The sequence below is a fragment of the Carettochelys insculpta genome, chromosome 6, assembly GCF_033958435.1.
Source record: "Carettochelys insculpta isolate YL-2023 chromosome 6, ASM3395843v1, whole genome shotgun sequence".
Classification (NCBI taxonomy): Eukaryota; Metazoa; Chordata; order Testudines; family Carettochelyidae; genus Carettochelys; species Carettochelys insculpta.
In genome coordinates, this window is record NC_134142.1 from 98988847 (window position 1) to 99277204 (window position 288358).

General features: G+C 42.5%; 2 protein-coding genes and 1 long non-coding RNA gene across 3 annotated transcripts; 2 read left to right on the plus strand and 1 right to left on the minus strand.

Moving 5' to 3' along the window:
• Window positions 1–7974: 7974 nt before the first annotated feature.
• Window positions 7975–159032, minus strand: GAS2 (growth arrest specific 2). Its single transcript, XM_074999012.1, has 8 exons — window positions 158902–159032; window positions 144525–144686; window positions 128303–128427; window positions 100941–101082; window positions 85796–85859; window positions 73540–73684; window positions 69151–69258; window positions 7975–8486 (listed from the first exon to the last, which is right to left on the minus strand). The coding sequence occupies exons 2-8, from the start codon at window positions 144664–144666 to the stop codon at window positions 8268–8270; spliced, it is 945 nt and encodes a 314-aa protein (XP_074855113.1). The 5' UTR covers window positions 144667–144686; window positions 158902–159032; the 3' UTR covers window positions 7975–8267.
• On the plus strand, window positions 9577–15785 carry LOC142015478 (uncharacterized). Its single transcript, XR_012646160.1, has 3 exons — window positions 9577–9724; window positions 14675–14794; window positions 15644–15785. It is a non-coding gene; the product is annotated as an uncharacterized LOC142015478 (long non-coding RNA).
• Window positions 159033–197847: 38815 nt separating the features above from the next.
• Window positions 197848–200356, plus strand: FANCF (FA complementation group F). Its single transcript, XM_074999013.1, has one exon. It carries the CDS (start codon window positions 197848–197850, stop codon window positions 198886–198888), a length of 1041 nt encoding a protein of 346 aa, XP_074855114.1. The 3' UTR covers window positions 198889–200356.
• Window positions 200357–288358: the final 88002 nt, after the last annotated feature.

Here is a 288358-nt window from a genome sequence, read left to right on the forward strand (position 1 = left end):
GAAAGATTGCCTGTATGCAAAAGCTTTTCTGCTGTGTTTGATACAATTTTTGCTGTCTTCTTCTCACTGACTACGTCTACACTGAGGGTTTTCTTGACAAAACCCATGGAGCGTCCAAAATAAAAATGCGTTCTGTCCACCCCTACAACACAGAACACCTTTCTTGACAGAATCTGTTGACAAAAGAAGCCATATGGATGCTTCAGGGAGCCCTCAGTCCACAGACAGCCCTCCCAGTCAGGAGGTAGTGTTGTCAGCTGTAGTTCCGGTCAGCTGTTCTGTCAAGAGAGCCAGGCAGTTCGGCCATTCTCTGTTGACAGTGGATTGCTTTTTGATCTGCTTTTATGTGTGGACATGATCTGTCAACAGAAGTTTTGTCAGAAGATCTCTTCCAACAGTGACTTCACTTGACAGATTGCTGTGGTGTAGACATAGCCACTGTGTAAAGTGCAATTAACCACTTTACACAAATGCTACAGCTTTCTGTTTGCCTACATGCAGTACATCTTCATCTGTTGTGCTTTTTCTTCCCTGTGATGAACTGCTTGTTGCTGTACTGGTATCTCATTTCTCTTACCAACATTTTCCTCCTCCACATTCAGCTGTGCATATCTTTTGCCAGTTTCTGCAGAGGATATTTAATGGATAGTTTTAATATTCTGTAACTCTCCAGTGTGTACAACTGCCACACACTCTACATCCTGCACTGTGCTTATCCCCATAATTGCTGCATTTTAGGTCTGTTCTTTCAATAAAATGTGAGCAGTGTCCACATTTACCACACCTCCTATATCCTTTGCAGACCACATACCCAAATCTTTGATATTCATAGGCTGTCTACACTGCAAAAATAACTTGGAAGTTGAGTGTCTGCACACATCCTACTTCGAAGTCAAACTTCGAAGTAGGGCACTACGCCATTCATAGGAATGGAGTAAGGACTTTGATGTTGGGAAAGTGTGTTTGTGTAAGGGAAAGTGTGTGTAGATACTCTGTATGCTACTTTAAAGTTAACGTCAAAGTAAGTTTGTAGTGTAGACACAGCCATAATATCTCAGAGAGCCAGGCTATAGGGTTTAACCCAGAAGAGGTGATATCCTATCTTAACAGTATGAGGGAGCATTGCACATTTACATGTTACTCAAATGGCTGTGAATGACTTGTGTTCTGTCTCTCTCTCCTGTTAATTAGTTAAAAACAGCATCAGGTCCTCACTTACACCCCTTTTAATTTCATCCTCAGTCATGCCTTGTGACACTCCATTCATTATCCCACTTCTGTCATTAATTTAGATAACTGTCAAATTAGTTTTAATTTCCTTAACATTGTAGTTTGAAGAGGTCAACCTATTCCTTAGGTATGCAATCTACTAATAAATCTTCACTTATTCTTTTTAGGTCTTCATATATCTCCAATTTTTGCCTAATTCATTTTACTGCTTTCAAGGAACTAACATGTCTATCTTTACATCTTCAGCTAGTGACTGGATTATAAAATGTTATATGCTCCCTATTTTTGAAAAAGATACTTCTGTCTTTTCTCCTTTCTAATAGCTTGATTCATCTGCCTCATTTGCCCACAGAACTTCATGCCTTTTCCTTCCAGCTGGAGTTTCCAGCTTTGTTCAGCAGCCAGCCCAACCTCCTCTGAGTTCCAAGCCCCAGCACTCAATCTCTCCCAGCCAACCCAGTCAGTCAAACACTGTGCCAGGCCTGACCCGACCCAGCTAAGCCTCTTCCTGTGTTTGCTTTGTAGACCTAATCTAGCTCCTCTTCAGAGAGGTTCCATTTGCCATTAGGCTTTAGCAATGTCTGGTTCCCTTCCAGGTGCAGTAAATCAGGATAATTGGCCCCTTCTGGCCCACATTAAGTAGAACAGGGCCTGTGTGGTGTGGATATGCCATCACAACTACTTTCACATCTTTATAACACAGTGTTCTTGTTTGTCCCGGAACAGGAACTTCCAGCACTATGTTTGGTGTATTTATTATACTAATTAACTTAGCCAAACTCATCCACTAGAAAATCTCTTTCTTTTACCATTCAACAAGTCATCATCTTTGTCTACACAGTGCCAAATGTCAAAATATTGTGCTATTTAGAGGCATCCCGTAATCCTCCTGCAACAAGGTGTACAGAGATGCCAAAATAGTGCACCTGGCTGCTGCTCTATAACTTTAATCAATGCTGTTCTGTTTACTTGGCCCACTTCCCCTTTGACCCTCAGCACCTTCTTCAACCCTGTCTCAATACTTCAGCTGCTCAGTCCCCGTAGCCAGCCCATCTAAGGTGCTTTCAGTTCGTTCAGCACTCGGGATGCAGTCCTTACTCTCTGATCTTTCAGAAACAACTGAGTCTGCCCCATCCTGTGGCTCTTTTTATGTGAACCCTCTTGGCCCTGAGTGGGTGTTTTCCTCTCCTCCTGCCTGCTTTACATGCAGGCTCCCCAGGGTTCTGTTAAGGCCTTCTGTGCCACTGGATGCTCCACTGCACTAGGCATGCATCAGGGATCATAAGGACAGTGGGCACATCTGGTGAGATGGGCAATGAGGGAAGGAGGCATCTGTGACTCTGCGAATGGCTGGAGCCTGTTGAGAGGTGGTGGTTCTTCAAGAAGCTGGGCCTTCTGGTGCTCAAGAGCTTTGGAGATTTTGGTCTGTCAGGTGAGCAAGAAGCTTTTCAGTGCCCTGAGCAGGTAGCAGTGCCTCAGGTACTGACAGAGCTGTTTTATGATGGGAAGCTGGCACTAACAGGGAAACACCCTTGCCACCCAGATAGAGGCCAGGGTGAGGGCGAGGATCAACCTAGTCCATCAACTGCCCCCTCCCACAGGCACCTGCCTGATGACACTCCACCCCTGGCCAGTTCTGAAGCCCTGCAGTTTCCTTTACATCCAGCAAGGTGGAGGTAGTATTTGGAAAGAGGATGTGGCATTTGCTTTGGTTGGACCCGGGGAGCGTGCCTTCTCCAGGCCTTGGGCAGAGGGGAGGGACAATACCAGGGTGAGTTCAGAACCCTAATGTTGGTTGGGGTGCAGGTGCAGGGAATGATAGGGAGAGGTGAAGATTGGTAGGAGATTCCTCTTGCCCAGTAGAATGTCTGGAAAATCCAGCTGGGGCACCATGACGAGCACACCCATGTGTATCAGGTGGGAGAGGACACCTCCCCTTATGACTGCGAGACATGTTGACATCAGTCTCAAGGCTAAAGCACAAAAAAATTGCATCTTCTCACACTTTCCAATCAGTCTGCAACTGTCATTTTGCAAGTGTCTTTATAGCATAAAGAACTGAGTGGTTTATATGGTGTGGGTCCCTCTCAATGTCTGTTGTAGTTGCTGATCTGTGACCAATCGTAAAACGTGTGCCTATTAATCTTGCTTTAACGTACTCTGGGAGTTTGAATTTTTTTCCCTTTTTTTCCCAGCTGTTGGAGTTTGGTTTCCTCTAGTTTTTCAGGACTAAAACTTTCGCAGACAATTTCAGTTTGATTTGTAGTGTGCTGTGAGACACCTCAACTGGCCCAGTTCACACATGCAGCTGAACTGTATAAGAAGCAAGAGTGTATAAAATGGCTTTTTGCCACCTTTGTGGCTCTCAGGTACAGAGGCTTATTGAACCCCTGCATAAGTCACTCCAATGCTGCTATAGCCTCTGCTGAGCTGTCTGTAGTTAGAAAATGTCTAGTTGTAGCCAGGATATTACGGACACAAGGTGGGTGAGGTAATATCTTTTATTGGATCAACTTCTGTTGCCTCATAAACTTGTCTTTCTCACCAGCTGACATTGGTCCACTAACAGGTATTACCTCACCTACCTTGTCCCTCTATAGTTAGAAGAGGCTGTTCTGGCAGCCAAAATCTTTGGAGCCCAGAGATGCAAAATGCATCTTATACAACATTTCCATAGCTGAGATTTGGGGATCTGTCCTGTCATAAATATGTTGTGGCTTTTATTAAGAATGTAATACATTTAAAGAATCCAATCTAGAAAAATCCTCTTATGATCATTATAGCCTGCCCCCAAATAAGTAGCAATTAACCAAATAGAAGAAGGATTTTTAATGAACAATGAGCAGATGGTCTAGTGACTGATATCCTGCAGTGTAGTGTATGTCTACGCTACAATAAAATCCCCACAGCTGGCCCATGTTAGTCGACTCAGGCACACAGGACTTAGGCTATGGGAACAGTAATATTGAATTGTAGCTGTTCGGACTCAAGTTAGAACTCAGGCTGTGGAATTCCATGAGGCAAGCAAACCCAACATCCAGAGTCTGTAGCAGAACTTGCATGTCTATGCAGCAATTTTGTAGTCCTGTAGTCCAAGCTCTGTGAGCCCAAGTCATCTGACATTGGCCAACCACGGGTGTTTTATTATAATATAACCATATCATTACATTATTTATCATCACTTATTTTGAAGTGAGACTTGAATACAAGCACTTCATTTTGAAGGGTTCCGTCCTGCACTCAGCTCATTTGAAATCAAACTTCTTGATGTGATTACCAAGAAAATGTTTGCCTTCTGGTACCCAGTATTTAATATGCATGTGGCATCAAGGGAGTGATACTGAGAGTAGCTGAACACCCACCAAGTGAGGGCTGTTTGACTCCTTTCTGGGCTTGTCTACACTACCACCTTCCTTCGAAGTAACGATGGTAATTAGGGTATTGGGAGTTTACTAATGAAGTGCTGCTATGCATAGGCAGCAGTTCATTAAGCAAATTCTGCCCCCCACAGCAACTTTGCAATCTTAAACTTCAAAGTAGTGGCATGCGTGTAGCCACGAAGTGAGGAGTAAGGGGACTTCAAAGTTGGCCTGGCACTTTGAAGTACAGGAGGGTGTGCCGTGGCTAGATGCGTGCCGGTACTTCAAAGTTTAAAACTTCGAAGTTGCTGTGGGAGGAATTTGCTTAATGAAATGCTGCCCATGCACGGCAGCACTTCATTAGTAAACTCCCAACACCCTAATTACCATCTTTCCTTCGAAGAAAGGTGGTAGTGTAGACGCAACCTCTGAGTAGGGCCTCACTGAGGATAACTACCTTATTTGCCATCTGTTAATGATTTATTGCTAATGCAAATGTTTACTTGCAACAGACAATTTATTGAAAATAAATCACTTGCAATTTACTCTAAAAGTTATCATTTCTAAATATAAGTAACAAAGCAGGCGTTCTTTATCTACATTTAGTAGATATACATGGATAGAGGGGAGAATTCTGTGTCCATTCTGGGAAAGATCTTAGTGCTTTTAATGAGGCTAAGATTTCACCCAGAGTGCACTTAGGGGTGTGCTCCTGCCCATTTGAAGTCAATAGACATTTTGCCATTGATATTTTATAAGACTCGTAATGAGGGATTCCAATCTGCAAATGTAAAGTGACAACCAACTGAAAACATTGATTGTAACTTTTATAAGCTAGGTTTAAAAATATTCACTACTTCCCATCTCCCAAAAATGAGAAAGTTCCTTTAATGGGATTTTCATCAGAATTCATCTCTTTTTGATCACCTTCTGTAAGTTGCCACATGCATCAATTTCAATTCCTGTTCTTTACTATTCATATTTTAGTTGCACACAGCAGTAGTACAGCTTGCTTTCTTTGTGTGTGTGCGCGTGTGGGCAGGGGAAGGAGGGGAAGTCAGCGAGGGTGGAAATCATATGTTCCAAACAACAAATACGAGTTACAAAAAATGTGAGTATTTTAAAAAAGTTTCTATTTATTTCATTGCTAATGAAACAATTGATTTTTTCTCAGATTTATAGCCACTCAAATAATCCTATAAAATGATTTTTCTAGGAAGTTACAAGCCACAGAAGTCATCAAATATAAACAAGGAAAAGTAGCAAAAAGATAACCCTCCCCCAACAATCCCTCTATATATATTTTTTTTTTGAGGCATATGAATGATTTACAAAAATCTGAATTGCTCTAAAGAATGGGCAGTGGAACTTTTACATGTGACCCAATTAATTGACTAAAAGTAAATCTAGATTGTGCCTTTCAGGCAAACCCAAGTAAGGGACAGAATGAAGGCGAAGCACCACAAAACAGCATGAAGTGACATTCCGACTCAAGGCTTGTCTACACTGAAAATGCTACTGCATCACAGCTGTATTGCTGCCCCTGTGTAATTATAGTGCTTCAGTGTAGACTCTCGCCTTAGCATAGTTAATACAGCATGGAAGACTTCCTCTGATGACCTAGCAGTGTCTACATGAGAAATTGTCAATTTAGCAGCAGCGCTCAGTGGGGTGGACTTCTAATACTCCCAACCAACAGTTAAACTGGAGTTCCCATGTGCACACAGTCTGCGGTGCCATTGCTACATTGTGCATTCTACTTTGCAATTCCTGATGCAATCAAACATTTCTATTGATAGGAGAAAGACAGCAAGCCTCACACTTCCCTTTAGCTTCTTTACATCCTTCCATTACTGGGCCATGGAGGGGGCAGTGGATTCAGGCCTGGATCCACAAGGGAACTTAACTAGTTCCATGCTGAGCACTGCATAGACAAATGTGTAGGCACATAGAACAATTGCTGAGATCCCCAACTCCTGATCTGTGTGCCTAGGTGCTCTATACAAGATGTACAGCATATAGGAAGGCATGTAAGAATGAGATTCACAAAAAACAGGCTACATGGAGAGGACCCACCTAAACTAAGGAGTGCTGAGAAGAGCAGTGTGTAGTAAGCCTCACCCCTCTACTGGTAGGCACGTAAGAGAAGTCCTGTCTCTGCTTGTGCTACAGAGCTGGGCAACCTTCTCCTGGAATTAGATACCTAAGCAATTTCTTTCAACTTTAGCTGGGGATTAGCTCCTTTGCCCAGTATATGGCAGAGTTTCATTCAAAGCCCTTCCCCTCTGTGTGATGGAAACAAGGAATTTGAACAGAGAGCTCCCTCCTGTTGTGGGAGTGGGTGTGCCCTAACCACTGGGCTAACCAATAGCCTGATGTGCAACTTCCTCAGTTTCTCCTATTCAAGCTTTCCCAACCTGTATAAAGAGAGTGTTTGTGCCGGAGAGCTGAACTGACAATGAACATGCAAATGGAAGCATTCCCTTGGGAGACGGGGGCACTCCCAGGGTCCACTACCTGTGTGCCAATGACTAATTATTTTTCCAAAGTGGAACAGCTTCAAGAGGAGCGTTTGAGGGCGTTGCACACTGGAACATCCTTTAGTGGTTAGGGCATGCACCTGAGTTGTCAGAGCCCCTACTTTAAAATCCTTTCTCCCAAAAAGGCATAAAAGGGAGCAACTGAATGCAGGTCTCCCTCCTCCCAGGTGAGTGCTCTGACTAGTGGGCTACTTTTAAGGGAGGAAGTGGCACTGCCACAATTTCATCAGCCTGTGGGACTGTGCACATATGCTGATCTGGTAGGCATGCTGTGAATGAGCTAGGCAGGGTCATGCCTATCTAACCAGGGTTTGAAGACCCTGCTGGGGCAGGAGATAGGCATCTAGATGCCTGACATGAAGCTGTGTGAATGCCGATTGGCAGGAACTTAGGTGTTTAGGGAATTTTTATAACAAAAAATTGAACTTAGGCCTCCAAAGGATTAGGTGGCAGCCAAGTGGCTTTTGAGGATTGCACTGGTGCCTGAATCTGGGTGTCGGTGCCTAAATCCCTTTGTGTATGGGGATCCTAAAGCTGACTCTCTCAAAGTAGCTTAAGGATATACAAATGTTTAAAACTAGCCTCTTTAGGCACACAATAATCATCTATTTTTAAATATTGCCTATGGGCATCTTGCAACCTATAAAAATAGTCCATTTTGGCTTTAGTTTGTTGGGAGAAAGCATTAGCAAAAAGCTTTCATCAGTCTGCATGTTCAACCTGCATATATTTTTTTCCCAACTAACCTAAAAAACAGTCACAGACTCAGTGTTACAGGTTTTTTGTACAAATATATTGTACTGCAATTTCCCCCCCCCCGCCCCACACCTTAACATCAACCACATCCTTTAAATCATTCTAAGTATATATTCACATATTTAAGAGTAATGGTTTGGCTAAAAATATATATGGCTATTTCTTATCTGGTTGTAGTAATTAACCTATCAGGGACAATTAGCTATAAAAGGTACAGTACTAGAAATAAATAGTTCTACAGTTCAGAGATCTTCAAAGCAGATTGCCATTTTCATTCTGGAAATTTTCTGAAGTCCTTTCAAAGCATGAACTAAATTTGCTAACTCAAAACAGATAATTTGGACCTACACATATATAGTCCCAATCAAATGAAAAGTTAGTTTCACTTAATCTCCTTTTTGGTTTTGTAATGGGCAGAAACAACCAAGTAATTGTCTGGATTCATGTCCTTGATGGTCGGAGACTTGCTCTGGATTGGAGAAGTTTTCCCATCCACCCGTGAGATCAGCATTATTCGGCATGGATCATGTTTCAACAGGTACCCTGCAAAAGTCTCCCATCCTCCTCCTACACGAACCATCACATGTTTGTTGTGCAGCATCTAAAATTGCATAAAAGATAAAAACTTGAAGGGTTACCATTCAGTTAAAAATCACAAATCTGTTTGAACATGTTGTGCTTATAATAATTACAGGTAACTGTGTCAGCAGCCTGTTTTACAACAAGAACTGGAAGAAACAGTTGCACCTGGTTTGCATTACAAGATAATGCAAGAAAGTGAGAGGCAAACAAGGGAGACAGAAGAGAAACTGCATGTAAGGGCATGCAGAACCAATCAGATTTTTGCATTTTTAAACAATGTTCACTACATGTTCAAGGCTAACTGCAGAGGGTGATGTTGCTCTTTAGATGTTTAATAATAAGCTTCTTAGTAAAACTGGATGTATTTTAGCTGTTATTTGTTGCAATCATATTTAGTAATCGTGTATATTTTGATGTTGCAAAAACTAGCTTCTGATTTATTACTAAGAAGGGGCCCTAACACTAGAAACAGTCAACATCCAAACCAATCAACTCTGCCCAAAATTGTTAAATTAGATATGGAGTTAATTTCTTTAATAAAATGAAGCTTTTCTTAGTGGCAGTGATAACCTTTAGCATTTCTGACATACTAATATGTACAGTAAAGTCGTGTTATCTGGATTTCAGATAACTGCATGCTCAATCAATTGGCACCTGTTCCACTGGTGGCTGGTGCCAGTTAATTGAGCATGGGCTCACGGGGCCAGTGGCTGCAGAGATGGCTGCCATGCCGGGGCCAGCGGAGCTGGGAGCCAGCTGACTGGCTGGTGTTGGCAGTGGGTCCAGTTGCCCTGGGGCAGCTGCTCAGCTGGTGGCAGCTGAACCGGGGGTTGGCTGTCATGCTATGGCCAATGGCAGCGGGGTTGAGAGCCACTGCCATGCTGGGGCTGGTGTCAGCAGGGCTGGAAGCCAGCTGTCCAGCTTGTAGCAGTGGGAGTGGTGCCGATGGACCAGAGCCTAAAATTCAGGACATCTAAAATAATGACGGTAGCCTCAAACAGTTATGGAGATGTTTACATTCAGAAATAAATTTTATGTGAAAATACAAATGAAGGACAGGACAGGATGTATTATAATAATTACTGATTTGCATTTCTGTTGGTTCCAAATTAACCACATGATTTAGTATGTGTATAATCTATGTTCAGGAGACACTTGGGCATTAAAAATTAAGGATGCTGCTTGTCAGGACTCCCATTAACAGAGGTGTGCTGAGAAATTTGAATACTGCCTATCCTCACCATGCCTGCTCTAATGGTGAGTTACCTGCCCCTTATTTTCTGGAGCTAAATATATATATTTAATAAGTTGTACTCTTATAGCTCAATTAATAGTTATTATTAATTATTATTATTATTATTATTATTATTATTATTATCATCCCTGTGTGTGTGTGCGCACATATATGGCCTGTGATATAATATTGCAATCAAGTATCTTGTTGTGGAACATTGCAATCTTATTTATTAAAAGTCTTTCCTTTTTCCTGATATGAGAGGTGTACAGAACCTGTATCCTGGATTCCCGTGCTCCTTCAGTTACTTCGTCCATGGACTGGAAGACCTGAACCTCAGCACCTTCCATATGGCTGGAGCCACGAGGGCTGGCTCAGTGAATGTCCCTGCACCCCCAAAGCAATCAGAGAAGCACCATGTTCTACCACCATCCAGAGTCCCAGCTCCATAGGCTGTGAACTACGGCCACTGGGAACGGCAAGGGTGGTGCCTGTGGGACCTGCAGCACACACGATGCAGAGCCGCCTACGGCCAGACATGGCAGTTGCTACAGGGAGCAGTGCAGAGCCAGGAAAGCCAGAGAGACTTCTTTACCGCATGGCTACGTCTACACTTACCAAAAACTTTGAATGGCCATGCTAATGGCCAGATCAAAGAATACTAGTGAGGTGCTGAAATGCATATTCAGTGCCTCATTGGCACGCTGCCAGTTGTGGCACTTCACCGTGTTTTGCTCCTATGTGGCTCAGCTACATGGGGGTCCTTTTCGAAAGGACCCCACCAACATTGAAATCCCCTTATTCCTATCAGCTGATATGCATAGGTAATCTATATTTGCGTGATCATATGTATTCCTATCAGCTGTTAGGAATAAGGGGATTTCAAAGTTGGCAGGGTCCTTTTGAAAAGGACCCCTGAATAGCCAAGCCATGCGGGAGCGAAACGGAACAATTTCAAAGTGCCACGGCCAGTGGCATGCTAATAAGGCACTGAATATGCATTTCAGTGCCTCATTAGTATTCTTCAATCTGGCCATTAGCATGGCCATTTCGAAGTTTTTGGTAAGTGTAGACACAGCCCCTGTGTTGCAGATCAGGAGCCATCTGACAGAATCCACCCCCAGGGAGAGCATGTATCCTAAACCCCCTCTTGAGCCCAAAGCCATTGTCACAGGTCAGAACCCCCTCCCACACCTTCACTCTCTTGCTGAGCTTGCACCCGCAACCACACTCCATCCCAGAGCTCCCTCCCACACCCAAACTCTCTCCCAGAGCCTACAGCCCAGATCGTCTTTTCCACTATGGCCAGCCCTGAGTCCAAGTTAGAGATATAAAGTTAGTAAAAAATATATTAAATGCATCCTTTTTCCAATGCAGGATTATTCCCTCTGTATAAAACATAGTGCTTTTTGTAACCTAGCTTTACATTTTTTCATGTGATGCAGCTTCTGCCATTTTCCCTTTAGAGATTATTCCATAGACTAATAAAACTCACTGTTGGTAAATTATTTCCTGTTTTTCAGCTTAATAGTACTCTCCAGCCTCTTCTTGTCTTTCACCCAGACCGCTTTCCTTGTTTTTGGGTTTTATTATGACTTGTTATGATATAATGCTACATATTCACTATCCATTCTGTCTATACATGTAAATGATGTTTTGTTTTCTCCTAAATGCATGCAATGTTTTGTGCTATATTGTGTCATGGAAAAATGCAATTAGAGAGAGAGTACGTGCTGTCGTCTCATTTAGACCAGCACGACTCTTTTGGCTTAATTTACTCCACGTTCACACTGGCATTAATAAGTCCAGAAGATGGCAATTTGATAAAACAATCAATAAATGAAATGGCACACTGCATTCTTCTCACTTGAAAAAAAACAAAATACAATGTTTTCTCTGTTATAACTGAGCATCTGATTAATTTGTTGTCTGAAACACTATTGACCTGATTCATTGACTCTGTTAGATGAGAGCTTCAGAAACAGTAAGAATTTGGATCCAGCAAGTGTCAAGCTTATTAGTCAGACTTCAGTGTTGACATGCAGGACTTTTCATATTGCTACAAAGTGAATTAAAACTAAAATGAGAAACATTTTATGATTCAGTCATTTCCAGGAGATGTTTAAGAATGATATAAATCTTTGTTATTTGCTGTTTCCTATGAAGGATGGATTTCACAACAGTTACTTTCCCCAGAATCTAAATTTGAAGCTGGTGGTATAGTGGAACTACGAAAAAAATGCCTTTAACATGCAATAGCATCACAAAAGAATATATAATGATGTACCACTGAAGTATACATTAAAGTAATCTCAAGAGGCAACATGAAATAAATATAAAGAGAAACATTTGCAATATGAATCATGTGGACTGAACTGCCATAACACAAAACTTTGGAACTACAGTGAACATATATACTAAAAATGGATGTGTGTTTCACATAAACTAATGTATAGAGATCTTTAGGGCTTATTGAAGAGATATTGGGCTACACTCTTAACTCGTATAAATGTAACTTGATAGAGTTCTGCTGGTTTACAAGAGTGGAGGATCTGGCCTGTATGTTATTCTCTACACTATATGTAAGCCATATTATATATATGCATGGGGAAGGGGAGGGGGGAGAAATTACACACTGTAAATCTAATCCAAATCCCCTTAAAGCCAAATGGAAGGAATCCCACACTTTTTAATTGGAGTTGTATCAGGCCCTAGAAACAAAAATCAGCAAAATTCAATCTGAGGTAAGTTGGAAACCTCTGGCTCAAATTTCTTGGTAACTTAAATAGTGGTGTAAGATAAAGGTTAAGTGTACATTGGTCATAAAGTGTCCAGGAACTAGTTTACAAAGCGTGGTTACTTGCCTCTATCTGGTATTCAGTAGTTGTGCAAAGTGAGTGAAATTTATACATCAAAAAGATGGAAGATTGTACAGCAGGAAAAGCAACTGCTAGAGGGTGTGTATGGTTCTACAAGGAAGATCACATCACATCTTCTACTTATGTCAGCTGAATTTGGGTCACTTGGGCTATGTCTATACTACAAAAATAACTTCGAAGTTGCTTACTTCAAAGCACAACTTCAAAGTGAGCATCTACACACACCCTACTTCGAAGTTAAACCTCAAAATAGGGCAGTACTCCATTCCTGGGAATGGAGTAAGGACTTTGAAGTTGGGCTGCCTACTTTGAAGTTAACTTCAAAGTAAGCGAAAGTGTGTGTAGACTGTCTGCTGACTTCTTTGATGCAGTGCCTAACTTCAAAGTTAACTTTGGAGTTAGTTCCTAGTATAGATGTACCCTTGGTCAAATCTGTTCTTGCCAAAAGAGGACACAATCATAGTTTAACACTAGGCAACCCATCTGAAATGCACTTAGCATTGCAAGTTCCATGGATGTCTAGAATCATCATTTATATAGGTGAGGAGCCAAATGCTGTTAGCATTTTTAAATTTATTTATTTATTTATTAATTTATGGTAGAGAGGTAGAGGGGTAAGAGCACATCAAAAAAGAACTGCTTTCTGTGGAATGTTTTACTAAGGCTATGTCTACACTAGCCCCAAACTTCAAAATGGCCATGTAAATACAAATACATATTCAGCGCCTCATTAGCATGTGGGCGGCCGTGGCACTTCGAAATTGACGCGGCTCGCCGCCGCGCGGCTCGTCCCGTCGGGGAGCCTTTTCGAAAGGACCCCACCTACTTCGAAGTCCCCTTATTCCTATGAGCAGATGGGAATAAGGGGACTTCAAAGTAGGCGGGGTCCTTTCGAAAAGGAGCCCCGTCTGGACGAGACGCGCGGCGGCAATCCGCGGCAATTTTGAAGTGCCGTGGCCGCCTGCATGCTAATGAGGCGCTGAGTATGTATTTCAGCGCTTCATTAGTAAACTTTGAAATGGCCATTTCGAAGTTTGGGGCTAGTGTAGACATGGCCTAAATGTTTAAAATATTTTGATATAGAGGTTGAAACTCTCTAATCTGGAGCTCTCTCATCTGGCAACATCCATAATCCGGCATGATTTTAGTTAGTCAGATGACCATTTATCATGGATCTGTCCAAGTTTCCTGTGGTCCCATAAAGTTTGTTTATAGCCACCAGTCCTGGCTCTCAAGCCGTGTCTACACGTGCACGCTACTTCGAAGTAGCGGCACTAACTTCGAAATAGCGCCCGTCACGGCTACACGTGTTGAACGTCGACGTTGCCAGCCCTGGAGGACGTGTAGACGTTATTCATCGAAATAGACTATTTTGATGTCGCTACATCGAAATAAGCTATTTCGATGTAGCGTGCACGTGTAGACGTAGCTTCAGTGTCCTGTTCTGTTATTTAGCTGTAATTTACGCCTAAATGTCTTCTAAGAGCCCAGTAAACAGTGGAAGTGTTGGTAATGTGCTAGAAAATACAGCCCTCACATCATCAATAAATTCTCTCATCCAGCACTGGTCAGGTCCCGAGGGTGCTGGATGAGAGTGTTTCAACCTGTACTAAGAAGTGAAAATTCCTAGCGCACTGCTTAATAACTGCAGCATTTTACTCAAGAGCAAAAAGAAGTCCTGTGGCACTGTATAGACTAACAGATATTTTAGAGCATAAGCTTTCATGGGCAAAGACCCGCTTCCTCCGATGCATGAGTTGGGGTTCCAGTGGAAGGACTAAATTTACAGGTTCATGAAAAGGAGGGAGTCCCAGTCAAGAGGAGAGTCACAGATGACAAGGTCAATTCAGTCATTATCAGCAGCTAATGCAGAGGTGTGAACATCAAGAGAGGAGAACTGGGACTCCTTCCTTAGTCTATAAGGTGTCACAGGACTTCTTGATTTTTCTGAAGATACAGACTAACTCAGCTACCCCTCTTATACTTTACTCAAGAGGTGGCTGCATTTCAATGGTTGGTTCAATTATCCTTGTGCATTGTTGGTATAACGTTGAGACTACTCACATGTATAGTTCTTTGTCTGTGTGTTTGTAGGATTGGAACCCTTGGGCCTGATCCTGAAATATAATGCATTCACAATACACCCTCAACACATTCCAGTGAAGTCAGGGGACCTCTGCAAAATCAAGACGGTTTGTCCATATAAAATACAAGGTAAGAGTAGAGTATAATTTTTTAAAAACACAAAAACATTCTTTGGGATGGAAAATACTGAAAGTTAATTAGGGATGGACAAACTATTGAAAAGAAACAATCTTTTTACTCTTTGCAAATTGTATATCAACTGATCATTATTTCCATGATTTTTTTCTTGTTCAAGTTACTTTAACAAACATTGTATAAGACTATATGCTGTATTTTATGCAAATATGTTTTAGTTTATGGATAACACACAAATAGCTCATTATTCACAGGAATTACTTTGATAATGTACCACGTTAAAGATTAATAAAATAATTTATTGTGTGATGAGCTTTAGTGGAACAGATCTGCTTCTTCAAAATGCCAAGATCTGAAGAAGTGGGTATGTTGCATGAAAGCTCATTATCTGATAAATTATTTTGTTATTCTCTAAAGTGCTGCAGGTCTGCTTTTTTGTTCTATGATGCAAACTCATATGGCTACCTTTCTGTGCAAATGTAATATTTGTTTTTCCAAAGTCAAGCTGCATTGACCGGACACAAGTCATTTAGTATGTTTCTGTTGCCTTGCTTGTTAAGCATAAAGTCTTAAACTGAAATTTACAGTGGAAATGCTGTCAATTCTGAATTCAAAATCTGATTTTTCTGTAAATATTTTGTCTGTAATTTAATTTTCTGGAATATTCATGAAAAGCAAACCCAAGGAAATAAAAATGCTATGAGTGAGAATTCATTTAAAAATATGATTGAAATTTGACTGATTTCTTCAGTACTTGCTCAACCTTAATGTTAAAATATTATGCATTGTTTGATGTAATAAATTTCCATACAAAACACCTTAAATTTTTGACCTTTTCTTAAGTTTCTGAGGCTAGGATTCATCTAGGAGAAGTAGAAGACAACATCTGAAATCAAAAGACACCAACACACACCTGGACCAACTCCAAGAGTTCACGCTGTTTTAAGTATTTGGGGTATGATGTGTCTGTAAAACATCCTGTGTATTTTCAGCAGTCCATGAAAAATTTAAGTATCACTTGGATTTATTATTGTAAAATAACATGCTTTAAAAATTGTTAGACTAACCTGTATTCAAAACAGTGCATAGCAAATTGACATTTCAGTTATCATTAATGCAATATCATATTGGATCTTTACTTATGCTTCATCATCTGAAATCATTATTCACTGTTAATATTTTTCCATCTAGTTCTGTGCTTTACATTTTTCAAAAATTCTCTTTACATATTCACATCAAAAGTAGCCTTCTAGAAATTGTACATTATTGCTGCTATGTTTTAATTGCTTTGATTAATGTCAACTGATCAAAACAGGAAAGCAAGTAAATGAAAATTCCTAATATGAATAGGAAAGAAATACTGAATGGATACAAAGTAAAATGGCTAACATTTCTCCATAATATTTTGGACAAAGCCTATCATTTAGGAAGATTAAGGAACACCACTGATTAAAAAACACAGTAATATTACTGAATTAAACCAACGTGAGTTAGTTTGTATATATTTTATACAGTACTTCTTTTGTAAAAAAAAAAAAAAAAAAAAGGAGCTGGTCTTCAGCTAGCTCTCCCTCCCACCCCACCCCACCGACAATCCCATAGCTGGGGCTGTTGAGGTGCTGCTACTCAATACCAGCATATGCTGGCACAAAAAAGCACTGTTTATATCAATGTAACTAAGATCCAGATATGTGTGTAAGTATGATTATTAGAATATCTCCATTTGTTGTATATTCTCTCTCTCTCTCTCTCTCTCATTAGAGGTCATGTCTGGGGTAAAATCACTCCCTGCACAATGGCGCACACTGGATCTTACGTTAATGGCATGGTCTAATTAGTTAGAGTATCAATTTGGTAGTTGTGACTTTTAGTCCTAGTGTATACACTCTGGCTGTGGCCACACTTGGCCAAAACTTCGAAATGGCCATGCAAATGGCTATTTCAAAGATTACTAATTACTAAAGATTCTTCTCAGCTGAGGGGCATAAGGGGATTTCGAAATGTGCGGGGTCCTTTTGAAAAGGACCCCTGTGTAGCCGAACCAAGCCACACAAGTTCAAAAGTGGTGCTTTCAAAGCACCGCGGCTGGAAGCGTCCTAATGCTAATGAGAGTCTAAATATTCAGTTCAGCGCCTCATTAGTAATCTTTGAAATGGCCATTTGCATGGCCATTTCAAAATTTTGGTCAAGTGTGGCCACAGCCAGTTTTATCAATAGAGCTATGTTGGTAAACCCAGTGTAGATGCAATTTTGCCACTACACCAGCTGTATGCATGAATTTGCAAACAGCCCCAGGTATACCACATATCTGAAGGAAGCCATCTGGTAATGGCACAGGATTGGAAGCTATCAAAATTAGGTTCTTCTATCAACTCTTACAATGATTTAAGGTATGGCCATGCACTGGTTCTCTGGTGCCTCTCCATTTATAAAACGTGGGTAGTACTATTTACTCTCCTTTGTAAAGGGTTTTGAGATCAGGCATTTTCTACACATATTAAGCCAGATCTGCAGGTAGGGTAAATAGACATATTTCCATTCACTTCAGTGAAACTATTCATAGTTACACCAGCTGAGATCTGAATCCTCTTTAGGAATCTGTTACAATTCTTTTATTTTACAATGAAAACATATCACCTCAAAGTGATATTTAGGATTGCATGATGCCCTAGCAAATGTATGCCGGTAGTATTTCAGACCTGGTCAGGAGGACTCAGATACCATACTGGGAATTGTTCAGACAATGGTAAGATGAGAGTGGCTCAAATGTATAGATCAAGAGATGTCTTGTACTCTTAATCTTTAAAGCAGGGATCCCCAACCTTTTCAGTAATGAAGCTCACTTCAGTGAGACAAACAATTCCATGGTACAACCACTTTTTCTGGCTGAATCAATTGCTCATAAGTGTATAGCCGCTGTGGGGGGAGGGCTGCCATGGGGGTCATCACTTTCCCCCCAGCAGCCACTTTGCAAAGCCTCTGCAAGGGGAAAAATAACCAACCCCACACCAGCTGGGAATCAGGCAGCCTTGCCGCTTGAGCCCTCAGGTGGCCCAGGGTTGGTTAATTTCCCCTCCCCTCAGCTCTTAAAAGAGCCATGTGGGGTGGGGCTTGACAACCCCAAGCTAGTTGGGGGTGTAAGCAGTACGACTGCCTGATTCCCAGCTGGTGGAGATTGGTCAATTTCCTGTCACAAAGGCTTTGCAGAATGGCTGCGAGAAGGAAATTGTTGACCCCATGCCAGCTTGGACTCAGGCAGCCTTGCTGCTTGAGCCCCCAACTGGTGTGAGGTCATCTAAGTGTGCCATGAAATTTCATCAATTCCCCCCCCCAAAAACACACACACACTTGGCTCTGTAAAGAGCTGTGGGTAGGAGAAATTGATGAAATTTCTGTGGCACACTTAAACAGTTCTCGCAGCACACTGGTATAATACAGCCAGCAACCTGGGCATGTGATGAGAAAGGGGTGTAATGACAAAGGCAGGTAAGCACAGGACTTGATGATTTATTATACGACGGCATATGTCAGGGTGAAAGAGGACAAGATCAGGTCCCCAGTAAGTCTCTGAATCCCTAGTGTTCCCATTCTCTTCAACAGCAGGAATGAAGCCAAGCAAGGTCCATGTGTTATATTTTAGGGGATTCTACCTGCACACGGGGTTTAGCACAAGCCTTGCAGGGGGAGTTTCTTCCCCCTCTTCTGCTAGTATATGTGAGTGTGGGTGTTCCTAACTTCCTGCCCATATCCTTGGGATTTGTGGCAATATGACTTAATCTCTTGGGCCCCTGAAAATGGAAGTCAAAGCAGATAGCTATTCAAACCCCATGAGAGATATAAAGTAATGTAGCTGTCCAGAAAATCCCAAGAATAACAGTATGAGAGGAAGGAGGAGTGTGGGGTGCCTGAAAGGTCCCCATCAGTGGGTCGGAGAGCCACCACAAGCCCTGGAGCAAGGTGGGAGAGGAGCCCAGTTCTGTGCCCCATGCAGTGGCAGGGCTATGGGCAGAAGGGGCAGGGCCTAGGGAAGCCAGCCCTAAGTGCCACTCAAAATGCAGCTCTGCCTCCCCGCCAACCCATATGGAGTGGGTGCTGCTCGACATTTCAAAGAGGCCTGGAACTCTGACCACCACTGCTGCTGAAGTAACAGCAGCAGTGGTGGCAGCTGGAGCTGCTGGAACCTTTGAAATACTATATTCCTTTGCCCACTCCATCAACAGTCTTGGTCCCAATGGATATGGCATTGCTCCCTATAGAACATTGTAAAATGTTTTCTCACATCTTGTTCTAAATATCACAAGTGTTGCAGCTGCCACTACCACATCAGAAAGACTATGGATTGTTTTAAACACCCCTTTTTTTTGTTTTTGTTAAATGACCTCTGAGATTTTGTGTTCCAAGTTTTAGCTCTAAACACCTGAAAAAATATATACTGAGCTTTGCTGGCTTTGCTCTTAAGGGGCACTTGTGATAATGAACACACAGAATAGTTAATACAGTGGGGTAACACTTCCTTCTCATTGCTGGGGGATTTACATGCATGAATCTCATTAAAGGAATCCCCTAAAACAGTAGATGAAAAAACTCCCCTATAATAAAGCTCAGCTTCAAAAACATCTGTGGACCCTGTTAATTGCTTGTCACAACATACCCCACTTTATCAAGAGCTCACTTTTATAAATAATATTTTGTTTTGAGTTACACTTACAAAGAATTTTATCTCCGTTTTAGAACAAAAGAGTATATCAAACATGTTAAACGTTATCTGCCTTTTCTACCAAAACAATACACAAGTGGGCCCTCTTCTTCCTGAACTCTTAATTGTGAAATACTGCACACACAAAGGACAGGCTTGGAATTTATTGCTGTTAAATATTTAGAACTTAGGTTTGCTGATTTAAGCCACCAGTTCCAGAGTAAATAAAATGCAAGGTTTCATGATTTTGTAGTGACTGTCTCTCATGGAACATAAAGAGTAATGGAATAATTTGCCACATTTGTATAGCTGGGAAAGGAAAAGTGAGCGGGCCCCACTTTCAGGTGGGTGGGCAATGGTGGTGGGTGGGCCCCTGGCGGGGCAGGAAAGATCAGGTGTGCAGGAGGGATCCAGTGCACTGTGGAGAGAGGCAAGAAGGGGAGGAGGCACAGAAATGGCACCCTGCTTCCCCCCGCTGCCCCTAACTGTTCAGCAAATAGCCCTTCCACATTGCTCTCTTGCAAGCATGGCATGCACTGTTGTCCCAGTCTCCAGCCCCAGCACTAGCTCTGCCCAAACCTTCCTCCACAGGACACCCCACCCCCAGGACTGGCACTGGGGCTGGAGACCAGGGCAGCAGCATATGGCACAGGCTGGAGATGATGCAGACAGGCTGTGGGTTTGGGGAGTTCTGGCCCCAGTTTGGATGGGCCTGGATACTAAGTGAGTGGGATGCAGCCCACTCAGGCCCACTTCTAGCTACTCCTGTTCTTAGAAGCAATAAAGGGTCCTGTGGCACCTTATAGACGAACAGAAAAGTTTTGAGCGTGAGCTTTCGTGAGCACAGACTCACTTCATCAGATGAGTTTGTGCTCACGAAAGCTCATGCTCAAAACTTTCCTGTTAGTCTATGTGGTGCCACAGGACCCTTCGTTGCTGTTACAGATCCAGACTAACACGGCTACCCCTCTGATACTTGATCCTGTTCTTAGCAGAGTCTCCAAATCTCAGTCTGAGCAGGATAGACTCTGCCATTGTATTTCAATCTTTCTTGCTATCAACTGCTTGAAAAGCTCAGTTTTCAAGTAGAAACAAAGACAATTACCAACTGCTGTGGCAAAACTGTCATACTTATGCATTGCACCCATGCTGACCTCCATTTAAAACACACAAACATAAGCAACTGGCGCTTACATGCAAGTAGCCCTGGCTTAACAGAAAGTGCTAAAAGCTCCAGCCAGCTGGAAGGCGTTTTGGCAGCTGCTGATTCAATGATGTTACAGGCTTCCCTACATTTCCCCTTTTCGGCACCCACATAGGACTCGAGTCTGTGACTGCTGAATGTGGTTATCAGGCTTAGCAGCAGGGGTGACACTCAGCATGGATCATACGTCAATTCACTGATAGTCTTTCCTGGTGATTTAGGGCCTGATTTTTCAGAGAAGAAATCTAAGGGCATTTGCACAAGCCAGTATTTGTAAATATAATACCCTGTTAGTGTGCTAGTACCCAAACTGAATATGCACTCACTGAAGTTGTGAAGGGGAAAAAAAAAAACTGTTTCTGCCCTTTTCAGAAGCTGGCCACGCTTATCAGTCAATAGTGGGACATCAATCAAATGCGCTTACTGATAGCTGTCTGGGGGTAGCAAACAGCTCCATTCTGAAAGCCAGCCAAGGAGAAGAAATAGAGCATGCAGCTTTTAGTTTCCCCTCAATTTACAAAAAGCTGGAAACCATCACACTATTTCCATCACTTTTTCTAAACAAAGATTGTTATTAGCATCCATGTAGTCAGAAAAATAAGGTACTAAGCAAAATTTATCATCTATTATATAGTTAGAAACGGTGGCCAAATTCTCAAAGTTGCATAACTTCCATTGAAACCAGTGAAAGTTAGAAGCCTCAATACTTTGAGGAGCTGTGCCTAAGTGATGTGAGTCAAAAAGTCCATATTTTTCTTATGTGTGTTTACAGTGCCTAGCACAGTAAGGCCTTCCTCTCTGATTAGGACAGAATAGGTGCTGCCACATAGCAAAAAAGTAAGAATAACAGGGCACAATGGCCAATTTATAAGCCATCTTAACTTGGGCAAATTTTAAACTGCTTTGGAAGGACAAACTGCTTGAAAGAAAGCCATTTAGGACATAATGAAAGATTCATAAGCTATAGAGATCAATCAACAAAAGCTTTAAGATGTCCCCATTCTACCAAGGGACCAGACCCTTGGGCTTTTGAATTATGATACAACTGTATTTTGATTAGAAGTTATTTCTTCCAGCCCCATCATGTCAGACATTTCAGCTAAATAAGCAGAACTGAAAAACACTGAGATTCTTACACTATAATAGTTGTCCAGGATCGCTGATTTAAATTCATAGGGTAGGAGAGAATTCTTTATCTGAGGCAAGCTGTTGGTCTGTAGTATATAAAAGCCTCTTTTGAAGAGATAATGGGAATATGTATGTGGTATATAGACAGGCAAGCTTTTTTGTTTTGTTTTTTGCACAAAATGAGGAAGTTTACTGAATAGGTATCAGCAGAAAACCAGTTAAAAATCACAGATATGCTTTTGACAATAACACTTCTTTCAAGGTTATCAGGTTTTGTAAATGTTTTTCTTTAGGCCAGAGAGAAAGTCAAAAGCAAAACAACTTCCAGTAAACACAGTTTGGCAACAAACAGATTCATGTTCATGTTTGATCACAGCACAGGTTCAACCTCTTAAATCCAGTACTCTCCCGTTGGGTAACATCTGTGGCCCATCAGTTGCAGGACCAGAGTCCCAGGGCTGAGGCTGGACTGGGCAGTGGCTGGGGCCATAGCAGTGGCTGGCAACCTGGCACAGGCCAGAGCTGGAGCCGCCGCTGGCCCTGCTGCAGTGGGTGGGGGCAGGGTGGCAATAGTGCAAAGCCCCCTCAAAGCAGGGCTGGGGCTCTGACTCAACATACTACCTGCTCATTGCTCCCCCCACCAAGCCCCTGCAGGATCACTGGGTGGGGGTGAGAAGTTGGCAGGCCGCAGTGGCTGGGGAGACATAAGTGAACAGCCGGGCTGCTGTTGCTGGAAAGCAACACTGCCAAGCAGCTAGCCCGGGACCCTCAGGGTTGGGAAAGTGTGGGGCCAGGAGGCAGCTGAGGAGCCAGCAGGAAGCTGGGTGGGGTCAGAAAGCCAGCAGGGGAGCAGTGGACCACATGGCTGGAGAGCCATCGGGGCCAGGGAGCTGGCCAGTAAGATAGCTGGGGAGCAGCAGGGATCAGTGGGGCTGGAGCTGCCAGGGAGAGAAAACCACAGCTGGGGCTGGAAGCTGGTACCCGCGGACATGGAAGCCAGGGTCCCTGGTCCCAGGTAGCTACAAGTGCTATTAGGAAAGTGTCTAGGGCTCGGGGCCAGGAGGAGAGCCCCGAGTGCATTTACTTCCCCTGGTCCGGCAAAAATCTCTCATCCAGGACTGCTCAGGTCCCAAGGGTGCCAGACCAGGGAGGTTCAACCTGCACATTAATTTTCTTTTTCTACTATTATTTTTCAAAGGTTAAAATCAGGGGACTAAGTGATTAGATAGCTTAGGATAATGGTATAGGACAGCTTATGAATTCTTTTGCATCTACCTCACCTATTGAGCCTGACATAAGTGAGTACTGACTCAAAACCATTACTGCCTGACAGTTGTTTAGTAGATCATGTAAACTGAATCAGTTACTTGTTGATGGATGCCAACAGCACACATCATCCTTTCTGGCTATCTCAGCAGAGAAACCAGGGATCTGGCTTGTCAAGAAGAATGAACTACCCTCTCATTCCTCATGACAAGTGTGCCAATTTAGGATTGAGGCATTTGACAGGGCAGTTTAGGGAACTTTGCACTGCTAATGCCCATGCTGTACCTATTTTATTAGATACAGGTTAGACCCCTCTGGTCCACCACCCTGAGGACCTGACTGGTCTAGAATGAGAGAGTTTGCTAGACCGAGGGAGGCCAATGCTGGCTTCTCTACTGCAGTCCTCTAGGCTCTTCCATGAGGCCAACAGCCTCCCATCTGGGCTCCCCTCCTAGCCATGAGCCCCAGCTTCCAAGTTCCCCTCCGGCCTGCCAACTATGCTATTGGCCCCAGTTACCAGCCTCTGATCCCAGCCCCATCCAGGCCCCCTCCTGGTCACTGGCCTGGTTCTGTTGCCAGCCTGGCTCTTCTCCTGGCCACTGGCCCAAGTCTGCTGCCAGCTGATGGTGTCCCAGCCACCCCCTGCTCCCAGCTGCCAAAGCTCTCATGTCCTGCAATATCTCTGGACCTGGCAGACCACAGATGTTGCTGAACCACAGGGTCCTGGACAAGAGAAGTTCAGCCTACAATTACAACCAGAACTGTCCTGTCCATTGGATGGTCTCAGGTAGCCACCCCAGGCCCCTTGCTTTTAGGGGCTCTGCATGGCTGCCTCAACTGTCCTATGGATGGGAGGGACTGAGCTGATTACAGAGGCTGGTGTAGGGTGGTAGCAGGAATTTGTCCTCCTTCCGCACTGACCCCAGTGTCAGGAGCCAGAGTGGCCTGGAAGCCTGCTCCACTCCATCCTGATGCTGTCTCCCACCTTGGTGAGCTCGACTTCACTGTGATGGTGAGAAGCAGAGTGCTGTAGGACTGGGGTGCTTTGCTTCCCACTGCCACAGAAAAGCTGAGCACAGTCAGCCAGGAGAGGGGTAAGCTTGAGGACATGAATTTCAATATTGGCATGAGGATATCATTTGTAACCCGTGAAGCAGATAAATACTTCTCAACCCACTTCATTGGCAAATTTCCTTAACATGCACTGAAGTCTAAAAAAAGACGATATTGACAATTCATAACACTGAAAGGTTATGCAACATTTTCATGGTCTATATTTAACATGCTATACCAGCGTACTAGTGCCAGTGCATCAACACTGCTGTAGCACTTCAGTGTAAACATTACTTACACTGAGGGAAGCGATTCTCCTGTTGGCACTGGCAATCACCTCTGTGAGAGGTGGTAGCTGGGGTGACTGAAGAATTTTTCCATTGATCTAGTGCTATCCACACAGAGATTTAGATTGACTTAACAGTGCCTCACTGAGTCTGTTATTGTTTTCCCCTCTTCATTGCATTTCGGACTTACCCTGTCCTTGGTTTTCCTCTTGCTTTTAAGTTATCTGTAGAATGCTTACTTATTACTCTTTATGTCTCTGGCTAGTTTGCTTCTTTTTTTTTTTTTTTTTTTTGTGCCTTGAGCTTTCTAATTTTGCCCCCACATGCTTGACTTTATGAAATCCAAAATGAGCCTTCTGTTACAGTAAAAAGTCTCTTTTTCAGAAAAGGGCATTCAGATATTCTTATGATGGACACTGTAGATATATAGCATGCCCAAACAAAGCCCACTCCTAATTCTGACACCCTAGTATTCTCTTTTATCCCAAAGATGTTCCTATAAAAATATAGAGTAACATATGGCACCAGCTCAGTAGCTCCACAAAATTAGTTTCCTCGCTGTAGAAACTTAGCTCTGTTAAGATAAGTGTGGGATAGAATGAATTGTTTTATAGCTTTCACACGCCTTACACTCACTTAATTGATCAGACAGCAATTTTGCTTTTATATCACTTTCCCTTCCCTCCAAGGCTCAGATTACTGTCCATTCTGCAACTTTTTTCATTTGCAGGAAACTTTTTATGAGCTAGTCAGCCTTTAACAGCAGGCATATGGAGAAAACTGACCTAAATTTAGAATGCCATTGCCTACTGGGACTCACCAGAGGAAGTTTTCAGACATCTTATTATTCATTCCATTCACAGGTTGTCTCTACTGGCTATTTGCACCTTGAGTGAGATTTTCTTTTATCTCCAATTGAGGCTTTTGACATTTATGCATCTTTTAAAGCTACTTTATGAATCAACATTGAAATGTTGAAATTTCATACATATGAAATACTGTGCTACAATGGAGTAGTCTCAATATATCCTTGATATAAATCAGAATGGAGGATGTTGGTATCATGTGAAACACTGAGGAATATAAAAACAGGTGTTCAATAGATCAATTGAAAACCAGACCACTAGCAAAGGTTGCATATTAACAGGCAATCACATAGTAGGTGTTACCAGTATTACCCATGGAACCTGCTAAATACAATTATTTTCCTGAACAGATCATTCCAGCAGGATTCTAACTGCTGAGTTTTTTATCTTTGAGGTTAGCGGGGATCTGAGTGGCTACCAGGCCTATTAGGTATTGTGTACAACCTCTATTTGGGTACATGAACATTCAGTCTGTGCCTTTGGTTAGATTTGAAGCAACATCTTGTTTCAGGGCAACTAGGGTAATGTCAAGGTGAAATATAACCATACAACCATATCGGTATGGTAATTACACCAAGCACGCTCGTATAAAATGCTCAGAAATGACGTGCTAGGGAAGTGCAAGATAAAGTATTATCTGTATTACAAACTCTGAACATAAGTCAGAAGCCTTAGCAATCCCACGTCTTTTATTCCTGATTTTCAGTATATATCAGATACTGAGTTGTAACTGGCTCAAAACTGTCTTAGAATCACACTACTGCAAATTCCTGAATAACTCATGGAAATCAATGGAGATACTTTGAATACACCCTGGTGTAACCAACAGTAGGATTTGGCCCTTTGGGATTCACAGTTCTGTGATTAAACTTTTCTTTGCGTTTATTTCTGGCTTGTGTCTGGCACATGCTGCTTTTTTTTCTTAAATAGGAGTTGAGTATATTCTGCTTTTGGAGGCCTAATTAACACTCCTACTTCAAAAAGGAAGCATGTGTAGGCGAGCGCCTTATATGTGAGAAATGATTCAGTTGCAGAAAGAAGAAAAGAGGTTGGTTATTCATTGGGAGGCAAGTGAACTTCTGGCAAGTGAAGCCTGGGACTTCTCAGGTATTGGTGCAGAGGGGGACAATATGAAACAAAATTAATTAGCTGTGGTAGTCACCTTCACAGAATAGCATTTTCCATTTCAACAGTACTTCACAGCATCCTATTGCCACCATGAAGTTAGGAGAACAAGGGGACTGTGGTCTTGATCTAGTATCTCTTGACTTTAGTGGACTTTAGAAAAGGCCCTGTGCCGGAGGAACAAGAGATGGAAGCTTCTTGTGCACCTTGGCTCTATACATGCACAGTGTTACTGAAATACTTCTTACAGTGGGGGTGCTGAAAGTCTTTGGTCCCCAAACTTTTTATCTTACATCCACCGTACTCCTTTCCCTCTTCCAAGAGCTGTGGCCAGGACTGGACCATGGCTTGTGGGGTGGGGTGGTCAGGGAGAATTGGACAGGGGTAAGGGATCAGAGGCTGGGACTACAACTGTGAGCTGGAACAGAGCCCCAAGCATGGGTCCTGTAGCTGAGACCCTGAGTGCTGGGCTGGCTGGCCATGGATCCTGAAGCCAGAACCCCAGACATGGAGCCCATGACACCTGAAAACCTGGGCATGGGACTGGCAGCTGGGACCCTGTACAAAATCTGGGAAAGCTGCAGCTCCCTGCAAATTGCTATCTCCTGTGTCTTTGTACACTCATTCAGGGGCCAGTCAAAATGTAGGCCAGAGTTCTCCATCAAATTAAATCTGGGCTGCTTTGCAGAAATCTAAGTACCAAGCTGCTGCACATTTCCAGCCAGAGCAAGTGATTCATAACAAATATTTTATGCAATGCTCAGCAGGAAAGGTGATATGGTGAATAGATTAAATATGAAGCATAAAGCCAGGGGGAGAGTTGATGAGGTTAAGGGGGAAGACAAAAAATGTAAATTGGCAACAGCCTGGGAGACATGGAAAACCAGATGTATTAAGACTAAATAATATGGGAAGGAGAAAAAATATATAACAGTGCAAAACACATGAAACCATCAAAGCAAAACTATGCATTATTGGTGGAAGAGGAAACTGCCAACTATTATCTTTGAAGCAAAAGCACAGATGTCCCTCCATAGCTATAGATAGCTAGTTAATAATTCTTAGCTTTGTATCCATAATATTTGGATAAGCATTCAGAGCCTTGGAGAGCCACTCATTAAAAGCAAATAATTAATTAAGGGGAGATTCTACCTTGCTTACTTAGGGTGAAGAATACTTTCTCCTCCACTACTCCCATTGAAATCAATAGCACCAGTGGAGGAGAGGGTATAAGTGAGGGCGTACCCAAGTGTGGCTGATTCTGGCCCTAAATAAATAAATAAATAAATAAATACAATGCTGTACTTTTGAGCAGCAGTACTACAAAACAAAGCTATAAGTAAAAAGGAATTTATTCATTTAAAGGTTCTCTATCGACTGAGCTAGTCAGGCTACTATCAACCTATTTAGGCCTCTCCCAAAAAAGTGTGTGCACACAGAAATCCTAGCCACACTGATGTCAGTGAGAGTTTTGCCCGTCAGTGTTTTTCTGTATAGGTTCCTCAGCCGATGTGCCTGTATTGTAAAATTCCAGAGTCATGTGATAAATTTATTCATTATACCTGGTTAAGTACCTAATCTGTTCTTGGCCTTCTAAAGCATTCCCTCAAAACTTACTCTACCATTCCAAATTTCTAAGCAGCAGCTTCAAATAGCCACCAATAAAGAAAATTAACCTGTTCCCCACATTTTTCTGTCTCCACCACAAAATATGGAATTTCACATCAAAATTGCACTTGGCTGATATGGAGGTAATGTACATGCCATATGTTGTACAGATATGTGATAAATAAACTTAACATATGCCTTTGCAGTTTATCACATACCTATGACTGCACCATGTGCACACTAATTTATCTCCTCTGGGATTCATTTAACATTCTGGCCCCCTCAGCTGCTTTAATCATCTCTCTCCTCCCACCCCTCCCCCCAGTACCAACTTAGAAGCTGGAGTTAAAATGACTTTTTTACTTTTTTCCCCTCTTTGTGCCCCAGCATCCATGGGAATTCCATTGCAACAGAGACAGCACTGTAACTCTACTGGGACTCTTATATTTTAGCTGGAAAGTACAATTCCCAGCTCATGCAGACACACTCCTGCTTGCTCTGCTCAAGCTAGTGTGATAAAAACAGGAATGTAGGTAGTACGGGTGTTAACTCAAATTAGGTGCCTCAGTAAATATCCAGGAGGTTCAAGTGGACAAAAACCTGATCAGTCTCTTACTGTACATTTGTGCAGTCCTTAGCTCAACAGAAATCTGATCTCTTTTGGGACTTAAGAGTGCTGTAGTAATACAAACTGATGGTATTTAATAGTAGTAAATATAAAATGGAACCTGGAACCAAACTGCTTTTATTTTGTCAAAGCAAAATCTTATCAAGAGGTTCTGTGAAAATATAATTACTCCCATTTTTACCTTTGTCAAGAGATGGGCACAAACTAGAAATATTTATTTTCATTTGTGGTGTTTGGGGTTTGTACAAAAGGTAATCCTGAGCCAACCACCTTGTTGTCAACTGTGCCTAGTTGAACAGAATTATCATAGATGTACCTGTGTACAATGTGTCACTGTGATCACAGTAGCACAAGGCATACAAATAGTCCTTCTACTACACTATAATTCCAATAATTCAGGTAATTGCCTAAAATAGCACAATTTCCTGAAAAGCAAAAGTTATATGTGCTGATTAAGTTGTTTTGAACACTGCAATAATTGAGAGCAGCATTTGGCCTGCTGATTCATAAGATTTTAAACCCAATCAGCAATGGGAAGATGTGCTGCTCCATTTGGTAATGTCATCTTAATAGTCTTGTGCAATGATACATGATGACAAAGCACAACAAAGTGTTCATGATTTCATTAATAAGTCCCAGTTTGTGAGACTGTTAGGTGAGTCACTCCTAAATGTTCCTGAGAAATAAATAAAGATAGATCACAAATGTCCCTGCATTATTTGGCTGACTAATAACCTCTAAGTATATCTCCAGACTTCTGGGCAAAGATAAAAAAGACGGTGGGCTTCAGGTACAGTAAAAGCTTTGTTATCTGGCATGCATGGGGAATGGGTTTGCTGGTTAATCAAATGTGCTGATTACTCAAGCTTTTTCACCAAATGCAATAACGTTTAAGAAATGAAATAACCTTATTTAAGACTTCACTTTTTAATGTTATTGTGTATGGTACTGTAGTTTACTACTCCCCTACTGCCTTCACTCATACTTTATATTTTTGGCTCACCAAAAGAAGGAAACCATTGCTCTTCACATTGCATAGCAGAGCAGCCCGGAAAACCAGGGGCAGGACTGTCTTTGACTACGTTTATGCACAGCACCTACCACATCAAAGCTTGTAAAGACTACTGTGAAATGAAAAACATATTGAAGGTTGTATTTAAAAAGAGTTTTTAAAGTGCTATTAGTGCTCAGCTCAGAGGAATAAGGGGATTTTGAAAAGTGCAGGGTCCTTTTGAAAAGGACCCCCATGTAGCTGCGCCAAGCCACAAGCATTCAAAAGCGGCACTTTCACAGTGCCACGGCTGGAAGTGTCCTAATGCTAATGAGGCGCTGAATATTCAATTGTGTCTACACTTGCATTCCTCTTTCAAAAGAGACATGCAAATGAGGGAAATAAAAATGCAGATGAGGTTCAGATTTACATATCTGGTGCCTCATTTGCATATTATTATTTCAAAAGAAGAAAAGCAGAGTAGATACGTCTCTTTTCAAAGTAAACCTCATCTTCAAAAGAATCTTTCTTCCCATAAAAATGGGAAGAATATTCTTTTGAAGATGGGGTTTACTTTCAAAAGAGCTGTGTCTACAATGCTTTTCGTCTTTCAAAAGAAGCTTTCGAAAAAAGAATATACAAATGAGGCACCAGATATGTAAATCTGCACCTGATTTGCATTTTCAATTTCCCTCATTTGCATGCCTCTTTCAAAAGAGCCATAGAAGTGTAGACACAGCCTAAATGCATTTTGAAATAGCATACAGTTATTTTGAAATAGGATTTCTGGAAATATAGCCCTATTTTGAAATAGTGTCACTGGAACCCATTATGGCTTTTTTTGAAATGGTGCTATTTCACATCTTAACAGCATCTATTTCAAAATAGCAATTTTGAAATAGCTGCTATTGCTATTGAAATAAGGGTTACCAATTTCAAAATAATGCACCCACTATTTCAATTTTATTTTGAAACACTGCATGTGTGGTCTCGATACTAACAAAGTTATTTTGAAATAACTCTGTAGCGTAGCCATAGCCTCAGTGACAGCCGCTTAGAAAAAGGAAATGACAGAATAAGTTAGCTGGAAATTTTAGTTAAACCTGTGAGAAGTCTGAAGCCAGTGGAACCCCAGTTGTGGTATTGCTCTGACCTTCTGGAGACAACATAACAGAAAACAGAAATTATTGGAGAACAATTATAATATCTTTGGATTCCATAAACTTCAGTCTCAAACAATGCCATTTTAAAGGCTTTTACAGGTGACATAATATGCCGGGCAGAATATAAAGCAATGTGTTCTTGGTTGCTTAGTGACACTAGAATGATGACAAGATGCTAACCAGGCTTTTATGCTATTCTTCTTTTCAAGGGTTTACATGTTAATTTTCTCTAGTGTCTAGGTAAATAATTATGACATCTATGCCAAATCTTCCAATTAAATACACTTAAAATATAAGTTGATAATGGGAAAATGCAATGGTCCTGTTACCAGTCTCTAAGAAAAGAGACCCTCCATCACGCTGTCCCTATTTTATAGATACTGTTTTCAAAATCTCTTATGCTGGCAATGGGGCTAAGAAAACATCACAGGATTGTCGCTTAGGGGGCGAGGTTAAGGTTTAGCAAATTTAGCAAACTAAACATTGGGTCATTTTTCAGTAATTTACCTCCCACTCTTTTCTGGTATCCCAGTTTGCAAGGGTCCTTTTATCTACTCCCCCATGGTTTCTGTCATGGGGCAAGCCTAGGACTGGAAAATAGAACATCTGAGACCTGAGAGTCTGATGTGCACGTGGAAGAGGAATAGTGCAAGGAGCTTTCCCCTAGGACTGCTCTCCACTAGTGCACCTAGGGATTCTAGACTCTGCAAAAAGGGGTGGTGAGGGTTTCAAGAGGGCTAATGTCCCTCTCACACTCTTGTGGAGTGGCACGATGGAGCTCCACAAACCTATTGCATTCCTAAGGTTGACGTGGTCCTATGTCATCGCCAGTGCAGGCCTGTGCCTTATTGGCACAATCTGGTTCTGAGATGGCAAACGGATTCCCATTATACTGCAATAGATCTTCTTCTCTAACCCATTTCCTAAAGGTTTTGTGGCAAAGAGTGGGCTTGGCTCATTTCCATCCAGACCTCTGTAGCAGGAGCCTTTCCTACTTCTTCAATAACCTTTCCATCACTCCAGCCCTCACCTCATACCCTTGATGAACTCCAGAAAATGACCATATCGGATAAGAAGCCTCACAGTTCCCATCACTTGTGAGCAACTGGCAGGCTGCTGCATGCAGCCCTTCTGGGCAACATACCAATAACCTCTTTGTCCAAAGTGCTCTCTTAAAAAATTTCTTTCACCAGATGGAGGTGTAGATCACAGTAGATGGATGGATTTAAGAAGGGCAAATGAAGGGCAGGAACACCTATTGGGAGAAGGTAGGACTCTCCTAGTTTCATTTCAGCTTCAGCTCCCTGAAGCTACAAACTGTTTCTCCTCTGACCACAGTAACGCCCACAGGCCATCCCACAAGCCCTGGAAAGTGGCTGAGGTATTTAAGATAAAATTACACCTAGAGAACAGACCTGTATCTTACGGGTTGAAGCCAGTGATATGTAACCCTTAACTTTGTATCTCCAGTGCATGGCACATAGATGATAAACAGGAGATGGTAAGAGGTAGAGATTAAATCATGTAAAATTACAGTGGAACCTTGACACTGTGAATTAAAATTCTCAAAAATGAATCATGACTAATATCATTAGTGTAATTCCAATACAAATTTACACGAGATCTTTTTTTCAGTTGTAGATTCGTGCCTCTCAAGTGAGTGCTTTAACTCCTGGGCTATAGTTTCATTCTCACTTTTATCTGGCCCATTGCATACAATTATTTTTACACAGTGAAAGAGCTTCAACAGGAGAGATTGAGAACAACCCCCATCACAATATCTGAGAGATCAGTTTGAGTGGGAAACCCACTTTCAGATCTTTCCATCTTGTACAGTATTGGGGGTAGTTGAATTAGGGTCTCCTGAATCCCAGGGAGTTCCCTAACCACTGGGCCAATGATAATAAGGGAGACCACCTTACTGCTCCCTGGTGCTTTATATAGACAGAAGGTATGTGCTGCCACTGTTCTGTAAGAGACTGCTGAAGTGCCAGATCCCAGGAGGTGGGTTCCCAACTGCAAACCCCAAGAGGAAGTAGGCATCTCCTTCCAGCCTGGACTTAGGCACTGATCTCCCAGTGAGAAACAGGGTGTAGGACACTCCCCTCATTTCTCATATACCCTACTTGTCCTCCTTACACTGGAATCACACCGAGCAGGGGCTGAACCAGCCCCACCTCCCTGCCAGGGAGAACCAGCCCCTGCCCACCGAGAGGGTGGGCATGTAGCCAAAGGGGATGTCTCCAGGCAAATGATAACTTCCAGAGGGCCCACGCTGCTGCCCTCTGGAGGCTGATCAACCTCCTCAAATGGTGGCTGCAGGATGACCGGTAATGGTGGGCACAGGATGGGGAGTGGCAGTCATGGGCTGGGAACCAACTGATGTCCCACTTTGACACTGCCACTGGTCTCTGACAGGACCTGATGGCCCAGATACCCACAGCTGATGCCTCTGCTCCTCCCGCTGTCCCTTCACCCCACTGTCCTGCCCCCAATGGCTATCCCCCAAGCCATCCTCGATTTTTGGCAATGGATGAGGGCCATGTCTGCCCCCCTGACCCTATTGAAGCCCCACCACCTCCATACCACCCCATGACCCTGGCCCCAATCCAGTCCTGCTAGGGACCCTGAACCCAGGGTGGGAGGGGATCCCAAGGCTGATGCCACTTGGGGTCCTGCAACCCCATGGGGTTGTGGCACCCCCATAGATTGATGCCCCTGACCCCCTGTACATAGTTAACTGGTTTTGCACTTTGTACATAGCTTTTTATTGCAACACTTATTTTTAAACAGTTTATCTATGTTTAAATAAAAAGTTGTTTGCTCACCACCTCCACGTTCCTCTTCATTGGGGAGGGGTAAGGAGGTGAAGGGAGGGGGAATGGTGAGGATGGTGTAGGGCTGTGGGCCTGTGGCCCACATGGAGAGTGCCCTGGGTTGGGTCATTGGGAGGGCTGCAGGAGAAGCTGTCCTTTAGGACCTTGCTTTTCCATAGCCCATCCCTATGGGCTTGGCAGATTGGAGCTGTGCCTGGCTGCTTGTAGCCATGGACAGCATCCACTACCGACACCAGGAGGAAGGTTCCCACTTTCCCCTCCACAATGATGTGGAGGGCACAAAACACCGCCACTGCTTGGGGCATTTGTGCTCCCCCACAGCCAGGTGGGTGAGGAGGCACCTGAAGCATGCCTTCAGGTGGCTGAAGGTGCACTCAGCCTGCATCCATGTTCTGTTGAGTTGGTCATTTAAGAGTTCCCAGCTCGGGTCCCGCTGGCCAGTATAGGGCTTCAAGAGCCAGGGCAGGATGGAGTAGGCCATATCCCCCATGATGCACAGTGGCATATGCACATCCCTGACCACCAGCTCCCAGCAGGGGATGAAGGTGCCTATCTCCATACTCTGGCACAGGCTGGAGATGTATAAAACCCATGTGTTGTGTGCCTTGCCTGACCACCCAATGTAAATTTGGAGGAAATGTCTACAGTGGTCAACCAGGACCTACAGCAGGATGCAGACATTTCCCTTGCAGTTAATGTTCTTTGCCTCACTGTGGTCCAGGCCAGTGACGGGGATGTGGTTCCCATCAATAGCCATGAAGCAGTTGGGGAATCCCAGGGTGTCGAGTCCATCCATAACCATATCCGTGTCTGCCAGATGGACGACCCTGTGCAGCAGGATGTTGTTGATGGCCATCATGACCTGCAAAGAAGGGACCCAAACACACACATCAGAGACTGACGGAGGAAGACCCTGGATCCCAGGGAACTCCCTGTCCCCCTGCCCTTCCCTCCTTCCCCCTAGCTCTCTGGGTGCCCCTCTGTGAACACCTCATCCCTCACACCCCTGACCCCGCTCCCTGAGGGAGCCCCTTGGGTGGGACAACCTCCACCCCCAACCATCAAGGGCCTGCAGCCCGAGAGTGCCTTACCTCCATGAGGACAGCCCCAACAGTTGACTTCCCCATGCCAAACTGGTTCCTGATGGAGCAGCAGTTGTTGGGGGTGGTGAGGTTCCACAGGGCAATGGAGATGGGGATCCGCTTCTCCACGGGGATGGTGGGTCGCAGCCCGGTGTCTTGTCTCCCAAGGGCAGGGTCAAGCCAGGCGCAGAGCTCAAGAAAAGTGTTCATCCACATGCAGAAGTTCTGGAGCCACTGCTGGTCATCCCACTTTCCCATGATGAGCTGATCCCACCAGCTAGACCTGGTGCTGTGCCTCCAGACCCACCTGAGCACCCACAGGAGTGACCACAGGTGTGCCCATGTGGCAGCAAGTGTGTGCTCCTCAAAGGTGGTGCCAGGGTTGCCAACCCTGGGGAGAAGGAGGAGGACGACCATGATCAGTTTCAGCAGAAGCTGAAGCATCTCTGAGTGAGGCCAGCACAAGCCTGGGGGCTGCTCTGGCACCATGGCTATCCAGAAAGTACTGTGTCTCTCTCAGAAAGCATGTGAGCCCTGCTATAGCAGCTGTGCTGTCCCTTGTGGAGGTAGGCAATCCTCAGCATGGGCAGGGAATGGGCATTGGGAGGGCCCTTTAAGTACATGTCTCTCTGAGGCTCCAGGAAGGGATTGCCAGCCATGTGACTCTGTCTGATGGGGTTCTGGAGGCTGTTTTGGTGAGAGAGTGGCTGGGCAGTCTGACTGCTCTGTTGACAGAGCAGATTAAAGGAGTGATCCACTTTGGTGCCAGGCCACAATCTGTTGACAGAACTTTTGTTGGAAGATATCTTCTGACAGTAACTTCTGTTGACAGATCACTCTAGTGTAGTCATAGCCAAGATGTGTAACTCAGGTTTTTGGAATCCAGTGGGTGCCTAAGTGCCTTACAGTTGGCACTGTGTAAATGTGTAAATGTGCAATGTGTAAATCCCTTTATAGATTTCAGCCTAACTCTTTTGAAGTCAAGGAACTTGATTATCTTTACAGCTATCATCTTACAGATTATCCTTACAGATTTAACTCCACTGACTTTATTAGAGTACTACTGGTCTCCATTGCTGTAACTGAGTGGAGAATTAGGAGCCCATACATTATGTAACGGTTATGTTTAGACCTTATTTTCTTTAAGCAGTACAAACCATCCCCACAAAGTTCTCAAGATGACATCACTGCAAGCCTACAGGGTATAATATTACAATTTTGGAATGAAATTATGTCAGTGCAAGTCTATGAATGCAACATTGTGCAAAAGTAATGAACTAAGGCTATTTTAATACATTACACAACCATTGCAGAAGCAGCAATATAAGCAAATTAAACAACATTAAATAAAATTAAGATGATGTCAGACTTACAAAATCACAGAAATTATGACTTAGTACTGCCATAACAATCATGAATCTTAATTGGTCATATCCTGCCAAATGTAGCCTGGAATATGTTAGCCAAATTTTCATCCACCCCAGTGTACCTGGCCTCAGTGCATGCATATCGCCTGTTGAGCTTTGGGCCAAATTCAACAGTGATGTATGCAGTGGTGAAAACTACATATGCGTGATTTGGTCAGGAAATACGTAAGTGATCAAAGTAGCGTTACCTGCACTAAAATGGAATGCCATGGGGACCAAAGTCAATCCTGGGATAAGGAGGAGCAATTCACACAAGAATATCAGTCAACCAGATTTTGATTTCAGTTACACTACTGTATAACCAGAGTAATGGAATTAACATGGGCATGTGATAAAGGGGCTGTTTTACCTTACAGTACTCTGTTAGCTATTTTCCTTGTGCCACACTTTTCATTTCACGCCACAGTCGCTTTCTGTATTCATTTACACTGAAGTCCAAAGTTACACTGACGTCAAAGTCTATTTATATCCACTTACTCTGAATTTACACTGGTGTATCTGAATGCACACCTTGTAACTTTCACTCATTTTTTCTTATCTAATATAATAGTTCTACCCAGATTAGACTACTTAGTCATATACAATAGACTCATCTTCTGACACCTTGACCAACACCCAAACCATGTATTACATCAATGTTGAATTTGACTGGATAGACTAAACTCCATAAACTCTATTCATAAGGGCTTTTGCAAACCTTTTCTTTGGTTTCAGTCCAGGTGGATTTGCATCTTCCGAGCTTTTCTCTGCATTTCTGTTTGAATTAACCCCAAAGTTCAATTTAAAATGCAGCTGAAATCACAGTTTCATCTGGCTTTGATGTGAAACTGTGAGTTTTCTCATGGTTTTGAGATAAAGACCATAAATCTCAGGTAAGCTTGAAACTGGGCACACTCTGCCCTGATGGTGTGTTGATGGCAAAAGAGAGAAACACTAGTGATTTGCCAAGGGTCTTCTGTTTTTTTTCTTGTTTTGTTTTTTCATGTTTACTTTGACAGCATGCCTGATACTGAGCTTGTGTCTAACCTTGTCCTCTCCATGGGAAGGCCCAGAAAAAAAAATATGGCAATATTATCTCTTTTGTTCTATGGATGTCTGTGTTTATCTTTAAAGTGAGTTCTGGGGCTGTTCACTGTTCTACTTTATTCTTGCAGTGCTTTATTCTTGCCAAGCTGTCAAGTCTGGAAATCCATCTACGTGATGGGATTCCTACCAGAGAAGTCACTTTTTTGGTGTGGAAATTAGGAAGTAAATGGATGATCTCAAGGGGAGACGAAGTCTGTATGTGGAGCACCCGATTGAGTTTCCATGTTATACTTATCGTCGTGGGATTTGATAGCCTTATGGCTCTGATAACTCCCTTAAAGTGAGAATCAATTATCTGAATTTTGCATGTGCAGTTTAGCTTGTTTCTGATGTCTGCCAATTGTAATTTGAGGTTCTCAGGCTTAGTCCCATGAAAATCCCCTGTTGAAAAAACACTAGTATGTTGGATCTCTTTGTACTCAGAGGTTTTATATCTTTCCTTTTATACCAGAAGAAAAATCTTTTTAGATTCTGGCTAAAGGTTTAGGATATGTTCCAGCTGCCAAGGCAATGATTATTGTAACAGAGTATGCTGAAACTTTTATTCTTTTTCAGAAAAACTGAATTCTAGTGCAGATATGAGTCTTGTGACAGAAGCCCTGTGTCTACCCGAGCCCCTTCCTTTCAGAAGGGGCATGTTAATGAGTGGGTTCAAAAGATGCTAATGAGGCGCTTCCATGAATATGCAGCACCTCATTAGCATAATGGCGGCCTCAGTGATTCAAAAGTGCGGCTTCGAATTGCACTCTGCCCATGGAGATGGGGACCTTTCGAAAGAGCCCCCCAGTTTTCGAAAGCCCCTTCTTCCTATCTGGTGTAAGGAAGAAGGGGCTTTTGAAAACTGGGGGGTCCTTTTGAAAGGTCTCTGTCTCCACAGGCAGCACACGATTCGAAAGCCACACTTTTGAATCACTGTGATTGCCGTTATGCTAATGAGGCACTGCATATGCATGGCAGTGCCTTATTAGCATCTTTCGAACCTGCTTATTAACATGCCCCTTCCAATAGGGAGGGGCTCATGTAGACCCAGCCAAGGTGTTTTGTCAGTGATAATTCATGTGTAGCTTGGAGTTCCATAGCCATTTCAGCCAATTTAGAGTGAGCAGTATCAAATAATATATTGTCTTGAATATCATATGCTTTGCTTTTGTATTAGAGGAGGTGGAGAGGGTGAATGCAGGAGCTACAGGGAGAGAAAGGTCACTTATATGACACAGTATTTAAGTTTGTTTTGCCGTGACTTAAGTACCTGGTGAAAAATCATTTGCTTTTGTCTTTCTCTTAATTTTAAGTCTACCTGTAGGCATCTAGAGCACACACCTACTTGTTTAGAATGCTTTTGGCATGTAGGTAACACTTACCCTGAAGTACTATGTTTCTGCTTAGTCAGTCTGTCATCTAGCTGGATTTTCCTCAAATATTGCATTCATAGATAGGCTGGGTCTACTCATGCCCCTTGCTTTCGAAAGGGGCATGTTAATGAGCAGGTTCAAAAGATGCTAATGAGGTGCTGCAATGAATATGCAGTGCCTCATTAACATAATGGCAGCCGCAGCGATTCGAAAGTGAAGCCTTTTGAATCGCGCGCTGCCCATGGAGATGGGACCTTCCAAAAGGACCCCCCCACAGTTTTCAAAGGCCCCTTCTTCCTATCTGTGAAAGGACCCCCCCAAGTTTTCGAATCTCCACAGCCGCTATTATGCTAATAAGGTGCTGCATATTCATTGCAGCACCTCATTAGCATCTTTCAAACCTGCTCATTAACATGCCCCTTTTGAAAGCAAGGGGCACATGTAGACCCAGCCAAATGTTGAGAGACAACTACAGCACATGCAACAACAGAGAATTTTGTGGCATGCAAAAATGTATGCAAGAGTAGAAATGACTTATCTATTTCAATGGCTGCATGCCAGTTACAAGTTGCTATCATTCTAAAAACCCCTTAGCAAAGGCCATGCAAATACGCACAGATGAAGCACATATCTCAGAATTCCTTCCCAAGTCCTCTTGCAGGGTTCTGGTCTTTGGGATGAACAGTCCCCATCAAAAGAAATTACTTTTGCAATATCTACTTTAGATACCTTCTTTTATGTCCATGAAGACCTTATACTGCTGATGGACTCTAGTAGTTGAGCTCATTTACAGAGCATGAAGCTTTGTAAATAAATGTGCAGGTTTAGACATTAGTTCTGACAGAGGTAGACTTCCTGGGCCTACATATTCAACTCAACCTTTCAAGCTAGAGTATGAAGGTGCCTGTTTGTTTATTTATTTTTTTTAAATTACCTTCTCTACCTAGGTCTCCAGGCAGAAATCCATGTGTGATTGCATGACCAAATTATTGGCAAATTATATGTACAATGGATATTTAATATACTGTGTTTAAAAAAGAAATAAGGTATATACTTAGTCGCATATTCACCAATATATCTTTTGTCCAACCTTTTGAAAGTCAGATTACGGTGATTCCTCTGCACACTTTGTGAGGACAGGGCTTTCCCTAGACAATACAATACTTTCCAGTATTTTGTCACTAACCACCTAGAAGTGGCTACATTTAAATGATATGGTATGCATGTCCTGTCATTTGTGAAACAGTTTGGGATTTTTAGAGTGAAAAGTACTGGGTACACGTATATATAAATATAAATGATACATTTCTCTCAACCCTTTTCAGGTTGATCATCTCTAGTCCAGCATGCTCTCGTCCAGCAACATCCATAAACTGGCATGATTTTATTTAGCCAGAGGACCACTTACCATGGATGTGTCCAAGTTTCCTCTGGTCCCATCAAGTCCGTAAGATTAAAGCCATAAGTCCTGGCTTTCAATGTTTTGTGCTGTTATTTAGCTGTAATTTTACCCTAAATTTCTTCTAAGAGCTCAGTAAGTGGTGGAAATTGTGGTAATGCTGCTAGACAATATTGCTGTCTTGTGGTCCGGCAAATTCTCTTCTTTGGGCTCCTGAGAGTGCCAGACTAGAGAGGTTCAGCCTGTACCAAAAAATTGTGGAGAAAATAGAATCTCCCTCCCTACTGCCACAATGTTCACTAGAGGGCACACTTTTCCTTTCAGAACTGCTGTTCCTGGTTTAACAAGAAAAAGCTAATATACACAAAAGCGCATATCAGAACATGGGTGGATTTGCCAGAATCGTTTGCCTGTAAGTTCTATAAATCCCAATTTTAGTCAGTGACTGTTCTGTGAACATGAAAATATGACCAACCATTAATACAAATCACTGAAATAGCTGAGATGCTAGAAGTGAAATGCTAATGGACCATATGATATCAAGATTAATACTCATTTGAAAACATTACCTCAACTGTTTAATAAATCCAAATTTCAGTTGATTCAATCATTTCTTTTGCGATGTATTCTTAGTTGGCATCATGTGTTATATGCTAAGAAGCATGACTTCATTTTGAACAAAGAACAGTGTTGTGTATATACATAAATACATGTGCAGGGCTCACTGAACCTGGGTGACTCCCCCACAAATGAAAATACAAGGTGCTTTGGGTTTTGTTTTGTTTTTTTTTAACACAAATGCACTACTTGTTTTTTTGTGTCTCTTGAAGGTGGATATTTTGCAGTACTGTCTCATTAGCCACTGACATTGGTGTGTACAGATGCAAGCTACAGCTTCTTTAGCGTGAGAGAATAAGAGGCTACATCTACACTACCAGATAAATTTGATTTTATTAAATTCAATTTTATAACACTGGGTTTTATAAATTCAACTTTGAGTATCCTCACTTCCCACAAAGTCCACACAAAGTCGAGTTAGTGCTGCCACACTAGAGTGGCCAAACATTGATGATTGCAGCAGTGCATTGTGGGAACCTATCCCACAGTTCCCTCAGCCCTGCATTCTGTGCCTTCCCCTGGGCCTTGCTGCACCCCCACTGCTGGCAGTGCTCACCCTGGTTCCCGGGTCCCCACAGCTTGCATGAGCTGGGAAACTGATCAGCTGTAGTGTGTATTAGATTCTACTTGTTAGACTGCTGTGCTAGTCAGTTTCCCAGCTTCCATGAGTGGCAGGGAGCCAGGAGCCAGGCACAGCAGCTCTGTCAGTTTCCCGGCACCTGCAAGTGGCAGGGAGCCAGGAGCAACAGTGTCAGTCAACCTCTGGAGGCTAACAAATACGATTCAAAGACATGGCGCTTCCACACTAGCTTTCATTCAAACTGTTAAATTCAAACTTGATGCTACAGCTACCCGGTTCTGACGATGTTATAATATTGATATTAGTGCTCCCTAAATTGAGCTAATGGTGTTTACAGTAAGAACAGTCACTTGGTACCATCAAGCTAACTGTCTTAAATTCGAATTTAACTCAGAGTGTAGCTGTAGCCTAAGACTAATTTCAACTGTTTTTAAAAAGAAAAAGAAAAAAAAAGAAAAAAGAAAAGAAAAAAATCTACCTCTGCCAGAACTAATGTCTAAACCTGCACATTTATTTACAAAGCTTCATGCTCTGTAAATGAGCTCAACTACTAGAGTCCATCAGCAGTATAAGGTCTTTATGGACATAAAAGAAGGTATCTAAGGTAGATATTGCAAAAGTAATTTCTTTTGATGGGACTGTTCATCCCAAAGACCAGAACCCTGCAAGAGCTCTTGGGAAGGAATTCTGAGATATATGCTTCATCTGTGCATGTTTGCATGGCCTTTGCTAAGGGATTTTTAGAACGATAGCAACTTATAACTGGCACACAGCCATATAAATAGACAAGTCATTGCTACTCTTGCACACATTTCTAGACCTTGTTATAAAGAGAAGCTCAAAAATGACAACTAAATTGCTGAGACTAAACTTCGTTTCTGATTTTTCCAAAGACCATGGTTTATTCACTCATCCCACAAAACAGCCCCCAGATAAATATAGGGCCATAGGAGCTCTTGCAAGTTGGGCTAGCAATAATAATAGTAGGGCTAGTCAGCTTCCTCACAAAAGATTTTCTACAACTGAGTTTGACCATCTGTTGAGCAGTTCTTGTGGCTTCTAACCAGCTGGATAACATGAGAGGCAGCCTCACCTAGTGAGTTCAGCACATGATTGAGAACAAGGGATTGCTGTGTTTTCATCCCAGTTGTGACAGAGTGCCCAAATCTATGTTACTTAACCTTTTCTTTCTTTTTCCTTCCATAACTTTCAGGATAACACTCACCTACTTCTCATGTGTTTTTGAAAAATTCTTGTTATAATTGCTAAAATTCACTGATATTTCCTGAAAAGTCTTCCTATGGTTCAACGCCTAGCACCAGAAAGACTTCTGAATCTTTGGGAAGTAATCCAAGAAAGACTTCTTTTAAATAGTGATAGAATCCAGGTCACAGCTGACCTTCCCAAAATGCTCAGACCAGGCCTGGGAACAATGGCATGAGCAGAGTGGAGAAATGCCATTTATGTCAGTCCAGAGAATACAAAACAATGCTGCAAGCTATGCCAGAAATACTACGGCTCTTTTTGAATGCCCTGCTCTTAGAATCTTAGAATACTAGAACTGGCAGAGTCCCCAAGAAGTCATCAAGTCCAGTTCCCTGCCCTTAGGGCAGGACCAAGCACCTCATCATCTGTTAGGTATTTATGAATATGTAGTGCTTCATTAGCATAATGGTAGCTGTGCTCGATTCAAAAGTGCCGCTTTCGGAACGCGCGCTGCCTGGGTAGCTGGGGGCATTGCAAAATAACCCCCGATTTAGAAAACTCCTTCTTCCCAAAACCAAATGGGAAGAAGGGGCTTTTGAAATCAGGGGGCCATTTCAAAAGGTCCCTGGTTACATGGGTGGCTATTCTGAAAGTTATGTGTTGCTAATGGCAAAACTATAATTGCATATCTGTGATCGACTTTATTCCCTAGAGTAGATCTAGCCTGTGTAGAGATAGCCTCAGTTTAAAATGCTTTCTGAAATAAGTCCTGCCTTTGTAGTCCTGTCAACAACTACTGTTACCACAATAACTACTGTAACACCTACCAACTCTGAGCAGACTTAACAGCCTCAGCAACACACTAAGAATTATTCAGGGTCACATACATAATTCTCTAAAAACACATAGACCATGTTTGCAACAACCTAAAAATTTATCTTGATGCTCATACTACTTTTGGGAGGACTTCACTTTCCAGGGCTGTCATTTTGACACCTTTCACAAACACTAAAATTGTTTCTTTAAAAAAAAAAAATCTACAAAGAACACCCTGGAGAGAAATGGGGAAGAGGGACTGAAAACAATGTACACTTTCAGCAGGAAAATGTCTTCATACCGTATTTGGCTTACTAATGTGTTATGCGTATGCACAAATGACTCCATTCTCTACCCCTTATTAAATCATAGAGAAACAGTTAAGTAACATGAACCAAGAATCAATACATTACACAAAAATATACCATGGTTATATCTGAAAGATAGGTTTAACTGGAACTCCAAACTTCCATTTTATCCAATTTATTTGACTCCAGCTGACAGATATTAACATAAGGTAAAAACCTCTATAGATCTAGATTAAACACACATAAGCCGTGTCTACACGTGCACGCTACTTCGAAGTAGCGGCACTAACTTCGAAATAGCGCCCGTCACGGCTACACGTGTTGGGCGCTATTTCAACGTTAACATCGACATTAGGCGGCGAGACGTCAAAGCTGCTAACCCCATGAGGGGATGGGAATAGCGCCCTACTTCGAAGTTGAAAGTCGAAGTAGGGCACATGTAGATGATCCGCGTCCTGCAACATCAAAATAGCGGGGTCCGCCATGGTGGCCATCAGCTGAGGGGTTGAGAGACGCTCTCTCTCCAGCCCCTGCAGGGCTCTATGGTCACCGTGTGCAGCAGCCCTTAGCCCAGGGCTTCTGGCTGCTGCTGCTGCAGCTGGGGATCCATGCTGCATGCACAGGGTCTGCAACCAGTTGTCGGCTCTGTGGATCTTGTGTTGTTTAGTGCAACTGTGTCTGGGAGGGGCCCTTTAAGGGAGCGGCTTGCTGTTGAGTCTGCCCTGTGACCCTGTCTGCAGCTGTGCCTGGCACCCTTATTTCGATGTGTGCTACTTTGGCATGTAGACATTCCCTCACAGCGCCTATTTCGATGTGGTGCTGCGCAACGTCGATGTTGAACGTCGACGTTGCCAGCCCTGGAGGATGTGCAGACGTTATTCATCGAAATAGCCTATTTCGATGTCGCTACATCGAAATAAGCTACTTCGATGTAGGCTTCACGTGTAGACGTAGCCATAGAGTACTGATCCTATTTTTTTTTATTGTTTTCCCACACCCCAGTGGAGGCTCCTTAAGCTGGGCAGAGGCTTTGTCTACCCAATTTGAATCAGATCATTTTTTCTTATGTGTGTGTATATACACACATATAGGGAGAGCACAGTATCTAAGCTCTAACATTATGAGTTTTGCCTGCAGCTGTAAATTGTCTTTAAATCACTTTTATGTGTTAATATCACCTCCCACTTGCAGATGTTAGCACCCTCCACCATCTCTTTTGTTTCAGTGAGGAAATGACTGGAAGTATATTTAATCATATGTTAAAAATATCACGCCAGTCTAATCATGCCAAAGTAGAGAAAACGACCCTATTTACAAGTGGAAATTATGACATGTTGGCATCCAGTAGACTGCTGTACCAGCCAACAATCCCTGGCAGTCCAAAATCAACAGGTTGTGCCTTGTCCCTCCCCCTTATATAGCTTTAACAGCAGAAAAGCTAGACTAGGCAGTTAAAGATAGACTAATCAAAGTTTGGTTAAAAAACATTGCTGGCATGCTTAGCAAGACAGTTCATGAAAATATGCCGATGGATATGGCATACTGATCGCCCCCCCGCACTGGCTAGAAAAGCAACTATTTTAAAAGTTTAAGGGAATCTATTTGAAATATTTATGGTGACAGAAAGAAATAGTATGTGGAAGCTGCTTAAACATTCACTTCTTTAAATATCCTAAAATTATACTTCCATTTTCCTTCTTGCTTGATAAATCTCCTCTAACTTTCAGACAGCATCAGATCAAAAATCCTGATGGATCTATGAAGACTTGCATCTTTGAATTTAGTCAGGCCATTTTTTTCATGTCCTTACTTTGTCTCTTAGGCTACGTCTACACTAGCCCCAAACTTCGAAATGGCCACGCAAATGGCCATTTCGAAGTTTACTAATGAAGCGCTGAAATGCATATTCAGCGCTTCATTAGCATGCGGGCGGCCGCGGCACTTCAAAATTGATGCGCCTCGCCGCCGCGGGGCTCGTCCCGACGGGGCTCCTTTTCGAAAGGACCCCGCCTACTTCGAAGTCCCCTTATTCCCATGAGCTGATGGGAATAAGGGAACTTCGAAGTAGGCGGGGTCCTTTCGAAAAGAAGCCCCGTCGGGACGAGCCCCGCGGCGGCGAGCCGCGTCAATTTCGAAGTGCCACGGCCGCCCGCATGCTAATGAAGTGCTGAATATGCATTTCAGCACTTCATTAGTAAACTTTGAAATGGCCATTTGCGTGGCCATTTCGAAGTTTGGGGCTAGTGTAGACGTAGCCTTAAAGAGACATTTTTTCTGTGCAGCCTTGAGTAAACCTAACTGACCTGTATACAAATTCCTTATTCATTATTCCCCTTCCTATAACCTCTATCTACCTGCCTGTTTGTCCTTGGATTATAAACTCCTCAGGGCTGGGGCAATCCCTCTTAAGTGTCTGGAAAGTGCTTACCATATGGTAGTTTCTGCCACAAACAAATGATAAATAGTCAGAAAATATTTTGCTTTGGATCATAGAGCCTGGAAATATTTTTTCCTGTTTGAATTTTGAACGGAGCCCAGGATATTAAAAATGACCTACAATTTTATAAACACTCTCAATGATGTTCAGTCTCATTTCAGTGCTACTATGTTTGTTTTTCTTTGTGCCTCTCACTTGGATTTTAAAGAAGATTAAACAAAACCAGAAAAGGATGCCAAAATATCAGTACTGTGATGAGATTGTTTAAAAGACAGCATTGCTTTAAACTGTAAGAACCAGCCTTTCAGCTGATGTTAGTCTGCACAGCTCCATTGCTTGCTTACATCTGATACTAGAAGATCAAGTCAGGCATAATAAAGATAAATAAAGTGAACAACGGATAAGATCAATACACTATTGGATAAACACAAGGATCAATATATAAAAGAAACAGTTGTGAGGATTCCACAGACTAATTTAGGAGTTATTTGAGATTAATTTTTTTTCACGTTAGAAGCTTAAAAATTCAGTAAAAGCCAACAACTGCACCTGATAGAACATTTTATAAACATGGTAATTAATTATTTTAGAGGAGATATTATTTGAGATGTACCATCCTAATGGCCAGGGAAACATCATGACTGATAAAATATTTCTCAGCACTACTGAAGAAAGAAAGAACTGATTTGTGACATGAAAAGACACTGTAGTGCTAGTTCTTTTTAACGGATTCTCATAAAAATATAACAGGGTTGAACTGTTGTGTTGTTGCCCTAAAAACAGAAAATAAACAGAGCTTCATTCTGTTTAAAACATCTAGGTGGCAGGTGATGGGTTTTTTTTTCTCTTTCGGTGCATCTTTCATTGCTAGCTGTGAGTGTCCTGTACCAAAAATGACACCAGAAATATTAAAAAATCCCAGCCAATGTTTCTAAAAGCTGAACATTAGATAATGGAAATTCTTAGTTATGTTGCTGTATCTGGGTCAGCCAAAGATGGGCTATCAGCAGTGTTTTATTCAGAATCCCTTATATTTTTCACCAGGCAGAGTAAACTAGTAGCCAGAGTCTATACAAAACGCTCCCTGAAGGGCAGTGTGGCCTAGTGGCCAGAGTCAATACAGTGAGGCCCTTCCCATAGGCAGCCCTGACTGACCAGTTCCACGGGCCTGTATAGCGAGCCTGTATCTGGAGCGTGATCAGCTAGGCTGTAGGGGCAGGGCCTCCTTGACCAGGTGAGCCATATTAGCCTGCTCTGACTCAATGAGGGGCTGATACATCACACCACAAGATCCCTTAGGGTATTACATCTAAGATAGAATGGAACAACATTGAGCAATGTTCACTCACAAAAAAAGCCAATACTCAGACATTCTTTGGAACCTCTGGAGTTTGTTTCTCTCACTGTCAGCTTCCAAAGGCATTTCCCCACCTCTGCTTAGGCACTTTTTGAATTCAGCATCATGCCAGAGCCTGTCACACCCTTTGCTTCAGTATCTCCTTAGGTGCATTACAGTCTCTATGAAAAGTCTTCCAAGTCATATTTGTGGATTATAAATTGGTTGCAAAGTCCAAATCCAGATGTGAATTTCTCCAGGGTTTGGAGGTGTTTAGATCAGGAGTTTTGGCTTGGGCCCACCTGTATTAGGCACACAGGGTCTGTTCTTAGATCCTTTTGGAACAGAGAAAAGAATGACACACACTTTTAGAAGAAGATATGCTAAGATATAACACATCAGGTTATATATTAAGCAGACTGGGTTGGTGGGAGGAGAGGAAGAGTAATGGGGAAGACAGAGGTCCATCAAATCCTGCACCCAAGTCCTCTATCACTGCTGCTTTCATGTGACCAGTAGGATACTTTTATCAAGGAGTGCTCCAGTAGATTAAGACTTCATGAGCTTTCCTAGACTGAGAATGCAGAGTCTCTTGTTTTATATTTAAATGCAGTCTTTTTTTGTGAGGCTTTATTTAAATTAGAGGTGCCTTTCAAGCTATGCATTTCACAGATAGTTAGCCAGGTCACTTGATGAATATACTATGATTTTTAACTTCACATGGATGTATTTATTTGTCAGGGTGTTCATACTGAAAAGCGATAACATTTAGAAAATTCAGACTGTCATAGGCTCCATTAAGTAAACATGGTAGTGGCTGTTATTCCAATTTCATCACATATTCTTCAATGGTGGGTTTAAACAAAGATTGTTTACAGGCTTGTACATAAAAACATGCACCACCTAAAGTCTCATTGCAGGTTCCATATTTGCAGCATTCAGTTCTACCACTTATGCAAATTTTATATACTTGTGTAAATCAGGTATTGATCTGTTTATGTAGCCAGAAGGCATGTTTCTGACAATGTCACTTGTCTGCACTCTGATTGTATCGTTTTTCTCATTTCAGTATGAGTTCTGCTTGAACAGAGACTGAAGAAAAATAGAGTAAAGACTTCAGCACATGGACCACAGATTGGAAATTTGATTGAAAATACAACAGAATTAAAAAAAAGAAAAAAGTCTTATCCTTTTGGTTATCCTGTTCCTAGATTACATTCCTCAAGACGGACAAGCACAGCATAAATGGCTTGGCTTAGCTGGTGTGCAAACAGGATCTTGGGAACGCAAACATGTCATACTGGCTATCTGGCCTTCATTTGCATAGTTTAGAATTTAGGAAACATTAACGGGAACAAATATTAGAGGCACATCTCTTAATTTCCCCATAGAGAATTATTAGCTGTATTTAGTACTTCTTACGACATAGGATTGCTATGAGAACCTCAAGAGACAAATATTGCATAACTTAGCACTCAAAATTGCTAATGCTACTGCATGTATATCAACAGATTCTGAGTGTTCATAATGCTAATATTTTTCAACCAATTCTCTTCAAATTCATTCCTTAGGTCTCATTGAGATCTACAAAACAAAACAAAAAGTTTGACTAATATGGCTTCACTTTTGTGTGTGTGTGTGCGTGCGCATGCACTATGTGTACGCAAAATTACCAGTCACAGCATATGAGGAAAACATTTGCTTTCAACCAACACACAAAGCCCCAAAACAAAAAGACATAACTTGAAATAGCAACATAAAGCCACCATGTTCCTCAAAAAGGCACCTCTGCCCACATGGAAATTTTCAGTCCAAAAGGCAATTGTTTCGTAAATGTGAGAAATATAAATAATTGTAAAGATTGTGGATTATTATGAAATTTTCATGTTATTTTATGTATAGCATCCACAATAGCAGAAGCTGCAATAAGTCATAATTTCATGGACTTCAGTGGAGTTATTCCAGATCCAGCTGAGGACGTGGACCATTAGATTGGAGGTAAAACATAACTTATTTGTAGAGAGGAGAGAAGGCTAATTATTGCCTTTGTGCTTAGCTGCAAAAATAAGGGAACTTTAGGAAATAACACTTGATAAAATCTATTAACAGCTGAAGTACAGAATATAAATGGCCTAATCATCAAGTGCTACAATGACATAGCATACTGAAGAGAAATGAAAGAACTACGGATAAATAAAGAAGAAAGCAAACTTAGAGACAAACTCAGACTTTGGCTGTGCATCTGTGATTTTATTCAATGGAAGCCCTTCAGGTAAACTTGAAAGCAGCCCTACATTAATTAGTTTTAGGATGTAGCCACATATAAAATGATCACATTACTTTAATGCAGGAAAGTCAGCATGCTCAAAAAAAAAGTTGATTCAAAATAATTTCACCATAGGTGGATGTCTAGACAGGCATCATGAGATAGTTGTACATAATTTTATTTATATTAGCACTGAGACACCCTAACTAACATTAGGATAATACTGTGCAAGATGTTGTGTATACACAGAAAAAGAGGCTGTCCTTGTCCCAATGAACTTAACATTTTAACAGACTAAGGGTGGGAGAAAGGCAGAATTACCCTCATTTTACAGAAAGGGATTGTTACATGAGTGAAATCCTAACCTCACAGAAGTCAATAGGAGTCTTGCAATTAACTACAATGGGACCAAGATTTCAGAAAAAGGAGTGGAATGCAGAAGTGGGACTTAGACTCAACACTGCAATGACTATCTTAGGCACCCTGCAGCCAGACGGAAGGCACAGTTCCAACTTAGGTGCCCAGCCTTCCTGTACAATGCATGGGGAGAGTTAGGCACCTATGTATGGCATTGACAGAAGCCAGCAATCTGTGTGCGAAACAGCCTAAACTACCCAAGGAGAGGGGATGGCCTAAACCCCACTCTTCCAAGGGAGTTAAGTACCAGATGCTGTGCCAGAGAAAGTATCTCCAACGACATGGGATTCACATCTGTGAAACCTCTCCTGGAGTAAGGTGCCTGTCAGGTCAGATCTTTTTCAAGGCATGGCTAGTTGTGGTTCCTGACCCCATTTACTCAGTAGATGAATAGTTGGAACACACATCCAGGATGTAGATCTGCCTGAGAGTTTCAGGGACTCTAACCCATGTCTCCCACTTCCCAGATGAGTGTTCTCAGGGCTTAGAGTATTGGGCGTCATATTCCCTGGAGTGGCTCATGAGTGTGAATGCCAGCCTGAGGGCAAACTGCCCAGAGATAGGACCCAAACTCCAAAGTGGTTGTGTGTTCTACATCTAGCTTTCCCTAACCTGGTAACAAGTGTAAACAAGGGTTTTTAACAGTGAAGCACACTATTAACATTAAATATTAGTAGTATTAATAATAATTTTACAAAAGTATGCTATTAAGCTTCATCAACTTAACCTAATCTCAAGAAAATAGTACTTACAAAAACATTGTTCAACAGATTAAAAGCAATCTAGCACAAGGGAAATACATAGTGAATTCACAGTCACCATGATATTTCACAGGATATGTCTTTGGTTACCATGCAGTTCAATCAATAATTGAAGAACACAATTATTTATAAATGTTTCATCTTTTACCCTTTCAGCACCTGAAAACATTGTTTTCTGTACAAAAGTAAAAAAAAATGAACAGCCATATTTTTATTCTTTGCTGTTATTACTGTGGACGGTGCTGAGGTATTTTAGCATGTCACACAATAAAACATGCCATAACAATCATGGTAAAAGTTAAACATTTAAAAATTGAGGGCAGGGGTGGGAGTTGGGACACTATAAAGTAAAGTGGAAAGCCACAGGGTGTTTAATAACTCAGTTAATCAGGTTTTGGATTATTTCATACAACTATAATTACGGGGTAGGGGGCCAGAACTAGGTCTAGTCTCCAGTACATGGTGCATATCACATCTTATTCATAGCATTAAATTAATGTGGCAAAAGGGAATACTCAAAAGGGAGATTTCCAAAGCCATGAACAGGAGTTAAGAGCCAAACTTCCATTGGCTTTCAACAGGAATTGGGACCCTGGAAATGGATTCAGTAGGAGAAGAAAATTTACTCTTGTGTTTATAAAAATGTTATAAGGAATGGTGAAGTAAAACACAACCCCTAAAAAAACCACTTGTATGTGTCCCTTTTATTTCAGCAGCAGGAAGACTATGTCACACATCACAAAACAATCTAAGTCCTACATACCGCATTGCCAAACCACTGGCCTATTCAGCTCTAATTATGCAGTAATACTATTCTCATGTCAAAAGGTAAAGCATGTAAGTCTCACTGGAAATCCCAGTATAAACTATGCATCCTCCTAAGACCATTCAAAACCAGAGTATGACCATAAATCTATAGAGACTGCTGTTAAACAGTATTTTTATGCATGAATCCTGCATGTGTAATGAGGATTGCTTCTACGACAGAGGCAAGTTTGCTGTAGAAATAAAAGACCCTTCTGCTAGTATCAATAATTCCTCTCAGCTGCAGAATAATAATGTTATTTATGTTTACACCACCAAGTAACACCATAATACAAAATATCTGTGTGAACGGAAAACCATAGCTTTAACAATCATGCAAATGGTAAAAGTTACAACATAGCAGTTGCCTAAAGGTCAACTTCATTTAGTCCATAAGACATTTCACCATTAAAACCTTTAAAACTGAGGTTTTTGCTTTGACTGCTTTGAATTCTGTCCACTTCACTGTTTGCTTAGGAAGGAAAATTGAAAGCTCAAAATTTTCATTCCTTAAAACATGACACCAATGGCTAGCTGTGGTCCCAGTTCTAATATTCAGGGTTAGTAATTCCTAATAGGGACAACACTTACTGTCTCATCCATAAAGGACAAAGAGTTTCTATGGTATGATTTAATTAACTTCTAGCATATTATCATAACTCATGGCATATTATCATAGCAAAATGATACTCATGATAACTTCTAGCATATTATCATAACACATAGCATATTACCATAGCAAAATGGTATCACTGAACCATAAGAAAATGTCCTACTTTCTATGGATACTTTCAATTATACATAGATGAGCTTTTCCAAAAAAATGCACCTAAATTCTTGAAGAATACCTGTAATGTTGATTTGAAAAAAAAAAAGAAAAAAAAAAGTTTCCAACACAATCCAGTCAATTACAGGTTACACACCTCCAGATCTACTGATGACAATACAACTCAGCCTGCCTGACTGAGCTAACCTCATTATCCCCAGCCTTGCTCTGGCCTATTTATACCTGGCCTTGCAGATTTCCAGGACCAGCATCTGAAGAAGTGAGTTAACTCACGAAAGCTCATGCTCTAAACTTTTCTGTTAGTCTATAAGGTGCCACAGGACCCTTCGTTGCTGCTACAGATCCAGACTAACACAGCTACCCCTCTGATAATTACAGGTTGGTAATCCTAACCTGAGTACTATATTTGAGTACTACTATACTAAACAACAGAATCAGCGGACACATAAATGAACAAAATATGTTGGTGGAGAGATGACATGGCTTTTATAAAGGGAAATTATGCCTCCAAAGTCTACAAGGATGGTAGTGCACATGTGGATGGGGTGAATCAGTGTATAACTTATATATGGACTTTTAGAAGCTTTTTGAAGACATCTCTTTCCAAAGGTTTTTAAGCAAAATAATCAGTCATGAGATAAGAGGGAAAGGCCTGATTAAAAGACAGGAAGCAAAGGGTAGGTATAAATGGTTAGTTTGCATACTGGAAGGGAGTAAATAGTAGGATTGCCCAAAGATCCCTATTGGAACCAGTCCTTTCCACATACACATAAATTATTTGGTAAAAGGGGCAACCAATGTGGTGGCAAAATTCATAGCTGATACAAAAATCACTGAGGATAATTAAGTCTAAAGCTCACTGAGAGAATTACAAAGGGATTAAAAATTTGATTGACTATGCAACAAAACAGCAGATGAAATTCAATGTTGATAAATGTAAAGTCATGCACACGGGAAAATGTAATCCCAGCTATACATACAAAATTATGGGGTCTTATTTAGCTGTTACTGCTCATGAAAAAGATCTAGGAGTCATCATGAATAGTTCTCTACCCCTGTAGCCAGACAAAGTCTCCCCCTTACAAGCCAGCTTGCTCACTGCCCTCACCCCCCACTGAGAAGCACACAGGGCACGGAAACGGCTGCTGACAGCACAGTCTTTGATGCCTTCATTGAGGCCCAGATGTGCTAGCTCATCGTGACCCTGAGAAGCAGAAAGTACAAATAGAAGGCTAACAGGCCAAACTGTCAACAAGGGGTGGGGGGACCCTCAAGAAATCACCCCAGCTGGCATTGATGGATTTGATGACCACACAACCATCCCAGAAGGGGAAGTCCCCCGCCCACACAAAAAGAATGTCCTGTACTCTCAAATTGATTATCTCCTGTCTTACAAGTGCAAATTAAGTAAGAAATGCCCTTGTAACAAACTGGCGTCACAAAGACAGACCAGTGTGATCTGGCACCTTAGATAAGAAAGAGAATACGTAACCCAGAGGGGTATAAAAGATGGGTCCAGCAGAACTCTAACTCTGAGTGCATTTCCACCAACTACCTGCTGGTCGGGTCAGGTGATTGCCTCCCGAGGTCCACAACTGGGGACGCCCAACCTCGTATTCGTCTTTCCGCGAAATTGAGTGACCGATCCGGCTTGGCTACGCTGGTATCGAGTGACGCAGAGAGGGTAAGATACACCCATGCTAGGTCTCCGACTTTTTTGTGCACAGCTAAAGAATTAGAGCTCTGTAACTAGATGTCGTTGTGTCAAGATATCATTGTGTTAGATGGTAACAGATATCTTTGTATTGGATTGTAACGTAACTTGTTAACACCTGTACTTTGCTAACATATAAGAAGTAAACAATAGCCTTTGTAACCGCACGCTTATAACTGTAGCTTAATAAACTTGTAACTAGTTAAGCTCCAAGCCTGACTGCTGTTACCCTTTTTGTCACTCCAACATAGCCGGCACAACAAAAAGAACTTTAACCGTTTGGTTACTACAGCCTGGCCGTAGGAGTGCTAGCAGCTCCCTGCTCTAACAGTAAAAAACTGGGTTGTTTAGGACCCAGGGGAGTACCTTACCGCACATTACCCGGCCACCGGCTAACAACCCCATAGGCTGTGACAGTCAAAAAAGGCTAACAGAATGTTGACCCATTAGGAAGAGAAGTCCAGTTGGAATAGTGAATCAAGATATTTGTGCTTAAAGATGTTAGTGGAAATTTCTAAACCAGGGGTTGGTAACCTTCCCAAGGCAGAATGACAAAATTTGACTTTTTGACCTCTACGTACAGTCCGAGTGCCAGCGATAATTTTTAAGGCCACTAATACTCCTACTTACAACAGCTTCATTAATAAATAAATGAAGATGAATAGCTTTACTGTTTACATGGTGGTTGATGGCATTAACCTGTCTTTTGTCAATCCACAGGCAATGGGCTTTGAACAAGCTCCCAACTGCATGGGGGAATAGGGGCGGGGCTGAGCTCCTACCTTGTGCACTGATGAAAACTGGCTCATGTACCGCTCTTGGAACATATGCCAGGGATTGCTGACCCCTATTCTAAACCTTCATAAGTCTTTATCAGCTTGATGCTATGTTCTTAGGGTATGGCTACATGGCAATTGTTTCGATATTACTTTGCTAGCATCTACACAATGCAACCTCTATTTCAAAATAATTTCCAAACAGTGGTTGGCTTATTTCAAATTAGTTAAACCTCATTGCACAAGGAATAGCACCTATTTTGAAACAGCTATTTTGTAATAGCGGCTGTTTAGACAAGGAATATAGCCTATTTCGAACTAAGCCATAGTGCATCCAATGGCTCTATTTCAAAAAAGGCTCTGTGTGCGTACACGCTGTATTTCAAAATAATTAAGCACTATTTCAAAATGCATTCTGTGTGTAGCAGCATTATTTCAAAATAAATTATTCTGGAATATCTCTTCTGGAATAGTTTATTTCTGAATAATGCCTCTAGGTAAGATATACCCTTATGGGCCAACATGCACCTTTACAATTTACTTCCAAAATCCTTTTATCAGAAAATGGTCTCTTCTTCCCAACTGTTCTCTCATCTCTTTTAATTGAGGTTATTCCCTATCGTCAAAGAAAAAATGGACCATCTATATTAGGTCAGAAGAACAAACAACTCTGTTAAAACAAAGAAGTCTCCCGTTCCATGATCCACAATTTTCTTTTCACTTGATGCCATTGCTGAGAGGCTGGAAGTAAGTCAATCATACAGAAGGTGCTCAGGATGGGGCTATGGGTCACAGGCATAGCAACAGAGAAAACGGCAAATAAGAGGGCACAGGATTTACAGGATTAGGACTCCAGGACTCAGGAGATACAAAACAGCTGCAGTGGTGCTGAGGGTATGGAGGAAAGTTAGAACAACTGAAGATATCCTGGAGACAAACACAGGCATAATGAGCACATCGTGGGAAAACTGACTATAGCTGGGTATGCATTCTGCTTCTGAATGCACTAAACACTTGGGCTCATGGAAGTTTCAGTACTATTTGTGCTTTGAAAATATCCCCCTGTGGTAAACCCGGTGGTAGACCCTTACCTGGAAGCTTCCGGAGCCTTCTAGAAGGACAGTATACTGGGTCTATTTGGAGACCAGGGAGTGCACAGGCACAGCCCACCCACGACTAAAAGGCCCCTCTTAATAGAAGAGGGATCCCTTTAAAAAAAAAAAACATGGCCCCAACAGAGTGCGGGGGACAACTGAAGAAAAAACAGGGACGGGAGTGGAGGTCAAAGGTTTAAAATGAGGGAACCAGAAGGGGACACCAAGCAGAGAACACCGGACAGTGCCCACTGCCCCTCAAAGGTGTCGAGAGAGCCAGTGGATGCCGCCCAAAGGAACTCTGCCCAGATTCGTGAGCGGAGAGCGGAGCGGAAATAGGCCCCACAGTCACAGGCTTCCCCCCCTGCCAGCCTCCTCTCCCGAGTGTAATAAATGGCTACCTTGGCCATAGCCAGGAGGCGGCTGACGAGGAGGTCCTGCAACTTAGTGGGGCCACGGATGGGGTGTGCTAGAATGACGAGATGTGGGGAGAAGTGCAGCCAGAACCTCAGCAGGAGGTTCTGGAGGAGCTGGAAGAGGGGCTGCAACCTGACGCACTTGATGTAAATGTGCGCCAGGGTCTCCCTCGTGCCACAAAAGAAACAGGTATCTGGGAGGGGGGTGAACTGCGCCAGGTACACACCCGTGCTCACTGCCCCATGCAGGATTCTCCAGATGATGTCCCCGGCGGGCCGCGGGCCCAGGGAAGAATAAAGGCTGGCCCACCGGGGCTCCCCACCCTCCGAAGATGGTAGAAGGTCTCGCCGCTTGTGGTCTGGGCGGGACATGAGGGTGGGATAGTGCAGCATGAGAAGCACGAGCATGTACAGATGATGTCTGGGCGTGGTTCGAAAGGGGACCGGCTGCAAGGCTTGCAGCTGGCTGGGATGATGCAAAGGAGGGGGGCGGGAAGGCTCATGGAACCAGGGGCCCACGGAGAGATCCGGAGGGCCAGGAGTGAGAGGGGGGCGGGGTGCACCCTCTCGCAAGACCCGGCTCAGGTAGACGTAAGCAGCGGGCGGCAAGGTGGCTTTCACCTCCTTGAGTACGCGTCGGGGAGAATGTAGGGTGGAGAGCCCCATGCGCCGGGCGAGCGCCGGGGCCTCCATCCATTCTCCCTGGCCGTCGTCCAGGAGGTCTCCGACCCTGGTGAGTCCACCGAGGACCAGCCTCCGGCACACCGCAGGGGACTCCGCCTCCTGCACACGGAGGTACGGGTTGTGTAGCAGGGGCTCCACGAGGAGGTCTTCCCCTGTGGCAGCCCCTAAAGACCTGGAGACTGAGAGCAGCTGCCAGGTGCGGAGGAGATCCTGGTGGAAGGCCGGCAGCTCCGAGAGGTCTCGCGCATGGCCTCTCAAAGGCAAATAAAGGAGCTGCCAGTCATATCGGAGCCCTCGGAAGCGACGGAGGAAAGCGTGCACCAGCGTGCTCCATGCTGGACTGTCTGCACTATTGCTGTTAAGGAGTCCCTGCAGGGCCCGGAGGTGGAAGACATGGACCTGAGTGTGCAGGCAGGTCAGGCCCTGCCCTCCCTCCTCTGGGGGGAGATGAAGAACCCCTGCAGGGACCAAGTGCAGTCCTGGCCAAAAGAACTCCAGAACTACCTTCTGGAGGGCGGCCAGGAAACCGGGGGCTGGGACAAGGGTGTTGAGACGGTGCCAGAGCATGGACAGGACTAGCTGGTTAAGCACAAGTGCCCTCCCCCGTAGGGAGAGGCACTGGAGCAGCCCCGCCCACCTCCGCAACCGCTCAGCCACCCTGCCCTCTAAACCCTGCCAGTTTTCCGGTGGAGAGGGATGCGTGGCAGATAGAAAGATGCCTAGATAGGATAGCGGACCCGTGTTCCACCGTATGGCCTGAAGCGCAGGTGGGAGGTGGCCCGCCTGCCACCCAGCCCCAACCACCAGGCCAGAGCTCTTGACGCAGTTGACCCGGGCAGAGGAGGCTGCTGAGTAAATGGCTTGGCAGGCCTCCAACCGCACCAGGTCTCCCGGGTCCTGGACCACAAGGAGTACGTCGTCGGCATACGCTGACAGAACCAGCTGCAGCTCTGGCTCACGGAGCACCAACCCCGTCAACCTTCGTCGAAGGAGATGGAGGAAGGGCTCGATGGCCAGAGCGTAGAGCTGGCCTGACAACAGGCATCCTTGACGCACCCCTCGCCCAAAGCTGACTGGAGCGGTCAGGATCCAGTTGAGCTTGACCAAACACTCTGAAGCAGTGTACAGCACCCGGAGAAACCTGATGAAATGGGGTCCGAAGCCGAAAGCCCGCAGAGTGCCCAGGAGATACCCGTGCTCCATCCTGTCGAACGCCTTCTCCTGATCCAGGGACAGGAGGGCGAATGACAGACCATACCTACACCCAATCTCCAAGAGATCCCAGACCAGATAGAGGTTGTCAAAGATGGTGTGGCCCTGGACGGTGTAGGTCTGGTCGGGGTGGACCACGTCCTGCAGCACGGACCCCAAGCGACGGGAGATAACTTTAGCGATAATCTTGTAGTCCTTGCTGAGGAGCGAGATGGGACGCCAGTTCCGAAGGTCACGGGGGTCCCCCTTTTTGGGCAGCAGGGTGAGGATGGCCCGCCTGCACGATGGCGGGGGACCCCACTTCACAAGGACTAGGCCCAGACGCTGAGCAGGTCTGGACCGAGGACGTCCCAAAACACGCAGTAGAACTCCACGGCCAGCCCGTCCATGCCTGGGGACTTGTTGGTGGGCATGAGACGGAGGGCTTCCGAGAGCTCAGCCAGAGTGAGAGGGAGTGATAGCCAGTCCTGGTCGCCTGTGCTGACCGAAGGGAGTTGGTCCCAAAGCACTCTGCAGGCGTCGGTGTCGGTTGGATCTGGGGAGAAAAGGGTGGCATAGAAGGCACGAGCCCTCTCGCGCATCTCTGCCAGATCCGTAAGAGGGGTGCCATCCTCTGCAAGGAGGCAGAGGATATGTTTCTTGGCACTCCTCTTTTTCTCCAGGGCATAGAAGAAGTGGGAGCCATGGTCTATCTCCCAAAGGAGCTGGATCCGCGACCTCACAAAGCCCCCTGTGCCCGAAGGGCATCGAGGGCCCTGAGCTCGTCCCGCTTCTCCTGGTACATGCCACAGAGAGATGGATCTCTGGGGCTGGCGGCCAGGCGCCTCTCCAGCTCAAGAACCTCCCGCTCCAGCTGTCCTATCAATTCATCCCGTCGCCGGCTGGTCCCCCGGGTATAGTCACAGCAGAAGAGCCGTGCACGCACCTTTCCCAGATCCCACCACCGCTGCGCCAAGGCAAAGGCACACTGTTGCTCGCGCCAGGCCAGCCAGAACTTCCGGAAGGACGCCACGAAGCCCACATCCTCCAGCAGCTTGTTATTAAAATGCCAGTAGGCCGACCCCCGCTTCCCTGGCGAGAGGGAAGCCTTCATGGCCACTAAGTGGTGGTCTGAGAAGGGGGCCGGACGCACGCTAGAGGAGCGGGCCCGCGAAAGATGGTGGCGAAAGATGTAGATGCGATCCAACTGGGAGTGCATGGATTTGTGGCCCACCACCCGGATGTAGGTAAAGACGGTGTCCTTATCCGGGTGGTGGCTGCGCCAGACATCCACCAGGGAACGATGATTGATAAGCTCCCTGAGGACATCCGCAGCGGCCAGGCACTGCTCCATCCCCGTATGGTCCCGTTCCTTGAGGGTGCAGTTGAAATCCCCGCCGAGGACCAGGCACTTGTGAAGATCGATGGAGTCAAGGAAGGCTGCCGCCTGCCAGAAAGAAGGATGTTCTCTCCGGGCCAGATGTTGGGGCGTAGATGTTGACGAGGTGGAGGGACAGCCCCTCCACCCGTACCCGGAGATACAGCAGGCAGCCTGGCACGACCTCAACACTCCCCAGCACCTCGGGCTGCAGGTCTGGGGAGAATAGGGTCACCACCCCCGGCCCGATGGGCCGAGAGGTGACTAAGGTGGACGCTGTCTCCCCACTCCAGCCGCCAGCTGGCTTTGGCGGCTGGAGTAGTGTGGGTCTCCTGGAGGAAGATGACCAAGCACCCCCCTCTCAGAGGAAGGAGAGCACCCGGCACCTGTGGAGACCCGACCCACAGCCCCTGGTGTTCAAGGGGGCAAAGATGATCGGCGGCATTTAGAGGGCTGGGGAGGATCCTCGCCAGAGGGAACGCCAGCGGTCCCCATGGGGCCACGCAGCAAGCTGTGGATGACGCCATAGGTGATTAGGGCATCACAGAAGCCGTGGGCCCATTGGTAGGCCGTGGCGTCCCTCCTCCCGGTCCCCTTGCCCTCCTTCAGAAGGGCCCTCATGGACTCAAGGATGAGATGGAAGTCACCCCAGCGCTGGAGGGAGAGAGCTACTTTGTTCTTGGAGCCGCGAACGTCCTCCAAGAACTCGCGCATCTCATCCGCCAGCGCATGGGGTGCTGAGGCCTTGGGGTCCTGAGTGCCCCTCGGACTCATATCCTTTTGGGCTCCGCGGCTGGCAGGGAAGGTCATGCAGTGGCTGGGGCTTGGTTTTGGGAGGACTAGGGGTGGCGGAGGGAGAGCAGCCCCAGAGGTGCTGGGAGAGGGCGAGACAAAGGGGGCCTCCCAAGGGATTGTGGCCCTGGGAGCAGTTATGAGCAGACGAGGGTCGAGGGGAGGTGCAGGAAGAATGGGGATGGGGGCAAAGGTGATGAATGTATTGGGGGGAGGGTGAGTGTCGTGGAGAGAAGGGGAAGGCAGAGGGAGAGGGGGCGGGGGAGATAGAGGAGGAGGAGAGTCTAGAGGGGGTTGGGGCGCAGTTTCTGGGATGGGACTTTGACTGGAAGAGGGGGTGGAAGTGGGGGTATGAGTAAGAGGGGTGTGGGGAGGGGGGGCTTTTCCAGGCGGCAAGAGGGGAAGGGGGGATAAGGGCGAGGTGCCTTTGCGTCTAACAGCAGGCACCAGTGAGGTGAAGGGGTCGGCGTTGGGGTTTTTGATACCGGGGGGGGCAGGGTACGAGGGGAACACAAATCCCTCCGGGATATCCAGGGGCAGGACAGCTACAGCTAGGAGGTGATCCTCAGCTGAGGGGGCGGTCGCACCCTGTGACGTCCCAGAACAAGGGAGGATAATGGTTGGGGGATCGCTGGCAGGTAGGGAGAGAGAAGGTGAGGGGGGCGGCTGGGTGTGGGTGGCTGGCCCATAGGCCTCTAGGAGCAGACCCCCTACATCCACAGCAGCCAGCGTAAAGCCTAGGGCCTCGACCTCCTGCGAGAGGAGGGCGAGGCTGAGGCTCATCTCCAACGGGCACCCCACGACAGTGGTCTGGGCAGCGTCCGGAGGGGTGTCGGAGGAGGGCACGGGCTCAGGACAAGCCCCCTCTACCCCTTCGGGCTCGGGCTCTGGGACAGGAGGGGCGATATTCTCCATTGCCGCCGCGGCGGCCTCAGTCACCCCTGGCAGATGGTCAGTAGCCAGGGGTTTAGCAGATGGATCAGGGCTGGCGGCTCTTGTTAATGCTTTGCGTGGCACATCCACCCCGTCCTCCGACAGGGTGGAGTGCCGGGCGCGTGCACTTCTTTTCTTGCGCTTCCCCCTTACCAATACCCAGTCCTCCAGAGAGGGGGGCTCAGTGGTAGAGGAGGAAGGACCAGGGGACGGAGGCAACGAGGAGGGAGGGAAGGAGGAGGAGGACGGGACAGTGAGGGAGAGGGACGGCCCGCCCTGGGGTGGGCCCTGTCCGGGTCCTGCCACCGGCCCTGCCTCCCTCTCCTCCACAGACCTGGCTTGGGCGCCAGTGCCTGCTTCTTCTTGCCCTTCATCATGTGCCTGGGCATCCTCCGACACCCGAGCGGCGATGGTTCCATCCGGGGCGGGAGGAGGAGGGGTGGTCCCAGGGCCTGTCGCAGTCGGGGTGTCGCCGGTCATGTGGCTGGCACTCCCTGGGTTGGAGGAGGTCCCGGGCTCGTCTCTTTCGTGCTGGGCCAGGGGGCAATCCCTCCGGACATGCCCCGCCACCCGAAACACGAAGCACCGGGCCACCCCCAAGGTGTAAAAGACCCGGTACTGGGCCCCTTGATGAGGCACCAGTATAGTCCCCTCCTGGGCCACCCCGCCCTGTGCTGCCGCCGGCGGCAGTTGGATTCGCGCCTGCTAGCGGAAGGAGAGCATGTGCCATAGGGCGGGGTCTTTGCAGCCAAGAGGGAGGGGACTCAGGACCGACAAGGGTTGGCCCAGGGAGGTGATGAAAGGCAGAAGGGTGGAATTGGGAAGGAAGGGAGGGACAGAGGAGAAAACCACCTGCACGCCCAGGTCCTCAAGTGGCTCCATGGGCACATAGATGCCCCCCGACCACCAAGCCCCTCTCCACCGCCTCCTGCGCGGCAGCCTCTGATGCCAGGAAGAAGACAATCTTCCTGAACATTCCAGAGGCCACCACCACGGCCACGGGCCCCACCACCCATGCCAACGCCCGCACATAGGTCTCCACGTGGGGCGAGGCCGACACCATGAGGCAGAGGACTCCGTGCCTCCTGGTGAGGGCGGGGAAGGGGCCACGACCATCGGGGATGGTATTCCGAGCGGAGGTGGAAGGAGCAGAGTGCAAGGTGGCCACCACCACCTGGGCATACGACCTGGGGGCCGGGGGATCCGAGCCCTCAAGATCAGTGGTGGGAGCAGGGCGGGAGGGAAAGAGCGGCTGCAGCAGGTGCATCAGCAGCTGGGGTGGAGGGCCCAGCTACGGGAAGTTTGGCCTTCCGGGCAGGGCTCTTGCCCTTTTTGGTCCCCTGGCCCTTCCTGCCCTTTTGGGGGGGTTGTATTAGGGGCGGGGTCACCAGAGAAGGATGCCGCGGCAGGGGCAGCAGGAGCCCCGGAGCCCATGCCCACGCCCTCAACCGTCACATAGTTCCCGGCAGCCCTGGACAAGTCAGCCGCTGCTGCAGAGGTGGAAGGAGTGACAGTGGAGGGGAAGGGGGGGAGGGGGGCATCTATGGACAACCCCCCAGTGGGTGGGGAGGCCATTTTATAAGGTATGAGGATTCGTGAAAAAATGGGAGTGGGGCCTTTAACTAGTGGGGGAGGGGAGAGGGGAAAAAGAAAGAGAAAATGAAAATGGCTGCCCCTCCCGTACCAGCCAGGCTGAGGACCTGGACAGGCAGGGGTGGGGCAGGAGGGTAAAATAAAAAAAAAAAACAAAGGAAAGGGAACACAAAAAGGCCACAACTCCCAACACAAGATGATAAGATGGCTCCTGCTTCTGCACTGGGATGTGGGGGGAATTCAAGATGTGTGTGTGGGGAGGTGAGTGCAACGAAGGGGAAGGGGCTCAGGCACAAAGGGGAGGGAGAAGAGGGGGAAGAAAGGGGGTGGCAGAGCTAACCAGAAAGGGGGGGGGGGCAGGGGGTATAAAGGGAGGGATGTGCCCATGGGTGCCTGAGGGGTGGGCCCACAGCAGCTGCTGCAGAGCCTCACAGAAACAGAGGAAGGAGAAAGGGGCAGATGGTTAGGGTGGGGCCCAGATGGAGAGGGCCCCAGTGGCAGCTGGGTGTGGGGGGGCGGCAAAGGAGGCAGTGGCTGCAGGGGTGGGGCAGGGACCACACCCTAACACCCCACCCCCAACTACGCAGCCACCCCTGTGGAGCCCTGATGGAGAGGGACCCCACCTAAACTCACCCGCCCCAGCCACTCCACAGCAAGCTGTGGAGGGAAAGCCCGGCCACCGCCCAAGAAAGCCCCTTACCTCTTCTGAAGCAGCGAGGATGCAGCAGCCAGTAGATGGAAAGAGTGGGCCCAAAGGGAGGGCCAGAAAATTCCCCCCCCAGAAGATGGAAAAAAAGCGGGGAGGAAGGGTTCTCCCTTCCCTGTCAAAAGACAGGGCAGCAAGAGTCCCCCCACACACCACCCACCCAGCAGCTCCAGAGGAAACTAGCCAGGAAGGGTGGCATGGGGGGAAGGAAAGAAGCAACCTGCCCAAGGCAGGGAAAGGGAAGCTGGCCCAAGAAAGGGGCCAAAAGACAGTCCCAGGTGGGGTCGAAGCAGCCAAAGGCTGCCTGTCCCCCAGTACTCACCTCCCAACTGTGGGGCTCCCCAGGTGGGATCCCCGCAGCCTGGAGGACAGAGCGTTTCTGTTCCCTGTCTAGGCCCAGACCTTCGTTGGTCAGATAGTCCCTGTGCTCCCTATAAAAGGCTCCCCATCTGGTAGCAGGGGGGAAGGTTTTGGGAGGTGCACCAGAGGAGCACGAGCATGAGCACAGCGAAAAGGTACCACGGGGAAGTGGTGGGCGAAGTGGCCCAGGGTGAGACTACTACTTTGGGGCAGGGGTAAATGTCCTGCCGGTTGCCTCTTGTTCTCGTAGGGACCCTGGGCTGGAGTCCAGGGTAGGGGGTGGGTCTGGACTCCCCCCATTCCTTCCCCCGAGGGATCACTTTACTGGAGCAGGCGCGGGCCTGCAAGGAGACTGGTATTATTCTCCCTGTACTGGTCCTGCCTATGATGAGGATGGCTCGCTAAGCAGAGACCCCTGCCTTTGGAAGGGCCTGGGCAAAAGGGGGGCCTCCGTGAGTCTCTGAGGCAGCACAGATCTGCCAGGAAGTGCAGGGACCCACAGAGGCTGACAAGGGACTTTGTGACACCCCCCAAATGTCTATATTATCTTATTTCCCATGGTTAATCCTGTGATGATTTCCCTGGGTGGGCATAAATCTGTAGGTTACAACAAAGCACCCATATATTTTTATAAAACACCGCATTCTTCTCTCCATGAAGGGGCAGTAGTGTATACTAGATTACTGTTCATAGACTAATCATATGCACACACAGAGAGAGATACTTGAGCCTCCTTTCCATAGTGAATCCCAAAAGAAAATGCTCATGCTCTGTTTCCATAGCAACCAAACTACAGTGACTTTCCATGCATGGGTTTGTACAGGGAGTTAGTTGAAGTCAAATCCTTTGGTATTACCACTAGAACAGAATGCTGGAGAACATAAGTATGAGAAAAGCACACAAATAAATAAATAAATAATGTGACTGTGTGTGAGATATTCTTTATTATTCGGTTGGTTTACAGGGGAGGACTCCACAAAGTATGGAGCACCTTTCACAGTTGTATAGACTTTAAGGCTAGAAGGGGCCTTTAGGTTATCTAGTCTGACTTACAGTATATCACAGGCCATAGACAGTCACCTAGTTACCCCTGGTTTGAGCCCAACAACCTGTGTTTGACTAAAGTATATCTTTCAGAATGGTATCTTGAATTTAAGACTTGAAGAGATGGAAAATTCATTTTCATTATTTATATCACCTTGGCTACGTCTACACGTGAAGCATACATCGAAGTAGCCTATTTCGATGTGGCGACATCGAAATAGGCTATTTCGATGAATAACGTCTACACGTCCTCCAGGGCTTGCAACGTCGATGTTCAACATCGACGTTGCGCAGCACCACATCGAAATAGGCACAGCGAGGGAACGTCTACACGCCACAGTAGCACACATCGAAATAAGGGTGCCAGGCACAGCTGCAGACAGGATCACAGGGCGGACTCAACAGCCAGCCGCTCCCTTAAAGGGCCCCTCCCAGACACACTTGCACTAAACAGCACAAGATACACAGAGCCGACAACGAGTTGCAGACCCTGTGCATGCAGCATGAATCCCCCGCTGCAGCAGCAGCAGCCAGAAGCCCTGGGCTAAGGGCTGCTGCACACGGTGACCATAGAGCCCCACACGGGCTGGAGAGACAGCGTCTCTCAACCCCCCAGCTGATGGCTGCCATGGAGGACCCCACAATTTCGACGTTGCGGGATGTGGATCGTCTACACGGTCCCTACTTCGACGTTCAACGTCGAAGTAGGGCGCTATTCCGATCCCCTCATGAGGTTAGCGACTTCGACGTCTCGCCGCCTAACGTCGAAGTTAACTTCGAAATAGCGCCCGACGCGTGTAGCCGCGATGGGCGCTATTTCGGTTAGTGCCGCTACTTCGAAGTAGCATGCACGTGTAGACACAGCTCTTCACTCTTAAATATCTATGCCTTACTGTGAATTTGAATTTATCTGATTTTTACCTTCCAGCCATTAGTTCTTGTTATGCGTTTCTCCACGAGATTAAAAAAAAATTTTTTTTGTACAAAAGAACCTCAGAGTTACAAACACCAACATTACAAACTGAGCAGTCAACCACACACCTCATTTAGAATGAGAAGTATGCAAGAAAAGGTTAAGCATGGTTTAAGATTTATGATTTAAGACTAAAATTAAAAGCGGAAATCAAAAGCACAAGCTGGCTAAAAAGCTCTAATTTTATGCAAGTCTACTTTAAAGGTATTCAGCTGACAGAATACAAAAAAAAGCAAATACAGCTACAGTACAGTGCTGTGTTAAAAGTAAACTACTTAAATGAAGAGCAACATTTTCCTTCTGCATAGTAAAGGTTTAAAATTGACAATATTCAGTTATAGAACAATCATAACATTTTGTTTTGCATGAACATGGCAGAATTACAAACATCCTTCATTCCTGAGGTGTTTGCAACTGAGATTCTATATCTTCTGTGAGGAGGTGAGCACTCTGAAGTGTCCCCTACCTCAGTGGAAATTGAGGCCCAAAAGATTTAATGTGAATAAAAATCTAAAAGAAACAAATTATAAGAGTTTTCCTTCAGTGACATTTTACATTTTCATCATGTTTCTGTTATAATCACATTATGTCATTTAAATTTTAAAAAATGTTTTGTCAGTTTATCTACTATAGTGAGAGGAGTGAGGCTATTAAGCAACAGTTGAGTGTCACAAAACCACTTAGTGACAAGAAAGTAGGAACGGAACACAATGAGCAAAATCATAGAAAGACAGGTCTGGAAGAGACCTCAGTAAGTCATCTAACCCATCTAGTCCATGGTTTCCCAAACTGGGGGCATGCCCCCTGGGGGAACATGCAGGAATTCCTGTGGGGGGAGGGGGCAAGGATACCCGCCCCCCCCATCATTTCTGCCACCCCAAGAAAGGTAGGTGGCTGAGGTGGCTGGGCAGCTGGGCCCAGCAGCATGGGGCTTAGGCAGGCAGCTCAGGTGGCTAGTCCATGGCCCCCAGGACTCAGGGAATCTGGCTGTACCAGGCACCCGCAAAGGGCCAATAAAAACTATTTGTGCTTATTTTTAATTTTAAATAACATTTTATGTCAAATTTGTGTGTTTATTTTAAATTATACATTGAATTTTTTTATTAAAAGGGCAGTTGGATGATGGTAAAGAAGAGGTGGGGGAGCAGGAGGTTTTCTCAAAAATCAAAAGCCCAACACTTGTATTTATATGCATGTGAAAAATTCAGACCCTGAAGCATTAAGACAGGTTGGTGAAGGCTATAACCCAGTGGCATGATCCATAATGAAACAGATTCTAGTGCCACTAAAATATAATGTACTTTATTTTGAATAGTCTTAGAGAGTGTTAGTCTGTATCTTCACAAAACAAAAAGGCTGTCCTGTTGCACCTTAAAGATTAACAATATTTTTTATTAGGTGATGAGATTTCATGGGACAGACCCACTTCTTTATATCCAGATCTCTTCTCAGATACGAAGAAGTGATTCTGTTCCATGAAAGCTCATCACCTAATAAATAATAGTCAGTCTTTAAGGTGCTACAGAACTGCTTTTTTGTTTTATTTTTGAAGTATACTAACAATGGGTTAAGTCTACTCTCATCGAAGTCAATGGCAATATTTCCACTGATAATCAATAGAGCAGGATTTGGCCCTAATACTACAGTTCGACATCTAATCCATAACACAGTTAGATTTTTTTGGCACAATTCTACCTGGAATGCAGAAGCATGATATGAAACAGGGGTGTTTTGTTTGCACACTTAGAATTGGAAACTGACTTGGAATGAACTGTATAATAGAAAAGCCAGCAGTAAGGAAACTGTGACACAAAATTTTGGAAGGTACACTTACAGTTTATCAAAAAGAAAAGGTTAAGAATGGTTTAGGATTTGTGATTTAAGACTAAAATTAAAGGAAGACATCAAAAGTGCAAGTTGGCTAAAAAGCCCTATTTTATACAATGCTACTTTAAAAGTACAGCTGAAAAATTACAGTTACTCATTTTCCACTGTTAAAAATGTGTTTTAATGGGAACAACAGTGACTTGTGAAACTTGATACTGTGAAATGTAATAGAGGACAAAAATTGAACTAGAAATGTGAATTATAAAACCTCATGAATTATATACACAAATGCACAGCTATAGTCTTTGGCTGATTGGCATTTAATTTTGCACAAACTGGTTAAAAAGTAATTGTCTTAGTGCCCTAAAAATATTATAGAGTTAAAAAGAAGTTTCATACGCACTGAAATATAAATTCCTTGCTTTATCACATTACAGTTCCTTGGCAAAGTCTATCCATAGCCCAATCCTTCATTTCTTGTACACAGAGAATTTACGAATTCATTAGGACTACAGTTACACTACAGCATTCAGCCGACAAAAGTCGCTGTCAGAAGAGATTTCTTCTGTTGACAGAGTGCGGCCACACACAAAAGCAAATCAGAAGTGCACTCAGCTCTGTTGATAGATCAGCCAGACTGTCCGGCTGCTCTCTCAACAAACAAGCACCCGAAAGCACAACAGACAGGGCTGTTCATTGTTCTGGATGTCCTGTCTGGCGAGAGAAGGCCTTCCAGAGCCTCCACATAGCTTTTTTGTCAACAGAACCTGTGAAAAATGTCTGTAGTAGCACATTTTCGTATGCGGGCTAACCAACTGATGTAAGTCAGACAGGGGATGGAAGGACAGGAAACTAATTCAGACTACAATTCAGTCTTTAACCTCTCATTCAAACTTTGACCTGTCTCCTGAGACTGTCAAGAAGGGTACCAATTAACATAAAGTGGGACAATGGCTTTTCTGATGAGAATATTATTCCAATATTCCAATAAGAAACCATCTCCTCTGTTGGTGAAGATTTTTGGTCATCCCTGATCCCAGCCAGCCTGGAATCAATGATCTAAAAGTAGAAGGATCAACCACATTATTAATTCTCTGACTCAAGTAATCCCCCTTCCTACCACCACCTTAGACTATATTGCTCTGATTGTGCTGTGGGTGAGGATCTGTGTTAGTCAGAAAGAAAATATTTTTCCCCCATTAACCACTGGTGCCATCTTTACCTGAAAAGAAGCATCCCAAGTAGTAAAAAAAATGAAGAAATTGCTGTCAAATGGCACATATCAGTGAGCCACAAAAGGGATATTGCATAATATAAAAAATGAAATTTTCTTACCCTAATAAAGAGGATCTTCTCTCCAACTCGGTATCGTCCTTGTGAAAGACGCTCCACACAGAATTTATTAGGGCATTTACAAGGAGGATCTTCAGAAATGTGTTTGACCTGAAAACAATTTATTATTGTATCAGTGTATCTGCAGCAAACTGTTTAAAAGAACAGCTAACGTAATGTCCTGCCCTTGATTTACTCTCTGTCATTATGACAAATGACTTCTTCCTAACATCTCTTCAAATCTTTTAATTAAAGCACTATTGCTGACATTGTTTTACTTTTTTCCCTTCTCCACGATAATTTTTTTTTGTAGTTGGACATTGAGTGACTTTTCAAGACAATGATTCCAATAACACCGTTACTACTAATGCGCAAAATCCAGTTTCTATCTGGTCCATAGGGAACAATCCCAGTGCAGTACATGGGATTTTTACTGAGTTAAGAATGAGTAAAAATGAAATGAAGACTTTAGGATTTGGCATGCCTGGTACAGGTAAAGATTTGAGTCTAATGGTAATAAACCTCATACAGCATTCTGATATAAGCAACGCATGCTGTCCTTTTACATTAAGCCCTGTGGAAGAGAAAGAAAAAAAATCAGATTCACAACTTTGTCAGAGTCAGGTTTTTTTTCTGGCTATACAAAATTTCTGGCATAGCTTGGAGACCCATAAGAAAGACCCTATATATCTTAAATATATGCAAAGGGACTCTTCACATCAGCATCTTCTATCATCACAAAGAAATGGCAACATAGTTGATGTGTCCCTTCCTTTGGGTCAAGGGCAGAGTTCAGACAGCCCAAGGACTGGACCACAATTTTTTCTTGAAATCTACTTACTTACTAAGGTACTCTTACTTACATACAATGATATGTAAGTTGATATTAAACAAACCCTTGTTCTTACATATTAAAAATATTAAAATGAAAACTAAATACAGCAGCAATGCTTTAACGCATCGGTGAAATCCAACCCTATGGTGATTCCCAAGCCAAAAGGGAATTTCCAGGTGTGGAAGGATAAAGTAGGGGCCAGTGATTCTCTCAGTTTTGTCAATCAGCAGTTGATGGCGTGTGAATGGAACTAAATTATACTTGTTTTGAAGGGTGATTTACACTTAAAATTCACGTACAACTCTCAGATGAAAATTAAAGGAAGTCTATGTATCGGAGTTCCAAGTATGTCTGAGACACAAAATATAGTCTGCCCAATAATTTCTCCAGGAGTGCTGCCCTACTCATATATTTAACACTACTTTAGCCTAGAGACAGAGGACCAGATTGCCCATGATCATCTTCCCTCAATCATGAGCCAGTAATCAAACTAAAATCAGTGCTATTCAGAAGAGTTGCAGGACGAAAAGACCATTTGTGTCTCATCTATCCTCTGTGTTGAAATACTCTCCAGTGCAGTGACATGGCTGAGGTAAAGGATGTGCTGCTGCATTACAGTGATTGGCCTTTAGCCAACTGAGGGCTGTTATAGACGGGCATAATTTAGAGTTGACTTGAGACTTCTCTAAGTTACTGGGATCAAAACTGGACCCCACAAACACAGGGATCAGGGATGAACAAGGGTTGCCGAAAGGTACTGTTGCCCTACTCATCTGCATCAGCTAAACTTCAGCCTCAACTAGTAATTCAGCCTTGAATGTGATACCAGTGATATTAATATTTAGTAGATGTGTGTTCTGAACTTTTAGGTGATCTTAAAGTAGCACAACCATCAATGCCAAAGAGCAGATCTGGCTGAGTGAACTCTAATTTGTCATTCAAGTAACACTTCCATTAAGAAACAGCACTGACAAGAGCATGAAGGCAACCATTTCCACGTACTGACGTTCTCTTGGATAAAAGCTGACCTAATGTAGTTATGTCAACTGAAACAAAATGCAAGAGACACTTTCCAAAGGTTTTGGCCATTTCACATAACACTGAAGAGACCTTTTAAGATTCAGTTTGTAAACTAAGGCCCCAGGAAAAGAGACTGAGAACAGAAAAAAAGCTGTTAGAGTAACTTACTAATGGAAGTTTGAATAACATTGTATTAGACAGGAAAAAGGCCAAGGTCATGCAGTGGGGCTCTGTAAGGTATTTTGGTTGTCTGACAAAAATAGAGGAGCAGATCTATTACACAGAGTATGAGGTTTTAGCCATAACTGAGTGAAAATTATATATGTAAACGGAACTTTGCATTTGTTGGAGGTTGTTTGCAGATATGGATAGATGTAAAAAGCAAACAAGTTAACTGAAATTTTGTTCTGTAATTTATCTTCTCAGCTGATTGGGGGAGGGGAAGAGAAACTTTTAAAATTGACTTTCCCTCTATGACCTTATTTGAGGGATTTCTATTTTATTGCTAAAATGACCTAGGATTACCATCTGACCAATTTTCCCTTGTGAAAGAATTGCTGAAAATGATTCCTCCCTCTTTTGAAAATGTGCAATAATATCATCATGAAACTTACTTCACAGCTTGAAATTATAGTTGGGACAAAATACATTTTCTATTATTTAATTGTTTTAACACCAAAATAATTCCAGTGACTCCAATGGAAATTCATCTGTCATTTACAATAACATAGGTCACCAGGATTGGGCCCAGAATGTTAAATGTCAAACCAATCTTAAGATATTCAGGTACTCTAACGTCAGCATAAATCACGAGCAATTCTTCTGAAGCCAATGGATCATACTGTATGTAGGTTTGCAGAGTATGCAAATGTGGACATATATGTTCTCTGATCCTGGAACCGACTACCAGTTATCTTCTAATACTGCCCAAATCAGCTTGCCCATAGCCCTCAGGGTCTAACTAGGAGACATCACCAGCTCACAGACATGGGCCAACCATGTCCTTATACTAGAAACCAGAAAAAAGGAGGTGTAGGACTGTTTTGAGACCTCTGTGCTGCTAAGGACTCAGCTGAGAAGTGAGTGCTCCAGTAGCCAGGTCTGCCACCATTAGAGTTGCTTTGTTTATGGTAAGTTGCATACAGCAGCTCAGTGTAGAAGAGAGTCAAAGTCAATAGACTTATACTAGTATAAAACTGGTACAAACCAGAGGATAACTGAGCCCTTACTGTGGCACTTGACAGTGAGTGGAAATGCTGCCTCCACAACCTTGCCAGCCTGAGGGGCATAAAAGTATTATTGATTGGAAGTCAAAAATCAAAGATAGGATGGGAGGGCAAAATTCAACCAGTGTGTGTGTGTGTGTGTGTGTGTGTGTGTGTGTGTGTGTGTGTGTGTGTGTGTGTGTGATAATGAGCATTGCCATTAGTTTATAATGCATGAAACTGAGGGCAGTGAGGATCAAGAATTTGATGAATAAATTCAACCCTTCCTGTACTCATTGCTGTTTAAATTAAAGAAGCTGGCTGGAGACAGCCTTCATACTCTCTTCTTTGGACATATACTGTCACCTCTTCCATTCTAAACATATCCACATTCACCACACTTCTCTGACAGAAGCAGCGAGTGAGTCTGCATAAGTAAAGATGTCACAAAACATGAAAGTCAAATGAAACTTATTTGCAGTTTAAAATACACATTGCATGAAAAGAATGAACACTATATTCCACCTGCTTATTGTAGCACAAAAGTGGCACTTTTTTTTTTCAGGAAGAGCTTTGCAATTCCCAGGTGGCACTTCTACCACGTGATATATTAGTTACTATAGTGACTGTTTCTTTTTATAGAACACATTTGTATTTTCTTAGTTAACCTCTTCATTGCCTCAAAATGTCTCTTTCATCTGATTCCAGCTGTTTCAAACTGAACGTCTTTAGTGGCATGTAACTGAGAAATGATCATTAATGGATGGTGTAAAAAGCTTAATTAATTGTAGAGCAAAGTATTTTTCTTGGTAATAGTGAAGAAAAATATATTGTGCACTTGTTTTATGCTACAAGAGACATCTAGAACTGGAGCAGAAAAAGAGGCTTAGATAACTCAGAAGTATTTTTTCAGACATATATTCAAGTCAGCGTGGGACAAATCTCCTAGGGTTTACTCAGTCCTTTCCTCAAGCAAAACACCAAATGGGAGTCAGTGAAAAACAGTTTAGTTTTATAAAATAAAATAAAATAAAATAAAATAAAATAAAAAGAATGGCACCCAGACCTCACCCTCAGTAAGAACTTCAGCATTGCAGACCTGGGTCAAATTGCTAATGTCCACTATCCACTAAAATTCTCCAAACTGCAGATGTAAATAATTGTGATCACAATGTCATTAATTGTATATGCTTGCAAATCATGTAGTTAGACCTCTAAAAGTGGTGAGATGTCAAACTTAGACATGTCCTATGCATGTCAGAATGAGTCAGAAATATGTTAGTCTATTTTTGTTGACATTTCATGCTAAGAAGCTTGCCTAAGCATACTTACAGCATCATCCAACAGTTTTCCTGTGCTCTTTTTCCCTGGAGACTTTGTTGGGGAGGGTGAAGGAGATGGAAGAGGGACTGAAAGTATTTCCTCTTGTTCAATTTCTTTCTCCAGCTTTATTAACCCAGGAGGTTCCACACCAAACCTTTTAAAAATATGAAAAGAAATTGCCAGTGCTTAAAAAGCATTTCCTGTGTTAGTAGATCATGATGCATAAACACAATATATATACTGCTGTGCAATATAGAATTGCTACACATACTAATGAAGGGATGAGTACATGATATGTTATTGTAGTTGCTAGCCATCACCATAAAAATTCAGGATGAAATTAAAATAGGATCACTCTTTTAATCAAACTGGCAATAAATGAGCTTAGTCTTCAGTTTATTGTTTATTAGAGAGACATCTATAAGTACGTGCTATGGTATTCAGTATATGATTGACACATCCCAAAATTCTTATAACATGAGGGTTCAGTTCAGAAAATATCTATGTCACATTTTACTAACCTTTCAGATTTTTTGTAGGAATTATGAAAACAAATACTTTTCACAATAAATCTAAATGATAAAATATTAATTTATTAAACCTGAGCATAATCCATGATAATAGGTATTATACCCAGATTGCAGATGGGTGAATGGACAAAGATTAAGGCCAGAATTTTTCATCAGTAGGGTATATTTTAAGAATGGCATAGTATTCATTGCTCTTATTAAAGCAAATCTCTAAAAGTGTGTCTTAAAGTCTCACGTGATTTGCACACAAAAAATTCAGGCACCCAACATCAGTGGCTACTTTTACAGCTTTGGTTGGAAGTTACTCAGCCAGCATCATGAAACAAGTGACTGGCAGAGATGAGAACAGAAAACCAGAGTCCTGATACCCACCTCACAGAACTAATCATTGAACTACACCTGTATTTCTCTTTTTGAACTGAACTAGAAAAGAAAATATCTTTTTTATATATATTAATTTCCTTTTAGTTAAATACTGCCATGCCAATTACCAGTTTTCACATTAAACTAATTCTGTAGTGAAAATATGCAATTTGTGTATATTTTGTAAGGTGAGATCCAGAACTGTGCTGATTTTCACCAGCTGAAGACCCGGCCACTATAATCCTGTACTGAAAATACACAGAGCATAAAAGACTAACATGATCAAAGATTAAATATATATAGTGACACTTCCATTTTCATTACAAATTACTAGCTAATCACACTGCATCATAGTAAATTAATACTCAGAAAACTAAGAACTAAATCTATGCTTGTGTTGGCTGCAAACTTGTACAGTCTGCCTAACAAAAAAAAAAAGTCAGCCAAAACTGGAGTGAACACTTATATACAATCCATTTACTTCCTGGCTGTCTGCAGATGCTGACAGGCTGTAAATCATTAAATTCCCCCTGGACTCTGAGTCTACACCTGCATAAGGCCTTACTCATCAAATAAAGCTTTCCCACTTGCAATTATGCTGCTTTCTTTGCTTCTGCTGCTCTCCAGACTCTAATTTACCTCTGATTTCTATCATTACACCAGTCAGTATGTATTTATTACACATAACAAACTTCTTTCTACTAATCAGCTTAAATTAAATTTAAACATATATTTTCCATGTATTCCATCATAACCATAATTAGATGGTTGAATTGACAAAGGAATCCTGATCATGTCACAAGGATCTGCCACGCAAAAAAGGTGCAAGCCCTAGTCTGAGAACTATATTGGGAATTACCATCTCTGTTCCCTTCTAGCTTGCTTTTGCCTTCTCCGTAACTACAAAGAGAGCAGCATCAGACTGTAAAATGATTTCTGATAGACTTCTAAAAGTACCACTTCCTATATTTCCCAAGGAAAACTTAAGTAAAATACCAGAAAGATATTGAAACTTCTCAGCAGACTATAATTTTCAAACAAAAGACATCTGGGAGCTGATTTTTTGTAAAAAGTTTTACAGCCGCGTAAGAAAATTCCAATTCTTTCTGTAGAGCAGACAGGCTTAGCTATTGTATGTCATACCACAAAAAAGCAGCACACAGATATATTTGCACCTAATTCCCTTTCCAGATTGTAAACATGCTTTGAGACATACTTGCATATGTACAGAGATTAGTTCTGCTCTCTTTTATGTCAATTTCACCTCCGTGTAATTCCAAGGATTTCACTGGAGCTACTTTACAACAGTGTGAAAGATGAATCAGATTTGCGCAATCCCACTAACCACAATTGAACCATATAGGTTACATCAGTACCTCATTTTACCCCATTGGATTCATCAGTCTTTCACAAGGATTGTCCATCCACTCACATGGGATCAATCAGAACAGGATTTACTGAATAAAAAGCCTCCTTTGAGTATTATGCTCTCTAAACATTCCCTGCCTTAATTTCCATCATATGGCAAAAGGGAAAAATGGGAAAGTTATTGATTGGGGCCAGTAGCTGATTAACAATTGCTTACATGCAGAACAAATTTCATATGTTTAATAATGGGCTGACCATCAGTCTAACACTGTTCCTGGTCTTGCAGTTCTTACACTCTGGGTATACTTTAATAGGAACTTCTCACATGAGCAAAGATTGCAAGATCAGAACCACAGATTACTACAGCTGGAGCAGGCTCAGGTCCTGAAGGTCTGTTGAGAGGCTGAAATACAGATAAATTCTTCACTAATGAAAGGCCAAGGCATTGTCAGTGGGGTATTTTTTTTTTTAATTTATTGAGATGTTCCTCAAACATTTTACCATTTTTGAAATTTCACATTAGTGCATCTATATGCAAGCTCCAGTAGCAACCTGCAATACTAATTTGCAAAGGTTTCTCTCTTTGTTAGCTGGTGTGTTCTGTTCAAAGGCCGTGTCTACACGTGCCCCAAACTTCGAAATGGCCACACAAATGGCCATTTCGAAGTTTACTAATGAAGCGCTGAAATGCATATTCAGCGCTTCATTAGCATGCGGGCGGCCACGGCGCTTCGAAATTGACGCAGCTTGCCGCCGCGCGTCTCGTCCAGACGGGGCTCCTTTTCGAAAGGACTCCGGCTACTTCGAAGTCCCCTTATTTCTATGAGCTCATGGGAATAAGGGGACTTCGAAGTAGGCGGGGTCCTTTCAAAAAGGAGCCCCGTCTGGACAAGACGTGCGGCGGCAAGCCGCGTCAATTTTGAAGCGCTGCGGCCGCCCACATGCTAATGAAACACTGAATATGCATTTCAGTGCTTCATTAGTAAGCTTCGAAATGGCCATTTGCTTGGCCATTTCGAAGTTTGGGGCACGTGTAGATGTAGCCAATGGGTATGTTGGCACGGGAAACGTTATTATATTCTGATCTCATAGAGACATTGTTTTGTAAATGAATGCTTATTGATGTTCTCATAAGGTTCAATATTGAATTTAGCATTGTTAGTGAATCCTCCTTAATTTTCAGTATTGTTTTGTTAATGAGATCCTGTTCATGTTCTATACGACCGAATAACTCTACCTTCCTGTAATTTACTTTTTGTTAATAATCTATTGGTACTTGACCTCCTGCTCAATAGGGAATTAACAGAGCGGAATGGCATAAGACCAGTAAGAATTCACTTTGAGCTGGGGGAGTGGATAAGGGAATTATGAGAAACTCTCCCCTGGTTTGTTGGGAGGGGGTGAACAAAGGAGGAGAGAGGTATAAGTATTGCACACTGCTTGTTGCAAGGTGTGCAGGCTTTGAGGAGAGATCCCCCTGCACCTTACCTGGCATGCCAAATAAAGATTCTTCTTCCACTCTCGGTGTGTTATTGGGCCAGCGTTGCATACCGGGCATGAACTGCCACTGTGCCACCTTAAGAAGGAGGCAACAGTTTTGGCGTCCCTGGGTGGGCATTCTAAATCAAAGCCTTGCCCGGCTCGCCTCTTGGTGGGGGTAGTGGGAGACGGTGTCAGACTTCCAGCACGCACCGGTAATTTTACCGGGGAACTCGGCGTCCGGGTTCCGCAGCCCCTGCTGGGGACGACACAACGGTGCAACGCAGCAACGTGGAAGAGAGAGAGGAAACAGGGTGGAGCGGCGAGAGCCGGACCTCTGGACAGGTAAGACCCAGTCCCTTTTTGTGAAAGGGACTTCTGGGACGCCGGATGGCCAATACAGGGTTGGGGCAATAGGTTGCGATAAGGATGGGACTAGGTCAAAGTAGCCCCAAGGATAATACTCCCTTGGGTTGTGTCTTGAAACATTGGAAAATTATAGGGGGGGGACCCCATGACCAAATCTAGGCTAAGGAGACTGTGCACAGTAGAGTGGCCACAGTATAACTTAGAAGGGCAGGAGCAGTGGCCACCACAGGGATCCCTAAATTATAACACCATATTGCAGCTGCTTTTGTTCTTACAACGTACCGGTAAATGGGAAGAACATATGTATGGCCAGTGTTTTGAATATCTTAGAAATAGACAAGACTTGCAGGAAATGTGTGGATTACCATGTACAGGGCAACCAGCTGTAAATAAGCCTGATCTAAGATTATCATGTGTAGTACAACCAGCTGTAAATAAGCCTAATGTAAACTGTCACCAGGACCCCCCTTCGGCTTCTGCACCCATACCCCTCCATATAAGGAAAGGGTTTCCCATGATTCAGAGATAGCCCCATCGGCTGGATTATATCCATTAGTGACTGAAACAGTGGTTGACAGACCAGGAGCTGCAGATCGGCAGGCTACTACCATGCAGGTGTATTCCCATGTGCCCTTTAATCCGATCGATTTGGCAACCTTTAAAGCCCAAGCCGGGGAGTTTTCCACGGATCCTAGTTGCTTTATTTCAATTTTTGAAGGGTGTTTAGCCAGTCACAGGCCTGATTGGAGTGACTGCCAGGTCTTAATGAGAACCCTGTTATCTGAAGTGGAGCGTAGCCAGGTTGTGGCAAAAGCCCGGGAGGAAGCAAGAAGGAGGCGTGAATTAGAGGGGAACGATTTCCCAGCTCCAGAGGCCTCGGTTCCTATGGTAGATCCTCGCTGGAACCCAAATAACCTGGCCAACTATACCCGTTTAAGGGTTTATAAGGAATTACTTTTACATGGACTTCGACAGTCTGCTGTTAGACACAACAATTGGGCAAAGCCATACGAGTTGTTACAGGAGCCTAAGGAAAGCCCTGTAGCCTTTCTACAGCGCATCCGGGACTCCATTAGACAGAACACTAATGCAAACCCAGATGATCAGGCTACAGAGGCTATTATAAAAGGAATTTTCACTACCCGATCTGCCCCTGATATTGAGAGGAAGTTGCAGAAAAAGGAGAGCTGGATATGCGATAGTCAGCCTGCATGAAACTACTGAGGCCCGTCCTTTACCAGTGGGTACATCAGCTCAGCTAGCAGAACTTATAGCCCTCACTCGAGCCCTGGAAATGGCTAAGGATCTGCGAGTTACAATTTGGACAGACTCTAAGTATGTATTTGGGGTAGCACACGCCCATGCTGGAATTTGGAGAGAAAGGGGAATGCTCACAGCTCAAGGGGAGCCTGTCAAATATGGAGAACAAATCCAGGCTTTCCTCCAGGCTATACAGGAACCAAAGGAGGTAGCTATTGTCCATTGTCGAGCTCACCAAAGGGGGGATGGAGATGTAACTAGAGGTAATGCCCGGGCAGACCGAGAGGCCAAATGGGTAGCGAATACGGAAGATATTGCTCTTTTGCCTCTGATTCCCACTCTCCCAGATCCCCATGAGAAGCCAGAATATTCTGCCCAAGAACAGCAGTTAGCTGAGCAGTTACAGCTGAACCTGCGAGAAGGATGGTATGTAAGTGAAAAAGGACAAGTGTTGCTTCCTGGACCCTTGATAAGGCCGACGGTTATGAGTTTTCATCAAGGGACACATGCAGGTCAGGAGGCCCTGATCCAATTATTAGAGAAGTACTTTATAGGAGATGGAATAAGAAATGAAGCCAGATGGGTGGTTAGAGACTGTATGGTATGTCAGAAAAATAATCCCCGAGCAGGAAGACCCGTGGTACCCTCCCCACTACCATCAGCCCCGGGACCGGGACTCGTGTGGAAAATTGACTTTACTGAACTACCTCGCGCCAGTGGGTTTCGGTACCTACTGGTACTTGTGGATCGTTTTACAGGATGGACAGAGGCATTTCCATGTAAAAATTGTACGGCCAACACGGTTATCACTAAAATTTTAAAGGAGATAGTACCCCGGTTCGGAGTACCAGAATGGATTGAATCAGACCGAGGAACCCATTTTGCGGCCCGATGTGTGGAGAAAGTAGCAGATGGACTCAATATTCCATGGAAATACCACACTCCATATAGACCGCAGGCCAGCGGAGTGGTGGAAAGAGGTAATCAGACTTTGAAAAGACATTTGTCAAAATTGTGCCAGGAAGCTCAGCTTAAGTGGCCAGAGGCCCTCCCCTTAGCCCTCTTAAGGACCCGAATATTACCCAAAGGGAGGTTAGGATTAAGCCCATTCGAAATCTTGTTTGGGCGACCATGGCCAATGAATGGGGTGCCTGGTACAGGTATAGAATGGGGAATAGGGGAGGGGTTTTTAAGGAAATATTTGCTGTCGCTGTCGTCTGTTATGTCTTCAATCCACAGGTTTGTTCGTGACAATCAGCCCATTCCGTTGGACCAACCCCTTCACGATATTCAGCCAGGAGACAGCGTGTTGCTTCGGACGTGGAAAGAGGAGCCCCTTCAAGAGAAGTGGAAAGGACCCCACCTCGTTTTATTGACCACAAAAACTGCTGCTAAACTAGAAGGAGTCAAACCGTGGGTCCATTTCACTCGATTAAAGAAGGTTGAACCAGCTGAGGAAAAGGAGTGGACTGTGAGCCATGTCACCCCAGAAGCTGAAGAGGACTTAGGACTGAAATTGTTGTTTAAGCGAAAGTAATTCTGTATGCTGTAGCAAAATGCGTTATTTGCTAATATGTAACTGTTTGTTAGGATTTCTAGATATAGGGGACCCACAAGAGGCCCCCGCCTCTCTGCACCCAGTAGAAGATAACTGGTGGGTTCTCTTAGCTACCACCGCTACTAATAGTTCACACTTTTGTGTTGGGGGAAGTTATACTATGGGTTCAATAATGACTACTTGTTTTATAGGAGTACCTACTCCTTTGCAACATATACAGAATGATACACTTTTCCAATATTTCAGTATTAATCTCACAGCCAACCACCTGTATAATTTTGGCCCCAGTCCAGAACCTGATGCTTACTCTAATCAGCGTAGCCTAGAGGTAAGGTTAGCAAATGTTAGTGGGCCCCCCGATTGTTTTATATTTAAAAATGCCACTAAAGTGGCAGCTAATCATAATAATACGGATATGAGTTGTAATTCTACTAGCATGGTGTCATATGCTAGAACCCACATGTTCCTGCCAAAGGGATGGTTTTTAATATGTGGCTTGATAGCTTACACATATGTGCCAGCCAATAGTTCAGGAGGTCCATGTGTGATAGGAAGATTAACAACAGGGGTACTCCCAGGGAATGTTTTCTCGAACTCAGACACCCATTTCGCACCAAGTAGAGTTAAACGTGGTTTGGAAATCACGAAGGAGTCCTGTGACGCCTCTGTTAGTTTGTTATCAAAGACAGAGGCAGCAGCACTTGCTGCCTCTCTGGTAGGGGTCCCTGGTCTGGCCACATATAATGCAGTTCAGTTAACCAAAGTAGCCTGTGCTCTAGCTAAATCAATTAATCTCACTTCTACTTTAATTGAGGCTTTAGAAGAAGAGTTGGCTGAGGTTCGTCAGGGAGTATTACAGAATCGTATGGCTATTGATTATCTTCTCTTACGCCATAATCATGGTTGTGCTGAGTTTGAGGGGCTTTCTTGTTTTAATTTGACTGATAAAAGCCAAACTATTGAAAGCCGTCTATCTAAACTTCGGGAATTGGCTACTCATATTAAACAGGACCCCGAGGGTATTCAGTGGTGGAATTGGGGCCTAGGAGGTTGGCTAAACTGGATAAAAAGCATGTTATCTTCCTTGGTGGTAATAATAGTAATCTTTTTTTTAGCCTGTTGCTGTATTCAAGTAGGTTTGCCATTATTTAAAGGGTGTGTTGGCCTTTTCCACCAATCAGTAGGAATGCATGTATTAAGAGATAACAAAATGGGAATGCTACCCATAAATCAGGTTTTAAGTAAGGAATATGAGAAGACTCAATATGGGACATCTGGGCTACGTCTACACGTGAAGCCAACATCGAAATAGGCTATTTCGATGAATAACGTCTACACGTCCTCCAGGGCTGGCAACGTCAATGTTCAACTTCGACGTTGCGCGGCACCACATCGAAATAGGCGCTGCGAGGGTACGTCTACACGCCAAAGTAGCACACATCGAAATAAGGGTGCCAGGCACAGCTGCAGACAGGGTTACAGGGCGGACTCAACAGCAAGCCGCTCCCTTAAAGGGCCCCTCCCAGACACAGTTGCACTAAACAACACAAGATACACAGAGCTGACAACTGGTTGCAGACCCTGTGCATGCAGCATGGATCCCCAGCTGCCGCAGCAGCAGCCAAAAGCCCTGGGCTAAGGGCTGCTGCCCACGGTGACCATAGAGCCCCGCAGGGGCTGGAGAGAGAGCATCTCTCAACCCCCCAGCTGATGGCCGCCATGGAGGACCCGGCAATTTCGACGTTGCGGGACGCGGATTGTCTACACGGTCCCTACTTCGACGTTGAACGTCGAAGTAGGGAGCTATTCCGATCCCCTCATGAGGTTAGTGACTTCGACGTCTCGCCGCCTAACGTCGAAGTTAACTTCGAAATAGCGCCCGACGCGTGTAGCCGCGACGGGCGCTATTTCGAAGTTAGTGCCGCTACTTCGAAGTAGCGTGCACGTGTAGACACAGCACTTGAGTGTTCTCAAAGGGGGGAAATGTTGGCACGGGAAACGTTATTATATTCTGATCTCATAGAGACATTGTTTTGTAAATGAATGCTTATTGGTGTTCTCATAAGGTTTAATATTGAATTTAGCATTGTTAGTGAATCCTCCTTAATTTTCAGTATTGTTTTGTTAATGAGATCCTGTTCATGTTCTATACGACCGAATAACTCTACCTTCCTGTAATTTACTTTTTGTTAATAATCTATTGGTACTTGACCTCCTGCTCAATAGGGAATTACCAGAGCGGAATGGCATAAGACCAGTAAGAATTCACTTTGAGCTGGGGGAGTGGATAAGGGAATTATGAGAAACTCTCCCCTGGTTTGTTGGGAGGGGGTGAACAAAGGAGGAGAGAGGTATAAGTATTGCACGCTGCTTGTTGCAAGGTGTGCAGGCTTTGAGGAGAGATCCCCCTGCACCTTACTTGGCATGCCAAATAAAGATCCTTCTTCCACTCTCGGTGTGTTATTGGGCCAGCGTTGCATACCGGGCATGAACTGCCACTGTGCCACCTTAAGAAGGAGGCAACAGGTGACAAAAATCATTCAAGTCAGGTTGGTCCATCTCTCTACTGAGATATTGTCACAGAAACTGGGCACAAATCATTAGTGCAAGCACACTGAAAACAATTTGGATGGTCTGCTAATAATGAAGGTTTCTGTAATGTATCATGGGTTAACTGGTAGCATTTAACATAATGATATGTACCTGGAAAGTAATGTACAAACTAGAAGAGGAAAGACTGTGCCTATTCCTTGTCTGGAAAAGGCTGACTTTGCTCTGTTCTCTTTCTTTGCTATCAAAACACAGCAGAGTTCCAGTTCTGTTTCAATAAGAACCCAAACAAAAATCAGGAAGTTGAACAGGGCTATCTAGCCCTGATTAGGGCCTGCTTCTCTTCTCAGTAATCCTGATGTAATGTAGTGTAGCTACACTTAAGTGAAATGAGTAAGCAAAAGGGCCCTTGAGAAGCCAAAAGTAATCTGAAAATCTCCTGAGAAACTCCCTCAGACAAATTTCGCTGTCAATAAGAGTCTGGAGTAATTCCTTTGACTTCAACAATTACTCTAAATTTACATCTGTTTAAATGAAATCTGATTTTTTTCTCTATTTCCTCTATATTCCAGTTATTTTTGGAGAAGAACAAACAAACAAATGAACAAACACATCCAGTCTTTAAGGACCCTTAAAAGTTTTGTTTCAAGAATGTATTCTAGGTTACTAGGATGAGAGGAAGATTTGGGTGTTTTTTTCCTCCCAAACTTCCTTCACTATCAATAAAAGCCTGATCCCAACTCCCATTCAAATCTGTGGAAATACACACATTGTTCGACTGAAAAATACCCCACTGACAATGTCTTGGACATTCATTAGTGAAGAATGTATCTGTATTTCTGCCTCTCAGCAGACCTTCAGGGCCCGAGCCTGCTCCAGCTGCAGTAATCTGTGGTCCTGATCTTGCAGTCTTTGCTCATGTGAGTAGTTCCTATTAAAGTATACCCATGCTATAAGAACTGCAGAAACAGTGTTAGACTGATGCTCTAACAATTGACTAGGAATTCAAACAGGCCCTAAACAATGAAAACTGAGAAAATTGTTCTGAGAATTTCAGAGGTGACTTTTAAGGCTGAATGGATGATCTCCCTAAACACCTAGGCTGTTTCTACACACGCCACTTTCTCCAAAAGTGGCATGCTAATAAAAGGCCCGAAATATGCTAATGAGGCATTGACTCCAAAGCAGTATGTAGAAGTGTGGCCCTTGGGGGAGTCTTCCAGAGGGAAGTCCTCCTTCCGGAGGCCCATTGTGCCTGAAAAGTTGCTATCCAGGTGCTGGGGTTGCCATGTCAAACTGAAGTTATTCTAGATTTCCCCCCCCCAAAATTATGTAATCCAATTTCCTTAAGGTACCTGGTTAAAATCTGTAGAATTGATTTCAGTAGTCTCTTGGAGATTGATGCTGATTCCAAGAGACTCCAGGTCAATCATGGGGGGGTTAGCAACCCTACCAGGCCCCCCTAATGTAAGGTGATGCCAAAAAACATTTTTTGCTTTTTTTTGATCCCATGAAGGGTTTGTTTTGTGTTTAATTTGAACTTCTGTCCCTCCCTCCCCATGATGACAACTGGGCATCGTGAGGGGCCCTAGCACAGGTAGGACAGTGTTCCAGAGACTCTCTTAACACTGTATCTTGATACTTTTTGTTATAACATTGAATTCCCATTGACTGTACATGTAATGATAACATGGGCAGTGTCTTTTATAAACCAAAATAAATAGGAATGGTTTTTTTTTTTAAAAAAAGTGACATTGTGCTTAATAAGTGATAACATGATATGAGTTGGTATTTGTTTTTACACCTACGGGATGCACTGCTATGGAAGAGTACAAATGGGAAAATCCAGGATATACAAATTTAACCTAAACAAGTCAAATGCAGCTGGGGCAATTCTACATTTGCTCCCATGCAATCCCCATTGGAATGGGGGTCACATGGATGTGAGGGAACAATTTTATGATATTGCTTCCCAAGGTATGATTGCATTTAAGGCCAACTTTTTCTTAAAAACAAACAATACCATATTGAGTTATAATGCCTTAAGACTAGCTTGTAATATCCTTATTAACATTACCTCACAAGTAGCCCCTTTGATTTCATATAAGGGACTACGGTTTACTGTGACTACATAACAGGGATCAGAGCTGATCTCTGAGGAAAAAGCCAGATAGAATCTAGCAAAAGCAACAGTTATCTTAATAGCAGAGAAGTTTGTACCCTTTCTTGAGTACCATGTGTGGCCATAAGTGTCAACAGATGATCCACTCTCTGGGCTCGAGTCTTATCTTAGACTGGTGCAGATCAGGAGTAACTCCAGTGAAGTGAATGTGGTCACAGCCAAAGTAAATGAAATCAGATCTAGGATATCTGAAGCAGACTCTATCACAGAAGTCAGTGGGAAAATTTTCACTGACCTCAGTGGGATCAGGGTTAGATACTAATATAGGAGACTGAGAGAGAAAATATTCTTGATTATTTACAGAACAACCTAATTATGAGAAGTAAGAATTTAACAACTTAGAAAAATCCTGTTCTAATTTTAAACTTCTTTTTAAATCAGTTTCCCCCATGATCCCACTGGTAATGTGAAGACAGCAGAAACCTTATTGCTATACTAACGGAACTTTGATTATTATTGTTTGAACAACTGCCCACAAGGTGTTCTTGTGTAACTATTAGTGGGTGTTTGCCTTGACCCTGACCAGTCTAAATGTTAACATGGTCTCTCAGTAGTCAATGCTGTCAAACGTAAATACTTTTAAATTGTCTAAATATTTTCACCTACCTGGCTGCAATCCTTCCAAGTTCCAGCAAACAAAGACATACTTCTCTGGGCTGCTTGTGGAGCACTGCAAAAGCAAAATGAAGATGGAAAATAGTTAATATAAAGACTATTTTACAGGTCTCAGTGATAAACAGATCCCAGCTTACTATGGGGTGCCAATAGCACATCAATCCTGTAAATGCCTCTTTTAGGCAAAACTGTCACTGGATTCTAAGGTACTTTTGCCTGAATAAAGAGTTCAGGATGAAAACCCAAGATGTAGCATTTCCAGCTCCCAAAGAATTTCCCAGCTTAAATCACCAAATAAATGGTGTATAAAATTTGGTAAAATACAGCCTACCTGTAGCCATTTTACATTAAATGTAAGGCTCCTAAAAACTAATTAGATGCTAAAGGATTCTGTATTAATATTAACAAACTAAAAAAGATAAACAGTTTCTTATGGAACATTTTCTCCCTTCACTTAAATGAGCAAATATTGAAATATTAGTGAAGACGAATCCTTCTATAAAATTGATCCTTTGTTACTTATGTATCCAACCAATCCCTCTGAACACAACATGCATTAAAGGTACTCAAGAGAAACACCCAACCCTTGAAAAGGAAGTTACTTATCTGTAAAACTTGTTCTCTGAACATATGCATAGTGGCAAGTTGCCATGCTTGGATGCAGTGCAAAACCTGGGTTGGAGCTTCTGTACTTTTTAAGCTGTGGAGGCAGCTACAGTACCTCATGGACCACTAAGTCAGGTACTTTTGGAAGCACCATCATGCTACAATATCAGTTCCTTTAAAAACTTGGAGATGGTAACTCACCTACTCCCTTCCACCATGAAAGAACACCAGTAAAATACATAAGGGAAAACAGACAACAATTCTGAGGGGAGAAGTATGGATGATAAGCCAGTTAGATGTATAGCTTCAGAGGACAAGAATTACACTCACTTTGTTTTCTTTTCTCCAGAGATACCTGCCTTAGGGCTGGTCTGTTCTACTGGGGGAGATCAATCTAAGTTACACAACTTCAGCTAAGTAAATAGCATAGCTGAAGTCAATGTACTTAGGTCTACTTATTGCGGTGTCATCACAGCAGGGTGTAGATGAAAGATGCTGTCCTATGTACTCCCCTGGCACTTCTCATTGAGGTGGAATACCAGAGTCGACTTGAGAGTGACTGGCAGTCTATTTATAGCATCTGTTCCAGGCTTGATAAATCAACCCACTGGACTGATCACTGTCCATCAATCTGGATGGTAGTGTAGACGTACCATTAGTGGAATCCTACTTGTGGGGTTAAATTCACACCTTAGTGAAAATAGACAAGTTTCCCCTTGTCAAATGGAATCTTTGCCTTCTTACTCCAGGGCTCAGTTTGGCACCCGAAGAACAAATGAATCACGAACCAGAAGACTAATCAGAAAGAAATTGGTCTACCTTGGCTGTCCTCAGGATAACTTCTATTGCTGTTATATAAACATTCAGGGAATGTGCTAACTCATCTGACTCGGTCAGGTGAAAAACACTTCCCAGGAGGTGCCTCAGAGGGTAAAAATGTAAAGTCAAAAACATTTTAATCTCTGTACACATGGACTTGCAAGTGGAACCTGCTGAAATAGCTATTTTTTAATAAAATTAATACAAAGTGGCACTGTTCCTCAGTTCATGTACATTGGTATAGGTCTATTTATATCAATGGAAGTATTATAATTTACTTCAGTGGAGGGACTGTCCCAATAACTTCTGGTATTATACACGCAGCTATACTTTGAAAAATATATATTAATTTCTCCCTTAGAATGTGAACTAAAATATTTCCAAAAGGAAAACTGCACAACATAAAAATAAAGTAGTAAGGCACTGGGAATAGAATATCCATTCCACTGCCATCTGTTGTTAGACATATCAGAGACATAAAAGAAGACCTGGACACTCCCTTCCTTCCTAGTATTCTTCCTTGCCCTAAATTAATTCATGTATGAAAGACTTAATCTTGCTGAGAAAACAATATATATATATTGTTTATATATATATTAAATAGTGCACCTGTGGCTCAGATATACCTTTCACTTCTTCCCCCTGTATACTACTCCAGTCTGTTCAATATAAGAAATGCATCTTAATGCTAAGAAATATATAAATATACAGCCATAACAGACTGGGTGGACCAGTTCTGGAAATATTTGGAAGGGGGAAATGAAGGCGTAAATATTTTTTACCTCCAGTTTACATCTCCACACATCTGATGTAGGGCTAATGGGAAAAAAAAAACATGCATTTTGGGGGAAGGTATTCATAAACGTACAAAGGTTTGAAAGATAGACAAAGTCTCTGTCAATACTTGAACTTCTACTTTTTAAACAAAAACAATGTGCTTCAGTGAATCTGGCTCACAATGCTCAAGACACATTTCATGCATTTCACAATGAACAATGTGAAAGAGTGAAATCATTATTAAAGCATGACAGGCTATACAGGCAATAGCCAACCATTAAAAACAAACATCTGGTGATGTGATAAGACTAGGGTGATACAGTATTTCTAACAGTAAAGTGTTAGCATTCCTGAGGACTATACCAGCATGCATGAACTCCAGGGGAAAACAAAAGCCATTCTGTACAGAATACAATACCCGTTGAAAATAGTTTAAATTCTCAGACAGAATTCTTATGTTTTACAATGGGGTTTTTAATGGGCTACTAGCTAACAAGGCAATGTGGTCAAGAATTAAGACAAAATTCTAAAAGCCCATTTCTACCTGTGGTACAGGCCTCTTACATGAATTTCAGAAAGTATCTAGAGCCAAATTTTACAGAAGTGAGCATGATTTTTGGATGCTCAATTTGAGACACCTTCTGCCTCTAACTAGAATCACCCGTATTAATATCCACTTCTTGAAAGGTGGCTGCTACTCTACGGCTACATCTACACTTGCCCCCTGTTTTGAAGGGCGCATGGTAATCAGGCTGATGAGATACTACTAATGAAGCGCTGTGATGCATATGCAGCACTTCAGTAGGCTAATTCTCCCCTGCAGCAACTTCAAAGTGTCAAACTTGAAGTGCTAGAATGCCATACAGCTGCAGGCACTGCAAAGTGCCCTCAGCTACATGGCATGCTGGCAGTTTGAAGTTTGATATTTTGAAGTTGCTGCAGGGGAGAATTAGCCTAAAAAAATGCTGCATAAGCATCACAGCACTTCATTAGTAATCTCCCATCAGCCTGATTACCATGCCTCCTTTGAAGAAAGGGGCAAGTGTAGATGTAGCCTACATGCTTTTCCTCTGCAAAATTGAGAGAGTAACAACTCTCTTTCTCACAGAGGTGCTCTGAGGCAAGATTAATCAGTGTTTGTAAAGCACTTTTTTATCTTTTATGGAAGGCAAGACAGAAGGTATGTAAAGCTTCTGAACTTTTTATGTCAGCGTAACTGTCATTGATGTTATTCTTTGACAACCATGTAAGAGGATATTTCAGAGTGAAATGTGGAAATGAACAGTAAGACCTGTGTCTTTCTTTGTGATTTTGAAGAAAATGCCCATGCATTGTCTGCACTGGAGTAAGTTAGGAATCCTGTTTAATGTGTCTGCAGCGAATGGTTAAAAGGCAGCTTCTTGATACTAGTACACATATATAGTCAGTAACCAGTAATACAGTTCATGAATTAGAGGAAATTCCTCTTTGGAGTGAGCAATTACACACTCAGATGGAAATCTTACATCTGTACCTGTGGTATGCTGTTGTTTCCTGTGGGAACTGTATTCATAATTTTCTGAATTACTTACTGGAATCTAAATTAATGTGTGCTTCTAATTTATTACCAGTACCTCAATTTTTCTGACCTGAAAGGTTACCTGATCCTTCAAACACTGAGTGGCAAATACAAGCTTGCTAAATACAGGTTGAACCTCTCTTGTCCGGCACCCGCGGGACCTGACCAGGGCTGGCCAAGAGAATTTGCTGGACAACAGGAGGTCAATAGCTTCTAGCACATTACCAACACTTCCACTACTCACTGGGCTCTTGGAGACATTCAGGGGTAAATTAGAGCTAGCTTACAGCACAGAACACTGAGGCTACATCTACACTAGGGAGTTTTGTTGACAAAATTTGTGGAGCATCTACACACGAAATGTATTTTGTTGACAGAAACTGTTGACAAAAAAAGCCATCTAGACACGCCAGGGGACCCTTTTGCAGACAGAGCAGGTCAAAAGACTGATCCACTTTTATGTGTGGATGTGATCTGCCAACAGTTTTGTTGGAACTTCTCTTCCAACAGTAACTGCTGTAGACAAATGCTTCTAGGGTAGATGTAGCCCGATAGCCAGGACTGGTGGTTGTAAACAAACTTTATGGGACTGCGGGAAACTTGGCCAGACCCACGTTAAGTGGTTGTCCAGCTAACTAAAATCATGCCAGATTACAGAGTTTGCTGTACAAGAGTGCTCTGGACTAGATAGGTTCAACCTTTACCAGATGTATTGTAACTGCAGCAATAAACATTCATCTTGACAAAGAAAACATCACAAGCAACAAAATAAGACTCAGTGGGCCAAATTAATTTCTATTATAACTCCACAGACTTTGACAGCATTACACAATGGATGAGAGTGATTCAGTATGTATTCATTTAGGGGAAACGTCTCTTCTTGTTTACAAGTCAGGTCAATGGATGTGAAAAAGGAAGCACTGGTAAATGCCTGCCAACAATTTATTCCATCCTTAAGAATTATATAATTTAGCATGTATAGATTTTTAAGTACTTAAAATGTTATTCAGCTTTTATAGCAGTTTAATCCTCGTCAATACACATTTGCGATTCATATGTTGTGATACCTAAGATTCCTTTCTTGTCTTTGATGTTCATTTTCTTAACACATATATTCAGTGCAGTTCTAATAATAATGTGAAGGCAATATTATTAAACAAGCACTCACACACTTTATATTTTGACATTTATATACAATTTAAAACATCCAAAAGCCAATATTAAAAACTGGTGAGGTTGCAAAAATCAAGCACTCTATAGAATAAAATGACAGCAATAAGGCTACTTATGCAACTTTAATTTGACCCCTTTATTTACTGGGCAAAGGCTTTAATTACATAATCTCATACTACTTTTTCCAAAGGATCTCTGACTCATTCAATGTCCAGGAGTAATAATAATAATAAAAAAATCCTCATCATTCAATGTGTGGCCACATGCCTTACTAACTGTGAACGATCTAAATTCTGCACAGAATACAGAATTATTCGTTTCCTCCCAGATTCTTCTGTGGTGCTGTCACTTTAGCACATTACCAACATTAATATATTAATCTTCACAACACCCATGCATGCTGAGGTGGTATTATTACCCCTGTTTTACACACGGAAATTGAGGCCAAAAAATTAAAGCCAAAATTGTCCAACTAATTAGGGTCTTGTGTATCAGAATATATAATATTTCTTAGCTCCCATTCCCAGCAGATGCAATGCTCAACACTTCACAGGTCGGACCCCAGTGTCAAAAGTCAGGCATCCTGAAAATGAAGAATATACAATCAATGATCACCTGTGGAAGTTTTTGTTTAAGTGATTTTCCCAGCAGCACTCAGGAATACTGTGACAAAAGGAAAGACAGAAGACAGTTCTTCAGGGTGCCATTTAACTGCTTTAGCCATTAGAATGTCCTTTCTCTTCCTATAATCCCCTTATTCATTCAGAACCCTCCTTCCAGGTTCTCCAACTTCCAACTTCTTCAACCAATGAGGCTGGAGCACTATAGCCTTCATCATGACACAAGCCTGATTCATTCACAGAGTATAGATCATCTTGGGCACTGAATGAGAGAGGGGTCCTATATAAAAAAAGCAATATTTGATCATGTAATGAAAGACTATATATCATAAGGCCTACTTTCAAGGGAGCTGAATTAAGATTACATGGACAGTCATAATTTACTCATTTTCTTACTTCTGAGTGCTTGACTTCCAATCTCAACATTCAATTAATGTGGTGCTTTGTTTTTTTCTGGGGTGAGATATAATTTCCTAATATTTTAAAAAATGTAAATAGAAAAAAACAATAATGTAATTCTGTGAAATCATATTGACCCCCACAAGAGCCATCAGCTGGATGGGGATCTTAGATCCTCTGGATACCACTTCAACAAAAGGAGTAACTGGAAATAGTAGAAGGCCTGTCACTACCTAGGGATGGAGACTCACACTTTGGATTTCAAGTGATTTGCTGGACTGTTGAGCACAACTTTAGGTTTTCGAGAGAAGTGTTCTCTAGTCGTTGCCAACCCTTATGCACCTGTCCCCTTCCCTCCACTTCAGCCTCTCCCTGTCCCATTCTGCTCTTATTACCCACTCCCCAGAAACTACATACCTTTCACAACTTCTCTCCTCCCACCCCAGCAACTCCGTCTCCCATCCCCTGATGCCATAACACCTACCAATCCCATCCCACCTCTATCCTCTCCTACCTGGTCTCATGCCTCTTTTCTTCACACTTTCCCCCTTATCTTTAAACCTTCCCCATTTTGTGAGCCATACCTGCTGAAGCTTCTTTTCCCCACATTGGTAGACGCTGTTCCTAACTCTCCTCAGGCTCCTATCACATTTCTTCCTCACCTCTTATGCCTATGCCTCCCACCCCACAACTTTTCCTTCTTCCACTGCTGTTTATCACTCGTCTAGACCTTAGTGAGGCTATGTCCTCTTTCCATTCCTCACTACCTGGCTGCCAGCAGGGGACCATTCAGAAAGATAGTTTCCACCATGCTCCAATATCTGTAAAGAGTAACTGCAGGAAAAATCCTGCTCAATCTCAGCAGAGCTGGCCTAGAATATGATCAGTCACTCCATTGGTATGGCACCTGCAGTCTTATCATCATTTGGGGATGGAACGCACTCAGCAAACAATCTTCAGAGAACATAGTTGATAAACTCTAGAAGCTTCTACTAAGCATGCGAAGAGGTCTCTACAGGGCAAGGTTTATAACTTAGTTAAATCTGTGCAAATATTCATAGTGATAGCAAAAGGTATATCCTTGACACCATGGTGACCTGCTCTGCATGTCGAGTTTCTGCTCCAAAGCACAGAGATTCTGGTTCTTACCAATTAAGCAACCTGAAGAATGTTTGTAACATGGAAAAATCATGTTTTCCCCAAACTCTTCAGGAATGGATGAACCACTTCAGGTGAAACTCTAAAAAAAAAAAAAATTAACCTAAGGCAGTAATGCATCATTGCACCATGGAAGACTTCAGCCCAAATAGTTTAAGTCTGGAAAAGTACAAGAAGCTAAAAATAAGCTTCTATGGAAAGTGTCTGTCAAACTTAATTACAAGCATCACTACATACATTGCTTATTACCAGAGGTGGGTTGAATTTCCACCATTTGTGATAAGAGTATCATATGTCATTAATTTAGATTTTACTTCTAAGACACTCTCTGACTTCTATGGGGAAAATTTTAAAAAACACAAATAAAATTTGGGAACTCAAATCTCATTGACTCTCAATGAGGTTTAGGCTCATAATATCTATTTGTGCCTTTGAAAATCTCATCCTCAATACGTTGTCCCCACCCCATAATCACCAAAGAGTTATGTATTCTTTAACCCTCACAAATACCTGAGGAAAACAATCCCACATATTGGGACAATATTACAGCAACAAAATTATTGCTAATATCCACCTTGCCGCAAACTCAATTTCATTATTCTGCACCAGGTCCATGGTTTCTCAGGGTTCCAGAAAGAGTGATACCATCACGCTCTTATTTCACTGAGCTTCTTCACTACTTTTCCTCCTATACTGAATTATACTGATGCTATAAATCTCTCTGTAGAAGTTTTTCAACTGGGATGTATCATGATTTATAAATCTCAACTGTGATACAAGTATGATATTAATTATGGAACACCTTAAGATTTACTGGTATACACCAACTTAATTCTATAGGGCTAATAAAATAGGGTCCAAGTTGCTTTCACAAGTCCTCAAAGTTACAAGACACATTTAGTAATAATGTGGAATGTTTAGTCAAACACTGTGAAGGATAGAAACAAAGCCTTATTCTGATGCAACTGCATATGAAATACAGTGAAATATTTCAAATTTTAAATAGTTATTTGAAAAAAATGGCATAGTCATAGATTTTTTTTTTTTTTTTTACTTTCTTTGAAATGGTATATTTGAGCAAATACTAGAAGTACTACAGGAAAAAAACTGTTCCCTGTTGTGCATATAAAAATGTAAGGAATAAATATTTGCTTGCTATTTTTGACAGCAGTGAGAAAGCAACATTAGAGCTGAGGACATAGAGGTCTGTAGTTTACTATACAATTGTCATTGAAATAAAACAGACTACTATTTAGGGAACCTGCTCTACCAAAGGATAGTCATTGTATTGCATCAAAAGAAGTCAATGTCAAACACCACACATGTGGACACACACACACAAACAGAATATACAAGCACAAAGATGAATTTGAACAATACCATCAAATACGCATAAAACAAATCACACACATTAGCATGCCGGCATAGATGATGGCAAACCCTTTTCTTGCTGTGTAGATTCTTTTCGAAGAAATAGGTGAACAATATTCTTTGGCTCCACATCCTATAACCATCCAATAGCATTAGAGTATAGACATAGTCATTGTTAACAAACAGTCCTTAACTTTCACTATGTGCATCAGGCTGAATTTTATAATTCTTATTCTGGCAAAATTCTATCGAGGCCAATGAGCGTTTTGCCAGAGTACAACATTCTTCAGGTCTAACACCCATACCAAGATAACCTCAGTATAGAATGCAAATGTCTTCTACTAAATTGAATTCTCACACCCCCATGGATCCACTGGCCTAAATTCCTGCCCCAGGGAACTTCTGCGGGCTGTTGCATGTTCAAATGCTACTTTAGACTATGGACTGTAAAACTCAGTATCTTCCTGAAGGACAAAAAATTGGACCAATGTAGTTGCTGCTAGTAAGTAATTCTAATCCCTTATTCTTTAGATATACTGTTTGTGAAAGACATGACTGTGAAAGGGCACTATGATTGGTCACCAATGTTGAGGAAGGTGCAAGGGGTCCTGTCCTCACTCCCTTGTTCCCTGACCTTGCACCTCCTTCAGGCCTTGGGGCTGGTCAGAGTGGCAGTTTTAGTACTCAGGACTGTTCCACACTAGTGTTAACATTGCTTATTTTGTAGAGTATTGAGGGAAGAGAAAAATGTGGCGTAAGAGACATCTCATTGGTAGTTCTTGAGAAAGGCTCACCAGTCCCCTCTACTGTGGGAGACATTACACCTGACCCTTTCCTGTCTTGCTCCTTGTGCAGTCATACCTGTGCAAAGTGAGTATGAACTTAAGTAGCATTTTATACCTTTTTTACATTGGTGTCGTTAACTATACAAGGGGAAAGGCAGTCAGTCAAGCCAGAGTGCTCAGCACCTGATGGACCAAGGTGAGAATGCAGGAACTTAAATAAGGAAGTAGAAGAAATAACTCATTCCATTTATTTTCTAAATACAATTATCATGTCATCAAAAGCCTCAGAGCTTCCAGTACAGTAAGGCAGACTCCTTGTTTGTGAAACAATGTAGATCTAAAATGTTTCATATGTGTCTCATCTGACTAAAAAACAAACTATGTCATAAGGAGTAATGAGCTAGATTCCGCTTTCTATCACTCTGGAGTAAATCAGAACTCACTTTTCCAATGCACACAGGTGTGAGTGAATGTGGTCAGAATCAGGCCTGCTGTGTACACACACTATTCAGGGTTTAGACCCATTAAGGATATCTATAAATCAAGTTGCTTGATGACATGATAATAGTTCTTGGAAAAATAAATAGAATGGGTTATTTCTTCTTCTTCCTTATCCATTCTCACTTTCCTCCCTGAGGTGCTGAACACTGTGCCCTTGCTCTAACAAAACATTTAAGTTTGTGCTTATACTTAAGCATAGGAGCAGTCATATTAGTTTTAAAAATATATGGGAAGTCAGATGGGAGAAATGTAGGTGACAATGCTAATTCATTTGGATGTATAAGTTTGGAGAATAAAACCCCCTAAAACTCAATTTTACATACATATTCCTCAGCAGATTCCAATTAACAGGCAAATGTGGACCCTGGTGTATGGAAAAATTTAGACTTTCACATGCACCTGAAGACATGGGATGACTTCTGAGGATGGTATCAAATACCTTGCTGGGTTACATCTGCTTCCGTATTTATGCAATGCCCAATTCAGTAGGATATATCTGAGTGATTATGGTCTAAGGAACATCATAATAGGAACATTGGGCCACTTCTCGTTTCCATGATTTATTAAATGGTATCTTCTCCCTCAAAAACTAGGATCCAAATTCAATAAAATTAATAGTAAAATAATTTATATTTACTATTATTACTGCTATTACTTATGAATGTGTCCCCAGTTTTATTCCCTCTTTCAAGGGACTTGGGCATTTTGCCATTATTTCATCATAAATCAATCAAACATTTTCAAAAACTCAAGAAAAACATTATCAAAATCATCCTCACAAAATCAAACACAATAAAAACAGAAAAATAGAATGATAGCTTGAATTATAAGCAGAGTAAAAAGGACAGGAAAATATTTTAAATGTAAGAATGACAGTTCTTCTAATTCTTTAAAGCAGTTCTTATATACCATAGGGAGGCAAGAAAGACATTAATAAAAGAGAGAAGGACACAAAATCAGGTAGACTAAGACTGTTAAACTAAGGACCATGGAGACTAGATGAGCAAACATTTGCTGTACTACTGACAATTTACACAGGTTTTACACACCAATTCAGTTTATTACAAAAAAAGCAGTTACCTTAGCAACCATCCCATCACTAGAGCTATGAAGTCTCAAAATCGCAAAGGTCTTTTATAAAGCACTGCAAACATCAGTATTTCATATGCAGACTTATCTCATAACTTTTGAGTAGAACTTTTATATTTCTTAGTTTCATTCAATTTTTATTTGCTGTCCAGAGGGAAAATAGGGGATTTTTTTTGACAGTGGGGAGGAGGGCAGGTGAATGTAAAGGTCTATAACAGCATTTGTTATTTCTACTGCAGTGGCACTCAAAGGCCCTCTTTGGAGTAAAGATCCTTCTTTGTTAAGAGTACCAGCAAAAAACAGGTAATTCTAGTTGCTTAAGCTCTACAATTATATGGACAACATCAATCTGTGAGCTAGTCAATTTCAGAAAATGAGTTCAAATTATTTTCAGGTTCTACACTTGTCCCTGAGTCACCAATCAATTCTTCCATGAGTTCTAGCCATGAGCACGGATATCTTGTAGATATTAATACTCAGAAAAACGAAACACCACAACCAAGAGGAAAACCTATTTTTAAGAGATCAGTCAAGCAATGAACAAAAATCAGTTGCTTAAATCAACTTCTGATAAAGATTGATCTGAACCTTGCTCACTAAATTCAAGAATACTTTATCTTTGTTTTTTAATAGGGGAAGATGTCCAATAAAGACTGTCTCTTGCACAAAGTTTCATTGAAAAGTCTTATTCCAGTTGTGTTCAGCAACTTATAGTTCAGCAGAACTGGAAGGGCGATAGCAGGCAGCCGAGGGCAGTACTGTGTCTGTGAGCCAAAGGGAAAGCTCCACCTCTTCACGCCACATACCAGGTTGGCCACAAATCCAGTTATTATTCTCACAGTCTCCATAGATTTAAGCTACATCTACACCGGTAGCCTCTGTTGACCGAGGTCACCATCAACAGAGAAACCTTGGCAGTACTTCTGTTGACAGATCACGTCTACACATAAAAGCAGCTCAAAAGAACAAGACCCTCTGTTGACAGAGAGCAGACTGACTGCCCTGCTCTCTGTCAACAGAATGGATGACCTGAAACTCTGCAAAGAGGACTGCCTGGGGAACCAGATGCCATCTCTGTTGACAGAACTGTCTACACGGGCACTGTTGACAGAGGCATTATACCTGATCAGGGAGAAGTATAACACTGCCGGCTGAACAGCAGAGTTCTGTCAACAAACTCTCAACAAAGCACTTTAACCATGGAGACTCTTGGCGAGTTTTGTTGACAAAAGCCCAATTTTGTCAACAGAGGCTGCACATGTAGATGTAGACCCAGAGGTTCATTCCTCTTGCTCCCCCATGTATTTGCAAACGCCTCCGCCTCAGATTTGAAACAGCTTCAGAGCTTTAGTGGTATGGTAATTTTGCTTGCCTTCCATGTTATTTAGCTCATGAAAGAGGGATTAAAAATACAACTAACCTACAAAAATGTACATACCACATATCTTCAAAGCAATATCCACAAAACTGGTCTTTGTCAGCGCATGCTAAATTCTGTTCTGCCAAACACTTCCTCCTCAGGGATAGATACATAGCAGTTTTGTTTATTAAACAAAACAGCATTAGAATACAGTAGATCAAGTGACAAGTGAAGCAAGATCCTTTCACAAATAATAGTGCTCAAAAAGCACAACAGTAGAACAGAAGGGGAACAGATCAGTTGCAACATAGATAAGGACTTTACTTATGCAGTCAAAGTCCTTTTGAGCAACTGAATACACAAGCCTCTTGATGAAGAACAGTGTGCTCATTTATCTTCAGTACAAACAGATTGGTCTCATCAAAACAGCTTTAGGCTTTTATCCCAGTTCAGATCACAAGCAAACAATTGATTCTCTTCATCTTGTGTTTTCTCCTGAAATGCAAGCTTGAGGCAAAAAGTTGTCCTACATTTTATTTCAAAAGCGAAGAGTAATAGGAAAGAAGCACTATCAGGATGATGATTTAGCTGAAATAATCCATTCTTGTAGTGGAACAGCTGCAGGCGAGAGTGTTGGATATCACTCTCCTCTTCAACTGCCTGGAGGAATCAGCTGAAAAGAAGTCAGTTTGGGACAGGGAGAAGAATTTCATATTCTCTCCCTGAGATACCTACTAAATCTGTGGTACAACGGTGAATTTCCTGCAGCCAAAACTGTGATCCTACTCTCCAGCAGCAAAAAGAATCATTAGATTCTAATAGAAGGGTACAAAAAGTACCTTGGCAGGAGGCTAACACAAAACCTATGTATTGCTTAAGCCCCCTGTTTAAGTAGGGCTTATGTAGGATATTAGTAGTGCATAAGAACATAAGAATGGCCATACTGGGTCAGACCAAAGGTCCATCCAGCCCAGCATCCCATCTGCCGACGGTGGCCAATGCCAGGTGCCCCAGAGAAGGAGAACAGAAGACAATGATCAAGTGATTTATCTCCTGCCATCCATCTCCTGCCCTTGTTGTGAAGGCTAGGGCACCATACTTTATCCCTAGCTAATAGCCATTTATGGACCTAACCTGCAAAAATTTATCAAGCTCTTTTTTAAACCCTAATAGAGTCCTGGCCTTCACAGCCTCCTCGGGCAAGGAGTTCCACAGGTTGACTGTGCGCTGTGTGAAGAAAAATTTCCTTTTATTAGTTTTGAACCTACTACCCATCAATTTCATTTGGTGTCCCCTAGTTCTTGTATTATGGGAAAAGGTAAATAATTTTTCTATATTCACTTTCTCCACACCATTCATGATTTTATATACCTCTTGCAAAGATCTTGTGCCCATCCCTGTTAGCAGACATTGAATGCAGACTCAGGAGTTATCCTTTTTTCTCGTAATTTCTGTCCCAGCCACTCTTTTGAGTTTTATTTTAACATTATTACTAAGTATTAGTATTATTACTATGACTACAAGATTAAATTCAGGTGTACTTTACTGCATGTTGCAAACAGTGTAAAAGCTGCAATAGATCATGCTTCTGGTGCTTAAGTAATTTAATGTTTCCTTTAAATTTTCTGACCAATGATAAAGTTGTAGGCTAGAAACAGGTTTTTTAATTTTACTTTAACAATTCATTTTAACACAATGAGCTACTACAACAAGTATGAATTTCCATGGGTTCATCTGCACTAGGAACTAATTTCCAAGTTAACTTCGAAGTTAGGCACTATGTTGAAGTAGCTTGCAGAGAGTCTACACACTTTTTCCCTTACTTCAAAGTAAGGGAGCCCAACTTCAAAGTCCTTACTCCATTCCCAGGACTGGAGTAGTGCCCTACTTCAAAGTTTAACTTCAAAGTAGGGTGTGTATGTAGATGCTCAACTTCCAAGTCTGTTACTTTGAAGTAAGCAACTTCCAAGTCATTTTGTAGTGTAGACGCGGCCCATTGCTATTAGGATGGGCAGGAATGGTATTTTGCATGTCTGTTTGACAGGAGCTTGGACTAGGTAACAGGAGATGGATCATTTGATTATCACCTCTTCTGTTCATTCCCTCTGGGTCACCAGGCATTGGCCACATTCAGAAGACAAGAAACTGGGCTAGATGGACCTTTGGTCTGACACAGTATGTCAGTTCTTAGGTTTTTATGTAATTTAGTCATTACTATCATGTATCTAAAAATGGCATGGCCTTACACATGTAGATATTAAAATATGATTGATTTTGAACAGGTCCATTGCATGCTCCTAGGCATATAAATATCTGTTCACATGACTCTCTCCACCCCTTCAAGTGCTCCATCAGGTTAGCAATGAAGTGGTGAGATCCACTGATCAGTGGTGACTCAGCCAGAATGTCAATGATAGGAGCTGCCCATTTAATGGTTCTTTTTTCACCATAGGGTAGCAATGTTGTAGGGCACTACAGTCCAGTGCATTCCCTGACTGTCCAATTCTTATCCATATTGTGAATGAAATAAATAGGAACTTTGATTAAAGGGCAGCAGGTTGAATAAATGCAACATATGAAGCAACTTTATTCACAGGTCTTGAAAACACCTAGGTAGTATTTTTCTTCCTAGTTATATGTTTTTACATGAATATAATATTTTGAAATGCTATTTATCAGCTTTAGTAAACTACATTATACTTTTAACATAACGCATATAAGAAAGTTAGCCACCCACAACATGTCCACTTGAACCAAAAAGATATTCAATAACCAGATCAATTTTAACCTGCAGTGTTTTTGCCTTTTTGGTTTATTCCAATCCCATTCAAATTAGTGGGAGCACAGCCGATCTTTCAACAAACAGTGTAAAAGCAGAACTTCTTTCAAAACTCTGATTAACATATAAGCAAATACATACCCAAGCCTTCTGACTCAAATAGGCATGTGTCATCCACACCCACATCTCTGCACCAGGATAAGAAATTTGCTGTGTTGTCTCGTGCAAAAAAAGACCCCGAAGGAGCATTGGCTTTGCATGGAATCTTCCGCACTGGCAGGGTCTAAAAAAATAAAACAAAAAGTCATCATTCTAGCTACATACATGATATTTGGAAGAGCAGTATTTGTACATAGAGAACATGAAATTACACCATGCAGGTCCAGTAGATACATAAGTATTGTGCTGTCACTCTTGCTTACTCCCCAAAGAATTACAGCCAAAGATAAATAAATAGTACAATCACTGCGGCACAAAAGTGTTAGCTTGGCAGAGATTTAAAAGTACCAAGAGCTAGACCCAAGATGACAAGTTTGGATCTGGATCAGTACTAGAACTTTCCTCAAGTTTGGAAGCTTGGAATTCAGTGGTTTTGATCACTGACTTGAATAAGAAATCAGCTGTTAAGGAAGGATCCAGATTTTCCCCAGAATTTGGGATGGCTTGCTAGGGATCTAGTTTCTTCCCATTTTGAAAGGTAACAATATAGTTTTGAAAGTAAAGTGTTCACATCTTTCATTAGTAACTAAAAACACCTTAGGAGCAAGGGTGATGACGCATGTAAGTCTTTGGGATCATAAAATCCTTAATACTGGCTAGTATGCACAGTCTCGCTTTACAGATGCATGCATGGAATTTGGCCTCACAATCAGCTTAAAGAAGACCCAGGTGATGGGCCAAAATGTGGGTAACGAGCCACCTATCAGCGTGCTAGACTACGAACTGGAAGTCGTCCATGAGTTCGTGTACCTAGGCTCGACGATCTCGGACAACTTGTCACTTGATAGCAAGATCAACAAGCGCATTGGAAAAGCTGCCACAACATTCTCCAGGCTGACAAAGAGAGTATGGGCGAACAAGAAGCTCACCGTACGCACCAAGGTGCAGGTCTACACAGCCTGTGTTTTGAGCACACTGCTGTACGCCAGTGAAACATGGACTTTGTGCTCAAAACAAGAGCAGTGGCTCAACATATTCCACATGCGCTGCCTTAGGCGTATACTCGGTATCTCATGGCAGGACAAGGTCCCCAATAGCGCAGTGCTGGAGAGGGCAGGCACCGCCTCCATGATCACCCTTCTCAAACAGAGGTGTATGCGCTGGCTGGGCCATGTCTCATGCATGACGGATGGCCGAATACCGGAGGACCTCCTCTTCGGCAAACTGGCATCTGGAAAGAGGCCGAAGGGGTGACCTAAATTGCGCTACAAGGACACGTGCAAGCATGACCTCAGTGCTCTCTCTATCAGTGTGAACACCTGGCATTCGCTCGCCTCAGACAGGCATGCCTGGAAACAGGGAGTGAAGGAAGCTCTTATTATGTATGAAACTACCTTGGTGAATGAAGCGGAAGACAGGAGAGCCCTCAGGAAGATCCGTGCCCGTGATAGCAGGGCGACATCTGCCTACTGCTGCTCACAGTGCGGAAAGGACTGCCACTCCTGGATTGGATTGCACAGCCACAGAAGATGCTGCTCGAATCAGACCAACTGGGGTGCAAACCCATGATCCCTCGGGATCAAAGGATGCCTATTACTACTACTACTACGCACAGTCTACACTCTGAACAGCTGACTTTACAAACCTGTTCTGTAAAGCATACACTAGCACCCAGTAGTTACAAAATAAAGGACTAGGATAGAGCCAGATTCTCATACCAGTTATACCAGAGTAATCCTGACCAAATACTACTGATTTCAGGGGAGTTACTCCAGACTTAGCTAGGTATAACTGAGATCAGAATCTGATCCAAAAAGAATGGCCAGGTCAGAAAAGCTGAGAGAGTGTTGTATCTCAGTTGCATTTGCAAGAGATGCATACAAAGCCTGTATCTATAATTTTAATTTTCACGTACATATTACACACATACATATCTCCTAGAACTGGAAGGGACCTTAGGAGGTCATCTAGTTCAGTCTCCCGCCCTCTTGGCAGGACCAAGCACCACCTCTGACATCTATTTGCCCCAATCCCTAAATGGCCTCCTCAAGGATTGAACTCAAGGAGCCGATCTTTATGATATCAAAACTATAGCTGCCACAGAAGGGCAAATAAACTGAGAAGTGACCTCTGTTATTCCATTACTTTTCAAAGTCTGACCATCACTAAGAAATTAAGTCCCCAAAAAAGTTTGTATTGTGCAGCTTTGCTATTAGGGTGATAAGCATATGCTTCTGTTCTGGAGCTAGTTGTTAGATCCAATAGCTATTAACTAAAAGAACTGAGAAAATGCAAATTGTGCCTGAAGAAGTTTCCAATATTATGTCCAACATTTACTATCAATGGTCCAAATAATTTTTGAAAACATCACACTGTAATACACTTCAAAGGAAAAATGAAATCACTTTAGAAGGCTTTCAGCTGACCCCAGCTGCTAACAGCAGACTAACTGCAGGATTTACGAACAGCTGGCTTATGTGGGGTGGTCCGAATGGGGGAGATCAAGCACTTATTGAAGTCAATTGCAAGACTTCTGTTCACTTCACCAAGACTGGGATATGGCCCAGTCTTTAGTTCTATGAGGAACACTGAGGTGCAGTTTGTGTAAAATGCACTAGACAGCAGTAATGTATAACAAAAATAATGCACCCAACTTCGTAGTCGAACACGACTTCTTGTGCTGCCCCAGTAGTACCAAGAAGTCACAAAACTGGTCTAACCAGCCAATTCACAGTTTTTGCAAGATATCTGCTTCTGCAAAACTGCATTCTAGACTGTGGCCTAGAGTGTGTGGCCAGACCTCTGCTATGCTCCAGCAGTGCCCCACTCCAGAAACATCCACTAAGTGACAGGCATAGCTAGGAATAACTCAGTAGCTATAGCACTGCACTAGCTCCCACCTGGACCAGAACAGGGAGAGGCAGAGCAGCCCCAAAGGGACAGCAGGGCCCAGGGCGGAAATGATGAATCACAGCAGCCTGCAGCACCCCTCAAAGTGTGAGGGCTAGAGAGGTTGACCTGATTCACTGTCCCCTGGGAAGGCTCGCAGGAGAGGAAGGGTATAAAAGCCACATTATATCCATATCCCCACATGTCATTTCCTGGGGGGCCTGTGGCAACCATAGCTTAGCTAGGTTAAAGAAGTAGGCCCAGTAATTTTGAGTTACACAGTTTTGGAAAAAAAAGAGATGATTCCTTTTGTTAAAAAACATAAGATGTAACGTAGAGCCACGCAACTTCTCAAACACTATTACTTTCTCTAGTTTACTTTAAATAATGAAAGTCATTGTAATATTAGTTGGTATTAGGAAAAAAATATCACTGATGCTGATGACACTCAACTTTGTATCTCATTCCAAACTGATGGAACCATTGTGACTACTAAAATGGCAAAATGCCTACAGGAAATTTGCTCTTGGATGAAAAGCAGCTGGCTCAAACTGAACCAAGGCAAGCTAAGTGATACAGGTCAGAAAGGGGAAAAACTTTGAAGATCTGGCCAAAACTCTGTCTCCACCTTCTATCTATGCCGTACAGCCCCTATTCATCAAAGTGATGTGAAGCCTTAGGGTCTTGTTTGACTCCCCTTTAAACTTGGATGATCAGGTAGCATCAGTTTCCCAAAATGCTTCCTTTCACCTCCAGCTTGCTGGGAAACCTTATCCCTTCCTCCCAGATGAGGACCTGGCAACAATGAAACATGCATTTATCAACTCAAGGCTGAATTACTATAACTTACTTATCCAAAGCTGAACTTGAAGAAGATGCACAGGCCCCAGCTTATACAGAATGAGGCTGCCCGCTTACTGTATGGCTCAGTCCCACATGAGCAAATAAAGTCCATACTGACAGCCCTTGCCTGGCTCCCAGTCAGCATCTAATCCCAGTATAAGACCCTGGTCCCGTTTTTCAAAACAATTATTGGATCACAGCCAGAGCACACCACAGACTGAATATTGATCTATGAGCTCTTAAACAGCTGTGCTCCTTTGGAGTAATGTACATCTCAGGGTCCAGGAGGGAGCATGTGAAAGCTGAAAACAAAGTATGCTTTGTCAAGGAAGTTTAGATCTTGAAAAATTTTCCACAGAAGATCAGGTGAATCCAGAATCTGACTATCTTTAGGCAATGATGCAAAGCTGTTCTGTTTGAGAAAGCTTTTACCACCATAAGAAACACTCATAGCCCAAACAACCCTTTGATTCCCAAATTCCTCTCAGCCCTCCGAAAAATGTACATCAAGCAAAAGTCTGACCCTATAAAAAGAGAAGCTACGGAGACTTTATAAAATCCTATAGGAATTTTGCTAGGGTATTGATGTTACATGCAGGCTTCTCAGATATGGGCCGTGTCTACACGTGCCCCAAACTTCGAAATGGCCACGCAAATGGCCATTTCGAAGTTTACTAATGAAGTGCTGAAATGCATATTCAGCGCTTTATTAGCATGCGGGCAGCCACGGCGCTTCGAAATTGATGTGTCTTACCGCCATGCGGCGCATCCAGACGGGGCTCCTTTTTGAAAGGACCCCGCCTACTTCGAAGTCCCCTTATTCCCATCAGCTCATTGGAAGAAGGGGACTTCGAAGTAGGCGGGGTCCTTTCGAAAAGGAGCCCCGTCTGGACGCGCCGCGCACGGCGAGGCATGTAAATTTCGAAGCGCCGCTGCCGCCCGCATGCTAATGAAGCGCTGAATATGCATTTCAACACTTCATTAGTAAACTTCGAAATGGCCATTTGCGTGGCCATTTCGAAGTTTGGGGCACGTGTAGATGTAGCCATGATGATGATGTGTGTCAGCATAAAACTCCAAGATCAATAGAGTTTTACCAGCTCTTAAGTTTATTACAAGTCTGTGGATATTTGGTGTTTTTCTTAAAGCTCCAGTCCCAAAAGCCAGATAATTAAGTGTGAATCTTGCCTTTTTTCTTTTTAAGTAGGTTTCTAGCCCTCATAGGTAGAAAGAGAAACTTTGAAAAGTGAATGTCAGAGACAAATGCCAGGAGACAAATTAAAAAAAAAAGAACTCAAATTTTTTTAAATCTTTTATTAAACCAATTTCACTATTTGGAGAACCTATCTCAAGATTTGTACACATGCAGCTGGCAATACCAAGCATGTGACACATTAGGATTTATCTCACAGGATCAGAGCCAGAGCAGATATGGTGGATGGAAAAATACCCTGAAAAATACTCTAGAATTTAAGTAGGAGTTTGTTGACCACTTTTTGTAATCCCTTCCAGTCCTCCTAGCTGCCCCTCTTCACCCACTGCCCGTGTGAAGGCTAGTGTGTCCCCTTCCTTTCTCTCATAGGTCCCCATGCTGAAAAGTGCTGAGCTGAAGTCAATAGAAGCTCCTCCTCACAAGATTAAGATTTAAGTTAGCACAGGCCAAATTTCTAGAGTAATACTTTCCTTATATCAAAATAATCTCTAAGGCTATGTCTACAAGAGCGCCCACCTTTCAAAAGGGGGATGCTAATGAGACACTTCAGGATATGCTAATAAGGCATTTCCGTGAATATGCAGCCCCTCATCAGCTTAATGGCAGCCACAGCAATGCGCACCACCCGTGTAGACAGGGTCCTCTCAGAAGGACCCCCCAGACTTTGAAAGCCCCTTATTCCTGAAACCAAACAGGTATAAGGTGCTTTCAAAGTTCGAGGAATCGTTTCGAAAGGACCACACCTACATGCGTGATGTGCATCGCCGTGGCCACTGTTATGCTAATGAGGTACTGCATATTCATGGCAGCACCATATTAGCATATCCTGAAGTGTCTCATTAGCATTCCCCTTTCAAAAGGTGGGGGCTAGTGTAAATATAGCCTACGAGAGAGTAAGCATCAGTGTCCTGAGGCCAATTCACACTTTAATGCACTGACTGCTTCACATTTTCAAATGAGTTCTCCTTCATGGTTTGCACCCTTGGTGATGTAATGAAATATTAATCCATCCTAACCTAATCCTGCATATCTTTCTCAGGTGAACTGCCACTGATTGAAAATTTCATTGGAATAAAAAGTAAAGTATGGAGCTTTCAAAGGAAGAACAAGAATGAAAAAAAAGCTAATAAAAATCAGTGTCAGGTTTGTCAGAATAAGGATTTGGGGCCATATTTGGTCCTTCTCAAAGTGACCAAAATAGAAAATAATTCTGGGCTTTATGGTAACCGAGTCTTTGATGCTGGTGGTTCCCTTAATGAATACAAATTATAATACTATTTCACCAATATCTTTTCCATCAGACACACACTTGGCCCAAAGCTGACCTCACACTGCTACAAATCAGAAGTAACTAATGGAATTGGTAGAGTTAAAATAGTACAAGACCAATTTAATGAGTTTCGAAAATGGACTAATGGCTTATAATAGTTTTTAGGACAAACTAACCTTTGAAATATACATTGCTAGCTTACAATGGGTCCAATATACTGGTGACCTCGAAGATGTGTTGTCTGGCCACATTAATTGTTAATTTGACTCACTAGAGCACAGATCCCCAAAATCCCAGTCTGATGTTGTTATGTGAACCTATTAGACAAGTCAGATGAGCTGATGTAACTGAAGCCAATGGAGGGAAGTCATTTTATCACTTGAGGATCTGACCCATTATCTCTCTAGAGATATGGGGACAATCATTTTACTCAGTTAGTTGTGACATTAGGGCTACGTCTACACTAGCCCAAAACTTTGAAATGGCCATGCAAATGGCCATTTGAAAGTTTACTAATGAAGCGCTGAAATACATATTCAGCGCCTCATTAGAATGCTGGCAGACGCAGCACTTTGACATTGACGTGGCTCACCGCCATGTGGCTTGTCCAAATGGGCTCCTTTTCTATGTGCTGTTAGGAATAAGGAGATTTCAAAGTTGCCAGGGTCCTTTTGAAAAGGAGCCCCGTCTGAACGTCAATTTCGAAGTGCCATGGCTGCCGGCATTCTAATGAGGCGCTTAATATGTATTTCAGCTCTTCATCAGTAAACTTCAAAATGGCAATTTGCATGGCCATTTTGAAGTTTTGGGCTAATGTAGACGCAGCCTAGAAGACCAAATGAATTCACCTCAGAAAATCTTGGTACCTTTAAAATAACTTTGGGTGTGTAACAGCTTCATGCAAAGATAGCTTAAGAATCAAACCTCGATTGACTCCCTCCCCTTGCAAAGTAGTTAAGAGGGTGGTGAGCACAAAACTTCCCCCTTGGTACACTTGGGATGGGAGCCAGCCAGAGCTGCAATCCTTGTGCTAACAGCCGTTTAAGTGTTTACTACGCCAAAAAAGGTGGAAAGAAGTCAGAGCGTCTATACTGGGATTTGAAAGACAGCATGAGGCACACTAAGGCTGGGTCTACATGTGCCCCTTCCTTTCGAAAGGGGCATGTTCACGAGCAGGTTCAAAAGATGTTAATGAGGCGCTGCAATGAATATGCTGTGCCTCATTAGCATAATGGCGGCCACAGCTATTTGAAAGTGCGGCTTTTCGAATCGCGCACCACTTGTGGAGACGGGGCCTTCTGAAAGGACCCCCCCCAGTTTTTGAAAGCCCTTCTTCCAATCACAGATAGGAAAAAGGGCTTTTGAAAACTGAGGGGGGTCCTTTCAGAAGGTCCTGTCTCCACGGGTGGCACGCGATTTGAAAAGCCGCACTTTCGAATAGCCGTGGCCACCATTATGCTAATGAGGAGCTGCATGTTCATTGCAGTGCCTCATTAGCATCTTTTGAACCCGCTCATTAACATGCTCCTTTTGAAAGGAAGGGGCACGTGTAGACCCAGCCTAAGACTGTGTCTACACTTGCATTTCTCTTTTGAAAGAGGAATGCAAATGAGGGAAATCGGAAATGGAAATGAAGTGCTGATATACATATCTTGTGCTTCATTTGCATAATCTCTTTTCAGAAGATATGCTTTTGAAAGAAAAAAAGCAGAGTAGATGGAGGTCTTCCAAAAATAAACCTTGTTTTGAAGGAAGCTTATTCCTAAGAAAAAGCCCCATCTACACTGCTTTCTTTTCTTTCAAAAGAATCTTTTCTGAAGAGATTATACAAATGAAGCACAAGATATGTAAATCAGTGCTTCATTTGCATTTCTGAATTCCCTCATTTGCATTCCTTTTTTGAAAGAGGAATGCAAGTGTAGAGACAGCCTAAGAAGAAGAATGCAGCATACATGACACTTTTTGTGCTAGGGATTTCTGGGAGGCAATGTGCCTTGCTGAGACACAGTGTTGCTCCAACACAATCTGACTCTAAATGTTCTGGGCCTCCTACTTTAAGTAGATGACAAAGCCTGGATATAGAATTGAGAATAGGCTGTTAATATTGAGCTTGTTTTAGTGCATAATGTTTATTTAATGTGCTACCCATAAATTAAATATGTTTACCTTCACAACTGAGGTCATTGCCTTAATTGTACCAGTCAAACTAGATTCATAGTGATCCAGATATTTTCATGAAGCTAAAAATCTCCTACTTTTAAAAGACTCTAGATTACCTGATTCATATGAAGAACTACTGAAGGCAAATTACAAGTCCAGGTTCCTGAAATATTAAGCCTGACTGACTGCTCTATTATACAAACTAATGAGCAGACATCCTGCCAATGTCACTGACAGGTGGCTTGAAGAAGTATGAAATCAGAGGTGACCAGCAATGGCATGTAAACACAAAACATGTTCCAGATTGGGTTGGGTGGGGAATTGTTTTGCTTTATACATAATTCATGGCCATACTTCTATTTACTCAGATGAAACAACCTATCAGCACCAATGCTATTACTGTCAACAAATGCTTAAAATAAGACTGCTGAATTGCAAAGTCACCTCATGTGCTAAATAAATGTATCACTCTTTGTCTCACAGAATAGCCACATCAGTCTGGAAGTGCAAAGATAACGAGAAGTCCTGTGGCAGCTTAAAGACCAAGGCTGTGTCTACACTAGCCAAAAACTTTGAAATGGCCATGTAAATGGCCATTTCGAAGTTTACTAATGAAGCACTGAAATACATATTCAGCACCTCATTAGCATGCGGGCGGCCGCGGCACTTCAAAATTGACGCGGCTCGCCGCTGCACAGCTCGTCCAGATGGGGCTTTTTTTTTTTTAAAGGACCCCGGCTACTTCGAAGTCCCCTTTTTCCTACGAGCAGATGGGAATAAGGGGACTTCGAAGTAGCCGGGGTCCTTTCAAAAAGGAGCCCCATCTGGATGAGCTGCACGGCGGCAAACCTCATCAATTTCAAAGTGCTGCGGCCGCCCGCATGCTAATGAGGTGCTGAATATGTATTTCAGCACTTCATTAGTAAACTTCGAAATGGCCATTTGCATGGCCATTTCAAAGTTTTTGGCTAGTGTAGACGTAGCCCACAAGATATATTTGGACATAAGCCTTCATGGGTAAAACCTACTTCATAAGATGCCTCTGACAAAGTGATTTCCAACCCACAAAAGCATATGCCTAAATAAATCTGTTAGTCTTTAAGGTGCCACAGAACTCCCCATTGTATCACACATTGAATATATACCACACTATATTTTAACCCCATTACCCATAGGCTTAAGTTCAATCCTGCACGTACTGAGGCCAACAGCAAAATACCCTTTCATTTCAATTACTGGGGGATTGGGCCAATTCTGAAGAATCACAAGGGACTATCAATATTTTCTGAACACCTGATAAAATTCCCTACCTCCTTTCAAAAATATGCCTTTTTTACTGTTTAGAAATCTTTTACTGTAAGGCCCAACTCTAAAACACATGAAAGTTCTTATTAAATACAGGGTTTATGCGCCAATATTCTTTGCTGATTTGTTTAAATGACTTGAATGTCTCAAAAGTGTTTGGTAACAGATCATCCTGAAATAATTAGGTTTCCATTTGGCAAGAGTGATTTTGTTGACATAGTATAGTATATCTACTGTTACTTTGAAACAGCAGTGCCCACAATTACTCCTATCAAATATCATGAAAACAGTTCCCCAGTTGCACTACTTTTACAATCTTGTCTTGTTGATGTGCATACATGTGGTCTAATGCAGGATGTGAAAGTGTGAGTGAAACTGATGATGTAATCCTGGAAAAATGCTGTTAGTTCACTTCTGTACCCAAGAGGGACTCTTTCACTGTGCTATGAAAACACATAGAAAAAGAAACATCTTTGTATACTTTTCGCTAAATGAAGGTTCATAAATAAATTTTTTTAGCTTAAAAATCTATTTTTATGCAGACTCAAAGCAGGTCTGAAGGCTTCTGATAATGGCTACCTTCCTTTTATTCTCTCCCCTATTTTTGTCGCAAAATACAGGGAGTAAATTACCCATTTTTAATGCTAAAAAGAGGTTTATTGTGAGCCCTGCCAGAAAAGGTGCCATTATGTTCTGAATCACCTAGAATATATAAAAATGAAAGAGAGATATATTGTTAAATATTGCAGAATTTAACCACATTTCTAGTATGCACCATACATCTTCCTTGTTACACATATAAGCCATTTACTTCTTTTCTTACCTATAGTGGACATGGATAATAGTAGACACCATCCTCTTTGTAAAAGTCCTTCTCTTCTCCATTTTTTCTCAAGACCAAATATGTCTAGCTTTTTAAAAACTTTTCATCACTTTTGTTGCTCATTTGTGAACTAACTCTGTTTGTCTACATCCTTCTTAAAGCACGGTACCCAGACCACGCACAGCACTTCACCTGAAACCTCACAAGTGCACAGTAGGACAGAAGATATGACACTCGTTAATATACTGAAGAATTATATTAGACTTTTTCACAGCTGCTGCATCTCTTTGCTGGATCATGTTCAATTTATGACCTACTGTAATCTCCCAATCCTATTCTGCTGTATAGCCACCTAGCCATTTATTCTCCATTGTGATAGTGGTGCATTTATTTATTTTTTTCCTTCCTAAATGTAGCACTCTGCTTTTTTCTTTATTAAATTCCATCTTGCTGATGTCAAATCATTTCTCCAATTTGTCTAAGTCTTTTTGAATTCTAATCCTGTTCTCCAGAGTACTAGCTACCCTTCTCTTTTTGGCGAGTCCCTGGAAAAGGGTGGCATTGGGAAAAAAAAACTAGCTCAGAGGAAGTAGCATGGTGAATTTCTGCAGGGCCCAGGACAAGAATCAAAGTGCAGCCCAAGAAGGCAGAGCTATCATATGGTTATCTGCTTGGACTTTCAGTTGGACCTTTAGTTACCCCAGAAGGGGACTGAATTTAATAGGTGACCTGGTCCTCTGGCCATGTCACAGAAAGATTCAGAAAGCTACAGTCAACACAGAGATAAAGAAGTGGTCAAAAGGAGGTGCAAGAGACAAATCCTCCTGAAATATAGTGGCCTTACTTCATAGTACACTACAGCTGATGTGTACTTCTTTACAGCTAACAACTCCCAGAGGAAGCATTATCTAGAAGGCAAAGTAATACAAGAGGTGAGTCACCAGTGCAGGCAAAATTTGGTAACTGAAAATCTAAAACTTAAAGACTAGCCTATGAATATCACCTTTAATGTTATTTCTGCCTTACTATATTGATGTGAAAACTGGAAAACCACCAACAGTATAGACAGATGTCTAAATGCCTTTAAAAGTAACGGCCTAAGGAAAATACTGGGCATTAAACTGAATGAATTTATAATGAGTGCTGACAGTCATCCAAGAGTTTCACAGGCCTGTTTTTCTAAAGTTATGTGGAAAAGAAGATGGAAATATCTGAGCCATGTATGATGAATGAAATCAGAGTGTCTGCCAAGGCAGGTGTGCCACAGGGCAGCTGGAGAAACAGGCAGAAGTGAAAAGAATCCCTCTGTTGAACAGGACTTTCAGAAAGGAAACTTACAGAACTGACTTTCAAGAGGACATGCAGGCTACATCTACACTACAGTGATCCTTCAAAAGAAGTTCTTTTGGAAGATCTTGTTCGAAAAAACTTCTTTCAAAAGCATGTATCCACACACAAAAAAGCATATTGAAAACAATCAATCCACTCTTTCAATAAAGAACATCCACGCTGCCCCTGGTCTTTCAAAAGAATGGGCCAGGGATTGGCACCGTGAGGACTGCTCTTTCAAAAAAATAGCCCCCAGGGCATCTACACACATTTTTTTCTAGGAGAGAGCTCTCCCAGCACACTATGTAAACCAGCTTCACAAGGGAAATAGCTAACAGCACTGGCAACTTGGCTCATAGCACTGGGAAGCTGTTCACACCAGCACTTCACCGCACTGTGACTGACTGTACTCAAAGGTAGATGGTGTTTTTAAACCCCTGAGCCAGAAAGTTGAAGTGTGGTAAAGTGGCAGTGTAGACTTCACCTTAGAGACATGAATTTTATCTCCAGAACTTTGAGATATAACTTTTTGCGCATTCCCTGTTACTTTCTTTTCAAACTCCTTGTGTAACTTTGAGGTCTTGTTAAAAATGATGTTCGTGAAATGCACAGAATTATTAACACTAGCTAGTTAATCTTGAAGTAATGGTGTTCTGGCTCCTACTTTAGCATTCTATCCCTGCATGATAATCTGATGGAGGAAAGATGAATGATCAATTTTGTCTATATTGCACTGAGAGGCTTAAGCTTTGCATTATCAGCTTCAGAATGATGCATGGTGCTGGGCAGGGCCTGTAAGCAAAGGCAGTGAACTTGGGACATTTAGCAACAAAAGGAACCACTGCTGGATGACTTTTATCAGCATGCACAAGTGGTCATTTATAATCTGTGCAAAATCATCTAAACCAAAGAGGATTTTCACAGGGATGTTAAAAGACACTTCCTTGACCTATGATCTGCCCTGCCAAATCTCAAGTTCCTTCTCCAAAGGATAGGGACATTTGGTTGTCTTAAAACTGAAAATTAGCCAGAAAAATGTTAAACTAAACTTCCTATCTTCTCTCACCTCATTCACAAAAATTGATAGAGCTGTTTCCCCACAATCTTTCTGAAAAAGTTTCACTTCCAAGCAGGGAAAATTTCTGTAAGGGAATGAGGCATGGCAGTCACAGCTTAGCTGAGGTCCCCCAGGGACAGAGGTCATCAAGCTGGAGTTGGCAGAATCACTAGGCCAGATCCTGTTAACAAGAGTCAGGGTCAGAGTCAACCAGATCAGGTAATACCAAAGTAGAACCAAGAGGCAGGAATCAGGATGAGTGTCAGGCTGGAGTCAGAAATGACAGCAGAGGCAGCACTGGGTTAGGATTAAGAGGCAAGAACTGGAATCCAAGTTGGACTGGAGTCAGAAACAGGATACAAGGCAAATGTGGCATTGCTGAAGACCAAGGTATGGGTGATTGCCCAGACAACTTCCTGGACCAGCCTCTTGAGTTAAAAAGGGACACTTGTTCAATCAGAGGGTGGTAGGGCACTCTCACTCTGAGTCACATGGATGGAACTTCTCACAGCAACTATGATTCACTGTGCTCCCTAGCCATACAGTTCCTTACTATTTCAAATTAAATAATCAAAGGTATCAGCGACTGAAATGAGGTCTATCAAGGGAAATGTTGGCAGCGTTATAGCTGTTGCTACCACTCCAGAAACAAAAGTGGTGCCACTCCTGAAGTTCTAACATTTTGCACAAATTTATGGAAGTGAAGGCAGATGACCTGCCGTTGGCTGGCTGAATAACAAATTCGTAGGTGTAGTTATCATGACATGATGTTTATCATCATATTAATGTGTCTCATCTTCTCCTCGTTCCTTCTCTTCCCAGTTTTGTCTCGATGATCAATTTCATGCCCTGTGATTCTTTTGAATGTTGTAGTGAAGGGAGAGGGTCTTTCACTCCCTGCAACATTAGTTCCAAATAGCTTTTTATCTAACATGAGCCAATTGTCAGGAATAGACACCAAAGATAGTGATCTAGGAAGGAAATTCCCTCTTCCTTTGGACTATTTCTTTTGTTTTGCAGTTGCTTTATCTGTTGTCTTTTCAGATTTCCAGATGTTTAACAAAGATATAGCTTTATTTGACACCAAAAATGCTCACAGAGGCTTTCATCCATAACTACACTGAAGTTCAGTTTGATTCTCCAAAACTTTTCTACATTTATTTTAAACAAAAGTTTTGTCTGTCTTTTTGATAAAGCCTCTGACTTTCTGTGACTTTTTAAAAATCATAAGAAAGTTTCTGGAGCTTTGTGGATTCTGAAAAAAAGCTTCCATGAGTTGAAAAACATACTTGGAAGTTAACCTACAGATCCAAATTTCCAATCCAACCTTAAATCAGTCTGAAATTATGTCAAAGCTTTCTTCTGTACTTCCATTTACACAAAGATCTGTGAATGTATGTGTGCAAAGAAAAATACATGCATATGTACAAAAAAAAAAGGGAATTCAATGTACTGTTGTCCAACACATGCATCATTTGAAAGTCATGCTTGAAAATTTTGTTCATAATGCATCATTGAAACATAGATGTTGAACACGAAAGGAGCAAGGGACACATCCTTGCTTTGTACCGTTCGATATTTCAAAAGATGCTGATATCTCTCCATTGTTAAGGACATGACCAAGCATGCCATCATGAAAAGATCGACCAGTGTTGATACATTTTTCAGGACAGCCAATTTGCTGAAGTATTTTCCAGAGCTGAATTCTGCTGACAATATTGAATACCTTGGTCAAGTCAATGAAAAATCACATAGAGGTTCTGATGTTGTTCTCTATATTTCTCTTGTATCTGTCTGGCTGTAAATATCATTTTGGCAGTGCCTTGACCAGCATGAAATCTGCAGTGGCTTTCATGTGATGTCAGTTTTGAGCACATGTAGTGAAAGCCAGTTGTAAAGGAAGCAGCCCAGGATTTTACCAGCTGTAGAAAGAGAGAGATGCCCCAGAGGTTGTAATGGTGTGGGTGAGAGCTCCAAATGGGGCACTGAATTCTTGAGTTGGGCTGGGAGTGAGGGATTTGGGGTGCAGAAGAGTGCTCAGAGCTGGGATTGAAGGGTTCAGAGGATGGGAGGAGGATCAGGGCTGGGGGAGAGCATGGCAGGGTGCAGGGGAGCTCAGGGGTGCTGGCTCCAGGGAACAGCAGCCCACCCCTCTCCAGCTTCTAAATGTAGGTACAGCCAGGGAGCTCTAGACACTGCCCCATGTGCAGAGGCTTGCCCCAGTATTTTCTTTTCAGCCAATGGAAACTTCAGAGCTGGCACTTGGGGTGGGGACACTGAGTGAAGCCCTCTGGCTGCCTGTACTCATAGGAGCCAGAAGCGAGACATGTTGATGCTTACGGGAGTTGCATACAGCCAGGCCAGGCAGGAAGCCTGCCTCAGCTGCACTGTTCTGCCAAGTGGACTTATAATGGCTCAGTCAGCAGTGCTGCCCGGAGCCACCAGGATCCATTTTGACCAAGAATTCTGGTCAAAACCAATACATCTGGAAAACCTATTTATAAAGTGCTTTGGAGTACTTGACTTGGAGGTGGTATAGGGTTGCAAACCATCACATTTCAGTTATGACTACACTATCAGCATCTGTCAATGTTTCTGTCAGAAGAGATTTTCCGACAAAACATCTGTTGACAGAGTGCAGCCATATACTAAAGCAGATTGAAAGAGTGATCAGCTCTTTCAGCGAAGTGGCCAGACAGCCCAGCTGCTCTCTCCACAAGACAGCCAACTGGAAACACAGCAGACAGGCAGCCCAGTATCCTGGAAACCCTGTCTCTCAACAGAAGTCCTCCCCTGAGCAGCCACACAGCTTTGTGTTGACAGAATCTGTTGACAAAGGTGTTCTTCCTCACATGGGAGAGGGAGAAGGTTGTCGGCAAAAGTGCCAACTTTTGGTGACATACTATCAACAAAACTTATTTTGTGTGCGGACATTTCACCAGGGTTTTGTCAACAAAATTCTCTAGTGTTGCTATAGCTTTCCAGAATAGCATCAACTAGTCTGGTAGCATGTACAACTCTACATCCCTAGAGTCCTTAGCAGATAGACAATGTTTCCACTGGACTCAGTGCAAGAGTTGCTTGCCTAAAGCCTGAAGAGTCACACCTTCAGAGCATTTCCTATAAACTTGGAATCAGTGCAGTTACACTGTCTGTAAGTGAGTTTAACACATTATTGATAATGCTGAAAAAGGTGTTAGGAATTATCTAACAAACAGTTTTACAGCCTTGTGAAAATAATTCCATCCAGACAGATGTAAATGTAAATGGCTGTAAATGGTTTTGCAAGGTTATCTTTCTTTCCCCCCTACGCCATGTCAGGCTGTCTTCATTTGAAACACTAGGTAGAAAGCTGCACATGTAATCACACAGGCTAACATTTGTGTGCTTTTCATGGCAGCTGCTGCATATTGAGTAGAGGCTTTCATTAAGTTACTCTTACTGAGACAGTTTTCCTGCTGAGTACTTGACATTAATTTAGAACCCAGTAAGGTCAATGTGTAGTTCCAATTATTTCTTCCAGCAGTCACTAGATTGTGTTCCTGATTTCCTTCTTACATTTTACTGGTCATATTTTAATGCTCATTTCTGCTGGCTTTACTAGGACTGGATTCCCATTTCCTAAGGGACATCTGTTCGACTCACATAAACCCATTGAAGTTGGTCAGTTGGTTTATTTCTTGCAAACCTGCTTTTTGTTCTTTAAATGCATGCGTGCCTTCAGGGCTTTCAAATAGCATCCTTAAGCAACCTCAGTACAGAGTCTAAGGATTTTAATCACCATCTTTGGGCATTTTTGATTAATGTCATCATTTTAGAAATCCCTAAAATTTGCCACCCTGACGGGGTTTTATATGGCCACATCCCCACCAAGGCTGATAAATTTAATTATTTTATTATCATTACTACCTAGTGGCTCAATTTTAGCTACTTCTTGAACCTATTCCTGTGTATTACTTACAACAGTTAAGGATAGCCTCTTCTTTTGTATGCTCTAGAGTCTAGGACTCGGTATTTTAATAAAGAGTTGTTTAATAAATTGAGAAAATATTTATTTAAGTCTTGTCCCAATGTGACATTTGATTGGTTTGTGTATTGAATGCCACTCATTATAGCCACATTATTACATTTAGTTACTTCTAATCTCCATCAGTTTTGTATATCCAATATCCTTTTCCTGCTCAGGCAGTCAGAATGATAAACTTGCTCATATCTGCCTTGGAATTTTGTAATCATAAACTTTCTACTATATGGTCCTCTCTACTTTGAAATATTATTTCTTTAAACTCTATGGAATCTTTTATGGACATTGCTATTCTCACATGACTATGTCTTAAGATCTGCCCTTCGTGCATCATTCCTGGACATGAGATTTCTGTATATCACTGATTTTTGTCATTCTACCATTGAAATGTCTGATTCTGATATGGATATATTTAATGCTTCTCCAACTTGGAACATAACCCTGTCCTAATCCCTTAGCAACATATAGCTTTGGCTTCTGAATATAAAGTACAAATATTATTTTTGATAAATAATTATTGGCCAATCCACAAAGCTATTACTACTTATTCCTGACTCTCATTTATTTCAGCAACAAGTTTCAGAGAAGTTGCCTGTATTACTCAGCTTCAGTTAAACATTTGTCAGATGCATGAAGTGGGAGCTACATTTTGACAGGGATATATATTTGCAGATTCAAAGATGGGAGTGTTACATTATTGTGTGGAGGACCAGAGTTAATGAGGCTAATTCAATCAGGGTGGACATGGTCCACTCTCAGAAGTAGATGAAAAGATGAGAATACTAAAAAGCAAAAATTCTGATGCAGTAGTACTGTATTTTGCTGAGAAATATCATCCCAAGAACTTCTGAACATTCTGTAGTATATAAATGGTTTTCCTGGTAGACTAGTGTGTGTCTACACTACATTCCCCATTCAAAAGGCAAATGCAAATGAGCGAGACCAGAAATGAAAGTGAGGAATGGATTTACATATCTCACACCTCATTTTCATATTCACAAGTGATCGTGCTTCTGAAAGAGCCTTTTCTGAAGTGAAAACAGTCAGGTAGGCAGGATTCCTTCAAAAATAAACCCCGTTTTCAAAAGAACCTTTCTTCCTGAAACAGATTAGGAAAAAGGGTTCTTTCAAAAATGGGGTTTATTTTCAAAGAAACCCTGCCTACACAGCTGTTTTTGCTTCCAGAAAAGGCTCTTCCAGAAATGAAATCATGCAATAATATGCAAATAAGCATGAAATATGTAAATCTGCACCTCATTTGCATTTCCAATCTCACTCAGTTGCATTCCCCTCTTGAAAATGGAATGTAGTGTAGATGTAGCCTAGTTGATTTAGTTTCACTTTGTATTTTCAATAACACAAATCCAAGAACCGAACCTTTTGGATACAAATATATGTCTGCAGCAGTGACAAAATCCACTCTTGCATTCAAACCCTACATCTTATTGTACAAAATAAGCCCTGTGCGGTATCGTTTGAAAACCAATAATTCCACTGGTCAACATTGTAATGAAGCAATACTGTGGCAGCACTTCATTTGGCTAATTCTCCCTGACGGCAACTTCAAAGTGTCAAACTTTGAAGTGCTGGCATGCATGTAGCCATGGGCACTTTGAAGTGCCGATGCTACTTCAAAGTGCCTTTACTCCTCAAATGTTGAGGTTGCTGAGGGGGAAAATTAGCCTAATGAAGTGCTGCATATTCACCATAGCTCTTCTTTAGTAATCTCCCATCACCCTGATTAACATGTCCCCTTTGAAGTTGGAGGCAAGTGTAGACAAGGCCTATATCTAATTCACCTATAATGTTAAGGAATATGTTCAACCTCATGTAGTTCCCATAAGGTAGAACTGATTAAAGCAGTCAGTAAAACCCATCTTTAATAAAGTGATATGTATGTTTACAATTTGAGTATAAGCCATAAACAGAGTCCTCAACCAGTGAAAGAGGAAAGAAAGAAGACAAAAAAAATCTGCATTTCAGCAGGTGAAAAGAAACAGCACGAAGCCTCCTCCTTACACTAGACTCCACATCTGTGGCTACACTATCACCCCCCTTTTGAAAGGGGGATGCTAATGAGCCACTACAGCAGATGCTAATGAGGCACTACCATGCATATGCAGTGCCTCATTAGCATAATGGCGCAGACACGCATTTTGAAAGTGCCGCTTTTGAAATGCACACCGCCGGTATAGACAGGGCCTTTCAAAAGGACCCCTGGACTTCGAAACCTCCTTCTTCCCATTTGGTTTTGGGAAGAAGGGGCTTTTGAAATTCGGGGAGTCCTTTCGAAAGGCCCCTGTCTGTCTACACTGGCAGCATGCGTTTCAAAAGTGGCACTTTGGAAACATGCATGGCCACCATTATGCTAATGAGGCACTGCATATGCATGGCAATGCCATATTAGCATCTGCTTAAGTGGCTCATTAGCATCCCCCTTTTGAGAGAGGAGTACTAGTGTAGCCACGGCCCATGTGTCTTGCTCTCAGCTGAAAGGAACTTTTACTAGGGGTTACTTTGATAGAACTGCTTTTCAAAAGGTGACTTTGAACTATAAAAACAAGGGTCCAAACCCCACCCCACCCCACCCCACCCCCTTTCCTTGTCCCACTTTTTTTTTTCCCCCAACCTAAGAAAGCAAGATAAGCAGCCATTGGAGTTTGGGACCAGATCCTGATAAACTTCACTTGGATCCAAGTCTAGTTTATGACATTTAGAAGCAGTTTATTCTTATTTTTCTTGTAATTATTTCTGGCTTTAATGCCTTAATACTTGTATTCACTTAACATTTCTTTCTTTGTAAGTGAATAAGCTTCTTTCATTCTTTAATTAAAACTAATTCAGTGTTGTGCACTGTGAGGGTAATTCCATTTCAAGTGACAAACTGTTGAAGCTTGGTTCCATTAAACAGGTGACAGACAGATGAGAAGGTGAGAATACCAAAAAGGGAAAATTCTGATGCAGTAGTACTATATGGCCTGCCCAACAGAGGGTCCAAGATCAAACAGCAAGTCCACAGAAGTGCTAGAAAACAGCCTGGGTCTACAGGCTTTCACTCTTGGGCTTAAGCCCAAAGAGCAGCCTTCCTTATTTGCACACAGACACATAGTTCCCTTTAATAATTTGTTTTTATAAAAAAGAGCAAAAATTTTGAATTTGACAAGTGCTTACCTTCTCTGAGCTGTCAAGGAGGCACTCTTTGGGGTGCGATATAGCCTCATGGGACAGTTTATTTAGGGCAACATACTCTTCACCAATTGTCAATGTAGTCCTCTCAGTTTCACTGTAAAACTCAGCATGGATACCCAGCACCCGTTGGACCAGGTCCTTAGCTGATGCAAATCAGCATAGTACCACTGAAATCAATATAGTCCATTTACACCTGCTGAGGATCTGACTAATTGTACCTATTTTCCTACTGCCCCAAATGCAAGCTTTGAACCTGGAACAAGTGCAAGAAACGTGCAGTGCAGTTAAGGCATGGACAGTGTGGACCAAAGAAGAGACAAATCCTAAAAATATAGATTCTGAACATTGATTGCAAATGTATTCATTGTCTGTGGGTCAAATTCTGAACACAATCTCAATGACAGCTGCACGTCTGCATCTTAATGCTACATATCCTCTATCAATACAGTAGCTGAATTTCACAGCTTCTGTAGTCAAATCCTATGGATTCATTTTAATTTAGCTCCCATTAGACAAAGAAGACAATCTGAAAAGGTGCTGTCAACTCTCCCATTACATGGACTTTTAGGATCTTCATATCTAGATCAAATATGACACTCAGCCCTACCTCTATAACTGTCCCAAATCAAAGCCAAACATGCAGACTTTCCCAATTGTGGGGGAGATTTTGCATTCAGACCCACAATTCAGATTTATATCTTAAAAATAAAAGTTGAACTGAAGCTGAGCTAAGACATCCCTTCTGAGAGGTCATAAAGTAAAAACAACCAAGAATGGGTCTGTATGAAACTCTGGAAAATAAAACAAATATGTCTATTGAATGTTTCATTTGCTTTTATTTGCCATACAACCATTATGACCTTAATGGAATTGTGATAATTCATAAATATACAGCCAGCTTTAGGTACTGTGGGCAGTATATTATGTCTGTGTATTAAAATTCTGATAACTATTAACACATTTTATTTAAGCTTACTTTAAAAATCTTACAAGTTACTTAAATCATTCCTAGCAAATGTGCACTCAGTGCATACCACACATGCCTTGATGCTTTAAATTTGTTTGCACAGCTGTGAAATTCTCAAATTAACTATCTGTCAGGAAAAGTAAAATATTGCCTGGAGAGCTAGGAGTTGAAATCTAAGTCAGTGGGAGAAAATTACAAAATGGCATCCTGCAATATGAATCACTTTTATGGAATTACACTTGTAATAAGAACTTTCTGGGCAGCAAGATATTAAATGCAACACGGGCAGTTTCAGACATTTACTACTGTACAATTCTCTGGCATTTATTAAATATCACTATCTCCATATCTGCCAGTCTCCTACAACTTCAGTATTATGACTCGTCTGATCTTGCAAATAGCACCCATTATGCTTCTGAAAGAAAAACACAGCCCCGCTTCCAGAACACATCGTACGCTCACTGCACTCCAGGGTCTCCATCAGTCTATGTGCACACAAAATTCTCATTAATGCCAGGAGGAGTTTTGACTGATTCAGAAGTGTAGGATCAGACCTCTAATCAATATGGATCATGAACAGAATTTTCAAAAGCCTCTATGGGCCATGTTTTCACTGATATTTAGATGCCCAAAGACATACAAAGGTACCAAGTAGGAGTGAAAAACCACATAGGTACCTAATTCAAAACAAGTGCTTTTAAAAATCCCCATTACTGCCTTTCTGCATCCTTAGGTGACTAAATAAATACCTTGGAAAATCTGGTCCTGAATAATTTAAAAGCCTAAATCTACAGGGTGAAGGAATTAGGTTCTTAAATAACAAACATTTTTGAAAATTCTACTTCATACGCAAAAGAAGTATGAAACAGTATTTGACCTCAAAAAACTTCTTTCAATCTTTTTCCCCCCCTCTGGGAAGCAGGGTTTTGCTGAGCTTGCCTGTGGAAATATCAGGGAATTCATCCCCAGCGACATGGGAGCCCTCAGGGTCCATGCTGACCCTATACTTTCACACTGGCTTCTGGCTCCCCATGATCCCTTCCCGTGTCTTGTACTGCCAGGGAATTTCCAGCCTAGTGCTTCTTCTGGAAGTGTCCCAATACCACTGGGCTGTTTCTACATCATGGAGCGTTCAACAATTTAATTAATGCTGTCAGGGTCCACAAGGTTTGGAGAGATGATAACACTCCCTTCGACTTCCTGCACTCCCCATCCCACACGTACCGGTTGCTTGTGTTCAGGAAAAAGGGAGGAGAACAATTCCATCCAAGTGTCCTTCCCCAGACTGCCCTATCTTCCTGTTTTCTACCCATCTGTAGTAAAAGGACCAGAGTATAACACCACCTTGCAGTAGGAGTAGTCTCACTGGAATCAGTGGAACTCCTCAGTGTGTAAAATATTACTCGGGCTAAGTAAATGTATCAAAATCTAGCAACATGAAGTTCCAGTGAACAAATGAGCAATAACTTCCTTCGGTGAGTTGGTGTATCCATTATCCATTTTAGTGTATTCCTAAATGTGTTTCTGGACATGACACCAAAGGCAGACAACTGAAAAACTTTTAGAAGGGCACACAGCTAAGCAATGTACACCTGAGATACCAGGATTTTTACAGTAAACTTGTAAAAATGAATTAAATGCAAAGTGTTATATAGAGCTTGGCCTGCCATTTGAGAAGCAGCTCATACAGAAGGGAGAACTCCATGTTTGGAAGCGGTTTAAATTCTCTCTTGTCTTAAGGATTATGGCAGTACCTTGTGGGATTTTTCCATTGTCTGTCTCTCCGGTCTCTCCCTACACTGTCTGCCTCCCCCTCACTCAGCTTTGGCCTGGCTGCTACCTCCAAACCAGTTATTCTGGCTGCCATTCCTTTTATATCAGTCAGCTTCTATTTTTTTAAAAGGATCTATGTGCTTTGTCTATTTTAATAGAAGCTGGAGTGTCTAGTAGACCCAGCTGCCAAAAATGTCATCTTCAAGAGGGTTGCTGGGTAAAAGCCTGCTATGTTTCTTTATTCCTATGCACTGAGTAACAACCTAATGGTTCCAGAATGCCACATATATTTTAACGTGGTGTACAGTAATGATTCCAGAGAGTATTGTAGAATTCTTACTATGCTAAATTTCATACACTGTGATTCTCATATAAATTTCCTTGGCACCAAGAGTCAAATTTTCCAGTTGTGGAGTCTACTGTCCAGGACTGCTCCATTAGGGAATTACAATATGAAAGGATAAACAGATCCCTAATAGCTTGTAATGAAACAAAGCCATTACACTGCCATTTCTTTGAATTTTTATTATGCCAAATATGAAATATACATTGAGAAATAGCTTTGGACTGAGATATTTCTATGTTATTTCAATTTGTTATAACAGTCTGACAAAGAAAATTACCCATGAATCTAAATAATTATGCTCTAAGAGCTCACTAAAAGTTAATTGTTCTATACTTTACCTACTGCCAAACTTACTCCAAAGGGTAAGTTCAGTGAATTTTGGCCCTTTGAGGGTCAGATTCTCAGCTGGTATTAGTGTAAGCCCAGAATGTCAGAAGATCTGAGGACTGGACCCTTTATTTTGATACATAATCTTTGCTATCATCATCTCTCTCTTCCAGCAACATCAGATAACAAAGGCATTTGATAATGTGATGATACAGAAAACCAAAGTGCAGGTGTCCAGTGGAATTGTACTGCTTGAAGAACTGATTTCATACAGGACGGGTGAGTCTACACTAGCCGGCTACGTCGAAGTAGCTGGCACAATGTCGAAATAGTACGCATTGCGCCTATACGTGCCGTGAGCTATTTCAATGTTGAAATCGACGTTAGGCAAGGAGATGTTGAAATCGTTATTCCTAACTGAAGAGGGAAATAGTGCCCTACTTTGACGTTCAATGTCAAAATAGGGCATGTGTAGACGATCCCCGTCCCACTATGTTGAAATAGCGGGGTCCTTCATGGTGGCCATCAGCTGAGGGGTTGAGAGACGCTCTCTCCAGCCCCTGCGGGGCTCTGTGGTTACCACATGCAGCAGCCCCTAGCCCAGGGCTTCTGGTGCTGCAGCTGGGGATCCATGCTGCATGCATGGGGTCTGCAACTGGTTGTCGGCTCTGTGGATCTCATGCTGTGCAGAGTGAGTGTGTCTGGGAGGGGCCCTTTAAGGGAGCGGCTTAGGACTTTGCTGGACCCTTATTTTGACGGTGAGTGCTTGTGTGTGTGGATGCTCCACATTTCCTTCCGGGGCGGCTCCATTTCATGTTCTCCATTGCTACTTCAACGTTGAACATCGATGGCACCAGCCCTGGAGCATGTGTAGACGATAGGCGTCGAAGTAGCCTATTTCCATGTTCTTACATCTAAACAGGCTACTTTGACGTAGTGTGCTAGTGTAGACATAGCCGACTTGTTAAATTGTAACTATTAGCTAATCCATCTTGATTTATGTTTTTCAATCAAAAATCAAGGGCTAGACTGGACCTCAAGAGATCATCTAGTCTGTCTCTTCTGAAAGTTTAAGCCAACCTCTGCCAATGCTTTCCACCCCCTTTATAGTGACTGGTTCACCAAGAGACAGCAGAATTCTGTAAGGAGAACTTACAGTGGTAGTTGCACATCTACCTTTTGGGTGGGACCATAGTACCCTGCATTACATTTTCCTCTTCCATGTAATAAACAAACTGTGGCAAACAGAGTGGGTCACAGAATGGGCAATTTTTCCAGTTTTTTTATTTCAGAAAAATCAATTTTGCCATTATTGATCAGCCCTAGTGACTAATAATTAAAAATAATTAAGTAAAACCCACAGCTGCCAAATTTTGCACAGTCCCATGTGTGAAATTTTATGCATAGTATCTAATGAGTCAATCTGCATTTAGATTAGTAGCTTTTAAAGCCAGAATGGGCCAATCACGTAATGTAATTTCTCAAAACTCACAGACCATAGAATTTCAACAAGTGGTTTCTTTATCAAGTCCACAAGTTGCATTTGAGTGAGGGCATAACGTTTAGAAAGAAATCCAATCCTAATGGAAAGACTTCAAGTCTGTAGTTCCAAAGGTTAGTTACTTACACTGTAAAAATGTGCACCCTGTTTCTACTCTGAATTTGTCTTGCCATTACATGTTGTTATAACTTTGCTGGATTAAAGAACTGCCTACTATCAGAAATCTTTCTCCTATATATATAATATTTCAGAATAGACTGACCTCTTAACCTTATATTTGTTAATTTTTTTTAGTGGCTCACTGTAAACGATATTTTCAAGAGCTCAGATCATTCCTACAGCTCTTTTTTGAACCTCTTCCTATTTGTCAACATTCTTTTCCAACGGTTGATGCTAGAAGTGGTGATAGTATTCCAGTAATGGTCTTACAAATGGTAGCTAGAGAGGAAATAGCACCTCCCTATTTCTATTCAGTAGTCTGTTGGTTATGTGTACACAAAGCTAGTATTTGTTCGCTTAGCCACTGCATCACACTGAACACTCATGTTTAGCTTGTTATCTATCATGACTACATTCTTTCCTGAACCATTGGCCGTGTCTACATGAGCACAAATTCCTAATGAGGTGCTGAAATGCATATTCAGTGCCTCATTAGCATGCCGCCGGCCACAGCTCTTCAAAATTTCTGCTTTTCGCTGCCGCACAGCTTGTCCAAACAGGGGTCCTTTTTGAAAGGACCCCGAAACTTTGAAATCCCCTTATTCCTATCAGCAGATAGGAATAAGGGGATTTCAAAATTCCTAGGGTCCTTTCAAAAAGGATGCCCGCCTGGATGAGCCATGCGGCAGTGAAAAGCTGCAATTTCAAGGAGTTGCAGACGGTGACATGATAATGAGGTGCTGAATATGCATTTCAGCACCTCATTAGTAATCTTCAAAATGACCATTTGTGTGGCCATTTCGAAGATATGTTCTAGTGTAGATGTAGCCATTGCTTTCCAAAATTCAGTCCTACATTCTTGGTTCCTAGATAAATGTCTTTGCATGTAGCCATAATAATGCATATTTGTTCATGCAGTGAGATCTAGATTGCTCAATAAACTTGACTTATCATCATTTAGTACTGCACCAACTTCTGTTTCTTTAGTTTGTGAGTTTTGCATAGGTACAAACATCTGCATGTGACAATGAAGTTTAACTTGTGGTCAACACACTCTGCCTCAGGTCATGGCAAGTGATGAATAGGAGCAGAAAATCTGGCAGGGCAAGTACCAGATGGTGTCTGAGAGGGATGGGTGCTAAACAAATTAAAGGTGTCTTGGGGGGCTAGGTGGGTGCTGGAGGGAGTCTAGGATTGCTGAAGAAGAGGAAGCAGTCTGGGATTCTCAGAGGGAATTGGAGGTGGGGGAAAGGAAAGCTTGTCTAGAATTATTCTGGGGATTGAAGAGCGTTAGATGGATTCACAGGAGGAAAGCCAGAAGTTAGGGTTGTTGACTGTCTGATTGGATGATGGAAAGCCTGCTGCTATGACTAGGCTCATCACCTCTGGGACCCCCATGACTGCCTTCTCCTCTTGGCAGCTCCTTCCCTGCCGTGTGGGAAGAAAGACAGGCCACATTGCTGCCAGGCTTCAGGCAGAGCAAGTACTACAGTGATCACAGGCTGTCTGTAGCAGAAAGTGAAGCCATTCGGGCAACCCAATACCAGCTGAATATGTGGCAGCTGTTAGGAAGCTCTTATTACAGGTGAAGAGGTATAAAATGGAAAGAACCAAGCTTGACTCTCAGAGCTCAGGCTTTGTTTGCAGCACTGGTGGTTAAAGTTTTTTGTTTTGTTTTTTCTTTTTTAAACTTGTAAACTGAATTCACTTGATACAGAATTAATTGAAGAGTAGAACTAGACTTTATGGCTGATCAGAAGTTTACTGAAGCAAATTCAAAGACTTTCATTTTCCTCAGTGGTCTTTGAGGCAGTCCACTTAAGAACAGATTTCAAAGCAACTGTTAGTGCTTATCTATGGCTTCCCAGCTGTTTGCTGAAGTGCTGTTACACTGTCAAGTATACCAGCACCAGTTCAATTACTAAAATAGTTAATTTTTGTGATAGAATTGGCATATATTAAAAAAACACTGCAAATTTGAAATAATATTCACTGATTTTTCTCCAGTTTTTTTTTTGTTTGTTTTTTTTGGTATGTGGAGTATTGTCCCCAGGCTCCAAGTGTTAGAGCTTCCACAAACTAATCCTCTGAAATGCTCAAACAGAATTAGATCCATGAAGTTACAAATTCCAAATGATGACAGTATAAGCTACATTGCATTTTACTTACTTTGCCAGGCTTGTTTGCATCAAAACTGTTTTCTTTAAATTTCTCTTGAAGGGTCTCAGCTAGTCGACAGAGCAAGGCACCATTATCCAACTTCTCCATAAATGTTTCTGCTGTTATTTCCCTACCTGAAAGGCAAGAAGAAAATTAACATGGCAACAAGAGAGTACATGAGGCTGCATAGCAAACGTAAATGCTGCATTTCCAAGGAAAATCCATAAAGCAAACACCAGTGAACTCAATAGGCATCTTTCCTTTGACTTCAATGGATACAGAAACAGGCCCTAACTGAATAACTCACATTACACTGAGTTTTTATCATCATTTAGTCTTGCTGCTATTTTCCTGGCACTGACACATTTTTGGATACATTTTTGGTTGGATAATTTGCTGTTTTCTTTGGGATGGTGTATTGTTAAACATTCATCTTGTTAAATAATACATTTTTGTAAAATGAGTCCAACTAATATGCCAAATTCTATTCATCTTATTTTACCATTTCTGACTCTATGGACTACTATTTTATTTTGGTGAAATTAAGTTGGTGCTTGATTGACAGCCCTTCATCACGATGTCTTAAGTTTATCCTCAGAACAGGTATACTACAAGTTTCACCTCAATTTCACCCATCAACATGGTATTATATAGTTTAGAAATTAGAGGTTAATCATTGTTTACTTAGGGTTGATCGTGGAAAAAGCTGACAATTTTCTACCAACAAAAATTTTGAAGGAGAGTTGAGTTTGAAAAAATGATTTATTTTTCATGAAAGGAGTCTCTCTTTCCAAGGAAAATTACAAGTTTTTTTTACTTAAAACTGTAATGCTCATAAACAAAAAAAATTAATTTGTTAATGCTGTCACATTAAACTTTTATCCCCATGAAACAGTTACTTCATTTCCACACTGACTTCTCCAGCCTGGGCTCCCTAGTGGACTTTCTCTCACGTTATGCACTGCTTCTACTCTTCAAGAAGAGAGGTTCTGGTACATCGTAACAGATGTAAACCAACCTGGGTGCCAAGCTTATTGATAGGTTGGAAGGATTAGACTTTTATCATTAAAGATCATTAGACATACAAAAACTGATAAATATTTCAATTTATAGTCACTCAAATTTTACAGATCAGCAAAGTAAGAAAATGCTGCTTGAAAACTTAAGAATTTGATTTAAGGAAATTTAATTTGTATATGTTATCATGTGTGGTTGATAATTTGTTTTTTAACTGTTAATAACCTTTTGAGTGTTGAAGTTTACTGTCATTGATTAAGGGTGTGATAATTTCCTGCAACCACAAAAACTGAAAACAGATGAAAACAATGAAGTGCTTTAAAATAATTGATATTACCAAGCAAAATTATAGAAAAAACAAAAACTGAATTAAGCCAAGCTTTCCTTTAGTGTAGGAAATAGGGCAACTGAACTTCAGAAGTAGGCAAGTTGATTCGAACTACGAAAAAAAAAAGCAAATATCAGGTATATGTATATACAACGTGTTGTGGAAGATCAATATTGGTTATGTACAATGAAATCATGTCTCACCATATATTAGAATTCCAGGGGATGGGGGCAAGGAATCAACAAACATATAGGCAAGGGTGACCCAATGGATATAATACACTTGGGCTGTGTCTACACTAGCTCCCTACTTTGAAGGGAGCATGGTAAGTAGGGTGTCGGGAGATTATTAATGAAGTGCTGTGGTGCTAATTCTCCCCCATGGCAACTTCGAAGTGTTAAATTTTGAAATGCTGGCTTTCATATAGCCACAGCTAACCCACAGACACTTTGCAGCTAACACTTCGAAGTTACTGCAGGGGACAATTAGCTTAATGAAGTTCTGCATGTGCACCGCAGCACTTCATTAATAATCTCCTGACACCCTATTCACCATGCTGCCTTCAAAATAGGGAGCTAGTGTAGACACCCCATTGGACTTTCAAAAAAGCCTGTTGACAAGATCCCTCACCAAAGTCTCTTAAACAGAGTAGGCAGTCATGGCATAAGAGAGAAGGCTCTTTCTTGGCTCAGTAAGTGGTTAAAAGCTAGAAAACAAATGTCAGGGATAAATTATCAGTTTTTGCAGTGGAGAGAGGAAAATAGCAGAGTCCCCCAAGAAAATGTAATGGGACCTGTTCTTTTCAACACATTCATAAATTATCTGAAAAAGGCAGAGACAGTGAGGTGGTTAAGTTTGCAGACAATTCTAAAGTACTCAAAAAAGTTAAATCCAAGTCTGACTGTGAAGAGTTACTCAGGGATCTCACGAAGCTGAGTGACTGGGTTAGAAAATAACTAATGAAATTCAAAGTTGATAAAGGCACAGTAAAGCACATTAAAAAATACAGTCACGATTGTATCTACAAAATGATGCAGTCTAAATTAGCTGTTAACACTCAAGAAAGAGATCTTGAAGTCATTGTGGATAGTTTTCTGAAAACACCTGCTCAATATTCAAAGGCAGTTGAAGAAGATAACAGAATGTTACAAACCATTAGGAAAGGGGCACATTATAAAACAAGATATATCATGCTGTATAACTCCACGGCATCCCTACACCTTGAGTGCTCAGTGCAGTTCTGGTCTCCAACTCAGAAGCGATCTACACTGAAAGTTTTATTATCCAGCATCTCTGGGAAATGGGGGTTTGCTGGATAATAAAATGTGCTGGATATTTGAGCTGGACTCATTGACCCTGCTCTACCGGCCTCATAATCAAGTCTGCAGCCACCTGCTGTGGCTGGGCAACCAGCCCTGCGGTAGCTGGCCCTGCAACAGCCAGCCCCACAGCATGCTGGTTAACTGAGCATGCCAGTTATCTGATTGTCAGATAATATGGCTTTTACTGTATAGCAAAAGTACAGAGAAGGGCAACATAAAAGTATGGGATGGAAAAACTGCCATACGAGAAGAGATTAAAAAGATTACACTCTGGCTGAAAAAAAATGATTAATAAGAGGAGATACAGTAAAGGTCTCAAACTATGAATGATGCAGAGAAAGTAAATAAGAAAAGGGTATTTACCCCTTCACATAATACAGGACCCAGGGATTACTCAAAGAAATGAATAAGAGGCAAATTTAAAATATAAGGAAGTACTTCATGCAACAGATAGTCAACCTTTGGGACTCATTGCCAGGGATGGTGAGAAGGACAAACATATAACTGGGTTCATAAAAGACTAAGAAAATTCATGGAGGATAGGTCCATCAATGGCTATTATCCTAGGTTACTGGTTATCCTTAAACTGTGGCCCGCATAAGTGAACCACACCCAGTAGGCAATACAATACAATGCAATGCATACTATAATGATGATTTTTTTTTAAATCTCCTTCAAAAGGATGGAGGAGAGAAACTGGAGAAGTTGAGTTTTGATCTGAAAGACATTTGCTTTTCAAAAATATATTTCTCTTTTTTCTCTTCTTTCAAAACAATATAAAATTTTGAACCATTTTATTTTGATTGTTGTCCAAAATACACACACCAGAACAATTTCAATAAAAACAAAAACAAAAAAAAAACAGTCCTCCAGAATTATCAGAAAACACACTTTTAGTTAACCATCTTTGCTAACACCAAAACATATATATCTATAACACTGGTAACATTTCAGTAGTGGACTGTTTGCTGACAATCAAAAATTATATATGGTAGCCAAGAAGCAGTACTTTACAAAAATCACAAAAATCAAAAGGCTACTACAGTTGGACTTATCTGGCCATGGCTTTAAAACTGTTGAAAAGCTTTCAGATACTTTGATAAGAGTGAAACACTTTGAAGAAAAACAGTCCCCCGTGTCCTTTACTTTGTAGGCTAAAAACAGTGATAAAATAAGATCTTTAAAGCATTAGATTCTCCGATGCAGCTATAGACTGACTTTTCTGGTTTGAGTTAAAATTGCTGATTCTGATAAATTCGTTCTTTCAAGAACATCTGTTTGACGTAAAGCCTTTCCCCCCACCCGCTTCATTTTTTAGTCTTCATTCTCTCCTCCGTATATTTCACATGATAGCCTCTGGTGTGTATAATGACTTCTGCAGGTGGCAGAAGAGCAATAGCAGCACTGCACTGCAGTGGAAGCCTGTGCATGACTGACATTATTTTAGTGGTGCATGAAGCCCTTCTGGAGCTAGGAATTAAATTGATAGCCCCCAGACACAAAAAGTCAGCATCTCAGTGCCTTAATACCTTCACCACCAAGTTTGCCAACATCTTCTATGGTTAATAATAAAAATATTTTCCATTTTGTCCCTTCAACCTTTGCCAAAGGTATGAAATGATCAGACAGCTAATTTAAAGAATGGACACATTAGAAGCTGTTTAATTTTAAAAGGCAGTATTATTTTAATATAGAACTCTATTGCATGATACATATATTAATATCTTTAATCGTTACTAAGCTTTATCGTTTTAAATGCAGACTCTTTAGAATTTTCTGAATAGTAAAATAGGCCTCGTTTTAAGTGCCTATGAGGTCCTATGACTTATGGATTTGGCTAGTCTCTTGGCTGATTTTATAAATTTGATTAAAGCAATAAGTTTAAAATATTTATTCCCTTTTAAACAAATGCAGGAACAATGCTTCTATCTTCTCTTGCTATTTAACAGTACAGTTACTGTAGCAATTTGATTATTGCATTTTTGTATATTAAGCTGGAATATTTTCATTCTGCTAACTTTTATGAATGGTGAAAGAATGAATTTTACATCAAACATCTGTATTTAATGAAAAATATGTTAGGTGTTAGCTTTCAATTCGCTGTATTTTATGGACCCAAAAGGTGGCATTTCTTTGCTAAGAGACACCCATGACATATTTAACAGTTGATATGTATTGATTCAAGTGAGACATGTTCATAGCCTGAGAACAAAAAATGGCTTCATACATTTGGATGGAAAAGACATTAAACTCCATTAAAAAGGTCTTTAAAAGAGCTATAATTACAAGAAACCAGTTAAAATGTGTCTAAAGGATGGAAACCACATACTATACAATAAAACCTAAGGCTAGTAATATGCAAACAGAAAAAAAAAAGTCTTCTTCAGCCTAGCCACCATTGCTTATCCAAGTCATCACACTGATTTACTGGAACTATTTACATGAATTAGGATTGCTGCTTACATAAGATAATTGGAGACACACATCTCTAAGAGCTAGAGGGGACCTTGGGAGGTCACCTAGTCCTGCCCCCTGCCCTGGCCATGCATCATCCCTGACATCTATTTGCCTCAATCCCTTAATGGCCTCTTCAAGGATTGAGCTGACAACCTTGGGTTTAGGGAGCCAATGCTCAAATCACTGAGCTATCCCTGCCCCTGTAAATAAGTAACGGTTTACATAAATAAGGTTTGTTTAGATTAGGCTTCAAATCCTGCTGATGCTGGATCAGACTTTCCAATTGGATTCTGAGACTCTTTAGTAGTCAAAGGAAGGGAGCCAAGGAGTTTTGGCAGCTACAGTAGATTTTGAAACATCACTCCAGCCTATGTACTTACAATTAGTTTATCAATTATTGTATTTATTTGAGGTTTTAAATGATAACGTCGCAAACTAAAGGTTTGTAGATTTTGGACCAGACCTTCTGATCTGGCTGAGTTGCGCTTTGCACAGGAACTAATTCTGGGGTGAGATGGAAACTATTTCTGCCCCTGGCATATCTCTCTGCTGCTTGTCAACAGCCCCTGGGGTACCAGCCTCTCCACTCCTCAAGGGCACTGGAGCTCCACAACTGACCCCCAGGGACTCCACTAAAGGCCCCTGGCTCTGCTCCCAACCACTGATCCTATGCTCCTCCAGCCTGTAGAAAGCTCCACCCTTTCCTAGAACTGCCCAGCCCACCAGCTTTTCCCTACATAGTTACCAACAATGCTGGACTAGGAGTGTGGCCAGACTACAAAATCCAGATTAGGGAGGTTTGACCTGTATTTAATGATGAAGCTGTAAAGTTTCTTTGACTGTGCCCTCATTCACACCTGGGTAAATCAGGAATAGCTCATCCAAGAGAGCTGATGTAAATTAGTGTGGGAGAGGAAGATCAATCTTTATGTGTACAAAAAATCACTTCAGTAAGCTTAGATGGATAATAGCCACCTAAATTCAATTGTAATGAATATAAAAATGTGAGGCGTCTTCAAAAGTACAAGAATTTCTACTGAAAAACACCCAGCACAGCTGTGAATAAACCCAGTTTTCCAAGAATGACCTCTGGAAAGAGCATCTGTAACTGAGGTTGCATCTATACTGCAATGTAAGAGGAGGTTTCAAACTCAGGCTGAAGCCAGCCCCCCACTCCGATCTACGCAGAAATCATGCAATCCCAAAGTGAAGAGTCAGGGCCCCAGGAACTCCAGGAAAGAGGGTCAGAGCCTGAGTAAAGCTGAGATCCAGACTCAAGCCCTATTTCTTTCCATTGTAAATGGACCTCCACTGGAGCTATGTGCTGAGATTCATCGGAAGCACTCCACCATTCACTGGGCTGACTTTTATTGGCCTCTGGACAGTCAAGTTTGCTGGAAAGTCAAGTTGTGTTACACTGCACCAGGAACAATAGGCTAAAGCAGTTTTAACAGGGTGCAAAGAAGTCTGGGATATGGGTCTACATAATCCAGGGTAGATGCTGGAGCCCCACATAAGGACCCATGTGAGGACCCAACAATTCATAATTTGGGATTACAGATCAGTGTAGATGCTCAAACCTTAGTTTACCAAATCTAGGACCATCTAACTCAAGTTCTACTAATCCTGGGATTACATCACAGTGTAGACATATTGATATTTATGGATGAATTAATGACGAGAAAAAGATTTTGCTAAATTGAAAAGGCCTGGTTGATCCAATTATCTTGGATGAGGCAAGGAACACTCACTAACATTCATAGCTGCCATCCATGTGCTGAAAAATATTAGTAAAAGGCAAGAGATACTTTGTCCCTTCCCTGAATAATGTCAGATAACATAGTAATACATTTTGCTACATATAACCATTTCAGAAAGAGAAAAAGCAAAGAATTGATGAAGGGTCATGAACTTCCAGAAGTACTGAAGCAAAGTATAAGGGAGAGCTTATTTTAATTTGTAAAGAATCTTATTTGTTATAAATTGATTATTATTTTAAAATACTAAGCAAGTGCAAGAAATAAAATGGCAATTATCCATTGCACCATAAAAGGCATATAACAACACTCCAGGCTGAACTTACTATCAAGATATCCTAGTTTTCATGTGCAGACTTCTAAGAATTCCCTTGGGCCCATTTTTGCAATGAAATCATAAGATTACCAAGAAAGTGATTCAGACAGTGAAAAAGTCTCATCTATATATGATAAAAGAAGTCTGCATATAGATCTGCTGAACCTATGAAACCGCTCAACAGAAGGATGGGGTTCCCCACTTTGGATGTGCATTGACAGATGAATAAGTATTTTAACTTACCACATGACCTCTTTTGCTCAAACTGAAGCAGGTACCAGACATACAAAAAATCTGGAAGCTAAATCGGTGGTTCCCTATCTTTTCAATAACACGGCACACTTCAATGAGACAAACAGTTCCACAGCACACTCATTTTTCAGCTGAACGGATTGTTCGCAAATATCCCATTCACTTACTTTAATACAGTTAGTCTTACTAGAGAGGTTTGCAGCATAGTAGTGCATACAACAAGCTAAACAAGGATCAAAATGCATTAATGTTTGAAATCCACCACAGAATACACCATGTTAGACAGCGATCACAGACACATTTTCAAAATCTGTTCAATGACATGCTAGGAATGTTGAGTAAATGAGTAACTACTGAAAGCAGGCTCCCCTCCCTGCCATCACATTGGAGCCTGGACTCGGCATTTGAACCGTGTCCCGGCTCCAACAGGCTTCGTCCCTCCCTCTACCCGGCTCCCTGACAGCAGGTTCAGGTGGGAAAACAGCATTTCATCTGCCTCCCAGCAGGAACAGGGTTCTGTGGGGTTAGCATTTCCCTTCATTGTGGCTCCGCAAAAAGCCACTGCAGAGGTGGGGAGTGGGAGATGCAGGGAACTGACGAACCCCACACCAGCTGGGACTCAGGCAGCCTTACTGCTTAAGCCCTAAATGGTGTGGTGTCATCAATTCAGCCCCTATATCCGCTGGCTCTGCAAAGAGCCACAGTGAGGGGAAATAGATGAAATTACCTTGTACACTTGACAGTTCTCATGGTATGCCAGTTTGCAATGGCACACTGGTTGAAAACCACTGAGCTAAACAAAAAAAGACAGCAATGTTACCACAATAGGCATACAAAACCAATATTCAGGTTGACAAGAAGGTGATCAACAGATCTGAGAACAATGCTAAAAGAATCATTAGAGGCACCAAAACTACCAATGGCTTAATTTTCAGATATGTTCAATAATTACAGCTCCAACTTCATGGAGCTGCATGTGCTCAGCAGGTCTTAATCTAAGTACAGAATCCTTTCAAACACAAATACCTTGAAGGTTGACAAGTCCAGTATCACCTGGTGAAAGGAAAAGCATAAGATACTTGAGATGAAGTCATATTACCAATTCATCAAAACTTTCAATCAAAATTTGAACTACTAGAGTTTTCATCTACTTTACAAATTTTGAAATCTTTTAAACCAACTCTTCTAGCAGCCTTGCTTTGAAAAACCAAAAAGACACACAAGGTTGAAATCAGTTATAACTAACTCAAGAAATAATTGAAGGGAATATTTAAAAGTTAAAGAAAAAATCCATTAATGGGGATGGAGGGAGGATGAAAAGGAAAAGAATGTTGTATTACTGTATATAAGAGTTTTACGTCAATGAGATGATGTAATAATACTGGCATGACTAGGCTAATTCTTGTGTTAAGCATGTGAGCATGCCCAGTGTGAAACAGAAGTTTCCAGAAATACAAGGAGACTCCCATTAAACTCTGTGTTTGTGAAGTACAAAAAATATGCTGAGATTTCTTCCCCGACAAGCCTGGCTTGCGATTGTTTTGTAAGCATTACAACAAACTCTCAGGCTAAATAACTCAAAACACCCACTTCACAGAGTTAATTGAACCACTCTCTTAAATCTAGTGCTTCAGTGACCTCCGGGGCATCCCCTTATACAGTGGATCCATTATTATTGAAGTCAAAGGAGGAGACAAAGGGACAAAGCCAACTGTTCATCAGTCCCTAAAAAGTTCTGGGACTTACCCTCCTCGCCACCCCCTGCATTAAATTTGATCTGCAGTTTTACATGGCTTCATATTTTGTGGTCGTGTTCAACCAGCCCTGAAAAAAAGTGGAAAATCAGAAAGCACTGAAGTTCCTGTCAGAAGTAACTAGGCAGTGGACATTACACTTTACTAGCAATTATATAACGGCTGGAATTTATAGCTTACTGCCAGCTTGGGAGTAATATAAGTGGAATATTCCTGTTTGGGACTTGACACATTGACTCTGCATTCCCCATTGGCCATCTTTTGCAGCTACTCAGTGTAAAAGGCAGTGGTTGTACAGAAGTCACAGCCCAGATCTGCAAAGGCATTTAGGAGCCTAATTCTTATTTGTTTCCATGGGAGTTAGGCACTTAAATACTTCTGAGGATCTGACATCAGATCCTTATTCAGCAAAGAACTTAAGTGCATGCTTAACTTAAAGTACATAGTGCCATTTCAAAATAAGTCAGCTCCTACCAAAATAACCATATTGTGTGCTGATCTCTTTTGAAAATCTGCCATGTAATTTCACAATGGGAATTCTTAAGTGCTGGCTATATGTGAAAATCCAGCTTTTATTTAAATATTTAAATGTAACCTCTTTTGAAAACAAGGTCCTAAGCATGATTCTGAGCACTGTAAAAAAAATATCTTGCCCTTATTTTAGTATACACAATAATTGTAAAGAAGGGAAGTAGGGAGTAAATTTATAAGTCCCTACATAAAATCCAAATAAATAAGCACAAATATCCACATCAAAGCAAAAAATATTTCCCAAATAAAAGTACAAATCTTGCAGTCCCTGCCCAAACAAACATCCAAGTGAGACACCTTCCCCAATATGAAGCAATCTCAGAACTCAGAGAAAGCGATTGTTTAGACTATCTGAATTACTGATTTTATTTCTCATTCTGCATTTTTAAATATGCACATGTACTGACATGCAGCCACATGTATACTGACTGCAGTTGTCAGAAACAGTCCTTTGAGCAACTATCAACAGCGTGTTCTACTGAGATAGTCAGTGGAACGTGCACTTAAATAAGCAAGATCTCCCTGAAAACAATTGTGCAATCACAAAAATGTAGGACTGGAAGGCTACTGCCACACAGCCAAGTTATTTTAGGATAACAGATGCTATTTCAAAATAACTTTGCTGTCATCTACGCTACACAACTGCTATTTTGAAATACATTCGAAATAATGGGTGCGTTATTTTGGAATCAGTAAAAAAGTATGTCCTGATTCAGGAAAAAGAACAACGCTTAGTCAGTTAAGAAACCTACATTTGAACACACAGATGAAGTCTGCTATATGGTGCAGACACAAAGTAATTCCCTTGCAACCAAACTTGCACAAGTGCAAGATCCATTTGTGAAAAGCAACAGGAGAATGAAACCTCTGGACAGTGTGTGCTTTATAATTAAAACAAAGCTCCACTTGTTTGGCTTAGCAGAGCACTGCAAAGGTGTGTAAGTTGACATCCATTTAAAAATAAGATTTTTAAGTATAGCTGGCATTTCAGATCCTCCGGTTAGTACCACTTTCTTGCTGAAAAGGAAGCTCATTCATGATCGTGTCAGTGTGAAAGCTGTGTGTTACAGAGTGTAAGCAAGTTCCATTTTACTTCCTTAGTGAATAGAAGTACTTTCTTGTTTAGTATTTAAGTAGAGTATTCAATGTTTAAACATTGAAAGAGCTCCTTGAGATTTTAAATGTTATTAAAATAGAAGAGCAGAGCCTTCTAGTGGTTAGGTGAGTATTAGGCATCAAGATTCTCACCCTGGTGGCTGTCTTGGACAATTCTATATTTGTAGCACCCATTAACTTCAGTAGAATTTCCATGCATAGAAGAGTTGTAGAATCAGTCCCCTCCTTTGTGACCTTGTTCAGACATTTCAGTTTGCAGTACCTCACTTTTTCCCTCTCTAAATTTGGGTAATCATAGAACCATAGAATACTAAAACTGGAAGGGACCTTGAGAAGTCATCAAGTCCAGTCCCCTGCCCTCATGGCAGGAGCAAGCACCATCTAGACCACCCCGATAGAGGTCTATTTAACCTGCTTTTAAATGTCTCCAGTAATGGAGATTCCACACCTCCCTAGCAATGTATTAAGAGGTTGTGAAAAGCTACACAACCACTTAGAAAGCAAAATTAGAAATGTCATTGTTCCAATAAAAAACAGGAAATATATTGTATATTCTTGAAGACCATCTACTAACACCCTCTCTATTGACTATTAATATTTGTACAGACACTTCTCCCAACAGTGAAAAATGTAAAAAATGCATGGAGATATGCATCTCAGAGAGCCAGAAGGGACTTCATGTTGTCATTGAGTCTAGTCCCCTGCCCTCTTAGCAGGACCAACCACCATCCCTGACAGATTTTTTTAGTGTATTTGCTGTAGATCCCTAAATGGTCTCCTCCACAATTGAACTCATAACCGTGGGTTTAGGAGGGTAGTGCTCAGACTGCTGAGCTACCCCTTTACTCCAATGAGCAGGTAATATTGTAAGCTGTATTTTTTTAAAAGCTTTGAAGGTGTTCATTTGAGAGGCATTGTACATACAGTGGTTTATTACGTGAAATTATAATTGAGAAAGTTCAAATCATAGAAGTATAGGACTGAAAGGGACTTTGACAGGCCATTTAGTCCAGTCTGCTGCACTCAAAGCAGGACTACGTACTAACTAAATCATTCCTGACAGATGTTTTTTCTTACCTGTTCACTAAAACCTCCAATGCCAGACATTCCACTGCTTCTCCAGACGATTGGGTCCAATGCTTAATTGCTTTGACAGGAAGTTTTTCCTAATGTCCTGCCTAAACTTCCCTTGCTTCAATTTAAGACCACTGCTTCTTGTCCCATCCTCTGAGATTATGAACAATTTTTCACCCTCCTCCTTCATGTAATGATAAACTTCTTATTGTGTCCCCCCTCAGTCTTCCTTCTGCAGAATAAACAACCCCACGTTTTTCAATCTTTTCTCATAGTCAATCTTTTCCAGTGTTTTCTCATAGTCTCAGAATCTTGTCTAGACTTTCAATCATTTTATTCTTCTTCTCTGGACCTTCTGCAATTTGTCCACATCTTTCCTGAAATGTGGTACCCAGAACTGGACAGGATACTCCAGTTGAGACCTTATCAGTGCAGAGTACAGGAGAAGAATTACTTCCCATGCCTTGTTTACAACACTCCTGCTAATACATCCCAGAACTGATTGTTTTTTTCTGCAACAGTGTCATGTCAACTCATATTTAGCTTCTGACCTATTATAATCTTCAGATACCTTTCCACAGTACTCCTTCCTAAATGACTCCAAGTCCTTTCCCATTTTGTATGGTTGCATCTGATTGTTACTTCCTAAAAGGAGCATGTGACATTTGTCCTTATTGAATTTCATACTATTTACCTCAGACCATTGCTCCAGTTTGTCCAGATAATTTTGAATTTTAATCCTATCTTCCAATCCACTTGCAATCACTCCAAGCTTGCCCACAAACTCACTCCAAGCATCGCCCACAAACTTTATGAGGTACTCTCTCCGTCATTATCTAAGTCATTGACGAAGATACTGAACAGAAGTAGACCCAAGAACAATCCTTACAGGAGCACACTCAATATGCCCTTCAGGCATGAGTGTGAACCACTAATAACTACTCTCTAAGAACAGTTTTCCAACCAGAGATGCATACACCTTAGATTAGCTCCATCTAGGTTGTATTTCCCTCATTTATTAAGGAGGTCAGGTAAGACTGCATCAAATGCTTTATGAAGTCTAAGTATGCCACATCTACCACTTTTCCCCATTCATTAAGCCTTGTTATCCTGTTCAAAAAAATCTATCAGATTAGTTTAACATGATATGCTGTTATTTGACACCTTATTGTCATCTGGGTGTTTGCAAACTGATTGCTTGATTATTTGCCCCATTATCTTTTTGAGTACTGAATGCAAGCAGCCTGGTCTGTAATTTTCCAGTTTGTCTTTATTCCCCTTTTTATAGATTGGCAATGTACTGGCCTCTCTCAATCCTCTGGAATCTCTCCCATCTTCCGTGAATTTTCAAAGATGATCACTAATTGTCCAGATATCTCATCAGCCAGCTCCTTGAGATACCTAAAATGTATTTCATGTGGCATTGCTAACTTGAAGACATTGAACTTGTCTATGTAATTTTTAACTTGTTCTTTTCCTATTTTAGCCTCAGATGCTACCTCGTTTTCACTATATTGGAGGACCAGCTGCTACTAAATAATTTGGTGAAAACTAAAACAAAGAAAAAATCATTTAGCATTTCTGCCATTTTCATATTTTGTGTTATCATCTTTCATCCCTCATGGAGTAATGGGTCCTACCCTGTTCTTGATCTTCCTCTTGCTTCCAATGTATTTGTTAAAAAAGTTATTCTTTATGTCTCCAGCGGATTTAATCTCATTTTGTGCCTTGGCCCTTCTAACGTTGCCTCTGGTTGTGTCTGTTGTTTATATTCATCCTTCGCAAGTTGACCTAATTTCTTCTTTTTTGCAGGACTCCTTATTTTGTGTTTGAGATCATTGAAAATCTCCTGGTTAAGTGATGGTGGTTTCTTGGATACTTTCTATGCGTCCTATGTTGTATAATAGTTTGCTCTTGGGCCCTTAATAACTAAAACTCGTGGCATGTAAGAGGTCATTTATAAACCAAAATAAAGAATGAATGAATGAAAACTGAATCATGGCTAAAAACTGAAGTCTAAATCATCCCTTTAGTTTAGATGATTTCAAATTATTTTTTTCTATTATGTTACAACCTATAAGCTCCAGATGTGGAGCTGAACCAATGCACAGTGCCTAGCACAAATAAGAAAAAAATGATGGTCCCTGCCCCTATGAGTTTGCAGTCTCTTTAACTTGTATTTTCTAATGGATGTGCTGAGCCAAATTGATTACAGATTTTGCTGAGGTAAACATACACTAGTAGTTACTATATGGAGAGTAGAACAATATTCAGAACATTCCATAACTGGTTCTTTATGCTGTCATTGTATTCTTGTGTCTGACCTTAAGACACTGCAAATGTTTTGCATACCATACACTTGCAGCCCTTCCAGATTCAAGACATTTAAATGTATGTAAATAAATAATCTTTTTCAATTTCTCAAACCACATGTGAAAAATAAACATATAGAGTTCTAGTGTGTGTATATAGAATTATCCACTTTAAATATTCACAGTTTAAAAAATGTTTACACGATTTTCATCAAAAATGAACTGATTTGCGTTTCAGTGAGGAATACTAAAACAAGCTGAATGTGTTTCTCCTTTCCTCCATTTTGGGCTATGCAAACAGAAACATTTTGGCTGTTTTTCCATGCTTTTATATCTCTTAAGCAGCTAAACTGGTTGGCTGTCTACACTTGCATTCCTCTTTCAAAAGAGGCATGCAGATGAGGGAAATCAAAAATGAAAATGAGGAGAGTTACATATCTGGTGCCTCATTTGCACATGCTTTCAAAAGAAGGAAAGCAGTGTAAATGTGGCTCAAAAGTAAGCCATCTCTTTGACAGAGCCCTTCTCCCCATAAAAAAAGAGGGAAGGGGGTTCTTTTGAAGATGGGGTTTACTTTCAAAAGAGCTGCATCTGTACTGCTTTTCTTCTTCCAAAAGAAGAATATGCAAATGAGGCACCACATACGTAAATCTGGACCATATTTGCATTTTTGATTTCCGTCATTTGTATGCCTCTTTCGACAGAGGAATGCAAGTGTAGACACAGCCATTTTGCTGAAAAGTCTGTTCCAAAAGGATCATATATGAACTAAGTGATAAAGCATCAAACATGAGCTCAAATCAACTTATAAATAATAGAAGAAAAGAGGTTAACATAGAAGTTATAGCTTATCCTTCCAGTGCTTTCTACCTAGACTACTAAAATACAGTCACCTTTTCAGCTTGAAGGGTTAGCTAGCAGCTGAAGCCTTGACAAGTTTCTCCCCTCTAACCTCCCATTAGGAGGAGAAAGAGATATCTTTGATGTGATCTTGCTTATTTACAACAAAGAATTTACACAAAATCCTGTTCCCCTGAACAGAGTAGAAACATACAAGAAGCATTTTCTTGACTTGGAAAATTCCAAGTCTCTCTCCAGTATGTCCTGTGCCCCAGAGATCAGTTTTTGCCCCCTCTTGGGGCCATGCTCACCACTCTTCTCACTGTGTGCTCACTTTCTGCCTATCTCACCCATGGACGCACACAGCTCCAACCAGTCAATACCCCAAACACTGCATTTGCAATTAGTCCCCAGGAAAATCCCTCAGCTCCCATGGCTTAGCTTTAACTGGCTTTAACATGCAATGTTTTGTCTTTCGAGGCAAATTCTTAACACTTCAGATGTCAGTGCACAAAGGGACATTTAAATACCCCTTCCATTTTGCCTGAATGAAAAGTCGCCCACCAACTTTAACCAGGTCTGAATTTGTTCTCAAGATTGAAGACATGATTGACAACATCCATTACAGTCAGTCTTTCTAACAACACTCACAAAAACATATTTCAAATAAATGTTTATTTTTAGGTTTCAAAATGTTCAGCGTTTCAATAGTCATATGTTTCACCGAATAATAGTTACCAAGTGAAGAACAAAGTTTACCTAAGTATTTGCTGAAGCAGCTTGATAATGAGGACGAATGCCTCGCATAAGGAAGACTTTCTCATCTTGTTGATAGCTGCATTACCCAGAGGGAACCTGTTAATTGTAACTACTCTATTTGGAAGTCAAAATAGTCTGGAGAACCATCTATTCAGTTGTAACAGAGAGGGAGCCGGGCTAGTCTATATACTATCAAAACAAAAAGCAGTCAAGTAGCACTTTAAAGACTAGCAAAATAATTTATTAGGTGAGCTTTAGTGGAACAGACCCACTTCTGCAGACCATCTTTTCAGTTGAGCTAGAGTGCCAAAAGTTAACATGTTAACAAGTATAATTTGTCAATAACTGTATTTTAAAAATGAATGTATACATGAATATATATATAAATATTCTTACCAAGAAGGTTTGTGAGCCACAGTGCTAGGTCCTCTTTCATTGGTAATAAGTTGGCTTCATGTCTGCTGGCCAGCCACTGGCTGTATTGATGCATATCAGAGAGGCCAGGTCCTCGTGCCTTTGGGCTCAGGGCAGTGCACATTGTTTATCCACTCGTGGTGTCTGTTTTAAAAAAAAAAAAAGTTCCTTATTATACCATTTGAGGCTGGAAGATTTGTTTTACATTTATTGACAGTGCTTGAAAAGAACTATGAGCCTTAGATGCAAGACGTCAGACAACCCATGCAGTTTTAACACATGGAAACAACATACATGATGAAAGTCACATTTTGCTAATGGAGCATTTTGCGGGTGATTGACTCATATGGATAATGTCTGTTTTATTTGTACTCACCAAGGTACACATGTTCCCAAACAATCAACTACTCTGCAAGGAATAATTAAAACCAAATCAAAATAAATATTTTACATACAGAGCTAAAAATTCATTAGGACCTGATCCAATGCCCACTGAAACCCATGGAAAGCTTCAGTGCGTTTTGAATCAAACCCTAGAACAGTATACAAATAAAGGAGTTTCACATTTGCAACAAACCATTGACAGTAATAGACAGATACACATTCCACCAAATAAAATCAGTTAGATCTACAGTTTTAATATAAGCACGTATACAAAGAACCTTTTAGATACTCTTTAATTTACTGTATTATGTTACAAACATAGAAAGTATGGGCATCCTGGATGATGGAGTTAATCCACGAAACAGATACAGTAGCAATACAAGCTTTTGACTTCGTCACCCCTACACAAATGCTAATAGGTCTATTTTTATGAGCTAATTAGATATTAAGTTTATATGTTGAATTGCTCCAATTTAGCACTCTTGGTACCTGATCGGTGCTGAACAAGAAAATCTTGTTTTGCTTTCCTGCATCTCCTGTTTTTTTCTGTAACATGGGCACTGGGTCTGGAAGAAGGAAAATGGTTTGAGCATGGGCCTGCTAAACCCAGGGTTGGGAACTCAGTCCTTGAGGAGGCCATTTAGGGATCTGGAGCAACTAGACTTTAAAAAAAAAAAAAAAATGAAAAAAAAGGGATGGTGCTTGGTCCTGCCAAGAGGGCAGGGGACTGGACTAGATGACCTCCTGAAGTCCCTTCCAGTTCTATAAGGTGTGTGTGTGTAACTTTTTTTACAAAGACACTATGTTTTAGGACCCTCCTTGGAAACAAACTGACTTTCTACATCTGAGGACACGCATGGTGAAATGGTCCCCACCAATGAGCCCTATCAATAAGTGTTGAAACTGTAAAGGTGGCTGTGAGTCCCACTGCCACTGTGGGTATTAATTAGAATTCTGCAGCTGGTCTGTGCCAGCTGACTTGGGCTCCCAGGGCTCCAGGTAAACATCTGCTCAATTGTGGTATACACTTTAGGGCCTGAGTTGGCACCTAGGCTCTAAGACCCTGAGCAGTAGGAGGATCCCAAAGCTTGGGCTGCAACCCAAGCCCCAAGGGTCTATATCACAATTAAACAGTCCCATATCCCAAGCCCTGTGAGCCTAGTCAGCCAGAATTGACCAGCTGTGAGTTTGAAGTGTAGGCATACCCTGTTTGACTGTTGGTGGGGCTGGGGCTGCTCCAACCCAGCTCCATGGGCTTTGTTATTCATGGCTGCTACTAGGGGGGGTTTGGAGGAAGCTCACAGCAGGGAATAAGGAATTAGTGCAAAAAAAAAAAAAAAAAAAAAAAGCAGAGGAGAAGGACAGCCCTGTCTGCTTGTGTTCCCAGCAGCCACTAGAGCACAGGGGCTTTTGGCAGCAGAAGGCAGCATGGAATTCAGACACACATGTTGCTATCTCAGTTCAATAACAGGCTATTTGTGCCTACTCCCTGCTGACCCAATTCCTGCTTTTCAGACTCAGCGACAAACACAAAATTGGGGGGTACTGAACAGGAGGCACTTTTGAGGCTTGTGCTGATGGGAGTTAAGTAGAAGAGGAGACAGCTCTGATCTTGGAGATGTGGATGTGTCGGGCATTAGGTGGTGGGAGAAGTGTCACACTGAAGGGAATGATGTTTCTGAATGGTAGGGAGTTAAGGTGGGAAGAAGGGGGGGTTCTCTGTGATACATTGGGATGGTGGTGGCGATGGCTCTTCTGAGCTGGCTGGCTTTTCTTGCCTCACTTCTCCACCAACCTGTCTTATCTTCCTCACTCCCCCACAACTAACCCCTTACCTTTGACAGCCATGATGACTTCAAAAATAAGATCAGCCTAAAAGGAAATGCTGAAGATTGGTAGGTTTGTCCACGTATTTTAAAGCTGCAAGTACCACTGGCTGAGAGCTGTGGAATTCTTCACAGGAAGTAGGCAGTTTACAAACAGGTTGTATTCCAAAAGTTTGCTTGAAAGTCATTTGTTTGGAACTTGGAATGCATTTTCCCACGCAAACAATGTTATAAATGAAAGTTAGATTCCTAAGCTAGCCCACAAAAGCCTATATAAGTTATAATGTTGCTGAAATACCATATATTCACAATGAAAAATAGTACGAATAATATTTTGTTTAACCGTAAATCCTGGAGCTTGAGGAAAGGCAGGTTTAATTGAAGAAGGATGAGGAGATAGGGGTAGCTTCTTAAGGAGACTTCTGGACATCCCCTGTCATCACCACTCCCATGCCCCACAAGCTCTGAGCCAGACCCTGTTGCCAGCCCAATCCCCAGGCTGCCGTAACCATTCCCTCTCACTCTGCACAGATTGTGCCCATCCCCAGCTCACCAGGAGTTGGTGAGCAGTGCAAGTGTGGCCTGCAGGACTCCACAGTAGCAGGAGGCAGAGATGCAGCCAGCAGCTGGAGAGAAGAGACAGTTTCTCTTTCAAAGTGCTGCTTGTCTGCAACCAATGGCTGCGCCATGCCCCTGCCCATCTCCAGAGTCCACCAGCCAGCGCTTGCACTGCTCGTCACCACCTGTGCCTCTGGCATGCTCCCCTGAGGCCAGGGCTATACTTACCCATACACGGAATATGCAGCTGCAGCTGACAGCAGAAGATTTGAGGCAACACTAGGCCTTACAGTATGGCTGCACTACAAATTTTTGTCACAAGCAACTGCCTTTTGGCAACAAAACAGTGAGAGTGCTCAAACATCAGTGTGACTTTTGTCAAGAGAAAGCTCCTTTTGGGGGGGAAAAAAACCCTTCAACCCTTATGGGACTTCGTTTTTTTTTCCTTTTCCCTTCCCTTTATGGTTGGCAAAGGGCCAATGTAGACATTGCTGTCTGTTTTGTCATCAGAACTAGACTCGGCCACTGTCCCACAATGCCTTCCCTGATGGCTCTGCTCAGTGTTTTGATCTCTGCTGCCCTACAGGAAGGTGCCCCTCCCCTTTCAAAGCTCTGGGAAGTAGCTGACGACAGAGTGAATTGCTCTACCTGGGATGCTCCTCAGTGCAGGCAGACTACTGCTGCAAGGAGAGGAAGACAGATTGCTGAGGAATATGCCTAAGCAGCACGGCATGGAGAGTGCACAAAGCTACTCATGATGCTGCTCCCAGCAGCTGAGAAGGCTGTGGGAGAACCTAGAGGGAATTCCAAGATCTGCAGGGATCAGCTCTGCCTTCCCAAAACATCACACTGTGGGACACATACTCAAGGTGCATTGCTTATGCTATCAGTGGTGGTGCCCCCAATGTGGACATGATCTGTTGACAGAGGGAGAAAATGGGAACACCATCTGCTAATTTTTGGGTGTTGATATAAGTTTTGTCAACAAAGCTTGGTAGTGCAGAGATATCCTTGGGCCACACCTACACACCATTCCCCTTGTAAGAATGGAATGCAAATGGAGCACTGATTTACAAATCTTGTGCTTCATTTGCATATTCTCACGCAATTGCATTGTTGGGAGATACTTTAGCAGAAAAAAAACACAGCTGTGGAGATGGGGTTCTGTGGGCAAAAATCCCCTTTTTCGACAGAACTCATACTTCTGAGCCACCATTGGACTTAAGGTGCCATTTAATAGTACTGTGTAGCACTCCATAAAAACCTAAAAACTTCCCTGCCTGAGACTGCAGGTGAACTTTTGTTTGTATGTGCAGATGTTCATAAGCAGATGTCTATAAGTCAGGGAGTACTTGTATTACTTGTAGTGTCTTCCCCCCCACATACACACACATTTTTTTAAGCTGTTAACACTGATAGTCCTCATTTTGATTCTGGTAAGCTCATCCAAACAAAATGTAACCTCTGCAGTGACTGTGTTAAATATATGGCTTAGGCCACCTAAACACTTGTCTCAGTTCATTTGATTAGCATTACTGGCCCAAATGCTGTCTAGCATCTCTACACATTGGTTAGGATTTTAAAAGAAGCCCCAGTGAGACACATACTCAAATCCCACCAAAAGTCATCAGGACTTCAACAGCTACCTCCTGCTGAAAACTCAAGTAATAACTAAGGCTGGATCCATCAGTCCTTGCTTAGGGGAAATTAACTACCTACATCTGGATCCCCAGTACCAGAGCATCTGAAAAACTCACTCTCTAATGCATTTATGTAGTGAGATAGGAAGTAATGTTATCTCAATTTTACAGATAAGAAACAAATACAGAGAAATATATGGTACATAAATACTGCCATAAAAGTTTACAGCACTATAAAATTGCAGTGTAGACATTTGGACTCAGACTGCATATTGGGCTTTGGTATCTTATCCCCCATGGCAGGTCTCAGAGCCAGAGCTCCAATCCTTGGGTGAACACCAACATTGCAGTTTTTAGCCCCACAGCCCTGGCAAGTCTAAGTTAGCTGACCCAGGCTCAGACTCAGTGCTGTGGGTTTTTTAATCGCAGTTTAAACATGCACTAAATGACTTCCTAATGTCAAACATACCATTTGTGGCATAACAGGAAACCAAAGATAGGTCCACTAAGTCAATCTTGCATTGTCTCAGCTCTCCCCTCATTGAAATCATTAAGGACTTCACAAGTCTAGCCTTATGTTACCAGCATTTTTCCCCAAAACATTATTGTATTTTAAAAGTAAAGTGATAGACATAACATCAGCTATAACAAAGCATTAAAAACAGTTTGCATAAATGCATGTAGAATGTCTCATGTTATAAAATCTGACAGCTTTTCTATAAGAAACTGAACCTATTGTCAGACACACATAAGCATTTTAAAAACTTACCACTAAACTGCCTTACTCCTCAAGAAATAAATTTTGTCCACTTCTCTTCTGAAAGCATCATAAGGTAGGACAGAACTTTACTTACATTCTGTTTTGTAGCAAGTCATATTTATTCAGTGTGATCCTTTTTTTCCCCACCACTGTAGTGGCAATAAGGCATCTCAAATTCTTAGGTTTATTGTCTAATTAACAAATTCAGTTCAGGATACTTTACAGTACACCTAATGACAGGTAATAGTTTCAACAAGCCGGATGGTTACTTACCTCCTCGTTTGCTCCCACCAAACAATGGCGTTTTTATTTTGCTTTACAGTGGCACATTTAGTTTTTTGTGTATTGTAAGTCATTTGTGTGTGTTGCCAACAGTGTAATTTAAACTACTGAGGTTTGTCAACCATCATCAGGCATAAGCCATAGAGTCAGGCGAGTAACTCTTCTGGCTTTTTCTGTTTGGAATGACTATTACTATAATAATTCTAACTGGGGAATGAAGATATAACAAAGGAGGACCACTTGTTTGAAAGGGAAAAGCAGGCCAATCACCTTATTATCTGATATGTTTGTACACAAATGCAAGAAGCCTGGGAAACAAACAGGAGGAACTAGAGGCTCTGGCATACTCAAAGTAGTAGGCGGTGATTGGAATACCAGAGACTTGGTGGGATGACTCACATAACTGGAGCACTGTCATGGAAGGGTATAAATTGTTCAGGAAGGACAGACAGAGGAGAAAAGGAGGAGGAGGAGTTGTGATTTATGTGAGAGAGCACTATGATTGCTCAGAGCTCCAATATATGGAGGGAGAAAAGACAGTGGAGCATCTTTGGGTTAAGCTTAGAAGCAGAAGCAACAGAGGCAGTGTTGTGTTTGGTTTATGCTATGGGCCACCAGATCAGGTTGATGAGGATTTCTTCAGACAACTAAAAGCAGCTTCCAAATCACAGGCTCTGGTTCTCATGGGAGACTTTAACCACCCCGACATTTGTTGGGAGACCAATACAGCAGCACACAGACAATCCAGGAAGTTTTTGGAGAATGGTGGGGATAACTTCCTGGTACAAGTACTGAAGGGACTGACCAGAGGCCATGCACAGCTTGACCTGCTGCTCACAAACAGGGAAGACATAGTAGGAGAAATAGAAGTAGGTGGCAACCTGGGCTGAAGTGATCATGAGATGGTAGATTTCAGGATTCTGACAAACAGAGGAAAGGTGAGCAATAAAATACAGGACCTTGATTTCAGAAGAGCAGACTTTGACTCCATGAGAGAACTGATGGGCAGGATCCCCTGGAAAGCTAATATGAAGGGGAAAGGAGTTCAGGAGAACTGGCAGTATTTTAAAAGAGGTCTTGTCGAAGGCACCAGAACAAACCATCCTGATGCACAGTAAGAAAAGCAAATATGGTAGGCAACCAGTTTGGCTTACAAGGGAAAACCTTGGTGAGCTTAAACTCAAAAAGGATGCATATAAGAAGTGAAAACTTGGACAGATGACTAAGAAGGAGTATAAATATATGGCTGGAGAATGCTGGCGAGGGAGAGGGGATAATCAGGAAAGCAAAAGCATAATTGGATCTGCATCTAGCAAGGAATGTGAAGGGCAACAAGAAGGGTTTCTACAGGCATGTTAACAATAAGAAGATTATCAGGGAGGGTTTGGGGCTGTTACTGGATGAGGGAGTCAACCTGGTGACAGATGATGTGGGAAAGCCTGAAATACTCAATGCTCTTTTTGCCTCAGACTTAATGGACAAGGTCAGCTCCCTGACTACAGCACTAGGCAATGCAGTATAGGAAGAAGGAAAACAGCCCTCAGTAGCGAAAGAACAGGTTAAGAGCTATTTAGAAAAGCTAGATGCACACAGATCCATGGGTCTGGATTTAATGCATGCAAAGGTACTGAGGTACAGATGCCATTGCAGAGACTTTGGCTATTATCTCTGAAAACTTGTGAGATCAGGAGAGGTCCCAGATGATTGGAAAAAGGCCAATATAGGCTGTGTTTACACTACAAACATAACTTTGAAGTTGCTTACTTCGAAGTAAGCAGCTTTGAAGTTGAGCATCTACACACACCCTGCTTTGAAGTTAAACTTCAAAGTAGGGCACTACTCCATTCCTGCGAATGGAGTAAGGACTTCAAAGTTAGGCTCCCTACTTAACTTCAAAGGAAGGGAAAAGGTGTGTAGACACTCTGCTGGCTACTTCAAAGTAGTGCCTAACTTTGAAGTTAGTTCCTAGTGTAGATGCACCCATAGTATCCACGTTTAAAAAAGGAAAGAAGGACAATCCAGGGAACCATAGGTTGGTCACCCTTACCTCAGTCCCCAGAAAAATCATGGATGGGATCCTCAACGAATCCATTTTGGAGCACTTGGAAGAGGGGAAAATGATCAAAAGTAGTCAACATGGATTCACCAAGGGCAAGTCATGCCTGATCAATCTGATTAGCTTCTATGATGAGGTAACTGGCTCTGTGGACATGGAAAAGTCAATGGATGCGATATACCTTGACTTCAGTGAAGCTTTTGAAACAGTCTCCCACACCATTCTTGCCCATAAATTAAGGAAGTACGGATGGGATACATGGACTGTAAGATGGTTAGAAAACTGGCTTGGTGGATGGCCCCAGTGGGTAGTGGTCAATGGTTCAGCAGCTGGTTGGGAGACAGTTTCAAGTGGTGTGCCCCAAGGATTGGTTATAGGGCCAGTATTGGTTAACATCTTTATTAATGACCTCGATGAGGGGATGGATTGCACCCTAAGCAAATCTGCAGATGACACTAAGCTAGGGGAACAGGTAGGTATAGTGGAAGGTAGGAATACGGTCCAGAGTGACCTAGACAAATTGGAGGATTGGGCCAAAAGAAACTTGATGAGGTTAAAGATGAACAAGTGAGAGTCCTGCACTTGGGATGGAAGAAGCCCAAGCACTGTTACAAGCTGGGGACTGACTAGCTAAGTAGCAATGCAGCATAACATCAGGACCTGGGGATTACAGTGGATGAGAGGCTGGATATGAGTCAACAGTGTGCCCTCATAGCACAGAAGGCTAATGGCATATTGGTGTGCATTAGGAGAAGCATTTCCAGCAGATCTAGAGAAGCTATTATTTCCCTTTATTCAGCACTGGTGAGGCCACATCTGGAGTATTGCATCCAGTTCTGGGGCCCTCCAGTATGAAAAGGATATAGATGCATTGGAGATGGTTCAGCCGAGGGCAATGATAATGATTAGGGGACTGGAGCACATGACCTAAGAGGAGAGGCTGAGAGATTTGAGCTTATTTAGTTTGCAGAAGAAAAGACTGAAGGGTGATTTGATAGCAACCTTCAGCTTCCTGAAAGGGGTCTCTAAGGAGGATGGAGAGAGACTGCCCTCCATGGTGACAGATGGCACAACAACGAGCAATGGTCTGAAGTTACAGAGGGAGAGGTATAGGTTGGATATTAGGAAAAGGTATTTAATCAAGAGGGTAGTGAAGCACTGGAATGCATTACCAAGAGAGGTGGTGGAATCTCCATCTCTAGAGGTTTTTATGCCCCGGCTTGACATAGTCATGGCTGGGATGATTTAGTTGGGGTTGATTCTGCTTTAGGCAGAGGGCTAGACTAGATGGCCTCCTGAGATCCCTTCCAGCCCTAGAATTCTATGATAAAAAGCATCAAGAACACTACATATTGTGTATTACAAAAAATGGATGGGTAGAAGAGAGAACATAGTCCTGAGAAGAGAGCGGGTCCGATGGCTGAGGCCTACTTTAGGACTCTGCAGACATGTATGCAATTTGCTGCTCTACTGCCAGCTTTTTCTCTGACCTTAAGCAGGTCACTTGAGCCTAGGTCCTCAGCAGTATTAAGGCATTTCTCTCACTTATTTCAATGGGAATTAAGTGCTTAAATGCCCTTGAGGATCTGGGCCTTAATTCCTGACATGTAAAATGTATACAATAGCACTTCTCTTCACCATATGTAGTCTGACCTCTTAACACAGGCCGAAGAACTTCCCAAAACTGTTGCTAGAACGTACCTTTTAGAAAACAAATATGTATTCTTGATTTTAAAATTGCCAGTGATAGAGAATCCACCACTACATTTGTTAAATTTTTCGAGTAGTTTATTACTCTCAGTGCCTGTCTACACTAACTTTGAACTTTCCATGGTGGGTATTATGCTAATGAGGTGCTGTATATGCATCAAAGCTCTTGATTAGTCTACTCCAATTGGGCCAATTACCGTGCCCCTTTCGAAGGAGGAGGCTAGCATAGATGCACCCTTACTGCTAAAAATACACGGTTTATTTCCAGTCTGCATTTGTCTAGCTTCAACTTCCAGCCATTGCGTTATGTAATATCTTTTTCTGCTAGACTGAAGAGCCCATTATTACATATTTGTTTCCCACACAGACACTTAAAGACTGTAATGAAGTCGCCCCTTAACCTTATCTTTGGCAATCTAAATAGAATGAGCTCCTTGAGTCTACCTCTACTAGGCACATTTTATAAATCTCTTAGTCTTGTTTCTCTTCTATGAAGCCTCTCCAAGATGTCAATATGCTTCTTAGATTGTGGATTTCAGAACTGGACGTAATACTCCAGCAGCAATCAACCGTGCTAAATACTGAAGTAAAATAATCTCACTACTCCTACTTGAGATTCCCATTTATGTATCTTCTGTGCTGATGCCTTCAGGGCTTAGTGTCAGTGTTGTATTTGTAGGGTTCCTGACCCTAAAAGGAATTGTGAGGGGTGTGCAAGCTTATTGTTGGATGGATTGTAGTACCACTACCATTACTTCTGCACTGCTGCTGGCAGTTGCTTTGCCATTAGAGCTGGGCTTTCAGCCATGAGCTGTCCCTCTCTAGCCATCAAGCTCTGAAGGCAGTAGCACTGCCAGCACAAATGCAGAAGTAAGGGAACTACAACCTTCCTACAGTACGATAGTGTTCCTCCCCTCCCCCACAACTCCTCTGAGTCAGAACCCCTACAATTACTAACTACACTGTGATTTTTCAGACTAAAATAGCTGAAGTGATGGAATTTATGGTTTTCAAAATCCTATGACCATGAAATTGACCTAAGTGGACTATGAATTTAGTAGAACCCAAACAGGGAGTTTCACCATAAAATATGCATTTAAAGTTTAAACAGCTGAACTTGAAATGCTGATCTTACTGATGTTATTATAATCCTGGAGACTCAGAATATGTATGAGATTAGTCTACAGATGCTATATGGCATTTGAAATAATCTTTTGTTTTTTCCCTAATATATGCATTGATTGACATCTTCCTGAGAGCTGAAGACGTAAATGACAATTTATGCAATTGCTTTCTTTAGTATCAGGAAATTCTTCCCAGTAGCAAGATCTGCTAGACAATAGAATAATCTCACAAAGTAGCTCAATCACTTAAGACACGTAAAACTGGACTGACCGTAGCACTAAATAAGATACAAATAACTATCATGTTTTAGTAAGGATAGACAATATATCGTTTAATCAGTCATTGTCATCTCTGACTTCTAAGATACGCTGATTTACTTCAGAATACTGAACATAAGAATGACCACATTGGATCAGATCAAAGGTCCATCTAGCCCAGCATCCTGTCTTCCGACAGAGGTCAATGCCTGATGACCCTGAGGGAGTGAACAGAAGAGGTAATCACGAAAGCAATCCCTCTCCTGACATCTATTTCCAACCTCTGGGAAACAGAGGCTAGGGACTCCGTCCCTACCTATCCTGGCTAATATCCATTGATGGACCTAACTTCCATGAATTCATCTAGTTCTTTATTGAACCTTTTGAAGTCTTGGTCTTCACAACCTCCTCTGGCAAGGAGTTCCACAGGTCTACTACATGCTGTGGGAAGAAAAGATTACTTTTGATAGTTTTAAACCTGCTACCCATTAATTTGATTTGGTGACCCCCCAGATCTTTTGTTTGTTCCTTATTCACTTTTTCCACACCAGTAATGATTTTATCTATCATATCCCTCCTTAGGCTCCTTTTTTCTAAGCTGAAAAGTCCCAGTCTTTTTAATCTTTCTTTATATAGCATCCATTCCAAACCCCTGACCGTTTTTGAAGAGTAACAAAGAAGTAGATGTGTTAAGTCTGTATTTTAATAAAACAAACTAGCAGTCACGTAGCACTTTAGAGACTAACAGAATGATTTATTAGGTTTTGAGCTTCCATGGGGCAGACATCTCCAGATCTGAGGAAGTGGGTGTGCCCCACAAAGCTCATCACCTAATAAATTATTTTGTTAAAGTGCTACATGACTGCTGGTTTGTTCTAACCACTTTTATTGCCCTTCTCTGAACCTGCAATAATTACTATACTTGAACGCTTTAAGGAACAGAGACTATACTTATACAGTTCTGATTCTAATTTTTTCTTACTGAATCTTTAAAGAACTTTACCTTCTATAACAATTCTGATGCCATTATGACCTACAGTATTTAAAGTACACATATTTGCCATTTTAATTACAGAAGCAAGGTGGGTAAAGTAATATCTTTTATGGTACCCCACCCCTCTTGTCTCTTAATATCCTGAGACCAAAATGGTCCCAATGCTACTTTTAATTTTCTTTTCAAAGTACAGCAATGGGGAGGAAAAAACATATTTTTCACAGATATAGAAAGCAAGGTTGTATTTTAGTACAAAATTCATTTGTTCTAGTTACTAGAAAATTCTTATAAACTACCCACAGCTAATATAGCCCAGGGTTTCTGGTGCTCTCCCAGATTAGCTTGGAGTATACTGTACATGTTTAAAAGGAGGAGGGAATAGAGAGGAACTGCCATCTGAAACTCATTAATCAATTAGAATTTTTAAGGGCTTACATCAAAATGTGATCTAGACTGATAAAGTAAACTCTGATCCACAAGAAGCTTTTGTCATGAACATACAGGATACAAATGTACACTGCACATAAAACTTGTATCTGGAACCTGGCACAAGAGTGTATATTGATATTCTGAATTTATAAGACCCTTGGTTTTAAGCCAGCACCAAATGAATTTTTTTAAAGAAAATCTTCCTACATTACTGGAAGCATAGGCATTTTTAAGACTGTTTTTACCATAGACAATGTTGCTGTCTTGCTGTATGTCTGTTCTACCAAAAGAAAAGCAGGGATGTTATTTCTCTCTCTCAGACACTTAATAACAAAGGTTAAGGAATGTTTGATATTAACTTGGCCATAAAATAAGCTCTTAGGTGATGATCCTGATGCATAAGGCAGGCAAAAATCCTGATTGTTGACTTGCAGGACTGCAGGGTCAAGCTCTTCTCATTTTTCTACTTGCCTACTCAAACTGATCTTTAAAAAATCTGTCCAGAAAAGTCAAATCTGAGTCTCCCTTAGCTAAACAAGAGATCATATATATTACAGCTGTCCAATTTTAAGAGGTGTTTGAGGAGTTTAATTGTTTTAAAAATGCCTGCAGATTGGTGCAGAATAAGGTGTGGTTATCGTCAATAACCGCCAGCTCCTGGAACTTTAGATTTAATTGATGTAGCCTTCCATTCTTAAATGTTGCTAGGCCTGCTCTTGTTCCTTTGAAATTAAGGGCCAAGCTGAAAATGACTAACTTCAAAGTCCCTCGTGTGCCGCCTACCTTCCTTCTGATCAAATTGTAACAGGTATTTTTTTCAAAAGCTTCTCAGCCAGCCAGGGGCCACTACACCTCCTTCATCACCCTTTGGCTGAGCTTCCAACCTGACATCCACCACGTAATTCTCATCAGAGGGCCTATTGTACCATATGCAATGAATTTAGGGAATGTCAGCTAATTTCCTATTAAATCACAAGCCACATCACAAAGCCATTACACTTGGCACAGCCTCTGCTCGGCAGCGAAGAACTAAGCCCAGCTTTAATGTGCGTGGAGGCCGAAAGAAAAGCCCCTCCCGCCCACCACCCCATTTCAAAGAAACGCCAGACGCGCCGCGGGGAAGGGCTGCCCAGAGAGCAGCGGAGGACGCTTATCCCACGCGGGCGCAGCAGGCCACGCTGCGGTGCACGGCGCTGGCCCTGCGTGCCAAAGTAGCGCTGGGGCTGGCGTTAGCACTGCCCCGCCCGTCCTTTGCGGGAGCCGGGTTTGCCCTTCTTCCAGTGGCACAGCTCTGGGGGCGCACCAAACACTTGCCCCTGCGCTTCATGGGGCGGATGATCCCGTATCCAAACGGGCTCCTCTGCCACAGGAAAACCAGCTCCCTTTCCCTCCAGCCATAGGGCTGGGTGTGTGTGTGTGTGTGTGTTGGGGGGAAACAGACAGCAGCACACACACACACACCCCAGTGCTGGCGCGCTGGAAACGTGTAAGCCTTTGACGCGCGCACACACTCTCCTCCGGCGATGCTATTTGGATGCCAGCCACCGGCCCCCAGCCCGAACCCGCGTGAATGAGCATCTCGTCCTCCGCCTCCGGCTTGTCTGCTGGTGCTCTCACGCAGAGAAGCCCGGCCGGCCTGCAACCCCGCTTCCCCAGGGCGGCTCATTCACGGCGAGACAATGCAAACCTTCACGGCCAGCTCAGCGGCATTCGAATGCCCAGGCGCGCGGAGAGGCTGAGCCCCGGCGAGCTCCCCAGCTGGAAATAACGATTCTCAAATCATTAGCGTAGCTTCCGCCCCATTCATCCCCCCGCCCGAGGCTGCCGTGACACAGGCAAACGCTGGGTAGGCAGAGGGGGGCGCTTCCTCTAAGTGGAGCAAAAGAAAGGTTTTTACCTGAGCAGCAGCAGCTGCAGCTGCAGCTGCAGCGCCCGGGCTGCAATTTGCAAACTTCCTCTCTCCCCCGCCCTCGCCCTACCTCTCTGTTGCGGCTTTCCCGGCCGTCCCCCTGAAGCGCCGACTTGCAAACTCTCGGGAAGGGAGGTTGCTTGCACTTTCAAGAGCAGGGGCAGACGCGGAAGATCTCCGCTCTAGTGCTGAAGGGGAGAAATCCCCAACCCCCTGGCCGCCTTCTCCCTGAATTCAAAGGCAGCCCCGAAACAAACCAAACCATGCGCAATTTAAAGAAGCCTCGGCTCTGACTTCGGTAAACCCGGCCAGATGCCTGAACTAACCGCAGTAGCAGTTCGCAGAGCTCTCTCCCCTCCTTAGCCATTTACGAGTGGCCAGCAACGCCTCACCCCCGCACTCCTTAGGCTGGGAAGAAATCTCACTCACTTTCTTCTTGTAACGCCGCGAAGCCTTTTTCCTCCTTCAGCCTGTCCCGTTCTTCCAGCCCGAGCACACCACCAGCAGCAGCAACACTGCCACTCTTCATACTTCTGATCGCTCCGCTTGGTGCTCTCTTTGGAAACCCTCTCTCTTCCCCCCCTCCAGAAACAGATTTCCTACATTTCATCAGTCCACATAGACTGAACGGAAGTTAAATGCTTACTTTTTCTGGGGGACGGCAAGCGCAATTGACACTGAATTACCCTTGAAACTCTTGAGATATTGTATTACAAGCCCTTGGCAGGAACTTGACTCTTGGGTCCAAAGTTCCTTTTATTATTATTCCTCTTCCAAAGCTATGATTCTGGAGGGAAAAATCCCATATTTTAAGCTTAAACTTCCCCCCCCCCCCCAAACACTGCTGGCTAGGATTTTTTTTTAGCACTTACTACCACTATTTTATGTGATAAACTGTTTGATTTTGCTGCCCAAAGTGACATAATTTCAGCTCTGTGCCTTGTGGATATTAGGTTTTTGATAATGACTTTTAAGTATGCGTTTTCCAACAAAATGTCATGCTCTTCTCTAATGTATTTTAGATGAAAATAGATAACTCTTACATTAACTTTTGAATGATCTTCTATTGGTGAGGTGCTTTGTTTTGAAAGATGTTTAAATACCCACCTTCCCTGTACTGCACTCTGTATATTTCAGTGTTATGGTAAATGAAAGAGCTAATGTTCCCCAACTGTTGTTTATTAGTCTATTTTTTTCTATGTGCAGAAAAGCCCTTTCATGAATTCAATAGAGGGAAACAGATGTTTAAACTTCTGCTGCTTCTTGTGAATGGATGTAGATTATTGTCTTGTTGAGTTTCCTAATGGCATCATGCTATCCCTTTCCATAAGAAAGCCCCAGATGAACAGAACACAATTATTTTTCTTTTATAATGCTACTTAATAGCTCTGCCCAGTGAGCATTGTGAATCATTATAGTAGAAATGGAGGGGAGAGGTGCAGCTCATACTGATCCTTATTTCTCAGTGGTGCAATTTTCTGCACTCTCATCAGGCGGGAAATATGATTTGCATAATTAATGCATGCTTATTTCTCAATACCATATGTTGAGCAATTTACTGTACTCTGATCATTAACCAATCAGCTAATAAGTATATGGCAGTTTTATGTAAATTAATGTGTCTGACTCTAAACCTCTCTGCTTTGAGTAGTTGTTTGCTGCTCAGCTGTTTTTTCTTTTTCTTTCTTTTCTTTTTTTCTCTTTTTCCCACTCAATCCAATCACTGAGACTCTGTGGAAAAGTACACAACTATGATATCCTTTATCCATCATGTAAGTATCTGTACATCACTAACTAAACTGTTGAAGCCTTGGCTCAGCATTTACAGCATAAAAATGAGATGGATGTTCTAGGGGCAGTCTCATCTTTGATTAGTCCATGGTGCTGGCCAGGAAGACAGAAGAGATAGCTTTAAGATGGTGCACAGCTCTCAGAATTCCATAGTGTTGTGCCCAGGAAGAGAATGTGTAGATTCATAAACAAATACTTCATTAAAATAAAAATCTGACGACAAGTAAGGTGAAGTTAGAGACTTCATGTGACCTTGAGAAACAGTCTTTTAAAGGATAATGAGTGTTATTTATATCCCATATCAATTCAACTTTAAAAACTATCTTGAGTTGAGAAGGAGCTTTCCAGTACCAGCATATTGCTGAACAACTTGCTGTTACTTTATAGAAAGCTTAGAAAACATTCCACTTAGAAATCTCTACTTGAATCTTCCATATCTGCATTATCCTCAAAGCACATAGCTTCCCACTATGTTAATAATCTACATGTAGGCCAGGTCTATGCTACAAAAATAATTTCCAAAGTGCTTACTTTGAAATAACAGACTTTGAAGATGAGTGTCTACACACACACTACTTTGACGTTAAACTTCAGAACAGGGCACTACTCCATTCCCAGGAATGGAGTAAGGACCTTGAAGTAAGGAAAACTGTGTGTAGATGCTCTGCAGGCTACTTCGAAGTGGTCCCTAACTTCAAAGTTCACTTCAAAGTAAGTTCCTAGTGTAGATGCACTCAAGCTCTGAGCCTATTGCAGCTTTCTAAACAATTACAAAGTCAAGTGCACATTGTTATACATGACTATGGGAAGGTTCAAAAAAGTTGTGAAAAGGCTTTTTAGCTAGAATGACACGTGGACACCTTCACATGGAGAGCTTTTACAGTACTGAACTGTGAGATCTCTAATGGGTAGCAGTGGTATTAGAACCAGGGGTGCTGGAGGTGCTACTATCCCTGGTTTGAAGAGCCAATAACAACTAAACACATGGTTTCCGTCATCAGAACCCCCATTATAAAAAAAATGTTCTCTCAGCTCTGATTAGTAGCGAAGGATGATGTGTTCCCATAGAGCTTTAACTATATTTAATCTTTTTATACTATTTTTATTTTAGTAGCTATAATTATTTATCATCCAATGGTAAAGAACTGTCAAATACTAGAAGAGGAATATGCAACATACTGTGCAATTTAAAATCCACAACTGCTGCACAATTTTGATTAAACCCTAATACAGGAAGGACTGGTTTGGACAGATTACCAAGCATGAATCTGAAATCTCACACACATACATACACTTTGGAGCCATTGCTATTGAAACTACAGTTACAAATGTATTGAGGTTGGCACTTAAAGGTCAACACTTAACTGTCTGTTTCCTTCTTTAATAAGTGACTTTAGCTTTAAAATGGAATACAGTAACTCAGCAAAGAATCATTGATTTTTCAGTATAGGTTTATGTTAATTTGTTAACTTTTGCAGAGGAAACTATAGTCCCACAAGCCATTCAACTTTATGAACTCATCTGGTGACAATCTTGGAGATGAGTGGACAAGAAGGAGAGGGGCAGCTTCAGAGAGAAAGGGAGACCAAGCAGACTGAACAGGGCTTGGAGAGCCCTGAGGGGATGGAGTCTTGTGAGAGAATCCTATGGTTCTACAGGAACCCTACTCAATCCACACTCAGTTTCAATTACTAATATTCTTTGTCAAAACTACTATCGTGTTTAGGACAATGTGGCAACTCACATAAATTTAAGAATAGGAAGGATGACATTACTTATGAGTATGCCATTTATCTGATTATCACTTGAATACTGGGTCCAGTTCTGGTGTTCAGTATTGGAGAAAATGGAAGATATTCAGAAAAAATTACAAAAACCATTTGTGGTCTAGAAGACATTCCTGACATTCCTTTAAAGTAGTTCCAACTATTAAACTTTAGCAAAAGAGTTAAGACATTATTTGATCATAGTTTATAACAATCCTGCACAAGAAGGAGATAGCTGTACTAGAGGCTTCAATGGCTGGAAGTTGACATCAGCAAAGTACGAACTGGAAATAAGATACAAATTTGAAGTGGGGAGCAATTAGTCACTTACCAAGGCCTGAGATATGTTTTCCATCACTTGGAGTCTTTAAATCAAAATTAGATTTTTTTCCATCTAATGTTAAAGTGTTATATCAGTCAGAGATTATTTATCTTGATGCAGGAACTGTTAGGTGAACTAGTATGGCCTACGTAATGTGGGACGTCCCATCTGCTCACATGTAAATTCAGCTTTTATGGCATGGTGCCAGATGTCCTGATTTTTATATCTTCACTAAATGGAGCAGATAAATGAACAGATCTACGGTAGTATGCATCATCTCTGTGTTTAGCAGCTTGAAGAAGAGACATAAAATATTTTGAAAATGAAAAAGCTTTCAAAATAATTCAGTCATGCATTGAAATTAACATCTAGATTCATTATTTCAACTGTCATCAAATTTAGGCATGCCAAAAGTTAGCATTGTCTTTATAAACCCATTGCACGTGTTGATTTCATAGGCATTTATCAATTCTGCACTAAAAGTCTCATTTTTATGAATAATATCTAAAATGTTAACACTACAAAGAACTGTGATTTACTTCTTATTGTGTAAACTTATTTTAACAGAACCATATTCTAGTAATTTACACATCCTTTATAACTACTTCAAAAACTTCCATAAAGTTTTATTGCTATCTGTCACAAATTTGAAGTCATTACTATAGAACACAGTCTGAGCAAAAATAACAAATGACATTGTGTTGATAATTGCAAATCTAAATCATAGTAAATTGTTTCTTCTTTATCTTAAACTTGAGGTATTCATTGGGGCATCACCACTCAAGCTGATGCTTGTATGTAACCTCCTCTGACACAGAGAGGAGACTGACCGTATCTGGCTATACATATAATATTCTGTCCAGGATTGTGGAAAATGGATGTTTGGCACTGTGATCTATGATATCACTTCTAGAATAGGCTCAAAATAATATAAGGACCTACAGCTCTCACAATTATTCAATCATAAGAAAAACATCATTTGCACTATTGTCTTATTTCATGCTCATTCATTTCCTAGGGGCTCCATAAAACATACAGAAGACATAAACACACTCCACCAGTATCCCCAATAAACTCAATGATGCTACTTAGAAGTAGAAGCAGAAGTAGAGCCCTGCAAATCCAGGGATATCTATGGATCATTTTTGCGGCTATGGATGCAGCTGCACATTAAAATTTTGTATATAGAACCCTGCAAATCTGTGGATATACGCTTTATATCTGTGACTATCAGAAGGTCATTTTTTAGGATACAGATGCAGATATATATTTTGTATCCATGGAGGAATACTACACTGAGGTACTACTTTACATAAATAAGAGTGTCAGAATCCATCCACTAGGGACACAAAAGCAACAGGGAGAGAGAAAGGTAACTAGAGGGCAAAGGTTCAATAGTAATGTTGTTTAGTTGCTTAGAGAATAATATAAATGTTGATGTGTTTTTAAGGTGTGATTGGTTTGTCTTATTTCTTTTTCATTAAAAATACTAATAAGTCTGATGGAACCTTAAACACATGCTATTTTATTATGGCATAAGCTATTGTGAGTTGTATAAAGTTCAAAAAGCATATGCCATAATAATATAGTTAATTCTTTAAGGTACCATCAGACTCCTTGTTGTTTTTGGCAGAAACAGACTAACATAGCTATCTCTGAAGCCCTTTTTTTTTTCAATTTATGATGTTTTGAAACTACTCACGTATTATAAAATTATAACTTTCTTATCTAGCATTGTAGCAGGCAGCCACTGCCTTAGCACCCTTCATGATCAGGAGTCATTTTGGAGGCACCTTGCTCTTCGTAGGTCCCTCTTCAGGCAGCACTCCACACAATCTCTTGTTTTTAACAATACCTCCACCTAGGTCTGCTTTAGTAAGAGTCAAACAGTTGTCAGAGTCCTTAATAATTAATAGTTCAAACAATCCTCAGAGAGTCCCAAAATAAAGTCCATAACCATAACACAAAAGTTCACACTTAACCTTGGATCTTCTGCCACACAGAGGCCATGTCTACAGTACAGCGATCTGAGAACAACAAGAAGTCTTGTGGCACCTTACAGACTAACAGATATTTTGGAGTATAAGCTTTCATGGGCAAAGACCCGCTTCATCAGATGCATGAGTGGGGTGGTTTCAGAGGGGTATTTAAAGAATGGGGTCCCAGTAAAAGGGAGGGCCAGAGCTGACAAGGTCTGTTCAGCAAGGTGGAAAAGGCCCGTTATCAATAGTATGTATCAAAAGAGGAAAAAACAAGGCGCAGATCAGATGGGGGATATGAGCCATTGTTAGAGTCTAATGGGGAGATATTAACACCCAGGGCAGAGAAGCTGTTTTTGTAAGCTGCGAGCCACTCCCAGTCTCTGTTTAATTCTTGGTTAATAGAGTCAAATTTGCAAATAAATTGCAGCTCAGAGATTTCTCTCTCCATTTGATTTTTGAAATTTCTTTGTTTCAGGACTGCCACTCTTAAATCTGCTCCTGATTGTCCAGGGAGATTGAAGTGTTCCCCCAAAGGCTTCTGTACATTACCGTTCCTGGTGTCTGATTTATGTCCATTTATTCTTTCATGTAGAGACTGTCCAGTTTGGCCAATGTAAATTGCAGTGGGGCATTGCTGGCACATGATGGCATATATTATATTAGTAGATGTGCAGGTAAAGGAGCCCCGATAGTATGGTTGATGTTAGGTCCAAAGGTTGACAGAGCCAGATGGGTACCCAGAAGCCACCTGCTACAAGACAGGCCTCACAAGGAAAACAAGAGAACGCCACTGACCCCACTTAAGGCCGCTCCACCGCATCATCAGTGATCTCCAACCCATCCTGAACAATGATCTTTCACTCTCACAGACCTTGGGATGCAGGCCTGTCCTCGCCTACAGATAGCCTGCCAATCTTAAACAAAGCCTCACCAGCCACTACAAATCAGAAACCAGTGGCTCTAGGGCTGGAACCAGCCCCTGCAATGGTCTTCGCTGCCAACTCTGCTCACATATCTACACCAGTGACATCATCACAGGACCTAACATTCCACCTTGCTGAATAGACTTTGTCAGCTCTGGCCCTCCTTTTTACTGGGAACCCATTCTTTGAATACCACTCTGAACCCCACCCCCATTCATGCATCTGATGAAGTGGGTCTTTGCCCAAGAAAGCTTATGCTCCAAATTATCTGTTAGTCTATAAGGTGCCACAAGACTTCTTGTTGTTCTCAAAGCTACAGGCTAACACGGCTACCTCTCTGATACTACAGGGATCTGTCCACAGAAGTTAATTTCCAACAAAACATGTTGACAGATTGCGGCTACACATGAAAGCAGATCATTCTGTTGATCTGCCCTGTCAACAGAGAGCAGCCAGACTGCCCAGCTACTCTCTTGACAGAAAAAACAACCAAAAGCACAGCAGACAGGGTTGCTCAGTGATGCTTCCGAGCCCTGTCTATCTAGAGAGGGCCCCTCGAGCATCCACAAGGCTTTTTTGTTGACAGATTCTGTGAAGAATGGCATTCTGTCTCATGGGGGAGAGGCAGAAGGCTGTCAACAAAAGTGCCGAGTTCTGTCAACAGTATGTCGACAGGACACACATTCTTGGTGTGAACACTCCATGAGTTTTGTCAACAAAACTAGGGTTTTGAGGATAAAACTCTCCAGTGTAGACATTGCTACACAGAGCTCTTCCATTCCCTCACTCTGCTTCACCCAACTCCATCAGGCTTTGCACTTTCTAGCTGACACTAAGCCTTAGCTTTTTTTTTTCTTCCTGTGTCTCTAGTCTGGGCGGGAGAAGGCAGTCTATCCACAGCCTTCCCTCAGAGAGTTCTTCCCCAGTTGGCGATAGAGACAAGAGCCCCCCCCACCCCCCTCACCCCTGGGGCTCCTCAGTCCAGGGTCTTAGCAGAACAGTGTTCTGGGATTTTTCCCCTCATCCACATCCTGGTTCCCTGGAATTGTTTCCTTTCACTGCTATCTGGCCATTTCCTGTGCCTGGGTCTAATCCAATTTCTAGGAACAAGATTTTCTGGATCCCTCCATCCTTAAATTGTCCTTTTACAAGCATTCTTTTGGATCCTCTTCACTTTTCATAATCAAGCATACTTTGCAATTATGGAAGTTACTTATATGGACTGAAGTCAAAATAGACTAATGATTTTTAAGGAAATAATTTCTGTCTGAGAATATTATGCATTAAACTGGACTTTCTTAGTTAGCCACACTGAAAATTACAAAAACACAAACACAGAAGATCTATTCTTGATGTTACAATTCCATCACAAAGCTGATGAGATCCTTCAGGCTGAAAATAATGTCCCTCCCCTCCCCCGCAATGTAATCACATGATTTGTAACAGATGAGGAACAATGACCTAGTTTCCCATTGGACTTAACAGACACATGTTGCACCACGGAGCACATTTCAGTATCATATAATACAAATAGTCTACATGTAGACCTCTGCTTTTTAAAAGGTAATTAAGAATAATGGAGAACCAATGCATTATTCAGGAACAAAGCAAATTTTTAAAATCAGGTAATGGATTTACAACCCATTCTGCCTTACCAACTGCTCTCTTTTGATTGGTCATAATTCCACCTTCCTGCTTTTTCACTTTATTTTTCAATCCTTTCTTTCTTCAGATACAAATATAGGTTTCTCTTAAACTCAGGAATAACTCTTTGCTCCAATTTCTTACCCAGTAACTTATTCCATATGTTTACTAGTTCTTATGTGGAATTATTCCTTCTGAGTTTCCCTATTCAAAGACCCAATCCTGCCTCTAATGGCGTAAGTGGTAAAACTCCCATTAACATCGATGAAAACTGAATTAGGTTTAAAATTTTAGATTATTTCCTCTAGTTTGTGACCCTTTCATCAGCACAAACATTCTAAACTAAATTAGAGACCACTACCCCAAATCTGGAAAAACTATAAATAAGCATGTATGGAGAATAGTGGTAGACAAGCTGTGGCCTCAGGCTGGGGTATCTATGGCCCATGGCCTACATTCAAGTAAGCGAGTAGCAGGCTGCCAATCAGGTTGTTTACCATGCATTCACAGGTATCAGAATCTCCCATTGGCCAGAGCTCCCATTTTTCCTCACTAGCTACTCCAGATCTTCTCTTCAACAACTAATTGCTGCCATCATTTTTCCCTCAGACTTGTCTTTCTTTCTCCAACTGTTCAGTTCAAAGACTCATTCCTGGCCCTCAGGGAAGGCTCTGGTTCCAACAGTCTGTTCCATCCTTCTCTTAAAGCGGTATCACTTAAAATATTCTAAAAGGAAAGAACATCTCTCTCTGTGTACCCTCTTACATTGTCACATGAAACATAGTTCTCAGTTCATTTCATGAACATAATTTATTCCCATTCTTATGAGCTGAGAAATCTGGGTTCTGTTCCCAGCTGGACCACTTGTCCATCATGTGACTTTAAGCAAATCTCTTCACCTTTCTTTGTTTCAGTTATTCTATCTGTAAAATATGCATAGTCATACTAACCCTCTTCTATTAAGCATTTTAATATTTATGAATGAAAAACATTATATAACAGCAATATATTAGCTGCGTCTACACGTGCACGCTACTTCAAAGTAGCGGCACCAACTTCGAAATAGCGCCCGTCGCGTCTACACGTGTCGGGCGCCATTTCGAAGTTAACTTCGACGTTAGGCGGCGAGACGTCGAAGTCGCTAACCTCATGAGGAGATAGGAATAGCGCCCTACTTCGACGTTCAACGTCAAAGTAGGGACCGTGTAGACAATCCGCGTCCCGCAACGTCGAAATTGCTGGGTCCTCCATGGCGGCCATCAGCTGGGGGCTTGAGAGATGCTCTCTCTCCAGCCCCTGCGGGGCTCTATGGTCACCGTGGGCAGCAGCCCTTAGCCCAGGGCTTCTGGCTGCTTCTGCGGCAGCTGGGGATCTATGCTGCAGGCACAGGGTCTGCAACCAGTTGTCAGCTCTGTGGATCTTGTGTTGTTTAGTGCAACTGTGTCTGGGAGGGGCCCTTTAAGGGAGCGGCTTGCTGTTGAGTCCGCCCTGTGACCCTGTCTGCAGCTGTGCCTGGCATCCCTATTTCGATGTGTGCTACTTTGACGTGTAGACGTTCCCTCGCTGCGCCTATTTCGATGTTGGGCTGAGCAACGTCGAAGGTGAACATCGACGTTGCTGGCCCTGGAGGACGTGTAGACGTTATTCATCGAAATAGACTATTTCGATGTCGCAACATCGAAATAAGCTATTTCGATGTCGGCTGCACGTGTAGACGTAGCCATTAACTGCTATTTATTAATTTTAGTCTTCGTCCAGTTACATGTCTCCCTCATTTATTTATTTGTCTGTTCCTTAGGTCTTCTATCTCTCTTTCCTTCTTTTGTCTCCCTCCTCTTGCATCCATATATATGAAAGTGTGCTGTGGTCAGAGACAGGAAGTCAAGAAACCTGGGAATAATCCTGCATCTGACAGCCACTTGCTGTCTTAATCAAACAGAAAAATCATGTATAAGCTTGGGAAAGTAATTTTAGTTGATCTTCCACATGCTTCCGCATTCCAATCTCTAAATTGCTTACTATACCAACTTTGCAGGGATGTTTGAGGTCTCCCTGAACAATGTGCCCACTGTCACGGGGCCTACTGTGCTCTCTACAATGTGTCAGAGAGAAAGAATGAGCTCTTCTTGCAGGGGTGGGCTGCCAAGGCTGGCCCTGGGTATGAGCAGCTGGCCACTGCCCTGTGTCTCCAGGACCACTGGGATGGGGAGCATGTCAGGAAGGCCCTCGATGTCAGGAGACACCAAAAATGGCCTTTCAGGTGCCCATTCTCACACCCCACAGGGCTGCGGGTCTGGTTGAACCTGGTGTTAAAAAGGTCCTTTGTTGGGTCTGGGCAGCCAGTATAGGGCTTCATGAGCCAAGGATGCAGTGGGTAGGCAGTGTCAGCCACCATGCAGAGGGGCACGGTGATGTCCCCAACCAGGAGCTCCCACGGGGGGGACATAGGTCCCCTCCTCAATCCTCCACCCGAAGCATGAGCTCCTGAGCACCCAGGCATAACGGGCCAGGCCCAACCAGCCCACACAGATGTCCATGAAGCCTCCTCTCACATCAACAAGGCCTGAAGCAAACTCCAGTGAGGCAAATCCTGTGACGTCTGCATCAAGGTCGCCAACAGGAATGACCCTCCATAGGATGGCATTGATTGCCTTGACGACCTGCATGGAATAGAGAGTGCATGCTCTCGTGCGTGTATGACAGAGTGCTCCAGGCACCCCATCCCTGCTCCCCATGTCCCCTTTCTCCAGAGACTCCCCATCCATCCCCTCCAGGGCCCACCCTTCCCTGCTCCCTCATGGCCCCCTCGTACCCCCACCACCTGGTCTCTGAGGGGTCTCCTGGTCTGGGAGTCCCCACCCCCACTCCCTGTGGCGGGTGTGTGCCCTCAGTATGCCTTACCTCCATGAGGACGGCCCTGACAGTTGCCCACCCCAAAATGGTGCCCCACAGACCAGCAGCTATTCAGGGTGGCCAGCTCCCACACTACGATGGCAACCCACTTCTTGAGGGGGTGGCCTGCATGCATGTGGTCTGCATGCAGGTGTTCTGGTGTTGGAGGGTAGGGGCAAGCCAGTGGCACAGCTCCAGAAATGTCCAGTTGGTCATGCAGAAGTTCTGGAGCCAGCAGTCTTCGTCCCACTCATCGATCATGAGCTGGTCCCACCACTCAGAGCTCATGGGATAGCTCCATAGGCACCAGAGCACCCAGAAAAGGGGGTACAGATGGGGCCCTATGGATAGGCGTTCAGGACTGCAGTGGGGGGGTGTCACCCACCAGAAGAGTTGGAGGGTGGCAATTGGCACTGTGGTCAGTAAGCAGACCATGGTGTCCAGGAAGTCGAGCTGCTGGGGATCCAGGGGGATCTCTGCTTGGAATCCGGTCCCTGCACAGAGTCTGCTGTGCTGTGGATAGCTTAGCAGGCCTCAGCATGTGCAGGGTGTGGGGGATGTGGGAAAGGGCACTCTTTCAAAATGGCACCATTCAAAAGAGAGTAGGCTAAAGATGCCCTTTCGAGGGGGAGTGTCTACACACGGGCTGGGGCTGGGGCTGGGGCTGTCAATTCTTGCCATCGAAACGGGCCATCTGCCCTTTTGAAAGGGGCCAGCAAGCCCTTTGAAAGAGTGTCTACATGTACCCATGCTCTCTTTCAAAAGAAGGTGCCAGGAAGGGGCCCTCCCCAACACCACTGCCCTCCACAGCATGAGGCTTGCAGAGCTGCTATCAGCCCCACAGACACAGTGCCCACAGGACAGAGCATGAACCAGCAGTAGCTGGACACCCTGCTTGCTGCTGACAGCAGAGAGGTTGCCCTGCTGGTCAGTGGTGCCCACCCTGCAGCTCCTGCTGGAGGAGGACCCCCTCCCCCCAGAAGCAGCCAGGGATGTGCCAGACCCTCATCTCCTTTGTTGCCACACCCCCAGGTGCTCCATCAGCTCTGGAGCTACTCCACCAGCTCAGACTGGTGGGAGCACCTAGTCATGGGGGAGTGGGACGATGACTGGTGGCTCCACAACTTCTGGATGCAGTGGCAGACCTTTAGAGAGCTCTGGCAGTGGCTGTCCCCTGAACTGAGACATGAGGACACCCAGATGTGGGACACCCTCCCCATGGAGAAGAAAGTCACAATCACCATCTGAAAGCTGGCCACTCCAGACAGCTACTGCTCCATGGGACACCAATTCAGTGTGGGAAAGGCCATGGTTGGGGCCATCACGATGGAGGTAAGGAGGGACAGGCCATGCACCCTGGGAGGCAGATCTATGACAAGGTCCTTCTCTTTGCTGGACCACTCCACCTCTGCTGCATGTTCTGGTTCTGGCCCTGCTGGCCTTGGGCTGGCCGACGGTCCCGGCTCCTCGGGCTCCTCTGGCTGGGACTTCTCCACAGAGGTATCGAGGATGGAAGGTGTGAAGGTGGTGTTCCGGGGTCACCGGAGGCTTTGGAGCTCCTGGTAAAATGGGCACAAAGCCAGGGCAGCCCCAACTGGCTGGCCGAGTCCCAAGCCTGGGCGTACCCCTGCTGCAACTCCTTCACCTTGCTGTGTACCTTGTCCAGAGTGCGAGCAGCGTGGCCACAGGTAGTCAGGCCCTCAGCCAGCAGGTCGAAAGCGATCACATTCTGCCGCTTCGTGCCCATCTCATGCAGGACCTCCTCATCCCGCCATAGGCCCAACAAGTCCCAGAGCTCACGCTCCGTCCATGAGGAGGCTCGCCTTTTTCCCCCCTGGCTGGCCCCTGGGAGCCATGGACACACTTGAAGGGAGGGCCTTCTCTCCTCGTTGGCTGCTGGCCATACTGTGCCAGCAGCCACTGTGGGTCTGGCTGAGACGCGCAAGGGCACCGCATGCAGCGGCTGTTGCCTGCACGGTCTCAGATTCCTACAACGGGGTTTCTGGGTGCATGTAGCTTTAAGGGCTGCTGCAAGCACAGACCATAGAGCCACACAGGTGTTGGACAGCACATCTCCGCCTAGCAGCTGATCAGTGCCATGGTGGACCCTGCTTTTTTGAAAGAGCGGGTCGCAGAACATCTACACGTGCCTTCTTTAAAAATACGCTTTCGAAAGGAGAGGCTTTTCCTATTTCATGTTTGGAAGAGTTAATTTGAATACTGGAGTGCATTCCTTTGATTTTGTTTTCGAAAGAGCATGTGGTGTATGTAGATGCACCGCAAACTCTTTCAAAAGAGACCCTGGACTTTCAGAAATAATGCCTAGTGTAGACACATCTTTACTAGCCTGTTCTTTTGAAAGAATGGCCAGGGCAGTGTGGCTGATCTCTTTCGAAAGAGCAGATCAGTCTTTCAAAAAAGTAGAATGAAAGATCGATCCACTTTTTGGCTAGTGCTATGCTCACCCTAGTGCTGGCAGCTTCATGCAAATGAGCAGTGTAGAAAATGCAAAATTGTCAACATTTGCATATTCGAGAAGCTTATTTGCATATCCACTGGAAAAAATGAGCAGTGAAAGATGTAGTTTTTCCAGCAAAAACCCTGTCTGTTGCCGACCCCTTACCCTAGAAAAAATCAGGGATAAGGGGCTGCTGACCAAGGGGGTTTTTACTGGCAGAACCACATCTTCATTGCTTGTTTTCCACTATGAATACACAAATGAGCCACTTGGGTATGCAAATGAGCAGCCATTTTGCATTTTCTGCTCATTTGCATCAAGCTGCCAGGGGTAAGTATAGAAGTGCTCTTTCAAAAGATGATCTTCCAGAAGAGATCTGCCGGATGATCTTCTTTCGAAAGGTTGCTGTAAGGTAGACATAGCCTTTGAGATTATCAGACAGACTTGTAGTACTTATAAATAGTATCTACTGTTTTGATTTTTTATCTGTTTCTATCCTTCAGCATTCATGATTTTCAACCTCTTCTTTCATTTCAGAATTTTCAAATGAAGGCACAGACCCCTTTGCAAATCTTAGATGTTGTCTGTGAACACCCTAGGGTCCTAGTCATTCACTGCACTAGATAAATAAATAAATAAATAAATAAATAGCTTTCTGATAGCTTTCTTTGATAGGATAACGAGCCTTGTGGATAAGGGAGAAGCAGTGGATGTGGTATACCTGATTTTAGTAAGGCATTTGATACGGTCTCGCATGATATTCTTATCAATAAACTAGGCAAATACAACTTAGATAGGGCTATTATAGGGTGGGTGCAAAACTGGCTGGATAAATGTATTCAGGGATGAGTTATTAATGGTTCTCAATCTTGCTGGAAAAGTATAACAAGTGGGGCTCTGCAGGGGTCTGTATTGGTACCGGATCTGTTCAATGTCTTCATCAACGATTTAGATATTGGCATAGAAAGTAAGCCAAAAAGTTTGCAGATGATACCAAGCTAGGAGGGGTTGCAACTGCTTTGGAGGATGGGGTCAGAATTCAAAATGATCTGGACAAACTGGAGAAATGGTCTGAAGTAAACAGAATGAAGTTTAATAAAGACAAATGCAAAATGCTCCACTCAGGAAGGAACAATCAGTTTCACACATACAGAATGGGAAGCGACTGTCTAGGAAGGAGTACGGCAGAGAGGGATCTAGGGGTTATAGTGGACCACAAGTTAAATATGAGTCAACAGTGTGATGCTGTTGTGAAAAAAGCAAACGTGATTCTGGGATGCATTAACAGGTGTGTTGTGAACAAGACACAAGAAGTAATTCTTCCGCTCTACTCCACGCTGGTTAGGCCTTAGTTGGAGTATTGTGTCCAGTTCTAGGTGCTGCATTTCAAGAAAGATATGGAAAAATTGAAAAGGGTCCAGAAAAGAGCAACAAGAATGATCAAAGGTCTAGAGAACATGACCTATGAAGAAAGGCTGAAATAACTGGGCTTGTTTAGTTTGGAAAAAAGAAGATTAAGGGGGGACATGATAGCGGTTTTCAGGTATCTAAAAGGGTGTCATAAGGATGAGGGAGAAAACTTGTTCTTGGCCTCCAAGGGTAGAACAAGAAGCTATGGGCTTAAACTGCAGCAAGTGAGGTTTATGTTGGACATTAGGAAAAAGTTCCTAACTGTCAGAGTGGTCAAACACTGGAATAAATTGCCTAGGGAGGGTGTAGAATGTCCCTCTCTAGAGATATTTAAGAACAGGTTAGATAAATGTCTATCAGGGATGGTCTAGACAGTACTTGGACCTGCCAGGAGGGCAGCGGGCCGGACTCAATGACCTCTCAAGGTCCCTGCCAGTTCTAGTGTTCTATGATTCTATGATTCTATATGTAGTTGCTGATTAAAGCCAGCCCAATGCTAATTATTGTTATATTCATACAATCATATTAGTAGTCTTTTGGTACGGTCAGTCAAGATTTTATTTTTATCTTAGAAATAGTTATTCTGATTAAATATTTTTCAACATCTGTAGGATCTTTCTTTCTAGTGCCTGTTCACAGTCCCCTCTTGTGGGCAGTGGTTCTTTATTCTTGTGACAGTGTATCATTCTGAGGTCCATGTGTGGGGTTTGTTTTGTTCAGCAGGTTTCTTGTTTGGTATGAATGCACATCTTTGCCAAATGCTCACTTTTGGTTTTCTTCTAGTGAGTGGCTTGTCCTGTCTCTGTTTATACTACAGCCTGGGCCTTGGGCATGTTTTCCTAATTAGAGCTGGCTGAGCCTTTCTTGCTTTCCTGGGGCTTGTCATAGGCTGAATTACAAACAGTGGTGAGACTAGTTACCCAATTCACTTCATTAATGACACATGTTGCTGAAGCACATTGAGAGACTATGAAAAGCTCAAATATCAGATCAACCTTAAAAACAGATGCTCAAAACCAGCAATGAAAAGAGAAAGTTGTAGACTGTAAGCCAGAACTTTACTCTTTGTAAATATTATTTGAAAATAAAATGAGGGCCCCTTTAATCTAGGATGTTGCTCATTTTTGGCCAGGGGTTAAGACATCACAACAAAGAGTTTATTAAAATACTCAGATTAAAAATTTCTATGCCAGTTTGAACTAGAATCTTCTGCATAATATCATCATGTGACTAGGTGAAAATCACTGGGACCCAAGTGCATTTGCTTTTAATATTCAGACCATGTATCCGTTTGAATGAATACAAATAATGATATAATTACAAAAATAAAAAAAAACAGTCTTCAAATACTCCTTGTATTTCTGTGTTACCCAGAGGTGAGAGTAAGCTGGTGCACCCTGGTACACAGCTTTGGCAAGAGTTGACTGAGCTGTGGCAAAAGCCAGCAGGGAGTATTTAAAGAGATGGTGGGGACCTGAGTTTCAATAGGACAGACCTGAAAGAAATTTTAAGTTATTTTCATGCCGGTGCTACCAGGAAATGTTGAGGCTCTCAAGACACAAGACAGGATCTGAAAGATAGGAGATTTTGAGACCTTCTGGCTGTGTCTACACTTACCAAAAACTTTGCAATGGCCATGCTAATGGCCACATCAAAGAATACTAATGAGGTGCTGAAATGCATATTCAACACCTCATTAGCATGCCACCGTCTGGGGCACTTTGAAATTGCCACTTTTCGCTCCTGCGTGGCTCATCTACTCCGGGTCCTTTTCAAAAGTACCCCACCAACATCGAAATACACTTATTCCTGTGAGCTCATATGCATTTCAGCGCTTTATTAGTATTCTTTGATCTGACCATTAGCATGGACACTTCGAAGTTTTTGGTAAGTGTAAACTTAGCCTCTGTGTTAATAGTCCACTGATTCATAAAGGAGAAATAAAGCCTGATATAAGGTATATGAGAGTACGCCCTGATCTATAAAACAAACTTGTGTTGGTAAAACCAATTGAAACAAGAAAGCTGGTGGCCCTGTAAAGACTAACAATTTTATTATGTGTTCAGGGAGGTTAATATGTTCTCCTACTTGTTTTTGTACTTTACTATTCTTATACTAATGTATACTGGACAAACCAGACTGTCTCTCTGCAAAAGAATAAATGGACAAATCAGACATGCAAAAAAAAAAAAAAACAGAAAGAGAACATTTTAATCTCCGTTTTAACCTGTGCACAGTTACAAACTTGAAAGTTGTCATCCTCAAGCACTGAAAGAAAAAGAAAGAAAGAAAGAAAGAAAGAAAGGGGCCGTTTCTACACAGGCCACTTCCTTTGGAAGTGGCATGCTAATACATGGAGCGAAAGATGCTAACAAGGCACAGATGCAAATTCCCTGCACCTCATTAGCATAACGTTACTTGATTTGGAGTCTGGAAGACCGTTCTTCCAGACTCCAAAAGGCTGTGTAGAAGCACAGCCCCGGGGGCATTTCCGGAACGAAGTTCTTCTTCCGGAGGCCCCTTCTTCCTGAAAATTTGTGGGAAGAAGGGGCCTCTGGAAGGAGGACTTCCTTCCTGAAGTGACCCCGGGGCCGCGCTGCTACACGGCATTTTGGAGTACGGAAGAATGGTCTTCTGGACTTCAAATCACGTGACATTATGCTAATGAGGTGGGGGGAATTTGCATCCATGCCTCGTTAGCATCTTTTGCTCTGTGTATTAGCATACCACTTCCAAAGGAAGTGGCCTGTGTAGAAACGGCAAGAAAGAAAGAAAGAAAGAAAGAAAGAAAGAAAGAAAACCTTCAAAAATAGGTTGCAGTGTGAAACTGCTGAGCTGGAATTCATATGCAAACTTTACACCATCAGAATGGGTCTGAATAGAGAATGGGAATGGCACTTTCCACTTTAGCTATTCTCAGTGCTTTGTTGTGCCGGTACTTTTTGTGGGGGCACCTATGTTAACAGGAAGGGGTACCACTCTGTGGTCTTGCAGGCCTGGTTGATGAGAGGGGCCAGTTCATGGACTGTGGGGTGGCCAGGCAGGGCCCATGATGCACAGGTGTTCTGGAATTTGTGGCTGGGATGCTGGATGCAGGAGGGCTCCTATGTCCCCCTCCATGGGTGCTCCCACTGGGGGACATCATGATGGCCCCTGTACCATGGCTGATGCTGCTTACCCATTACACCCATGGCTCACACAGCCCTATATGGGATGCACCACCCTGTCCCAAGAGGTCTTCAACAGCCGCCTCAACCATGCCAGGGGCACTGTTAAGTGGCTGTTTAGGAGGCTGAAGGGGAGGTTTCGCAGCCTCCTCACAAAGCTGGACATCAACCTCCCAAACATGCCCGTGGTGGTTGCTGCCTTCTGTGCTCTCCACAATATTGTGGAAAGCGGACTGGTGCCCTTCATCCAGGGCTGGTCTGCGGACCCAGGGGCCAGGTATGAGCAGCCACCTGCTGTCCTATGCCACCAGACCCAAAGGGATGGGGTGAGGGTCCAGGAGGCCCTGTGTGAGGCCTTTGCCCAGGGCCTGCACTGACCCCGCCAGCCACCCTTCGCACCATACACCCCCAGCTCCCTCATCCCTCCTCCTCCCCTTACAATACACACCCCCTCCTGTTTCCCTCCTCACGACTCCTCCACCATGCAATAAGGACTCCAGGTTAGGGTGGGAACATCAACGTTTACTGGGGTTTGGGGTAATAAACATTTTTGAAACAACAGAACAATTCAAACTATTTACATGGGGAAACGTTGTACAGAAGTGGGGGACTGGGGTGGGAGACCGAACCTGCAGGGGGGCCCAGGTGGGGGACCAAACCTGGAGGAGGGACCGGGGTGGGGACCAAACCTGGAGGGGAGGGCGAGTGGGAAAGTGGTCAGTTGACCACCAGTGTGGAGGGCTGAGACCCACAGCAGCTGCGGGTGCCTCTGTGTTCAGGGCCCCCTGTGCGGGCTGGGATGGGGCCAGGACCACAGGGAAGTAGAGGTAGGGTGGGGGTGCTGCAGGCTTAGGCTCCCCAGGGTGTATGTGGGGGGGCTGCTGGGGCCACATCTGCACCCACACCAGCCAGGAGCCAATGACCCATTTCAAGGCAGGCAGCCAGGGACAGTTCAGCCAGGAGGTGGGCGGCTGTGGTGGGGGGGCAGCTGCAAGGGGGGCTGCTCCGAGCAGGTCTGGCAAAGGGGTGGGAGGTTGGGCAAGGTGGGTGACCATGGCCTGGGTCAGGGTGTCCAGGCTGCCATCCAGCCACACCCATACCTCCCACTCCATCGCCAGTCAGTCCCAGATCATGGCAGTCATCTCATACATGACTGCCTGGTTGGTGGCCACCTCTTTGTCCCATCACTGGACCCCCCGCCATCACCCTCAGTCTCGGTGGCTCCACCCTTCTGCATGGGGCTGAAGACACCTGAGGGACCTGCCTTGGCCTCAGTGTCCATGGCGGGGGCTGGCGGTGTCTACCAGGTGGTGGTGGGGGCACTGCCCTTGGCCCCAGGAGCCAATGCAGCTCCCCATAGTGGGGGCAGTGGGCTGGCCATGCCCCCATTCGTCTTGCTGTGTCCCAGGCTCGGCAGTATGCCTGCTGCAGCTCTTTTACTTTGGTTCATACGCTGTCCCCAGTGCGGCTGGGGTGGCCTCGGGTGGTGAGCCCCCAACCAGGCTGTCAAAAGCATCAGCATTGTGCTGTTGAGTGCTGGTCTGCCGCAGGACCTCTTCTTCCCCCTCATAAAGCGAGGAGATCCTGCAATTCTCCCGCACTCCATGAGAGGCCTCTCTTCACGCATGCCTTTCCCGGGCACTGTGAGCCCTCCGGGGTCTTGTCAGTAGGCTCCAAGGGCATAGGGGGGTCCTCCAGTGCTGCCATGGTGGGCAGGGGGTGCAGGTGCTGGCAGGCACGTCGAGCTAGGACTGTCCAGCGGGGAGCTCATGCTGCTTCTGCTTGTGGCACACTCTCAGCTTCCTGCCTGGTGTTGCTGGGGAGCTGGTTCCTATCAGGCGAAGGGCAGTGACCATAGAGCCTTGCCATGCTGGACTCCGTGCTCTGGGGGGTCACCACCATGGCAGAACCCTTATGTCAAAGTAGTCAATACAGAGCATTCACATACACCCTACCTCGAATTTCAACTTCAAAGTAGGGTGCTATTCTTTTCCCAGGAATGGAGTAAGGACTTCAAAGTTAGCATCCCTTACTTTGAAGTTAACTTAAAAGTAAGGAAAAGCATATGTAGATACTCTGCAGGCTACTTCAAAGTATCCCCTTAACTTCAAAGTAGGATCCTAGTGTAGATGCACCCTAAGAGTCCTAAGGAGTAGCTTAAGAACACATTAGGGCTGTGTCTACACATGCCACTTCTTCCGGAAGTGGCACGGTAATGAGCTATCTGGAAGATGCTAATGAGGCGTAGATGCAAATTTTCTGCACCTCATTAGCATATTGGCACATGGTTCGGAGTGCAGAAGAAGCTCTTCTGGACTCCAGAGTACACGTGCAGACACACAGCCTATGGGCATCTTCTGGAAGGAAACCCTCCCTCTGGAAGCCCCTTCTTCCTCAAAATTTTGGAGAAGAGGGGGCTTCCAGAAGCAGGGTTTCCTTCTGGAAGATCCCCGTGGGCCGCAAGTCTACACATGTACTTTGAGGTCTGGAAGACCTTCTTTTGGACTCCAAAACATGTGCTGATATGCTAATGAGGCACAGAAAATTTGTATCCAAGCCATATTAGCACCTTCCAGATAGCTCACTACCATGCCACTTCCAGAAGCAGCTGCACATGTAGACACAGCTGTGGAGTGCAAGACATCAGGATAAGTGAACAACATTCTAAGGTACTGTGAGGATTTTAAGGAAGCTGAAAGGATCATGAGTGCATTTAAGCATCTCAAATGTAGGAATTCTGTGAAGGGTTTAAAACAATTCACTTCACAAATCTATGGAGCTGTTTCATGGTCAAGATTTATTAGTGATTCATGATAAATTTTAAACAGAAGCTTTCCCCTTTAAGATCTTATATGTTGTAAAACTATTTGTTTTGTTGTCTTAAAAAACTCCCATGATGTAACACTGAGGGATGATCATCACTATAATACCTAGCACTTTTAATTCTCTAGATGAACCTCCTCCTCCCTTAATTATGCTGCTGTAAATCAGGAGACATTTAATTGAAGCTAGTGGATGTATGCCAGGGTAAAAATGGAGCAAGCAAGAAGAAAATCAGGCTCATCCTGCATAGCTGAGGAGAAATACTGGTTTGAAACAGTTTGGAAAAAATAAAGAAGTTTGGGCAGGACTACAACTTTAGTAAGGCTTATTCTTTCCATTAGCAAACCAGGAGTTCAGAATAGTTAATTAGACCTTGAAGAATGTTAGGAGTGATTTGCATACAGCTCAGATACAGATAGGTTGGGTACTTTCAAAAAAACTTCAAAAACTACGTTTGAACTTCTTTGGGGTCAAAGTCAAATGCATAACAGGGGGAAGGTTTATGGCAATAGTTTTGAATTATGACAGTTAATTTTGAAATGCAAGAAATTATTAAACAGGAGCAGGTTCCAAACTGTGGCGTGTATGCCATTAACTGATCAAAGCAAAACAAAGAGCATATCATGCAAATATATTACTTTATGACAGACACTCTAAATGGATACTTCCTCAGGGTGTGTCTTCACTGCAGAAGGGAACACTCCTCCAGTCCAAGTAGGCAAATTCACAGGAGCATGGCTCAAGATAGTATTCTAAAACCAGCAGTGTGATCACTGCAACTCAGACTGCATCGAATGCTCTCCTGTACATCTAATCCTTTAGGCTTTTAGGCCAAAGCTGCTGCTGAAGCCAAAATAGCTATTCAATTTTAGCATGCTTGCTCAAATTCTGCTAGTACAAATCTGTCTATCCAGGCTGGGAGGCTCACTCACAACTTCAATGTAAATATATCCTGAGTTCAGGGTGAGCTGGACATTGTTCAGAAAGGTTAGGCTCTGGCAGGCTGCCAAATGCTTTATATATCTGAGTCTCCACAAGTTGGGCCACATGCAGTTTCCATTGGCTGTGGTTCACCATTCCCAGCCAATGGGAGCTGTGGGAAGTGTTGGCCTAGCCAGTGCCGCTTTTCAGTGGATGAAACTAGTGCTTCCCTGTCCACCTCTACTGCTTATGGCCCTGTCCATATTTGACCCTGTTCCATCCCAGTCCCTGCGTCCTCCTGATTGTCTCTCTCTTGTCTTCCCGCCTACTCCCTTAACACCCTCTTCCAGCCAAATTCCTGAGTCCAAATGAAGCAAACAAAATTTGAAAAAAACCTACTTTTCTGCATTTTCTTTCTAAAGAAAATGGAGCATGTTTCCCACCGCATGCCAGATGCTGAAGACTCGACTTGCAAAAGGTACCTAATTAAAAGCATTAAACTTGGGAATAAAAAAATCTCAGCTACATGTTTTCTCTATATACCCAGAAGTTTCTCAGAGATGTATTTGCGAAGGATCAAAAGGCTAGTGGGCTGCTGTCCTGTTGAATACAGCCTAAATATTCCGGAATGCATGATGAAGCTCTTTGTCTTACATTACCTTAATTAGCACTTCTTCGCTGATTTTATATTTGAACTCTGCTTTTCAGTGCTTTAGGGCTTGTCTACATGAGCCCTCTCTTCGAAGGGGGCATGTAAATGAGCCCGAGCGGTGAATAGCAATGAGATGCTGTGCTGCATATGCAGCACCTCATTAGCATAATTCTTGGTGTGCAGACTTCGAAGTTGCTAACTTCAAAGCACCGGCAAGCAGTCTAGCCGTGGGCACATCAAAGTACTCGCGCAACTTCAAGGTTCCCTTACTCCCAAAATGTTTCAATCTTCCAGGGTTCAATTTAGCACATTGAACTCACCTAAATCTAGTGTTCAGGGTGTTCCTGTCAGCCCCGGTACTCCTCACAGTCACGAGAAGTAAGGGAGGTCAATGGGAATGTTTCTATTGACCTCCCACTGTGGAAATTGTAGGGAAAGTCAACGTAAGGTACATTAAATTCAGCCACACTATTCTTGTTGCTGTAGTTGTGTATCTTAAGTCAAGTTTCTCCTCTAGTGGAGATTTCCCTTACCTCTTGTACCTAGTGCCTCAATGGGCAATGAAACAAGCAGGAGAGAAAAAACACACCAGTCTTGCATATCAGTAGGAAAAATTGTAATTTATAATTTGAGTATTAGAGTTTTCTGATAGGGCCTGAATCTATCTACTAAAGCCCTCCCCACCCCAAACGTTTGTAGGAACTCTGAAGGGAAAGAGCCTATAATCTTGAGAAAAAACAAAACACGTCAGCTGTGTCTACACTTGCATTCCTCTTTCGAAACACGTATGCAAATGAGAGAAACTGAAAATGCAAATGAGGTGCAGATTTGCATATCTGACACCTCATTTGCATACTTTTATTTCAAAATATCTTCTTTTGAACGAAGAAAACCCGTGTAGACACTGCTCTTTCGAAAGTAAACTCCATCTTTGAAAGAATCCTTCTTCCCATAAAAAAGAGTTTTTAATCTATTTGACTTCAGAGGACGCTAAATTTAGAGCATAGAAAAATGTCATTCCACTATATTTAGCAAATGACAAAAAGAAAAAAAGGCCACCTCTTAAACTTTCCTTAACTACAGTGGCAGGGGATTTGGCGGGGGAAGGGGGAACAAACCAACTGTACCTTCCAAGCCATGTATTACTGCCTGATACAACCATTTATATTATTTTCATAGTACATTCTTCTTAAAGTACTGTGAATAATGCATGTGATCCCCTTTAATCATTAATGAGATTAGCATACAAGCCTTACCATCAGAGTACTCACTTAAGTAATGAGGTAAATGCTAGCCCTAATTATTTCTGCTATCCTTTTCCCCCTACATTCGTTTCACAAGGAAGGGACGGAAAATTGAATTCCTTTGTAAATTTGAACTAACGATCTTCTTAGCAAAGATTGAAAAAATGTATATATCCTGTGGTTTCCATTTCCTTGGCTTTATTGTTTTTATGTAAATTCTCCCAGGACATTTCAGATTATATGTCTGGAAACCCTGCCATCCAGCAGAGGAAAGGTTGAGAGAATAATGAGAAATGTGCTGGAAGCATTCACATAAAAGCTTTGGAGACATGAAAATGGAAACAACAGACACAGAACAACTTATTGCACCAAAAAAAAAAAAGCCAGTGCATATGTATTCTGTGTGGATATGAATGTATACATAGTGCTCCTAAATATATAGATAGGTACATATTAGTCCATCCAGACAACGAGAAGTCCTGAAATATCAGGGCAATCATGTGATTGAAACTTGAGTGCTGTATTATTAGAACAGAGACAGATATAGAAATAGATTTATACACAGTTATCCTGCATTTAATTTTATATACTTTAAAAATACATTGGGCTTCAACAAGAAAAATGTGTTTTTAAAAACTTTCCTGCACCCTTGAGGATGATAAATTGTGTTTGTCACTGAAACACATGACAACTATTAGCTAGAGACAACTTGTAAAGGTGTTTTTCTAAACACTATAATTTCATTTTAAGATCATTCAGAACAATTCATTGTTCAAAAGTAAAGCTGTGAGATACTGGGGTTAAATCAGTCCTAGCATACTTGATTCCATTTACATCGTATAGCCCATGATTCTGCACGGCTCAATTTTTTTGGTGTCCAACATGAAACCACTGCATGCTGAAACTGTTCTCCAGACATCTCTGTCCAGTGTAACTGTTTTTCAGGGGTTTTCATGAGCTGGCATGACTTAGGCTACGTCTATACTACATGATAAAGTCAAATTTAAAGCAGTTATCTTGATTTTACTATGTTACTGTCTTCATTGTAAATACCATTAGCTAGGTTTTAGGGAGCACTAAGATCAATATCCTAACTTTGATAAAAGCATCTGGGTAGAGTGTCAAGTTCAAATTTAGAAGTTCAAATGAAGGCTAGTGTGGAAGCACCATGTCTTTGAACCAAATTCCTTAGCCTCTAAAGTTGTCCTGTATGTATCCTACAATGCCGCAGTCCTCTGTTCAGGCCACTTCCATCTCTACTCCTCTCCACATGTGCAGGAATTAGGTAAGAGAGAGCCTGCCAAATTGAATTCAGCACCAGAAAGAGTGGGGCTGTGGGGTCATGCTTGTATGAGAGGCTGAGAAACTTCTTTCTTTCTTAGCTATCAGCATGGGGAGAGCATGTACACATTCAAAATAGCCCCAACATGGAGTTCATGGTTCTGTCTCTACCTCTGCAAGCTGAGCACTTGGATTTTTTTTTTCCTGTGCTGGCATCATCAGCCTCTGCCCAGCCACATCGTGCTGCAGCTAGGCTGTTGGGAGGGTCATGGTTATGTGAAAAACTGAGAAACTTTTTTTTTGAGGTTTACATATGTGTAGGACACTCCCTCACTGCCCCACAGGCACCATGAACTCAGGGTCTCTCCCACACCTCACAAAATCATGTGGCTAGCCCCCAACCCAATAAAAGGATGTGCCTGTTGCTCAGTGCAGACCCTGCTGCCAGGCAGCACAATGTCCATGCTTGTGCACAGTGAGGGGTCCAAGGGCGGGAAAGATTTTAGGGGGCTTGCTGCCAGCCAGGGGAACTGTCCCCTGGTGGTTAAGATTTTTGAGGGCTTGCAGCCGCCAGGGGTCCATCTCAACTGGCCCTCAAGCCATGGACTCCACACACACACACCCAGAAAGATTTTCAGGGGCTTGCAGCTGCTGAGGGGACCATCTCAACAGGCCCTCGAGCCACAGACCCCACACCCCTCTATGGCGATGAGGGGGGCCAACTCCCCTCAGTCAATCAGGGCTGGCTCCCCTGCCTCAGCAACACTGATGGCACCTCATCAACTGGCCCTTCATCTTCCAATCCATCTAACCCCCAAATGGGATGATGGGGTCCAGCCCCCTAACAGACAATTAGGGCTGGACACCCCACCTGAGCAACACCTCTTCTTGAAATCTGGTGAGCCCCATCCCCTGTGCTGGATAACTCTGTGTAGTGAAGTGGGAAAACAAAAATCTTTTTCCTAAACTTTTCTATTCTTCTCTTTCTTCAAGCTTAACACAGGGAAAAGTGGCTGGAGGGCCAGTTGAGAAGATACAGGTACAGACACCTTGCTGCACTTTAAGCCCATTTCTGACACCTGCTGCTTTTCGTAAAATCTTTGATATTTCAGTTATCTCTTATCTATCCTTCTCTTTCCTCAAACTTTGGCCCCCTTAACACAAGAAAAAGTGGTTGGAGGGCAGTTGATATGACACAGACTCCTGGGTGATCCCAGGGCACAGAAGCATCTGTGCATGTAAATTTGGTGACCCCCATCCCCCATGTTGGGCACCTCTGTGTAATGAACTGGGAAGCCAAAAACACTGCTTCACAAAATCATTTTTTTCCAAGCCTTTACTATCCTACTCTTTCTTTAAGCTTTGCATTGTTCCTGTATTATTTTCAGGGATCATGTTTCTGTAATCAAGGGAGGACGGACAGTGTTTGGAGGGCCAATTGAGAAGACACACGCACCTGCTGCTTTTTGTGAAATCTTTGATAATCCAGTTATAAAAAGCTATTCAGTTATACAAGCAAGAGAATTCCATTAATTTGGCCATCTGTGTTGGTGCCCTACTTTTCCTTCTGGAAAAATGGCCATTTGTTTTCCGTGGGTGGGGAATGAGGGCAATGCAATGTGGGAAGATAACATCACATACCCACAACGACTTGCAGGGATTTTTTTTCCCATGCCATACCAGCAAAAATACCTGGAATGCTATGGAGATGAGGAAACTGTGGGATAGGTTCCCACAATATGCTGCTGCAACAGTCAATGTTTGGCAATTGAGTGTGGCAGCAGTAAATCAACTTTGTGGGGAACCTATGGGCAGGTGAGGATACTCAAATTTGAATTTATAAAACCCAGAGTTACAAAATTGATTTTAATACGTTTGAATTTATCTCACTGTGTAGAGGTAGCCTAAGAGCAGCCTGAGGCATCCATAAGATATAGCAAGAGCCATACTGACTAGCCCTGGGCACTGGAGAACAAAAGAGGTTGTGTAAAGCCGCTTTTACTCTCAGTCCCTGACTACACCTGAGGCATGGCTGAATTGAACTCTATGCCACATTTGTGGTATTACAAAGATGATTAATAACACCAGAACTGCACATAAGCCCAAGCAAAAGCTTAGATATTGATCTCAACTTCTCAAAAGATCAGAGTTTTATTCTGATCATACCAACTATTCAGAGAGGGGGCTGACCAGGATGTTAGAAATCACAGAACTAGATGTATCAAGGATGTTCCAATCTGACTTTTGGTTTCGTCTATCTCAAATGCAACAGTAAACAACTACTTTTTGATGTCTGGGAGAGATATGTTTCCATATCTTGATAGCCAAAATCTAAGTGAGATGTGTCCAAGGTCCATATATGAATGTCAACTAATCACCAGGAATATGTCCATGCCATACTGGAAATTTAGTCATTTGCCATGTGGCCAAAAGTTTTTTGAACTTTTGACAAAGCAATAACAGGTGACATGTTTCCCTCAGATAGCTTGTCTTTGGAAATGTAAATCTTTTGCAGCAACCCTTTTCCATTTTGTAGGCTGTGGATAAATAAACTATACTTCTTTCATTTTTATTTTTAGAGGAAAAAATATTCCCTCTTTAAAATAAGGGACTACTCAGCGGAAATTGAATTAAACAGCAGATTACAGATCAGTTCTGCCGCAAACTCAGCCAGTCTTGCCTAAGGAGTTTTATTGGTTTCATAAACAAAAGGGATGAAATTAATGAGTTTCAGGGCATTTTTCGTGAATCTTTTGCTTGAATTCTCAGGTTCAGACAAAGAATGAACAGTAACACAAAGCAATTATAGAAGTTGTGAAACAATGCTGGCATGCATCACTGAAAACTCGGCTTGGTTGGCTTGATACCTTTTTTGTTTCTTTTATCAACATGTCAGTTATTATTTAACTACTCTCCGGAAGGTCCCACATGCTATTTACTTAAAGCCACTACACAGGAGAAACTATTCTCCTTTACACACTGTGTCTATGCAAGCCCACTCCTTTCAGAAGGGGCATGGTAATAAGGGATTTTGGCAGATGCTAATGTGGTGCTACCATAAATATGCAGCACCTCATTAGCATAATGGCGGCTGCACATGATTCAGAAGTAAATGGGGGCCTTTTCAAAGGACCTCCCTGGACTTTGAAAGCCCCTTCCCAAAACCAAATGGAAAGAAGGGGCTTTCAAAATCAGGGGGTCCTTTCTACATCGGCAGTGTGCGTTTCCAAAGCAGCAGTTTTGAATCGCAGGCAGACACCACTATGCTAATGAGGCACTGCATATTCATGGCAGCACCTCATTAGCATCTGCCAAAAACCTTCATTACCATGCCCCTTCGGAAAGGAGGGGGCTAGTGTAGACACGACCATACTGTTTAAAACTATGACGGCTGAACACTCTCACAGATTATCATTCCTGTTTAAAACCTGACTTGCAAACTACATTAAGGATTTTTATTCTAAAAATATGTGTTGAATGTTCTCCGTTATGCCTAGTTTGCACGAGCATTTAGCATGGATCTCTGACACCTCTCTCTCTTTCTTTTTTAATTATGCCCTTAAAAATGGGCAAACACATCATATCTAATATATATAACATCCACATGAAATAAAACAAAAAGCAGCAAAAACAACTTATGGGGACACATTCTTAAAGAAACTTGATGACACACTAATGGGTCAGAATATCACAAAGGTGTTGAAATATCCTCACCTGAGGTGTTTGATATGTCCCTGGCCATGGGCTGTGGTGTCTGTGTGTTTCTCCCCACATCTTAACCAAAAGCCTTGGGAACTAAGCATTTTAACATCTATGTTGTTTAATTCATGACTTTGTTCCCTATCAAGCCCATATGAGTACTCTATAAAAATCTACTGTAAAAAATCCCCTTTGAAAAACACCATATAGAACTGTCTAGAATGAAGTAAACAAGAATGACAGTTAGAAAATGACAGTTGGTGTAAATATTTATGAGGGGCAGTTAATATGTATAAGTTACAGTTTGAAATCCTAATAGTTAGTTGGTTAGTTTTGGATACCTATTAAATATGTAACATATAGCTTTCCTCAGTTGCTATGGCAACCAAAATGCAACATGGACTTCAAACAGGTCCTCACAGGCCCTATAAAGTTAGGAGCTTGAGGCCCTTGCTCTCACTCCTTCTGGGGACCTGGACCTGGACTGAGCTGAAATCACTAAAGAGCTGAAGAAGAAAGAAGAAAACAAGGTGACAAGCTTCGTGTCAGTCGTTGTACCCCAGCCGCCGAGGGACGTCGAAGACCCGAAGAGGACGCCTTCAGGAACTCGGACTTTGCGCCCATAGTCATCGAGAGACAAAGAAGAGCTCCTGATTGCCACCATTTTGAAGGCTCCGGTTTTTCCTGGAGGGTTTGTTCTGGCAGGTGACGCCGCCTAACAAGCGCGCGCCCTGTGACAGGGACAAACCGCAGCAGCGGTCCTGCCCTTCTCCTCCTTGACCATTGCCGTGGCCAGTGGGGAGAACTAAGGCCGTTCTGAAATCACTACAAATTTGCTTGCTTATTTGCAAATTTGTTACAGGAGGTTTTTGTATCCCAAGTTGGTTCTTTTCCTCCTGGTTCTTTTCTTCAATCCTCTTTCCTGTCAGGCCTAGCGCGGCACTGTAAAAACACGCCTGTGCAGCCATACTTTCCTAGCTCCTGAAAGAAGCAATGCAGGCCCAGCGCCTGGAAACAGAGCTAAGGAAGGAGAGGTAACAATCAAATGTACTTGTAATGACCTGGTTAATGTGTGTATTTTACACGTGTTGTTGTATCTTTGCTTGCTGCTGGATGTGCTAACCAATAGCAGCAACACATTATAGGTGGTAGGCTGGGACTGCCCCAGTTCTGCTAAAACAATTCAAACTCTGTAACCCTTTGTTTCTACTAGCCCATGTAAAGCACAGGGGGCACTATTTATAGCCAGCCCGAGATACCTTCACCCTCATAGCATTCTAAAAGCATAATTTACTTTGCTAGTAAGAGGCAAGGATTAATTTGACTGGCCCGTAATAGGGACGGATATTGTATTTGGAAACTACCGTGAAAGGTGTTTCTTACCTTGGACTAGCTGTTTAACTGGCAGTCCAATCTAGGGAGTCATCGTAAGAGGTGATCCCAAACCTCAGGAATCGTCGTAAGAGACGATCCTTAAGGGAGTCGTCGTAAGAGGCGACCCCAAACCTCGGGAACTGTCGTAGGAGGCAGTCCCATTCCATCTGCTCCCCCCTGTTCGAGAGGGAGGTTGAGCGCCCGGATCATCGTAAGAGGTGATTCTGGAATTAGGGTTGAGATCCTCGTGGCTCTCCTCCCTGCCTGTGAGGGAATAACTCCCTGCAGCAGGTTACTTCTTATCCTTTGCCGTTAACTGGCACCTCTATAAAAGAGGATTGTGTAATATTGTGCTTTAACTACTTTCCCCTTACAGCACTCAGCGAAGACATCATGGAATTCCTGGGATTCGCTGTAAGTAGTGGGACATTTTGAGGGTGCTGCTCATTGCAGCTTTACATAATTCAAGGGCTGGTGTCATAAATAGACAAACTCTGTGCTAAAAAACTAGTAGAGGAAAGGGAAAACCTATAATCTGTCAATTTAGGTTTATCCTCGTGTGTAATTCCTCTGTCCTTAATAAATTCCTCTTGTGGTTACACCTTTAAAGGGACTCATTCATTCTTTCAGGACAGACAGTGTTCAGCACCATTTTTCTGCGGATCCTACCACAACCCTGTAAACCCCATTGTGAGCAACCACTGTGTACACCACGCTGGGTTGCGGGGTAAAATCCAGTGAGACACTCTACTAGCTTCTCTAAGGGTGTGGTTAGGTGTCTCGGGGGCAAAAAATCAAGAAAAATTTAAAATTTGTGTCGTGCCTCAGTTTCCCCAAGTGCACACACATTGCTTGACAGCATTGCCCTCCGCGATAAAAGGGAGTATATATTAAACCATATGATATTACTTAAAAAAACACAGATTTAAGACCATATTTACAAAAGGTGAAAATAGACATCCCTCCAGTTAAGTCAGTGAATTTATGCACATCTACACCATCTGTGAATCTGACACTTTATTGTAGTGCTAGGCAGTACAGATAAGGATATTACAGTGAAAAGTGTTTTTAAGTTGGGGCAGTGAGATGACTAAGCTCTTTGAAATGGTTGACTAATGCTAAGACCACACTTTCACGAACAAACAATCCTCATACTGTATATAACATCTGGACAATTTTCTTTGGAATATCCTTGTGGCTCCTTATTCTCCCTGTACAAGCTAGCGTGCCTGTATGTTTTACCTAGGATGAAAGATGTAACCATATCTAAACTGCTCACAATTATTGAAGCTGTCACACAGTAGAAAGAAGCTTTCCAAGGCTTAAAAACTTTCCCAGGAAAAAAATGTATACATGAAATAGCAGCCGGTTTGACAGGAAACAGCTTATGCTCTTCTTCACCCAAAGATAATTCTCAATCTGCTCCACTACATTTGATTACTGGATCACACCAAGAAACCTGGATCATCAGTAGGCTTAAGACTTATAGCAGAAGGCCTCAAAAAAACTGCTTGGGCAGCCAGCCTCTGAAATGATTAAACTGGGTGTCTTTTATGTCACTGTTTATTACACATATCATAACTTGTCTCAGTGTTACCTTGTGCACCTCTCATCTGTCTGTATCTGTGATTCTCAGCCTTGGACTACAAGCTCTTTGGGTCAGGTTCTGTCTTCTCATTCTGTATGTATGTTCATTGCCTAACATAAACAGGGCCCCATCCTTCGCAGACTTCTAGTGGCTTCTGCAACACAATTGAATAAATAACAATAGCTTATTACAAACATGGGGGAGAATTTGGCAACTGGAATCAATAGCTCTGTTTGGGCAAGAGTTGTGCGAAATGGAGGTTTGCATGCTGTGAGTCAAGGTTGACAGTGAGGGAAAGTGCAAGATTTTTGGTTAGAAACATGGGGCAAGTTAGCGGCATGTGCTACCAATGCAAAAGAAGAGTTTGGAAGTTAGGAGACAGTTCAGGTTACAAGTGCCTAACAGAACAGCTATGCAAACAAAAAAAAAACAGTATCTGCTTTCGGGTTTGGTTGTGAGGTTTTTTCACAGGTTGTGATGAGATATGGCAACCAGGAAAGAGAGTTGGCTTGGGGACATCCGTCACCCCTTTTCATTAGAAAATTAACTAAGTTATGAGCCCCAAATCCCATAGATTTCCCATGATGTTGAGAAAAAATGTATCAAATCAGCCTGTTGTAAACTAAAGTTCATATATGGATACCGACTAACATGCAGAGACACCTATTTGTTGCCTTGACTGTCAGCATCCTCTCATGAAATTAACATGATTGATGATATATAAGTATTGTCTTTGCATCTAACCTTGCTTGAGGAGCCTGCACATCTACAATAAAATTTCAGGTATTTCTTAAAATGCAATTGTCTTAGCTTTTACAATATAGATTTCAAATTCATGTTATACCATCAAGCGAGAGAATGCTGAGTGCCTAATCATCTACTCTTTCTTTTGGGGCTCTTCTGGGTGTTCATTTGAGCCAAGAGCACTATTTTAGGAAAGCAGGTAGGGCAATAACTGTATATTCCAGGATGCTTCTTCTTCTTCTTCCTGTTCCCCTGACTGCCAGGGAGTGAGGGAAAAGTGCACAGCTTGTGTGCGTACCTCTCACTCCTGGCTGGTGAGGGGAAGGGGAAGAGGATTAATTCATGCAAGCCCTGTACTTTCCCCTCACTCCCTGACAGAACCAGAAGCAAGCAGCATAGCAATACGCACACCTGCTGCCCTCCCAAAATAGTTCACTTGATTTGTGCTCACCTGATATCAGTGAAATCCAAACAGGCTGCATCTCTCATAACGCACCATGATCTCTCCCTGCATTTGAGCCATCATGGAGTCTCATGAGACAAGTGACGCCCCAGGCAGAGACAGAGTTAAAGAAGCAGAACAAGAAAAACCCAATGGGGGAAAGAAGAGATTTTTCATTCTGGATCAACAAAGTGAAACAAAACATTTCATTTCAAGAGTGTCAAAATGCTTCATTTCAATTAAAATATCAGTATTTTGACTTTTCATCGCAATTTAGGGCAAAATCAAATGTTCAAATACCAGAATTTTGCACAGGCTGGAAACTCCATATTTTAATCAGCTCTACAGAGGCCTGTTAGAAACCCCATCCATTTCCCTTTACATGCAGGAATATTCCAGATTTCTTAGCACTTTGTCCAGTAGGGTGATATATTCACAGTCTGTTTTTGTTACTTTCCTGGTGCTGCAAATGTGATTATTGATTTCTTTCAAGTGAAATGTTCAGGCACATTTATGTTGCATAACTGTACATGCTGTTCAATAAGACGAAGAACAGTAACCCTCCATTATTTCCAATGAGAAATTCCTGTTGGGAAATCTTTCATTTATTTCTTAGAGGTGGATACAAACCTCCAAAATAAATTCTTCATCAAAAATATGTGAGCCTAAAAGTCAGTGAAATTGCTCACTTTAGAGGCTGTAACACCTATTGCTGGAGAGATTGTATTAATATTGGCATTCTGTCCACAGTTCAGTTCACATAACTGTTTTCTGACTACCTAAACTTCCACCTAGAGTGTCCACTGGTTGCAGTATTAAGTGCTTAATATCTAAAACTGTTGTGTTGCATTTGTTGCCAGATCCTGTTGAATGGCCGATATATTCTACCTGAGAAATGACTGCATTTCAGTAATGACTGAAGTATTTATTAGCTGGTAATATGCTTTTGAATCTTGAATTAAAGATGCTATGTAATCATGAAGTATCCTTAACCTTAATAGCAATCCTGGTGGGCGTAATGATATAGTTTACTGGAGAGATAACAATGAGTGTACTTGGTTGCACCTGAAGGGAAAGCCAGGCACAACTGAAGATGAAGCACAGCTGGGTAGACCAGAAAGGTCTATACAAAGGGATGTATGGACAAATCTTTTTTTTCAATCCAAGTTAATAGCAAAAGAGTTTAGAGAGGTTATGAGGAAAGTGTTAAAGGAAGGTCAAGGTAGGAAAAAATCTAGGGGAGTTATGAGGCATCCAAAGAAGAAGATCTCAACTACTTCCCATAGGTTATCCTGGATGGTACTCCAAATGCAGGGCAGGGGAGGTTAGATGAGAACATATGCATTTCCATACTGAGCTATTAGAAAAGGTGATATGGGAAAAGGGGAAGATGTAATCATATGTACACAGCTTGGCTCCAGGGAGAGAGAACTCTAGATGGTGTTTTGCTGCCTAAGAGTGCGAGAGCAATGCTGCAGTTTCTGGGTTGTAGCAAAGATTTATGTCTGAGTTCAGTTTCATTGGCTCCTTGGGGCTTGTTTCTGGTACTGAGTGGATTGATACTGTGGCAGTCAATCCATTGGGGGTCAATTTAGTGGATCTAGTGAATACCTGCTAAATCACCTGCATATTGCTTTGACAGGGACTCTAACACTCCCCTGAAATGAGATAATAAAGAGTTGTTACAGGGAAGGTTTTTCCTGTTGACCAGTACAGTGCAGACCCTCTGGCAAGTAGATGTAAGCTATGTCAAGTTGGGTTACATTGCTAATGTAACTCATTGCATAGTTTAGATTAATTAGTTCCTGTAGCACATTTACCTGTAGTTTACTCAAGAAGGAGTGACACTATATGTGAGCTGGTGTAGCCAGACAAAATCTCCCCACTACAGACCAGCTTTTGCCTCCCCTCTAAGGTGCCTCAGAGCACACAGGGCACTGAACAGCAGTCAAACAGCACACTCTTTGATGTCTCTCACTGAGGCCCAGATGTGCTGGCTCATCGTGATCCTGAGAAACAGAAAACACAGGTAGAGGGCTAGCAGGCTAACTGTCAATAAGCGGGCCTCAGGAAGTTACCCCAGCTGGCATTGATGGATTTGATGCCCACACAGCCATCCCAGAAGAGAAATCTCTGCCCTTGTAAAAGAATGTCCTGTACTCCCAAATTGCTTATCTCCTGTCTTACATGTGCAAATTAAGTAAGAATTGCCCTTGTAAAAACTGGCGTCACAAAAGACAGACCAGTACTATCTGGCACCACAGATAAGAAAGAGAATACGTGACGTAAGGGGTATAAAGATGGGCCCAGCAGCACTCTGACTCTGAGTGCATTCCCACCAACTACCCGCTGGTCGGGTCAGGTGGTTGCCTCCCGAGGTCCGCAACTGGGGCGCCCAACCTCGTATTCGTCTTTCTGTGGAATTGAGTGACCGATCCGGCTTGGCTAAGCTGGTATCAAGAGACGCAAGGAGGGTAAGATATACCCACATTAAGGTCTCCTTTTTGGAGATACACAGATAAAGAATTAGAGCTCTGTAACTAGATGTTGTTGTATTAAGATATCATTATCTGTTAAATGGTAACAGATATCTTTGTACTGGATTGTAATGTAACCTATTAACACCTGTACTCTGCTAGCATATAAGAAGTAGACAATAGCCTTTCGTAACTGCACACTTATAACTGTAGCTTAATAAACTTGTAACTAGTTAAGATCTAAGCCTGACTGTTGTGACTCTTTGGCACTGCAACACAGCCGGCACAATAAAAATAACTTTAACCGTTTGGTTACCACAGCCTGGCCATAAGTGAGAGTGCCAGGAGCTTCCTGCTCTAGCAGTAAAAAACTGGGTTGTTTAGGACCCAGGGGCATCCGTCATCCTGGCCCGGCTGCCAGCAGCGACGAGCTCCGTGCTCTCGCAGTTAAAGACTCGGATGGTAACAAGGGCATAGTTGGTACCTCACCGCACATTACCCGGCCATTGGCTAACAGTTGGCCAGAAGGCCAAGTAACGAGAAACAGTAGATCCTTACGGGAACTAGATCAGCTATCTGAAGGTGCTTACCCAGGAGCGGTTTCCGGATCATGCCTAGACATAAAGGTATATGCTAACAGTGAGTCTACTAGCCACAAATTCATAACAATGTTATTGTGGGAAATCTAGGAACTTGTGACCCTCAGCAGAGACTATGCAGTTGAGTCTGAACAGAAAATGTAGTGTAAATCCTTTAAATACAAGTGCTTTCGTGGGTTTAAGATTCAGGGACTCATGCTGATGCTCTAGTTTGATATCCTGACTAACCCAGGGCATAAAACTCCACCCAGAAATATCCCCCTTGAGTCCATTGCTTTTAGGACAATCTACATTTTGATTTTTAAAGATGCTAACTGAGGGGAAATCCACCCCATCCTTTCATAAATTGTTCCAGAATTTGAGTTCTCTCACTATTACTCACACAAATAAGTCAGTGCATCACAAGTGGGGAAGATATTAGGGGCACTAAACCCCAATTAACTTCCCTGGTAATTTCCTGAATCATTTGGAGCCGGCAGGAATGAACATTTGTTCTCCATTTTTTCACTGTATGAGAGGGGAGACTCGAGAACAGCTCTGGAAGGGGGGGTTCTTACTGAGAACAGGATAAGTGCTTCACTGGCTCTAAGAGGGCCAGTACTCCCCCCAAAAAATTCTGTACAGAAGAGGGGACATCCTAAGGTAACACAGAAAAGTGGAGAAAAAACAGAAGCTAACAACTAACACATGCTAATGGTTCCACAGTTCTTTGCTTCACACCATGTTAGAGATGATTGTCAACAGTCATAACACCAAACACTAAGGACAATCAAAATGCGCTCCACTTCCTCTCTCTGCTACTTATATAGCCCTTTGTGGTAGGATCTTCTAGGAGGGGTCAGAGCTTGTGATCTATAAGCCTACTGGGAGCTTCCAAGTTGTTCACGTTCCCTTTATAACACCTGAATGGTGTAAAGGGAGGAGAGCTAGGCAGAAAACTTGTCCCAGAACATTCACCTTCCTGAAATGAAATGTGGCCCTCAAGCTGAGAAGCTGTATACTACTGCTCTATGCTATCGCTGCTACTATGAAGCTCCAAATTAAGATAAGACTGATTATTCTAATGAAGAAGCATGGGTACCTGCCTTTGAGCTTTAGAGGAATTGCTGTTAGTACTTAAGAATTTACAGTATAAAGAGACAATGAAAATAAGAGTAGGAGCTGGACCCAGCATCAGGAATGTGGAAGTAAGCATATGCCATATGAATGAGTGGGGGGCATGGATTTGGACAGACAGTGCTTTGAACTCTGACAGTTTTGACCACTGTTGTAGGTGGCTTCATGAGCATGTGATAAGTTTCCTATCAATTCTCTGCCAGACTTTCAAAAGGAGCATGCCAAATTGAGCTACTGTAGCTGATACTAACAGTGACTAGACAACATATAGAGATTTAAGATTTCTGCTTTCATGCTCATAATCCTGGTTCTTCAAACCAAAGTTTGTGTTTTTATACAAATAGAGTGAGGGTTTCATCTCCACAGATTACCCAAATCTGAGACTTTCTATATTTGGATTTGCTAAATGTATCCATTGGACCACAATCTGCTCTCAGAATCAGGAATAGAAACCAACCTGTTCTGCGTTCCCACTTCTGAATCACAGATAGTCATGTAATCCACTTAAAATGTGTGTATTGTGATACAGACAACCCCGGAGAGATGTGGTGGGCATGTGGGCACCATTTCTCTGTTATTGCAATAGGCGAAAAAGAGATCTTACATTAGTAGTACTAATACTCAAACATGAATCAACCTGCCCAAAATCATGATTGTGTTAAACTTTATGATTTAACAACAATTTGGGGATTATTACGTTTTGTTTTTGACTCTTTAGAGTTCATTCTGATCACATTTTCAACATTTATTGTCTACATGTGTAAGAGGTAGATTCCTTTTAAAACCTGAGCTACATTTAATTACAGGATTATAGCAACACAGACTTTAAAAAAATCCTAACCACTGAAGAGCTGGAGTCATTGTGCAGTTGTGGATGTGAGGACTGAAATATGCATATTTCAACTTGAGATCGAATTATTTTTATTTCTTATAGTTCAACTCCCCTTAGTCTGAGTAGTGTGGAGGTGGGGGCACTGGATTAAAATGTATATATGTCAAAGTTAGTGTTAAACCCTGGCATAATTGTGGGGACTTATTTCATATTGCACCATTGTCTTTTTCTACCTTGTTTATATTTATTTCATTTGTTGCATTCATAGTAACTGCAACATACTTTAAGGGACTTAACTAACTACAAACGGGGTCGCTCAATAGCAGGGATTTCGGAAGATCCCTATGGAGGATATGTCTGTGCTGGTTAGGTCTCATTTGGAGTAGTATGTCCAGTTCTGGGCACCTTTCAGGAAAGATGTGGAAAATTTGGAGAGGGTCCAGAGAAGAGCAACTATAACGAATAAAGGTCTAGAAAACATGACCTACAAGAGAAGAGTAAAAGAATTGGGTTAGAACAGCTTTCAAGTACTGAAAAAAGTGCCACAAGGAAGAGGAGGGAGAAAAATACTCCCCTGAGGCTCTGGTGATAGGACAAGAAGCAAAGGGCTTACATTGCAGCAGGGGATGTTTAGGTTAAGGTGTTAGGAAAATATTTAGTGGGGGTGGTTAAGCACTGGAATAAATTGCCTAGGGTGGCTATAGACTCTCCTTCACTGGAGAAAATTAGGAACAAGTTGGATAAATACCAGTCAGTATTGGAAATGAAATTGATCTGAAGAAGTGGGACTGTCCCAGGAAAGCTCATCATGGAATAAATCATTTTGCCAGTCTTTAAAGTGCTACATTTCTGCTGCTTTGTTTTGTAGGGATGAGGGAGACGGTGCCTGCCCCTGCCATGATGGCAGGGGACTGGATGACTTCCAGCGGGCCCTTCCTCTTCTAGTATTCTATGTCTACGCTGCAGGCTGCCTAGCCCCAGGGACGCTACCTAGCAATACTGCCTGAGCCGCTCCACCTAGCTTGGACTCTGGTCAACCAGACAGCCTAACTTCCATGATCCAGAGAAAACGAAAGTCCAGGGGCATGGGACTGACATTATCACTAGCCAATGGGAGTGCAGAGCTCACCTGACTCGGGTTCCGATTGGGCAACTACGTAGACGGGAGGCAGCGCCTCTCGGTCAAACTTGCGGCGGGAAGCGCGCGGCATTCAGGCCAGCCGTCGCCATGGAGACTCTATTGTGGCAAGTGGATCAGCTGCTGGGGCTCCTGGCAGTGTCCCGCTCGGGGCAGGTCCGGGACTGGGACCCGCCAACTCTGGACAGAGCCTTGCAGTGGGGCCGCTACTTCCAGCACCTCCACGGCCGCTTCCGCGCCGAGCCACGCCTCCGGGCCGCCCTGAGGCAGCGACTACGCCGGGGGCAGCAGGGCCCGCCGCTCGGCTTCGGACACCTGGAGCGGTGCCCGGAGCTGCTGAGCTTGGCACTGCTTCGTAACCGGGCGCTGCCGCCAGCCGCCTGCCACCGCCTCCTGCTGAACTTGCTGCTGCTGCCGCCCAGCGCCCAGGCAACCCCGGGGCCCGGCAGCCTCAGTCTCTTGGCCCGTCGCAAGGCCGCCGCGCGGCTCCTGCAGCAGCCCGACGCTGCCCCGGTGCATCCAGAGGCGTTGGGGCCGCAGCTGCGGACCGAGGCCCAGCTGCTGCTGTGCCGGCTGCAGGAGGACGAAGATGGGCAGGGACCGGAGGGTGTCCTGGAGCAGCTTCCTAAGCCCAGGCTCTACTGGGTGTTGGCGGCGTTGTTGCTGGAGCAGGCCGGGGCCACCTCTGGCGAAGAGGGACCCAGCTGGGGCCATCATGGGGAGCCGGCTGGGCCAGTGCTCTTGTGGCTGCTCGGGGACCCAGGCCGGCTCTCCACCTTCTGCCGCCTCCTTCCGGGCTCCAGCGTGGCCGCACTTGCTGCTCGATATCCCCAGCTGAGCACCGCTTACTTGCAGCTCCTTACCCACTGGGGCAGTCGCCTGTGCTACGACCCCCTGCGCGGCCATTGGGCCACCAGCAGCTACTCTGGGGAGGACCAGCTGCCCTGGCAAGAGCTGCGAGAGCGCTTCAGCTGCATCCTGAGAGGACCTGCTCCACTCCAAGAGGCTGCCTTAGCTACTCTGAAAAAGCTGAAGACTCAGGATGGCGACTTCGAAGTCTGTGGCCTGAGTGTCTGGACTGACCTATTGCTGGAGATGGAGACAGGCACCTCACTAAAAGAGAGGACTTGACTAGAGCCTTAGCCCGGAGGAGGAGAGGATGGGGTATTAGATTTGTTTAATAGGAAATTAAAAGGCCTGAAACTCAATAAACTGAGCCATTTTCTTTTCCCCCTGTTTAACATCCAAGGCCAAGTGGATTATACCTTGTTTTGGAGTAAAAAGACAATTTTGGGATCAGATTGCATGTCATAATACTTTTAGTAGGTTCACCAAAGAGTGCCTAAAGGACAAGGGTCTGCTCTTGCACATGCTGGTGTAATGCTAGACTGCCTCCCCCACCCCTTTACCATGTAAAATCTGTGTAAATGAGCTCAGAATCAATCCCCTTACATACAGTTAAGCTGTTCTCCGTTAACTTTCTCCTTCCTAGTCAACTTGTTATCAGTAGGTCTGCTTCTTTTCTGTCCAATTTCTTTTCCCCCTGCCCCCCATCTCCACCAGCCCATTTGTTACTCTTTTGCCAGCTCTGAAATTCCCAATATTGATGGTTGGGCTATTTGATTTACTAGGGTCCTTAATTCTGCTGAACACCAACAGGGAATGCTTCCATCTTCTCCTGGCCTTATTGTTGTAAAAATAAAGTGCACAAATACCTGAAAATATGTATTTAAAAATTCTTAACTTTGTGTGTTGAAAAGGTATAAGTTGAACTGTGTGTATTACCACATGTACAAATTTTGCATTGATGATTTTCCTGTTCCTAGTAGTTTAACTGGCATAGTATGAAAAGGGAAAAAGAACTTGTCTCACCTTTTTAAGATGCTCATAATTCCAAGTTAAATGTATTATCAGCTTGTCTTCCTGTTATATTTTAGTTATTTTTTTTCCTTCATGCTTTCAGATATGCTCAGCACAATGTGGGTTACTATGCAGAGGTAATAGGAATTCTCTTGCGTAATGGAAGAGAGTCCAGAGAGTGTTCATAAAAGATCATATCAGCAGGCTCTCAGTCATCTGACATGTTTGTTACTGTAATCAGTAACAATCAATTTACTATGCTGTTTGTTTATAACTGTCTTAGCTTTCTTTTGAGAGTTTTCTTCACCTGACTGGAACCAAAACTAATAGAGTAGAAGTAACTTTTTAAGTTGGGCAACAGCTGACTACTGTCCCTCCTAGAGGGTTCAAATAGCATGGAAGAATCTGCTTTTCTTAATTGTCTTTCTTTGTGATTTTGAACACAGTTTAATAATGTGGGAAAACAGTTAAGTATTTGCTGATGAAGGTTAGATGTGGGAGCTGACTGAACTATAAAATAGGTATTATCCTAACACAAATGTAACTGTCTCCTGCAGTTTATTGTGAAAAGTCTAGTTCACTGCTCGCTTCTTTTAATAAAACACGTTATTACATAAAACAAGAGTGAGGTGTTACACATATGAATATGGAAGGTATTTGACCTTAATATACTTATGAGCCATAATGCTAGCTGCACATATGATTATACAGTAACTCTGTTTTTTCAAAGCAACTGAAATTCTGCCAAATCACTACCCTCTGATGCTGTAAGTGAGTTAGTTAATTTATGGAACTACTGAGGTAATGTTATTAGTAGTGTGAGTACTGCTCATCAATGGACCATAAAAGGAAAATCCTCATCTGGCCCAGTGTAAGCAACTGTTACAAGACTGTGTCAGTAAAATGACACTTTCATTAAAATATTTGAAAAATGTTCTAGATTCTTTAGGTTAAAACCACTATGTAAATTGAAGATGACAGAATTCTTAAAATTGCTCTAAAACACCTACTCCAGTGTAATATTCAAGCAAAGTTGTATAGACAAACTTTAAACCTATGAAAATAGGAAACTAGCCTTAATTGAAAGACCTTTCTTTATTATATAATAATAAATATAGAGCAGAAGATCTGAGTGAAGCTTGAGTCATCTTGTAGTAATGAGTTTCAAAAGCTCACTTTAAATCCAGTCTGGCCTGTTTAAAGCAAGGAATTTCTGCTGCCAAAACTTTCAGGCCCCTGCATGTTATCCATCTAATGAGGTTCTTTCAGAGTGTTTTTTAATCAAAGCTGAATATCTAAGCCTGTTTCTACTGTTGCCTTACTGATATGTTGCAGAGTACACAACTTTCAAAGTGCAAATACACAATAAAAGATCCAAATAAAATACCATAGATACTTTTTTGTAATTTATAGAAACCCTACCATTCCTTTGCTGTGCCATAAAGCATTGCAGTTATTCATTTGCTGTGGAAATCTTATTCCTTATTTTGTTCATATTTAATAATTTAACAATGACTTATCAAACAGTGATGAAAACCTGAAATGTTTGCTGTGGGAATTATAAGTAGCAAGTATTTTATATGCATATTTCAACTTGAGATCTAATTTTTTCTTACAACAGCACTCCTCTTAGACTCATCACTTACTAAAGAAGTATTATATCCAGCTTCTGCTTTCCTTGTATTTTCATACCTTGTTTGTATCTGCTCCTTGCTGTTGCACAGGGAAAGAATACCTTAGCATCCAAATCTCCCCTCCTTAGTTCATCTCTGTTGAAGCAATTATATAAAAATGGTAAATTGGTAGCCGAATTGAATGCCTCGTGTCCTATTCTAGGGGAGCGGGCTTGGCTAACCTTGGCCCGGTCGAAATAGCCTGGATATAACGTTAGGTAAGTTCAGACAAACACTGATTCAATTTGTACCTGTGCCCAGAGGATTGAGATATAATGAGGAGTGCAGTGACATTGTTTAATTGGAACGAATCAAAAATGGCTTATTTCACATACAACAGCAAAATACAAACAAAGAGCAACAATGGTAACAAATACAAGATATGAAACTCATTGTTTTAACTTACTGTCAGTAACATAGTAGATAATTGGGTTGTCATAGGTCACAGTACTCTGCTGTCAGGAATAACTGAAAGGTTGATTAGTAAGTGTCTGGTTAGGACTGCCTGGAGCACCTTGTACCCACCAGAAATATGTAGGCTAAAAGCATTTAAGCTGGGCTGAGGTGGTAAAGCTTGGTTTGAGCTGTATTTAGGCTTTCGTGGCTGGTTTGGCCAGGGCCTATTTGTGCAGTCAGTGGGTTGCTAGGCCACTGCTGGGTAATAGTGCAGGGTTTCCCTGTCACTAAGTAGCTATCTTGACATAGATAATAATTAGATTGTATAAACACTATTTTCTATATCTATCTATACCTATATTAAGATTAACTAACTTCCCTACATTAATATTATGTAAACAATCATAATAAACAATTATAACAAGCAATTATAGGCTATGTCTACACGTGCCCCAAACTTCGAAATGGCCACGCAAATGGCCATTTTGAAGTTTACTAACGAAGCGCTGAAATGCATATTCAGCGCTTCATTAGCATGTGGGCGGCAGCGGCACTTCGAAATTGACGCGGATTGCCGCCGCGTGTCTCATCCAGACGGGGCTCCTTTTCGAAAGGACCCCACCTACTTTGAAGTCCCCTTTATTCCCATCAGCTCATGGGAGTAAGGGGACTTCGAAGTAGGCAGGGTCCTTTCGAAAAGGAGCCCCGTCTGGATGAGACGCGCGGCGGCAATCCGTGGCAATTTCGAAGTGCCGCTGCCGCCCACATGCTAATGAATTGCTGAATATGCATTTCAGTGCTTCGTTAGTAAACTTCGAAATGGCCATTTGCGTGGCCATTTCGAAGTTTGGGGCACGTGTAGACACGGCCATAATGAACAATAACGGATAAATTTGATCTGCTCACAGATAGGCTAGGCTACAGAGATTTCTGGTTGCAGGAGAGGTGTCTAAATTGTTAGCAACAGCACCTCATTTTCATACCTCTGAGCAAGGAAATTATCAAGCAGAATCCACAACTCCAAGCTACAAAGTTTCCACTATTCCTTAGGGTGACTAATTCAGGTTATCCCAGTTGTTTAACTCTTATAAGTACCCTCTAATGGACAAGATGTGATAGAAAATCAAAATTAGTTGAGCTAAATGGTGAAATTACTCTTCTTTCAAATATGATTGTTTTCCCTTTCAGCCAACCCACACCCTGGGAAGTTCTCCCAATAACTAATTAAGCATTACCCCCATTTTACAGATGCAAAAAAAAAGTGATGAATTAAAATTAACCAAGATCAAACAGCAACTGTAACTCAGGAGCTGCCTATTCAGACTAAACCTATGTCACAGATGTGAAGTCAACAGGAGCCATAATTCGATTCAGAGTTATATCCACTGCAATTATGTCTTTACTTACACTTTGGGGGTTGCTGACTCTCCACTCTACAGCAGAGGTTGATGACTATTCAGTGGGTGGTAGAATAAATTGTTTATTCCTCCACTGATGCCAATATGGCATTTTGTTATTGATTAGGGATTAAGCCAGGTCATTAGCACTGAAAAAGACGTCATCATTAATTTGCACTTTGGAATCCCTGCCTTCCTTTCTCTTTGTGCAGTGGGGAGAAAAGTAAATTTAAGAAGTGAGACATGGACAAAGATACTGTTCTGCAACAGTTGTTTGCTTGGAGCATCCACAAAGGAGTTTTTGTAGTTTCAAATGTAGTCTTGAGATACAGAGTAGCCATTTGCATTGATCTGTTGTTCTTTGTTCTATTCAAAGTGTTTCTAAATGAACTAACAGCTTTTAGTCGGGCCTGAACAGGTCAGTGAAGATTGCTGCTTAATGTGTAGGTGTTACTTTAAAACAACAACAAAAAATAAACAAGATGCATAAGAAGAATACTGAAAATATCCCACTACATCAATCAGGGCTGCAGGTTCTTTTGAATATTGTGTGTGGTTGTGGTTGCTCCATTTCTAACTGTATATTACAGAACTAGAGAAGATTTAGGGAAGGGCAGCACAAATCATGAGCATGGAAGAAAACTTACCAGACAATTTGAACTGTTTATCTTGGGAGACAAATAAAAGCTAATACTGTATAAGTACATAATGAAGTAGGGAAGGCAAACAAAGCTTTTGTTCTTTCAATCTGGTAATACAATATGGGATGCTAAATAAATTAGAAAATGTCAAATTCAAAACAGTTACATGGAAATTACTTCTCATAGAACCAATGCTCCCTCTTAACTTTTTCCATTCATATGTGGTAACAGTTTATGAGAACCAGTGCATGTGCAGGGATGCGCCACCAATACAAATGCATGCTGCCAGCTGTGGGTTCTCTGCTGGTTGACATTTGAATGTCTTCTGGGTGGCTAACCGAGTGTTCATCTTACAGGGAGCCCTGCACAGGGCATAATTTGTGTGACAACTCATTGCTACTGATGTTAATGAGACCAGGAATTAGCTAGATTTAAAAAGATTAACTTTTATATGGATAATATAGCTATTCAGAGTTTTAGCTAAGATTAGCTGATGTTGAGAGGGAGTATTAAAGCTAATTTTTTTAAGCTTTAAAACAACCTATTTCATAGAAATTAAGGTTATCTCATCTGCTCAATGCAGGGTTCTTTCACCTTCTGAAGTATGTGATATTGCCCACTTTCAGAGAACAGAATGCTAATTTAGATGAACCTTGTGTTTAAGCCACTGTGATTAATTCCCGTACTGAGGGAAAGAGTAACTGGTCCTGAATGACTAAAATATAGAGAACATGAATTTAAACTGTAGTCAGGTCCTGCTGTTATCTACAACTGTGGAATTTGCTATTAAGTCCATTCCTTGCCACAAAATTGTACTCCATAATTCAAGCATTCACTTAATTTTTTTCTAGCCTCATGGGAGTATAGAAAGATTCTGAGCATAAGCAAACTCTACTAGTGCAGTGTCTTCCTAAATCTTTAGCTATCCCAAAACAATAACTCAGAAATGTTCAAAAAGAAAATGTTCTTCAACTAATCACTTTAGACATCCCCCCTGCATCCTGTTGCATTCATGTATCATATCTGACTACCATGTAGTTATTCAGCAAAGATTACTTAGTTTCCAGGCTTCCCGCTGAACAAGCCTAAATTCAAACAAATACACAAAAAAGCATCTAAGAGTCCTGTGGCACCTCACAGACTAACAGACTTTTTTGGAGTATAAGCTTTCCTGGGCAAAGACCCACTTTGTCAGATGCATGTGGACTATGTCAGACAGAGTTACGAACCTGGAAGTCCTGGACAGAGCAGGAACCATGAGCATCGAAGCCACGATTCTTAAAGGCCAGCTTTGCTGGACAGGGCATGTCATACGAATGAAGGAGTCAAGAATCCCTGAGCAACTCCTCTACAGTGAACTCCCCAGGGCAAAAGGAATCAAGGTGGGCCTTGGAAGAGGTATAAAGACTGCATGAAGGCCAACATTGCTCATGCTGGTTTAAAACCAGATCAGCTAGAGCAGTATGCAAAAGACCGGACAGGCTGGCGTGCTCTCGTATGACACGCGTATGATAACTTTGAAGAGATGCGATGTGTATGCCTCATTGATGCTCGTGAGAGGAAGAAAGCAACAGCAGCAGCTGCACCAACAGAGCCAGGACAAATCCCTGGCCCCCACTGTGAACGCCCATGCCATTCAAAGCTTGGACTCCTCAGCCACACGTGAGTCCATAACCAATGAGCCTGTGCGAGCTCCAGATGTCATCGTCAGATATGCCGGACTACCTACAAAACATGCATCTGACAAAGTGGGTCTTTGCCCACGAAAGCTTATGCTCCAAAATAAACATAGTCCATATGGTGCCACAGGACTTCTCACTTTTGCACATATAGACTAACACAGCCAACCCTCTGATACAATTCAAACCAAAACAGCTATCACTATGATCCAGCTGAGGTATAATGGAGGCAGGCTGGGGTCATCAGTATAATCAGATTCCTTTTTTTTTGAGTCGAATTAATTTGTGGCTGTCTCTTTCTTAGCCACACCCACATTCCTTTTTTAACATGACAGAGTATGGGTTGGGGGGGGGCGGTCACAATGCACTGGCATCTGTTCCTGAGATGTTCACAAAATAAGTATTTCTAAATGGATATTTCAAACTGGACCCCCCCATCCTCCACAACACTCCCTGCCCCTACGCCCACACCACAGAGCATCCAAGAGCACCCCCCCACACTTTTCTTGTAAAAATAAAAGCAGACAGTTGTTTGTCAACTCAAACATTTTCTTTACTACAACTCTTATACTATTATTATTATTATTATAAATATTCTGAACAAGACAAACTATGTACAGGGGAAATCAAACTGATAAATATATATACATTATAAAAATTGGGATAACATGAAAGGGGAAGACAAGGAAGGGGAGAACTATTTACATGGGGGGGTAAGGATCAGCAAAGTAATGGGTCACAAATACAAACTATTTACAGGAAAAGAACAATAAACTGGGGGGAATATATACAAAGGGGGATGGGGGGCCACGTCCTGGGCCCCACGCCCCTACAGTCCAGCACTGGGGGTGGGTGGCCGGGATCCCCGCCTTGGCCGCAGCCCTGGCCGGGGCTGGCTGGAGGCCGGGCGGACCGGGAGATTCTGCCGGCGAGTGTCAGCTGGCCCCAGGTCCCCCTCGGCGGAATGGCCCTCGGTGGCGGGTGGCGGTGCGATGGCAGACGGCGCAGCGGGTAGAGCAGCGGGTGGAGCAGGCAGGGCGGGCGCTGCAGCGGCCGGCGCGGCCTGGGGGGCCAGGGAGTCCGCAATATGGTTGAGGGTCCGCATGTAGGCCCCCCATGCCTCCTGGCTCCAGGCCAGCGCCCGCTTCTGCAGCTGGAGGCGGCGTTCCTCCACCCGCAGCTGCTGCTCGGCGACCTCCAGCTGCCGAAGGTGCAGTGCCAGCAGCTGGGGGTCCGTCACCGGTGGCTGGTGGTGCTGCGTCCGCCGTCTTCCCCGCTGTGGGGCCGGTCGTTGCTCCGCCGAGGGGCTGGCCTGGAGTGATGGCCCCAGAGGGCTTTCCGGGATGACTGACGCCTCGCCGGCACTCTCCAGTCCTTCCGATGGTGCAGCTGCGGAACACAGGAGGGGGGGAAGAAGAGTGGAGACAGCCGTTAGTGTGGGCCCCGAGCCGTGGCCCTTGTCCCCCCACCCCTCTGCTGCAGGTTCCCCATCCCCGTCCCCGGGAGATGCTGCTGTGATGGGGTTCATGGGTCCCCCTGCAATGCACCCCGTCTGCTGGCAGGAGTGACTCTCACTCAGCAGGTATGACAGGAGGTTTATTAGGCATCAGATGCCCAGTTTCTCACAGAAGCAACAGTACAACAGTCAGAGACAGTCCTTCCAACCCGTCCTGGGGAGAAGACCCCGAGGGGTGCCCCTCTGGGGTGTAGCTTTCCCCCTCCTCAGGCTGGCTGCCTTCCAGCTCTCCCTTCCCCTAGCCTCTAACTGCCACCCCCGATTCAAACCCAGCTCGGCTCCTCCCTCCTGTTTGTTCAGGGCACAGGTGTAACCTGCCAGTTGTAGCCCCAGGATCATCCTTAGCCACTGGGAGCTATTCAGCTGGTTTCTCATATCTAGCCTGAGTCTCGCATTTGCACTCCCCCCACTCCATCACATGCTGCTGCTGCCGCTGCCGCTGCTGCTGCCGCTGCTGCTGCTGCTGCTGCTGGGTGTCCCACCCCCTCCCCCCGGGGGACCCTAGAGGTTCCGCTCCCACCAGCCCTGGGGATGGGGCATGGCACTGTCGTGCTGGGGGGGCCAGGGGCTGATGCACTCCTGTGAGGGGCATGCCACTGGTGTCCTTGGGGCCATGGTCATCTGGGCATTTGGAGGGCCCTGATCATATCTATTACCCCTGCCCCTCAATCCTGGGGGTGTGCACCAGGGGGGGTACATACCTGACGGTCCACTCCCATGGTTGGGGGACACCCGGGGGGCGGACGCCCGGCTGGAGCTCCTCGAGGCCATGATGATGTGCACCCCCCCGTCACTCGAGGAGGACTCCCCCTCCTCCTCCTCCAGTGCCCCGGGGGTGGGCTTCTGGGAGGGCCCCCGGGGTGCGGGGCTTGCCTCTGGGGCAGACTCCGCCTCCGGGGCCTGCTGGGGCTCCTCAGCTGAGGTATCAAGAGTGGCCGGAGGGGAGGAGGTGTGCCGGGGGCCCAGGATGTCCCTGAGCTCCCTGTAAAAGGGGCAAGTGATGGGGGCGGCCCCAGATCGGCTGGCCGCATCCCAGGCCCGGGTGTAACCCTGCCGCATCTCCTTCACTTTACTCCGGACATGATCCGGAGTGCGGGCAGGGTGACCCCGGGCAGCCAGGCCCTCGGCCAGCCGAGCGAACGCATCCGCTTTCCACCTCTTACTCCCCATTACCTGGAGCACCTCCTCCTCGCTCCAGAGCCCCAGCAGGTCCCGAAGCTCGGCCTCCGTCCAGGAGGGGCCCCGCTGCTGCTTCCCCACCTGGCTGCTGGGCTGTGAGCCCTGGCTCCCCTTTGGGGGGGTCCCCTGGGGGTGCTGGGGGGGCTGCCGGGCGGCCATCGCGTTGGGTGGGGGTGTGGGTGGCTGCGGAGGAGCGTGCAGGGTAGTCGCGTGTTACTGCTGCTGCCTGCACGCTCTCTCAGCTTCCTGCACAGGAAGGGAGGGGGCTGGGAGCTTTAAGGGGCCGCTCCACGTGGCCACCAATGAGCTCAGGGGCTGGAGAGAGCGTCTCTCAACCCCTCAGCTGATAGCCGCCATGGAGGACCCCGCAATTTCAATGTTGCGGGACACGCAACGACTACACGTTCCCTACTTTGACGTTGAACATCGAAGTAGGGCGTTATTCCCATCCCCTCATGGGGTTAGCGGCTTTGATGTCTCGCCGCCTAACGTCGATGTTAACTTCGAAATAGCGCCCAACACGTGTAGCCGTGACGGGCGCTATTTCGAAGTTGGTGCCGCTACTTCGAAGTAGCGTGCACGTGTAGACGTGGCTAGACTGAGAATCCTCGATCTAACTGGGTAACAGACTGTTAATCTTTCATCACTTTTTCATTTTTTTTAAATGCACTTTTACCTAGGAAATCAATTTTGTGAACTATAAATTAACTACATAATTTAGTTCTCGTTTACATACTAGTTTACGTAGGAACATGTGTGCCAATTAAGTTCTTCTGTTTTCTCTGAGTGTTTTGAAATAATTTGCTGTATTTAGTTATAAATTATACCAACAGATACACGAAGATCTACAGTTATGATTTTTTAAACTTGCTGATAAGGGGTTAAAAAACACTTTTTGTTGCCTATTACCAATTAATTTTCTATCAGTGAAAGAGAAGGAAGTAACTGGATGTTAAACTACAAATATTTTCATAGTTTCTGTGGTGATGCTGCTGTTGTTTCGTAATGATCTGAACAAGCAAAGTTTTATGAGAAAACTCAGATAACAGAACAAGCACACAATTTAATTTACAATAACCGTGCAATTTACATTGAGACAATTAATTGTAGGTAAAGCAAAACATTGATCTATAGAAATAAATAAGCAGAGGTTCTGCATTTGCAAACAGGTAGTGAAATTGATTGTCTCACAAGTCTGAAAGAGATGCATATTAAACAATAGAACTTTTACTTAAGCAAAGCTCCCAGGGAAGTTTAATGATTTTTTTAAAGTATTTCTCCTACACAAAGGAAAAGGAAAGAAAGCTCAATTTGTAGATGTTGCATTTTCTTCGCTACATTCAGGTATGTTCCTGGATTGCCTTAATTGTGTGTACGTTTGATTTTGTACAAGCTTAAATTGCACTGTCTTAGGCTGTGCGGGTAGTGACACCTATTGTAAAAGTTGCCTCAAAAGTTTCAGCTGAATCAGTTCAGCTATTTCCAAACACGAGATAAGGGAAAATGTTTCTTTGCCTATGTGAAAAAAATAGTACAATAACTTCATTGAAAAGCTCTAGCATCCTCATGTTTTGGAATAACAGCTTTAAATTTGGCTGATGTTAGAAATGGCCTTTTGCTGTCTCTATGAAAAATTAGCCAAATTTGGATAATTAATGAGCCCCTGGGGGAAAAAAATCTGTTTGGATATGCTTGGTCGAGACCTGTTAGATTTTGCAACTACATGCTCCAAAGATTCCATGTGCACTGGACATATTCCATCCTCCTACATCTTCTGTACCATGCATTTTGCTTCTATCTCAGCACTACAGACTAACTGAATATGCTCCATTTCAGGCCTGCAGGGGCCAACCAGAACTTTCCTTGCAATTGTTCTTCCTGCAGGCACTGGAAATTGATATGAAGGATGCATGATATATAATTTATAACTTGTTGTATTGTGTCATTTTCTTGGTGGTGTTCCTGCACACCCCTGTATTAAGTGTATCTCCTGGAAAGAAGGATAAAGGGGGTTGAAGCCCAAGTTCTGTTCTTGTCCATCCTCCCTATTCAAGGAAACAGTCTATCTAGGGACCATCAAATTGTGAATGTAAATCCATGGTTGCACATGTGGTATCAGAGAATCGGGTTTGGATCCTTTAACCGTGGGTTGTTTCAGGAAGAAGAATTACTAGCAAGAGATGGGATTCCTCTAGCAAAGAGAGGGAAGAGCATCTTTGCAGGCATGCTTCCTAACCTAGTGAGGAGAGCTTTAAAATAGGTTTACCAGGGGTAGTGACATAAGCCCTGAAGTAAGTGGGGAAGTAGGAAAAAGGGAGAACACACAAAGAAGTGGGTCAACAGAGTAGGCCTCCTGTTTTATGCTGAGAAAGTAGGGCAGTCAGGTAGTTATCTTTTGACATCTGTACATGAATGCAAGAAGCCTGGGAAACAAACAGCAAGAACTGAGAGTCCTGGCACAGTCAAGAACCTGTGCTGTGAATGGAATAACAGAGACTTTGTCTGGGTAACTCATGACTGAAGCACTGTCATGGATAGGTATAAACTGTTCAGAAAGGATGAGCAGGAAAGAAAAAGTGGCAGAATTTTTGGGAGAGGGTTTGGGATAACTTTCCAGTGCAAGTGCTGGAGGAACTAACTTGGGGTCATGCTCCTTTTGACCTGCTTCTCGCTAAAAGGGAAGAATTTGGTAGAGGAAGTTGAAGTGGGTAGCAAGTTGGGCAGCAGTGACCATGAGATGGTTCAGTTCAGGATCTTGACCCAAGGAAGAGAGGAAAGCAGCAGAATCCAGACCCTGGATTTCAGAAAAGCAGATCTTGGGGAACTAATGGGCAGGATCTCCTGGGAAGCTAATATGATGGGGAAGTGAGTCCTGCAGAGCTACTTGCATTTCAAATACACTTTATTAGGACACAGAAACAAATCATATGTTTGGCTTGGATGAGTGGACCATGAGCTGGATAGATTGTCAGGCTCAACTGATCGTTTGGCTCAAAGTTTAATTGTCAGCAGCAAGCACGCTGCTTCCAGGGTCAGTCCTGGGGCCAGTTTTGATCAACATGCACCTTAATGATCTGGATGATGGGATAGATTGCACATGCAGCAAGTTCATGGATGATATTAAGCTGGGGGCAGATACACTGTAGGTGGGGGATAGGGTCAAGAGTGAAGTAGACGCATTGGAGGATTGGATCAAAAGAAACCTAATGAGGTTCAACAAGGGAAAGTGCAGAGTCCTGTACTTAGGACAGAAGAATCCAATGCAGTGCTACAGGCTGGGGACCAACTGGCGAAGAAGCAGTTCTGCAGAAAAGGACCTGGGAATTACAGTGGATGAGAAGCTGGATATGAGTCAACAGTGTGCTCTTGCTGTCAAGAAGGCTAATGGCATATTGGGATGCATTAGTAGCAGCATGACCAGCAGACCTAGAAACCTGACTATTCCCCTCTATTCAGCAGTATTATGCCCAGATTTGGATTCTCCCCACTTCCCTCACACACAGACACACAGTGCAGAAAGGATATGGGCAAATTGGAGAGTCTGTTTGAGGAAAATGAAAATGATTAGAAGGCTGGGACACATGACTTATGAGAAGAGTCTGAGGAAACAATGTGGCTTATTTAGTGTGTGGAAGAGAAGGTTGTGGGAGAAGGGGTGATTTGATAGCAGCCATTCAACTACATGAAGGTGGGATTTCAAGAAGGCCATTCTAAGTCATAGGAGATGACAGAACAAGAACTAATGGTCTCAAGTTGCAGTGGGGAGGTCTAGGTTGGATATTAGGAAAACTATTTCACTATGAGGGCGGTGAAGCACTGGAATGGATTGCCTAGGGAAACAGTAGAAACTCCATCTTCAGAGGTTTTTAAGGCCAGGTTTGAAAAAGCACTGACTTGGATGATTTATTTGGGGTTGCTCCTGCTTCCAGAAGGGGGTTGAACTTGACCTCTTGACCTGTCTTTGACTGTGGCTACATTAGCCCCCTCCTTTTGGAAGGGGCATGGTAATGAGCCACTTCAGCAGATGCTAATGAGGTGCTGCCATGAATATGCAGTGCCTCATTAGCATAATAGCAGCCATGCATGTTTCGAAAGTGCCACTTTTGAAACGCATGCTGCCTGTGTAGACAGGGGCCTTTTGAAAGCACCCCTGGACTTTGAAAACCCTTTCTTCCCAAAACCAAATGGGAAGAAGGGGCTTTTGAAATCAGGGGGTCCTTTCGAAAGGCCCCTGTCTACACAGGCAGCATGTGTTTCGAAAGTGGCACTTGAGAAACGTGTGTGACTGCCCTTGTGCTAATGAGGTGCTGAGTGTTCATAGCAGCGCCTCATTAGCATCTGCTGAAGCGGTTCATTAATATGTCCCTTCCAAAAGGAGGGGACTAGTGTAGCTGTGCCCTTCTATACCTAATTATCTATGATTCTATGTGCAGTTTGCACCTTCTTGTCATAGAATAGAGATCTAACCACTCTCACAGTAAGACCCCATGATGGGCACTCTGTGTCTGAATCGATGTGCAGAAGCGGTGAGGTAGATTAGGGAGGAAGTTCCCATGAACCGCTGCTGGCCAGTTGTAATGTACTTTGGGATGAATGGGTGAATTAGAGAGACACAGCTGCTGTGGATGTCAAGAGTCTCTGATCACATAGTCCTGATCTCAAAATGTCATCAAAGCTATCCCCAGAGCCTGGAACTTCAGACAGAGGGGCAAAGTACACTTCCATGCTAAAGCAATCAATGATAAATCCCTCTGAGGAAATCTTTCAGAGATTCGATTCCTTTACTCCTTTCATGCTGGTATTAGTAAACCCTGAATTTGGCAGAGGATTCTTCCAAGTAATAACATACATTGTTACTCCAACTGTCTCTATCTGCAGTCCTGTTTTGATTAATATCAAGTGTTCAGCTTTTAAATTAATCTTCTGTTACCTGATGAATTCCTGTAGTATTAGGTGATCAATTTACCGTAATTCCTAACCTAGAACATTTTAGCAGAAATATTCCTAATATACATTACACAGAGAATATAACAATCAGATTTTGAATTTAGTCCTCAGCTGTGCCCTCCTTCTCCTTTTCCCACTTTAATGAACCTCCAGAATGCTGGTTCAGAAATGTAACATTCTTAGTCTAACTTACAAAGAGGCTAATTTCAGTATTTGATAAAGCATTGTTTGTGGAAAGCATGTTGAATTTTAAATCCCAATCCTAAGAGTTTCATTTTGTATGCTTCCTTTGGTATGTTTTCACTGAATCAAGTAACACAAGCCTTCCTAAACTGCACATTTACATCATAATTCCTCACATCATATTATGTTTTACAACAATCCAAAGAGGAAATTTTATTATGTCATCTAGTGTTTCTTTAAAAAAATCACATCATTGTTCTCTAAATAAAAAAGTAGCATTTAAAGAAAATGGCATTATGATTTCATTTTGCAACACAAAGAATAAGATACAACAACTTCCAGTAGGAATAAATCAATAATTCAAAAAGAGATTTTAAAGAACAAATTGTATGGTATAACTATCAGAAAATGCAGAGAGAAATACTATAGTTCTGGCTGCAAAATGCCAGAAAAACATAAGAGACACAATGTGAATAGGTAATATACACTGTACTTTATTGGAACAGCTTTACTGTGGGAGATAAAGACAAGCTTTCAAGCTTACACAGAGCTCTTCTGCAGAACACAAGGCAATTTTGTTTGCTCTATCCTCCTAACTGTTGAGCCTTCTTGAACTACTGGGATTCAGTACAAGCAAGCTGAAGTGTAATTGCAGCCAATATAATATAATATAATATAATATAATATAATATAATATAGGCAATGGGTTCATTAGTAGTCTCTTATCAGTGTAAATGATCTAGGTAGGAACAATTGATTTCTCCCAGGAATTACTTGGATATGATCAATCCCTGAATCATGAGTATGACAACAAGATTATTCATCAGCTGCTTAGCATCACAATGGGCTAAGATTGTCCTTTCAGCTGGGACAAGATGGAATACCCTGTGGGTTAGGTTCATTAGGCTGTTGACAATTAATGTTTGTACTGCTGTCTCCCACAGCCTCATTACTCTTGATACTATAGAGAAAGTGCCTGAGCTCAGAGGGGCTTTGTGATGTTTTAGTATTCCTCCGTAATTTTATCTCCTGTACTTTTCAAACTCAGTTCTCCAAGCATAATTTGTAGCAGAAAGAATGAAAAGTAAACTCACAGTGCCTAAGAAATCACAGCCATCACGGAAGCCAGTTTATTGCCAGGACTTTTTCAAGCTTTTTATAAGGGCTTTAACTGGATCACTCCCCACCTAACAGATCCTCCTTGATGATAAACCTTATGGATTAGTAGCTGTGGTTGTATATGCTGAAAGGGACAACTGTGGGGAGGGAGCTGGCTAAACACTATAATTTGATCTTCTCATGCTGTTATGTGGAGAAATCCTTTCATGGAGTAGAAGGGGGCAATACTGAGATAGAAGAATGGTTTGCAGGTTTTAGAGAGAGAGAAGAGGCAGGGTATGGTGCTATTTGTTCCTGTATCTGGAGGCTTTCTCAAGCTTGTAGGCTGTGCTACACATGCCCTTCCCTTTCGAAAGGGGCACATTAATGAGGCACATGGGAACAAGTTAATGAGGTATTGACATGCATATTCAGCATCTCATTAGCACAGCGGCAGCCAGTCGTTCTTTGATAATGGTGCTTTCAAAATGCAGACTGGCTGTATAGACGTGAGCACTTCGAAATAAGCGCCACACTTCGAATTTCTCTTATTCCCAAAATGAATTGGGAGTAAGTGAATTTTTAAGTGGGAGGTTTATTTTGAAGCACCGGCATCTATACAGCCAGTCTGCATTTCGAAAGCAGCACTTTTGAAGTGTGTTTGGCTGCCACTATAATAGTGAGTCACTGAATATGCATGTCAGCACCTCATTAACTAGTTCCAAAGTCCTCATTAACATGCCCTTTCCAAAAGGGCGGGTCATGTGTGGACAAGGCTGTACTGTTACACATACAAATTCCTTCCCTTCTATTGTCTGAATGAAAGGATTTGGATCAGAGTACATGAAACTTATCACTAGATATTTCATATGTTAGTTTCTGAGCATGAATTCACTTGCAATTTGTATTATCAAATTTGCTGTCTCCAAAACAAAAAAAAAACTACTTTCATATATACAGCACTTAAACAAGCACAGAAATAAGTTAATTTTGAAGGCAACATATATAAAAGAATGACAAAGAAGAAAGGGCTACATATCAGAAATTAACTTCCACAACGTGTCTGTGTGGTACCAGAATATACTTTCTTATTGTTGAAGAGTGGGGAAAATTAATATATTTTATTGTTATATGAGGTTTATATATAAAATCAGACATATGTACCAATTTGCTGGAAGAGATACCAGAAAATATGTTCATGACAGATATGCCATGCTGCACTCTTTATTGTGGAAACAAGCATGTTGGGTATCTGTTTAAGAACTGCGCCTTTTGTCATACATAGCTGAAAGCTAGATATAGTCTGCTGAGCCAAATTTGTATGCCTATTGGAATGCATGAAGATGCCGATCTAATACTGTTCAGTCAGTTCATATTAACAAGAGTCTTCTGTCATCACTAGCAGATCCAGAGTGGATTTCTGCGGTCCACAGGCTAGCATTGCTGATTCATACTGAAATAAAGAGGTGCATAACTTGTGGTCTGCAGGATAATGATGACTACTGAAGTGTTAACCTACCATCTGGTTTTCACATTGAGTTGTGCTGTAATGGGACAGTATTGTGTGATGTAAGTTATTATCCTCCTGACTCCTCTCATTGCTTTTCAAGCCAAGGACTTTTTCATATTCAGCAAAAGTGGTATGTCTTCATTTGTGGATTGTCTGGTCCAAGTATTGGTAGGACTTAATGCCTATATCTTCCTATCCCCATTTCAGAGCCTTGCACTGAGCTCTTTATCACACCTTATGACAGAGATCTCCTGTAAATGTTGAGTTTAGCACAGATAATATGGCTTATAATAGCATAAAGCACAGCTGTAATATTCGTGAACAGAACAATGGTTAAGAGTACTGTCATATATCAATTAGGAGTCAAAAATGTTTTGGTTTTGATGGGATCAATAGTGCTCCCATTGAACGTAATCCACTTTTTGCCATTGACTAAAATGTGAGCGAAATAGAGTTCAACTTATTGTGTGAAATGGAAGAGGTGCTACCACCAGCAATGCCAAGAGAAATGACTTCTAAGACAACTTATGCATCTACAGGAGCACAAATAAATGGTTTGGCATAGCAGTTTACATGTATTTAATTTGCAATATGCAAAATCAATTGCTTATTTTAGGATAGCTTAGAAATTTCCACTCCAGTGCATCTGATGAAATAAGTTGTTGCCCAAAAAGCTTATGCTCCAATAAATCTGTTAGTCTATAAGGTACCACAGGACTTCTCATTGTTTTTTCTTAGGAAATTTTAACTGAACAACAGTATTTTATATGATAAATGGTTAGAGAATTGCATATGTTTACTCCCCTGCCCCTCCATTCCTTCCAAGTCAGGTCTTCGCAATCTTTCTATTGATTACTTGCCTATATTTTGTACCTGGTTAACTTGAGGAGGGGAAGAAAGGACACATGTCATTCTTTGCCTGCTTTTCCAATACAGTCATGTCAAAATCATGTGTCACTGACACTGTCAGTTTGTGATTGTTGTTAGAAACATGAAATAAATTGCAGGGGACTAACAAGAACAATTTGCAGAAGGTACAGGAGATATAAATATATATGCTCCTCACTAGTTAGCAAACATATAGTGGCATCTGGAATTACTATAGTAACCAAAGCTAATAGCCAGCATATACCATTCACTAATTACAACAGGAAAAAGCTGGACATCGTGCACCACACTGGCAAATTGGTCCCAGTGGTACCTACGGTATTTCACTCTTGTCATTATAGCCTCAAGCAAAATAAGGATATTTGAACAGAGTGTGGTTCCTGCAACCTATTAAAGATATTATATCCCTATTTATAGTCTAGTTCCATGAACATAACATTCCAGTAGAAGATCATTTACTGTAGAAATTTTGGAATATGGAGTTTTTAAGGCAGTTATGTTTAGTTTATGGGCCAGCTATTTTAGAAAATGCGGCTGAAGTCACCTTTCTCATTAGTCTTGCAGTTCCTCATATGCTGCTTGCTTTTTCAGCACAAAAAAGTAATTGCTTTTTGATTTGTAATGTTTCAGTGAACTGGACATTCTATATGTGAAAAGATCTCCCCGAAGTTGCATATAATTTTGCTCTGTAAAGGAGCAAATGATATTATTGTTTAGCTTCCAGCAAAATGTAATCTTCTGAACTTGTCTGTAAATATGGGAGACCCAGGCTCCTACTGCCATGCACCTCTTGCAGTTATTTACACTCATGAAAAGTGAATGTGAAATGGTGGAGAACCTGTGATATATCAGAAAGTTACCATTGTACAGCTACTTTGCACAGGTGTAGTTGGCCGTATAAGGTATATGGCTTTGGTTTTGTGTGTTATAATTCATAACTGAGAATCTTTTCCCCTGTAGTGGAATTCAGTGTGGGTTGCATTAAGGCCCTGTTCAATCCTTTTCATCCCTCAACAATGGTAAGCATTATGTTAGCTGATGCTGATTGGTTCTTGGGACTATGATGTTGGCATAATCTTGGCAAGGTTAGAAAACCAAATTTTAACTGAGAATTCCCTTGAGCATTTTTTTTTCTGCTTGTACAGTTAAATGTTATAATTCATTGAGAAATTGGATTTCTAAAACATTGCAAAGCTACAGTATTCGGCCAGCTATCATAGAATCATATGACTAGAAGGGACCTTGAGGGGTCATCTAGTCCCATCCCCTGCACTTATGGCAGGACTAATATTATTTAACATTTAATGAAACACATTCTGACACCTCTAAGAGGGATATCAACCGGTGAATTTTGTCTTCCCTTTTGCATACAGGATGCACATGTTATAACACCAGCTTTCCACATGACAACTGCAGCAGGAAAATGCACAATCCACTGTGTTAATTAAAATATTCTTTATTTGGTGTGTTTTATATACAGAATTAAAATCCAAATTCACGTTGAACTTTCAGTGGAGCATCTCAGAATCAGGATTAGGATTTATATGCATCATTCCACAATTTGTATCTTGCATATTATAGTCAGCTCCAAGCGAGTTGGTTTCCAAATGAACTAAGTTTTAAAAATATTATAAGGACTAAAAATGTGGCAAAGGTTTAGAAAGCAATTTGGAGTTCACAAACAATAACTGCATTTTTGCACTTTGATAGCAAATTATATGGACAAAAATCTTTTTTTTTTTAAATTCCCCCAAAGTAATTCATCTACTACTAATAAAATTAAAGAAACAGAGTATTATCTATGGGGGGTATCTGTCTTACATTTTTTTCTCTTCCCTTGTGTCCCAAACCAAGTTTGTAGTGCAAAGCTTTGGAATTTTATCTATTATTTCCAAGGTCATGACTCTGATACTCAGTAAGGGTACTGGACTGCTGAGATGTGCTGTATAAGACAGCAGTGTAAGATGGGGATAGTATGCACAATCTCTCTTCCTTTCTATCTCATCTTTCCCCACATTCAGCATGTCAGTGGGTAGATGGATTTTTTGTTTGATTTTTAGGAAAATGCATACATTTCTTTTTCTTCCTTTTGTATCCTTTACGGGCAGGTGTATGCTGCAGGAAAACGGCAAATTAAGGGACATAGCTAGAGTCGATGTACCTCAATTCAGGCTTCCATGCCGTCTCCACTAAGGGAGGTTAATGGGAGCTTGTTCTCCCATCAGCTTCCCTTTCTCCTAACTAGGAGTACCGCAGCTGATGGGGTGCCCTGAAAGTTTGATTCATCGCTTCACCACTAGGTACGCTAAATTGAACTACAGAAGATGGACTGTGGCAGGCTCGATATTCCTTGTAGTCAAGATTTACCCAAGGTTGGAGTCTTCAAGGGTATGGTCCTAAGTCTGAAATTAATAAAGATAATTAAAGGATGATGCAGTCAGCACCCTCTTTCTAGAATGTACAGCCTCTTGCACACGTACTTTCCAAAATGCCCATTTATGTTTTGGAAGGATTGAATATCTTTTTGGCATAACTTTCATTGTTTCTATTGCCAAGTCACTTTAGAATTGCAAAATCTCTGGTTTAATATGTAAAACAGGCTATTCAGAGATTTATGTTTTCTTTGTTAATGAAAACAAGTTCCAGAAGGTAGTTCATATATATTCCAAGTCCTAAAGAGTTAATAATTTAGTTGATAGGTATTTGTGTTATAATAGCACTCAAAAATCCCAAAGATCAGAGTTCTACAGTGCTAGCTATAAATCCATACATTCTAAAGTTCCAAAGAATTTACAGTCTAAACAGAGAAGGCAGGATTATTGTCTCTGTTTTATAGATCAGGGATCTGAGGCATAGCAAGATTAAAGCTCAGATCCTAAAAGTTATATTGGCTCCTAATTTCTGTTGAAATCAGTGGGAGCTGGGAGCCTGACCTACTCTGAGGATCTGGGTTTAAGGTCCAAATTTGTTGCTGCATTCAACATTCCAATGACTAACTGATTTAGGAATATAAAGCTAATTTTTCAAAACAGATTTACATATTTAGGAGCCTAAATCACATTGACTATCAATATAATTTGAGCTTTTAATGCCTGAGTCTCTTGAAAATATTTGAGTTCCTAAATCTGTTAGATGTTGCAATGCAGAGCACACCAAAGCATAATAAATTCCTTTAAAAATCGGGGTCTGTATGATTTGCTTAGGGTCATACATGTAGTCTTTGACTGAGCCAGTAACTTTACCAGCTCTATGGAATCCTAGTTCAGTGCCTTAATCACAAGTCTATTTTTCCTCTACTACAGGAATCAATCATTTTTACATGCTTCATGAAGAGATGGAGACCTTTATTAATACAACCCCTAGGAAAACTATATAATAGGTATGTCGTACATTACCCTTAATAAAATTGTTGGTAACCATGTGCCCTGATTGTAAACTTTGTCCAAGCCAAATCCCTATTCCTTTGGAAGAGCTGGAATGAAAAGTAATTAACTTTGTATCAAGAAAGTAGAAAATAGTAGCTTTTCAAGCACAATGAAATGCTTAAATCTGAAAAAGCGATGAAGTCTGGGGAATTAGAGGCACATTACTGTGTTGAACTGAAAGGGTGACCTGCCCTGAGGAACAGAAAGTAATAATAATGTTCATGTCTCATCTGTCAGAAAGGTGCAGGAGACATTTCTTGTTACCTAACGGCTGTCTCCTTTCTTGAAATATTGAGAGGATTAGAATCACCTTGCATAATTTATGTGCATTGTCATTATTCCAGGACTATACATTATAGTTCCCACAGACTGATTACATTGTAACATTCCCAACCATATGTATGGTTTATACAGGTAACATAATACTTGCAAATTACATGTGCTGTGTGCCAATAAAATTAGTTTGGGGGTACTTATGCATTAGCCCTATAACAGCTAAACAAATAAAGATTTATACCTTAGATCTATCTCCTACATTTTTATAGAGGAAGTGATATTGATTTTTCCCCTCTCATAGATTTGCAAATGAAACACAGCATTGGAAAGGTAACTCCATTACTGCTAAAGATGCCAGTATTCTCAGGAATATATGGAGCTCTGTTCTTGTGTGCCTTGTTCCCAGATTTGCATCGCTTTAGGGGCAAAAACCTCAGCTGCTGTAAATCAGGTTAGCTGCAGAGCTATGCAGGTTGATTTTCAGATCCCTTGAGAGACAGAAGAAGGCAACTGGATATAATTTCTGAGTTGGATTTTTAGTATTATGGCTTTGTGGTGTGGTATTATGCCATATTTTCCATTATATATGTAAAGTTCAAAATACCTTATTTGAGTCTTTATAAATATTATTGCTGGACTATTTCATGCCTTCTTGTTTAAGAGAAACCCACTAATTAAAATCATTGGCATTACATAGCTCTTTGGGAGGAAAAATTTACTAGTATCTCTCTCTGAGGGGAACTTACCGCATATGGATTTCCATGTAGAGGAGGGTGAAAGGTGCATCTTTTTCCACAGCAATGACTTCCTTTGCCCCAGACCCAAAAAGAATCAGAACCACAAATGGAGCTAGGAAGGTGCACATTATTCTCCCACAACTAACAGTGAATTTATCAGAGGCTTCAAAGTGGGTTTTCCATGTGCCCCATGTTTGGGTAAGCCCATTTCCCCAGGAATAGAACAGCTCACTTCACAGTCCAGAGTACGGTATCCTGCACTATACCTATACCTTGCTCATTCCATTTCTCTGCTTACTCCTGCCCAATGCCTGGGCACCTGACATAGTGACTCCATGCACATTGATCTCCCTGCTGTGGTGCTCCCTACAGAGTAGGTAGTCCTCACAAGAGATTACGGATATGTCATGAACCACCTTACTTTTCACAGAGACATAGAATTGACTCTGTTGAGGGTCCAGTTCCTTTTACTGTTTCAGCACATGCATAACTTGAAACGTTTGCTTAAGACCTGTTGAAGTAAAGGTGATTTAAGCACAAGCATGAAGCCAAAAGTGTGCTGAACTGGGGTCTACATAAATAAATAATTTAAAATATTTCTAAAAGTACTTTATTAAATATAGATGGTAAAGTATATTTTCTTAAAATTTTTTACTGACAAGAAGTATAGATGAGAGAAATTTTCTAGACTCCACTAAGGCTACATCTACACTACCACAGAAGGTTGACCTGAGGTACAAAACTCCAGTTATGTGGATGTATCATAGGTGAAGTTACCACAGAGTTTACACCTCGGTGGGCTGATGGGAGAAACTCTCTTACTAAATTATCTTATGCTTTCATCTGGGGTAGAATAACAGAGTCAGCGAGAGAACAATCTGTGATTGAATTGGGCGGTCTTCACTAAATCTGATGAACTGAACACTGGTTAATCAATTGCAGAGCATTGATCAGCTTGGTATGATCTTGGTAATTCACAGATATAGTCTGTGAATTAAATATTATGTCCTCCATCACGTTTTTTGGGGGCATATATAGAGAAAATAAAAATATAGACTTGGCCCCAGTCCTGCAAAGATTTGTGTATATGTTTCATTTCAAACACTGAAAGCAGTGCCATTGACTTCAGTGGGATTATAATTGCATAGGGCTATTCACCTGTTTAAATCTTTGCACAATTGAGACCTTATTACATTGTTTCACAATTCAATGGTTTATTACTTTTTAAAATTTGACTTGTGTTTAATTAAGCTACAGTAAACTGCATCATACCTATAATCGTAACTGAAATCCTTAATATGCATAACTAGGATAAAATTTTCTAGCCTTTAGTTCTTTTTATATTCAGGAAACAAGGTATGAAAATTGCTAAATTTTGAAGAAATATATAAATAGATTTACTGATACTAAAACATAATAGTTTTACAGTGGAAATGTCTGCTAGTTAATTAGTCCCTCTCTCTTCTACTGAAGCAGCTCTATCCTGAATTTTTTACAATATTCTATAAAATCAATAGGTTGTTGAGGTTGTTGCTATCAGAAGCCTTCATATTGTCCTAATGTTCTTCTGTCTGAAAAAACTGACAAATATGAGTACTTAATCTCTCACATCAATTAAATAGAAAAAAATATATTTCTGTCCTCTTAATGATATGGAGATCATACATACATAGCACCCTAAAATTGCAATTGTTTATTTTCACAAGTTATCCTTTTTAAATGCTTTTAACACTGCTGGATGTTTCCTCCTGCACTGAAAAGCATATATTTCCAAATTGAAATAGGAATTAATTCACCAGAATTGAAAATAGACAAACATTTCTCAAATCTGTCTTATACCTTGCTTTACTCCTTATTGACTTGCAAATCCTTGTCCAGTCTATGTTAGTATTGACTATATATACCTTCATTATTTTTAGTACAATGTGACTTTATTAATTACTGGCTGGTTTGAACTTGGGAAAATAGTGGTACTGTCTTGCTGTCTCATTTGAGTTGTCAAAATGGTACCCCAAAATGAGACATCATGTATAGAGTTCAGTTCTACAAAGTATGATCACGCATCTCTATTCTCGCTGTTGGCAGACAGATCTTCACTGGAAACTTACATCACAGCTTAAAGCTTATTTTTGAAACTATATGGCTATATCTACATGAGAAGCATCTGCTGCCAGAAATTACTGTTGGAAGGCATCTTCCAGCAAACCTGGTGTCGACAGATCACACCCACACATAAAAGCAGATCAAAAGAGCAATCCACTCTGTCGACAGAGAGTGGCCAAAGTGCCTGGCCCTCTCTTGACAGAATGGTTGACCAGAAGCCTAGAAGCTCAGCAAACAGGGCTGCCTAGTGGATTGTAAACCCTGTCTGTTGACAAAAGGGGTTCTGGAACATCTACGTGGCCTGTGGACAAAGGCCTGAACGTGGAGAGGTATAATGCTGGCAGTGAATGTGTTGACAAAGCACATTTTGTGCTTAGATGCTCCACAGGCTTTTCCAACAAAAGCCCAGTTTTGCTGGAAAAACCCTCCCCTGTAGGCATAACCTATACGTATATAATAGAGACATTTATTTTAATGTCAGATCAAAGTACAGTACCGAGACCAAATACTGCTAGCTCACTAAGACATGGAAAGCCAACTTGTTAGATTTATGATGACACATATATAGATAAACCTACTTCTGCTTTCACAAAACATATGCAAAGACCCAAACCTACTGTCCTAAAATAGGCAAAATTGATGTCAGTGGGCCTTTTGCCTGAATGATTCACAAACTCAGGCAGGTGTCTCCTTACAGGCCTGCACTTTAGGACACATAGTAAGTGCTGCCTTGAACAGGGTGAATTAAACTTATGCTGATGTGCTTTCCTGATTTGAGGGCCAAGATTGGAGGAAAAGACCCTAAAACAGAAAATCCAGATTTATTTTTTATTACAAAATTGCTCAGGAGGAACAACTTTCCTCTCATTGGAACCTGATCTTGAACTTTCACTGCTGCATAACCAGCAATATCTGTAAAGTTGGTAGGTGTATTGCTTTATCCAGTTTCCTACCATCCTGGGGGTATGGATTTATTTATAGAAAGTGCATAAAGTCATTTCCTCTGCACTTGTTAAACTGTGAATCAGAACTGACAGCTACTTCAAAGAAAACACGTATTAAAAGTGCTGTTTGTTTTCAGATGTAACTTTGTGCAGGGTCATACTAAGAGGGCTTTTTACTTACCATGACATCTCCTCTTTATGCTGAAACAGTGGGGAACTGCTTTCATTAGATTCCTGTATTTGTTATTACAAGCTGGAAGAAAATGATACATCATTCTAGATTGCCCTTGAAATCCTGATCACACTGAAGTCCATTGACTTCAGTATATCTTCTTCTGCTACAAAGGAAAATGATGACAAACAGCAAGTTTCACTCTTTGAAAGGATGGGAATTGTAACAGCTCAAAGGCTTGGATTAATATATTAGTTTTCTTGTTTTTTTGTTACTGGGCTATGGATCATACTATCTTCTCTCCACCACACCAAAAGAGTAATCTTTACCTCAGCTACTGGTTCAGAATATCTCTATGAAATCAGAGTTCCTGGAGCCAAGTTGCAGGTAAGCCTCAAATGTTATTTTAAAGTGTCAGTTGCACTTGTTATTTCTTTTGACTTCAGAAATAGCTCTACAAAAGGGGTTCAGGCTAAATGATATTTCTTGTATGGTCTCTGAGTTTCCAGTTCATTAAAGTTCATGAGCACATGAGGAACATTAAATATACAAGTAGTCCCAATGAAGTTAAGTAATTTACTCAGCAAATTGCTTAAATACAGTTCTGAATTGCAATCTAAACCCCCAATCTCATGTTAAGATTTGCTAGCATATTCCAGTGTCAGACCAGGGCTTAATTTACATTTATTTGGTAGTAAAGTGAAAAACTTTGTATGATCATTAAGAAAAACTAAGGTTCATTCAGGAAAAAAGTAGTTGACCATGAATTGACTGGGATTCCTTAAGATCATAGAATCATTGAATTCTAGGGCTGGAAGGGACCTCTGGAGGTCATCTAAACCAGGATCAACCCCAACTAAATCATCCCAGCCATGACTATGTCAAGCTGGGATTTAAAAACCTCTAGGGATGGAGATTCCACCACTTCTCTCAGTAGCACATTCCAATGCTTCACCACCCTCCTGGTGAAATAGTTTTTCCTTATATCCAACCTACTTCTCTCCCTCTGTAATTTCATATCATTGCTCCTTGTTCTGTAATTTGTTATCACTGAGAACAGTCTCTCTCCATCCTTTTTGGAGCCCCCTTTAGGGATTTGAAAGCTGCTATCAAATCACCCCTCACTCTTTTGCAAACTAATTAAGCCCAAATCTCTCAACCTCTCTTCATAGGTCACGTGCTCCAGACTCTTAATCATTTTCATTGTCCTCCACTGAACCCGCTCCAATGCATCCACATCCTTTCTGTACCGGAGGACCAGAACTGGATGCAATATTCCTGAAGTGGCCTCACCAGTGCTGAGTAGAGGGGAATAATAACTTCTCTAGATCTGCTGGAAATGCTTCTCCTAATGCAGCCCAATATGCTGTTAGTCTTCTTGGCTACGAGGGCACACTGTTGACTCCCATCCAGCCTCTCAGGTGCCGTAATCCCCAGATCCTTTCTGCTGCATTGATACTTAGCCATTTGATTCCCCACCTGTAAGAATGCTTGCAATTCTTCCATCCCAAGTGAAGGACTCTGCATTTCTCCTTCTTTAACCTCATCAGATTTCTTTTGGCCCAATCCTCCAATTTGTCTAGGTCACTCTAGGCCCTATCCTTAACCTCCAATGTATCTACCTGTCCCCCTTGTTTAGTGTCATCTGCAACTTTGTTGAGGGTACCATCCATCCCCTCATCCAGGTCATTAATAAAGATGTTAACCAATACTGGCCCTATAGCCAATACTTGGGGCACTCCACTTGAAAACAACTGCCAGCCATTGAGCCATTGATCACTATCCATTGGGACCATCCATCAAGCCAGCTTTGTATCCATTTTTCAGTCCATGTATCCAATCCAAACTTCCTTAACTTATGGGCAAGAATGTTGTGGGAGATTGTATCAAAAGCTTTTGCTAAAGTCAAGGTATATCAATCACATCCGTTGACTTCCCCATGTCCACATAGCCAGTTACTTCATCATAGAAGCTAATCAGATTGGTCAGGCACGACTTGACCTTGGTGAATCTATGTTGACTACTCTTGATCACATCCCCTCTTCCAAGTGCTCCGAAACAGATTCTTGAGGATCTCCTCCATGATTTTTCCAGTGACTGAGGCAAGTCTGACTGGTCTATAGCTCCCTGGATTGTCCTTCCTTCCTTTCTTAAAGATGGGCACTACATTTGCTTTTTTTCCAATTATCTGGGATCTCTCCTGATTTCCATGAGTTTTCAAAGATAACCAGACCTAGGGATCCAAAGATCCAAACTTACAGATTTGGGTACCTCTAGCTTTTCCACGTAGCTCTTAACATGTTCTTTCCCCACTGAGAGCTTCCCACCTCCTTCCCATACTGTATTGCCTAGTGCTGTAGTTTGGGAACTGATCTTGTCCGTGAATACTGAAGCAAAAAAAAGCATTGAGTACTTCTGGTTTTCCTACATCATCTGTCACTAGGTTACCTCCCTCATCCTATAATGGCCCCACACCCTCTCTGATCACCCTTCTTGTTACCGTTTACATTCCTTGCTAACTGCAGTTCCAACTGTGCTTTTGCTTTCCTGATTACTCCCTGGCATTCTCCAGCAATATATTTATACTCCTTAGTCATCTCTCCAAGTTTTCACTTCTTACATGCATGCTTTTTGAGTTTGAGCTCAGCAAATATTTCCCTGTTTAGCCAAGCTGATTGCCTGATGCTTTTTTCTGATATGAAAGAAAGGTTGATGATAAAGAGGAGCCAACCAGGGTCTCTGGCTGTTAGGGGCAGAAGCAGACAAAGCAGAAACTTGGAGAACTCCCTGTAGTTTTCATCAATGTTGTCTCTAATTTTTCCACCCATGAGCGGAATAAATTTTGTTATGTGTGCAGAGGTATGTGTGGATGTGCAGAGTCGGTAGAAACACATGCTGCTGGCAGTAGGAAGCCATGGGTGCTCTGCTAATTAGCTAGGCAACATCTAAATCTCTCCTGGGTGGCCACCCATGTACTCATCTTACAGAGAACACTGGTTTTGAGTGTACTTTGCTATTATGCTCTTTGCTCTAACCCTCTCTTCCCTCTCCCTGTTTACACGTCAGTTTTCCTCCTTTCCTATCCCCCTACCCTCTTCTCCTCTGCCCTTTTCCTTACCTGTAAACTTCCCCTTTTTTTCCATTCAGATGACACCTAAATCCTCCGAATAAATAATTGTGGAGTAAAAGCTGCCACCTCCTTATTCAATCTGCATGTGTGCTTATATTCCTGCCCCTATCTCATATCTATCTTCTCTATTGAATTGTAAGCTCTTTGGTGAAGGACTGTATTTCTGTGCTGTTTGCACAACATCTAATAGCAGGGGTCCCTTACTAGAGTTTTTAGGTGCTACAACAATACAAATAGGCTGCGTCTACACTACATTCCCTTTTGGAAGGGGAATGCAAATGTGGACAATTGGAAATAAAAAAGAGGCACTAATCTGCATATTGTATACCTCATTTGCATAATAGCAACCACTCACTGTTCCGGAACTGCTGTTTTCAGAAGAAAACAAGCAGTGTGGATGTGGTTCATTCTAAAGAAAAAACTGGATTTTGAAAGCACCCTTTTTCCTCAAAAATATAAGGAAGACAGGTGCTTTCAAAATCAGGGCTTCCTTTTGAATATACACCATCTACACTGCTTGCTTTTTTTCCAAAAACAACACTTCCAGAACAGTGAGTGGCTGCCACTATGCAAATGAGATGGGCAATGTGCAAATTAGCCCCTCATTTGCATTTCCAGTTGGGCACATTTGCATTCCCCTTCAATCATATTAGACCAGTGGTGTCCAATAGTGAGTGTTGTTGTCCTGTATTCACCGCAGCCCCCTCTCCGGTGCTCTAACAATGCCCTCTCCCACCCCCAGAGCCAGGTACACACACATCCCTGTGCAAACTTCTGAAGACTCACCCGAGCTCCTGTTGCCATGCTAGGCAAGCTGTGCCACAGCTGCTGAGGCCACACTGGGGCAAGAACCGTGGGACGAGCCAGCGGCGCTGCTGCTGCTGCCGCCGCCATGCTCTTGTCCCAAGAAGAGCCGTATTTTGCCACGTCGCATTGTACAGTTCAATGTGTGGCAAGTGGCAAGTGTATTGGACATCATGATATTAGACAGTGCCATCTGAACTGATGAATTTAGGGGTTTTTTCCCCTCCAGTTTATTTTCTTTTTAAAACTTGAAGAATTTTGTTCCTTCTCTTTGTTATTCTTCTCTTTTTACAGATTAAGCAACAGCAACAACCACACATGTGCACACAAGCCTCTTTGCTTTGTATTCAGAACTGCCAGTGGGTTGGGGAGGCAAAGGGGGCAATTGCCCCTGAGCCGGGTGTTTCAAAGGGGCTTGGAGCTGCGGCCAGTGCTGCTGCCAAAGTAGCAGCAATGGTGGCTGGAGCTCCAGGCCTCTTTGAATTGCTGCAGCAATGTTGTTGCACACAGTTCTCTGTGTGTGTGTGTGTGTGTGTGTGTGTGCGTGTGCGCGCAGAACAGTTCTGTGTGTGTGTGTGTGTGTGTGTGTGTGTGTGTGCGCGCAGGCAGGCACAGGTGGGGGTGGGCACAGCCACAGTCTGGGTGGCGCTGAGGGCTGAATGTTTTTGGCCCTGCTCCTTGCACCCTTGGCCCTGCCTCTTCTGCGGCATAGAGCCCAGCCCCCCTCCCAACTTGCCCTTGTGGCCGTGGCACCTCTTGGTGCTGCTGTTCTTAGTACCTGTCATTTAAAAAATCTGATTGGTGGTTGTTTTAGGAGCAAAGTGGTAATAAGAGAGAGAGTAGCTGAAGTCTCTGGAAGGCTGTGCTCTAAGGCTGAAATTCACTCTGTGCAAAGACCAACAATACAAGGCCTCTGCCTCACTTTTATCCCATTTCAAATCTCAGTATAGGATTTATATAGAATTTAAGCTTTCAGATGGAGCTTCTGCACAGAGGTGACTGTCATTCCTACTGTACAGGTAATTATCAAATATGGTGTTGTGCAGGATTTTATTGCATGAAGATGAATGTCACTCCCAGTGCAGTATTGAAGGACAGCATACACACTTTTTGTTCTGTATTTTTCATCCATCTGTGATGGTTTTTTTTTAAGATTCCTTTAAAAATAATCTCTGTGCTACCTCAATTTTCTGCCTTTGTTTCCTTTTGCTGTTCCAGTGAACATTGCTGATTATGTTTAGATTAAGAGTGAACTGATGTAGAAAATCAATTTTAAACTTTCTCCTTTTCTTCCCCCTCGCTAAATGACTGAGAGTTTCATGAAGTGTTAAGGACATCAGCCAGAAGAAAAATTAATTCAACACGGGGGGGAAATAGGTTCTCTGCCCTTTTGGAAAACAACCCAAATTGTTTAAGTGATGTTAAATGTGTTGTTTTTGTCCACCACACTAAGCAATATATAAAGCAATTGAGGGATTTGTATGGAGAAGCTGTGGAGCTCCACTGGGCTGAACATGAAATCAGTATTTTCATCCCTGTGTAGAGAAAAAGATTTACTTGGCATAAATAATTAAGTGGTAAAATCATCTTGCTAAAGGTCACAATGATATGGTAGGGAATTTCTTGCATATAATTTACTATGGATTACTGAAATGATCATCTTGTGTATTCTGTTACCACTGAAAGCCTGATATATTTTGCATTAATCACATGCTTGCAATTCTTTGTGAATATTAGATGTAATGTACCGCATTTTCTGCTGACATTCCTCCATTAAAGTCTGTGGAAGGATTTCAAGAGGGAATTTTGTCTAGTTCCCTCTACCACATTATTTTTATCTTCTTTTATTATTTGTATTACAATAGCAGCTACACACCCCAACCAAAACCAGGGTTCATTGAGCTAGGCACTGTGCTAATACAGTGGGGGACAGTTGGTGCCCTAAATAGCTTATCCTTGAGATAGGAAGACAAAGGATGGGAAGGGAAACAGAGGCGGAGAGCAAGGAAATGAAGGTCATATAGCAGTGGCAGAAGTTGTAACGACTCAGGTTTCCTGACTCTTGGGCCACTGCCCTGCCTATGAGACCACAGTGTATACGGTCTGTAAAATAAAATAATACAAAAATTACAGGCTCTATCATACTTATTTCAATTGAAAATAAATTATGTGGAACTAAGGAATCATAATACTTAGGAATTTACAAGGTGGTTCTTGATATAGTCATTATCAATTACCATACTAATCTGCAGAGTGTTTAATTACTGTTTTAGTATTCATTATTTTAGTGACAAATGCCAGTTGAGCTCTGTTAAATTTTGTTTGTTTTATTTCCTTAGGGTCTTTATCAAGAATGGTAAATAGTATTTTATGTCTTTTCAGCACCATTATAAATTTGTACATTCATTAACTAAAATGTTTCCTTCTCTGCGTATTTTAACATGACACATGGGTTTGATTCCCTTCTGCAGGAGTACAGTTTAGAAGATTGAGGTTTGGCCTTTGTTATCGTGGTGCTTTTTAAAGGATGTGTATTGAATGGATTTTACCTGCCTTACTGTAGTTATTTTCATAAAGTGTTCAGCCAAATAGAAAAGTAAATACTCAGAGTGAGCTTGTACCTTGAATAACTTAGCTGAACTAGAGAGTAGTGGGCGATAAAAGCCCTTATTCTGCCTTTATAAGCACTTTTCATGGCTCAGAACACAGCTGCGCAAGGGATGGGTTAGGGGGTGTGGGAGGGAGGGAGGTAAAGTCTAGGGGCTATGTTCCCATTGCTCACCCACCACAAGCAAGGGGATTGGGAAAATTGGAGCCATGACTCCAGCCCCATATATCAGCCACCTGAATTGGCTGAATGCAAATAGGGAACAAACAGGCTGAAGTCTTTAAGGGGACAGAAAAGATGTTTCCCATTCTCAGCACAAGATGAGAAAAGCACCAGTGTTGTTTTTATATCCTGCCACATCATTAAGGTGCCAAGATCTTTTGAAAATCTGATCTATGATATATAAATGTAAAATATTATATGGTTCCTTAAATGCATGTTTTAAAATAAATACATTCCTGTTTAAATAATAGAATTAAAGTTCTTATGGTCTTTGATTAACACATCATCCACCTCCAAGATTCTTTCATGAGGTTTTGTTTTAACTTGTTTTAAAAGGGAAAGAAAATCCACAAACAAAAATTGTTAAAATATTAACAGTGTGTGTAAGGAATAAGGGTGTGGGTGGTCTGGCCTATCAGTCACAGCTGGTCTGGAGTCCAAACATTAAGTATGCTTATCAGTGAGAGGAAGTCGAAGGAATTTCTAGAACCGGGTTCAATAACCCTGAGTTGGGGCCAGAGTCAAGCTGGTGTTGGACCTGAGTTCTAGCATACAAGTCCCTTCCAGTTTAGATTATGCAGCTTTAAAAAGTGTTTAAACTAAACAAAAACAAAAAACAAAAAAGGTGGGAGGGGAAAACAAACCAGAAGAAAGCTACTGTTACTCCAGAATAAGTTTGCCCAAATTGGCTACCCTCAGGGCTGGCAACAGACTTCACCGGGCCCTGGACAATGCGGTGAGGTAGGAGGGAGGGGGTCTCAGTTCCCAGAAGGGGCAGGGTCATGGGTGGAAGGGACAGAGCTAGGACATAATCTCCTCCAGCCATCCCTCAGGGCTGCCTGGACCATGCTGCATGTAGCTGTACCACACAATTTAACTTGTGGTGACTCCTGTGTGCTTCACCTCTGTTAGGACTTTCTCTCGTCTGGTCTGCCACACTAAGGCTATGTCTAGATTACAGGGATTTGTTGACAGAAGTTTTTGTCAGAAGATATCTTCTGACAAATCTTCTGTCAACAGATCTCAGCCAAATTGCAAAGTAGATCACGAAAGTGATCCATTCTGTCAACAAAGGGAGGTCGGACTGCCCAGCCCTTCTCTCAACAACATGGCCAACCAGAAGCACAGAGGATCCCTCAAAATGTCCAGATCGGCTTTCTGTTGACAGATCTGTGTCCACAGAATGTTATGCCTTGTGGGGAGCACGATAAGACTGTCAACAAAAGTGTGCATTTTGTGAATTCACAGTTGACAGAATACATTGGGAATCTGGACATTCCCTGGGTTTTGTTGACAAAACCCTCTAGTGTAGACATAGCCTAAGAGTTACTCAGTCACCTGGTCATCAGCCAATGTGTGTTAGTACTCCCTGGATGTGGTAAATTTTCCAAAATGATATTTATGTCCAAATGTACTGCCTCACTCTCTGATAGTTTTAAAGTAGTCACTTGGGTCTGAAAATCCTTAAGGTCCTAGATACTTCTTTAGCCTCTTCAGAGAGTTATAAACAACAGCAGAAACACAAACTTTTATAAAGAAAGTGTTGTCTCTGAAATTTGAATGACAGGGAGGCTTTTTATGGAGACTAGACTGTAGCAGTGTACTTTCCAACAGTTGAAAAGAAATACCGGGAGATTTTGTTGTGTTGTTTTGTTCATGGGGGTGAGGCTGTATAAGTTACTGGTTTCTCCTGCTCCTCTCATTGTCATTCATTTTTGTATATGAAGAAAAGTGATCCAGATGTTCAAAAGCGATAAGTGATTTTTGAGAGCCTCAGCTTTGGTGGGAGGGGCCTCAACCTGAGACACTTTAAATGGGCCTGATTTTCAGAGCTACTCAGCAATTGCTGAAATTCAAGCTCCTTTAAGGTGCTCCGAAATGGGCACCAAAACCAAAGATCCAAGATACTTAACTAAATTACATAACTGTTTTATCCCTCACCCATTGGCCAAGAACCTCAGTTGTGCCAGAGCTCTGCATGGCATCATTAGACACCCATGAACTCCTCAAGGCCACAGGAGCTGCTTCAGCTCCCTGGTTTACCTTACAGCAGCACAGTTTTGCCAGTTTATAGCAACTCCAATGGGGGATTGCTGGAGAAAAGTATGCTCTGACCATGCCCTCGTCTGCATTGACATGCTCCTAGCACTGGTAGGAAAGAGATCAGCGTGCTGGGTTTTCCTCAACTGCGTGTCTCCCCATACCTGAGGAATCCTTGACTGTCCCCTGAAGGACATTTCAACTTCTTTGATAAAGAGGGCCAGATCCTGTCCTCTGCTGTGGAACTATGCAAAGGGGTCAGAGCAGAGGCCCAGGTCTGGCTCTCTTTGTCCACAGACAGTCTTGCTGAGTAGTGCAGTGACCAATTGTTCTAACTGTAAGTCTCCTAGCATATGGACAGCACAGTATGTAAGTAAATAAATATAAATAGCATGTTTATAATTAAGCAATTTTTAGTTGAGAGATTGAGTCTGTTGTCTTTTTGCTATTCTACTGTGTTTCCCAAGCATTCTTTGGCAGTGCTCTGGAGAAGCCAAGACAGCTTCCTCCCCATTTTGGCTAGTAAAGTTGAGCTACTGTGGGGTATTGTTTTGATTTGTCCCTAGAGTATTTAAGATCAACTTCAGTCTTGGCACATGATGGAAGAATTCCCACTGAAGTTATTGGAATGAGCCTAGGACAAAAATTGGGCCAAAATATCCTAATTTGAGTTTGGAAAACCAACAGAGTGCCAGAATTCAAGTTAGAACAACGCCTACAACAAACCCTGTTGCCAACTCTGTCTGCATAGCTACTCAAGTGACACATCATATGACCTAATCACATCAGCCACACCATCAGGAGCTCTTTCACCTGCACATCTAGTAACATGATGTGAGCCATCATGTGTCATCTGTGAGATTTGAAATTGCCTGTATATCATTGTGAAGCATTCATCAAATCTGAGTCTCTTTTGGAAAGGGCTGATAGTACATGTAATAAAATATAAGATTTGAGTTATTATCCATCAGAAATCTTCCATTTAATCCACTAATATTACCTAGACATGGGGCACAGAAACAGTCACCAGGGGAGGGTTTGCCTTCCATTGTTGGCATTTATGAATAGCTTTTAAAACTAGCTGCTTTATAAATAGCTGAGAATCCCCAGATGGACTGCTGTTGTGCAAAATATCTTAAAACACTGAGGTCACTTCTGTGGCAGCTGTCTTGCATCATAGAGAACAGTTTATAACTTTAAGTCAAAGTCTGAATATTAGCCAAGTTCTCAAGTGCTGGTATGCCCTAAATTTAAGCAGACAAGACTGAAATACTGTTTTCTTTTCCCCATTGATATTAAGATATTTATCCTTTAGCAGCTGATGAGCTGAAATCTGGGAAACACTTTTATATCATCTTGTACTTTGATCAAAGCAGGTACACTAAATGTATATTCTTGTTGTTCTGCAGTAGGGATTTGAAGAAGGAAAACTTTGAAAATGTTAACTGTAGAACACCTTAAGGAATGGAATATTTTCCATAAAGCTGTCCTGAATTTTTTAGTGAAACAGTTTAGCATGGAATATAAAGGACCTTTCTAGTCTTCCTGAGTGATCACAAGGCCTTTTCAGAGGTCATGCCCTCTTCAGGAAAACAGAGCAGCTAACTATTACAGCATTCATCTTCATCAAGTCCTTAAGTTCTTCATAGTCCCAAGGCATCTCTGGTGTTCTCTGAAGGCCAAAATTATTCTGACCTTGATTACTGTCCCCAAGAGCAGTTAGACTCACAATGCTTTCTTAGGCAAACTTCGGCAGGCAAATGCTATGTAGAAGCATGTTTAGCAATGGCATCTTTAGTAGATTTCAGGCTCTTCATTAAACTGGTTCTTCGATTAAATATCAAATTAACCTTAAAATCTGGGTTTTCAGTATATCTGCAGTGTAAATCTGGTGAATGATGTGTCTGAAGTTTATTGTCTCCATGCATTATGTATTAATTTAGATTGTTATCTCCCTGGAGGCAGATCTTTTGTTCTGATTTCTTCAGTGTCAAGAACAAAGATAATGATTAAATGTGAGAAACTCTGTTAAATTATAGAGTAGAATTCAATTGAGTTTAAGTCAGTGGCTCTGCTACAAGTATCCACATGGCCACACAGGATGCCAACGTTTTTATGGCTAACTTAAAACAATGTTTCCCCAGGTCTTGTCCTCAAGCTTCCCTCTTCTAGGCTACGTCTACACGTGCACGCTACATCGAAATAGCTAATTTCGAAGTAGCGACATCGAAATAGCCTATTTCGATGAATAACGTCTACACGTCCTCCAGGGCCGGCAACGTCGATGTTCAACTTCGACGTTGCTCAGCCCAACATCGAAATAGGCGCAGCGAGGGAACGTCTACACGCCAAAGTAGCACACATCGAAATAAGGGAGCCAGGCACAGCTGCAGACAGGGTCACGGGGCGGACTCAACAGCAAGTCGCTCCCTTAAAGGGCCCCTCCCAGACACACTTTCATTAAACAGTGCAAGATACACAGAGCCAACAACTAGTTGCAGACCCTGTATATGCAGCACGGACCCCCAGCTGCAGCAGCAGCAGCCAGAAGCCCTGGGCTAAGGCCTGCTGCACACGGTGACCACAGAGCCCCGCAAGGGCTGGAGAGAGAGTATCTCTCAACCCCCCAGCTGATGGCCGCCATGGAGGACCCCGCTATTTCGATGTTGCGGGACGCGGATCGTCTACACGTCCCTACTTCGATGTTGAACGTCGAAGTAGGGCGCTATTCCCATCCCCTCATGGGGTTAGCAACTTCGACGTCTCGCCGCCTAACGTCGATTTCAACTTCGAAATAGCGCCCAACACGTGTAGCCGCGACGGGCGCTATTTCGAAGTTACTGCCGCTACTTCGAAGTAGCGTGCACGTGTAGACGCAGCTCTACTTGAACTACATTATGCCATCTTCATCATCTGAACCCACAGGAAGGAGGCCCTTGAAAAATTCCACCGGAACTTCAACAATTTCTTCTCCAGCTTCAACCTCAGCTAGTCTACAATGGACTATACTAGACTACTCCACACAAGACATCCACTTACTGGACACTACAATGCAAATAAGTGATAGTCACATCAACACCACCCTATATCAGAAACATATTGACCACTATAAATATACCTGCAGCTTTCAGCAAGAACACATTACGTGATCCATTGGCTATAGCCAAATCCTAAGATAAAATTGCATTTGTTTCAATCCCTCAAACAGAGACAAATACCTACAGGATCTCTATCAAGCATACTTAAATTACAATATCCACCTGAGGAACTGAGGAAACAGATTGACAGAGCCAGACATGTACCCAGAAGTCACCTACTACAGTATCGGCCCAACAAAGAAAGTGACAGAAAACCAGTGACCATTGCCTACAGCCCCTAGCTAAAGCCTCCCCAGCATATCATCAATTATCTACAACCCATCCAGGAAGAGGATCCCTCACTCTCACAGAATTTGGGAAGCAGGCCAGTCCTTGCATACAGACAGCACCCTCCACCCGCTCCAACTTGAAGCCAGTATTCAACACACAACAGAAGCACTAACCCAGGAACCAATCACTACAACAAACCCCATTGCCAACTCTGTCTGCATAGCTGCTCAAATGACACCATCATATGACCTATCCACATCAGCTATATCATCAGGTCATTCACCTGCACATCTTCTAACATGATATGAGTCATCATGTGCCAGCAATGCTCCCCTACCACGTACATTGGCCAAACCAGACTGACTCTACACAAAAATATAAATGGACACAAACCAGACATCAAGAATGGTACCATTCAAAAACTGGTAGGAGAGCACTTCAATCTCCCTGGAGACTTAGTGATAGACCTGAGAGTTACCATACTTCAGCAAAAACACTTCAAAAACAGACTTCAATGTAAATCTGCAGAGCTGGAATTCATATGCAAACTTGACACTATGAGACTGGGTCTGATTAGAGACTGGGAGTGGCCAGCTCACTACAAAAAGTAATTTTCCCTCTTTTGGTATTCATGTTGCCTCCTCAATGATTGGGAGAGGGCCACATCCACACTGATTGAACTGACCTCACTAGAACTGATCCTCTTCGTAGTTATGTAACTCACCCATATTTATGTTTGTGTGTGAGTATGTATCTGCCAAACTAAAGCTTCGGCTTCATGCAGCTGATGAAATGGGTTCCAGCCCAAAAAAGCTTATGCCCAAATAAATGTTAGCCTTTGAGGTGCTACAAGACTCCTCATTGTTTTAGCTGAAACAGACTTACACAACTATTGCTCTGAAAAGCATAGCTTCTCAGCACCCTCCCCATTTTGAAGTCAGGAGCATTCAGTTTCTGGTTTAGCAGTGGAACAAGCAGCTTTTGCACTGATTGAGAAGTTTTCTTTCCTTTCAGCCTTCAGGGACTCACACTGTTCTAATCTTTAAACATAGAAAAGCCAAACTTAATAAACATACTTCTACCACACATCGATCTATGGGTTCACTTCTACTTCATTATCCTTGATACTGCTTCACACACTGATCCACATGAATGGTAGAGGTTAGATATGAAAAGCCTTGATAGATTATCCAGCCTATATCTCAGCTGGGGCAGGAATTGTTTATTATTGGTCTGGTACAGGAGTGAGCAAAATCATATCGGGGGGCTGGATCCAACCAACCAAGCATTTCTATCTGACCTTACCAGCTGATTAGCAGGGCCTGAATATATACAGCCAGCAGCTTGTGTTCAGCTGCCCCTCCCCACACCTTGCTCCATCTGCAGCTGAACTGCTTCTAGGATTTTTCTGCTAGTTGTGCAGAAGCTGAGGGGGAAGAGGAGAGAGCTGAAGTCAGAGTGTTCTCCATCACCTGTCCACCATTTCTGAAGAGGAGGGATCGGAAAGAGGGAGACTCACAGTGGAGCTGCTCCAGCCTGAAGCATGGATGCTAAGTGAGCAGGAAAGGGAGGAGACAACAGAGCAGGACCAATTTCCCTTAAAGAGACAGATGGTGACTTCTCTGAGAAACTTTCCCAGCAGCAGCAGCCAGCACACACACTCTGTGTTACTGTCACACTTAAGCTGTGTCTACACGTGCACGCTACTTCGAAGTAGCAGCACTAACTTCGAAATAGCGCCCGTCGCGGCTACACGCGTCGGGCGCTATTTCGAAGTTAACTTTGACGTTAGGCAGCGAGACGTCGAAGTCGCTAACCTCATGAGGGGATCGGAATAGCGCCCTACTTCGACGTTCAACGTCGAAGTAGGGACCGTGTAGACGATCCGCGTCCCGCAACGTCGAAATTGTGGAGTCCTCCATGGCAGCCATCAGCTGGGAGGTTGAGAGACGCTGCCTCTCCAGCCTGTGTGGGGCTCTATGGTCACCGTGTGCAGCAGCCCTTAGCCCAGGGCTTCTGGCTGCTGCTGCTGCAGCGGGGGATTCATGCTGCATGCACAGGGTCTGCAACTCGTTGTCGGCTCTGTGTATCTTGTGCTGTTTAGTGCAAGTGTGTCTGGGAGGGGCCCTTTAAGGGAGCGTCTGGCTGTTGAGTCCGCCCTGTGACCCTGTCTGCAGCTGTGCCTGGCACCCTTATTTTGATGTGTGCTCCTTTGGCGTGTAGACGTTCCCTTGCTGCGCCTATTTCGATGTGGTGCTGCGCAACGTCGATGTTGAACATCGACGTTGCCAGCCCTGGAGGACGTGTAGACGTTATTCATCGAAATAGCCTATTTCGATGTCGCCACATCGAAATAGGCTACTTCGATGTAGGCTTCACATGTAGACGTAGCCTTAGTCTGTGCCACACACATATAGTCGCTATCACATATAGAACACAGCACACAATCAATCTGTGTCACAAAGTCTGTCTCTCACCCACACAGTGTCTCTCTCTGTAGCCCCCCTGGCCCCATCCCTTCTGCTAGAGGCCCTGCCCCTTACAGGGGCCCAGAGCCAGCCTGTGACGTGTACCAGAATTTGTTAATGTTATTGCCCACCCTGGTCTAATCTCTTATTTTGAACAAGAGAAAAGCCCCTCCACATCTGCCGGAGAATGTTGATATTTTTTCATAGGATGTTGCTCCCTTTGCTTGGTCTTTTGTTCAGATTTTCTTCTTCTGTGGTAAACATCCCAACTAAAGATGACAGTCCTTACCAATTTTTTATATCAACATGTTTTTTAGAGCTGTTTTTGACCTACTCTGTCTTCATTTTCCCATGCAGTCTAGTGATTTGTTTTTAATTGCAGAAGACCTAAGCTAGGAGTTCATATAGAGCATTCATAGTTCAAATAGTCACAGAGGCTGCCTATTCAGCTTGTGGGGAGGCTATGTAGAAAGTTATGGTTGCTGATAGTCTATACCTAAAAGGATCAATTCATTAAACAATTTATTAAATTGAGGAGAACAAAAGCCACACAGCAAAGAATACAAATTCTGCTTGCAACATGAAAACTTCCAAAAAGTGGCATGAACGTATTAGACCAGCTATAGATGACATCTCTTTTATATGTTAAGCACTAACTTTTACTCCCTTTGTCACCAGTACTTGGAAAATCCTTTCACAAGTCTGGATTCTTCTCCCTTTCAACAGTGTTATCTATATAAACATTCTTCAAAATATAGAGAAAATTCCACTTACCACTTATTTGATTCCCACCATGCACCATATTCTGTTCCACACAGGTAACTTTTTCATTTTTTTTCAGGCTTTGCCCTAAGGGCTTTAGTACTGTTTATTAACTGTAATTGTTCAGTGACCTTCCATAGAAAAAACTCTAATTCTCTTAGTAGGAGACTTTGGACTTCTCTAACTGTGTGAGGATCCACAATAGAAGGTGATGTTAATATCTCATTGGGGACCAAAATAATTATTTGGACGAGGTTTAATGGTGTGAGGCACATCAACACCAGTATTACAGCCCTTTTCACTGCTTATCAGCAGACGAGGAAGGATGCACTTCTGACTAAGTTGCGGAAGAAAAATATTTTATTCCAACTCTGCTGAAGGATTTCTGAGTTACCATCAGCAAGTCAGTTAACCACTTCTATGGCTTTTTACCTATAAAATGTGGATATGCTTTACCTCCTGGAAGAATTGTGAGGTTAAATTAACAATTTTTTACTGCTTAGTGCTTGGTGCTTAGTGGGCTCTCAGAAGACATGTAGGGGTAAATTACAGCAAAATGACAGGACAGAACACTGAGAGCCAGGACTGGTGGCTGGAAACAAACTTGAGGGGACCACAGGAAACTTGGCCACACCTACAATGAGTAGTTGTACAGCTAACTAAAATTATGATGGATGGATGGATGTTGCCAGACAAGAGAGTTCCAAATTAGAGAGGTTCAACCTATTTTGGCAATTTTATTTGGCTCAGATTATCTACCTAATCAATCCTGGCAGAAGTGTTCAAAGTATAAAGTGCCATTTATAATTATATTCATTTTATTTTGTTCTTAATAAAAACTGAAAAATCAAATGAAGATGAAGGTTGGCTGCAGTGGACATGAAAGTTCGTTTTAACTGTACTCGATACATGGCACTACTCATCTCTGGACATATAAAGTGTACCTTCAGGGATTCAAAATCACTCTTACAGTGTCTTCATTATGTTATAGTTTTGGAAATGTTTCTGGGAATGAAGATTTTCTCTTTCTGCGGTACAAACCAGCTGCTACATTTCTTAAGGCCATTTTTTTGCTACTGGGTTTACCCTTCATCAACTAGTGATCACTATTAATGCTTTCCTTGTGTTATTGTTGTACCTTGTCAGCATTTCTTTATGATTTGTCTGATTTACTTCAAACATTAGAGTGTTAGTCATTATGATTTGAAAGGATGATTCATTCTCACATTTCAGAAAAAATATATTACCTTAATGAAACTCAAATAATCACGTACTGAGATATCACTTTTCAGGAGCAAGCCAGGACAGCTGGCATAGAAGAATCAATGGAATGGAGCCTTGACTCAAGATCCTTTTAAGAGAAGAAGAGATTCAGTTTGTTGCTTTACATGTATTTAGGATCTGGTTTTCAAAAGCAGTTGATATTCTCCTTAAATTGGGGTATCTGTGAAGTCAAAGGCACAGTTGGTCAGAAAATGCCAGTTCTTCAAATCTTAAATGTTGCATGGAAGCAGTTTTGGTTTGACAACATTTCAACAAATCAGAGCCAGGTTTCCTGAAGGTTCTCATCCAGCTCATGTGACAGGCTACTGGGGACCCCAGTCTTCCGAGGTCTGCAGCTTTGGTGGAACCTGGCTATGTTAGAAGCTAGGATCCTGAAAGTGCTGAGAATCTCTCTCTAGTCAAGAGATGGGCTTTTTGCTCTACGGCAGAGAGGTTATCAGCTCTAAGAATTCCCAGCTAAAGCCAATGGACTTTGACTCAATGAGAAATGTAATTCTTTTTTTTTTAGATTTGAAACAAATACATTTTTGAAATGTCAAAAGTTCTTAAAAAACAAAAAATACAAGTTTTGGCCGTATCCTCCCAACAGTCAAACCCCCATCAATTAAAATGGAAAGAAATGTGGGTAAGTGTAAGGTAATGCATGTTGGAAAAAATAACCCAAATTACACGTACTACATGATGGGGTCAAATTTAGCTACGACAGATCAGGAAAGGGATCTTGGAGTTATAGTGGATAGTTCTCTGAAGACATCCACGCAGTGTGCAGCGGCAGTTAGTAAGGCAAATAGGATGTTAGGAATTATTAAAAAAGGGATCGATAATAAGACAAAAGATATCATACTTCCCCTATATAAAACTATGGTACTCCCACATCTTGAGTACTGCGTGCAGATGTGGTCTCCTCACCTCAAAAAAGATATATTGGCATTAGAAAAGGTTCAGAAAAGGGCAACTAAGATGATTAGGGGCTTGGAACGGGTCCCATATGGGGAGAGGCTAGAGAGACTGGGACTTTTCAGTTTGGAAAAGAGGCGATTGAGGGGCGATATGATAGAGGTATATAAAATCATGAATGGTGTGGAGAAAGTGAATATAGAAAAATTATTTACCTTTTCCCATAATACAAGAACTAGGGGACACCAAATAAAATTGATGGGTAGTAGGTTCAAAACTAATAAAAGGAAATTTTTCTTCACACAGCGCACAGTCAACCTGTGGAACTCCTTGCCCAAGGAGGCTGTGAAGGCCAGGACTCTATTAGGGTTTAAAAAAGAGCTTGATAAATTTTTGCAGGTTAGGTCCATAAATGGCTATTAGTCAGGGATAAAGTATGGTGCCCCTAGCCTTCAGAACAAGGGCAAGAGATGGATGGCAGGAGATAAATCACTTGATCATTGTCTTCTGTTCTCCTTCTCTGGGGCACCTGGCATTGGCCACCGTCGGCAGATGGGATGCTGGGCTGGATGGACCTTTGGTCTGACCCAGTATGGCCATTCTTATGTTCTTATGTTCTTATGAAAGTTAAATCAATGTCAAGCCCTTTTGAAAATTTCATCCTTCGTTTATTAAAATGATATTCTGCAGTGTGATCCACTAATTTCTGCTTTGGAAAATATTTTACTGGGAATATAGTTGTCTAACTCTTTTACATTTAAAGGAGATGGGTCCAAACTAAAAGTGTTGATTCAAAATCATAGATCCCATAGTCATAGTTCTCTACCAGATAGACCAAAATTTAGATCCTGAATGTGGGGTACTCAAGATCTAGATGACTTCCCTAAGTCCTGAGATATTTGAATGTTATATTCCAATTTTGCCTATTAGGTTAGAATAATTCAGATCTCAGTCCACATCCAGACTTTAATTCCAGGGTTCAAATTCTCTCTCTTTTAAGAGGCTTTTGTGACAGGAGACTGTCTGGGACAGGCATCACAGCAGAGTATAAGATATATATCTTATGATAAAGCTATTCACTAGTAAGAGGCAATAAACTAGACCAGCTTCTATTTTCTGACGTCTATGTCTGAAGGCAAAGAACAAAGGTCTTTATACATCAGCTCATTCACATTACAGAATCTTAATGGATGATCGGAAACAGAGTGTACTAGTGTAGAGTGTTGAGTCTGTCATTCTTGTGAACAAATATTATTAAAATCCGAGAGATAAAGAAAGCTGATCAGTAGTCAGCAATAGCAAAGATGCCTCAATCACGAATTCCAATTTCACAAGATCCTTCTCAAATGTTGCTTTCTTAAATGGAAGTTTTAAAAGCCTCTGAAGTGCCACTGTAGGAGAGACATCCTCTCAGACCTTCACATAACAACCTTTTTTTTTCATAGCACTGTAGATGTGGTATAGTAGCAGCAGACTTTTATCTTTGAGCCATCAAAGAATGAACACAAAGGCGTCAAAGACAAGAATTTGACAAGAATCTTCCATGTGCTCTTTTTAAAGAGGGGGAAGGGACACAAAGAAGAAAATTCTTGTATTGGTTACAAATGTTTCTTTAATAGACTTTATAAAGTAATTATATAAGCGTACAAGAGGATAGGTAAGCTAGAATAAGAATTCAGCTATGAATACTATTCACATGTTGAGTGTACGTATTTTGAAGGGTGTGTATTGAAGAAAGTGCAAAAAGATAATTAAAAACCTAGGATAAGATTTTCTTTCAAACACAGAGGACAAGATCCTGCTGTTGGTACCCTTAGATGTACTGGATGGAAGGATGGATGAGCCAAGTATCAATCTAGAGACCTGTACTGGGGCAGCTGCCTCACTTTGGCATGAAAAGGCTTAAAATAGGCCAGCGGCTGCATAGAGCCTCAGCCAAACAGGAATGGGCTTACTGAGAGCCAATCAAGTCAAGGCTTGAAGCAGGGTCAGGCTGGCTCCTCTAAGAAAGCTACAGCATTGAGTGGAGCTCAGACTGTCTCTGTGGGGAAATGGAGAAGAACTGGCTCTCAGAGAAACATCTAAGATAGAGCAGTGCCAGTCCAGGTCAGCAGAGACTGGAAGAGCTTTAGGCTAACTGCTAGACTGAAGTCCTGACACAGAGGGCAGAGAAGGTGCTGGGGCTAGAGGGCTGTGCTTGAGAGAAGTAGGCAGTAGAAGAGAGTTGGAGAAGGGCAGTAAGTGGCTGCTGCTAGAGGGCCCTGATCTGTCGTTCTTATCCTCTTTCTCTATGGAGTCTGTAACAGGGAGTGAGACCTGTGCTCCTCAGCTGAAGTCTTGCCAGCCCTGCAGTGGCTAGCAAGAAATGAACCCTATCACCTACCTCTTGTAAAGTGACCGGTAATGTTGGATGTCAGCGTTTTCAGGTGTCCAACTTGAGGCACCTCAAGAGAGCCAGATTTTTCAGAGAGTGGATGTTTGGCAGGTTTTTAAAATCTTTTCCTTTTAAAAGTACTTTAGGTTGGGTCCCCAAAAATTCAGGCACCCGCAGTCCTTATTAGTTTGGAAAATACAGACATAGGTGAATTCACTGCATACGTAAGGACACTGGATTGGTAATATTGGAGTCTCCTATCCTGTTTTTAGTTACAGATCAAGCAGTAGAGCTGTAAGCTTGACCATGTTACCCTAACAGTGGGCCTCTATTCCTGGAATGAAACCCTATATGTCAATTTTTGAGAACAGTTCAGATTCTTTTTGCCTATTCAATCTTTGCCATCTATTTTGCACAAGCAGTTTTCTGGGCAGAGATTAAGCAAATTAGAAAATTAAGAAAAATCAGGGAGACATTACGCATACTGGATTACATTTTGCAATGCATACTCAGGCAAAATTCCTGTTGTATTTATCTGAAGGCAAGATTTGAGATCTATGTGGGAGTTTCATAGCCCCATGGATCCAAGCTGTCTGGAGCTCTATGCACACGCTCAGATATTAGAATTTAGCATGGGTGCAGGTTGGGGGAGGAAAAGGATAAAGGATACAGGATCTATTGCTAGGTGTATCTGCAGCTATTGCTTCCTACAGGATAAAGTTATAGGCTCTGGCTTGGAAAGCACTACTGCTCTGGGCCATATAAGCTGCGTCTACATGCGTCGGGCACTATTTCGAAGTTAACTTCGACGTTAGGCGGCGAGACGTCGAAGTCGCTAACCTCATGAGGAGATAGGAATAGCGCCCTACTTCGACGTTCAACGTCGAAGTAGGGACCGTGTAGACGATCCGCGTCCCGCAACGTCGAAATTGCTGGGTCCTCCATGGCGGCCATCAGCTGGGGGGTTGAGAGATGCTCTCTCTCCAGCCCCTGCGGGGCTCTATGGTCACCGTGGGCAGCAGCCCTTAGCCCAGGGCTTCTGGCTGCTTCTGCGGCAGCTGGGGATCTATGCTGCAGGCACAGGGTCTGCAACCAGTTGTCAGCTCTGTGGATCTTGTGTTGTTTAGTGCAGCTGTGTCTGGGAGGGGCCCTTTAAGGGAGCGGCTTGCTGTTGAGTCTGCCCTGTGACCCTGTCTGCAGCTGTGCCTGGCATCCCTATTTCGATGTGTGCTACTTTGACGTGTAGACGTTCCCTTGCTGCGCCTATTTCGATGTTGGGCTGAGCAACGTCGAAGTTGAACATCGACGTTGCTGGCCCTGGAGGACGTGTAGACGTTATTCATCGAAATAGACTATTTCGATGTTGCAACATCGAAATAAGCTATTTCGATGTTGGCTGCACGTGTAGACGTAGCCATTAGGTTTTACAGCCTGAAAAAGATTTCTTGTCTGTTATCCGCATGAAACACATTCTTTGGCAAACCTAGCTATTCAGACAGGATTTAAGCAGATACAACACAAAGCTACAGTCTTACTAGTGTCCGCTCATATCGGGCATCCTAGGTATTTTTGCAGTAACGTTAGGAGGACAATGTTTTGATTATCATTGATTCCGATTATAAATTAGTTCTAAAGGCAGAAAAGACCTTTCTAAAGCTGCCAACACAAATGACTGAATGTGCATAAATGCCAATGCTTGCAGACATGATTATTTGAATATGAAAACCTGCGAATTCAGTTTTGAAAGCTGGTTGAAAGTCTTGTGTGTAAGGTATAATGTGTCAGAAAAAAAGTTTTTACTAGTTACATCGTAGGAGAATTTGTAAAGGTTACTGACAAGTATAAGCAACTGTTGTCATTGAAATAAATGTTCATATACATGGCTTTGTGAACCTAAGCTTACTTCTTTATGGGCCAAATTCTGTACGGGTCATTATTCTTACTCATACTGAGGAGTACCTCATTTGACTTAGAATCTCATTAAAATCCACGGCACTACTCATGGAGTAAAATACAGCTGTTTTTCAGTAAGCACAATGAAATCTGGCCCTATATTTTTTGTATCTGACACTGTTAAGCAAATTCAGAGGGAAGAATTTCTAATAAAAAAGTTTCACTCTTCTCTTGTAATATTTACAACCTAGCAGAGAAAAGGTTAAATGGAAAAGCTGAAAGCAATAATGCTCAGCATGAAGACAGACTCAATGTCCTTGTATCCTTACAAAGAAACAGAAAAACAGGGCGCTCAGAATTATTATAACAGAAATGCTCTGCACTGATGAGGAGAAAATGAAACAGCTGAGACAAGATGGAGCTCTTGACTCAAGGGGAGAATGCCCAGCATCCATATAAATGTTCTTATGGACTGAATCTTTGCAAAATAAATGTAATTTATTAGCTAACTTTTCTGCAATGGATGGTGCCTGTAGCAGTGAGTGAACTACAGAATAATGTGTGCAATTTTGATTAACTCCAACTTGTTTAAAAAAAGACAGTTTCAGTGGAACTATTTTACCTTTTGAGCATTCTCTTTTCCACATTTGTAGAATGGTTAATAAGTCCAGGTGGATAACTAGTACTTCATGGGTAAATTCTATTCTGTTTCACACTCACTGCAGTCTCTAGTACTACTAACTCAGAGCATTCAGAAATCATGAATCAGTTCCCCAGAAATGAGATTTAGGAAATGATATATTCTGAGGGTTTTTTATTTGCCTTTTGTTGTTAGAGACTCAAAGTTCATGTTTTCCAGCTTTTCTCCACACTGATGAGTGCTAGAACCTTACCTTAAGACATAAAAGCAGAGATTCTCTGATAATCTGGAAGTTTGCACTTTAAAAATAAAATATTGTGAGATATGTTATAGAAGCTCAACAGCTGACAACAGAGTCTTAGTCAAGTAAATGAGGATTAAACTCAGCTATAATTTGGACTTTTAAAGCACCTTTTAAAACAAATAATTCTAATTGTTAGTTCTACAGAATTATACTCATTCTGACTTGTAGTTTTTTCTACTTTTGAGACACCCCTCCCACCCCTTCTACCCTGAATGCTGCTAATTATATTCAAAACACATTTTCTAGGAGTTAGTATTTTCAAGTAATAAGTATATAGAGCTCACAGGATTGTTTTAGCTGGCTCTTAACTCTTCCAGTGACTTGCTGTATTATTTTGGTCGAGTCCTCTAACCTCTCCAGCCTAGATTCACCCATATCTGCTTGATGCAGCTGACAGAAGGATGCACTACAAAGACCATGTCTCTCTGGTTCTAGGGGCAATTCCATACTGATCCAGGTGTGTGCTAATTAGGAGATAGCCAGGCAAGCTGTAGACTTCCCCAGGACAGAGAAGCAAAACAGGGCCAAAATGAATCAAGAATCTGGCTCTCTGTTTAATTAATTTACACATAAGTAAAGTACTTCCCAGCAGTGTAGCAAAGGCTTCTGGTCTGGAAAGCTTTCATGTTGAGAGGCTTCATATTTGAAACTACTTTGAAGTCCACAGATGAAAGGTGCTGTATAAGCACAAAACGTTCTTTCTTTCTTTCTTTCTTTGTTATATAGTTGTCATTTGGCACATCCTCTGTGAGCTCTTCTAGGTGCATTTAAAAAAAAAAACTGACTCCATTGTCCATATGAGTACCGTCGCCTGAATCAAAAGGAGACGTTCTGTTTCTAAACAAGACAATTACTGCCCACAGGCAACTTTTCTGCCAATAAATACTAAAGAAACCTGGATTAAAAGGTCTCTATGAGAGGGTGTGTGTTGGTGTGCATGTGCCTGTTTAATGGAAAGTAAGTACTATGTGGCTTTGCTGCCTAATGTGTTTTGCTGGGAGGTAAAGCTGTGCAGCAGCAAGCTTTCCCCTGGGACCTATTTTCTTGGCTTTATGTCTAGGACAGGTTTCAGCTTTAAATGGCTTTAAGCTTGTCAAAGAAAGGTTATTAAAAATGTTCCTGCCTTTCAGTCTGTGTGTTCAATGGGCACAAAAAAGGCAATCCTATAGGGATTTTTTCCTTCTGTTTAGCCATGTCATCTGGCATTTTGCCTATAGCTAAAAGTGAGATACTGTCTGACCTAGGCTCACTAACGGTTCCATATTGAAAGCTTAGCTGGTTCCCTGGTTTATTCTTGGCATTTTAGAAAAATGAACTTGTACCATGCTAACTGTACTTTCATTACTGCATTTCTCTACAAGTTTTTTAAAATGCCCTGGCTCTCAAGATGTGTATTTTAGTGCTATATATGAGGCTGTTGTGTTACGTTGGTGTTATACCTATACTCTTCTGGTACTGGTTTCTTATTATCAGCTGTGTCTTCAGTATGAGATGAAATCAAATTTAAAGGAGTTAGGTTGATATTAAAACATCACCGTCTTCACCGTAAATACCATTAGCTCAATGTAGTGAGCCCTAATACTGATAACAAAATGTCCATATTAATGGATGAGTATAGCATCAATTTTGAATTAAAAATTTTGAATAAAGGCTAGTGTGGAAGTACTATGTCTTCAGTTCAAGTTTGTTAGCCTCCAGAAGTGTTCCCTATGTATCCCACAAAGCTATGTGGTGACCCTTTATGTATGGCCACTTCCTTCTCCGCTGCTCTCCATCCAGCAGCACAGGAAGAAGGTGACAGGAAGCCTGTGAATTTTTGATTGAATTGGAATTGGAATTGGAATTCTGCAGTGCCCAGGTCTGCAAACATAAATGTCTGGACACAAAGCTGACAGAATCGGGCAGAGGTGGACAGGACTGATAGAACAGGCTAAAGGGTGAAACAGAGCCAGGCAAGGCTAGGAGCGAGGGGATCACTATGGATCCACAACTGCACAGGTTCATTGGCTAAATTTCAAGTCCCCTGCCTACAGTAGTTGTGGAAATTATTGCTATCTATTGGACTATATAGTCTAAGACATGAAGGTGAGGAGGATTCCACAGGCTTACAAGTAGCTCTTCTACATAAAGCCCATTTACAAGTCTCTGAACAGGATGGCAGGCTTTGGTCCTTGGGTAATAGATACGAAATACATGGACACTGCTATCATGAAAAAATACCTCAATATACACAGTCAGGAGAACAGTGAGATGAGAGTAATAAGAGCTTCTGTGCAGGTCAGTTATTGTGCAGTACAATGAGTGACCCTTCCCTCCACCACATTTCCATGGACAGCCATTAATTCTGTCAGAAAGTTGGTTCTGTTTTGGAAGTATACTTGACCTGTGACTTCAGATATTGAGCCAGAATCTGTACTCCTCTTTGCAGGAAATAAAACACTGTGGAACAGTGGAGAAGTGAAGAGAGTAAAGGTGACTTTCTACCTCTTTTACACCTCTGAATTCTGGGCCTTAATAGGGTTATTTGGTCTCTGTTTCAGTTGAAAGTAGCTCTGTGGGGTTTCTCTAAGGCTTTGTCTACACTTGAAACAGCAGTGACGGTGGTTTAACACAGCACTGTGACACACTCTCTCAGCACTCTAAGTAAACAACCTCCACAAGGGGATTAGTGAACTGCACTGGGAGCACAGCTCCCAGTGCAGTAGCCTGGTTTACACCATTGCTTTGCAGCACTGTAACTTGCTCTGTGTGTGTGTGGGGGGGGGGGGCGGTTTGCACCTCTGTGCCACGAAGGAGCTGTACAATAAAGTGGCAGTGTAGCCTTAGGCTAAAGTATAATAGTCTTGCATGGCCTATTACAGGGCTGCATTGTAGGCCAGAACCATAGGAATGCAGCAGCTCCAACCATGACTCTTCCCTTGTCAAATCTCTCCTTTGTGCTCCCAGTTCTACCACGAGCACATATGGCAGGGAGGTGGCACTGATCTGTGCTAATCCCACACCACCAAAGGGCTTCACAGAAAAGCTGTTCTGACCTGTGTGTGTCCATGGTGTGTCAACAATGCACTGAGAGTGCTGTACCTGAGACAGAATTGGGGCCAGTATATTTATTTATTACAACCATTAAGAAATGGTGGTTGACTAGCATCAGCCAAAAAAAAAAAAAAAGGAGGGGAGCAAAGTAATAGTCCATCAAAGACTGTCTAGAATTCACAGAAAATATATTGATGTTATCAGACTTCTGACAGCTCCAGGAACAACTGTTTGTATGGCTGTACCACTAATGTCACTCAGCATGTAGGGTGAGATGCTTCTTCCACTATAAAAACCTGACCTGAGAAGGTTTGTACCCCAGTTGCTTCTGATTGTTTAGGATGAGATTCCTACTAGTCAGTTTTTTTAGCTAGTTATTGAATGCAATTTTTAGCCTCAAGTGGTTTTGATATATTAAACAGCATTTTAGATATTGAGCAGCACAGAAAGGTAATTTAAATACAGTCTTGCTTGGTTTGTTGCCAAATTCTGCTAAAAATAAATTGCTTATTAAAGCAAGCTAAGATTTTTGCAGCAGCCTCATGAAGACAGTTTTAAAAGCTTTGAAACTGCTGACATGTTCACTTTGAAAATTGGCTGCAGCATATGCCTTCAAATATATTAATTCCAGAATATTTTTATTGCCTTGACATTGTGATGTCAGTGGTAATCACTTCATCATGTTGTGATCAGGCATGGACATAAGAAGAACTACTGAAACTTCCTTGAACTCAAAGTTTTTAAAGAGTTATACAATTACACATCCTTTAGTCAGACTATCCAATTCGCTTGAAGAAATAATAAAATATGTGTACTAATTGGCTAGTTTAAGTATATGGTTTGAATAGATATTTCCTGTATGTGTGCATAGCTTCTAGTATTTGCTTGCAAATAATTGTACTTGAAAAAGTCATGCCTAGATACAAAAGTCTTATTTTTTTTAAAATAGTCTTAAATATTCATAAACCTGTTCAAAGGAAGCAAATGCCAGCATAAATCCCAAACTGAATTTAGCCCCATAATTTAGTTACAATAACTTCCTCTTTGATGTTAAGGAGATACACAAAATTATTAGTTTCTTTTCTCGGTTTTCAAACTTGTATATTGACTAATGAGGAGACCCTTTCTTCCTCACTGTTTAATTTTTCAAGACACAGTAATATAGTTATATGTCTGTTTAAAAAAGAGCATTTTTTGTGTCAGCATGTGAACTCTATGCACTAACTTTATTTTTGCATTGCTAAACAAACTAGTGTCACATTCTGATGCATATTATTATAATTCAATAAACTGTTCATGTTGTTCATGCATATATATCTAGGAAGCACACTGAGCAGAAGAGTCCTCTATTAAGTAAGGTAGCACTTGTTCTAATTAAATAAAATTCAAAAATTAAAAATCGTGCATGTGGATAAATTCAGCTGTCACAAGGAGATACTTTAGAGCTAAACAAAATAGCACTCATTTGAATTGGTTTTGTTTCTGTTCATGTCCTTTGTGTTTGCCTTCTGTGTGTATTCTAACAGACAATCCACTAAGCAAAGAACTACATTAACATAGAGCTATGATTGCTTGTTGGCATTTTGTTACCTTGCAGAATTTTGCTGGCATTTTGTTACCTTGCTTGAACTGAGCCTGACTCACTTCTGAAAACCAGGAAATACTCACTTGAAGTGCCCATGCCACCTTAACTCCGTCCCTTTTCAGAAGTACCCTAATAAGCATCTAATCCAGACATCAGATGTTATTGAACTTGCTATATCTTTATCACCCAGACTTCTATACCATAACACATCAAAGGATACTTTATTGTCTGTTCAGCTGGGCTTTTACAACACCTGAGATATCATTCTACATTCTTCCAGCACTCCCCAGTCTAGACTATATGTCATTTTCAAGCTACTCATCTTCCTGAACCCAGGCACCAAGGTACTTGAAATGGTCAGTCTGATTCAGTTGTGCTCCATTAATCTCCATGTCCAGTTTCCCAATGACCCTCAGTTTTAGACATGCTCCTTTTCATGCCACGCCATCTGAGTTGATCATACCACTGAGAACAACAAGAAATCCTTTGGCACCTTATAGACTAAGATATTTTGGAGCATAAGCTTTCGTGGGCAAAGACCTGCTTCGTCAAATCATACCACTGATTTACTCTTTCTGCTGGGAAAAGAGGATGTCCTTATTGAATATTGGATAAATATCTACAGGTTAGATAAATATCTAGCCAGGATTATAGATATGGTGCTTGGTCCTGCTGTGAGAGCTGGTGTTGATGTCCTCTTGAGTTCCCTTCCAGTACTAGCATTCTATGATTCTAATTTAACATCTTGTCATCTCTTCACATTGACATCTTCCCACTGATATAATCCATCAATATGACACACAGCAGTGAATTTAGAGTTGAGCTCTGTTGAAGCATGACTTTCACTTAAAAGGCATGTGTTCCAAAACATTCAGCTCCATTTTGGGTGATCTATATAGGAAATTTCTCATAATTATTAAATATTCAGACATTTCATATTTGTTCTGCACTGTGTAAGCATCTGTCTGTCCATTTTAACATATTTTTCTCAGGCTATAAAAGCCCGGAATTTATTTGTTGGTCCTCTAGCCACTGTCTTGTCTGCTGTCTTCTTTACTAAATCCATACTTCATCTTCTCACAATATGATAGTTTGTATAGTGTTTATGGTATTGTAGCTATGTTGGTCTCAGATTGCAAGAAAGACCAGGCAGGTTGGGTAATATCTTTTACTGAACCAACTTCTGATGAAGAAGATCTTCACAGTGCTTGATATCTTGGTTTCACCAATATAAGTTGGTCCAATAAAAGATATTCCATCACCCACTTGTCTTTCTCACACCATGGGGCCAACACAGCAACACTGTAAGCACTGTGCAAAGTAAATTACATAATAGCAATCTCAGCAGAAAAATGTGAGATCCCTGCACAGCAGTTTGCAAAATATATTGAAGTATCTGTGGGATTATAGGTGATTATTAAAAATACATATAGCCTCATAGAATCACAAAGTGTCTCACAAACATTAGCAAATGTTTCCCAGTTGAAAAATCAGATTCAAAACTAAATTTGCCCATATAATCATAGGGCTATTTGAATTGTGTGTTCTGGATTGGCATACTAAAGATTTTCAAGTTATAAAGTCTCAACCATGATTGTAATCTCCTGTATTTTGAAGGGTATCTTGCATAATATTCCAGTGTTGGTCAAACTGTGACAAATTTTTCATCGCAAAACTACCTGAGCATAGTAAGGGGATATTACTGTAGCCCTACTAAAGAGGAAACTGAAGAATAGGAGCATTAAAATGTTTGATAAAGATTTGCAACGAATTTGCAGTCCAGGCTCTTTCATTATGTTTACATAGTGAATATTTTATCAAATGCCATCAACATTTTGCTCAATGATTTGCAAACCTTGTGAGGTCAGTCCCACAAATGAATGATTTTTCCACCAGTGCACAATATTAAGCTTGTCTGACAGTTACCATTATAAGACCTGGCTGTCAGTTACAACATTTTGCCAAACTTTAATCACTCAGGCTTAAATTTTCTACATCTGAGTTTTTTTGGAAAGTTTCAGCTAAAATCTGCATAATAATGCATACTAATAAGAAGTAAATTAAGGTGACATTGTCAGTGTTGATTCTCATATATCTTAACTCCTGAATGCTTGATATTGCAACTTCAACTTTTGACAATGGTCTGTGTGTGGATTAGACATATATGGATGGTATTCTTGTTACTGTATATTTTCAGTTACCTTTCTACCATCTATTCCTCCTTTATTGTACTGATTCCAATACTGGGAAACAAGTGTAGCTATCGCTATCTTCATAATTAAAATTTTAATAAATTTAAATCTAGTGTAACTGTACTATTTTCAGTTGAAACAATTCCAGATTTAGGCTAACTTGAGATTAGATTGTGGACTTGCACAGGCTGGACCACCTTGGTCCAGCACCCTCAGGACATGACTAGTCCCAAACAAGAGATTTTCCTGGCTGTGAGAGGCCAAATTTGGCTCCTCTGCTGCAAGCCTCAGGGCTCTCCCAAGGGCTACAAGCTTTCCAGCCCGGCTCCACTAATGGCCACTGAGCCTGCTGCTGGTGCTGGCCTGGCTCCCTATCCCCAAAACTGCACAACTGGCTCTGCTCCTGGACCCCCACCCAGCCTCTGGCCTCTGGGTCAGCTCCATTCCCACCAGACCAGCTCCATTCCTGGCTCCCAGCCATGCTCTGGACTGCCAGCTCCATGGCTGCCAAACCAGCTCCACTCCAGCTGCTGGCCACTCTGCTAATAGACTCACAGCCAGCCACTGGGTTGCTCCAGTCCAGGGGATGTTTGGTCCAGCAACATTTGTGGTCCTGCTGGACCACAGATATTTCCAGGCTAGAGGGGTTCAACCATTATTTTGCACAGTACTTGACTGCAAATTCTGAGAGATGATACAAAAACAGTAAAGCTCCAAACAGTTCAACTCCTTCAATTCTTAACATCCCTAAGCCAGACAGCAGGAAATAGCAGCTCCCCTTCTGTTGTGCCTAAGGTCAGCTTCCTGTGTCTGATTGACTCCTTATTTCCTGTAGCTGCCTGAATAATCTATTCTCTCTCTTGACAGGGAGGCTAATAGGGCACTCCTGTGTTCTCTAGCATGCTTACTTAATCAAGTTGTTGTTACAGGGAAACTATAATTTTCATATTTCAAACACCTACAGTCATGTTGTTAATTTGTGACTCAGATCCTGAGAGGCAAAATATTTTAGTAACAAAAAAGAAGAAAGAATCAAAGACAATTTCATGAAAGGGAAAATAACTGAGAAAATAACTGCTTGCATTCATCTCTTTGGACATTTTTCTCAGCAGTGCTTACGCCTAAGTTCATTTTGTGCCACTGTTCTTTATCCCTATATATACTGCAGTGCAATTACAATAAAAAAGAAGGTATTTTGTAATAATAATTATTCAGTTGATATAACAGCTATAGGATGAATGCAACAACCCAGGATGGCATGAGTAATTCCAGTGACAAAAATTAGTCCTAGGTTTTCTTGAGTTAGCATTGACTATTTGTGAGAGCAAGGATTGTGCCAAGGGTTCAGATCATCTTGTAACTCCACATAGAGCTAATTCAAACCCCATTAAAGTCAAAGATCTTTGATCAGACTGATTAATTCCTATAAATAACCATAATACTATAGTCCTGGTATGCTGGAAAAAGTTATTTTAGAGGAAAATATTCTTCTAGCATGACAGAGCACTTCAGTAATACCATTTGGGGCCAATTTCTGATGATAGTTGCACTAGTAAAAATCTGATTTTCAATTTACACTGGTATATTTCAAACCACAGTCTCTCCCTTTGAATTTTCTTAGCTAATGGTACTTCTGCTTGGAGTCAGGGAACATTACAAAAGCTTTATGAATTGCGGCAAAGATAGCAACATGACCATAAGAATCAATGGTGTGGTAATTCTGGTATATTAACTGAGACCAGTCTGAGGGGCATCCAATAAGCTTGGTAGTGAAAAGAACTACAGGTGCAAAAAAAAATTGTGTATTTTTTGCAATGTAAGAAATACACTTTGACAAACAAAAGACAAAGCTGTTATGGACCCAGCTCTTCCACCCCTTAGCAACTCTGATTTTAGCTGAAGTAAAAAGATCAGTGGATTTCAGTGGATGTTGAGCTGGAGTCTTACACTGGTAGTCAATGGAGTTTCTATATGTGGGAGGGAGGACATTAATTCAGTCCCATGTAAAGGACTATATTCTAACCTGTCTTCAGAATCATCATTTACATTTCGGAGTTAAGACTGTACCAAAACTGCCACAGGATTTTGACTAATATCCACGACTGGGTTCAAATTAAAAATTGAACTCTTTTCTACAGATAAGAAGAATGTTGTATTCCACAATGGGATTTACAAAAGAAAGTTGGGAGGTAAGCACAGGGTAGAAGTGACTGAAGAGTTTGAAAAAAATCTGTTGAATTTACATTAATTTAATTAGGGGGTTGGTTTGGTTTTGAAAGATTTTCTTTGTTTATTTCTGGCTTTTTCTTAGCTGTTATTCATAGGAAGTCAGCTGTTACACTGAGGGCTAATTTTAGCCCTCAAAGCAAAGCTTGTCTGTGAAAACCTCCGTGTGCCCTGCAATCACAATATTTGTTTGATTTATTTATATTAGCATAAGTAGAGTAAGAGTTTCATAGACTATTTCCTCTTTAAAAGGCCATGGAGTTTCATTAAGTCCAAATGAAGGGCTATAGCCCCCACATTTCTCTCTCCACCCCTTGCAAAGTAAAGTCAGCCAAGATAAGGCATTTCCCATCCTGGCTACAAATTTTGTATCCACAAGCCAAAATACATGTTCAGAATATTCAGATTCCTAATATAAGTCCTGATCCAAAGTCCCTCAAAATTGCTGGCTGCCTCCACTAATTTCAATGACTATGCAGAGTTAATATTTATATCTTATACAGTAGAAGAAAATCAATTTCACTGTGTAGACTTCTTAATATAAACCAATTCACTTATGTAACAAAAAATCAGTTCTGTAGTTAAGCCCTGCTCTTCCATTTTCCTCAGCTCTTCCTGATTTAGACGTTATGTCTGGAGAAGGAAGGGGGTGTGTTAGAGCTTTGCTTTGTCATGACAAGCCTGCATTTGATTGGCTCCACTAAGCACCATAAACCAGTTATTTCAAAGCTGCTTGCTAGCAGCTTTAAATTGAATCAATGTCAGGCTGGTCCCAGGTCCTCTGACAGTTGGTGGAAGGGGGAGTAAAAAGGGGCAATTCAAAAGGACCCAGGGCACCTAGGTGCCTCTGCTGCTGCTGTGGATGTGGTAATGATCAGATCCCCGGCCTTTAGATCATTTCTGGAGCACCACGTGTTGCCCCAGTCCTGCCCCTTCTTCCCAAGGCCCTCCCCCTACCAGGAATGCTAGGGCCCTGCTCCCTCAGGATTGTTCATGAGCCTGGGAATCCTGTCAGCCCCCTGGCTAGTCTCAAGAGTTGACAATGCTGAGGGGATGTCCACACTTCTGCAAAAAAACCATGGCAGTGCCTCAGAGGCCAAGTCAATTGAAACCCTTTCAATTCACCAGGTTTCAGGGCCTGGGATGAAACCAAAAATCTACTGTTTTTAGCTCCATAGCACAAGCCGAAGTCCGTTGACTTGGGCTCTCGCACTTGCTGCCTTGAGTCTGATTTTGCAGTTTAGATGTATGATAAGGTTCCCTTAATGACCTTCTTCAGCTGTGCTGAGCCTGATGAGGACAGAATCTAGCTGTGTGTCTCTGACTTATTTCTTTAAATGCTCTGTTTGTTCCTGGGTAGATAAAGATGTTTCCTTGCACCATTAAGCTTGATCCACCTATAACTCTTTTAAAATTCACATTACGTAGGAAACCAAGACTCGGCAGTTTTGGACTGTCCACTGATAATTATTTATCTTTGAAATGGGAACCTAGACTCCATTTTTTTTTTCTACCACCAGAAATGTAGACTGAATAATGGAGTTGGGAATTTGGTATACAAGCATTTTCTTAATATTTTTGCAACATACAGAATTTTGTTTAATACTGTATTGTTGTGTTGCACTGTCCCTTTGGCTGACAGTCTGCATGGCAGCATAGCACTTAGAAATGTGGGGTGTTACATTTACATTAAAAACATCTTATATCCTCCCCTAGCAGCTTGCAGTTTGAATAGATTGCACAGACATTCAGATGGTATGTTTAAATAATTGGGTCATGTTCTGATTTACACCAGCTGAAGATCTGGCCCATTAGGTCATTCATTCCTGGTGTAACTCTATTGAAGACAAGACCCTTTGTGTAGGAGACAATAACACATGCTCCCAACTTCTAATTACACAGCGTTGCAATGCTAATGGGTGGCTTGTGCAATGGAAGGTAACCTGTAAGTACTCCTAACATCAAGGTGTGCCTGAGAGTTTGGAAGAACTAATAATTTAGGAACAATTGTATGTTAGTGGCATTTGAAAGCAGAAAAAATGAATAATTTTTTGAAAAAAAGTCAATTCTTTCTTATGTAATCCTTTGTCAAATCTTAGGCTTAAAAAAAGCTCCTGAAGTCAAAGCAAGAGGCAGTGCTTTTTTTGTGCTGGCACTTGCCAGTACTGAGTACCGGCATCTCAGTGACCCAGCTATGGGATTGGCTGGGGTTGGGGAGAGGCTGGGAGCTGGCTGAATACCAACTCGTCTTTTTTACAAAGAGGCACTGGCAAGAGGTATATTTATTTTCCCATCAATATGCATGTGGCACCCATTAGTACTAATAACATAACTTACCCTTTTATGCAATTGAAGTATCCTGTGTCACTGATGTTAAGCTACTGCATGGGCTCAATATGGTACCCATTTAACACAACAGCTAAACAAATGTTTAAGACAGGAAGTAAAGAGAAATGCCATATGTAACTGAGACTGTGAGTGATGGAGGTATTTAGGCAGAACATAATTACCAGTGTTGGAATTTACCTGGACACTGTGGTTAGCACCCCTCTCTTTAAAAGGAAAATAGCATGGTTTCTTTAATAATCATAAGCAGACAGGAGTTCATTTTCATGAAGTGTTGTTGTAACCAAGCTGATCCCAGAATATTAGACAAGACAGGTGAGGTAATATCTTTTGTTGGACCAACTTATGTTGCCCTTGTCTCTCCCATCAGAAAGATGTTGAGCCCATAAAAATATTGCCTCATCCCTTTATCTCACTTTGGATTTCATATGAAAGACATATATTGCGCAAGTGCACTGACCCATTATTTTTGTCTTCTTAGACTCTCATCTGGACATAAATCTAAGAAGATGAAGACACTACAAAGGAAATGAAGTATCAGCACATTCTACTTGTCAGTTTGAGCACTGAATGATTTGTATTTTATAGTCTCATACTGACCCTGGAATACTTAGGTGCGAACTAAAATTGTTTTTTTTTAAAGACACCAAAAACTGTTACAAACACAACAAGTGGGGAATTAATTCAAAAAGAAAATGTCCAACTTATTTTTTTTCTGATTTTTGGGGTTTTCTGCTAAGCAGTAGATTGGCACAAAATGAATGCAGAATCATGCATTGATTGGTGGGGTTTATGCAACATTTTCTCCTCTTTTAGTCTGCATGGGTTTCATGTCCCTCCAAATTTTACATTGAGTTTAATTTGTGAAGAGACAAAAAAAAAACAACCAAAAACCAACCAACCAACCAAACAAAAACACATCACCACCCAACAAAACAACCTGAACCAAAAACTTTAGATGTAAAAGTGCGAGTCAACCCAGTTTAGCTTGCATTCCTTTATGTGACCATGTGGTTGTTGTCTTAGCTATTGAACACACTAAGGCTACGTCTACACGTGCAGCCAACATCGAAATAGCTTATTTCGATGTTGCGACATCGAAATAGTCTATTTCGATGAATAACGTCTACACGTCCTCCAGGGCCAGCAACGTCGATGTTCAACTTCGACGTTGCTCAGCCCAACATCGAAATAGGCGCAGCGAGGGAACGTCTACACGTCAAAGTAGCACACATCGAAATAGGGATGCCAGGCACAGCTGCAGACAGGGTCACAGGGCGGACTCAACAGCAAGCCGCTCCCTTAAAGGGCCCCTCCCAGACACAGTTGCACTAAACAACACAAGATACACAGAGCTGACAACTGGTTGCAGACCCTGTGCCTGCAGCATAGATCCCCAGCTGCCGCAGAAGCAGCCAGAAGCCCTGGGCTAAGGACTGCTGCCCACGGTGACCATAGAGCCCCGCAGGGGCTGGAGAGAGAGCATCTCTCAACCCCCCAGCTGATGGCTGCCATGGAGGACCCAGCAATTTCGACGTTGCGGGACGTGGACCGTCTACACGGTCCCTACTTCGACGTTGAACGTCGAAGTAGGGCGCTATTCCTATCTCCTCATGAGGTTAGCGACTTCGACGTCTCGCCGCCTAACATCGAAGTTAACTTCGAAATAGCGCCCGACGCGTGTAGACGCGACGGGCGCTATTTCGAAGTTGGTGCCGCTACTTCGAAGTAGCGTGCACGTATAGACGCAGCTTAAAAGGCCAGATCCTCAGACCTCAATGCAGCTAAGCTGATTTACTACAGCTAAGTATTTGTATATTGTTTAGCGCAGGGGACTCAAACTCCTTTGGAGAAAAGCCCAAATTTAATAGTTAAATTTGATTCAGGAGCCAGATGACAAATTCAGGACTATATAGTCACCACAATGCAGAGTTCAGTTTTCACTGAGGCCAGTAGGAGATTTGCATATTAGTGGATAAAATGTCCTTTATGTAGTAGCTTAATTTAGTGATTAGGTATTCTTTTTTCTGGGTCATATTGTCAATTCATTGCACACTGGAAAAAGTGTTTCCTCAGGCTCTTTACTATTTCTGCCCATTGTTCCTCTTCTTTCCTCTTCCTTTCTCTCCCCACCCCCTTATTTATATGAACTGACTGTTCTTTCTGGTTCCTTCTCAAAAGCAACCTGCACTTCTGTACCCAGTGGGCATCACTGTCGCTCTCTTTCCCTTACAGGTACTAAAATTATCAAGGGTTAAAGACGTCTTACAGGCAGGATTGCAACTCTCAGTCGGTGAAATAAGCAACCTGGTTTTCACCATGAGCCAAAATAAAGGTAATCCCATACAGAGGGGTGTGAGTCACAGAAGATCTAAGAATGAAGCCCCCAAGTTGGCCAGAGAAGAATGAAGGTCCAAAATCACTTCTTGTGTTTGAAACTTTAGGCGTTAACTCCCCAAATACTCGTTATAATAGCACTTTTTACAGCTCAATAGCGTAGTGTAAGAACAGACCCTAGTAAGTTTGGCTTATAGTGACAGTTCTTTCTGCTCTCACACTGGTTGTGTACTTTTAAAAACTCATCATTATATCAGTGAAAATATAATAAATAACTACATAGGACCAGATTCTGATGTCCTTACTGTGGATGAATGGCACCCTGCTATATGACTAGTCCCATTGATTTCACACTGAAAGTGAGCATTTCTGGTGAAGATCATATTCATCAAGTTGTAATGTATCAGAATCTGGCTTACAATAACCCATATTTAATATAAACAAAAGGGATCCCAAAGTGGTTTGCAACCTACACCCCAGAACTTCATACTCCAACTTACATTGAGCAGCCTTTACTCCATGGGTAGTAGAACTAGAATCAGAATTTGGGCTTATGTGGAACGTGAATAGTGATTCATCCTGCTCAAATAGTGACTCTGCAAATACTTCCGGATTCTGTCTCATTAATCACCATAGCTATTCTTACTCTAAATCTATAGGCAGTGTGACCAACTCCCAAAATTTTATCCTAAGTCTCATGAGACAATGTTCTGCGTTTTCCTTAAAGCCTCAGCTGCAGGAGATAAGTGATCAGGGAGCATATTTTTTCATTTATTTTTTAGTAAATTTCTAGCTTTCATGGTTGCAAGGAAAAGCTTGGAAATGTGGCCAGAGTGCATCCTACAGGCTCAGAAACTAGAAAACAAACAAAAACACCAAATGATGATGATGATGATGATGATGAGCACTTCATGATGTTGGAGGGCTTGATAATGCATGGAGTTGGCTGTATTGTGTATGTTAACCTATTGAAATGCTACTTGGAGGAAAAAAACATTAATATTTGTTTGCACGATCATATTTTCAGTCACTGGCATCTGTCCATTGCCATGAAACTCTGACTTGCTTTTTTAATCCACCTTAACTAAAACACTTTCATTAAAAGGCCACTCCTTGATTATGTGTTATGAAACCATATAGCACCAAGTTTATTGGCAGTTTGGAACAATGAATTCCATTAATGCAGACATTACTCCAGGAGTTTTAATTATTGCTGCTGCATGCAAGTTGGTTCTGGTATTTACCCTATCATGCCTTTGATTGCTTGTGTTCTGGTCATAGTTTACTAAAGCTTTGAACTAATAGTTCATCTTCACTTCACTTTATTTGATTTATTTAACAAAGTACCTCAGCTAGGCTGCTCAGGATAAAAATAGTTACAGCAAACAATAATTTTCTCTCCTAACTCATCAAAATAAGGGATCTGATTTCATTAGGTAGTGTCATCTGATGGACAGGACACTAGAGTGTGAGTCAGGAGATCAGGATTCTAATCCCAGATCTGTTGCTGGGTTCCTTGGTCAAGGCATGATCCTTCTCTGTGTCTCAGTTTCCTTATCTCTAAAATGGAGATAACAATACTGACTTCCTTTGTGAAACACCTTAAGAACATAAGAATGGCCATACTGGGTCAGACCAAAAGTCCATCCAGCCCAGCAGCCTGTCTGCCGACAGTGGCCAGTGCCAGGTGCCCTACAGGGGGTGGATTGAAGACAATGATCAAGTAATTTGTCTCCTGCCATCCACCTCCAGCCACTGACAATCAGAGGTCAGTGACACCATTCCTACCATTGGCTAATAGACTTTTATGGACCTAGCATCCATGAATTTATCTAGCTCTTTCTTAAATTCCATTATAGTCCTAGCCTTCACAGTCTCCTCTGACAAGGAGTTCCACAGGTTAACTATGCACTGAGTGAAGAAGAACTTTCTTTTATTAGTTTTAAACCTACTACCCATTAATTTCATTTGGTGTCCTCTAGTTCTTATATTATGGGCACAAGTAAATAACTTCTCTTCATTCACCCTCTCCACACCAATCATAATTTTATATACCTCTATCATGTCTCCTCTCAGTCTCCTCTTTTCTAAACTGAAAAGTCCCAATCTTTGCAGCCTCTCCTTATACAGGACCTGTTCTAAGCCCCTAATCATTTTAGTTGCCCTTTTTCTGAACCTTTTCTAGTGCCAGGATGTCTTTTTTTAGGTGAGGAGACCACATCTGTACACAGTGTTCAAGATGTGGGCATACCATAGATTTATAGAGGGGCAGTAAGATACTCCTTGTCTAATTTTCTACCCCTTTTTTAAATAATACCTAACATCCTATTTGCCTCCTTGACTGCTTCTGCACACTGCGTGGATGTTTTCAAGGAACTATCCACGATAACTCCAAGATCTCTTTCCTGATTAGTTATAGCTAAATTGGCCCCCATCATATTGTAAGTATAGTTGGGGTTATTTTTTCCAAGGTGCAACCTTGAAATCTCCTGATGAAAAGTGACGTTATTAGCTTTTTTTTCCTGTTACTAGGATAGTTTCTAGTAAAGTTCCACCTCAAAGGCTATGTCTACACTTGAGAGTTTTGTCAACAAAACTGTTGTTTTGTCGACAAAACCCACAGAGCGTCCACGTTCCCAAAGCATTCTGTCGATAGTAAACTGACCGAATGCTGTACTTCTGTCGACAGCATTCTGCCATTCCCCCATGAGGCAAAATGCCTCTGTCGACAGATTCGGTCAACAGGAAGCCTGTGTGGCCATTCAGGGGAGGGCCCTCTGTCAACAGATAGAGCTTCCAAGACACCATGCAGACCTGTCTGCTGTACTTCTGCTTGGCTGTTCTGTCAAGACAGCAGCCAGGCAGTCTGGATGCTCTCTGTTGACAGGGTGGATTGCTCTTTTGATCCACTTGGCAGTCTGGCCATGATCTGTCAAAAGAAGTATTGTCAGAAGACATCTTCCAACAGAAATTTCTGTTGGCAGATCACTGTACTGTAGACATAGCCATACTGTCTCTATATTTAAATATTCCTAAAGGTAAATAACTAGCTAACTTTCTAATCTCAACACAATTTATTCCTTTAACAACAGCAATGCACTGACATATGTTATTGTTAGTGCTATTTTGCCATTTCTTTTTCCTGTCAACCTTATTTTTACAGCTTCAGAACCAGGATGCCAGGTCTGTGTTTTTAGCCAAGCAGATTCAAATGGGTATGTAACAAATGTCTTTTCTGGTTTCCTCTCTTTATTTTCCAAGCGTTCTTTCTGAATGTATTGGGGGTAGCTGCTGGTCAGTGTGCTCATTTGATTTCTCTTCCTTTCCATATAATTTTATTTGGATTCCATCATACCTCGCAGGACAATGGTACCTCTGTCTGTGAATATGGGCAAGCATCTATATTTGCCAAATTTGGCCAATACATGTTAGCAATAATGCCAAACAAAAAGACTAGATCTCAAGAAACACAAAACTGAAGTGGGAACAGAGACATTCACAATTCAAATTCAGATCTAAATTTTGCCAAGCTGTCTCTTGCTGTGTAATGGAAGAGCCAACCCTGTGTTATCCTAAACACATAACTTATGCATAAAGCCAGCTTTCATAGGCTAAATCTTTGCATAGTCTCTAAAATGCTACTGGATTACTTGTTGTTTGTGAATCTACAGACTAAGGCTACAGCTACATGGGCAGCTTCTGTCAAAACTGGGCTTTTGTTGACAAGACTCACCGAGTGTCTACATGGTTAAAGTGCTGTGTTGAGAGTTAGTTGACAAAACTCATCTGTTCAGCTGACAGTCTTATACCTCTCCCCAGTCAGGTATAATGCCTCTGACAACAGTGTTTTTTTAAGGGTGCCTGTACAGAAATTTCTGTCACCAGAGGGGGCTTCCTGTTCCCTGGGTAGCCCTGTTTGCAGAGCTTTCAGTTAGCCATTCTATCAAGAGAGGGCAGGGCAGGCCAGCTAATCTCTGTCGACAGAGTGGCTTGCTCTTTCGAGCCAGTTTTGTGTGGAGATGTGGTAAAGACAGAGGTACTGCTGAGGTTTCTCTATCAACAGTGACCTCTGTTGACAGAGGGTGCTTGTGTAAACATAGACTAACATGACAACTGCTCTGAGATTATTTAGCAAAGGGCTGTTCACTTTCTCCACACATGGCAGTGTTAATTATATGCACTAGTACAACACAACAGATTAAGAATACACACATTAGTAAATTAAATATATAATTTATCTACTTATTTTTCTGGCTAGTAAATTAATAAGAATAAAAATTAGTAAATCCCCAAACATTTTTTTTTTTTTTAAATTGCAAAGCTATTCTATTCAACCTTTAACAGCTCACTTCTTTGGCCACTAGAGTGCACCAAACTATTTGGTTCAAATGTAGTGATTTTCAGAACCTTTCATGCCTAAAACTATTGCTCTTCATTTCATCCTGTAAAGTATCTTCTCCATTAAAATATCTGCATAGCTTTTAAGTAAAGTAAAATATCAACAGGACATTTTAAAAAGAGAAAGTCCAACTGTTGTTTATGTATCATCTGGATGGTGCATGTTTAGTTTGCTTAAAAGCTTGAACTTTTCAATCTCTCTCATGTACGCAATTCAATCCCCTCCCTCCCTACTGCATCCCATACACGCATATCTTTCTCCTATTTATATTTATTTCAAGCTTTGAGTCTCTAATACTGGATTTTCTGGCAGCTCTAAAGAAGTATCCTGAAAACCACAAAATTTGACAAGAGGCAATATTGACAATTCTTCCTAGTTCAGAATATCAATTATTATAATTGAATCAGTGTTGTGACTGGGAACTGCAAATCAGGTTTATAATATTACTGTATTGATGTCAGAGAGCCAGGAAAATAATAGTAGCTTTCAGCAGTGATAGCACCACATATCATCATGCCACAGATCTGGGCACAAGCACAGATCTCAGTTCCCTGGGCCCTAAACTAGCTGGGGTTGGGAGCAGTGTTCCCTGCAAACTGTGTGTTTATTTGGTGACTGGGGAGAGATTCAAATATCACTCAACTGATTAGCAGAGTGCCCACAGCCTGATTTTTATTTCTACTGGTGGTGTATATTTGCATATGCCTGGGTGCACATAGACAAATATATTCCGCATGTGGCTGGAAAAAAATCTATACATGGATGGAAAAGATTAGACAGAACATTTGTTGAGATCACAGCAAAAGACAGCACAAGCTTGAGGTGAAATCTTGGCTCCGTTGATTTTGGTTGCAAAACTCCCATTGACTTTAACGGAGCCAGGATTTTACCCCATCTTGAGAGAAGGGAACAAATTATGACATGAGAATGACTGTTCCTATGACCTCATTTTCTCCTTCTTGAATTTTAGAGAGAAATATGATACAGTTCCATAAAGAAAATTATTGGTTAAATTGGAGAAGATGGGAATTAATATGAGAATTTAAAGGTGGCTAAGGGACTGGTTGGAGGGAAGGCTACCACTGGTCATACTGAAAGACAAACTATCAGGCTGGAGGGAGGTTACTATGGACTTCTTCAGGGATCAGTCCTTGTATCAATCTTATTTGACATTTAGTGATCTTGGCACAAATGTGACAGTATACTTATAAATGTGTGGAGGACACAAAGTAGCCAATATGGAGGAGGACCAGAATGTCATAAAATATCTGGATGACCTTGAAAACTGGAATAATAAGAATGGGATAAAATCCAAAAGTGCAAAATGTAAGGACATTTATTTAAGGACCAACAACAAGAATTTTTGTTATATGCTGTGGATTTATCAGTTGAAAGTGACAGAGGACATGGGTTACTGGTTGATCACAAGATGACTATAAGTCATCACTGTAATGCAGCTATTAAAAAAGGTTGACACAGTACTGGATTCATTAGTCCAGGTATTTCCAGTAGAGACAGGAAAGTATTAATACTATATCACAAGGCACTGGAGAGACTTCATCTGGAATGCTACGTGGTGTGGGCAGCTGGTACACTTTCCCCACTGTCTTCTTGCCTCCTTTGCAGAGCTGACCTGATTGGTTCACCACACTGTATCCTCTGTCCTGTTACCCTGGGAAGAAGAATGATGCAAACTGTCCATACCCAGGATATGCCAGCGATGGCACTACTTAGAAATCACCAAATTTCTCCCCTGAGAAAAAGTTGGAGAGCTTTAGCCCTTCATTGTGGAATGAAAGATCCTAGATTTTATTGCTGAAATTTTATGGAGCTTAGGGACCTGCAGATTGGTGGGGTGAAAAGGCTGTAAAAACCTGGCTAAGCTTGGATAGGCATATGAACTTCACTGTTTTTATCAGCCAGACTCCTGCATCTCTGGAGATACCAATGCCCTGAAGAAACAAACACACATGTAAAAATACATCCTATCTCTTTTGAGCCTAGAAAGAGATACCACGATACAGACTAGATGTTTCTGAAGTATGGTCAGTCTCCACCCCATCTGTTCTGGGTGGAAACCATACCATCCGTCTTTAATCTCCAAAAATCTAGAGTATTGATAGACCAAAATTCTACTTAGATGAATTTCCTCTTTTTTAACCTTTGTACCTCTATTTGTATGTGCACAGAAAAGGAGAAGCAATAATATTTTAAAGGTTAAATAGTAGCAGCCAAAAGACAGCCCTGATTCCAGATGAGATTTGATTAGAATAAAACGGACAGTGATTAGGTAATTAATACAGAAGAAAACATAGAATCTATTCCCATTTAAGTTTATATATGGCTCCAGGTAAGAGCCCTGCTCACTCCTAGAGCATGTCTACACTTGTGCTTGGTCTGTTGTCATTTGTTAGTGCTTAACCCCCAATCCTCCCATGATTTGTGATTTTGTCACAGCAAGTGTGAATGCTGCTTTGTCTGTGGGAGCACTCTCCTGCTGACAATGCTCAATCCCCTCATTGAGGGAGGAAGTATTGAGTTGGCAAAAGTTCCAGCAAACAGAATTCACACACATGGACTTCTAATGACAGGGCCATGTCGACACAGTCTTGTTGCTAAGAGCAGCATCGTGTGGCCATACCCTAATACAGCTCCATCACATTTAAGCATTGATACAGAGTTGCAAACTTACTCTGTAGCGCTGCAGATCTTCATTTACCTACAAGTGACTTATTGGGGCTTATATGAAAAGCAAAATATGTTAAAAATGTGCAATTATTTCCAGAGGCAAAAGAGCGAATGCCTATTGGACAAATAGATGATAGGTCATCATATCTGTCCATACAACATCCATTAATTTTAATGCTCTATTTACATAAGAAGAATCTAGGAAGATTTGGAAACTGATATAAAAAAGGTAGTAGAACCACAGAAACTATCCAATATGGCCCTGATTGAAACCCACTGAAACCAATAAGTCTTTCTACTGACTTGAATAGTCCTGGGAGCTAGCACTATGGCTCCAGTTCAGAAAAGTACTTAAGCATTTGTTTAAAGTTAACCACAGATTTAAGTGACTCACTAAACAGGAATGAGTTGAGCGCATACTTCAGTCCCTTTAAGCTAAATAAAGTAAAGCACATGCTTAAGTACACTGCTGAATTGGAATGGCATGCTAACGGGTTTATTTGCCAGATTTCCCACTGAAGACAATAGGACTTCCATTAATTTCAATAGGCCCTAAATCAGGCTCCAAATACCTAATTAATTCAGAAGAGTACATTTAAATACTATATGTTTGTACGTTTAAATACTATATTAAGCATTTGTTTTTATTGTGTGTGATAATTTTTCTTGTTTGTCATATATTTTCATATTATGATGGCCCTTTATTAGCCTAAACTACATTACTTTGGAGAAGGTATAATAATGTCTGAAATAATAGAAGAAAATCCAAAGCTTCGATATGGCATGGGGGATTCAGGAAGGTGATACTTGAGGAGCCTAAAGAAGAAATATCTCACATTTTCAACGTAATTTATTCTGCAGTAGAAATATTTGTCTTGATCTTTCTTACAATAACAACAACAGCAACAAAACAAAACAACTCCACCACACAAAGGGCGTTTTCGCAGAATTCTCTTTACAAAAGGTATTGTTAAATGGAAAAGGAGGATCATTATGTGCCTGTAAGATGCTTCTTTTTCTTCTTTAAAATCTGATTCCCTTCTGAGAAAGCTGTAGATACTTTATTGGTTATTTTTCAAAACATCGATTTAATGAAGACAGACGTCAGATTGAAGGGATAACTCTCTTCTACTCCCTGAAAAAGATTATTCCACTCCCTCCTCCCCAAATTATGTATATTTTTGGCTGTCTTAAATCACACTGTGCATCTGTGGCGATAAATATCAAATGAATGGCGGGGGGGAAGCAAAGGAAACTCCATTGTGGTAATGAGATTACTCTGGAAATAAAGCGGTGGATTACTGAAATCTAATTTGGAAGTGATGAAGTGCATGTGATTGCCAAGTAATTATTTCTGCACTGTTTTTATCCATGGGGAGAATGGAGTTATTGGACACTGCACTATGTTAATGATGCCATAGCTTGACATTTACATGAGCATGCAGAAAAATTGGTTTTCCTAGTCCCTTTTTTGACAACATGCTGCATCAGCTCAGAAGTCTGCATTAATATCATCACACTGGAAATAACATGAGTACACTGCTTTCTTGGCTGGTCTTTTGTCATAGAAGGAAAGGCACAACATTATACAACAGATTACCGCGTCTACACGTGCCAGCTACTTCGAAGTAGCCGCGCCAACTTCGAAATACCGCCCGCCACGGCTACACGTGGCGGGTGCTATTTCGAAGTTGACATTGACATAAGGCGGCAAGACGTCGAAGTTGCTATCCCCATCAGGAGATGGGAATAGCGCCCTACTTCGACATTGAACGTCGAAGTAGGGAGAGTGTAGCCGTTGCGCGTCCCGCAACATTGAAATAGCGGGGTCCGCTGTGGCGGCCATCAGCTGAGCAGTTGAGAGACGCTCTCTCCAGCCCCTGAGCTCGATGGTCGCCGTGTGCAGCGGCCCCTTAAAGGTCCCTGCCCCCTGCCTTCCTGTGCAGGAAGCTGAGAGAGCGTGCAGGCAGCAGCCCAGCCACACGGCCAGCCTGCATGCCCCTCTGCAGCCACAGACACCGCCCCCCGCTGCGATGGCCACCCGCCAGCCCCCCAAGTGCCCCCAGGGCCCCCCCCCGAAGGAGAGCCAGGGCTCCCAGCCCGGCAGCCAGCCTGGCAAAAGGCAGCGGGGCCCCTCCTGGACGGAGGCCAACCTTCGGGACCTGCTGGGGCTCTGGAGTGAGGAGGAGGTGCTCCATTTAATGGGGAGCAAGAGGCAGAACGCGGATGCATTCGCTCGGCTGGCCGAGGGCCTGGCTGCCTGGGGTCACCCTGCCCGCACTCCTGAACACGTCAGGAGTAAGGTGAAGGAGCTGCGGCAGGGTTACACCCGGGCCCGGGATGCGGCCGGCCGATCTGGGGCTGCCCCCGTCACTTGCCCCTTTTACAGGGAGCTCAGGTCCATCCTGGGCCCCCGGCACACCTCCTCCCCTCCGGCCACTCTTGATATCTCAGCCAATAAGCCCCAGCAGGCCCCAGAGGCGGAGTCCACCCCGGAGGTAAGCCCCGCACCCTGGGGCACCGGAGGACGAAGAGGAGGGCGGATCATCCTCCAGCGATGGGGGGCTCCGGATAGACATCCCGTCCCGGAGCTCCAGCAGGGCATCCACCCACCGGGTGTCCCCCAACCGTGGGAGCAGACCATCAGGTATGTACCCCTCTGGTGCACACCCCCAGGGTTGAGGGGCAGGGGTAACAGACATGACCAGGGCCCTCCACATGCCCAGATGACCATGGCCCCAAGGACAGCAGTGGCATGTCCCTCAGAGGAGTGCATCAGCCCCTGCGCCCCCAGCACAACAGTGCCATGCCCCATCCCTGGGGATGCGGGGAGCGGAACCTAGGGTCCCCCAGGGGGAGGGGGTGGGACACCCATCAGCAGCAGCAGCATCTCCCGGGGACAGGGATGGGGAACCAGCAGCAGAGGGGTGGGGGGATAAGGGCCACGGCTCAGGGCCCACACTAACGGCTGTCTCCACTCTTCTTCCCCCTCGTGTTCTGCAGCTGCACCATCGGAGGGACCGGAGAGCACTGGCAAGGTGTCAGTGGTCCCGGAGAGCCCACCGGGGCCATTAGTCCAGGCCAGCCCCTCGGCGGAGCATCGACCGGCCCCAGGGCAGGGACGACAGTGGAGCCAGCACTCCAGGACGGCGACAGACCCCCAGCTGCTGGCGATCCTCCCATTAGCTTCAGCACCAGCCCTGGAGGACATGTAGACGTTATTCATCAAAATAAGCTATTTCGATGTAGCATTCACGTGTAGACGTAGCCATTGCATCTAAAACTCGAATCATGACACTCAATTCTCTATTGCAGAACATAAAGATGGGTGGGGGGTGGGTAGGAGGAAATGGCTTGTCCTATGAAATGTAACAGAGTGAAATACTATATACATTTGAAATGTAATTTTGGTTGTAATATTCTAGCTGAGATATTTTTTGCTAGACAAGGGCTAATGTAAAATCACTACTGAGGATCCGTAATTACTAAATGTTATTATACCAAAAATGCCAAGAATATGTACAAAATGGCCTTATATTTCAAGTATGTGGTGTCTTCACACAGCTTTTACTCAGACAAAGCTGCCGTTATATCAGCTGGGGTTTTAATTTAATAAGAACTGAGTCCATCATAAATGATGATACTAAAACTAGTCAGGACTGGATTGAGACACAGACACATCCGGCCTGTGCCTGGAGCCCCAATTCCCAGAGTAATGTGATCAAATCAGAAGCTGAGGGTGTTTTTTTCAAAATAAATGACCCTAGAGATAGAATCTCCCCAAGATTGTGAAGAAACACTTGAAAACATGAATGACATGTAAAGCAACTCAGTAATGTCTGCCTCTTCTGCAGTCAGCCTTCAGCAGAGAGCGCAGCAGTGGCCAGTATCTCACATTTTCAACATAATTTATTCGGCAGCAGAAGTATTTGTCTTGATTTTTCTTACAATAACAACAACAGCAATAAAACAAAACAGCTCCACCACACAATTCTGCATGGAACTACAAAGGGCTTTTTCGCAGAATTCTCTTCACAAAAGATTTTGTTAAATGGAAAAGGAGGATCATTATCTGACTATAAGATTCTTCTGATCTTAAAATACAATTAATACATGCTCATAATAGGAAAACATTGCTGTGCTCACTCTTGAAGGAGGCTTATTGGTGGTTGTGGTAGGCCCTGCATGGGAGTGTACTTAGGGCCCCACCTTACAGGATCAGACATTGAAGTTGATGCTTTGCTAGGTTTGCCTTCATAATCCCTAATTTTGAGAGGTGGGCTCAAGAAGCAAAATTTGGATCTCAAATTCTGTTCCATTGCTGCCACTTAGGGGCTCCAGTCACTGATAATTTTATAATAGACCACGCTGCCATTTTTGCATGGTTCCTAGGAAGCATTCGATTTTCATTTTTAATCAAAATGAATTAGCTTGGAAAAGTCAATTTTCACTTCAAAATACTAAAGAGAATTAGCTACTATATAAAGTTTTCAAAATGATATAATAATAGTAGAACTTTTAAATTTAGCATGGAGGATGTCTTGAAGAAATGTTTTAGAGACAACAGAAGCCAGTGGGAAAAGGGAAAGGTGGATTCGTGAACTTTTTAGGATTCCTCTCTACCCTTACTTTTTAATCTTACCCCTCAAATTGCAAAATTTTGAGTCCTGTAGCTCAACATATTGCTCTTCTAAAAGATATGTTAGTTCACTTCTGCTATGTAGTGGCTTAGGAAGACACTTTGACTTCAGCGAGACTAGTCATGTGCTTAAGTATCAATTTGAACTAGGTAAAAATCCTAGGGGAAATATGTTTGATATATTGTACCTGCTTGTCAAATAATAGCAAGCATGCAAAAATTTAAAAAAAAATCAACAAAACCCCAAAAGAGAAAACAAATATTGAATAATGTCAGATTGAATCTAAATGTTTACTGCACTGTAGAGAAATGCTTTATCAAATGTCACCTCCAATGAACTACCACTGTATTGAACTAGAATGAAAGCATGTTTATTATTGCCCTTTACTAAACAGTATCAGAACTACCTGTGTTTCATATGCCACTTTTTTGACTTATGTAGTTGACAAGAGCAAATACAACAAATGCCCACTTTTGCCAAAATGTTGGGATGTGTGGGATAGTGCTTTAAAAAGAGGGACTTTCCAACCACAACAGGATGTATGCACACTCTAATATATATTATCAGAGGGCAGCATTTGTCTGTAATGAAGTATTGCAGGATATATGTACATATTGTAGCATAACAAGAGGCAAATGTGTATCCTGTATTTTTTTAACCCCAGCTTCCCATTGGCAGATTCTCATCTCTAATCCTTAGTTTGACGCCCCACCCTTTTATACATACTGTATATTTTAAAGTATTTTTGTTTTTTGTTTTTTTTGTCATTTATGCTCAGTTGAGTATGTCCATTGCACTCTCCTGCACCCATCTGAAGTCCGAGCTCAAAGAAATATTTAATTAACAAATCCATCCTCTCCCACTGCTTTCCACCAACTCCATGCCATATCCTGCTATTTAATTGACAGTGTGTGGTAATGTTCATAGCTTTTCACTGTACTAGCCAGCTGAAATGATCTGATAGAAAATGCAAAACAAACTGGACATAAGGTGGACTAGAGATGAGATGGGTAAGCCACAATTGTTCATGTGATCCACCGGAGGCTTGTCCAATAAAGTCTGAATTCCTGAAAGTGCTTCATTGCAGGGAAAATAAACAGCAACAAACAACACATAGTTTTTGCCTCTTGTGCCAGTTTCTCAAGGGCAGTTGTGAAACTGATACATAATTCAGGGGCTGATTTTGCTGAAGCTAATGGGAGTTATGCCATTGACTTCATTGTGAACAGGATCAGTCTTCACAGGGTTTTATTTTCTAAGCAGTCTCTAAATTGCAGGTGTCAGTTTACACATGAGTATTTTATATAGCTGTCCACTACTGAATTGCCCCATGCCCACATATTTAAGGTTTGCACATCCTGGGTGAAATTCACTGCTGTGCATCAGGGCAGTTCGAGACTTATGCATCACTTTTAGCCATCATAACAGGGTTTAAAGAAGCTCATTGTGGTAATAATTGCTGTAACTTTCTGGTAAGTGTGTTACAAATCCCCTTCATACTAATTCCACAGAGGAAATGAGTCTTTTTTTTTTTAACCACCTAAGTAATTTTAGCCCATGGTGCAGCAGGTCGTGCTTCTGGGTTTGGAGAGATCCAGTTCAGTCCCCCGTGTATTGGCCAAAATGACATATGTCATATCTGCATGGGGTAAATTTTACCCATTTTTGTGCATTTATTTGCATGAAACTGTAATATTAGCCACTGAAGTAACTGATATGTATGCGTGAGTATTATTTGTGTGCACTATTCCACTCCTGCACTTGCAGAAATTTGTTTGTGAAAAATCAAGTGAGAAGAAAAAGTATACTATAATTATAGTTACTAAGATCTAAGCTTATGATAACTCAGCTTTTATTTAATTTTGGTGGATAAAATCAATAGTATTTTAAAGTATTTTTCTGTTTTATTTAAATTTCCAAAATTACAAAAAAATGGCTTTCGGTATTTTATATAATTGTTATCAGTTTGAATTGTTACAGTTGCATAAAATTATGGGTCTTAAGTAATTATATTTTTATTAATTTCAATCTTTATAGATGTAGAAATTTTTGACAGGTCAGACAATGGGAAGGCCAGACACAAAATTACATAATGATAGTAGTCAATGAGATTTTTAAAAGTTAAAGCTTTACAATCCTTTAAAATACAGCTTGGCAGCATTTTTTTTTCACTTTGTCCATTAGTAAATTTCAATGATTACCTATGGAAGTCTTTTTCTCATCATCTGGTGTGCATGTAGGGAAATCAACGTTTGACATTTACTTGATAAAAATCTAATCCTTCAAAGCCTACTAATGTCTTAAATTACAGTAATTCAAAATGTCTGTACAACTTAATTTCTTACATAAGCAGGTGTGTAGAGATAAGCAGATTTACAAGGTAAAGAAATACATTAGGGTTGAGGGAATATGAACTATGAATTTTAAACACTATATACTAATATTTTAAAAGCTGTATCAAAGATTTGTTTGTAGTCAGCTTCATCTTTCATTAAATACTTCAGCTCCTAAGGTAATATAAGCACTGTCTTTACATTTATTTAAATTCTGTTACTGTTGTCATCCAAATTTCTGTGGTAATTGCCTTTGCATCTGTACTGTGGAGATGTATCCACACTCTTCAGCCAGAAGAACATTAAAGAGCTGCGGGTCTTGACTGAACTTTTAGCATTCTCACAATGTCATAATGAGAGAGATTTGGGAGAATATATTCCTGCAAATAGCTTTTGAAATGTTTTCTGATATCAGAACAAAAGTGTTTCCATGTGGAACATTCCCAAGAGCTTGGGTTGAGGTACTCAAAAATGTGATATGAGTAATTTTCATGATGTGTGTTTAAGTGTAACTTTCTTAGCACAGACCAGTACCATGGATAGAATCTAGATCCTTCAGCATTAAAATATGGGTGTCTACCTGGGGGGGTAGTCCTTGGGCTCTCAGTAATAGTGGGCATGTATCCTGTAAGTGGACCAGCCGCAAAGGCTGCTTCTACACTCTCAAGCTCCTGTCAGAGGTGGCATTGTCATGAGGCTATTTGGAGCAGGCTAATGAGGCGCTAATGTGCTTATTCAGTGCCTTATTAGCATAATCGTGGTCACACAAATTTCAAAGTGCAGACTTGGAATTGCAGATTGACAGTGAAGATGGGGGCAGCTTTGAAATAAGTGCCTCACTTTGACATTCCCTTACTCCCACAAAACTATATCAGAGTAAGGGAATGTCAAAGTGGGCTCTTATTTCGAAGCTGCCCCCATCTTCACTGTCAATCTGCAGTTTGAAGACTGCACTTTGAAATTTGCGTGGCCACCATTATGCTAATGAGGTGCTAAATAGGCATGTTACTGCCTCATTAGCCTGCTTCAAATTGCCTCATTACCATGCCACCTTCGACGGGAGCGTAAGTGTAGAAGCAGCCTTTGACAACATTTTACAGAAGCAAAGATTCTGCAGTAGTAAACAATGCCAAGCAGTGGCTGCAAATTCCAGGAGATATACATACAGTAAGAAACTATGCCCCTGTAGTGGTTACTATCTGTGCAGATTTTCTTCAGGGGATGTGTGGAAGTATGTGAATGGAATAACAGTAATGTACTGAAGCACCTGAAAATGGTAAAGTTGGAATTATATTTGATGTGAAGGGAGCACTCTGAATACTATACTCACCAGTCTTACCTAGCTCCACTTTGACTGCATATCAGGACTTCTGTTCTAGCCAAGGATAACTAGACCAGTCTTCATTCGTAGCCCATCAGTGTCACATTTCTTTCACCCAGACAGTTTACATTTGAATGTTATGAGGCTTGTCCCTTCCATTTACCTTCCAAAGCTGCAGCCCCAAAGCTAAGAACATTGTGAAGTACATCCTGTTGATGTCTGGAGACAAAGAATTCCTTAATTCTCCAAAGTTGACCTGCTAGCCTAAGTAGGGAGGGTCCCAACAGATCTGGGTTTTGCTCCAAGCTCTCCTACAGACTTCTTATGTGTCCTTGGATAAGTCACTTCTGCCTTGATCCTTAAAGGTATTCAGGCACCTAGCTCCTGTTGATTTAAAGAGAAGTTGGGCACCTAAATAACAGTGTGGGTCTAAGCCTGAGTCTCTCTGGCTGCATCTACACTACCAAGTTCTTTTGAAATATTATTCAAAAGAAGGGGGTCTTTCAAAATATCCAGCAAAGTATCTACACACAAGGGCCGTTTCTACACAGGCCACTTCCTTTGGAAGTGGCAAGCTAATACAGGGAGGAAAAGATGCTAATGAGGTGCAGATGCAAATTCCCCATGCCTCATTAGCATAACATCACATGATTTGGAGTCCAGAAGACTGTTCTTCCGAACTCCAAAACATCATGTAGAAGCATGGGCCCAGGGGGGCTTCCGGAAAGAAGTCCTCCTTCCAGAAGCCCCCCCTGGCAGCTACACTTCTACACGGCGTTTTGGAGTCCGGAAGAACGGTCTTCTGGACTCCAAATCATGTGACATTTTGCTAATAAGGTGTGGAGAATTTGCATCTGCGCCTCATTAGCATCTTTCCTTCCCTGTATTAGCATGCCACTTCCAAAGGAAATGGCCTGTGTAGAAACGGCCAAGAAGTGTTCTTTCAAAATTAAATTGAAGGAATGTGGTGTTCCTTTTGAAAGCACTCTTCCACTCCTGTTTGAGGAACAGTGACTTTTACAAAAGGTTCTTTTGAAAGAAAATGTGTGGAGATGCTCTGAGGGCCAGTTTATTCAAAAGATCAGTCCTCATGTCACCTGATTTTTTGATCCCTGGCCCATTCTTTCAAAAGAGTGATGCTTGTGTGGATACTCTTTTTCGAAACAGCAGGACACTCTTTAGATCCGTTTTTTTGTGGGTGGATGCACTCTTTCAGAAGAAGTTATCTTAGAAGATATCTTCTGGAAGGACTTCTTTCGAAAGATTGCTGTAGTGTAGATGTAGCTTCCATGTTTTAGATCTCTCTCTCTAGAATGAATGATAACATGGTGATAAAGGCTGTATATACGTGCCTAAACACAGGGATCTTGTCACCTGATTGGCAGTGAGAAAATGTAACCAGAAATTCAAGAGAATACAAAATTTAATGCATACATTTGTATAAGGAGTCCTTGATGCTAAATTTTACTCATCAAAGCTTGTTACTTAATAAAAAGACTTGTTAATTTTAAGGTGCTACAGAACTGCTTGTTTTATGTGAAGGTACAAACCAACATGGCTACCCCCTGACTCTTCTTTTAAAGAGATGGAATTTTGTTTTTAAACCTGATTAAAGAAGGAATAGCACACGCCATTATACATAATGTTTTGCAGCAACAAAATCCAACAGCCCCTTCACAATAAGAGTAGGAATCAAGGAAAGAAGAGCAGTAGCATGAAATGTAATTTAATTAGACTGACTTCTTCCATCTTATAAATTCTAATGTTAATAATGTGGGAATGTTTTGAAAAGCTATGAACCTTACTTCCTCGGAATTGCAGAAACACATTAAGAATAATGTTGCACATACGGTCAGGCATGCTGTGCCACAAATACCTTCCTGAGAGCTAGGAAAGTACTTCATAACAGTGAACTACACTTATAACATTACTTCTGACAAAAATATTAAATGAAAAACAAGGAAGTTACATTTTCTTATTTCAGTCGGTAAAACTAAGATTAGATCTATACAACTAAAGAAAGATTTCTGCATCTTATTACGTTTCTCTCAAAAAAGTAGTACTAGAATTTCTGCATCATCATCAATGGGCCTAATACTATTGGAGACAATGGAAAGGCTCCCATTAACTTCAGTGAGCTTTGGACCAGGACCTAGATTTCTGTGGTTTATTACTTCTACAATCACTGCATTCATTCGTTAGTATCCTTCTTCTTTTGTCTTGCGCCTGACTGCAGTTTAGTAGTTAGCTTGCCAAAGGAGGAACTGTGCCTCTTCTTTCTTGGACTACTGCCTAGCACTTTGCAGGTGTCACGGCAAACTAATAATAAATAATCATCAGTACTGACATCTCTAATTACCCATTACAACACCATTTTTACCAATGAATTCTGTGAAAGAGATCAGTTTAAGAGGGGGGTTTTCAAAAGCAATCTTGTTGGCCCAATTTCGTTCTCATGGACCTCTGTGGGAAATTCAGACTTCTGCTATTAACTTCTTTGGGACTGGAGTTGGCCCAGGGTTTGAGCACATTTAAGAATCCTATCTTAAATTGAGCAGACCAGATTCTGCCTAACTTGAGGTCTGCTTTCCTTAGCATGAAGAAGGAAAGTCTCCTGCAGATGATGGAAAATGATGCCTAGTGAACCAGCCACCCTGGGGAGCCGGTTGGGCCAGTTCTGCCAAAAATGTGTCTAGCCCTGGTGGTGAATTCAGTATATTCTTTCAGCACACTTTGCAGGCAATGTTCTTACTGAATTTTAAAGCTACATTCTCCTGGAAAAACATCAAGGACATGGATGGCTGTGGAATCATGACATTCCTCCCCTTCAGATGAATCTCTCTTGCAGTGCTGAAGAGTAATTCATATCATCCTGTGCCATCTGTGTGAACTTGGCCACTCAGGAGATTTAACTGATATGATAAAGGTACAGAAAGAAAAAAAGATATTGGGAATATTTGCAAATGCTAACCAAACATATTGGCTACCTCTACATTTACTAAACACTTTGAAATGCCCATGCTAATGGCCAAATTGAAGAATACTAATAAGGTATTGAAATGCATATTCAGCACCTTATTAGCATGCCTCTGGCTGTGGCAGTTTGAAAGTGCCACGGTTCGCTTACCCATGGCTTGTCTACACGGGCTCCTTTTTGAAAGGACCCCACCAACATCAAAATTCCCTTATTCCTATCAGCTGATGATGGAAAATGATGCATAGTGAACACAGCCACCCTGGGAAGCTGGTTGGGGCCAGTTCTGCTAAAAAAATGTAGACACAGCCATTATGAGAATGGCAGCATCTATAATAAGGTTAGTAGATTCACTGCTGCATGGTAGGGTAATGCTATGGGGAGGGCTGTTGTGAAGGTGGAAAACATTTCATAGCTGATAGGAGTAAGGGGATTTCGATGTTGGCAAGGTCCTTTCAAAAAGGACCCTGTGTAGATGAGCTCTGGGTGAGTGAACCAGGGCACTTTCGAAGTGCCTTGGCTGGCGGCATACTAATGAGGCATTGAATATGCATTTCAGCACCTCATTAGTATTCTTCGATTTGACCATTAGCGTGGCCATTTTGAAGTTTTTACTTAGTGAAGACACAACCATTATGAGAACAGCAACATCTATGATAAGGTTAGTAGGACTCAAGGCTGTATGGTAGGGTAATGCTATGGAAAGGACTATTGTGAAAGTGGAAAAGGTTTCATAGTGCCTGAGTGATCTCACTTTGAGGGGATTTATTCTTTGTTCCTGGCCCAAGGCTGTCTGCACTTCCTGTAAAATTAAATATATATATATATATATATATATTAAACGGAAATCTTATATTCATTGTCCCAGCACTGAGAATTTATTTGAGTTTTATGAAATTACCTTTACAAGCTGGTATAGCTATGAAATATGTTTTCTCAAGTCAGTTATGAAACTCTAATGGGTTAAATTAAACAGGCTGTATAAATGTGAGCTGAACATATGGCCAGGTCCTCTGAGGCTTTTTTTAAAAAAAGCACATGTCTGGTAAAACAAGTTCAGCCTTTGAGAATTTGTTATCAGGATGAAAGGAGCCCTCTTATTTACCACAATGAAAAGAAGAAGATATTCACCATTATTTATCCTCTCTAGCATCACACAATGAAGTGGGTGAGAAATAATCTTTAAAAAGAAATAAAGACAAAAATAAGCGGAAGTTCCATTGGGGACACTGGTGTGAAGAATTGAGGGGGAGGGGGAAGGGAAAATCTTTGCTGGCTCTGACTGTAATGGAAAGGAGAGAAAATCTGAAGTGAAGTCCCACAAATTGCACCAAAAATTGCAATTCCTAGCAGCAGTCTTTTTGTTTCACCTCTAATTACAGTGCCTCAAATCTAATGAGTTGAATGTTTTGGATTTTTAAGTCCTTTAACTAAAACACTTTATCACTGTAAAACTCATATTACTTGTTTGATTAAATTTGTTTTTGCAAGCTTTAGAATTAATCGAGGAAATCAGTCATTTGGATGCCACTTGGAAGGGGGCACAATAAATGTTGACAGTGGCTCTTCCGTGTGGTGTGTCTGTGGATCAGAAATTATTTTCCAATCTCTTTCATTCATTGAATAGGAATATATTGAAAGGACCAAACATTTATTAGAGCAGCTTTCTTTCCCTCAGAGCAATTTGATCCCTCAAATGTATGCCTGCATGTTAACATCATCAATTGAATGTCAACTGTGAGTGTCAAAAGTGTTCTTTGTTGGTCTAACTCTTCCCACATTAGAGTCAATAGGAGTTTACTATTGATTGCAATGGGAATAGGTTTAGATCAATGCAGAGAGCTTTCCAAATTCTTTCCCACATGATTTTTTGTGCTGGTAGCATGACAGTGGGAGTGCACATAAGATAGCAATAGAAGTAGAAGTATTGGAGTTTTCATCCGCAGGTCATTTTATGACTGCAAATTCTCCATGCATGATGTGGACTTACCTCTTTTGAAAAATTACTCCATAAAGAGCAAACATTTTGACTTCATTAATATTGAGCATTTCTTGTTCAGGTTCCTTACTAATATTTAGCCCACATTGATGGTGACATAAAACTGAAATAGCTATGGGTCCTCTGGTTGTTACAAGTCTGGGTGCTCATAATCTTCAACCACAGCAAAAGGCACATTGGCAACAACTTGTACCCTTAATAGTCCTTTGATGTTATCCTCTGAAAAGATAACTCTTCAGAAAAAGGTTGAGGTAAATTGTTAGGGAAATGTGTTTGCTTGAAGTGCTGTTGTGATATCATACCTGATGACCAATTCTATAGCTCATCAAATCAGCACCTGTGCGGGTCGATCCAGAGCCAAATGAGGTAGTTGAAAGGACTCCTGCTAACTTCCATAGATTTGGATCAGGCCCTTAATGATAATTAAGCGTGTTCCTGCCCTGAATATGTTGCTTACCTGTCCACTTTCAGTAAGTTTGCCTGCTGTGACACAAAAATTGTTCTGTTTGATTATGTCAAAGCGTTTTTTCTGACAACATGATATGCCTTTCATTTATCATTACATTTTATGTAACCTAATGTCTTCACTTCTTTCATGAGACTCTACAAATGAAAATAATTCTTGTGATTCATATAACCCAAATGAGTTAGATGGGAGAAAATAGCTAATATTTTTTTCTTTGCTGTTTTTTTTTTGGCTATTTCAAATCAAGATGTGAGCCAGATTCTCAGGACCATTTCATCAGCTTCTTCCTCAAGATGTCTGGCTGCAGAGATGGATTTAAGACACGTGTATGCATCATGGGGGCTGCTACATTTTGGTCCTGTCCTGATATTCAATTTAGACCAGCCTAAAGCTGCTTTAACTTGTTCAGGCTAGTAGCGGCCTCCAAGGGGATGTTAATGCAACTGGGAATTGGTCAGATATAGCAGCTCTTTGTCTATATGCCATATATGAGGCAAAGGAAGAGGGGGTGCTGGAACTGCTATTGTTATTGTCCAATTAAGCCACATGTGTGGCTATTTGGGGATTGCAAATCAGCTCAGAGCACCTGCTCCAAGGGTCCAAGATATCTGACAATACACTGGGATTTTTATTCATGTTTTAAAGAAATTAAATATATCAGCTGTAGTTTTTGGCATTGTTTCATAGGCTGGAAAAGTATGGAGGTTAGGAAAAGCTCCCATTAAAACACCTAAAATCTAAAAACACAGTGTATAAAACCTTTACCCTACCTAATCCTTTTGAGAATTTTAACAGAAAAATAGATCCATACAAGTAGTAAGCCTAGTGCTCTTGTGGGATGCTCAGAAGCAGTCTGCAGCTCAAAATATTTTGGACTTTCTGCTCTAGATGCTTGTTTATTTGACTAATTAAAATTATCTACACTATTAAAAATAAAAAGATTGAAGAAAAGAGAGATTATCTCTGAGGCTTCTTTATTGTGATTCATGAGAACACTTCTGTTTAAATGTGATCACACTCTTTGTTTAGTCTCTTCCTTCTAAAATTTGTGATTTTTCCCCTGATGAATGCTGCTATTGCAAACATGGATTGTGCAACCGTGTATGCAGTTTTCATAGATATTCCCCCAACTAATTCTGATAGACATGCCTTAAACATTACAGCTGCATCTACACTACAGCTCCATTTTGAAAGGATGGCTTTCAAAACTTAATGCCGAAAGACAGCCTTTTGAAATGGAGCATCCGAACAGGCAAATGGGGAGCAAAGGTTCAACCCGCCTTTTTGAATGCCCCCCACTGCACTTTAGAAAGAGAGCGTACACATGTCCCAGGGTTCTCTTTTGAAATAACAGGGGCAGGAAATGCTGTGGGCTGGGTCTCATGGTGGATAGGCCCTTCCCCAGCTGCTGCCTGCCACCCCTTTAAAGGGTCCACCACCCTAAGTCTTGGACTGCACATGCTGAGGGCTGGGTACCTGTCCCCAGGCACACAGGCAGAGTGAATGGAAGAGGCACCCCAGGCCCCCATGGACCCTGAGCAGCTCCCCACCATTGAGGCTCTGTCTGGTGCACTGGCCGCGGTCCTGGCCACTGTGCACCAGCGGCTCCAGGTGACCATGCTGCTAGCCACCCTCCTGGAGGCTGTCCTCAGGGTGCGACATCCCCACCTGGTCCCCCGGGTCATTCACTTCTTTTGGGGTTTCCCCGCAAGCAGTGACTGGTGGGACTGGCTGGTGCTAGAGGACTGGGGTGACAACTAGTGGCTACAGGACTTCGGGATGACCAAGGGGACATTCTTGGTGCTGTGCCATGAGCTCACCCCAGTCCTACAGCACCACGACACCCACATGAGGCTGATGCTCCATCTGCTGCAGAAAAGGGTGGCCATAACCCTTGGGAAACTGGCCATCCGAGACAGTCACCGATCCATCAACTGCCAGTTCAGGGTGGGCAGGGCCACCATCAGGGCCGTCCTCAATGTGGTAAGCCATGGCCACGTGACACCCCCACCACATGTAGTGGTCGGGGGGCAGGGGGCACCCCAGTAAGGGTCACTGTTGAGGGCTGGGGCACAGCCCCCACTGGGGACAGAGGTGGGGCTGGGGATGGGTGGACATGCAGGGGGCAAGGGGTGGGAGGCCTGCTTTTCAGGAAACGGGGGGGTGGGGATGAGTGAGCATGCTGCACCCCACCCCACGTTCACAAGCGCACCTCCATCCCCCCATTCCCTGCAGATCATCCAGGCCATCAACCAGGTGCTCCTGCAGCAGCTGATCTGGAAGATGCCAGAGGGCGAGGAGGTCCTGCAGCTCGGCCTCAGTCCACGAGGAGGCCCAGTGCTTGAGGCTTTGTGGGAGCCTTTTTCCTTAAATGTGGCCAGGTGCTGGAGCCATAGAGCTCCACTTTTGCTGTGAGCAGTGCTGCCGCCTGCCAGCTGATCACTGCCATGGAGGACTCCCTCTTTCGAAATAGTGGGCCACAGAGTAGCTACACTTGCTCTCTTTCAAAATAATCTTTCAAAAGGGGGAGCTCTTCCTACTGTGGGAACAGAGGACCAACTTCAACGGAAAGGCCCTGTTCTTTCGAAGTTACTTTCAAAAGATCACGGCGTGTGTGTAGACGCTCCATGGGTTATTTTGAAAGAAGGCCATCTTTCGACCTCCCTTTGAAATGTACTTGCTAGTGTAGACACACCCTAAGTATGTAATTTATCAAACATGAAATCAGTTAGTACTGTCACGTAAAATATCTGCATACTCGTGGTAACTGGAAAACTCCACATTTGTCTTTCTATTGCCAAATCCATGAGTGCATGCTACCTGATTTGTGCACACAAATGATCATGTGCATTTTAAAAGTATTGCTGTTTCCAAATTATAAACTGACCCCAGGCAGCATTCCGGTATGTTCAGTATTTTAATCAGTGGGACACAAAAATCGTGAAGGACGGATTTCTTTTTCATTAATGCTTGGGTACTGATCATTTGACAAAGTTTTGGGGTAGCTAAAGCCCTTCTATTGCTTATGACTATATATTTAAAAGACTGGATGAATTTCAGTTTACTTTCCAGCTCCTGGGCCAGATTCGGCTCTGACTTGCACTAGAGTAAATCCATGGTAACTCCAGTGGTGTAAGCCAAAGTAGAATTTAGCCTTTAAGCTGCATCTACATGTGCACGCTACTTCAAAGTAGCGGCACCAACTTCGAAATAGCGCCCGTCACGGCTACACGTGTTGGGCGCTATTTCGAAGTTAACATCGACGTTAAGCAGCAAGACGTCGAAGTCGCTAACCCCATGAGGGGATGGGAATAGTGCCCTACTTCAACGTTCAACGTCGAAGTAGGGAACGTGTAGTCATTGCGCGTCCTGCAGCATCAAAATTGCGGGGTCCTCCATGGTGGCCATCAGCTGAAGGGTTGAGAGACGCTCTCTCCAGTCCCTGAGCTCGATGGTGGCCACGTGGAGCGGCCCCTTAAAGCTCCCCACCCCCTCCCTTCCTGTGCAGGAAGCTGAGAGAACATGCAGGCGGCAGCCCAGACACATGGCCAGCCTGCATGTCCCTCAGCTGCCACAGACACCCCCCCCCCAGATGCGATGGCCACATGCCAGTCCCCTAAGTGCCCCCAGGGGACCCCCCCCCATAAGGGGAGCCAGGGCTCCCAGCCCAGCAGCCAGGCAGGGAAGAGGCAGCGGGGCCCCTCCTGGACGGAGGCTGAGCTTCGGGACCTGCTGGGGCTCTGGAGTGAGGAGGAGGTGCTCCAGGTAATGGGGAGCAAGAGGCGGAATGCGGATGCGTTCGCTTGGCTGGCCGAGGGCCTGGCTGCCCGGGGTCACCCTGCCCGCACTCCTGCCCACGTCAGGAGTAAGGTGAAGGAGCTGCGGCAGGGTTACACCCGGGCCCAGGATGAGGCCAGCCGATCTGGGGCTGCCCCCATCACTTGCCCCTTTTACAGGGAGCTCAGGGACATCCTGGGCCCCCGGCACACCTCCTCCCCTCCGGCCACTCTTGATACCTCGGCCGAGGAGCCCCAGCAGGCCCCAGAGGTGGAGTCCACCCCGGAGGTAAGCCCCGCACCCCGGGGGCCCCCCCAGGAGCCCACCCCCGGGGCACTGGAGGAAGAGGAGGAGGAGGGGGAGTCCTCCTCCAGCGACACCGGCCTCCAGATCATCCTCCCATCCAGGAGCTCCAGCTGGGCATCCGCCCCCTAGGTGTCCCCCGACTGTGGGAGTGGACCGTCAGGTATGTACCCCCCCGGTGCACACCCCCGGGGTTGAGGGGCGGGGGTAATAGATATTACCAGGGCCCTCCAAATGCCCAGATGACCACAGCCCCAAGGACAGCAGTGGCATGTCCCTCAGAAGAGTGCATCAGACCCTGCCCCGCCCCCCAGCACGACAGTGCCATGCCCCATCCCCGGGGCTGGGGGGAGCGGAACCTCTAGGGACCCCTGGGGGGAGGGGGTGGGACACCCAGCAGCAGCAGCAGCAGCAGCAGCAGCACCATGTTATGGAGTGTGGGGAGTGCAAATGTGAGACTCAGGCTACATATCAGAAACAAGCAGAATAGCTCCCAGTGGCTAAGGATGATCCTGGGGCTACAACTGGCAGGTTACACCTGTGCCCTGAACAAACAGGAGGGAGGAGCCGAGCTGGGTTTGAATCGGGGGTGGCAGTTAGAGGCTAGGGGAAGGGAGAGCTAGAAGGCAGCCAGCCTGAGGAGGGGGAAAGCTACACCCCAGAGGGGCACCCCTCGGGGTCTTCTCCCCAGGACAGGTTGGAAGGACTGTCTCTGACTGCTGTTCTGTGAGAAACTGAGCATCTGTTGCCTAACAAACCTCCTGTTGTACCTGCTGAGTGAGAGTCACTCCTGCCAGTGGACGGGTTGCAGTGCAGGGGGACCCCTGAACCCCATCACAGCAGCATCTCCCGGGGACGGGGATGGGGAACCTGCAGCAGAGGGGTGGGGGGACAAGGGCCATGGCTCGGGGCCCACACTAACGGCTGTCTCCACTCTTCTTCCCCTGCTCCTGTGTTCCGCAGCTGCACCATCGGAAGGACCGGAGAGCGCTGGCGAGGCATCAGTGGTCCTGGACAGCCCTCCGGGGCTATCACTCCAGGCCAGCCCCTCGGCGGAGGACTGACCAGCCCCACAGCGGGGAAGACGGCGGACCCAGCACCACCAGCCGACGGCGACGGACCCCCAGCTGCTGGCGCTCCACCGTCGGCAGCTGGAGGTCACCGAGTAGCAGCTGTGGGTGGAGGAGCGCTGCCTCCAGCTGCAGGAGCGGGCGCTGGCCTGGTGCCAGGAGGCATGGGGGGCCTACATGAGGACCTTCAAACGTATCGCGGACTACCTGGCCCCCCATGCCGCGCCGGCTGCTGCTGCGCCCGCCCTGCCTGCTCCACCTGCTGCTCCAGCCGCTGCGCCATCCGCCGTCGCACTACCACCCGCCACCGAGGGCCATTCCGCCGAGGGGGACCTGGGGCCAGCTGACACCCGCCGGCCGTATCTCCCGGTCCGCCCAGCCCCCAGCCAGCCCCAGCCAGGGCTGAGGCCGAGGCGGGGATCCCGGCCGCACACCCCCAGCGCTGGACTTTAGGGGGTGTGGGGCCCAGGATGTGGTCCCCCCTCCCCCTTTGTATATATTCCCCCCAGTTTTAAGTTAGTTTGTTGTAAATAGTTTGTATATTTGACCTCTGTTACTATGCTGATCCTTACCCCCGCATGTAAATAGTTCTCCCCTTCCTTGTCTTCCCCTTTCATCTTATCCCTATTTATAATGCATATATATATGTTAGATTTTGCCTGTAAATAGTTAGTCTTGTTGATAATAATAATAAGAGTTCTACAGATATTTGAGTTGACGAACAACTGTCTGCTTTTATTTACAAGAAAAGTCAGGGGGGGTGTGCTCTTGGGTGCTCTGTGGTGTGGGCGTAGGGGCAGGGAGTGTTGTGGAGGATGGGGGGGGCAGTGGGGGGCCTGCCAGCATTCACCCCGTGGCCTCATCGAACTGGGCCCGCAGGGCCTCCTGGACCCGAGTCCCTTCGGGGTCCACCTGGCGACTGGGGGCAGCGGGTGGCTGCACATCGGCCCTGCCGGCCTCCACAGCCCAGCCCTGAAAGAAAGCCTCCCCCTTGCTCTCCACCAGGTTGTGTAGGGCGCTGCACGCGCCCACAATCTGGGGGATGTTGGTGGGGCCCTCATCAAGGCGGGTGAGGAGACACCTCCAGCGCCCTTTGAGGCGGCCAAATGTGCGCTCCACGACCTGGCGTGCATGGTTCAGGCACTGGTTGAAGCACTCCTGGCTGGCAGATAGATGGCCCGTGTATGGGTGAGTGAGCCAGGGCCGGAGCAGGTATGCCGCATCTGCAATGATGCAGAGGGGCATGGTGGTGTCCCCCACAGGGATCTCCCGCTGGGGGACATAGGTCCCCGCCTCCAGCTGGCGGCACAGGCCCAAGTTCCAGAATACCCAGGCGTCGTGGGTGCTGCCAGGCCAGCCCACATAAATGTCCTGGAAACGGCCCCGGCTGTTCACCAAGGCCTGGAGGACCACTGAGTGGTAGCCCTTCCTGTTTAAGTAGCGTCCTCCACTGTGTTCCGGGGCGCGGATGGGGATGTGAGTCCCATCCAGAGC

Bases quoted from the DNA above. Each gene is read 5' to 3' on its own strand.
- GAS2 (XM_074999012.1), bottom strand. From the start codon at position 144,666: ATGTGCACTGCCCTGAGCCCAAAGGCACGAGGACCTGGCCTCTCTGAT. The intron at 69,259-73,539 runs GTAAGTATGCTT...AATTGTTTTCAG, and splicing joins GAAAACTGTTGGATGATGCT to GTCAAACACATTTCTGAAGA. The intron at 8,487-69,150 runs GTAAGAAAATTT...ATGCAATTTTAG, and splicing joins AGAAGATCCTCTTTATTAGG to ATGCTGCACAACAAACATGT.
- FANCF (XM_074999013.1), top strand. From the start codon at position 197,848: ATGGAGACTCTATTGTGGCAAGTGGATCAGCTGCTGGGGCTCCTGGCA.